Here is a 243,793-nt window from a genome sequence, read left to right on the forward strand (position 1 = left end):
TTGGCAGGTTCTCACAAAATGAAACATACACTTACCCTATGATCCAATCACACACTTGGCATTTACCCAAAGGAGTTGACCGTGTATTGCTACACAGAAACCTACACAAGGATGTTCCTAGTACCTTCAATTCATTATTGCTAATACTTGGAGGCAGCCAAGATGTCCTTCAGGAGGCGAGCGGATAAATAAATCATGTGCCTCTGGACAATGGGATGTGGTATAGCGCTAGAAAGAAATGCACGTAAAGCCACGACAAGACACGAGGACCCTTAAATGCATATCGCTAGGTGAAAGAAGCCAGTCTGAAAAACCTACGTACCACGTGATTCCAACCACGTGACATTCTGGAGATAGTCAAAGACCCGTGGCTGCCAGGCGTGTGGGGGTGACGGATAGAGGAGCATAGAGGGTCTGTAGGGCCCCTGGATACTCTGTGTGAGATTATAATGCCGGATGCATGCCATTGTGCATCCAAACCCGTAAGATATCTAACACCAAGAGCGAGCCCTGATGTAAATTACAGACTTTGGGCAATAGTGGTGTGTCCATGGAGGTCCATTAATCGTAACAGATTCCCCAGTCTGGTGGGAGATGCTCATCAACAGGGAGGTTGCAGGCGGGTGTGGGGCAGGGGAATGCAGGCAATCTCGGGACTTTTTAGTTTTCTATGAACCTACTAGTCCTTGAAAACCAGGATTTTAAAAACGGACAGAAATTCGGGCATGATTGAAAATCCACTGTAAGAGGGGCACCTGGGTGGCTCAATGGGTTAAACCCTCTGCCTTTGGCTTAGGTCATGATCCCAGGGTCCTGGGATCGAGCCCCGTATCGGGCTCTCGGCTCAGTAGGGAGCCTGCTTCCCCCCTCCTCTCTCTCTGCCTGCTTCTCTGCCTGCTTGTGATCTCCATCTGTCGAATAAATAAATAAAATCTCTAAAAATAAAATAAAATAAAATAAAATAAAAATCCACTGTAAGGAAGTAGGTAGCCTCCACCTCCCCGATTTGACCATGTAAAATATGGGGCCCCAGAAAAGCAAAGTTAAAGAAAAGCAGTGTTTTAAGAGGTCGGGGTGTCATCATAAAGCAAGAACAGGGTCCATGCGACTGAACGAGCACAGACAGAGAAAGTGACCCATCGGGAGGCAGGCAGCTTCCAGGGCACACCTGGCCGTCCCCCCAAGAGGGCAAGGATGCAGGTGCCTCGTGGGGGCCCGGGCCGGGCCAGGCATGCACCCCGTTGCATAGAGAATCGCCTTCCTCGCGTGTCAGCAAGGGCTGCCCACGTGTTCTCTCTGTGCCGCAGGCATCTTCTCGCTCACTCTCCGTGCGGCAGGCCCCCCTCTTCTAAGACTGCAGGGCTCTCGGAGAGGGCCGTGGCTGACTTTTGTGAGCACCTACTGAGTGCCAGCACGTGTGGCTAACTTCACCACCTGCACTGTACTTACACTTGAACTACGTCCTTGAACTCACGCTGCAGGGACCCAGTTAAAGGCCCAAGCAGGAGGATGGGTATACTGTCCAAGGCGAGGCGGTCACGGCAGTGGCAGGATAGGGATTCAAGGTATAGTGTCTGAACTCTCTGCCCTGTGTCCTTCCAGGGGGGACATTCAGACGTGAATGCCTCTCTCCAGAGATGGGGCCCCTCCCTGCCCCTGGGAAACAAGACGAGGCCCCTCCCAACCCTTCCCTCCTCTGGGTAGCCTGAGGTCTGGGCTGGTCCAGGGTGTGCAACCCCCCAGCCCGCTTAGTGTCACCCTGGAAGTATCTGTCGGAGCCGTTTCCACCCTCAGCAAAGGTGGGTGAGTGCCGAGCCGGGCTGGGCAAGTACTCACAGGCAGTTTGTCGACATAATTGATACTGCCAAGCAGAAGGCAGGCACAATGGATGCCTGCCGAGCAGATGGGGGAGGATGCGGAATCCCTATAATCTAGACAGAGGCGTGTAATTTAGGAAAGTGGATTTGTTTTTCTTGAACAACAGGGACAGATAACGCCGCTCCAAGTAGTCGGGACTGTCTTTGGAAAGCACAGACACTCCTTATTTCTCTGTCCTGTGTTTCTAGCTCTTGTTCCAGAGGCATCCAGCACAGCACAGCACGGCAACCCTGTGAGTGGGCCGTCCTCGCTGGTCTCCTGGCTCTGGCTTCCGCCCCCTCTAGGCTGCCCACACGTGGACCCAGATGGCCCGCTGGGCGGCAGCGAGCACTCCCTGGCGGTGGGGCATTGAGCGAGGCTTCGACCTCTCTGTGCTCCCGTTTTCTCCTCTTTGCGGTGGGGATAACCTTATCTTCTGTGTATTCACTTTCATTCACATGGAGTCTGTTTACGGAGCACTGATCACGTGTCCTCTGAGCAAAGCCAGAGATGACTTACGGGGCGGGGGAGGGGGGGTCCAACCATGCATGAAAGGGCAGAGCAGAGAGTAGATGCTGCTTACATCTGACCCCCTTCCTTCCCCCCTTTCCTCAAACAGCAGTTATAAATCAGCCTCACATCTGCAAATCCCCTGTGGCTTTTGTCCGGTGCAGGAGAAAATCCACATTTCCTTTCTAGACTCTGCACATTTAAGCTCTCCAAGAAAAATGTATCTATCAAATTCTTCTATCAAAATTTAAATCATCCTTCAACTCCTGGGCCACTTCTGGAACTGCCCCCAGAAATACACGCAGATGAGAACAGAGCGAGAGATGCATAGAAAAATGTTTATTGCAGCATGTTGTAACTGAAAATAGAAGTGAATGTCACCATTGATTAGCTGAGGAGTTGTGGTCTTTGTATCCAGCAGACTTAGAGACCCTGTCCCTCGCATGCTGTCTGCCTTGTGATGGGTATCTAATACTGATGGGACAGGAGTACGGGCAGATGGAATGCAAGGTGGCCATTCACAGAATGAGGGGAACTAAAGGAACTGACATTGACGGGTGCCCCAGATACAGTGTTAGGCAAAAAAAAAGATTCAAGCAACAGACTAGGATGTGTAAAGAGTATGTTCTCATTTTACAGAGTACAATGTGTCTGTACCAGACAAAACATCTTTAAACCAATAGGAAAAATTAGGAAAGCTACAAGATAATCTCTTCAATAAAGATTTTTGGAGAGAGAAATGGGAGCCCCAGGTGAGCTTTCCTCATCTGTTTTATTTTTCCCATTTAACCACACAGCGCGAGCATCCCCCCTAGTAAGGAACATAGCCCTGTCTCACCATGGGGGCCACTTCCCATCCTGTATTTAACTGATCCCCTACTGTTGGACAGTTGGACCATGGCCAATTTTTCACTTTTATAGACAGTGCTTATTTGAGCTCTTTCGGGACTGTATCTTTGCATTATAAATAATACATTCTTGGACGTATAATTGTTGTCACTTTCACTGCTGCTACTTCTGGTCGTCTTTGATCACTGCATGGCATTTACTGGATTTCAAAGTCAGGGAGAGGCTCAGCCTTTCACTAGTTCTCAGACAGAACAAACTGACCCCTGAAGCCCACTTTCCTCACCTGATAAATGAAAGTATATCCCTTCAGGTGCTGCCAACTAAGGAGAAGATGGCCAGCAGGGAGGCTCTGAGGTCGCCGGCAGCTGCTCCCCATCCGCCCTCCGCCAACACACACACACACTGCCCGGGAGTCTTGGGAGAGTTGCTGATGCTGATGTAAGTGATTCTGAAGCAGGTACGCCCAGGGCGCGGGGTTGGCACACAGGGCAGGACACCGCCCCAGGAACGGGCTAAGTGGGCTTGGCAGGGTCAAACCATCAGCTAGCGACACGGCCTCTGATTGAATAACTCCAAATGGAGCAGGGAGGCAAGATCCAGTAGGAGGAGATTCGAGTTGCCAGGAAATCAGCATTTGATGTCTTAGCAGAGGATTGCAACTGATGTTCAGAGGTCAGAGAATCTCAGTGCTAGTGGGATACGTTTCAAGTTATCTGCAGGGTGAGCTACAGAAGTCAGTGTAAGTTTTTAGAAGATGGACTGGACCTGAAGTCAGAGGAACAACTGTGGCAAGTTCCTTAAAACCTCCAAGCGTCTGCTTGTGGATTCGTACACCGAGGACGCGAGGACATCCTTGCCGCGTGCCGTCCGTCAGAAACAGGGTACTCGAGTGTCTACAGGTGTGTCTGGCACACAGGTGCTCACTCAATGGCCATTGCTGTCATCATCATCATCATTCTCTCTCCTGGAGAAGCTAGGGAGTTCCTGGAGGAGACAGCAAGTCAAAGAGTGTGTTGACCATGTACCAACTCTCCTTGCCCTGGGCCAGGCACTGTCCCAGCCCTACAGATGCAGCGACGACAGAATTTTCTGCCCTCCTGGATCTCATTTCTGGCTGGGAAGACAAAGAATAAATACATGAGTATCAAGTATGCTATCAGACAGGGGCTTTGAAGGGCCACAAACACTGAAGTGGGCAGAGAGAGCTATGGGGCTGGTTTATTATTATCATTTTTTAATGTTATCTTATTGTGGAAATAGTTATCATGAACCTGTCTTCTTAATACATGTGTAAGGGTATGCTGCAGTTTGGTCACTACAAGCACTCGGATCTGTGCTAGGCTCTCCCAAGTTCCCCAGTGCAGACTCTGCCGCAGGGGGTGACACATACTACCCCGTTTTCACAGCCCATTCTGCCCTCCAGAGGTTTATTTCCTTCATGGTGCTAACCTTAAACATAAAATTTATTATATCAGCAAAAGTCGATTTATTCAGGAATAACAGAGAACTGCAACTCAGGACATGTAGGCTAGGGCAAGCCACGGGCAAATCCAGCGCACAAAGGAGAGGAAGGTTACCTTGCAGAGAAGGAGAAGCTGGCAGGGGCTGTTCTGAAGAAGAGTCCACTGGAGAAGAGCTAGAGTTTAGGGTGGTGAGGTTTCCGGCCGGATGAGTTTCCGCCCTGGCGGACCTCTCGTAGGAGAATCGATGTACATCTTTCCCTGGGGGGGGGGAGGGGCTGTAATTGAGGAGTCTGCCCCTGCCCCGCCTCCTTTTCTGCTGGAGCCTGTAACTGACACATCTAGGATAGGAGTCCCTGCCCCTGTCCTTCAGGGCGCTCAGGATCAGTCGGCAATGCGACATGGCAGTCCGCTGCCCGTGCGCCGGCTTTCTGTCCTTCCCCTCCAGCATGCGTGCAGGCAACACGCCTGGACTCCCACTCCGAGACAGCCAAACACCGTGGGGACAAGCCCCAAGCATCACGCACCCGGGGAAGACTCCCGTGGGCGGTTGCTGTTAAACCACTTGTCTTTGCAGGATCAGGATGTGGCCAAAATGTGACGCCTCTTACAAGCCCCACTTAAAACAGAGGCCCTGGGCTCCAGCAAGCACCAGCCGGGACCAGGCCCTTCCAGCCAATCAGGAGGAGGCCCTCCCTCCCCTTGCCTCATTAGCATATTTGACCCTGGGAACCTGTGCCTGGACTTCATTAAGTGCAGGTCCTTGGTCTGTATGGGTAGGTCTCCCAGAGCACTACCCCTTGGTTCTGTGTTTCCCCGCTTCTACTCGAGTTGTGGGCCCAGGAAAATTGGCCTGCGCCTTTGACTTCTGGGTTTGGCCTGGTTTCTACCATGGTTGGGCCTCAGAACCCCACTCCAGTAACAAATCCCCCTCCCCACCTGGATGGTCCTGGCACACACAGGGCATCTAACAGCTGAGAAGTGAGTGCACCGCTCCCTACCCTACCTTGATTCTGATAAGCAGGGCCCCTGCCTCAGCCCCTCAGCATCCCACAGGAGCATCTGTTTTCACCCGCACACCTCTTTGGCTTCCTTTGGAAGACACCTGACACTGCACCAAGGGGTGCCAAGGGGCGCTCAGGAACCAGGTGTGGCGTGGATGGTCACGGGAGAGCTGGGAAAGATCGCAGGAGAAGAAGGAAGCCGCTGGGTTGCCAGGGATTCCCTGGGTGTTCACAAATTTGCCCTCTGCTGTCTACGAAAAGCTACCAAGTAGGCAGCCAGAGACGTCCCAGAGTTCAGAAGCCTGTTTGGAAGTGGGGGTGAGGGGATGGAGGAGGTCATCCGGATGAAGACATGCTCTCATCTAGTTCCAAATACCCCTGCCTGTGCTGTTTTTAGGAACGGAGGTCAGAGAGAGAACATAGAGGAGCCCCCTGGGCCAACGCTTGTTGCTTCTCTGCTGCTGGGGGTTGGGAAGCCCCAGAAAAGGAGGCAGGAGTGTTCTGTGGCTTAAGAAGAAGAGGCGGTAAAACAAAACTGTTTGTTTTCCACCCCAGAGACCCAGTCTACTGAAACTGAACGTGTGCTCCCAGGAGGAGCACGAGCTCAGAAAGGCAAATCCTGCAAAAACAGAGTCCAACTATGGGATGCGGGATTGGCTATTAAACAACAGGTGTTCTATTATCTCTCTTCTGGTCCAGCCTAGAAGGATGCCTCCGGGAAGGTGCTGGACGGGCAACTGACCCAAGCCCCGAGTTCATGGTGTTTCAGGAATTGATACAGGGGAGGTGCGTGGGTCCTGCCTCAATATCCTTCTGACTCTTAGGCAGGACTCTTAGTAATGCTGACTCTAGTTTGAAATCTTTGCTCACTTCTTCTTAGACCTACCTGGCTCCCGGCCCCCCTCTTCTGAGAGACCCCGGCAGGGGACAGCAGCTCTCCAGGCCTTCCAGGTCCTCATCTACTAATAAGGGCCTGGATCCACCCTTCCCCCAGGACGTAGGGAGAGCCGCAAAGGGGGCCACCTGTAGAAAGAGGCAGCTAGGTGCTGGGACGTGTCCGGTCCCTCCTTGCAGGACAAATGGCAAAGTCATCCCCAACCCCTGACCCCTCGGAGCTTTCCAAACTGGCCTGCAGCTGCTGCCCGCGGGGGGCGGGGAGGGGGGCTATTTCAGACCGAGCTGTAAAAGGGACCAAAATATCCGGTGCGGTCTATAACTGGACAGGGAGTGTCAGCCCCTGTCCCGGGCTTCCTAGGGCGGCCTCTCCACTGCCTGGAAGCCAAGCTGCCCCTGCCTCTTCCCGCAGGGGCGCACCCTCCAGCCCGCTCGGCTCCCGCCCCCCGGGGCACAGACCTCGGCCCTCCCCGCGCCGCTGCCCCTCCTGCCCGCCCTCCTTGCGGGCCCGCCCACCGCCGGCTCCGCCCTCCTGGCTCCGAGCTGGGGGCTCCCGCTGCCCGGGCCACTTTGCCCCTGGGGGGACCGAGCAGCTTTGTTCCTGAGCAGCAGCTGGGCTGCCTGCGCCGCTGCTGCTCTCCCGGAGGACCTGTCTCCCCTTTCCTTATGTTTGTGTTTCTCCAGCACTTTCTGTTTTATTTTCCAAGTTGGGAGACTTACCTTTCTACGGTATTTCTGTAGTTACTGGTTTTAAAACTAGCTCTTTCTCGGGCCCCCTGGCCTGGGGGAAGCTTATTCCAAGTTTTGTTTGGAGATTGAAATTGCAAAAAAAAATTGGGGGCGGGGGGGGGGAGGGAGGTGAGCGCATTTGCTGGCCGGTGAACCCCTCCCCGCAGGAGGGGGCTGCCTGGGGCTGGCTGCTTCTCCTGACACTGCTTCTGCGGGATCCCCGCCCTGGACTGCAGCTGGAGCTGCTACCCCTTCGAGCTTCTCCCTTGCCAGGTAAGGCCGGGGTCTCTTCTCTGGAGGCTGTGGAGGTGTCGGGGCTTCAGGCTTGGGCCCGTCTGCCCTGGGTGAGGGTGGGGGAGGCCTGAGTGCCTGGAGCTGCGCAGAAGGCCCTCTCCAGACTGAGCGGTGTCCTTCTGGGGCTTGAACTGCGGAGGGACCTCCGTCCTGAGCTGACAGGTCTCTGCTTTGGGAACTTCAGAGTGAAAAGAAGCAGTCAGTAAGGAGCTGCCTGTCTGATTTTAGGTGAGCCGCTGGGAAGGCAGGAGCCCAGGAATGACTGGGGTGTGTCAGAGACAGAGTCTTCTTTCCAAGTTGCTACTTCTCAAAGTTGTTGAGATCTCCCAGCCTCTTTCAACCTTCCAGTAGAAAGGAGGGGGAAAAGGAAGGAAAAAGAGAAACAGGGAGGAGAGAGAGAACAGCGTACCTTCAGTTTTGCATTGTTTTCAAGGAACTTTGACTTTTCAGCCTAAATTTAGATCTCTTTCCTTCTGAGCAGTTTATTACTCCTCTCTCAATGGTAGCAAACCCCAGGGCCAGGAGGGGGGTTGTTTTTGCCCCCTTTTTCTGCCCGTCCTCCAATGTAGCAGGCCAGAGGTTCTGGTCGCAGGTGATGAAGTTTAAGTTGGATTAGTGGTGTTATCATGCGTCCCCACTTCTCCCCACTCCCATGGAGACTCCGAGATGCCAGCGGCCAGGCTTACCGGGCATCTCCTGAAGAAGGGGCCCCCTGTGGGCTGGTCCTGGAGCGCTGGGCTGCATCCCTCTCCACGGAACTTCCTCCCGCTACTGGGTCATCGCCCAGAGCTTTCTGCACAAGTGCCTCTGTCCCCTCTGTCCTTGCACAGGCCATTCCAGCCCCCAGTCGCTCTCACTGACAGTGCCAGCAAAATCCCAGACAGCCCGTGAGGACGCCCTGGCTTTGGGAGGAACCCTGGGACCCCTTCTAGTTTCTTTGTTAATTGCTCTGTTTCAGCAAAGTTCTAAATTCCAGGGCTTCGGTGTGGCCCAAGGCCTCTAAGAGGGGCTGGGCTCCTCAGTGAAGGACAGGATCTCTTAACCCTGCCGCTCTATGGGGCTGCCCGAGCTCACAGACTGTCCAGTGATCCCCAGTGTCCTCATCGGCCAAGTGGAGGTGATGGAAAGGGAGCGGAGGCAGGCTTCTGGAAGAGCAGGGCTTCTGGAAGGCAAATACCATGTCTCAGAAGCCTGTGCTCCTTAACTCCCCAGAGAGGTGGCACCTGCACCCCATCCTAGATTTCCTTGTCCCTCTGCTGCTGAGGGGCCGACCATGACTTTGGGAAATTGTCGCTCTGTGGTTGTTGGGGCTCTCAGCAGGCAAGAGACTGGACACTAGGAAGGGTTTCTTTCCAGGGGGCTTTTAAAATAATTAGAACAGGGTTTTGTAAGTGGTTTTCCTGGTGCTTCCAAATTTCACCCAGTGTTTGAAAAAGCTTCTCTGCATCTCAGAATGGCTCAATAAGCAAATCACGGACTTATTCAGCCAGAGTTTTAATGTTTCCGGGTTGTGCTATTTTTTTATTTATTTCATCTTTTCTTAAAGATTTTATTCACTTATCTGGCTGAGAGAGAGCACAAGTAGGCAGAGCAGTAGACAGAGGGAAAGGGAGAATCAGGCTCCCCGCTGAGCAGGGATTCCGGCTGCTGGACTTAATCCCAGGACCCTGAGATCATAACCTGAGCCGAAGGCAGACGCTTAATGGAGCCACCCAGGCGCCTCACAGGTTGTTTTAAAACTGATTTCATTACTTGCCAGTAAGCTGTTCAGCAGACTTTTTGTACAAACTGTAAACTTTGGTTTCTCTTGAAAAATGAGAAGACGGGACAGCTTCTTCCTTGCATGAGATCTGCGCGGCCACCCACTTCAGTGAGGGGTGTGTCCTCTGCGCTGGTCCGCGGTTGTCTGTGTGACCATCGAGGGTCTCCTTGGACCCCGGAGTTTGCTAGCTCACACTCGAAGTGCCGGCTTATCTGTCCCCCTCTGATTCCATTCTAGAGGGGTGCAGATAAGTAGAGAGAAAGCAGGATTCCTGGGAGCAGAAGCCGCAACTGAAATGGCAAGATAATTACCACCCCAAGAAAGGTCATCGGGTGTGGAGGACAGTAGCTGTGTGGCCGCGGTGGCCTGCAGGAATGTCATGGAGCAGATGCAGCTGACCTGCTCTCTTCCTTCCCAAAGTGGATGTCTGAGGTCCTAGTGAGGGAAGTGTTGTTGGACTCTGGATTCTAGTGCAGGAGGGAGAGCTGTGCAGGGACCAAAGGGATCCACTCATGGTTGGGGGAGAAGGTCCCCCGATACTGGAGGTATTTCAACCAAGCTTGGATGGACATTCCAAATAGCTGGCAGAGGGCTGAGCTGAACTTTGAATGCTTGGGCCTGGTGGACATTTAAAGTCTTTTTCCCAGCTTGAGATACGGCTTGAGATACTAAGGGCTTCCTCTCCAGCCTCAAAATTTGGCTGGTCCCCTCCTGCCTCCTCTCTTCCTTCAGTGCTGCTTCTGCTGCTGAAGGCTAGCACAGGCTGTGTGTGCGGTCACTAGGAGTCAGGACGTGGGTGCTCTAGGTGGCATTCTTATCGAGGATCTATCAGCAAAGAAATGGAAGACCAGGCTTTGAACCACTTACCTGAGGACAGGGAGAGAGGGGATGCGGAGTCAGGATTCAAAGCCACTTCTGGGGGATCAAAGTCCATTGTTATTTCAACAAAGGCCCTTTTCTTCAGGCTGGGAGGACTTGTCCTCAGAATGGAACATTGTTTGGGATGCAGACCTGCAAGGAGAACCAGAAAATAGAAAATGAGAAGAGCCTACAGTCATTTTTAGGTGGGAAAGGTCCCCGAAGTCGTTAGCCAATCCACTACTCAAGAACAGAATACCTGTTGTGATGAGCACTGGGCATTATACGTAACTAATGAATCATTGAGCATGACATCAAAAACTAATGATGTACTATATGTTGGATAACTGAACATAATAATAAAAAAAAAAGAATTGGATGCGTGTTAGGAGGCATGACAAACATAACTGCAAAATTGAGGAAGACCAAGATAGATAGAAGAGGAAAAGTGTAATTACCCATTGTACAGATAAGGAAACAGAGTCCAGGAAGACATGAGGGACTTGCCTGCTTCCTATCCAGAGAGAGGCAGGTCTCAAACTCAGGTCTCATGAGGTGCCGGGACACAGAGGAAGTAGCCCTCTGTCTTCCTGGCCAGGACTTAGCATTGTGCATGTGTGGGCTTGCACACATATGTGTGTGTGTGCATATGTGGATGTTGGTCAGGGTTGGCACCATTTTATATTGCTTCTTAAAATCCCTTCAAGTGGGTGAGCTTAACAGTCCCACGTGGTAGGGCAGTGAGCCTCTCCGTGCATGCAATTTCCCACGTGTTGCCGTGACATTCTCTGATTATTCCCAAGGAATAGGGTTTCTGGGTCAAAGGAAGTGGGCATGTTCATGTTTTCAGGAGGTCTCAGGACTGAGCATTCATGAGAGGCTGAATGCCAGGTAGTATCATGGTACAAAATACAGGAAGTCTTGATGGATACCCAGGGAAGATGTGGAGGTTGGACCTGCCAGCGTTGTGGCTGCAAAGATGCCAGAATCCTTCTGTGACACAGTGAGCTGAGGGCTGAGCTCCCTCCCACTGCCCGAGACTGAGGCCAGGTGCTTAAGACAGTATACTCCCGGTTCCTGGAAGCTGGCTCCTTCTAGTTAACTCTGGCTATGTTCTGGTAGAGATGAGAGTATCATTTTAATTTTTATTTAAACTTTGGTTCATTATAAAATATTGTGGAGAAGAGGAATTGACACCATCTTTTGGTTGGAACTAACTCGAGGGAGAGCCTCTGCTGTAATTGCGACTGATCAGAGAACATTGGCGCTGGCCTTGAATGCCTGGCAGCCAAGCTATTGGGGACAGTATGCTCCTGAGTCCATAAAGACAAGAAAAAGCAAACTGACCTAAACAATAAAAGAATGTGTCATTTAAAAATAAAACAATGGCAAACTTGTTTGTGATTGTGGATTCAGAGTGTCTGTGTATGGCTTTGCCAGATACCTGGTAAATCCCTCCTTCTAAGGGCTCTTTCACCTGAAGAATGTTCTAGAAGCATCCCAGCCACGTCGCCCAATCTCCTTATCTGATGACTGCCTCCAGTGTCTCATCTCTAAGGTACTTGGTCACCTTCTCCTGGTCCACCTCAGGGGCAGAGGAGTCGTCACTTACCGGAGCAGCCTCCGATGCCTTGTTGAATATCTGGTGAAAAAGTCTTTCTTTTATTGAAATGGGAGCTGTCTTTACTGCTTCCACTGGCCAGTCCTTATTTCATGTTTTTTGGAGCTATTTAGCATAATTTAAATCCCATTTCTGAGGACATTTTTTGAGCCCTGTAAAAAGTAAAATAATGTGACCCTGAGCCTATCTGAGATTGAAGGCCAACGGGTGCCAGACTGGGTGTTTGGCTTTCTTACATTGTTTATTGCTGCAAATTTAGCTCTGCTCTTCCCTGCTGTGTGGACAGACAAACCAAGGCTTTGGACAGTCCCGCGATGGGTCAGCTGCAGCAGAATTGGGATCCAAACCCATATGTTAGTGGAAAGCTCATGCCCTTACCCAAACTTCCAGACTGAGTATATAAGGTAAATGTATGGAATTGATACAAAGAGGCAAATACACCATGTTGAAGTGGCTTTTACTTGTTAAAAAAAAATATTTCTCATCAAAATAGCTTAAATTATAAAAGTAATAAAAGTGTATTGTTGTAAATGAGGCAGGGTTAGAGAACCCCTGCATTCACCCCTTACCACCCTCCCCTTAACCAATAGTAACATTGTGGCAAATAGCCTTTTGCAACATTATATCCAAACCACACACATCAATCAAAATCCAGTGTTTGAACAGTTTGGGAACAATAATAATGAGCTCTAAAACAAGTTTATGTAGCACAATGTCTGGCTCCTAGGACTGGACTCCATTAATAATTGAAAGGTTGAACTGTATTCTGTTCTGCTTGGTCTGATGTTTGCTGGGAGTGCACTGGGCGGTGGTGCAGTGGTCCCCCCCTTCGCTTTCAGCAAAACTCATGGTCAGAATGAGGCCCTGGGTGGATGGTTTCCAGGCCTCAGGAGAAACGCCTAATGGCAACCTAACCTTCTTCCTTGCTCTGGAGCTGCTGTGGGCAAGTCGCTTGGGCTTTCTGAGCATCTTGGGTTCTTCGACCCCAGCATCCCATGCTGCCGGCAGCTCCACGTCCTCTGCTCCTGTAACCCATGATGGGCTTGTCAGTTTCTGCCACTAGGCAATGAATTCCTTTAGATGACGGGTTTCACATTCTTTATCTATGAACTGCCCGTGTCTACACAATGCTGGACACAGTGGGAACACAACTGATTTTATGGAACAATGTAATTTCAGAATGGTGTTAATTAAGTGCCTGGCACAAAGTAGGTAGTGAATTAAGAAATTACAATTTATTTTATTTTATTTTTAGATTTTATTTATTTATTTGACAGAGGGAGAGATCACAAGCAGGCAGAGAGGCAGTCAGAGAGAGAGGGGGAAGCAGCCTCACCACTGAGCAAAGAGCCTGATGCAGGGCTCGATCTGAGGACCCTGGGATCATGACCTGAGCCAAAGGCAGAGGCTTTAACCCACTGAGCCACCCAGGTGCCCCTGCAATTTAGTTTAAATCACAGTTAAGTCAGTGAGTGCAATATCAATATTGGAGAAGTCATAGGCATATTTACGCCACCTGGCATGGTGTCCCCCCCACTGGTGTGCTCAACACCAGCCGCTCAGGAGGGGCTCTGTTTGATGGCCAGGCAGCCCAGGGACCTGCCCATTGTTGAGGCCCACACTGAGCCCGGGGACTGGGCTTACACTAGCAACAGTAGGTCTGGCTCAGGTCTGAATTTGACCCTCCTGTTTGCGAACTACATGGTTTCCAGCACCATTTAGAACATCTCCCGGCAGGGACACCTGGGTGGCTTAGTCCATTGAGCATCTGCCTTGGGTTTGGGTCATGATCCCAGGGTCCTGGGATCAAGCTCCAAGTCAGACTCCTTGCTCAGCAGGAAACCTGTTTCTCCCTCTCTCACTATAGCTCCTCCTGTTTTCTTTCTCTCTCTCAAATAAATACTTTTTTTTTTTTTTTTTTAATAGAACTTCTCTGTGCAGGAGCCCAGGGAGGGAGCTCTGATAGCACCGAGTATTAGCCTAGGGGTCGGGGATCTCTGGGGATGAGCAGGTCTGACATCCTTAGGTGATCATGGGTCAATTTTCTACCTTTACAAGGTCATTGGGCCCCAGGACTTCCCTTTAGCCACACTAGCTTGTTCTTAGACTAGAAAAGAAAGTTTCTGAACTCACTAGATCATCCCCTTACAAAGTGATTTAGTAGCTGTGTGGATATATGTAAATATAAATATCTATAGCCCCTTGCCTTTTTGGTTAGTCATTTTTTTTTTTTAAAGATTTTATTTATTCGACAGAGAGAGATCACAAGTAGGCAGAGAGAGAGAGAGAGAGGAGGAAGCAGGCTCCCTGCTGAGCACAGAGCCCGATGCGGGACTCGATCCCAGGACCCTGAGATCATGACCTGAGCCTAAGGTAGGACCCAACCCACTGAGCCAGACAGGTGCCCCTGGTTAGTCATTTAACACCAGCTCTTCCTGGAGGGCCTGGGTGGCTCCGTCGGTTAAGCATCTGACTTTGGCTCAGGTGGTGATCTTGGGGTCCTGGGACTGAGCCCCGCATCAGGCTCCTCCTGCTTCTCCCCCTGCTCCTATTTTCTCTCTCTCTCTCAAATAAATAAAATCTTTTTTTAAAAAAAAATAGCTTTTCCCACAAGGGTCCATCCTGTTACCATTTATCATGGTCTGAATGTAGGGGTGCTTAGGGACTGAAGGATGGATGCAACACAGCCCTGATGCCAGAATGTTCGGTGCGCTAAGGGTGAGGGTTCAGGCACTCTGTGCTGGGGACGACAGAGGAACACTAAGTAGTTGACCCTGCAGTCAACCACTTAGCAGGCACCAAGGACTCCCACAGTGTAGACGTGGGCACTGAGTGTTTCTGTGCACACCCCACCCCCCCGACTTCTGCAACAGTCCTGGAGCTATGTAGTCATCACCTTATGTAGGAGGGGAGACCTGGAGAAATTTAAAGACCCGTCTACAGACAAGATAAATGCAGATGTCCCTGCTCCCCGCTGCTCCCCGCTGCTCCCCGCTGCTTCCTTCCCTTCTTCTCATCCCTTCTGTGTCAGAGTGTGACTTGTCAGGGCTGGGCTTTCACGGAGGGCTTTTGAGAGCCGGAACACCTAAGCTGATTCTAGGAGGAAGAGAATTCACCACATCATTTTAAATGGCTTGTTTCTCCTTTGGGCCATCCCCCTGCAGGGGAGGGTCCCAGAGGCGACACTCTGCCTTGTTTATCTCTATCTTGGGGACTCTGGCATGGCCTTGGGGTAGGTGGGGCTACAGTGTTTGTAGCATGAGTGAGCATTTGTGTGGGTGGGTTGGGGGGCATGATGCTGTGGGTGAATGAGGAGGCAAACACACGAGCGGGGCGAGGAATGAGTGAGTGGGCGCGTTCATCCACACGGCCACGTTTCCGTCAGCCATGTCTGGATGGGTTTTCAGGTGAAAAGGAAAGGGGGCGGCTTTGTGATGGTCTTTTGCTCAAACAAAACTTTTCTAGAGGCTTTTCTCCTGTCCCTCTTGTTGCAAACCCCCACCAGGGAATGCCCAGGCTGTGTTTACAAAGCTCGGCTTTGCCGGGTACTGCAGGGTGCGGTGGAAATGAATGGAGCTCTTCCCACAGATCCCCTTGATGGGGAGACATTCTGGGGCTTCTCCTCAGCTTGGTTCTGGGGTCTTGGCACTGTGATGCCAAAGCCATGGGCTCCTTTAGGAACAGAGCTGGAGGACCCCACACTGTGACAGCTCAGAGCCCTCTATCGGGAAGAAAGTTGATCCTGCAGAGCCCGTGAGCCTGGTGCGTCCCCATGTATGCCTGACCACCTTCACACACTTGTGGTTGCACAACGACAGGGACGTGGTGGGGTCTGAGGCCGTACCTCGGAAGAACAGAAACACTCTTAATGAATAGGGCAAGACTGTAAGTCCTGTGCGAATCTACAAGTTTACTCTTTTGCAGGGAGTAGCAAGTTCAAGGTTACTTTTTTTTTAAATTAATTTTTTAGAGAATATAAGATCTTCCTATTATTATCTAAGTGAAATACACAGTTAAATATAGTTCAGACACTCAACCCACTGATTCATTTGTTTCCGTGACATTCCGTGGGGGGGCCTGCTGTGTGCCCGTCACCATCTAGGCACAGAGGAAGAGAAACCAGAGACACAGTCCCTAGGTCTAAAGGAGCTCAGTGGAAAAGATAGGCCAATAAGTAGGTCAGTTTTATTTTATTTTTTTTAAAGATTTTTTTTACTTTTAAGTAATGTCTGTTCCCAACGTGGGGCTCAAACTCACAACCCCGAGATCAAGAATCCCATGTTCTACTGACTGAGCTAGCCAGGCACCCCTAAGTAGGTCAATTTAATACCACTTGTGGGGTGCTAAAACTTAAGGGTCTGTGGGAGCCTAAAGAAGATAGTGACACACTTCTTGCCTGGGAAATCAGGGAAGTCTTCCTGGAGGAGAAAGCATATAGGCTGGGTTTTGAAGCCTCAGTAGGAGTCTGCCTGGCAAGGAAAAGAAAGCATCACAGAGGCAATGTCAGAGATTCAGGAAAAGAAAATACTGGGGAGGGGCGCCTGGGTGGCTCAGTGGGTTAAGCCTCTGCCTTAGGCTCAGGTCATGATCCCAGGGTTCTGGGATGGAGCTCCACATCGGACTCTCTGCTCAGCAAGAAGCCTGCTTTCCACCACCCCTACCCCGCCCCCGGCCTGTTTCTCTGCCTGCTTGTGATCTCTCTCTCTCTCTCTCTGTTAAATAAATAAAAAAAAAAAAAAAAAAAAAAAAAAAGAAGAAGAAGAAGAAGATACAGGGGTGTTGGAGGAAGAAGGAGAAGTCTTTGAGTTTGGAGAATAAGATTCATGAGGTCAGATGTGGGGGCCATAAACCTGGAAAAGGAGATTGGGGTCCGACTGAGAAGGGCCACAAAGAGAAAACTTTAAGGCGGGAATTGACAGGAACAGACCTGTCTCGTCCGATAAACTCTGTGCTGATGGTGAGAAGCCCTTTGAAAACCCAGAGTATGACATAGGAATTTCTAATTTGGTCCAGGGGTAGGAATCTCCTTCTCAGAAGGGAAACCGTCCTCAGAGCTTATGTGGAGCACACAGCCTCCAGCAGAGTGGGGATCAGAGACTCCAGGGTCTCTAAAGGTGGGGACACTGTAAACCCACTTGCTGGAGCTCATGGGGAGGGAGGACCATGCTTCCCTGGGAAAGGGGAGTCAAGCACCTGATCCCCCTTGGCAACCGCCCTGTCCCTCAGCTTCCGCATCTGAAGATGGCTAACGCCTGCCTCACTCCCTCTTGTTGCAACAAGCACCCAACCCCTCTGCACGGCCCAGGACTTCATCCTTCTCCCCTAGGAAAGGGGGAGCCTTCATAATCAGTGTGGGGGCTAGAGCACTATTTATACCCATTGCTTCATCAGACCAGACGCTGCTCAAAATAAGTTAAACAGAAATATCTTTCTGTGTCCTTAGGACCCGTAATCTGAGACAGTCTCTTGTGAAATGCCCCGACACAGTGTATTTGGGGGGGGGGGGTGGAGAAAGAAGCAAAAGAAGAAAATATTGGGACGAATGCAGCACCAAAGGTGCAAAAGACCTAAGGACGGGGTGCGGCATCCCTGAGATGTTAGAATGAACTAGTGGAGTGTTCAAGAGCATTTGCATGGGCTGAAGGGAGGGGCCCTCCTGTCCTGGGCTGCCCTTTTGGCCCCGGAGGGATGCAGGTGGGGGATCTGGATGGGTCTGGGAAGTCCGCCCTGCAGAGGAGTTGAACTGGGCCCTTCTGGGAAAGCCTGTCTAAACTGGGTTGGGAACCAGAGGCAAGCTGAAGAGTGAGAACAACATTTGTAGAGTGAGGGACACTGCGTGCGGGAGCCTGGGTGAGCTCCAGAGAGCAGGGGCCCTACCTGAGGGCTTAGCTAAGCACACGCCTGCTCTGTGGTTTATAAGAGAAGAAAGCACAGTGCAAATGGGCTTGAGCTGAAGAAGGGAAGGCCGGGAGGGTTTGCTCTGGGCAGCACGGCTCTGGTGCCTCTGAACTTCGGGCAGCACTGGGTGGGTGCTCAAGTGATGGATGGTATCTCCTCCTCCCCCAGTATGCGGCCTCATTCTCCATCAGGCTCCCCTGTGTCACGATCGCCTTCAGTATCTCTAAACTTGGCACCTGGAGTAGAAGCATACCTCTCTCTGGAAACTCCCGCGGAGGGCCCAGAGACGGCCCAGCTTGCTTACCTGTTTCACCCTCTCCTATTCCAGCATCTGGGGGGATGTGGGGTCTACACTGGTCTAGTCTGGTCTCGGGCCACCCCACCGGCCAGGCGGAAGGTACACGCTCCCGTGAACCACATCAACGGAGCATGGAGAGGAGTTTTTGGCAAAAGCAAGAAGTGAAATCTGCTTCCAGAAGAAAGGAGTCTAGAAGGGTTAAAGCAGAGGTGGGGGCAGGCAGGAGACCTTCCCTGGGGGGGCAGGGGCACAGAGGGGGACAGACAGGAGTGGTCTCAGGGTGCCTAGTTCTATGGCCCTTCTCTTCCCACTGCCCTGAAGCCCTTCAGACTGAGCACCTTTCTGGAACTGGGGAAGTGATTCAAAGTCAATGAGCGTTTCCCTGCGCGTTATTTACAGCAGAAAGCTCCAAGCACTGACATTCCAGGGCCCACAGTCTGCCCTGGGTGGTCCTTCCCACTTATGTCCTGATTTCCTTTAGGAGGCAGCCGGGAGCCCCCAAGAGAGTGTGGCCCCGAATGTTGATCCAGCCTCTGCCATGGATAACCACATGGTCCTGAGCAACGTCGTGGCCTGGGGTTTCTGGACAGTGAAAGGGGACGGGGACTCTGAGCACACGAGGCTGTCTGGGGGGCCTTTCAGGCGCGGCTGTGCACCTGCTGTATGGCTGGAGCTCAGTGACTTAGCGGAGTCCACGTACAATCAGGTCTGACCCGGACTGCCACCAGCCTTGAGGGGATCGCTGGTGGGCGATGGTTCTCCTAGTCACCGGTCAGGCCTGTCGGTCAGATCCAGGAGGTGGTTAACCGTAATGCTTGGCAGCAGAAGCTCGGTGGCATATGGGAAGCAAACCCCATAGGTTCCCCATCTTTGCTCTCAGCTGTGTCTGATCAGAGCCCCCTCTCTGGTCCCGTAACGCACCATGGCCACATCCCATGCCTTTCTGTTCACTTTCAGGGACTACCAAGCCTAGTCCGTCCATTTCAGCCCTAAAGAGCAATCCGTGCCCCCGTCCCACGTGGTTACCCAAGGGACCTGGTGAGGGTGTGGGCGGTGGTTGACCTTTTCCCTCCCCCTTTCTCCCTCCTTACCTCCTTCGGTGGCAGCAGGGGCCTTTCTGCTGGCTGCCTCTGGTGCTGATTCTTCACTGCACTCCGGGGACCCAGGGGGTGACTCTAACGGAGCCCCCCCGGCTTGGAAGAGCTCTTCTGGTCGGGCTGTCCCTTGCCCCTTGCAATTCTGCTCTGCAGCGCCTTTGGGGCCGCTGACAGCTGCAGTCTCCTCGTGCCAACAGCTCCTCTGGTTGGGTGCCAGCCCGGCAACCCAGGCCTGCCTCCCTTTTGTGGTGTTTCTGTCACTCCTGGGACCTCACTCTCTCGTGCCACGTGGAATCATGGGCGTGCCCGCGGCCCCTCCCCGACCCTGCGCTGCCCGTCCGCCTGTCCTCTTCTCCTGGGTCACAGAAAGCCGAGCTGACGCGCAGTCAGGTGACAGGAGACTGGGTGGGGGGTGGTCCAAGCCGGCCCGGCAGGTCCGTGATGAGACGCTCTGAGCTCTGTCCGGAGGCTGCGAGGGCTTACTGCAGGACTCAGCCACCAGCCCACGGACCCGATTTGTGCAACAGGGGCCTCACTGGGTTCTTGTGAGCACGTGCAGACCATGAGACCCCCCAGTCGGGGGGAGTCTGAGGGCCGGGGCCACTTCCTGAGCTGCTGGTTTCAGGAATCCGGAATCGGAGCGAGACCTCTTACTCCTTGCCATGCCTCTCTTTCTGGACGGCTGCCTCCTTCCCGTTACTCAGATCTCCATCCAGTGTCCCCATGCAGGACACTGTCCTTCTACGAAGTGTGCACCCTGTCCTGCCCCGATCGATACCCGTGACTTCACCTGGCTGTGCTCACATCCGCTCTTCTCCGACACCGTATTCGTGCTCAGGCGCGTCTAGGCCGCGCTCTCTTCCTAGACAGCAGGCTCCGCGGAGCCGGGGGCGTTGCTCTACCCAGTGGTTAGAAAGCGCCTGGCACGCGGTCCGGGACGTGGCACATAGTGGCCGAGTTGATAAATCGACGAGTCCTCGGACCGCGCGGGACAGGGAAGCAGTGCGCGCCGGCTTCAGGGCGAGGGTCGCAGTCCAAGTCCTCCAGGGCCAGTTGAAGGAACACACATCGTTTGAAGACTAGACAGAGCTTGCGTTTCATTCACAAACTGTAGCAGCTGGGAGAGACACGACGGGCATCCTGCCTCTTCTGAGGGAAAAACCAAACCAAACAAAATAAAACGGGCAGAGAGGAAATCTTGTTGAATTCTGCCGCAACCCTCACTCCGTCTCCTCCTCCTTCAGTCCGATGAATCCCGAGCTTGGGCAGTTGGTGTCGGGCTTAAGGGGATTCCATTTTTTTTAAAAAAAGAAGATTTTATATATTTGTCAAAGAGAGAGAGAGGGAGAGGGAGAGGGAGAGCGAGCACAAGCAGGGGCAGCTACAAGCAGAGGGAGGAGCAGGCTGTCTGCTGAGCAGGGAGCCCGACGCGGGACTTGATCCCAGGACCCTGGGTTATGACGGAAACAGAAGGCAGACGCTCAAGCAGATTCCACTTAAGTCTTGCGAGGTGCTAATGAGGAGGACATGGGGCTGGATGGAAGTTCTTGCTTGTTAGCAGGACCACAGACTGCGGAAGGTTTGGGCTCCTGCTCTCTCCTCCCCCCTGGGATGTTCTCCAGACAGAGACCAGGGCTTCCTGCTCCAGTGAAACAGACCCTGATTCTAGGCTCACAGGGGCCTGGGCTTGAGCCCCAGACTTGTCACACCCCTGCTATGTGATCGGGGTGGGGGGGCATATTCTGTAACTCTTCTGAACCTGAAACCCTTTTGGCGGCTTGTTATGAAGAGAGAACACGTTGCAAGGGAAACTAGCACGGTTCTGTCTGCGTGAATCACGCTATGCCCTCGTGTGGTTGTTCTGTCATTCCCGCTCAGACGGTTGGATCAGCTGCCGTTCTGCAGGTTTTCACATATATTTTCCTGCCCTAAGAGTCCTCTGTGCTCTGCCTCTCTCTCTCTCCTTCTCACCCCAGCCCCCTGGCAGCTGCGGGTTCCTCTGTGGTCTCCACGATTTAGCTTCTCCAGAACGTCACAGAGTTGGGCTCCTACGGTGTGCAGCCTTTCCAGATTAGACTTCTTTCACGGACTGATAAGTATTTAGGGTCCCTTCATGGCTTTTCATGGCCCAGGAGCTCATTTCTCTTGAGTGCTGAGTAATGTTCCCTTGTCTGGGTGGACCACCGTTTCCAGGTCTGTTCACCTACGGAAGGATGTCTTGAATGCCTCCAGGTTTTGGCAATTGTGAATGGGGCTGCTGCACACATCCACGTGCAGATTTTTGTGCAGACATATGTTTCTAGCTCCTTTGGGTAAATACCAAGGAGCATGGTTGCTGGGCAACATGGGAAGAGCATGTTTAAGTTTTCGAGAAGCCACCAAACTGTCTTCCCATGTGGCCGCTCTGTCCTGTGTTCCCTCGAGCCGCGAGTGAGCAGCCCTGCTGCTCGGCGTCCTTGCCGGCATCGGGTGTTGTCTGTGCGCTGACTTTGGTCCTTCTCGTAGGTGTGTCATGGATGCAGTTTTAACTTCCAGTTTTCTGATGCCGTGCGGCGTGGAGCATCTCTCTATGGGATGACTTCCTGTCCGTGTATCTTCCTTGGTCCTGAGCCTGTTAAGAACATGGGTCCTTTCTTTAAATCAGGTTGTTTTCTTCTTGTTGAGTCTCAAGGGTTCCTTGTATATTTTGAATCACAGTTCCTCTCTGTGTCTTCTGTAAATATTTTCTCCCACTCTGTGGCTTGTCTTTCCATCCCCTGAGGTTTGTTGTCCTTGTTGCTAGTTAGAAGTGCCGCACCCGGAGCTCTCACCGTAGAAGAACACTGGATCAGAGAACAGACTAAAAATATAGGGGTGCCCGGTTGTGCCCGCTTCGTAACTAGGTGTGACGATGAGAAGGAGCCCATGTAGCATGGGAGGTGGAGAGCTTGGCTTCTGTCCTCCGCCTCTGACTTGCACTCCCTCTGCACATTTCCAGGGGTGTCCCCAGCCCCTCTTCTGAGCTCTAGGCTCAAGTGTCAAGTGTCGATCTTTGACTCCATCTGGCTGCCTTCAGGGTGCTCAGACTCACTCAGTGGGTCTGGCGGGAGCTCCCCATCCCCGCCACCGCAGTGACCGGCTCCGGCTGTTCAGATCGGGACTCTGGGCTCCCCTCTTCCACGCCCTCCTCCTCCCTCCACTGCCAGCCAGGCACGCCTACCACGGCATCCGCGGGCAGCGTAGGCGAGGTGGTTTATGTCTCTTTTCATGCTACCTCCCTCCTCACTCGCCTCTCCGTTCCGTCCATCCTCTCCGCAGGGTTGATGCCACACCCGTGCGTGAGGACACCCACTGGTGTCCGGAGGTCTCAGGGTGCTCTGTCCCCTTTCTCTGGGTCACCACACAAGTCCTAACCCGTCTTTATGAACAGCCTCAAATCTGAATGCCTTCCTCTCCCCTGCGTGCCTCCCTCCTCCTTCAGCCTTTATTTCCTTCTCCAAAACACTGTACTTCCTGCTTATCCCATGCATGTTCCTCAAAGGGAGGCTGCCCATCGCTGGTGAAGGCAACCCTTGTCCTCCTGCCTACTCTCCACTCATTTTCCCAGGCTCAACTCGGATATCCCCTCCTCCAGGAAGCCTTTGGTGACCCCCTAGGACTGAGTGAGGTGCTTGTCCCTCCCTCTATCAGAGTCGGATTGCATGGATTATAAGCATCCTCTTGCTTCTCTGTCTCCCCCATGGGGCTGCCATCTCTGGACAGAGTGCCCTACCCTCCGTGCCTGGCCCTTAGTCAGTGTTCACATGCACGGAGGGCGTGCTTGAATTAGACAGTGAAACAGCGCGATTCCCGGTGCCCACCGCCGTCACCCTCTGACTTTTGCGTAGCTCAGATGGAGAATCTCCCTCCATGTTGTTTGTGGCCATGTTGGCCAACATCTAACTTTATACAACATTATCACCTCATTCACTGCCTCTTCTCCTCTACAGGTCCATGAAGGAGGGGATATCATTCCCATTTTATAGGTGAGAAAACAGAGGATTCAAAAATCACAAAAAATGTGTGCCTTCGATACTCACTCTGGCCAGGCATCGTTCTAAGCTTTGCACTGGTATCGACCCAGCTAACCCCTCCAGTGAGATAAGTGTTTTATCCCCACTCTCACATGAAAGGGCTGAGGCCCAGAGAGGTGCAGTGACTCCCCTGGTTTGCACAGCTCGGGAGAATTTGAACCCGGGGACTCTGCTTGCAAAGCGTCCTCATGTGCTCGCTGCCCCAGGAGAAGCCAGTGCCCCCGACGGTGCCCAGCATATAGGAGACCCAGGAGACTGGGTCCAGCTCACAAAAAGCCAAGTTCGAATCTAGGAAGTAGGCTTTCCAGCACTTTCCTGGCTCCCCAGTTGGGCTTTTGAGCAACCTGGCAGAGAGGAGGCCACCCAGCTCCCTCTTCCCCATCTGACCAACAGGTGCAGCTGACATCACCAAATGCCCAGCAGGTGAGCCTTGGAGGCTCAGAGCTCAGTGGTCGGACGCCCTGCGCCATGCTTTTATGTCTCTACCAGATTCCTGCCCAGAGCATTGCCCGTCACCCTGGCAACATAACAGCAGCCCCTCCCCCCACTCCCACCACACAGTGGGCAGGGGCCAGGCCCTCTGTGCAGACCCAGTGCGCTGTCTGCCTGGGCTGCCTTCCAATGCGCCACATCTCATCTTCTCCCTTTAAACTGCGTTCTGCTGTGTCTTCCCCCTCTCCCCGGGGCCCTGGATGGGGAGCACTGGTTACTATGGCAATGGGCTGGCTTGTGGCAGGAACTCAGCTCAGCAAATTAATTGCTGGACTTTTGGAGACTAATGGCCAAGCTCTGCCTCCCAGGGACAGGGTGTGGCCTGCATCATGCCAGCTGGGCAGCTGAGCCCAGGAAAGTGCTCAGAGCCTGGAGAGAGAGAGAGAGAGAGAGAGAGAGCTGGGATCATGGCACCCATGCTTGCTGGGGTTGCCACCAAGGTGGGCTGGGGAAGGCGGGGACATGGGTTCTCCCAAATCTTGCCTTTCTTGCACACTTGGTCTATGCTAGCCTCTGGGCTTTGCACTTCGCAGAAGGCATGTGTAACCCTCATAGCCTTCTCACGCCCTTTTTATGGGGGTGCATTGCTCTTTCCTGTGGCTACGGAAGAAAGCTGGGATTCTGTACCAGTCCTGCCTCCTCAGTGGGCATTTTGTTGTGAACACTCCATGTACATTCCCGGGAAGAAGGTCGTTCTGTCCTCTGCCTCCTCTTCCAGAGGATGGAGGCACAAGGAGCATTTCCTAACTCACCCCACGAAGCTAGCATTAGTCTTCCCCAAAACAGGCAAGGACCTTCCAAGAAAAGAAAAAGACTAATGTCTCTCATGAATATAGATGCAAAAGTCCTCAACAAAATAGAGAATTGAATACAAAAACATGTACAGAAGGAGTTCGATACCATGGACAAGCAGGATTTCTCCCAGGTTCGCAAGGCCGGTTCACCATCTGAAAACTCGATGAATGGACTGATTGCACCAGCTTCTTTTCCCTCTGGTTATTATCGGGTTTCTCCCCCGTCTTTACCCCATGGTAAGGGGTAACTCTCTTCTTTCCTGGGCGATCAGAATTTGGGTATTCGCTATATACTTTGCCTGTTTCCCACATTGTTTCTGTGCTTAGGTAGGAGTGTTGGGCCAGCTGGGTTCCAACACCTGGAGAGAAGCCACATGGCCAACGACGAGGAGCTGGCCTGTGGTTGGATTGCCTGGTACTGTGGCCTGTGGAGTCCCAGGCCAGTTGCTAAGCCCTTTGCACTGAGTTTCTTACTCAGCAAACTGTACCTGCTGATACCCGCTCTTCAGATTCAATGAGTTCTTACCTGGGGAACCCTGGGTGGCTCCCGGTGCTTCGAAGGATGTGGTCCTTGGTAACAGTGACCATGGGAGAGAGTGTGGGCTCTGGTGTCCTCCGGGCCTAATGCCAGCCCAGCTCTGCCATTATCAGCCACGGGCACCGAGTGACATTGTGCTGCAGGCACAGGCCAGGCTCACGACTGGTGAGGTGGGGGAACAGGGCAGCTCGCAGGTTTGCTGAGACCTCAGGGAGGAGGTTCGGGGAAGGCACCGCGCTTACTGTGCACACTGTCAGCACACTCTCTGCCTGTACTCTAGTAGGGAAAAACAGGACTGTAGATTTTTAACTCCACAAGTCCTTCCTGGGCCCAGTTGGGGTACCTGGCCAGCTGGGGAGAGGGATAGCACAGACACCCTCCAGGAGAGCTTATAGTCAAGGGGTGACTGTCTCCGAGCACCTTGGGTGGGCTTTCACACACCAGCAGGGTGTGCCCGGGGCAGTCTCCCCCACTCTGCGCCTCGGTCATGGGGGATGTCACAGGCCACCCCTTGGGGTTGTTATAAGGATGAAAAGGTGAGATATGTAGAGCATAGAGGTTCTCTACCAATGCCAGGCTTTACCCCAGGAGAAGGACCCTGTGGATGGCCAGTGACCTCAAGAGATAGGCCTGGGAAGGAGTCTTCTCTGGCTCACATCAGCCATGTGGCCCTGAGAGTAGTTGAGACATTGGGCTAAGGACTGTTTGTTCATTTTAGTGTTCCATCCCTACAACAATCCCTGCCACAATCCAGTATGAGGTAGGGTCTGTTATTATGCTTTTTGGTACATGGCCTTTGTCATGTTGAAACTTTCTTCCTTTTTTTTTTTTTTTTTTTTTTTTTTTTTTTATGTTGAAACTTTCTTTATCGTCTAGTGTACCAAGTGTTTTTATCGTGAAAGGGAGTAAGATTTTGTCAATGCTTCTGTACCATTGGGTATCACCATGTGTCTACTTTGGCTCTCTTGGTTCAGTGTGACTCCTGGGTTGATTTTTGGATATTGAACCAGCCTTGCATTCCTGACGTGAATCTCACATGGTCACTGAGTATGACCCTTTCAGTGTGCTGCTGAATTCATGTTTCTAGTCTCCTGTTAAGTATGTTCACATCTCATTCATAGGGGATGTAGGTCTGCAGTTTTCTCTTTATTTATGTATGCATTTGGGAAGATGCAGAAACCTGGAGAGTACAGCCCAATTTTGCCCTGCTTCCACCCAGTTTCAGCAATGAGGGAAACAGCCACATTTCTTGAGCCCTGAAATATAATGGATGCAGTCCACATTCTTACTTATTAGTTGGTTAAAAGAAGTGACGGCTCAGTGGTTGTTGTTAATATTTGGATTTGCTGTGTCCACGGAGGTCCTGGAAAGGGGGTGGGCTCAAAGCCCGGGGGGGTCTGAGTTCAAGTTCTGGTCCCTCCTTGGTGACCTGGGGATGGACAAGTATCCTCTCCATCTTAGTTTCCTCCTTTGCTGAGGGGAGGCGATGATGCCTGCCTTGGAGGTCGTGTGAGTTCACTGGACAATCAGGAAGTGCCCAGCACCAGGCAGATAGTACATAGCCGCTCTTCAGTGACTTTCCCAGCTCTTTGAATATGTCTGTGTTCTTCTGATGAAGGGCCCCTTCCACCTCAGATAATAACCTGACTGTGTCACTGACTGTTAAATCTAGTCTTTCTTTGTCAAATGCCCACCGTGTGCCAGGAACTGGTCTGGGTTCTGGGCAGCAGAATATACAAGACAGACAAGACTGTGCTTTCCTATAGCTTTGAAGGATGAGGGGGTGGGCAGCCCACTGGACTTGCTGACATTCTATGTCTCTCTCCCCTTGGACCCTCCAGTCCTGACCTTGGCCTCTGCCCCTCCATGTACTGTTTTTGGAAAGTGCCTTTCTTCTCACTCCTGTGGCTGCCTCCTGAGTGTGATACTTCTGGAGTGTTGTCAGGTGGGCTGTATATACTCCGTGAGCTTGTATGGGGACCGTTAGTGATGAGGGCGGTTTGCCTAGAGGGTGCTAGGGACCCAGCAAAAATTCAGGCACCTGCCCGGGCAAGAGCCCACATACCTGTCCTGCCTGGGAGAAGTTCTCCTGGTGCCATCATGCCTGGGATCTCCTCTGGGACTTTGCCGATGCTGCTTCCTCTATCTGAAATGATCACCTGCTTTTTTCTGGTTGAGGCTTACTCAGTTTTCCAAAATTGACTCATCCAGGAGGACTGGCCTACCCCTGAAACGGTCACATGACAACACTGTCCCAGTGTTCCCAGCAACCTTGGAATGTCCTTGTGCTGGTGCCCAGGGTCCATGCCTTACCTGTCTCCCAGGTGTCACTGAGTGTCCTTGAGGGTGGGGGTTCTGTGTCCCTCATCGGCCTGCCCTCAGCACCAAGCACATGAAGGCAACTGGTAAATACCTCAGAATTCTATAACCTGTTGTCCCTCTCTCGGATCTTGGCTTTAACAGTGACAACTACTTTTTGAAATGGACATCCCCGTGAAAATAAGATCTGCAGAAGGAGAAATACACTTTAGCTAATAAACGTCCCAGGGCAAAGGAATGCATAGAAAGCCACAAGCAACGTCTCTCCTGTAGAGCTGGCAGGTGGAGGGAATGGCGGCGTCCGTGCTGCCGGGGGTGCCGTGAGGGGAGGACCCCGGACACTCCTGTGTGGCCGCGGGCAGCAAGGGCCCGTACAGCCTCTGCAGAAAGAAGGCTGAGAATCTGCATCAGGCTCTTTTTAAAAGATTTCGTACGATGCCCTGAGTGCATCATATGAAACTAGTGCATTCCTGCCCTAGGAAAATAACTAAATATGGGCCACGATTTAGGCACCAAGATGTCCTCTTACAACGTATTAAACAAAGAAACAGCCTGTAAGTGCTCAGAAGCAGCGATTAGGATCAGAACACGGTGGTGGCCAAGGAGCGGCCTACTTGGCCGGGAACGGCAGCTCTGAGGTCCTCAGTGTGCATCAGTTGAAGGCAGTTGGGAGGCTGGGGTGCGGCCTTCTCCCACACAGGCCTGGGGCTGCTCCTTTGGGTTCCTGGCCCTGAAGCCCTTCTCTAAAGGTGTGTCCTTCTCCACACAGGGTATGTTCCAGTAGATCTTAACACCGTCTCTTCCTGGACAACATATGCGTGAGAGAGCCATGGCTGGCCTGCGAGGGGATGCCACGGCCTGTCTCCTGTGGATGCTGCTGCTGTGGCCTGGGGACAGTGGCTGCCAGGCCCAGAGGGCAGGTAGGGCCACCGTAGATTGAGCCGGGGCTGGGCCCCGAGCTGCCAGTGTCTGTGTCCAAGCGTGAGCGCGTGCGTGCCTGTGTGAGCAGGGGAGTGGAAGTGAGTGCGAGTGTAAGCGTCTGAGGGGAGTGTGAGTGTGGGAGCGTGTGATGGAGCTAGAGGGAGCACATAAACGTGTGTGTATGAGCGAGAGTCTGAGGGTGTGTGTGACTGCGTGAGTTAGGAAATTGTCAGAATATGTGTGTAAAAGTGGGAGTGCATGAGTGTGAATCAGCTTGTGGGGGTGTGTGTGAGAAAGTGTGTGAATGTGGGAGCTGGAGAGTGTATAAAAGTCAGTGTGTGCGTGTGAACGTCTGAGGAGGAGTGTGTGACTACAACTGTGGGTGTGTATGACAGTGAGCGTGTGTGTATAAGTGAGTACAGGAGTGTGAGAGCGTCTGAGTGTGTGTGTGTGACTGAGTGTGGAAGAGAGCGTGTGGGACTGTGTCAGCATGTGTGTGAATGTGAGCGTATGTGGAAGTGCATGTGGGTGTAAGAGTCTGAGGGTGTGTGCACGAGCGTGAGCCTGTGTTTGCGGGAGAGTGCAGAAGATCCGTGAGCTGTTGAAACCTATGTTCCGAGTGGACCATGCAGTGTGCCCTGAGCTTGGCTCTGTCAAGCGGTTGCAGGCTTCTGGGGACAGAGTGCTGGGCTAGGACCGTGTCACGTTGTCCTGTGAAGGGCTTTGAGCACATTCCAGTGGAGATGGATGCACTGGAGGCCTCCGGGAGAGGCTGCCCGGACCCGAGGGAGAACCCACCTCTGGAGTAGATGAGGGAGGGGGAGTTCGTTGGAGAAGAGGCTCCCGGGCAGCAGGGGTGAGGCGTGATGGGACAGTGGTCAGCCCACCTGTCTGAGGGCCTCCTGGAGAAGGGGCGGTCGGTGTGGAGACACGAAGGAGGGCGCAGGTACATGAGCAGGTCACGGCACCCACACAGAGGCTGTGTGCCGGGCTCCTTGGGGCACAGGTGGACGCCTCTCTGGGACGGGCCCAAAGCGGGAGAGGGAGCACCTAGCTGCAAAACCACCCCCTTGTGCAGATGAGGAACCGAGGCTAGGATAGCCCAAAGCCCCCCCGCCCCGCAGCAGGTGAGGAGGGTGCCCCCAAGAAAGCACCCACCTGAGCCCATGCTGTGTTCCCAGAGCCTGCAGAGGAAACAAAACAAGAAACATGGCCTTGTGCTTCTGCCTTGATTTTCCCAAGTCGCCTCCTTGCTTGAGGCTCTCAAAGCACGGCTAGCTGGAGAGACAGTTCTGACCATGCACAGCCTGGTCTTCGCGGGAGGGGAGCGGCGTCAGGTTCTGTGTCCACAGAGATGAACCCAAGAGCCCACACAGCCGACACACTGGGAGGACCCAAGGACCATCTCTTCCCGGCTCTCCTTTCACAGCCTGGAGAACAGCAGGCCAGAGGAGAGCTATCACCTGCTCTGCCCGTGGGGGAGCCGAGGGCACCCCCACCAAGGTCAGAGCCCTTCCTGCGAGAGCACACCTAATTCTCAGGCACGCATTGTGCAGTCTCTGCAGCCCCCAGCAGAGAACATGCGGGATTGCAGAAGGGCCCCTGGGTGAGGCCTCGAGCCAATGAACCTTCTGCAGCCTGAACACAAATTTGCTCAAGGATTACAGCCCACAGGCGGGGCCCTGCTTGGCCCACAGCAGCAATTACCTTGCACAGGCTGGGACATCATTGTCCCAAAGACAAAAGGATGACCTTCTGTGTCAAGGAGAAACACTCCCCAGGAATTATCTCTTGAGCCCACACATCTGGGCAAACATACTCGGAAAGTTCTAATCCTGTTAGGGAGCAATCCTGGGAAGGTGAGGATTCACCTACTCCCGAGAGCAGATCGAAACTTGCATTTTAGGAACTCAGGGTAAAAGTAGGTACAGAAAATTCACGAGTGGCACTGGGGTAGGGTGCGATGGGAATGTGTGTGTGCCTGTGTGTGTGTGTGTGTGTGTGTGTATGTTTGTAAATACAGCGTTACTGTTTTCTGTGTTCTGAATTACTCCATTGCTTATAAATATAAAATCAGAAACACAAAATAATAATAGTTCTGCTTACCAGAGGTAAGCAAAGTTTCTTTTTGTAGGTCCCCTGATCCGTACAGACACAGTCCCACACACAGACATCACAATGACACACAGCCTTTCAGACCCAGCAAGACACTGGGAGAATGGGTCTGTGTCGGTAACTGAGGATTCCTTCAAGCCAGCAGTCTGCCGCTGCTGATTCCGGAGCCGTGTGAGCTCACGCGGGTGGTCGTGGGAGCGGTTCCGTAGGGGGAGCACAGAGTTGGCTCCAGGATTTTGCTTGCCAGGGCTGCATGAACTTCTCAGATAGCTTTAGAATTTTTTTCTTCGTCTTTATCTGATTGTTTTATTAGCATAAATCCCTGAATTTGGAAGTGTTGGGTCAAAAACACTGTCCTTAGTAAGGCTCCTAAATTCTGTAAATGGGTGTGACGGAGCCCAGGGCCTGCGGAAGAACAGGCGGCTGCCTTCTCTTGCACACTGGCAGTCGCGGGATTTTTTTTTTTTTTGTACTTTTTCCAACATGACAGCTTAACTAACGGGTTTTGTTTATTTTATTTATTTTTTTGTAATTGTTGTTCTTATTTTGGTTTTACCAGACAAATGTTTTTGCTCCAGAGGCCTGGTCAGCTGCTGCTGGCGGTATAATCAAGCCTCAGATTCTGTAAAAGTCAAGAGTGAGGCTTCTTGATGGCTACGTTTGTGCAGCTCTCTGGTGTTTGGAAACCCTTTTCCTCACCTCACCAACTGTGAAGTGGGGATGAGCAAGCTTGTGCACAGTGTTGTGCTGAGGATGAGAAATAAATTGTATAGGGTCCTCTTCTGTTCAACCAGAAGTTTTTAAAACTTTTAAACTTACAAAGTTTATAAAAATAGAAGTGTATTATGTGTTAAAATATGCAATCTTTATAAAGCATTGTAGAAGTTCTGCAAATTTATACTTAAAATATAGGAATGCAGTATATTTTGTATGAATTATAATACTGGAATCCAGGAACTATTTAAACATCTAGCATGAGAGCACTGGCTAAATAAATTACGGGCTCTGAGCAATGTCATCTTGCAGCCATGGAAACCGGCATCGTCACACTGGAAAAGGGTTTCCAGCAACTGCCGGGTGTGGGGGAAACAGCAATGCACCAGTGCATCTGGTATGGTCCCTAATAATTAGGTTTATACACTGTGGGCTAACAGCGTGACCTCTCTGTAGATGGAAACATAAGCAGTTAAAACATTCTTCCGATGGCCTTTTCTGAAAAGAGCATGTGTTCTTTGCAGTGGGTTTAAAATACAAGTCGCTGGGTGACCAAAACAAAAGCTATTGAAGAAATTGATAGAGCGGCGTTCTGTGAGCGGTGGCTACTTCCATGCAAGAACACATATTGGCAGCCGGACCCCACAGCAGCCGTGGGGACACTCGTCATCAGAAACCAGTTCAGAAAGCGAGGTCCTCCCCCCACTCCACTAGGGTGACCTTTCCGAATCTCTGTGCCCCAGGTCACCCTTCCTCTTCCTCTTCCTCCCCCCACCCCACCCCTGCAGGTTGCAAGACTGTCCACTACGACCTGGTCTTCCTCTTGGACACGTCCTCCAGCGTGGGCAAGGAGGACTTTGAGAAGGTCCGGCAGTGGGTGGCCAACCTGGTGGACACCTTCGAGGTGGGCCCGGACCGCACGCGCGTGGGGGTCGTGCGCTACAGCGACCGGCCGACCACCGCCTTCGAGCTGGGCCTGTTCGGCTCGCGGGAGGCGGTCAAGGCGGCGGCGCGGCACCTGGCCTACCACGGCGGGAACACCAACACCGGCGACGCGCTGCGCTTCATCACGCGCCACAGCTTCTCGCCGCAGGCCGGCGGCCGCCCCGGGGACCGCGCCTTCAAGCAGGTGGCCATCCTCCTGACCGACGGCCGCAGCCAGGACCTGGTCCTGGACGCCGCGGCCGCCGCCCACCGCGCCGGCATCCGCATCTTCGCCGTGGGCGTCGGGGCGGCGCTCAAGGAGGAGCTGGAGGAGATCGCCTCCAAGCCCAAGTCCGCCCACGTCTTCCACGTGTCCGACTTCAACGCCATTGACAAGATCCGGGGCAAGCTGAGGCGTCGCCTGTGCGAAAGTGAGTGTGCACAGGGCGTGGGGCCCGAGCAGAGGGGAGCCCCCAGCTGCCCGCTGGCAGGTGGGCAGGGCTGCGCGGAAGCGCGTGGGCCAGGGGCTCAGTCACCGAGGAAAGCGAGAACCAGTCTGGCATGTAGCCCTGCTGTGCCCAGGAGGGCGCACAGCTGGGTCGGCGCACACCTGGGTCCTCTCTGGGCCCCGCCTCCAGGGCGCCGGCGGGAAGGAAATTAAAGAGGGCTGGCTTCTCGGCTTCTCGGCCCCACCCACCCCGAGACGCCGAGAGGCTTGAATGCCGGGAGTCTGGTCTCCGGTTCTGTAGGGGAACGCATCTGCTCCCCTACAGGCTGCCCAAGTCGGAGCCCCGGCTCGCAGAGCCCTTCGGGAGCACATGGCAGGTGAACGCTAGCAGGCCCCTTTCTTCTTCCAGGGGACCGCGGGGACGGGTGGTGTAAGGTAGTGGGCACAGATAGGCTTCTGGACTGTAGCCGTGATCCCCAGGGAGCCGTTTGGAGATGGTTGGGCCCAGCTTATCCCAGAGGCCAAGTGCTGTTGACCTGGCGCCCTCTGAGATAACCCGAGGCCGTCTGGAATCTGTGGACTGTGGCTGGTTATGGGCCAGCGGGGAGGTTGGGCCCAGGCAGGGAGCTGACAGCCCCCTGGCTTCTGACCCTGAAGGCTGACCTCCAAGAACCTCGGGTCATTCTCAGGACAGCCTGCTGCACAGGACAGGGAGGGTGAAGTGGGTTTTTGTGCACCAGTCTTTGTCCAGCTTCTGTTCTGTCTGCTTCATGGGGATGACAGTTGTTCCTCCTGGGTCATGAACAATGTTCGGTATCTCCCCCCCCCCCCCTCCAGGGCCAGCAGGTGGGGGCTGGGAGCAGGGTCTCTGCCTCTGTCTTGCCGGCTGCTTCCGGGGACTGAGCCTGAAGCTCAGAGCGTCACAGCTCGCCGGGGACAGGGAAGCCGTGGGGTTGTGGCCGGTGGCGGGAGCAGTGGGGCGTGACTTGGCAGAGCAGCAGGGGGCCTGGTCGCAGGGACAGTCCTGGCTTGCAGCCCTGGGAGAAAATGCCTAAACTGTGTCTAGCACCCGATACCCTCAGGCTCCGGACCACTCCGTGGCTCACTTAATCTCTACTTCTACTTATTTATTCATAGATACTAATTGGGAATCTAGTTTTTTGTGTGGCCTTGTGCTGATTTCTGGGCCTTTTGAAAAAGACCAGACAAAACTCCTGCTCTTGGAGTATTCATAGTCCAGATGGCAAAAGAGACACATAAAAAGGGACATAATACTGTGGTTGTGACCTTAATAAAGGTCACAGAATCTCACGGTGTCCTCTTGTGGTTGTGTTTGGTGATGACCCTGAGAATGAGGGAGGGCTTCCTGGAGGAGGACACGCCTGAGCTGTAGGTTGAGGGATTGAAGGATGGCAAGACACAGTCAAGGAAGTGTAATGGAACCATGTGGCTGCAGTCACGTTGGGGACTGGGGTTGGTGGCTTTGTATGATCATCACGTTCTCAACAGAGGAGGGCTTGGGTGCTAAGATCAGGTGTGGAAGGGTTTCGTGTAGGGGTATGACACCATCAGATCTGTGAGAATGGAATGCTGACAGGACAGCAGGACCCAAGGAAACTCTTTACAGGACTGTAGGAGAAATTCAGAGGACGAATAGTGCTGGGGGTGGACGGAGCCCTGAGGGCTAGCCCCCGTTCCACAGATGATGAAATAGATGCCTGAGCGCTAAGGGAAGGAAAGCCTCTGGTAGTGTGCGAGGCATCGGCTGTGAACTTTCACTTGACCCTCATTACAACCACATAGATTATGGTGACCTCCTTCTCACAGATACGAGCATGCAGCCTGCTGAGGTCCCGGGAGGGGCAGCTGCTAGGCCCTCTGCAGAAAACCAGAGGGCTGCTGTAGCTAAGACGGGAGAGGGCAGGAAGGCAGGAGACAGAAGCTGGGAGGGCCAGGGCTCAGGACTGACCTCTGGGGTGATGAGAGCCAGACCAGACACCGGGCTGTAGGCCAGCCAGGAGGCAGAAGTCCAGCATGCCGGTGCAGGGGTCTCTGTACCTGCTGTGATCCCAGAACACTTTAATAAATTCAGGGAGGTCCTCTAGCCCCTGCCCACTGGCATTTTACTATCCTGCCAGCCTTGGGTCAGATGGTTCTAGGTGTTGGCCAGGCAGAATCTAAATTTTAGAGAACTTCCGTGCTCAGGGCGTGGTTCTGGGAATGGTGGGGACAGCTTCCGAGAGGTGAAGTCACGGGACTTGCTGCCCAGGTAATAGAAGGGCAGGGCTGGGGACGGAATCTAGGCCGTCAGCCTCCACGTGCAGGCCTCCTGGTGCTCACCGACCTCCGTTCGGAGTCAGGGACTGTGCTTTCCATCATAGGCAGTAGAGGCCCCGCCGTAACTAGCTTGGGGAATAAAGTAAATTCATATCACACACGACAATAAAGGTCAGAGGTCAGGTAGGCTTGAACAATGAGGCTGGGGCTCATTCCACTCCTACCGTGTGGTTTCTCCTTGGTGTTAACTGTTCCTGGCAGGCTTGTATGTCCGGGTCCTAGCAGGCATGGGCCACGGCAAGGCACTGATGAAGAGACAGGTGAAGTCAAGGAGGGATACTGAGCCCCCAGGAATGGACAGTGGGAAAGGGGGCTGATGGCAAGAGCCCCATGAGATGGAAGGGACTGGAGTCTCCTCGGCGAGGACAGCTGCTGCCTCAGTGGTGGCCTAGAGGGAGCAGGAAGGAAGCCCCTGCCCTCTCTCCCTCCCCTCATCTCCCCTCTCCCCCAGCCTAAGCCTGTCTGACAGCAGCCCATAAGGGGTCCAAGTGATGGCGTCCCAGGGGCCAGCCTCCTGGGGCGGGAGGGCAGAGGAGGCGAGAACAGGTGTGGGAGGGCACACTGGGAGTCCCTGTTGTGAATCTTAGGGCCAGGAGCCATGAGACCATGGCCCAGGAGGCCTGGATTTGGTCTGACAGACAAGTGTGGGCCTGCGGCTCTCCCCAGACCAACAGTGTGGCTTTGGAGTGGAAAGAAGCTGACTGTTTGGGGCCGAAATCACATGACCCCAACCTTGTCACCATGCCCACTCCACTCCCTCAAGGAAAGGGGTTTGACCCACGCGGAGTCACTGGGGGCCATGACCAAGAAAAGGGGGACCAGATGCCAGCCAGCCGGGGACACCGCATGTCCCCCGTGATAACATTAAGAAAACTCCCCGTAGCCAGGCTCTTCCAAAAACCTAAATAGATGTAAGATGTAAGTTATGCTCAGTCGTCTAGAGGGAATCCGTTTTTGTAAATACAGCTGTAAGCTGACTACAGGCCTGCTCGGTTCTGGTAACAAATGAAACCAAATCCCCTTACAATTGCTTCAATTAGAAAGAAAGCAAAACAAAACAAAATAGCTAACAGTAACATACTGAAATATATGTGGTAAGATGAAATCAAGGAGCATCACAAAACCAAAGCTTCACACGACCAGAAATCCCTGCGCACACCCGGGATCTCTCTGGGTGACTTCAGAACCCAAACCGGGGCTCTCTGGAACGGGAGCATTATTCGATGGTCTGGAAAATCACAAACAGCGTGGGGTGCTTGGTGTGGCTGTCCTTCAGTTCCGTCCAGCCTAGTGACTCCCTCATTCAACAGGGGTGCGGGGTCGTAGTCGTCGGACTTGATCAAGTCATTCATTCACGCAGTCTTCAACCCAGCAGACATTGTAGCAATGGCTCATTCATTCACTCATTCATTCAGGCAGCAACCGCACACCGAGTGACTCCCTGCTGGGGCCCTTGCTGGGTTTCAGGATGCAGTGAGGGGTCTGACATTCTCCTTCCCTCGAGAAGCTTTTGTCTACTCAGGGCAGCAGGAACGTGGCAGCAGCTAATTACACGACGGCATGTGGACGCTGATTACCACCCGCAGCTTCACGTGTCTAGTTGTTTATCTGCCTGGGGTCTGCCTTCGCACACAAGAACAAGCTTCACGGGGGCCAGGTCTCTTCCTTGCGGTTTTCGGGTGCCCGGAACAGGGCTTGGGGTGTAAAGGAGCCTCTTAAATGTTGCTCAAAGGAAATCGGGTGGGAAGCTGGGTTCGTGCCATGCTTCTGTTGCTGTGGGCATGTTAGAGGTACGTGTGCAAAGATCCAGCCCCTTCCAAACACAGAAGTTAGGAGTATTCCACAAACCTGAAATCAAACCCGACGTGACCTGAAATATTGAACTTATCTATCTATTGATGAGCGGAGATAAATGGTTCGATTCTGAAGGTGATGAGTGTCTGGAAGAGGCAGGCTGGCTGGGATGGGCAGAATCATGCCGGACATGTCCCCCTGCTCTTCGGGTGGGACAGATGCACAGGGGCAGGACCCTGACGGGGCTCCGCCGGAGTGAACGGAACCAGGAAGTCTGCTGTTCTCCGAGCACCAAACGCTGACAGCACTTCGCATTCCACTCTCTCCCTGCTCCTCACCCAGCCCCAAGGGGATGTTAACGCTGAGTCCTGCACCCAGGGAGTGATGCTCCAGCCCTGTGCCTGCCAGCATGGGTGGGCCTTGACTAGTCAGGTGCTGGTCTAAACCAAGAAGTGCCACAGGGACTGTACACACCAGCTTTTGTAGGCAGGATGACCAAGAACGCGTTTCATGAATAGTTTTGCTATTGATTACGTATTTAAATATAAATATTTGGGGAATTTAGGGATTCATACAATATATTAGTAAAATTAATCTTACCTGTTTCTTCTACTTTTTCAAACTCAGCTGCTAGAAACTTTACTATTAGGTCCGGAGTCCACACGTGTGGCTCCTCCCCCTCCTCCCCCGCCCTCCCCATCGTGCTGTGGCCCCGAGCTGAGCGGAGGTCCGGTTGCATGCAGAGGCAGTGCTTTTCCATCCAGCGCTTGGCTGGAGAAGGGTGGGAGCGGCTCTGAGGGACAGCAGGCTCCCTGGGGCGGCCCTTCCGGGCGAGTGGAACCTCCCGGGTCAGTGCACAGGAAGTGAAGGGCCTGTGTCTGGGGTGGGGTGCAGCAGCCCCCCAGCCATGAGACAGTGTAGGCTGGGGCTCTGGGCAGTGGCTGGTCTGGTCTAGAAGCCCAGCTGAGAGTGACCAGGTGAGCTGAGAAGGGGGCGCTGTGGGAGCAGGAATGGGCCCGAGATCAGACAGATTCCTTGGGGTGGCCATAGTGGAGGTTTCTCTGTCCAAATGTCCCAGGGCTACCCGTGTGGAATGCTCGACCAAGAGCTCCATTCGAATTCTAGCTGCGTAACCTACCACCTGGCACATGGCTGGCAGTAGGATACCCTACTTCTACTGTTTTTGGTTCTGGCCCCTTTGTGACTTAGCCTGTGTGTACCCCCTTTGTCAGAATCCGTGTCAGGTCGGCTAGCACTGGGATTACCGAGCATCAATGAGGACTGGGTTCGACTCACTCCCCCAGTGGCCCAGCAGGCAAAGGGCAGCCCTGGGAGCTGAACCCTGTCCTGTTTGCCCCAGGTCCTGAGTTCCTTCCAGTAAGTTGGGGTATTTAGGGAGCATTTTTCAACCCTCCATGTCGGGGATGTCTCCCCAAATTCCCAACACGGGGTTCCTGGTTCCTCCTGTTCTGTGGATGGCCCTGAGGCACAGGGGGTCTACATAGCTTGCCCGGGATCCCAGGGAGACAGGGGTTCTGTGTCCATTCGCTTCAGCGCCCACCGCTGGGAGTCAGGCTGCTCAGGCTGTCCCGCTGCCATCCTTTGGAGTTTTGATACTGAACCGAGCTGGTGCCCCACACCGGCCTGGCTCACACGGTGAGCAGCGGCTGCGTACTGAGTCCTTGAATGGAGCTCACAGTATGTGGCTCACTGGTGCCCGGCCTCGGGCTCCTGCAGGGAGGGGCCCCTGTGTCATAACATCTGCTCCTGCCTCTGTGGCCTGAGCGGGTGCCCAGGGGCCGCAGTCTCAGCCTGGCTTCCTGCAGTGCATGGGGCGGAGGCTGGGACAGGCCCAGCCCCAGAGCCCTGGCTGTAATTAAGAACCTTCTCCACCCCAGCCTGGGTCGTGGCCACAAAACAACCTTTATATAGCGTATCGGGTGGCCGTGAGTGAGCCTGTGGAGCGCCGGCCGGCCACAGCTGAGACCTCCGCCTCCTTCTATTTCGGGGATGCCCGGCGGTGGTCCTCCCTCCCTCTCCCCATGAGCAGGGGCACCATCCTGGGTTACTGTCTTCCGGCTTTCGGACAGCTGCGCTGCGATGCAGGCGTGGGTTAGCGCCGAGGGGCCTGCCCCGTGCTCTGCGGTGCTCTGTCGTGTGACACGTGGGCACCCCCCTCCGTCTGCCTCTCTTGCTGGTGTGTTGGTGCTTAGCTGTGCTGCTGTCCCAGAGGGCGTCCAGGCAGCTGGAAGCTCTGTGTACCAGTATGGCAGAAGTGGGGGAGAGGGTGTGGGCAGAGGGGGACTGGCTTACCTCCTGTGGCAGGATGATTAGTTTTACTGTTCACCTGTGGCTCTTGCTAGAAAAAGGTCGGCATCCACACCCCAGCTCTGCATTTAATTAGTGGGCGCCTGCGTTCATTCGGCCCCCCTCCCCAAGTCTCCAGTCCCTGTTGTGAGGGGGAGCACCTCCTCACGACCCTCGTCTGCTGTGACAGCACTGGGGCAGCCCAGCCCGGGGCGTTCTGGCCATTGAGGCCTTGCTGTGCTCTCAGGGGTGGTGATCAATGGGTATTTTCACCTTCTAAATGAATGAGTAATTAGGTTCACTTGAAAATGTGTCCTTTTTTTTTCTTTTAGTAGTGTATTATTGGTAAATAACACAACTTGTTGATATAATTGGGGACGGACAGCATAGACCTTTAAAGATAGCGTGTCACAAGTGTGGGTGTTTGAAGGACTGTCTATAGTACTGGGCTATTTCTTCCAACACATTTTAACCAGTGCCCTGTTCTATCCCAGACGTGGTTCTGAGGCACGGGCTCCTCCTTGAGTGAGACATCTGCGATTCTGCTTTTAGAGTGACATTCCCAGAGGCCTCTTGTGAAGAACTGAGCTGAGCTTGGGGTGACAGGCAGCAACAGTCCACATCCCAAGTTCCAGGCAGAGGCAGCGGTGCAAGCCAAGGGCCTGGGGTAGGCGTGCGCTCTGAGTGCTGGGAGGGGAGCGTGACAGAAGGACAGAGTTGGTATCCTCCACTTCGGGAGGTGGAAACTGAGGCTTGGTTTGCTGGATTCACGTTCCCAAGTTTGTGGAGAAGAAGGAATCCAGCCACGAGTCTTTTTTTTTTTTTTTTTTTTTTTTTTTTTGCCAGAAGCTGAGTCCACCTCAAACCCCTAGAATAAACGGTCCCCTTGAAGACCCAGCAATAAGGCCCAAGGGAAGGGCTTTGGGGCCATCTGTTGGCACACCGGGTGGCACCGCCAGCCTCAGAATTTCTTTGGAGCCCATCTCCTCTGAACCTGAGTCTTACAGCCATCCAAGAAGGCACAGCCGATGGCTGGTCTTGTCCCCAGTGACCAGTTCTTCCTGCGTCTGCCTCCATCCCACGTCCCTCTGCCTGCCCAGAGGCTAGTGGTGAGGTCAGGACACACACACACACACACACACACACACACACACCTGGGAATGCGTGTGTGGCCACCAGACCCAGCTTGTCCTCTGTGTGGACCCAAAGGCCCGGGAGGAGTCTGTGGCAGCCTGAGCTGTGGGTTGGGAGCTGCCACGTGGATGCCTGTGGCTGGGTCCTTGGACCGCATCAGCCTCAAGAAGCAATTCCGCCCGGGGCCCGCCCTTTGCCTAAAGGTCACCGGGAGTTCCTCCTGGGAAAACTTGTTATGATCGAGCTCACCCCCTCGAAATAGTAACTGGGCTACTTAATTCTGATTATGTGCTAGCAAATGTTATTAGACAGTGACTAAAATGATGAAAAACTGAAAGCCACCCATCAGTTGCGCATAATTGGCCGACATCGGGGAGAGGGGCTGTCTCCCAGCTGTGCCCAGCCAGGCCCGTGGCTGGAGAGGATCCCTGGGAGCTGTTTGGAGCATGTCCCTGCCCGATTCCTGTCTCCTCCTCAACCCGAGGAACTCCTGTGTCAAAACCACCATTCTGGTGGGGCATGAAATGGGGGCACCATTCTGCCCCCGCTGTCCTGCTGCAGTGGGAGGGGTGTGTGCCCGCATACCCTCCACTCTCTGAACAGAGCACCCCCCACTGCTGGGTCCTGGCTTCCCGTGATGGTGCCATACCGTCTCCCCGTGCAGAACCCTGTGTGTGCCCGTGCACGTGTGTTCCTACGGGCTCTTCCCCTCGACAGTGAGGAGCCGTCAGGGTGGTCACACCTTGCCCTAGCCGGCAACCGGCACGCCCAGCTCTGCTAGGCGTATATGAGCTAGAACATGCCAAAAATCAGAGTACCCAAACCTAACGTAGCGGGATCTGAGCTCCCTGTCCAGGAAGGGACCCTAGCCGAGACTCGAAGTTCACGGATCGGGAGCTCTGGGCAGGACACTGGCCTGTTCAGGCAGATGGGATCCTTCTGGATCGAATGCAGGGGGCAGCTGACGATGGCCCTCAGGGCCCCCCTGCCCAGGCACTGGTTGTTAGAATTGAGTGTTGTGAGACTACAGCTTGTCAGCTTGTTCACATACCTTGTGTGGCTGTGTTCACACCACGACCTCAAGCCGAGGACTCTTGACAGAGGCTTTGCGTGACCCACAAAGGCTGTTTGCAGTCTGACCCTTTGCAGAAAAAAGCTTGCTGACCCCTGGCAGTGCGTTCTGATGGGATGGCTGGAAATCTGAAGTCACTGCTGTGAACTCTGTGACCCTAGGGTAATTTATGAGACTTCGGCTTCCTCCTTGGATGCTCAGTGGGGTGGGGAGTTCCCTTTAGAGGCCCCTCTACCCTCTCTTCAATGTCTTGGTCACCATCATGCTATCCCCGCCGTGTGCTGCTGTTGTGGATGTTTTCTGTTTGTCGTTTTGAGGGTCACCCAAGATCTTTAGGAAAACTTCCCACCCTCCCTGGCCTCAGACAAGGATTCATGTCCCAACTGGAGCAGACGGGTCCCGGGGTCAGGTACGAGTCAGCATCATTCCCTGGCTGCTGCCGGGCTGGAGGACCTCGGGCCAGCCCCAGCACCCTTTCCTGGTGCCATGCCACGTAAGCATCCACATGGGCGTGGGCGTCCCGTTGACTGGGACCAGGTCATGCCAAGCATTCCAGCTCATGGAGGCCGGGCTCTGTGGTTCCCACAGTGGTTTTCATATAGGGTTGATAAAGGGATAAAGTATGGTGGCCACAACTAGATTGGCACTACTTGCAAAAGGCGCATATTCATACACATGGTCTGTATGTCTGTGTATAAGTACACACCCATGTCATTAAAGACACAGAGAAATCCTGCACTTCTGAGTGACTCACACGTCCTGCAGCTGACCCTGTTCTAGTTGAATGTCCATCCCACTTGCCAGAGGACAGGCAGGACACGGGGCTTACACAGTGTCCAGGGGCTTTCCAAGAAACGCGGCCGATGAATTGCAATGCTTCTGGCAAAACTTTACACTTACTAGAAGACTGAAGGAAATCCACTGTCAGCGCAGTGTGTTCTAGGTGACTGGAAGTGCTTGTGCTGCACAACGTGTCTGTCTCTGTCCTTTTAATTACAGACTCTGGCTTCTCTGAGTTTAATCCACCCACCCCTCCCCCGCATAAACGCAGACACTGAAACACAAGGCACACACGTACACACACGATGGCTCAGACGCACACACGCACACACATGCTGGCTTGGACACACACGTGTATATGTACACACATGCACACACATGCTGGCATGGACACACACATGTATATGTACACGCACACATGCACACACACATCACACTGGCTCAGACTCACACACATGAGCTCGCTCAGATGTACATCATGTGTGTACACACTTACATGCACACACGCACGCACAAACACACACACACACACTAGTCTGCTGTTTACCAGCTGTGTGCGTCTGGGCAGAAGACTTGCCCTCAGTTTCCTTCTCTGGAAAGTGGTACGCAGGAATCTCCCACATTCGCACATTGCAAAGATCCTGTGCCTGCCTGTAGCTTGCACAGCCTGAGTGACTGTAGACCTTGTCCCCACTGTCCCCACATTCACGGCCTCAGAGAGGCATCTGCCAGAGCCCTGAGAAGGCACACGACTGGCGAGTAAAGGTGCAGGAGGCCAAGCCCCCGTCAGCTCCTGGGGCTGTTCCCTCATGCCTGGCGTCCTTGGTGCAGAAATGTAGTCCTTGCAAATGAAAATCAGCCGTGTCGCACTACCTCTCTGCACACCTAGAGGTAAAATGGACTACAGAGGTCTGCCCCTGTCACAGCAGGCTGAGGAGGTGGTAGAAATGGGGGGGATGGGGGCCCTGGCTGGGGGTTTGGGTTGGAGGCAGGCCAGCTTCTCACCCTCCTTCTTGCTTTGTGTGAGAGTGACTGCGCAGTCCACACGCAGGGAGGGTGACTCGAAACCTCTCAGTGGGAACACGACTCGGCAGCCGACTCACACAGCTAATCAGCCCATTTCACACATTGCCTTGTCTCGAGGTGGGCAACAGGGCCTGGCTCAGGGCATCGAAGGCACCGCGGTCCACAAGACGTTTGTTCATCGGAAGCCTCAAAGGGCCTTATGCCTCTAAAAAAGTTTTTTTTTTTTTAATAAAAAAGAATAACTTGTCGTCACCAGAAGTGTTACAGACAACAGGAAAATAGGTGAGCAGGGGAGTGGGAATGAGGAGAGCCCCCATGGGCTGCTCTGGCCTCCGGGCCCAGGAGCTTGAACAGGTGCCGGGGAGAGAACCAGCAGGTGGTCGCCCGAGGGGGGTCGCGGACGGTGAAATGGGTGCAGGGGATGAAGCGTACCAGCGTCCAGTTGTAAAGTCCAGAAGTCATGGGGATGAAGGTCCCGCACAGGGACCACGGTCCGTATTGCATAATAACCGTGTGTGGTGACAGGTGGTGACTACACGTACCACGGCGATCGTCTCCTAATGCATAAAGATGTCAAATCCCATGTTGTACACCTGAAACTGACCTAATACTATATTTCAACTATACTTCCGTTTTTAAACATTGGGGAAAGAAGCGAAAAGGAAGAGGGACCCAGAAAGCCCTCAGTGAGGACCTGTTAAAACTCTGGGGTATCGAGGATTTTCTCTTTCCCCACCCCCTTCCCTCCCTGCCTCCTTTCTTAGAAGCCTGGAGCTGACATCCTGGGTTTGCCATCCGTCACCTCCCCACTGATTATGTAACCCTGCGCTTGGTTTCTCCGTCCGCACGATGGCTGTTACTAATATCAGTCCCTCCCCGCCCCGTGCAGATTATGTAGAAAACGCTCCAGGCAGCGTCTGGCCCAAAGAGGAGCCCCTGGCCCAGAGTGAGTGTTGGACACATGCCCACGGCCGCTCTTCTCGGCTGCCCGTGTGCCCCCGGGAAAGTCGCGTAAGCGCTCACCTGGGACACGGGGATGAGAAACCCATCTGATAGCTTTGCTACGGGGTTGTCTCCTCTTCCGTTCAGGAAATCCTGATGAAATGCTTCCCAGGAGCCGGAATCTCTGGCTGTAGGGTATGGGCGTGTGGGACTTAGGTGACCCTCACAGCCCTGTTCCCACGGAGCTTCTATCTCAGGAGAAAAAAAAAAAAAAAACAATATTAAAACACAAGCACATAAAAATGATGAGTGAAAACCACAATGAGCTCCCACCTCGCAGCTGTCCGGGTGGCTCTGGAAAAGGCCACAAGTAACAGCTGTGGGTGAGGATGGGGAGAGAGGGAAGTGTCGTGCGCTGCTGTTGGGAATGGGAGCCGGGGCAGACACTCGGAACACGGACGTAGGTTCTCCAGAACACTGAGGACAGACCTCCCGTGTGGTCCGGCAGCTCCACCTCTGGAAATACGCCCAGAGAAGGTGAGATCACTTACCTGAACAGCTGCCTCGTTCACTGCAGCTCTAGTTACAAAAGCCAGGAGGCTGACGCAGCGCAAGTGTCCATGTATGAGTGAGTACAAGAGGCCGTGGTGTTCACCGCAAGGGCATATCATTCAGCCATAAAAAAGAGGGGGTCCTGTGCATAGTAGAGTTCTCGTGAGGAACCGGAGGCTGGAGGGACTGGGCAGCGGGTTCACGGTCAGCGAGGAGAAGGAATAGCTGCCTCCTGAGGTCCCTGCACAGCTCCGTTCCCCAGGTGTGGGGGGACAGGTGTGGCAGAGCCCGGGGCTGCAGGCGGGGTGGGGGGGCGGTGTGTGTAGCTATGGAAGAGCCCAGAGCAATGACCCCCTCTGTTCCCCACCCCAGACTGGCGCCTCGGGCTTCAGACCCGCCGGGTGGCTTCAGTCTGAGGGGAGGCACAGCCCCAGTGGGTGCCCTGGGTGGACGGAGGGCCTGTGGGCAGGGTCCCCACCCTGTCCCCAGGCCTGGGCTCATCTCCAGTTACAGCGGTGCCTTCGCCAGCTGGGTTCATCCAGCGGGAGGTGGAAAGGCCACCCAACCGTTCCTCCTTGACATCTGGCTGTGATTTCCCACCGGCCTCACCAAATCTCCCCCCGCAGGAATGCAGCTGGTGGCCATTCCGGGAACCCACCTCCACCAGTGCCCTGGGAGAGGCTGGGAGCCCATGAGGAGCCGGGCTGGCCAGGTCCCCTTCTGCCCCACAGCCCGGGACCCGGTGAATGGGTCACCAGCCTGGCCGTCTGCTCCCACAGGGTTTCGGGACCTGGGGACTGCCTTGATCGCTGGTGCTCAGATTCCGGGGACATGACCCCGAGTCTGGACGCAGGGAGATCGGATCCCAGACCACATGCTGATGGAGAGAATGTGGCTGTGACTAGAGAAGAGTAGATAGCACCTAATCTTGTTTGCCCATCTCTGCTGAGAACCACAGAATGTCCCTGTGGGGAGGCATTTTGGGCTCATTCTGTTTTCCTAGGGCTGCATGGGAGGGGGTGTGCCCTGGCCACGGGGTGACTTAGGGTCAACGTTGCCTGAAGAACCCCGGCCTTCTTCACGCCCCTCTCTCACCACCTCCCCCTTTCCTCCAGGACGTCTTGTCTCCTCTCCGTGGGGCGGAGTCACAGATCTTCTCAAAACTCCCCTGGATGCACGCGATCAATTTGCATTTTGCCACCCTTTTGTTTTTGTATTTCTTTCTGCTCGCAGTGCACGAAGGGAAGGAGGAGGTTTTGTTTCCTTACTGTGGGTCAGCTCCGCACCCCTGTCACCGAGGACCCTCCCCTTGTCATGCAGCCCTGGGGGTGCCCCTCGTCCTCGGATCCTGCGGAAGCTCAGGGTTGTGGGTGACTGGGCCCAGACTGGGTGCAGGTGATGCTCCCCTCAGTGCCGGTCCTGTGGTGGGAATGGGCGGTGGCGGGGGGGCGGGGGGGGGATGGCCATTGCGCAAGACCGAGGTGGCCTGAGTACTGAACTTGGCACTTTCTGCGTTTTCTCTCATTTTCTCTCCTCTAACCCTTGTTAGGACCCTGAAAGTGTCAAGCCTGTGGACTCGATTCTAGAATTGAGCAAACTAGCCTTGGAGTCTGAAAAGACAGGGTGCCATACACATAAGGTCACTGTTCACTCCCTCCAGGGGTGGGGGTTGGGCGGAGAAGACAGATCAGAGACAGCAAAGAGGGAACCGGAGCTGGAGGAGATGTTTGTTCCCGTGGAACCCATGAAATCGTTCCCAGCAGCGAATCTGGACCAGAGGTTTTGCATCCAAGTCAGAGGGCAAAGCTTTGGGGAGGAAAGCTCGGCACTAGAAGCCGTACCCCATCCTCCCCAGGACCAGCCGTCCTGCAGATCACCTGCGTCCGAGAAGCTCCTGCTGTCCCCTGGGCGGCTGTTGTTTCCTGCATTTGGCTTCAGAGGGCCTTTGAGGACTTTTGAGGCTGTGGCCTCGCAGCACGGTGGCGGCTTTGGTGGGGGCTGCACAGTGGGCATTTCCCTTGGGTGGCACCAGATGCCCTCCCTGTAAAACGAGAGGTCTGGACCTTAGGGTCATCCTTCAGGCTCCTTCTGACCCTCAGCTCTGGCCGTGTGCTGTACGATTACTGATTCTGGAAGTGCCTCTCTGTGTTGCGCCAGTCACCCCGCTCAGCCGCTTACCTTTCCTGCCTCGTGCATCTTCCCCTGTTGGACTTTAGGGTGCGCTGGGCAGGTTGTGTGAGTTGTGCATTTCACCAGCCCTGGGTGTGGATCGTACCTCTGCCACTCCCTGCAGGGTGACATGGACAGGTCGGGCCGCCACTCTGAGCAGCAGTGTAGCTACACACTGGGCATGGCCAGCCCTCCAGGAAAGCCTTTGAGAGACTCAGGTGAACTCACCTGGACCCTGGGCTTCAGGAGGGCAGGGCATTTTGCCCTTTCTGTTCCCTGTGGCCTCCCTAGCATCCAGGCAGTGATCACGTCCCCGCCATGCCAGACAGTCTGGAAACACTGGCTCATGTCCTGCTCTGCTCCCTAATGATTAACTTTGCTGCAGAACACAGGAGTCTTAAGGTCCTGACAGCACCCCCCGCAGCCCCTGCCTACTGCTGGCCCCATGTGTCATGTGTCATGTGACTGTCTCACCAATTCCGCTCATTTGAGGGATTCTTGAGGTCTCCAGGGCCCTTGTTCTATAGATGGGCGTGTGGAGGGCTGTAGCCCAAAGATGGGAGATGGTGGGGTCGGACGAACCTGGGTTTGGGTTTTGCATCCCGAGTGATGAGCTGTTACTTGGGGACAAGTCTCTGAGGCTTGTGAGCTTGCTGTGGGTCACCCTCCTGCCGCTTCTACCGACTTCCCTTCAGCTGACCCTTCAGGTCTCAGTGGAGACATCCCCGACCCTCCAGCCAGCTTGGATCCCACTGTGTTTCTCCCATCCTCGCCTCAGAGCTTCCCACTGGTTATAATCACCTGCTGGAGAGGTCAGTGCCTTATTTGGCCAATTTCCATCTTGTCCACTGGGCAGCAGCTCCCGGAGGACGGAGCTAGTCGCCTCTTCTACCCCAGAGCGGTTCAGTGCCGGGAACATAGTCGGCATTCATTAAATGTGGGATGAAGGAAAGAAAGTTTGCGGTTAGGTTCGGTGCCTCTCCCATTCCAATGGCTGAAGGTCACTGCTTGCTGAGCCCAGTGGGTCAACGTGGCCAGGACCCATGTGGCGCCTCGTGCTGGCCGAGGGCCCCACTCCCGTGGAGTTCCCACCGCACCTCTTCTCTGGTCGCCCTCCTGGAGGAGGTGCTCTTGGCCTCTGCTGACTCCCGCTGGCCTCACCCATGGGACATCCCTGGGAGAAAAAGGCTGTCCGAGGACCCCAGCGACCTTGGACATCCCCCCTTTCTTGGAAGGCTGCGCTCACAGCCTGACTCCCGATGCCTCCGCTGTCACTCCTGACTCCCCGCCTGGGCCATCTCCTCCTTGCCCCAAATTCCAGACCCTGCCCTGGGTTACCAGGCGCCCCCGAGCTGACGTCCCCTCACTCCACTTAGCTCAGGCCTTGGGCCCCTCCCCAGCCCACGGCGAGCCACGCCCCTTCCTCCCTGGGGCTCTGTGCTGCTCCTCCCGTCCGCTCTCCCTGTCTCTGCTCTCAGCCCGGGTGTCACTCAGCCACGAGGTCTTCCCAGACCCGCATATCTGATGTGCATAGTGGCCAGCGCCCGGACACGGACACACCCCCTGCGTCCTTCCTGCACGACCACCGGCTCGCTTCTCTGTGTCCGTGTGTTTGCTGTTTGCTTTCTGACCCCCGGGAGGCCGGGGCGCTTGCTGGCACTGGCTCTTCATTCTGGGAGTGGGTGCCGGGCACTTGGCAAAAATGCTCTGGCTGGACGCGTGAATGAATGAGTGAGCGGCAGGCTTCACGTCACCATCTTCCCACTCATTGTCCCATCTAAGCTGCAGGATGACCTTGGTTGGGGAAAACCCCACAGACTCACACCCCTATCTCCAGATCCGGAAGCTTGGCCAGGGCCAGCTGACGTGAGAGAGGTTAGGTCTGCAGAATCCAGACCGCCTTCCCCATCGGCCTCGGGGAACACGGTCTCCTTCTGGCCCTGTTTCAGCCTCACTTTACCCCGGCGAGCAGACCCGGGCTCGGGCTGGGAGAGAGAGATGGCTCCGGTGTGAGGCCCTCCACCACGGTCCAGGCTGCCCCGGGCACGTCCGCGGGCGCCCAACAGGCCCCCCGGACTCCTGAGCTCACCTCGGCAAACAGTGCTTGCTGAAGCCCGCCAGCCCCCACCAGCCTTCCTTGCTTCCTCTCCCTGAGCCTGTGCCTGTGCCTTCAGCAGCAAGCACCCCAGGGCAGGGCTCGGACCTGCTTTTAAAAATTCGTCACAGTAGGGGCGCCTGGGTGGCTCAGTGGGTGAAATAAAGCCTCTGCCTTCAGCTCAGGTCATGGTCCCAGGGTCCTGGGATCGAGCCCCGCATCGGGCTCTCTGCTCAGCGGGGAGCCTGCTTCCTCTTCTTTCTCTCTCTGCCTGCCTCTCTGCCTACCTGTGATCTCTCTGTCAAACAAAAAATTTGTCACAGTAAATAACTCATAAATCATGTTCAAATCTTTAAAACAGATTTGAAAATACACAAAAGCAAAAGGAGTTAAGGAATCTCTCCAAGTTCTGGGTCCTAGAGGTAACCGCGGTGTCAGTATTCCATGTCCTTCTGGACTCCCTTGTGCGTGCAAGTGAGTGTGCGCCAGGGTCACACGGAGTTGAATCCTGTCTCCGCCACTAACTGGCCGCGTGATGTAAGTGGGTCTCTCAGCTCTCCACGCCTCAGTTCCCTCGTCTGCACGATGGGCGCGGCGAGTTTCAGTGACAGGGGCCAGACTGGATGTCAAACGGTGCCTCGGCCTGCGGCAGACTCGTAGCCATGCCCCCGGGAGCTGTGATCCCGCCCGTGTGCTCACAGCTCAGAGGAGACCTGTCCCTCCACTCCCCTGGCCTGTCTGGGTGAGGGAGCCGCGGGGGACCCCACTGGAGAAGACCAGGTAGTGGGAGAAGCACCCAGGCGGCCTTGGAACATCTAAGAGCTTCTGTGACAGAAGCTTGTCTGTGGCGGCCCCGTCGACGTCACGTCCCCACGGTCTGAGGAGGAGGAAGGGAGCGTGACCTTGGCAGCCCCAACTGCCTCCCTGTCCCCTTCCATCAGCAAAAGCAAAGCCTCTTTGAGGAACCACCACTCAGCCAACCACAGCAAACTCTGTCACTCATTTTCTTGTCCAGAACTGGGCCACACGGGTGTCCCTGGCAGCGAGGGAGGCTAGAAAGGTGGGGGACAGAATGACCTGCACTCACCGAGACCAGACCTGCACAGCTCTACTGCTTGGGCGGGAAACTCTGCCATTTTGAGGACAGAGGCATTCTTCTAGCAGGGACAAAGTAGGACTGACAGCCGATGGGGTCTGTCCCCGTCCACAGCAGGACCCCCGCTCTGTGGCATCCCACTGCTTCCCCGCATTACTATGGAGCCCATGCCTGGAAGGCCATCCAGCGCTGACTTCTCAGCTCAGGGGTCACTGGTCATTTCTGGTCCCCATGAACTCGAGGCCTGTCTGTGCCTGGGGCTGGGAGACCGTGATGCTGTGGAGCAGAATGAGGAGACGGCCAGGGCTGCAGTCTCCCACTCCCTGGGGAGACAGACACCATCAGTGACCTCCAGGCAGTGACATCTGTCCTGGGACATGGGGCGGGGTGCTGGGGCTCCGGCCTGAGAACAAGCCCTGGGGGAGGCAGTCTGTCTCAAAGGCTGAGGGGAACCTACAAAGCAAGGGGGCATGGTGAGGTCACGGCAGCCCCAACACTGTCCTGTGTTTCCAGATCAGAGTCAGCCTGCCAGTGCCCTGATGGCGGGGACGGTGACTTGTCTTTCTGTTTTTATTTTTTAAATTTTACTTATTTGTTTGTCAGAGAGAGACAGAGAAGGAGCGAGTGCACAAGCAGGGGAAGAGACAGGCAGATGGAGAAGCAGCGTTCCCACTGAGCAAGGATCCCGTTGTGGGACTCGATCCCAGGACTGTGAGATCATGACCCAAAGAGAAGGCAGGCACTACACCGACTGAGCCACCAGGGGCCCGGTGACTGGTCTTTTATCCCCTTCCAGTGTCCCTAGAACTAGCTTTGTGCCTGGTACATATCTGGAGCTCCGCTATTTTAGTTTAAATGAATGAGTTAATGTGGAAAGAAATAGATCATTATCCAAGATGTGGAAATATGTTGGCCAAACAGATATAGTTTTAGGCCAGGAGGGCCTTTGGAGGCTCACCCTACCTCCTTGCTGAGCAGGTGAGCCCAGAGGGAGGGCCCCGACACCCCCCCCTCCCCCCCGCGCCGTGGACCTGGCCGGAGGGCTAGAGGGACCTGGCCGGAGGGGCTATTTTGGGAACCATTTCTCCTGACTGGACGCCACGTTGGCTATAAATTGCCCCTTGAGCCTCTTGGATGTTTAAGGTTTAGTGATGGCCCCACCAGGCAGTTGGGTGCAGTTCGGGGAACGACTCCTTAAGGCAGTTTGGGCACCTTCTCACGTCTTTGAAAGGAAGCTCCTTCTTGCCTGCGTTCATGGTCTTTGGACTGGCCTTGCCCTTCTGGGTTTGGGAATCAAGTCACAACCTCAGGGTATTTCTGGAGACAAGGCTTGGTGGCCCTGCCTGCACCCTGAGCTCCGGCTGTTAGTCTCCAGAGATTTGATCATCCTCAAGGATAGAACCTTCTGGGTCTATGCACTTGCTGTGACCATGGTCCCCAGCCTGTGTCTCTGGCAGCCTTCTGAGGCTCGAGTAATGGATGGTCACCCCACAGCTGCCACTTTCCTGGGTGGGGCTGTCAAGATGTTGTGGGGTGCCTGCGTCCTCTTGCATATTTTGTCCTAGACAGATGGCTTGGTGCTGTTTCCAAAATAACCCCTTCCATGGGGCTCGCAGACCTCACGGGGCCTTTTAGGATAAACAGGAAAAATACTTCCACTTCTCCTCACTGCTGGTTGGTAAAGGGGTCCCCGAACCAACCCCTCACAGAGACCCGTGTGCCCCGCATATGAAAACAGGTCACTGCACGTGGGACAGAGGGCGGAACTATTTAATGCTGGGGAGGTTGAGATAGTGACGCGCTCAGGGGACGTCTACACAAAGGTAAGCAAGTTGCTTCAGGCGCTGAATCGGAGGGTCACGCGGCCGCGTTCCAGTCCCGTCGTGAGCTTGAACTTGCTCAGCCCCCCGGCAGCCCCAGGGCCCGTGTGTGCTCTGGACGGTCTCCCTGCCAGAGACGCTCACCCCAAGACAGAGGTTAACAGATGTGGCCCAGACAGCGGGCTGGTCGGTCAGGGAGCCAGCACTTGGACGGAGAACTTTAAAATTCCAAGGTGGTGCTCTTTCTGGGATTTTAGGACAACTGGAGGAGTGTGTTTCCCTTCCAACTTTTTCTTAAGCGAGGAACCATGACGACGTTGAGGCATTCTAACGTCCTGTAATGCATGTTGTTCTTGCTGTGCGACTGACGTACTCTGTTGCTTTTGTATAGTTGAGCGGTTTTGCTTCTGGGATTGTGCTTGAAGCTCCTTGGGGTGGGCATAAAAGACACCTCACTGGTGGGCCCCCGGCACGTGTTTCCTGTTTCCCTGACACCTGCTAGCGTGGAGTCTTGAGTACGTTCATGACTCTCCAAACGAGGTGCCTCTGCCTTTGCCGCCTCGTGTTCTCTTCTCCGTCTGGCCGCGTCTTCACTGTTCTGGTAAGAAGGACGCAAGCATCCCCTCTCCAGGAGAGCTTCCCTGACCTTCCCCAAGCTCCGCGAGGTGTCAGACCCATGTCCCGAGTCCCCTGACCTGTCCGTTTAAGTGTCTGGCTCCCTCTAAAGGGTGACACTGCGATCGTCGTGGGGAGGGACGCCGCTTTGTTTGTGCCCCACCAGGACAGAGCACGGTATTTGCAGAGTAGATGCTCGACAAGTACCTGTGTAAATGAACCAGTCCGTAGTGTGCACTGCCTCCTGCATGCCAGGAGCTGGGGGCCCTGGGTGCTGTACAAGGTCCTGGGGGCTCTGAGTGCTGTGTGCCAGGGACTGGAGACCCTGGTTGCCATATGCTGGGGGCTAGGGGTTCTGGGTGCTGTGTGCTGGGAGCTGGGGGCTCTGGGTGTTGCGTGCCGGGAACTGGGGGCTCTGGGTGCTGCATGGGGGCTGCATGGTGGGCATTGGGGGACCTGGGTGCTGCATGTTGGGGACTGGAGGTCCTGGGTGCCATGTGCTGGGAGCTGGAGGCCCTGGAGCTGTCACATCCCACGGAGGGACTATGGGTCACATTTGCTCATCCATCTTGCTGTTTTCTCTTGCCTCAGACGTGCTGTGCCCCAGCGTCCACGTGGAAGGAGACCGCTTTAAGCACACCAACGGTGAAAGCAAGGAAATCACAGGTGAGAAAGCAAGGGCAGCCGCCAGCTTGCCCCGCTGTGCCGTTTGCCGGGCGTGCGCCCTCCCTGACTCAGGGCCGGCCTCGCTGATCTGCTCCCCGGGATCTCATGGGACGGCCAAGCCCCGCGGGCAGAGCCCCACCGGCAGCCCCCGAACCGTGAGCAGCAGCCGCATCTCCATCTGGGAGCCGATGGTGACCCTGTGGGAGCCTCTAAATAACACGTCAGAACAAACGAGTCGCAGGTTGAGTAAGGGAGATCGGCGGAGTGAGCAGACGAGAGGAGAAATCAGTGCGTTCAGGGTGAGAGTGTGAATCGGAGTCACAAACAGAGACCTGAGTGATGGCGGGGAGAGAGCAGAGACGCACGGCTGCAGACCCAGCGGTGGAAATAAACCCCAGAGCCGCTTCCCAGGCTGCCCCCGCACGACAGGGTAGACAGGGTACGTGGCAGCGGCTGAGGAGGGCTTCCCACCCTCCTGGGAGCCACAAGTGTGGGAGTCGGGTTGGCTCCTCCCCATGGCCCTGTCCTGCCCCTGCAACTCTCGAGGGAGTTTTCTCTCCCTCCACAGGAGCCCCGCTCCTGCCTGCTGCCTGAGGGGTCGGGGACCCCCTCCATGGGCAGCCTCGGGGGCAGGGGTCTGTATCCTCCACGTGGAGCCAGGGGAGGGGGTCAGGAGCAGGCACTTTGCAGACACTGTCCGGGGGATGCCGTCCCAGTCAGCCATCAGGTTAGGGCGCCCCTGCCCACAAGAACATGCCAGCATCTGCAGCTCTGTGCTTGGGGGATGTTTCTAGAACGGTAGAAGGCTGCCCTGCCTGCTCGCACAGCAGGTGAAATGTGTCCCCAGGACTGACTCTGCTCTCAGACAGTTTCTTGGGTGAAGAAACACCCCAGTTCTTCTGTCCTTCCGGGGCAACTATTCTGAGGTCCACGTTTGAGCCATTTCCTGGTGTTTCCCAGCGAGATCCAGCTGCAGTCACCTGCTGGGGCGGCCGGCTGAGCGCCACATGCTTCCCAGCTGCCCTTCCTGCCTGTCCCCCACCCTCAGTCCCCCATCAAGCGCCTCCCAGTTCAGCACTTCCGGAGGGACCCAAGGGAAGGTGGCGTTAGTCGCCTCTTCCCTCCTGGCGGGGCGCCTGGTGTGTGGCTCGTGCTCGGCCAGGCCCTCTCCCTCCCAGGGGTTCTCCGTCAGTGGGAGAGAAAAAGACGACCCTCATCCTCTTGCTTTCTTGACGCACTTACCTCGCAGGGCCCATCTTCGTAGCTCAGTTGCCCTGCCCAGGCGAAGCTTCTGGGCAGTTTGACATCAATGTTCCCACCGTCTCCCTCCGCAATCCCCGGCCAAGCACAGCTTCCACCAAAGTCTCTCCTCAGAGCCCATTCCTACCTGCCGCATGGTCCAGAGCTGACTCTGTGAGCAGCGAATCCCTCAGAGCCGCATCCCCCTCAATAACTCATTGTCAGGGGGGTTGTCCACAGACGGCGACAGAGATGACACGTTAACACCCACAGTGGTAAGAACCGGCCCTGAGCACCTGCGCTGTGCCAAGCACGGGGCCCGTGGGCTCTCATTCAACCCGTATGAGGGAGGGGACAGGCACCAGTTTGTATTTTATACTTCGGGAAACGGAGGCACAGGCACATTGTACAATAACTTGCCTGAGTTTCTGGCACGGTCGGGACTCATGGGCAAACCATCAGGGGGAGGGAAGGAAGGATTCCAACGCAGCTGGGTAATCAGAACGGCTTTCATACTCAGAAAAATGGGGTTCCTGAAAGCCTCACCCCCAGGCCTTCTTCCCAATGACTTCGGGAGATTTTAGGGCTTCTCTGGCCAGAACCGCCAGGAAGGGAAGAGAGCACGTGGTTTGGAGGCACAGGTCTTAGCCCGGTGCTGCTGCTCCTGGCCTCCCGATGCCGCTTGATGCTTGGGTTCTCCGCCTGTGTAACTGTGCATCCTGAGCCCTGTTTCTGGGCATCCCTCTCGTGCTTGTGACTCAGTGTCCCAGGACTTTCAGTGGCAGCAGGTGTTGTACAGTCTCCCAGGAGGTGAGCACCCTGGTGCTTAGGAACAGGTGAGACTCGGGGCTGCTCTGAAACGTGGCCTCAGACATTCTAGACTTCTCTCTCCTCCTACCTGGGCTCCGGCGTCCAGATACTCGCTGGGACGTGCCTGTGGCACCTCTCAAGTGGACTGTGGCCCGAGGGCCCCCTCCCCTCTCCCTGCCCCATCCTGTCTCCGCAAGGCCCAGCCTCCCTGTCCTCCGTGTCCTGCCTCCCTGCTGCCAGAATGACCTTCAAAATAGAAACAGGATTGTGTCTCTCTTGCTCCGAAGCCCTTCTGTGGTTCTACTGCCTGCAGAAGGGCACTCAGACTTCGCTGTGTGGCCGGCAGAACCCAGCCACGTGTGCCCCTGCCCATCCCGCTTCCAGCAAGTGTGCCCCGGAACGTGGCTTCTGACATCCCGGAGTAGCCACAATTCTCAGAAGGAACCTAGCTGGCCCGAGCCTCGTGACCTGTGCACATCCAGCTACCTTGGATGCCCTTTCTTCCCCCTCTGTCTGCCCACCTTTTATTTGTTCTTCAACTCCGGACCAGGGCTTGCCTCCTCCAGGAGGCCTCCCCGATAGTTCCTCAGCTGGACATGTCTGCCTTCCCCAGACATTAAACTTCTGGGGGCTGGGATTCTTTCTGTCTGTTGTTGGGCTCCGAGAAGCCAACAGGGCGTCCTGCCTTCTCTCCTTCCCTCTTCCTACACACTGTGCCACAAACAAGAGCAGCCGAAAGCCGCTGGCTTCTTTGGGGTTGGGACCATGAGTTAGATCAAACTGCCCGCCGTGCAATGAGGCAAACAGTCCCCAGCTAAGCTGTGTGTGCCTTGGCCAGAGGCCCTAAGGACCGGGGAGAAGCATCGAGTCTGGAAGGCCCAGCACAGCTCTGTCCAGGCGCCCTCAAAGGCGGGGCAGAGCGCCCCAAGGGCACGGGCACGGGGCAGGGGCACCCACTGGACTCAGGGTCATGGTCAACAGTGTCCCTGAAGCCGCCTGTTCCGGCTGACTCCGTGATTCTGGGGAGCTGCGGCCTCGCAGTTCCCGCCTCGAACAATTGCTTCTCGATCCCACGGTGCCTCGCATGGAGCCTCTTTACCTCGGGAACCTCGGGAACACGGTCCGTCGCCTTTCCCAGACTTTCACGCACTGCGAGCACTGCATCTTTTCTCTCTGTGCCCTTTGCTGCCACCTAGTTAGTTGCTTGTTGTTCGAAGTTTCGTCTGGTTTTTGAGTCTTTGTTTTTTGTCATTGTTTTCATTCCTTGAAACCCGTAAAAGTAGAACCAGGAAGTAGAGCCCGTGTTTGCTCTTTTAAAACTGAAGAAAGGGGCTCTCCCATGTACAACTGTGTCAGGAAAACCGAGCTCAGGGTAGCAGTGTCTGGTGACAGGGGACAGAGCCGGGAAGTAGAGGAGTGGCCCCTTTTGCTGTTTGCACAGCTCCCTTGTCACGGCTCCCTTGTCACGTGTCATCGGGCACGTGGCCACTGGATTGTGAACCAACTTGCTTTCTGGGTGAGAGCTGCTGCTCTGTGGGAACTTCCGTGCGAGGCCGTGGACAGGCCTGTCCCATGTGGTGGCTACCCCCCCTCCCCCGCCCAGTACAAAGGAGCCGGGAGCCATGAGGAGCGTGCTCGGTGCACCTGTGTCGTGGACCCCCAATCTAAGGACCCGGATGGGGCCAGGGGTGCTGATGGAGATGGTCCTCCCTCCCTTAACTTACCTGGGGGCAGCTTCTCTTGCACAACAACCTGCCCCTCTCCAGCCTCCCCCCTCCCTAAAAGGAACCGTCCCAGGCAGGCAGGACGGTCAGAGGGTGTCACAAATGGGAGAGCCCGCAGGGACCCCCAGTGCCCGGCTGCTGGAGATGCCGGCACAGACCCCCGCTCCCTGCAGCCCTGCGTGCTCGGATGGGCCCAGTCCTCAAGGAGGCAGCCTGCGAGTTGGGCCCTCAGCCCCGCCTTTGGTGGAGGAGACTCAAGGTCGCCAGCTGTGTGCGGGGCCAGTCCTGGATCAGCATTTGGATCTGGGCCAGTCTCCAAACCCTACTCTGCCTGGTACTGAATCTGAGCCCAAACAGGCTGGACACACTTTACCATTTGGTGTCTGTTCCATGGACTCTCCAGAGCCTTCTCAGCCCCCACTCCCCACCGCCCCCCACCCCACTGCCGGGAGCTTCCCAGCGCTACTAGGTCATGTCCAGGGACAGGGCCCCAGTGCGAGTGGCAGCCCTGTCACGTGAGGCCTGGTCGGTTCTGCCAGCTGCCCCGAGCAGGGCCTGCCGGGCTCTCTGAGCTGCAGGGGCGCCTGACGCTTTCTGTCCCCGGCAATGCTCAGACCACAGACCCAGGCCCTGCTCAAGGGAGCTGTGGCCGGACCAACGGAAGTGCAGAGGGGACGCTGAAAAGAGAGGGCTTCTCTCCTTGTTCCACAGCAGGTGTCTCCGTGTGTCTGGTGCCACCGACCTGCCACAGCGGGGGGATGGGGGCTCCCCAGGAACCCTCCCTGCACGGGGAGGTGGCTGCTTCTCGCCACATGCCTGGGCCTCTATTACCAGGTGCAGTGGTGGGGCTCTTGGGGGAGTGGCGGGGCTATGGCCAAGGTATGGGCCTCCCATGGTGGGCTTTCATAGAGGCTGCGGGTCCCCAACAAGGGGTGGCAGTGGGGACGGTGCAGCTGCCCGGGGCCTGTGTCCCCGCACGTGCTCTCTCGGCTTACCTCACTGACCTGTCCCGACAGCACTGCGGGGGAATGATTCCCTCCACCATTCCAGTTAAGGAAACAGACTCCAGAAATCAGGCAGCTGCTTCCAAGTCACTCTGGGTCTTCATCCCTTTGGCCAGTGTGGACTGAGAAGCTCATAAGCAACCAGAATCATCTCTTACAGTTCTGGGGGCTGGGAAGTCCATGTCCTCAGATGGTGGGAGGGCGAGGGAGGTCTTGAGGTCCCTTTTGTAAGAGCCATGGTACCATCCTTGGGGGCCCTAGTCTCAGACTTACGTGGGACTTGGCTGGGAGCATTTGGCCTTCTCGGTGCTGGGCGCTCTGTCTCTTACACAGTCTTTCTAGGGTAAAGTCACGGGCCAGCCTGGAGTTGGCTAGAAGTCCAGCCGTGTGAGTCTGTGCAAGGGTCCGGGCCCGGTCTGAGGACAGTGAGTGGGCTGGTGTGCTCCGCTCCCTGAGCATGTCAGCCAAGGGACGTGGCCCTGCTCTGCCTGTGCCCCGCTGAGGCCTGCTGGGCCCTCCATGGCCCATGCCGCATGGCTGAGTTCAGGTGGGGGTGTGGGGTCCCTGTCCTTGGGCAAAGGAGCAGCTGGATCGTTGGCTCCACTGCATGTGAAAAAGCACGGGTTGAAGGTGGCGGTTTTCCTCCACGTGGGAGCTTCCAGATTCATGTTTTCTACTTAAGGACTAAATATCATTCAACATTATATCATGAATTTCATTAATGAGCCAGGGTGTGAACTGCTATTTAAAATGACATAAGGATAAGTCTTAGTCATTTTCCAGAATGACATGATCTCAGCACGGTGAGTGGCGGGGAGTTTCAGAAAGTCACCAGGGCGGCAGCTTGGCACACCCTCGCCGTGCGTGCGACCCTCCTGGACCATCGCAAGCTCTCGGCGTGGCTTCTGTTCCTGTGCAGTCCTGGGCCTGCCGCACTGTGCCTCGCTGCCTACAGTTGTCACCTTATCTTGCGGCTGTATGTTTGCCTACTTTTGGTCCCCTGTGGGATCACCAGTTCCCCAGAACCAGGACTTTGTCTCTCCTCTTGCTGTAAGTGCTGTGCTCCCACATGGCTGGCTCAGAACAGTCTCTTAAAACCACGCATTGAATGAATAAAGGGCATCTGGACAGAACTTAGTGGTAGAAGAGGCTGTAATCATTCTAATGGAAAAATAACTGAAATGAAAACTATTCTGTGGGTTCCTGTATTTCAGAAGTTATAGGAAGAGCTCTGGATCCTATCACTGGAGCTTTACCACAATCCTACAGTGATATCTACTCAAACAGCCCCCTTTACACAGATGAAGAGACTGGTGCTCAGAGACGTTAGGCAACCTGCCTAAGGTCACACAGCAAGGAGCTTGTGGTCAGGACCGTAGCCTAGACCCGTCCAGTCCTACCACTGAAACTCTCGGTCCGTGCTAACCCTTTTCTGTCCCGCTGTTTCTTATACTGGGCTGGGGGCAGCAGAGAGGTGCTCAAAAATGTGTTGAATGAACAAATGATCTTTTAAAGCAAAATTTAGGGGGGACGTCTTCATCATGGCAACACGAGCCCTGCAGGCTAAGCTCCTGTCCGGATGGCAGTGACTTCAAAGGTTAGAGATCCCAAGAATCTTCCTGAAGTCTCATGGGTCAGGCATTGTGTCAACCCCAGAGATGCAGAGCGGAGTGAGCTCCCGTGCTTGTCCTTGGGTGCCGTCCCTCTGACCTGCATGAGCTCTCTCCTTGCCCGAGGGACACGGTGTAGGCCAGTGCGTCAAACTCTCAGCCCCGGGTTGAGCGCTGTGCTTGGGTTCCTCTGAGAACTGAGGGTCTTGGCCTGCGGGACTCAAGTCCAGACGGTTTTGCTGGCCTGTGGGTCAGGATGTGCTGGCTGGGGTTGGGGGCGGGAGTGACAAAGGACCAGCCGGATCACGGCCCTCCCCTTACGGTCAAGTGGTCAGTGCCCAGGCTCCCGTGGGTGACGGAGCCGGCCCAGTGTCACACACGCACGAGCCTGAGCTGACCCCTCCTTGCCCGACCAGTACCCCGAGCACAAAGGTCCTGACTTTCCTATCACAGACGTTACCAGTACCCACAAGGTCCTCTCCTGGAGCCCAAACACACCAGAGCCGAGGACCGGCCAATGAATGCGACATCATTCGGGTTTTTTCTTTCTTTGAAAAAATGAAACTTAAAAGCTGCCAAGCTGTAATCCAAGCAAAATTTACATGAATTGCAGGACTGTGGCAGAGCCAGTCAAGTGTTCCCATGGGGGCTTCAAGAACAGCCACGTGGCCAGGACAGCCTTCCCTTTCTTTGGAAACCCCAGGTCCGCATTTCCCCTGCACTTTGCCTAGAAATGGAAATGGAAATGGAGGCTGTGCCTGTGCTTACTTTGTTGTTAATGTTTCCTGCCCAGATCGCCTCCGGCAGTTCCTCCACTTACCTCCACACCCACTGTCCCGGCCTCTGCAGAGGTGTGCTCCCTGTGTCCCCCGTGCTCCTGCCACTGACCCCAGCTCTTCTGTTTGACAGGTTTCGACCTGATGGATTTGTTCAGTGTGAAGGAGATCCTGGGGAGCAGAGAGAATGGAATGCAGAGCTCCTATGTCCGGATGGGATCCTTCCCTGTGGTGCAGAGGACAGAGTGAGTGCTCCCTCCTCCTCCCAGACCTGCCATGGACGCCTTGCAAAGGGCGGGAGGGAGGCCAGGCCGCCACGGTTGCACACAGAGCCCTGAGTGGGGCTCTAACCTGCTCAGTGCCAGGTGAAGTCACCCTGAGACGCAGTTCCCAGCAGCCCTGGGAACCAACCCCTTGTCTCAGCAGACTTGCCACCTTGTCTATATTGGTTCTCTGGCCCTTGGGCACTCCCCTCTCTGTAGGGTTCTGGCACTAATCATTCACGCATGCGTGTGGCTTTCTATCCCTTCATTTAAGAGCTCACAGTTACGGTTGTAGATACACAGCGCCTACTCTGGCCGAACCCTTGTATTACACACAGACATAGCTCCCCAAAACTCCCTGAGTCGGTTTGGCCAGGGGCGCCGCTGCGTAGGTGTTGATTGGGTGCCTGGCCTTGCACAACTTACTGGATGTCTCTGTGCCTCAGTTGTACCTTATTTTCCACCAAAGACGAATGTTTCTGCCTTGTACTGTTGTTGAGAGGATTAAAATAGAGATTGGTCCAGGGTCTGACACCTGCTTGGTCTCCAGTCAAGGCTGGTGATGGTACCCAAATCAGTGTTCCATTCTGCTTACCCCGGGCACAGAAGTGCTGGTTCTTCATGACTCCGTCTCCACCTTAAATTTCCTGAATCGTTTCCAAGTGCTCTTGTACTAACGGCTTCAAGTTCGTCCCCTGGCTCCTTGTTTGGCTCTTCTGTCTCTGTTCCGGGAGCTTCTGGGCATGTGCTTCCTACCACAGGGCCTTTGTTCATGTTGTTCCCTCTACCCAAGACACTGGCTTGTCCTTCAAAGAACAGCTCAACCATTATGTTTTCAAGGATGCCTCTTCTGACCTCCAAAACTAACTTGGGCCTCCCCCTATCTTGTCTCCTTATAACCTATATTCCTGCATAAAACAAAGTGGTGAAGTTGCTCATTAGTCAGTTGTGTAGTCCTCTAGGCTGTCTTCTCTGCTTAGCAAGCAGCTTTAGGAGGGCCTCAGTCTGGTCTCTGCATCAAAATGAGCTCTGCCCAGAGGAGGGGTTATTCAGTGTCTGTGGAATGGATGGATGAGTGCATCAGTCAGCTCCTAGTCCGTGAAGATGCTCCGTCAGGTATGAACCCGGCAAAGATCGGCTGGGAGCACCGGGGCATGGGTTGTACGTTTTCTAACTCAACAAGCATTTTCTGAGAACTAAACACACCCTGGGCCTATGTCGGACCCGAACATCCTCCCCGGCTCTCAGCACCTACATCCCTTGAGAGTGACTACAAAGAAGAGGAGTTTGGAGAAGTCACCTTTGCTCAGAGCCTGGCTTTCTCTCCTGCAGAGACCAGAATCCCCGTCCGCTGACCCTTACGCGAGCCGACTTTGCAGACATCTTTCCAGTGTGGCTCTCTCTACTCTACAGACACAGGGAGGGCGCTGTTCTCCATCATCGGGCCCCATGCTCATTTCGGGGGTACACAAGGGAGAGCAGAGTCTAGCTTCCAGTTCCCACTTTGTGCCCTTTTCTTCTTTGGCTAACTGCATCCTACTCCCCATCCACATAGCACAGACACGACAACAGGGAGCTTCATCTTGAAGAGAAAAGGCAGTCCAGCAAGATCGAGAGAAGGAAGGAAGCACGGCTGGCACAGATGTGGTGGGAAGGTCCGACGGAGACCCAGGGTGGGCCCAGACGGCTGCGGAGGCTGCTCCCAGCGGGGCTTCTGGAGCCGTGGACCTGGGCTCGGGGCACGCGGAGTCCTTCTGAGAAGGGATTTTTATATGGTTCCAAATTTTTTTTTCTCAAAGATTTTATTTATTTATTTGACAGACAGAGATCACAAGTAGGCAGAGAGGCAGGCAGAGAGAGAGAGAGGAGGAAGCAGGCTCCCTGCTGAGCAGAGAGCCTGATGCGGGACTCGATCCCAGGACCCTGAGATCATGACCTGAGCCGAAGGCAGCGGCTCAACCCACTGAGCCACCCAGGCGCCCCCAAATTGGTTTTAATGGCAAAACACTGGGAGCAAAATCAATCCCAGAGGTTTCAAGAAAGAATGGTCTCCTCATAGTTTCTCATGCTTTAAAGTGCAGGTGCAGACGTGCAGACGCGTGGAGTTTTGATGCACAGGTTAGCTTGGTTCCTAACGGGAAGGGGGTCACTTTCAGCATTGACTTTTTTTTCTCACGTGTGTGTCGTCTGTCTACTGGGCATTTTACATGCCTGGCCTAATTTATTTCTCACTACAGTGAAGCGAGGTGAACAAGGTCATCATTTATCTGGTGTGACGCGTGAGACTCGGAATGGGACTATCATGTGTCCGCCCACACACGCCCTCGTAGGAGGCAGAGGTTGGCCCCAAACCCAGGTCCTCCGGCCCCACACCCTTGGTGCTTCCCACTGTGGTCTTGTTACCTGCTGCTTTATTTCTGGAAAGGATTCGATTGGGCCACTTTGGTTTCCTTTAGATGTTCTCTGATAATGATGATCCCCCTCCCCGCCGATGATAATAAGCTTTTTCTTAAGCTATGTATGCGTATGCTTGTGCTTGTAGATACACCCTCAGGAGAAGTCTTAGTCTCTGTCCCTTTATTGAAATATATAGAGAGAACTAGAGATGCAGGTGTGTAGATCGATGCTGCAGAGACCTAACTACATATGTGAATCCAGCTGGGTTTATCTGGGTGTATACATGTCGGACATGCACACGTATAGATGTTATTTCAGAGGTATATGAAAAAAGTGCTTTTGAACAAAAACAGTCTCTGGTTTGACTCTCTGATGAAAGAAGAAAAAGGAAAGGAAATGCCACATCTACCGTGGCTGCAAAGTGTGTGTCTGTGCGGACAGGCGGGGAAGGCCGCGTCCGTCCCGTGGGGGCGGTGACTGAGGGTGTCCCCTTAGTCCTGCGGGCAGGGACAGTGCTGAGGGATGGGCGCTGCTCCTGGCACCTGCACGTGAGCTGGCTGATATCCCAGCTTCGAGAAGGACTTGGAATAACGCGGTCCGCTCCCAGCTTGGACCTGTGAACCGAGAATCATAAAAGGAGGGCCAGGCTTAGCTCACAGGCTCGACAGCCAAACCAAGGGTCCCAGAGGGTGTGCGGGTCCGGAACCAGGAGCCCAGACGCCCCCTCACTTCCCTTCCCAGCTTTCTGGCCAGACAGCTTCCACCCCCTCCAATGCAGAGGTCTGTACCGTGTCTTCTTCAGGCAGGTCCCTGCCCCCAGAGCAGGACGTGGTCCCACTGTGGCCAGGTGCCTTGGGGTGAGGGTGCGGCCAGCCGGTGGTAAAGAGCTCTGGGGACAGGGCCTCCTCTCTGTGCGGGTCTCTGTCCAGACCCTTAGCAACCAGCTTGTGTCCTGTTAACCCACAGAGCCTGGCTGCCCTCGGCTACACCATGAGAATCAGAACACCTTTTCTGTGACTCCTGGGAGGAACAGCGTTCATTCTGAGCATGGAGGGGAAAGGCAGGCACAGGACGGTCTGGGCAGAGCTGCAGGGGGCTGAACTCCCCTGCATGAGGGACTGGCCCCCTACACTGGGAGGAGGGCAAGGCTCTGCTCTGTGAAGACAGGAGGGTGTCCCGGAGGGCAGGGCAGGGCAGGGCAGGGGATCAAGCAGGATGAGACGGAGCCGTTGGGCCCCCGGAGAAGGAGCCAGCAGGGAGAGGTGAGGACAGGTGCCCTCAGCTGCATTTGGCCTGGGAAGGGGGGCGAAGGGCGGCGACTCGACATCTGCCATCAATTTTGTCAGAGGGACATATGTGCCCCGGGGGAGTGGACTTGAAGCCCGAGGCAGGGGGACAATGAAGCGGCCACAGGAGGGTCTGCAGATGGTCCTGTTGAGGCCCTGATCGAAGGAGGAGGCAGTAAAGGCAGGAGAGAAGGTGGATTTGAGAGACGCTCAGGAGGTAAAACTGGCAGGACTTAGTGACCCACGGCGCACTGGGCTTTCCTTGCAGTCCCCATTCTCCTTGCTCAGTCCCGTGTCCTCCGTCTCTGTCCCCCTCCAGGGATGTGTTCCCGCAGGGTTTGCCTGATGAGTATGCCTTCGTCACCACCTTCCGCTTCCGGAAAACGTCTCGGAAAGAAGACTGGTATATCTGGCAGGTCATCGACCAGTACGGGATCCCGCAGGTAGGGGCAGCGCTGGGTCTTGGAGGCCAGAAGCTTCCTGTGCCCTTCTTGTGAGGCCGGCGGCACCTGTCCTGTTTTCTCCAGGGCCCTCTGTCTGGGGCCAGGAGATCAGCAGTCTGGGGGTGAAGCCCCAGGGACGCTGCGGGCAATGTGGCTTCTTCCCCCGAGGACAGTCTGGTGCCTGGTGTTCTGCTGGGTCAGGGACCAACTTCCTTCTACCCCAGGGATGCTTGGCCTTTTCAAGAGGGGCGGCCAGCTCCATTGTCCAGTGGCCTCTACTCTGGTGGCATCTTGAGGGGCAGAAGAAACTTGCTCAGGGTCGGCCAGACCAGGGCTCCATTGTGCGCCTGCCCCTTTCTTGGTGCATCCCCAAGAACTGCGGGCTTAGCCTCCTGGGTCCTGACGGTCCCGGCTGTCCCATGGAAACAGAAGGGCTGCCGTGGATGGCCGGGGACAGTGGAGTGAACCGTGTCTTGAGTGCATCTGGAAAATGCCTCCTACGTGACACGGTTGTGTTACACATGATGTCCTTTGTTCATAGTCTGGGAAGCTCTGACCTGTCTGCGGCCCCTCAGGTGTGTCCCTACAAGGGGAGAGCAGCCCCTCAGCGGCCCGCAGCCCAGGGGGTAAAGCGGGTCTCGGATCAGAGCCAGCAGCCACACATGTTGGTCTGAGTCGCAGGCGACCCTGCTTTCTGCGTCCTGCCAATCCCCAGCCCCTGGTTCTCAGGGTTTGGGGACCCCTCCTGTCTTTGTCATCACCCATCTCACCTTTGGAAGACGTGGCTCACCTTCAGCTGAGGGATACGGACTCCGTTCGCTGGAGGCCAAAATGAGAACGTGTTCGAGCGATCGGGCCGCAGCAACCACACACATGGGCAGTGGCCAGGGGACGGCGCCCTCTGTGCAGTGAGCCGTGCGCCCCCGTGAGAGCTGGACTTGGGTGCTGCACTGGCTCGTCCCCACAGCCCTGCTCTCCTCCGGAGGGGTGAGGAGTGGTCCTGAGGACCTCACACATCCGAGCGCATCGGTCCCCTTCCTAACCTGTTGGCTTCTTGCAAGGCGGGGGGATTGGTGGAGGCTGAGTACATGATGTGAGGCCTCTGCCCGCACGCTCACAAATGAGAAGGAAAAGAGGGATTTGAACACGGGGGTCCGACTCCGAATCTGTGCATTGACCACCGTGCTCAGCTGCCTCCCATCCCCCACCGTTAGTCCCGTTGAATGATTTTTCCATAGCGCCCCTGGTCCGACTGAGACGCGGTCTGGCTACCGAGTGCCCTGATTTCCTGAGTGTGGGTGGCTGTGTGGGACGGACGAGGCTCCTCTCAAGGGCTGTTTTCCTGGAGGGAACGCAAGCCGTCCACCTCCTTCCGCAGGCACGCGGGTCTGGCTTCTCTAGTTTCTCGGGGGCTGGGCGATGGGACTGGGCGCCTGCCACGCATTCTTGTGGGTGAGCCCTCACCCCCTCGTCTGGGTTCTCTCCCCTCATGGCATTTGCAGAGCTGTAGGATCTGCCGTCTGCCGGGTCTGCGTCTTCCCCTCCTCCTGGGAACGGGCCGTGGGCCCGGACGCGACAGAACCAGGCAGAGGCGCGCCCCCTCTCCGGGGTGGGGGTGGCCTGAGGCTCATGTTCAAAGAGGCTCCTGGCCATTGGTGGAACGCTCTTCCTTGGCCTTTGATGGTGGCCACTTCCATGCCCCGGGGGAGACACAGGCTAGACACAGGGAAAAACGGAGAAAGGCCTGCGGAAGGGACGTGGGCTCTCAGCAGCCCCATGCGGGCCGTCAGACCTACTGACCTTGATCTTCACAGTCATCATGATAGTATTTACAGCCACACTCGAAAGCTGGCCTTCTCCCCAGTAGCATGAAGGGTCAGGAAAGAGGCAGGGTTGGCTGGAACAGAGGGTGTGGGGGCTGCTCCTGGGGGAGGGGGCTCGAGAGGTGGTGGGCCTTCTGCTGGAGACCAGGCTCTGGGAGACGGGCTGGCCCAGAAACAGGTGGACGAGTTCAGAGACTATCGTCACAATCGAAGCAAGAGATGGTGCTGACCCAGACCGGCAGTAACAGCAAGCTGGGCAGAAATGATGAAATCCTGGACGTCTCTGAAACTAGAAGCAGCAGGACTTGCTGATGGAGCTGAGCCAGGAGGCGCCTTCCTGTGGTCCCCAGCCTGCTCCGGCACACACAGGATGCAGGCCTGCCGGGCGCTGTCCCCAGCTTTGCATCCTGCTGGAAGAAGTGTATGTCTGAATGGAAAGCCGTGTCCTCACGGAGCTCCCTCAGTGGTTCAGGGACACGGGGCTCAAACAGGAAAAGTGGTTTCTAGAAACAGAAGACCGTGTTTAATAACAGAAGTATGAGGGTGAGTTAGAAGCGTACTAGATAACTGGCCAGGGTTCACAGCTTTCTGTACTTGCCCACACCAGGCATACCCCAGCAGGCAGTGCACGTGAAAACAAATCCTGCTCCGGCTGTACTGAGGTCATGGGGTCAGGGGGGGGGCAGAAAGAGAAATCAGAACTCCTGGGCAGTGTCGTAAGCCCTGCGACTGAATCCCGGCGGTGTGTGGGCGCCTTCCTTGATCCGAGGGCTCTCATCCATTCACTCATTCATTCATTCAGTGCCTTATTGGGGGTCGGCACCATGAGCTGGGTGAGGTCCTCGCCCCAGAAGAGAGGGAACGAGCGGTATGAATTCCCCACTTACGAGGATGCAGCAGGGCAGGCAAAACAGGTGAAGGGAAGAAATGATCCAGGACCGGGCGCCAGGTAAAAGTAAATGAAAGGAGCGTGGGGACGTGAGAGCAAGCGAGCAGCTGGGCTCCAGGCGTGTGTGTGCCAGAGAAGCCTTGCCCCACGGGGAGGACTTTGAATTTATTTGCTTAGTTTGTTATAGCTGATGCTTGGAGCAGCACCAGAATCTAATAAAGACCGCGTCGGTGTTGTACGTACATGCTAACTGACTTAATCCCCGTAATGACTCTGTGCCACAGGTGCCGTCATTACTGCCCTTTTATAAAGAATGAAAGAGTCCAGAGAGGTTAAACAACTTGCCCAAGGACACACAGCTCAAAAGTGGCTTGCCAGTTTGGGTGTAGACACACAGCAGACAGCCCCAGTTTTTGAAGAATGTTGGCTAGGATTAAGGTTTTGAAGAACGTGGCTAGGATTAAGGTTGCTGATGCGGTTAAGAGTCAGGGGTAAAGAACCCAGCAAAGGATATCGAGGTATCTTGGGATAAGCGACGGCAAGAAGCTGCTACCACCAGAGGCCTGGGTGGCAGGGACAGGGGTGGTCAGTGGTTACTGGAGACCATAGGTCTGGAGCCATGGAGGACAGAGAGTCCCCAAAGGGCTAGGGTGTGTGGAGGGACACAACCACCGGGAGCCACAGGGAAGCAGAGAGGGGCAAAGAGAATCAGCCCTCGGACTCTGTCGTCCTGCCTATGGTCTCCATCATGGACTTGCCAGGGGCCACGCGGATGAGACACCGAAGGGCACAGGAGGCCAGGCAGAGCCCTTGAAGTTCAGACTCTGGGGGTGGGGAGCTGCGCAGGGCACAGAAGGTATTTGGTGAGTACTGAGTAAGGGCGAGAAACGAGCACATGGTTGGGAAAGTGTCCACACATTCTTTCATTCAAAGAAAAACAAAAGTAAAACTTTCTTCCAGAATGGCCCAGGCATTTGGCAAAGGGCAGGGGGTCCTCCAGGGAACAAGACCCATGAACCCTTGCCACCAAAAAGCCTCAAGGTCATCCTCGTGGTGGGAGAGAGTGTGGGCTGTGACGGGGTCGCAGTCTGGTCCCTGGCGTCTGGCCAGACGTGGCCCGTTTTGGCAGCCTGGGGTTTTCAATGACCCGGAGACCAGTTAGGATTTCTCACTGGGCTTGAGACTCAAGCCTTTCTGTACCGTTTGTCGTGCAGACTCGCAGACGTGCCCCTACTGCATCGTCCCCCAGGCATGGGTTGTATGTGACCCTGCATGTGTCTGAGCCCAACCATCCCATTTGGTTCAGGTGCTTGGAACAGCCTGCGGGCTCGGGGTTGTTAGCACCAAGGCTGAGGAGGGAACTAAGGCTTTATCCAAGGCCGACAAGTGGCGAGGGTCGCGGCTCGATGGGACCCGTGATTCCACGACCCCCTCCCCTCTCGCACTCTTCTGCCTTGGTCTCATGCAGCTCAGGGAGTCTGTGGCGCTCTGCTCCCCAGGTCTCCATCCGGCTGGACGGCGAGAACAAGGCCGTCGAGTATGACGCGGTGGGTGCTGTGACAGATGCCGTCAGGGTGGTCTTCCGAGGCCCCCGGGTCAGCGACCTCTTCGACCGGGACTGGCACAAGATTGCCCTGAGCATCCAGGCCCAGAACGTTTCCCTGTACGTGGACTGTGTGCTGGTGCAGACGCTGCCCATCGAGGAGAGGGAGAACATCGACATCCAGGGGAAGACGGTGATCGGCAAGCGCCTGTATGACAGTGTGCCCATCGATGTGAGTACCGGGGGGCTGGCCACAGCCAAGGTCCTGGGGTCACTGGGAGGAAGCCTCGGGAGTCAAGTGTCCGCAACTCCCCCTCACGGGTCCGTACCACTTATCAAGACCTCACCTTGAACTGCCTTAGGGAGGGGAACCCTGATTCAGAAAACATATTAATTAGAAGCCAGAGTCACCCTCCCTCATCCACGCAACTGGCCATCTATCGCATACATTGAGCACCTACTGTATGCCAGGGACTGTGCTCAACAATGGGGACATAGGTTCCTATATGTATTTGCAGGTAGAGAGGTATTTAAATTCTGTACATTTAAATAGAAGCATTTTTTTTTCTTTTTTCTCTGATTGTAGAAAATTTGGCAAATATAGAAATTATAAGCAAAATAAATTTTAAGAATTATCCTGAGTGCGCTGTCTAGACATAACAGCCCATGATAACTCAGTGCTGCCCTGGTGGCCCTTCTCTTGTCACACCGCCCAGCTCCTCCTTCCTGCTCTTCCGTTCTTCTTGCGTCCACATGACGCCCACACACTGGAGGCCGCCTTCCCTGCCGGGACCAGACGGTCCTGCTTCCCCAGAAATAACCGGAGCATGATTTGGGATAGCTCTTCCCCAAACCATTTCTTATCATTTCCTGTGCTCATGCAAGTCCGCTATCGAATACAGGGTGGCTGGATGCCTGCTCAGTTTCGCAGAGTTTCTGTAAATGATATGCGATATTCTAAATCTTGCTTTTTGATTTTTTGCTCAAGATTCTCCGTCAAAGCTTGTTATACCTTCTTCTAGCTGCCTCATTATATTATTACGCATTCTGTTTCTTGGTCCTCCGGTTAGTGGGCACGTAGACGGGTTCTGATGTTTCCCCGTCATTGTCAGCGTGCCTGGGTCTTGAACACGCTGGCATGACTCCAAGGTGGTTTTCCTCACAAGGACCGTGGACCACACCTGCCTGCTGGGCTTGAGGTGTGGGCCAGCTGAGACAGTTTCCCTGGGCCCCGCGGCCTCGTGTTCAATGATTACATTGTGGCGTAAACAATTGTTGACTTTCCCACATACTTCAGATTTCTCAGCAAACTGACGGAATGTTTCTATGCCTCTGGCAATGTACAAAAGCTCTATTTTCTTAAACCCTCCCCAATGTATTGATATATTTTCTTTTTAAATATTCCTTTCTTTTTGGTTTTGTTTTACCAATCAGACGGCAAATGGCCGATGGTATTTTATTGCCGTTTCCACCTGCAGCTCCCTGCTTCTACTGTGAACAGCAGTCCTGTGTGTTTGTTGATCGACCGTTTGACTTCCCCTTCAGTGACTGCCAGCCCACAGCATTTGCCTGTGATTAGGGTTAATTTGTGGATTTTTCCCTTAATGATTTCAATATTTTATACATATATGTATATATATGCATATAAACATATATTCTGAATACTGATTGCCAATTTAGTGTATGTTGTAAATATTGTTTCCTAATCTGTCAAGCACAAACCATAAGCTTAAAAAAAAGATGAGTAAGTATGAATACCTGAAAATTCAAGAAATGGTGATACGGAAAAAAAAAAAAAAAAAAAAAACAAAAACCCAAAAACACCATGAACTAAGTTCTGAAGTCTTCTGTAACTTGCGCTATTAGCCGAGGGATAGTTCCTAAGCATTGCCGGCACCTGCAGAAGCCTCACACGGAAGGCCAGGAAGGGGTGACCGAGGGGTTAGGCAGGGGCAGTGGGGCCCAGAGAGGAAGGCCACACCCACGAGCTGTGCCCATGTGCGCCCCCCTCCAGCCCACGCGAGTGGCCCCGTGGTGGTCACGGTCATGGTCACGGTCACACACGGATGTGTCCTCTGGTTCTGCCTGCTTGCTTGTGTAACATCTGCAATGGAAACCAGGCTGTGCTTCCGTGTGTCACTGCTAAGAAGGTGACGTCAGACATAGGACCACATCAAACAAAGGAAATTGTTAAATCAAGTAAAGCCATAAAAACCACTACTCAGATTGCTGCTAATTCTAGCGAATTGAGCATCACCCTGTGCCTGGGAATGTCTTCGGTGCCCCCAGGCCATTTCCGATCCAGTCTGTCCCGCAATCTCAGGAAGCAGACACGATGGACACCCTCAGTTCACAGACAGACAGCAGGACACTCCCTGAGACATTCAGTGGTTCTTCTAGGGTTGGAACTGAACGTGGCAGGGTTGGGATTTCTGCTCAAACAGCCCATCCTCAGCACCCATGTGCAGACCAGGCCTTGACTCAGAGAACAGTCAGGGGCTACTGAAGACGGAGCTGAGCCACGTTGGTGACACAGAGGACAGTGATGACGGTTGCCATTAGCCTGTGCGCTCCTGTCACCAGCACAGCCCCTCTGCCTCCCCTGAGAGCCAGAGAGGGGCTTTCCTCCCCTCTGAGCTGGGGAGACTCCAGCTCAGAGACGGTAACTCGTCTGCTTCAGCCCCATCTCCTTGCCCTCCTGGAGCCGGTGGGGGGTGGGGGGCAGAGGCCAGGGTCCAAGCCTTTCTGTGCACGGGGGTGGCCTGTGGGAACAGTTGGGACAGGGCAGGGGGGCTCAGGGCTGCACCTGAGATGCTCTCTGGGGCTGCAGGGAGCAGACGGATGGGAAGGTGACGAGGGGTAGGCCGTTATGGAGCCACGAGAGGTCCAGGGGCTGGGGGCCTCCTCAGGGACAATGAGGTTCCTGGTGCCTCCTCTTGGTGGGGGGGTGTCTGTAAGAGAAACGGCCGGGCAAGCCAATGGGCACATGGTGTGTGCATACACCCAGGGACAGAGTCAGGGTGCTACTGAGTTGGGGGAGAACTAAGGATTGGAGTGGGATGGGAAGGGGTGATTCTGTCGCCAGAGAAGGGTCACTGAGCTGCATCTGGTGGACCCTGGAGGGAAGCCGGGCCGGGGAAAACCACCCAGGGTCAGGGAAGACCACCCAGGTCTCGGGGGTGTAGACCTGAGCAGAGGTCTCCAGGTGGAGTGGGAGCCAGGGGGACGTCCGCAGGTGTGCTCCCTGGCTCGGTGGAGGGAGAAGAGAGGCAGGAGCTGCTGGCAGGAACAGGAGGGTTTCAGGCGGTTGGAAAGGGGCCCCTCTGGCTCCCAGACCCGCTCACCCAACCTGGGAGCACCTGTGCTGGGCTCTGGGTGTCTGTGCTCTCTCCCTGGCCCTGCTCCTCTGCCTCTTTTTTTCCCATCCCTGTCCCTGCAGCCTTGCCAGACGGGCCAGCTGGAGTGTGTGTGCTCGCTAATGCAGAAAGCAGGACCCTCTCTTTCAAATGGGCCTTGTTCGAGGCATGATGGGGCATTTTGTCATTCTCTCCTCCGTCTGTGGGCTGGCGTCTTACAGGAAATAGAACAGACAGATGAATGGAACGGTGAAGTGTTTGTAGCAAGCCAAGTCAGGGAGGTGGGGAGTCATGCCTCCCAGTCAAAACAGCCAGGAGTATGAGGTCAAGCAGCTGACCACCTGCCCGGCCAGCTTGCTTGGCCACTCCAAGTGCAGCACAGGTCAGCCCAAGAAGGGCAGGGGAGGTAGAAGACCATGGGCACTTAGCATCAGTGTTTAGTAAAACAAGCATCCCTCCTTCCACTGGTGCAGCTCAAGTTCCCTTAAAAAAATGTTTGTGCCCTCACACATGCCTCCATCCAACACTTATTTCTGTGCTCTGGGCTTTCGCTGTGTGCCAGAAATGGTGTTGGGGCTCCGGTGATGTTGGGGCTCTTGTGGCAGACAAGAGGCAAGGGATCCCTGCCTGCAGAGTTCACGTGCTGGTAGGGAAGCAGATTTTAAAAGTAAACTAAGAAACAGGAATGCTTCGTGGTCTGCACGTCACCGACATGCAGGGTCGCGAGTAGTGACCAGCGGTGGGGCCGGCACTCATGTGGTGGTTACAGGGCTGGGATGTGAGAGCAGCCAGGACCGTTTTGGGGAGTGACTCAGAGCTTGCTGGTTTTTCGGGGACTTTCCTGGAGGAGAAACCACACATGTATAGGCAGGGCTGTGGGACTCTCCTCTTTGAGGAGGCTTGGGCTTTATCTGCAAACTGTGTGTGTGTGTGCATGTGCATATGCGTGTGTGCGTGTGTATGTTGTGTGGGCGTGTGTGCATGTGTGTGTTGTGTGGGCGCGTGTCCGTGCAGATGCGTGGACGTGTGTGAATGTGTGTAGTGTATGGATTGTGTGTGTGGATGTGCATACACGTGCGTGTGTGAGTGTATCGTGAGGGTTTGTGCACAGATGTGGTGTACATGCATGTGTGTATCGTGTGGGTCTGTGTATAGGTGTGTGTGTGCCTGTGCATGAGTGTGCATTGTTTGAGGAAATGTGTGTACATGTGCGTGTGTGCATACACAAGTGAGTGTCGGACACCAAAGCCCTTTTAAGTTACACTAAGGGCCTGTGGCGTTCAAGCAGGTAATAGAGACACATTTTTACATTACAGAGTTGGCATAAGCAGCCACGTGGAGAAGTCTAGAGGGTTGAAAGTGGGGTCCTTTTTGGAGGCTTTTGGGGCCTGACATGAGAGCATTCAGGAAGGGGCTCCAAGTAAATACAGTGGCAGTGCCCGGTGGGGGGCGGTGCTCGGTGGATCCCAGGGGACTCCAGCACCAGCTCTGTCCTTGCCAGCTCATCTGTAGGCTCCAGCCTCCTTGCTCTTGGGCTGTCTCTTCTAGAAGGGGATGTGTAAGCAGGTGACATGTAGGCTCCCCTGAAGCTCAGTCTCGTGAGGGACCCCGAGGAGAAAGTGGGGCCCGATTCCTGCACAGGCCTGCTGGAGGCATGGGGGCTTCGGGCTGCCGAATCCCCCAGACTCACTCTGTCCTTGTGTCCCTTGCAGTTTGACCTGCAGCGGATCGTGATTTACTGTGACTCCCGACACGCCGAACTGGAGACTTGCTGCGATATCCCCTTGGGCCCGGTGAGCAAACTCCTGCGTGCAGAGGTGGGCAGGGAACGGGTCCTTGGCCTCCGGAGCAATGGAGCTCTCCAGGGCCTGTGAATGGGCATTCAGGGGTCGGGGGTGCCCACCCTCAGGATGTGGTCTTAGAGGAGCCCAGTGACCATCTAGGGCTAGGGCTTCATTTCCTGGGCCCCCAGGTGTAGGTTGGAGGTCATGCATGTCTCCCTAGGGGGTTGCCGTGTTCCTGACCTTAGTCGACACCGCCAGGCTGCAGGCCGAGCAGGGGTACCAGGGAGGGGAGGGGAGGCCGAGCTGGAGGCATGGCCCTGGGAGGGACAGACCATGCAGGCCATGTTTGGTGGAGGGGAGGCGCCGGTGCCCCGGGCTGGTTGAGAGGGGAGGGAGAGGCTTGCAGCCAGGACTGGAAAGTATGAGAAAAATGAGAGCTTTTCCCCTGACCCCGTGTGGGTCAGCCTCTCCCTGGGACCTCTCTGAACTCGCCCCCTTGCAAGGCTCTCCCTCCCCAACTTCTTTAACAAACCCCAGTCCTAGGGCTGCTTGGAAGACGGCCTTAGTGACAGAGCTGTCTTCCCACGCTGGAGGGCTGACGTCCACATACGGTGCTCAGGGGCCCTGTGCCCAAGACACGGTGGTGGGAGCCCCTCGGGCTGGGGGCTTGGAGTCAGATGGGCCTGACTGTGGACTCGGGGAGGAGAGGAGGTCAGGTGAGGGCCTGGAGAACAGAGGGACTGGAGGCAGGGAAGTGGGGATAGGAAAATGCATCGTTACCAAACACCTGTTGGGTGTGAGCTGTCCATCGAATCCTCCTCACTACATCTCATGGACACACTCTTGTCCCCATTCTGTGGATCCTAACAGTGAGGCTCAGAGGGATTCATAGTTTCTGCACCTGCTGAGAGGCCGGCAATGTGGCTGAGAGCAGGTGTTGGCCCAGGCCCTTGTGACTCCACGTGCTAGGAGCCCAGGACCTGCCCTTGGGCATGACCCGACCTCCCCTCCGCTCAAGCTCTGGCTTCTTGGGTTCCTGGTCCCCTTGCCAGCCGGGGAGCGGCGCTGGGTAGAAAACCAGGCTCTGCCCTTCTGACTCACTGTGATTTCCTTCCAGTGCCGGGTGACCGTGCTGACGGAGCCTTCACTCCCGCCCCCGCAGCCTCCCACGTCTGGCAGTGAACAAATTGGGTTTTTGAAGACCATCAACTGCTCCTGCCCGGCTGGAGAAAAGGTACCCTCTGTAGCCGACCCTCAGCCCCCAGCCCAGAGCGCCCGAGCAGAGCAGGGCAGAGTGGTCAGCAGGTGCGTCCGTGGAGGAGGGAATTTCCCATCATGCACCAGGATGGCCAGGGCAGGATGGCCCCAGGCCCTGGGGGACTCACAGGTCAGGGAGCCTGTCTCATTCCCTGGACCTCTTGTTTCTTGATGTTCCAGCTCTGAGGAGGGGAGCCCTCAGGCCCATTAATGTCTTCCTGGAGTGAATGTATCCCCGCGGTTTTTCTGACCTCTCTGCTCAGGTGCGAGTCCTCAGAGCAGATCTGGTTTATGAGCAGGACTCCGAATAGGTGACCTGAAGTGCAGTTGTGTGTACCTAGTGTCTAATGTACAGACCAGTGTTTCTACGAACACCTCCGGCACCGCCCACCAGCTGCATTTAATGTCCTGTGCAGTGCCCGAGGCCTTCATTGATTCTGCTTTCCTGTAGACCGGTGGCTGTTTTGATAAGGAAAAAAGAAGAAGAAGAAGAAGTCTTCTACTGTTTGAGCAGAACAATTTAACAAACATACAAGGATGCTAAAAGACAGAGCTGTGCTGGGGAAGGACCCTGGGGGTGTTCGGAGGTTCTGCTGGCCCCCAGAGCCCGTGGCCTTGCCCTGCAGCCTGCTGTATGTGCCCTCCCTGCTGAGGGCCAGCATGTAGGAGGTGCTCAGTGACTCTGCAGGGGGCTGGGCCGACAGGAGGAAATGTGAAATCCCAGTGGAGTTCACGGGACGGACACACTTCCACAGCCCATGTCCTGCAGGCTCCCCCTCCCCCCCTCCCCGCCTTGGTCACCTTCAACCTCCCTCCTTCCTCTCTGCCAGAAGAGCCAGATCTGGGCACAGGGAGCACCTGGAAATTCTCACGCAGATGAAGCTGTCAGATGCTGGCCCAACCTGCTGAAAGGACCCAGCTCAGCTTTGCTGTGAACAGAGTTTCTTTCTGGGCAGGGAGTAAAGGGGAGGCCCTTTGGCCTGGCACCCACAGGTTAGAATGGGAGACGTCAGGCAGGGAACCCGGGTGAGCACCAGGGTTGGACCTCTGGCCCTCTCCTGCCCCTGGGTTTCTATTAAGAACCCCAAAGGAGAAGGCTAATATGTTATGAGGTTTGGGGGACTGGCTGCTGTGCAGGCACACTGTGCTGGCGGAGGAGGTCAGAAGCAGTCTTGCCTCATCCAGGCTTTTCTATCAGCCAGGCTATGCCCTGGGTATGTCCAGCCAAGACTCCCGTGGCCTCTGGCAGGGGGCAAGGGACCCTGGGAGGGAACTCTGGGCTCAAGGAGGTCTCCACCTCCTGCTCCCACGAACCTTCCCATTCAAACACTGCCTGGCACCCCCCTCCCACCCCCACCCCCAACACCCCACCCGTTGTGTCATGGAGGGTCTCCAGTTGTCTTTCTAGCACCAGCTCTGTCCACGTTGCTCCCCCAATTTCTAGGACACCAAGAGCTGCTGGCTGTCTTTGGGCATTTGTGTCTGCGGCATCTGCCTGGACCCCTCCTTTATCCGCTTCTGCCTCCTCTTCTCTCAAGATGTCCCCAGGGAGCGCTTTCCGGAGCACCGTGTTGTCTGTGTGATTTCCCTCCTCCCTTCCTCCAGCCCTCATTCCCCGGGCAGCCGCGCACCTGCCGTTCCCAAGACCCCATGACCCGTTCCTCTCCCCGTAACAATGATCATGTGGGACTAACAATGTCTACCTATTTTTACGTCCATAAGGCGAGCTCCAGAAAACACAGAACTATTTCAGCCACTGATGTGTGTAGCCTGACATTGTTCAGCAGCGGCTGAACGGACGGGTACGGGAGTCAGGGCGTGAAAGGGGATGGGCGGGTGGTGGCGGCCAGCTGGCAGGGACGGACAAAGCCTCACGCCCTCTCTCTCGGGCAGGACAAGGGCTCGCTCTTCAAGACCATCAGTCGCCTTGCAAATCCTCAGCCTGTGGAGGGATAACCGGCCACTGAAGGCAGAGGTGGGGAGAATTAGAGTCTTACTTCTTGTTTCTTTTGTTGTTCTTTTAGGGTGAAAAGGGCTCTCATGGCCCCTTGGGACTCCCCGGCCCAAAGGTCAGTACAGGCGCGGCTCAGGGGTGCTTTGGGGTGCAGGTTCTTGCTATGCTCTCCACGTGGAGACGAAGCATCGTGTTAGATGACCGTCCTATGGTGTATGTTTTGAGCCAGTGGCATGAGGTCAGAACCTGTGTTTCTGAGTTTGAAAACTTGAGCTAGACGGGGTTGGGTGAGGACGTCCTGGCTTCCATCCCCTTCGCTCCAACGGGCTAAGCTCTCCGTGGTCAGCTAATCCTGTGTCAATCCCTTTAGGCCTCTATATTCCAGAAACGTTGGGGCTTGGGCTTATAAGAGTCTCTCTGTGTAGACTGCATGTAATGTTTCTTTAAGTTGCGTGAAATTCTTTTTCGCATAAATTTTCTGAACTCCCTCGTTGCTCAAAGCCAGGTGCCTCCTCAAGGGGCCCCCGTCCTGCATCATGCAGCCGCCTCTCTGTCTGCTTCCTCCCCCGGCTGTCAGCATTCACAGAGCTGGACAGGGCTGTCCGCTCACATGCTTACTTTGGTCTCAGAAGGCTGAGACCCAGACAGATGCGTATCACCTGGGATCACGCAGGCGCGTGGAAGAGGCATGATCCAGGAGCTGTCACCTGGTCTGGTGTTTGAAAGAGGGGCTGAGCGTGGTGGTGGAAACACCCTGAAATCCCTTCTCTCTCTCTCTCCCTCCTTTCTCCCTGCTGCACCCACTGTGTTGGGTCGGGGAGTCTGGACACACACACACACCCCTGATGGGCTCCTCTCCCCTGGTGCCAAAGGAGAGCAGCTCAGGGCCATCCAAGGTGCCAGGTGGTCCTTGCAAGGAGGGGCACGGGGCTTTATGCTTCACTGAGCACCCCTGGGCTGTAACCGCAGCTTCTCTGCTGTCAGAGGGAAGAAAGAGCAAAGGTGCCGGGGGGTTGTGGAAGTGTAAGAATGTTTGTTGGAGGCAGTGGTTGGTTAAGGAAGGACCATACCGTGTTGTGGCTGGACAGGTCCAGGGTTGGGGCAACCTTCTCAGGGAGGACAAGGCAGGGGAGGGAATGCTACGGAGGGACTCAGACTGAGCCACCTGGAGACCGGCCTGGCTTCCTCAGAGATGACTTGCAATCCTGGTCCCTTTGTCCCCACAGGTCAGATTGTCCCAGTCTGAGGTTAAGGCTCTAGGGAAACAGATGTGGCTCCCAGTGGCCCCATTTACCCAGATATAGATCAGGTCGGGTCAACAGTCATGGTCTGGTGACTTCAGGCTCCAGGACCCATTCTGGTACAGGGACATTCTAGTGAAAGAGAGAGCCCTGTTCCCAGGGCTTGCATCCCGGTGGCAAGAGAAGAGCGACAGAGAAGACTGGGATCCCTTATGGGCACAGTCAGGGTGGAGGGGTCCAGCAGGGTACATGGGAGCTGCTTGGGCTAAAGAAGGCAGGGGAAGCACATGACAGGCCAAGGCGGGGGGCACCCAAAGCCAACAAGCTGTTTGTTTGGAGGGCGTATAGGTAGGAGAAGACCCAGATGAAATTGCAGATCAGGGGACGAGAAAAACAGACAAAATCAGTGGCTCCCAGGGTCGGCACCCAAGCCTGTCTTGGATTGGCTCATGGCACAGTAGGAGGCTTCTCCAGTCCCACACTCGGCCTTTGGCGAATTTTCTTCCCTCGCAAACACTATTTTCTCCTCTGCCTTTCCCCCCGGCTTCATGGACAGTTGGGAGGGCCCAGGGCTTACAAATGACATCATCAGGGGACTCTGGCTGACCTCTGGCAGCTTTCAAAGTACTTTAGTGCTTTCAGTCTTCTGTGTGCTGGTGAAAGCAGGCCCATTTCACAGAGGAAGAGCCCAAGGCCTAGAGAGTAATGGCGCTCTCACGGTAAGCAGCAGAGCAGGGCTTTGAACCCTGGGGCGTCTCCCTCCCCATCTGGGCCGGCGCCATTCCTAGGGACAAACACACGATGCATTCCCCCACTCACTTTCTCAGGATGTACTTAGTTGTGGGAATAAGAGGTTGGGGAAATGATTCAGATCCTTCCTCCTCCAGGGCTGGGAAGCACAGCCTCCTTCCAAGGTTGGCAGGGACAAAATCAGCCATTGCTAGGGCATCGAGGGCCAAGTGGGGAGTGGGCAGCCTGAGCAGTGAAGTCATCAGGGGACCTGACCCAGTGCTGCCCTCTGGTTTGCACCCTGCAGGGAGACATGGGAGCCGCTGGGCTGGTTGGAGCTCCTGGACCCAAGGGAGAAAAAGGTGACATGGTGAGTATGGGGCCGGTGTGGGGCATGCCTGGCTTCCCCCAAGCGTGTGTGTCAGCTCAAATGCATGGAGCCCGGCACTGAGCCACACCCCAACCTCGGAATGGAGTCCAGGCTCCTCCCCATGGGCACGGGAGGCCCACCAGAGGTGGCCCCAGCTGCAGCTCTAGCCCTGTCCTGCACTCCCCAACACGCACCCCTGGATTCTGGGCATCTCGATTGGCAGCTCAGAATCTCCAAACTGGCCACTTCTCACAGGCCACTGCCATGCTCTTTGCCTCACCAGGAAGAATTACACTGTCTTTCCACAGCTTATTCCCCCCTTCCCTCCCCTTTCTGGCGGCTCCTATCTGCTCACATTGAGACTGAACCCTTGTGCTTCTCCAGAATATCCCTGTGACCCCAGGAAAAGCAGTGGGGAACAGGGTCTCCTGTGATGGGCACAGGGACTGGAGAAGAAAACAAAACGTGCAACGTAGCCGTCACAGTGAGAGTCAAAGAACGAAGGGAAATCATTCTTAAGGGGGGGGGGTGGTTTTATAACAGCATGTCAGCAAATACAGAATATCAGTAAAGAGAAGTTTCTAAATAAAAAGACCCAAATGAAAATTCTAGAGCTTAAAATTATAAGTGAAAGAAAACAGGGGATTGAGGGGAGGCTCAGCAATAGGTAGGAAGCAGCCTGCTGAGAGCAAGAGTGCTCTCACCTGCAGACCAATGCTGACTCTGTGATCCGAAGACCAGACAGGAGGAGTAAGGCAAGAAAATGAGCAGAGCCTTGGAGTGCACCAGAATGCACCAGAATGCACCAGAATGCACCTCATGGGGACCCCAGGAGGAGAGAGGAAAGGGTCAGAAAGCATATTCCAAGAAATAATGGTGAAAGCACAAATCCCAAATTTGGTAAAAAGCAGTAATCTACACCCTCAAGAAGCTCGGTGAACTCTCACACAGACCGAGCCATTCTGAGAAAGATTGCAGCCCAAGTGCCAAAAGACAAAGAAACGTGAAAGCAACAGGAGGGAAAAACGAGCCAACATGGACCGAGAAAGGCCAGGAAGATCCTTCGGCGACTGACGGTAGTGGGGGGAAGGAAGCGTCAGTGAAGTAGGATGACAGGCTCAAAAGCATCATCATGACCGTGTTCGAGGAGGCACGTAACAAGCAGGCGTAGTACCGGCACGAGCGTGGAGAAGAGGGACCGGAACCAGGCCGGGAGGGGCGTGTCTGTAAATCCCGGAGGTAGTATAACTCTGAGGACCTGAGGTGTGTGTGGGAAACCCGAGACTGACCTCGACCAAAGTAGTTCAAAAGTATACCGTAGAAGTGCCATTAAGAGATTAAAATGTAGCACTTAGTGCAAATAAATAAATAAATAAATGCCGTGAAGGAGGGATGAGGAACAGCAAGACAGGAGGCAGAAATGGAAAGCTAGAGGGCCTCCAGGAAACCAGCTCTATCGGGGATCATGCTGTATATTCAGGCCAGACTCTGTCCTGCCTCCAGGAGACACACTTCAGATTCAAAGATGCAAACAGGTCGAAAGTAAAAGGATGGGAAATACCTATCCTGAAAATAGAAAGCCAAATAATTGGGAGTGACTCCGCTGTTATCAGACAAAGTAGACTCTAAAACCCAACGTCAGCGGAAACGAAGAGTTTGTCTTACGATCAGTGTCAGTCTTTCAGAAATCGGGAAGAGTTATAAACACCGGTGCACCTTGCAAGTGTCCAAAATACGTGAAGCAGAAGGGACAGAATTGAAGAGAGGGATGGTAAGTCAGTCATGACGAGAGGCCCGAGCGCTCGCTCTCGTGATGGGACGAGCCTCCAGGACGGTGCAGAAACTGGGGCGTCACTGCTACAGAAGGATGCTGCTGCTTTGGGTAACTGTCTGGCTGTCCTAAAAAGGCTAAATGGAATTATCAGGTGACTCGGCAGTCCACTTCTTAGATACATATCTAAAAGAAACGAAGACAATATCTCTTGCAAACCCTGGACTCAAGTGTTCAGAGCAGCATTATTCATAATAACCAGAAAGTGGAAAAACCTAAGTGCTCATGGCATGGTGGACGGATAAACGGGCTGTGTGTTATATTCACACGGTGGCGTGTGGTATTACATTGTACAAAGTATTACATTGTATCCTTAAGTAGCGAATGATACCGTAGGTGGATGATATTTTAGTAAAGCTCATAAGGGGAAAAATACAAGTTCCATAATATTGAATTGTTGGAAAAATTAAATGGGGTAATAGGCATGAGAATGAACACTCAGTAAGGAAGGGTTATCCTCTCTTTTGGAAGCTCCTTCCAGGAGCTGATGAGAAAGCATCCGACCCTTTCAGACCCCAGGGTACTACTGCCGTGTGACGTCATGCATGATGTTCTGTCGTAAACCCGTGCCCTCTCCTTTCATTTTCTAGGGAAGAGGGCCTTTATTCCGAGGAGAGAAGGGTGAAAAGGTAAGTATTTCCCTTTTATCACTTCTCTGGGGGCTGTGCCGCCGGCCAGGGAGCAGGGTGGGGGAGGGGCCGAGCTGGGGAGTGGTGCTTCCTGGGAGAATCCAAGTGGAGAAAAGAGGTTTCCCGGGTGGAGCGAGGCGCCTCAGGGCAGGTGCTCTCTTGACTGGGGCAGTTGAAGCAGGTGCAGTGGGCACCGCGGCCTGGCAGGGGTGAGCAGGAATGAGCACAACTGGAGGGCAATGCTTGTTTGGGCTGTGGGTGCTTGGCAGTGCTTGGAGCAGAGAGTACTCGCTGGGGCTCATGGGGCCCGGATGCGGGGTTGCAGAAGGATCTAAGGACCGGCACGCAGGATGTTAGAGACCAGAACGCGCTCAGCCTCGTGTGCAGTTTGGGAAGATGCTGAAGGTTCTGTGTGTGGTCAGACATGGTGGGAACATTTGAGTGTGCCGAGCCAGACAGTGTGAGGGGGAGAGACCAGAAGCATTTGAGGACTTGCCAGGAGATTTGCAGAAGTTCCGAGGGGAGATGATCAGGAGCAGGAGGCGGACAGAGCCGTGGAGGAAACAGGAGGCAGGCCCGCTTATACGTGTTCTCCCCAAATACAAATATTGTACCTTCTTTTACCTTCATCAGAAGGAGGACAAGCCAACAGATCCTAGGACATGGGGCTTCCTTCCAAGGAGGAAAGCTTTCTTAAGTGCTTAGTCTGTGAGGAGAAATAAAAACGAAGGTGTCACTAAAATGCTGTTTTTCATTCCCACTAACAATTAAAAATGTACTTTGCGTGTCCGGGGAGAGACAGCCCCAGGACTCTTGGGCATCTGCACTAGGATCTCGTCAGAATGCAGTGCTAGTGGACCCTGGTGGCTTCTCCACCCCTCGCATGGGGCTGGCTGTATGAGCTGGTGCCACTCTGTTCCATTACCATGGAAACGGCTTTCCAGTGGCCAGCCCCTTCTCTCCATGCAGGACCCCTCTCACAGTGTACTTTCACTCCAGAGATTTGCTCCACGGAGCTAAAGCAAAGCTGTACAGACATGACTACCCTGGGTTTCACTCCATGTCATCCAGAAGTCAGACTGGAAGCAGCCATGTGCTGTGGGGTGGGCAGGGGGCCCAAGTGCGTTCTCGTGCAACTAAATGATACAGCGGCTCTCAGGGAGGCAAAAACCACATTTAAAAGACGAATAATGAATGATGTAGGGAATGAAAATAATGGTTAATTTTTAAAGCACATGGAAAATATCTGTACAGTATGACCCCAGTTGTGTGTGTGTGTGTGTGTGTGTGTGTGTGTGTGTGTACACACAAGCGAGAGACAGAAAGGGATTGATTCTGGAGGTGGAGCCCCTTTGTTAGGCCAGATGGCCGTGTTGAGGGTATGTATTTTCTTCCCTACTTCTCTATGTCTTCACTGATTCTATGGTGAACTTCTCTTTTATCCCTACTGGAAGCCCAGATGTGCACACACATGCACACACACACAGATTAACTCCTACACGAGGATACACGGCAGTCTGAGAGTCTGTGGGAGGCTCACACAGCACAGTGTGACATTGTCATCAGTTTTCCAAGCTGCGTCTGCTGACTCCTCAGATGGGGCTGCTGGTGGCCACCATCCACGGTTCCCATGTGGCTTAAAAGCATGACACCTAGAGGCTAGATGCTCAAGTTTAGCAACTACCTTTATCTAGTGTTGCTGGCTTGCTGGGTCCCCATGGGCCTGGAGCACAGGTTTTAGCAGGACCCCCAGATGTTTCTGTCAGGATTGGGGCTGTCCTTGAAGTCAGAGTGCTGGGTCTGGGTGATGCTTGCTGGCTGGACTGCTGTGTGTCTCCTGGACCAGCATGTCCTCTGATGGCTGAGCTGTCCTCCTGCGTGGGTGTCCGGCAGGAAGAGGCAGGAACAGCAGGTGCATCTCAGCCTTGTCGGTTCTGGTGTAGCTCAGAATGGGCAGCCGTATTTCCCTGGTGGCTGCCAGCCTCTCCCTAGGGCCCACATCCCTGCCGGCAGGCCCACAGTCGGGACCTGCTGGGTCACAGTGGCAGCCGGGGAGGCCCCATCACATCCTCGGGGCCAGCAGGACAGAGGGACAGCGGGGCAGACTCTCGCACTTCTGGCTCTGTCCTTGGTTGACATTCTCTTGCATCTGAACATTTTTAGCAAAGTCGGAGTCTAGATTCTGCCGCCTATTAGCTGTGTGATGCGGGGTGAGTCACCTCCCTCTCTGGGCCTCTGCTTCCTCATCTGTAAAAACGAGGGGGTGGGACGAGATGATGCATAAAGGCCCTTGCAGGCGGCGGCTCTGCGACTTGGTGATCAGCCCAGCCCAGCCGGAGCCCTTGGAGCTCTCTTCATTACTTGGAGTCTCTTGTTCCCTCCAACCCTTGGGGAGGAGGTGAGGCTGGAGGGGGACTGATAAAGTCCACAGGGCAGAGAAGGCCACGGGTGACTAATGTACTTGTATAGGGCCCAAAAAACTGGCTTCTCCACTTGAATATTCTCTCCAGAGCAATTACATTGTGAGGGGATCAGATGGACTAGAGCCTGGTGGGCCTAGGAATTGTATTTCTCTGATTGTCGTTGTGTGTCTTGTGTTTCTGGTGTGTAATGAACCACTGTGATGATGTGTGCTGCCCTCCATGAGGGCTGACATGCCCTGTACTTTATGTCTCATGATGAAGCCAGCACTTTACGGGGCAATGACTTATGCCCATTTCACAGATAGGGAGGACAAAGCTTGAAGGTCAAGTGACTAGCCCAAGGTCACAAGCTAGTTGGATGATGGGAAGCACAAACTCTGGTTATTACTCAAGGAAGGGAGGCTGCAGGGCTGATTGAAGCCTCCCTTCCCCAGCAGCTGAGGAAACTGGCCCTCAGAGAAGGTCAGTGACTGGCCTAAGGTCACACAGCTGAAGATTGACTAGAACTCTTGGCCTCCTGACTCTCCTCGGCTCCCCCAGCAGATGCCCAAGACCATTGTGTGCTGCTGCCAGGTTTCTGGGCTGCTTCTGCCCCTTGTCTTGGAAGCTAACCTCCTCTCTCTCTTCACTGTGGGGTCCTTGGGCCCATCTCCCCCGGTGTTTAAATAAATATGAAATCAGACTAAGGCAAGGGAGGGCAGCTTTTTAGGGGATGCTGCTCATAGCCCAGGCACTGGGGCCATAGAAGCAGAGGAAGGGAGGTTGGACCTCCCAAGCCTCCGGGAGGCAGCTGGCATTACGTATGAGGTTGCCAGATGAGCGGATGGATGAGTGGGTGTCGGCCGTCTGCCATCCAAGGCTGAGGGCCAGCTCGACCCAGGAGAGGTCACCGATGGCCGTGGGGCAGACCCAGCTTCGGAATCTGGCTCCACCTCGTGTTAACCTCTTGTCTGTCCTTGGGCGACTCTGAGCCTCAGTTTCCTTTTCTGTAAAAGGGGGAAGGGGACAGTTGATGGTTCTACCCCGTAAGGTCGGAGGGGGGTTAAAGGAGAGAAGGTGCGTGAGGGGTTTCACGCAGGGCCCGGCACAGGGAGCACGCTCGCTGGTGACGCTCTGTTTCTGTTACACCCATACTTCTCATTTCCTTTGCAGCTGGCTTGGTGGTGGCGATGAGGGTGTGTACCCATGGTCCAGGGCGGGTAGGGACCATTTCTGGTGGAGTCAGAGGGAGCAGGGAGGGGTCCCGACCTCTGTGCCTCTGCCCTTGGTTCTCCCCTGCAGAGAAGACTGACCAGCATACTGAGATGCAGGCATAGGGGTTCCTTTGGGTGCGCACTGCTCCGGTGCGGATGCTATGGAGATGAAGGCCGTAGCATTAGGTGGATCATGAACCCCACAGGCAGAAAAAGATTTAGAAACAACAGAAAGAAGTCCAAAATGTGAGTTTCCGGTGAGCTTCCTCTTGGTGCATCCCGAAGGTCCTTCTGCTCTGGGGACCAATGCCTCCAGGAAGGAAGCCTGGAGCCTGGGGGTTTGGTCCCGTTCCTGGGCCCACAGCGCCCTCTGGTGTCTGCGAGCCTGCACCTCTGCGCAGCTTTCCCTCGGCCGGGGTTGTCCTCTCCTCCCAGATTTAGCATCTGGGACGCCTCGGTTTTGTGCTCCAATACGGAAGCTGATGTGAGGAGCTGGGCAGACACGGTTCGGGTCGCAGCTCTGCGGTGGCTGGTGTCTCTCTGAGGGTCTCAGCTTGTCATATGGGAACATGGATGCCGAGGGCTGAACGTAGATTACAAGAGGTTGATCGCAAAGCACCTGGCTTCGTCCCTGGCACTTGATTAGCGTGTGTAAAAATCTGTCCCTTGCATTTCTTATCCTTTTGCTGCTAGAGGATATTGCTAAAATCCATGCAAGAGGGACATATGTTTCTGTAATAGATAGCATTCAAGTACTCAGTACGTGAGAGCGGGTGGTGGGTTCGCAGAGCTTTAAAACCCAGCCTGGGCCCCCATCCAGAGGCTCATTCACAAGTTCTGGGGAGGAGGTGTGCTCGAATGCAGTCATGCCGTCCAGAGTGTGGTCCTTCTTACTGGTCCCTAAACCAGCCAGGGTGTGGTCTCCATCCCCATGCTGCTAGGCACACTAGGACCCCGCCTGGGCCTCAGAAGATGGAGGAGTGGAGGAGGGTCCCATCCGCAGAGCCCGCTGAGGGTGCCCTAGGAGCTCACTGTTCTACTGCAGGAGGTGTTGAGAAATGAAACAACAAAAAGTGTCTAGGAAAGTATCCTGAGCATAATTTATATGAAGGGAGAAATAGAAGCAGAAACAAAATTACCACGAGCTGATTCTGTTTTTTATAAGAACACTTGACAACTGCAACAGCAAGGAAAAATGGGAACAACCTAATGGAACATCGCATTACAGCAACCAGATGGGCACGAGTGGAAATTTGGAACACCTTGCGACAGGGAGCTAGGCGTGCAATGGAATGCAAATGAGATACAGCATATAGGAAGCCCTGTGTGCTCATGCATCAAAGGGCGCGTGCACAGGGCAAACCACATTCTAGGGTAGCGGGATTTGGGGTGTTTCATAGGTCTTGTTAATTACTCTTCCCAGTTTTACAACATCTGTGAACATTTGACCGAAGACTAAGTCTTAATCTTAATATAATGAAAATCATTTTAAGCATAAGATCTCCACAGATGTTTATGCGGGAAGTCCCAAAGCGGTGTGATTTTGGAGGAAAGTGCTCGGTCTCCCAGCACAGGAGCCTGCCGAGCACAGGGTGACAGGATGGCCGGTGGGTCCAGAAGGCAGAACATGGCAGTAGCTGAGGGTCGGGCTTTGGACTCCTGGCGCGGCCCCACTCCTGTGGCATAACCTGGTAGGTAAGGAGGGTTCTCCACAGTTATTGGTGCCTCAGTTTCCTCGACTGTGCATGGAAGATGCTAGAACAAACCATGAGCTCCCCTCAGGCAGTTGTGAGGTTCAGTGAGGGTGTCTAGGAGAGAACTTTGTGGCCACCTGCTAAATAATGAGTTGGGCAAACATTAGCAAGAATCAAGTGCCAGGCATCCGGGCACGGTTCTGTGAGCACGGTGACCAGTTCAAGCATGTTATCCAAGTTAACTCAAACCAAACAAATTCAGTACTTTTGCTTCAAAGCCCAGAGACAGATGTTCTTTCCTCTGGGCCCACAGCTGTGAAAAGGGAACCTTGACACCCCTGCCGCCATCTTGCTGCGGTGCAGTGAGCCAGTTGGAGCCAGGTGAGGTGATGTTCAGAGGGCAGGCCTATTTAAATGGATCCTTGTAAGTGATATTGCTGAATGATCACGCCCGCAGCCTCTCCAGCTGCTCAGATACACGATACGGCGCATTGCCTGCCACCGTTGTCCTCTTTATGAGCAGCAGCTGGTGTTAATATTACAACGAGTGTGGGACTGGGCCTCAGGCAGGTCTGGTCTAGACCAGGATGGTGAGGTGGGGCAGGGCGCCATTTCCCCGGAATGGAGCACAGTACGGGACAGCTCAGGGAGAGAACTCCCCAGCCCCTCATCAGCCCAGATTATGCCCTATAGCTAGCAAGGGCAGCTGAGACCCACAGGAGAAGAAATTGGGGCAGAGTATCCTGTAAAGCCATGCTTGGGTCAGCAACTCAGCTCTCAGCATTTGGTCGAAGCAAAGAAACTCAAAAACAACTACCACCAGAAAGTCCCTCCTTAAGCATTTCCACCAAAATCCATATGGCAATAAATAAAAGTTCATATGGATTTTGTGCTCAGATTTCACGGTGTGGTGCACCAGAAAAAATACGCGAGTGAGTGTCAGGAACTGAGCTGAATTTTATTGGGCTGGCTGGTGTGGTAGCAGACGGAGCTTTAGTTCCACACAGCATCAGTTCCTTGTCTTTTAAGGCTTTCTTCAATCCCTGCCTGGATCATAAACCTGACAGAACCAAAGTGGCAAAGGAGGAATCTGAGTCCAACAAGTAGTCCAGATGCTGCCTTCTAGAAACTTCAGCTGAATGCCCTGAAGAGGGTACCAGAGCCTTGAGCAGCAAGCCGGAGTGTCCTCAAGTCCTCTTGTAGGAGAGTTTTCATGGGGTGGGTCATCACAAAATTGAAGATGCCACGTGGAAAGCTGAGGGGAGAGTCCAAGATCATCAGCTGTTGGGAAGCCAGGTTCCCAATGGTTAGCAGAGGCAGCCTAGTCCCCAGGTCTGAGAAGAGCAGCAGGTTCTGCACACATACCCTCAAGGACAAAGCAGGCTCCTCCACATCGCCGTGGACCCTGAAGCATCCAGCCTCTCAGGAAAGGCAGCTGGCATGAGGGACATTGGGAGCCCACCTGCCACAAAGTCCCTAACAGCTGTGGGGCAGGGGCCTGGAATCCCTCAGTTCCAAGGAAATGTCCTCTTCCGGCTTACACTCACCATCCTGTTGGAAACGTGCAGGCGTGCATGGGTTTGTGATTGTCAAGTGCTGCTCTTGTGACAAATCCCCTGTTGACCACTGCTCAGCACCACGTGTTACGTGGCACATGGAATCCACATGTTTGGAGTACACATCACACCTGCTGCTGTGAGGAGGCCCCCAAGAGACCCTTCCTCTGCCTGTCTCCTTCCAGTTCTGGATTCGTGTTTCCCGGGCCTTCTCTCGGTATTTCTCCCCCGAGACTGGTCTCCTCCTTATCCATCTACGGTTGCCCTCTGCCTCTTGGAATACCAGGGATGCTTCTGACCCAGGAACCTTTGAGCTCTTGTGCACAGAGCCAGACAGTCCCAGGAGCACCTTCTCATTCATTCCTTCCAGTGAGGGTAGGTGGAAGGTGGCATTCCCTGCATTTCTTGGATAAGCCACCGAGACCTGGAAAACACACACGTTGAAGTTTTTCCCTGTAAGAAGTTGTATGGGAAGAGGAGAACATAGTTTATAATAGCTCTGGCTGGTTAGAAATCCTAACAGCTACCCATTTAGGGGAAGGCAAGGTTCCTGGGGGCTGGGGAGGGACAGCAAAATGAGGGACATGAGCCCTGATGTTTGATTAATGCAACCTGTTTGCACCTGTAGGCAAAAGTGGGATACCCAGAAGATGAAGAAGAGCCCCCAGGAAAAAGTCGCTCTGACCGCTGCACAGCTGGCAGGGCAGGGCTGATAAGAGCTTAAAGTGACATTCCCATTCAAGCCTAGTCTGAGTTCACCAAGGACCCTCTCTGTGAGGCGGTCACAATAGTGCCTGGGACCCCACTGCAGGGGACAGTCAGACCAGCTCTCACAATGGCCACTCTGATGTCAACATGGCAGACACATTGTGGCTGTCTCCAAGGCAAAAGGCTGTCTCCTTCCCCCCTGAGCTAGTTCTTTCTTGGGTGTCTTTCCAGAGCAGGCTTTATTTGAAACTGTGAGATGAGATTTCATGGCATGTCTATAGAATGGATTGCAGAATTGGTGGGGAAAGGAGAGAGGGCCCTGCCAAATAGGGATTTTCTTCTTGGTGCCTCTTTCCCAGACCGGGGCCCAAGAAAGGTCTCCAGAAGCCACAAGATGCTTCTACATATCAGGGGTTTCTCGTATAAGAGAAAAGTACAGCACAGCACGGCAAGGGGCAGTGGGTACACATTTATGTCTCTGATCCTTTCTGAGAGAATGAGATGGAGACATTAGCAGTCAGGGCCATGCAGAATTCAGTGGCCAACCTGTGACAATTTTATATGGAACGATGTGGGAACGTGGTCTCAAGGAAAGTCACAGAGTAGAAGGAATCATAGCAGATCTTACTGATCTTACTTACTGAGCTGTTGCCATGTACCAGGCTGTGTACTTTGGCATCAGCCTCCTGGAGACCATTAGGGAGTCTGGGGCAGGCCCGCAGCAAGAGTGACCCACTCCAATCCACTGCATGGCCAATGCCGGCTCTCTGCCCTTTCCTGAAATCAGTGCTGGGAAGCCTTGATCCTCCAAAACCATGTCCCTGGTGGGAATCAACTTATTTTATGTCATGACTGCATTGTAGAGCTTCTGAGCCATAAAATATAAATTATATGTGTTTGTACGTGTGAAACTTCTCTAAGATATATTTACACCATTGCCTCTAGCTCTGGTCCCTTTCCCTTTGCTCACGCCGGGCGTAATCAGCAGCCCCATCTCCTATTCTTAGCCTGTGCGTTAATGTGCATTATTCATGGTTATCGAGTTGGATAACTGTGGTTGAAGGCCTTCTATTTTTATAATAATTAAAGGGTTTCGTGGAAAATAAGTTTAGCTGCTTTTGTGCCCTCAAGTAGCCTTGTGGGGTTGGGGGCTAAGGGCTGAGAGAATCATGGCGCTGTAGACCCTGTCCGTGGTGCTGAAGGGCACTTGGGGAAGTTCTGGGTTCACAGGATCTCACAACCCCAGGAAGAGCTGGGATAGGAAAGTCTGTACCTTTCCCCACCTCTGTCTGACACTCGGGCACTTGCCAAGCCTAGTGGATCAGTCACAGGACCAAGGGCTTTGTCCAGGAGGAGGAGAGTAGTTGTGGGAAGGGCAGACGCTGGCCGCTGGACAGTGGGACGGGCGGGGAGGGGAGGCTGAGGGTGTGGACCCTGGACACAGATTGGTGGCTTCAGACTGCGCTTGGCCACATGCCAGCTGTGTATCATTGCAGTTCCTCGACCCTTTAGCCCTTATTTTATTCACCTATAAATTGGCGATTGTACTGCTATTCGTCTAAGAGGGTTGCTGTAAGGATAAAATGAGCTAATGAAAATAAATGACTTCTATTTGTAAAAAGTGCTCGTAAATGTTAAGTATAATTATTATTATGCCAACAGAGTGTTGCATTTTTTTAAACACCAGATGACGTCTTCTGCGTCCTGGGCATCGGTGAAGTCTTATTCCCAGGGTCTGCCGACAGCTGCAAGATGTCAGGGCTCCCACCTCCCACAGAGGGGGTGCCTCTGTAGCTCTGCAAGCCTCATGAAGCCTGGAGAGTTATTGGAAAATGTGCTCCAGGTGGACTGATTACAGTATGGGCTGTCCTTTCCTTTCCTTGGTTCACGTAGAATAATTTGTAGAGCATCTGAGAACATTAACAGTACCTGGTGTTTATAAAGACCATGGTCTGCCAGGATTTGTGCACCTGCTATGTAGTTTGGAGGTAAATACTGCTGCCCTCATTTTACAAGCATATTAACTATGTGACCAAGAGCCAAGTGAGATGCTCTCTCCATGTGGCCCAGCCAGAAGCTGTGCTCATGTTTTCTGACCCCACGGCCAGCATTTATCAGTGCTGAGCCATGGTTCCCAGACATGACAGCATCTGAATCATGGGGAGGGCTTATTAGGCCAGCTTGCTGGGCCCCACCCCCAGAGCATCTGGTTCTGTGGGGCTGGGAGAGGGGCAGAGAGTCTGCCTTCCTAACAAGACCCAGGAGATGCTGATGCTGATGCTGCTGGTCCAGAAGCCACATTTTGGGGACCGCTGCCCAGAGGAGCCCTCTGACCCCACATGCAGGACCTCCTCTGTCTCTTCCAGGTGAACTGAGAGGGATACTAACATTTGCCTCTAGGGAAGAAGCCATCTCTTTGTCAACATTTAGAAAAAATCCTGATAGCTGATTAACCAAAAGAACAGGAGAAATATTTGCTTTCCCTTAAATCTGTATTTTGCCCAGTGAGGTCACCCCATAATTCCCAGAGCTCGGGTTCTTAAAGTGGGCATGGGCGTAGAGCTGCTGCCTCATGTTACCCTCCTGGGGGCTCCCAGGGAGACCGCAGAGTCAGTGTGTATGAGGAGCGGGATGGGGAGGAGCAGGCAGAGAGGTTTGCCTTGACGTGGCATCAACACCCTGAGTTGGAGCTGGGGGAGGCCCCTCTTCCCCGAGCCCTGGTCATCTTCTATAACGGGTTTCATACACATTATCTATTGTCATCCTCTTGATCTGAGTGACTGCCTTTTTACAAGCGAAGAGTGGAGTTTTGGAGAGTTTACCCAAAATAACTGTTCCCGATGCTTGTTTGAGTTTCCGTGTATACGCAGCATTTCCCCAGGCATGGTCTCCAGGCATCTTACTGACCCCCCGGAGCCAGAGGTACCATTCTTCTCATGTTGCCTTTTCCACAGGTGAAGGAGCTGAGACCCGGGAGGAAGGTCGCTTGTTCTGCATGGCTAACACTGGCAGAGGCTCCCTGACAGTCCCGACCCCCCACCCCGTCTACCTCCCTGGCCTTCCCTTGTCTTTCTTCTTCCTTCTTCCCTCCACTTCCCTCCTTTTGTTGTACTTTACGAGGATCCTTCTCTATTTCTCTTTGCTCGCTGTGCCCGACTTCACCAGCCCCAGGAGCAACACCACACCCCTCCTTTCTCTGACCCGCCCCACAGGCTGCACAATGTGCTCCTCCTTCCCTGCACTAGACCAACAACTGGCTTCTTAATTGTGTCCACACCCTTCTTCCCATCTGAAATCAGGATGGGTCTCTATCAACTGAGGCTCAGAGAGGGCGGGTGGGTTTCCTGAGGGGACAGAGTGTGCAGTTCTGGGCTGTAACTCCCCCTTTGCAAAGCTGCAGCAGACAGTGGATGGGGAGCCCCTCCCCCACCACCGAGGGGATTTTGGAAGGTGCATCATAGGATGTGGTGGTATTCCGGGAGGCCACGCTGAGGGGACACAAAAACATGAAACATTTGGGTCAGGTTGACAATTTTCATAAGAACAGGAACCCGTCTAAACAACGCCTGGATCTCATGAGGATTTGCAAGTGGAAATTTTCAGGATCTATTTTGTAGTGCTGGCTTGGTTAGCTTAACCGTGTAAAGTAAGATTGAACTTGATGCTCTCCTCTTAGAGGAAATACGTGCCTCGGAAGAGGCCTCTGGTCAGTTTCTTAGGCTACAGAGCAAGGGTAGGTAGCACACCCATCACCAAGCAGAAGCAACTGCTGGTCCCATGACTCCAGTCCTCAGACCGGTTTGCCAAGCTGCCTGTGTCCTCGGGAAGCCCAGACCCTGCTGGATTTGTGGTCCCTATTTACAGAGGGAGATGGGGTATTAGAGCATTTCACTAACGAGGCCACAGCCATTAGTATTAAGTGATGGGGGGTTTGAAGCCACAGTTGGCTAGCCTTTGAAGGCACTGTTCTACTACAACACCTGTCCCTGAGGGGTTCATACCTGCAAGGCTAACTTTAAAGGATGAGTACCTCCCTGCTGTCTCCCTTCGGGGCCCACATGGCTCAGGAAGGGTTTGAAGCCCTTGTGGGTCCTGTGCCGAGCAGGCAGTGGTGACAGGGAGGTGGGTGCTGGAGCCCTGAGGCCCCACCTCTTGGAACTCCTATCCTGTGAATGAGACAGATCCATCTAGACATGTGTCGGGCATCTATTAGGAAGTGCCCACAAGGCTGGAACCTGACAATTGGGCAAAGGGAAGGTTCCGGAACTCTCTGGAGTTCCCTTTGGCATTGTCTTGGTCTCCTCCCTGGCCCCATTTATTAGATGGTCCTGGGAGCGCCAATGTCCTGCTGCCCTCCCCCATTTATTCCTGAGGCAGGAGCCCATCAAGATACCCCTTCCCCTGCCTTCAGCAGCAGCAGCCAGAAGACAGACTGGCCTTTCAAGGACCCACCATCTTAACTGGGTAACTACCACATAGTGGGAGCTCTGCTCCAGGTCCCTCAATAGGTCTGGTTGTGGAGGGAAGCTCCATCAAGGGCATGTCCTCAGACTCTTCTTGCGTATCCCTCTTTTTGAGAAGTCTTGAATTTAGCCCTAGAGTTGCACAGAAGCAAGAGCTAAGAAGGCTGGGGTCCCTGCCACCTGCAGATGCTCACACCATTGGCTCAGATCGGCGCAGGATGGGGCAGGGGATTAAACATGGGTCTTGGAGACAGACAGGGCACCTGGGGAGCTGAGCCCTGCCCTATTCCTGACCAGCAGAACCCTGGCCTGATGCAGGGCGCTGCCTCTGGGAAGGCCGTTGAAAGAGCTCTGCTGCTTTCCCAGGACGAGAGGCTATGAGGGGAGGAGAAGGGGAGGGGTGGCTGGGCTGGGCTGGGCTGGGTTGGGCTGGGTGTGCAAGCTCTTTGTTGCTTCAACCTTCCCACTCCCGGCCGTGGCAGCAGCTGCACGGGCTCGGGCGTCCAGCCCTCTGTGCCCGAGTGCTGCAGGCAGAGTGAGGATAAGGACCCAGCCCGCAGGACTGGGTCACCCAGGGAACCGGGCGTTCAAACACTGCTAAGAGGCAGATTCTGGGGCCCCGCGTGGGTCTTCCAAGCAGAGACCCTGAAAGGTTGGATGCAGGATGGAATCTGTGCACTTACACCTGATAAACCATGAAGTTAATCTTGTCTCTTGTTGAAGCGTCCTGGGAGTCAGAGGCGCTGCCGGAAGGAACGTGCTGCTCGGAGCGGCCTTGTCAGGGTCACTTGATCTGATCTGTGCGGTTATTAACATCAGTGCAATATTGCTGCTCGTTCTGCCACTCTTAGTGCTAAAGAGACAAGGCCGATGGGTGTTTGGGCAGTTCTCAGGAACTCAGAAGTCACTTCTGCCTGTCCTGCGTGCTCGCTTCATCTCTGGGTCCTTGAATTACAGAACAGCACTGAGGGGGGGGGGGCAGGGCAGGGATTCACCCCTGCTGTGTGTTTGTGTAGATGGTGGCTGGGACATCGCCTGTTGGGGCAGCCCTTCCCTCGAGGATGCTGCTGGTGGTTCGACCCCCAGCAGGCACCTGACTCCCACTGGTGCAGAGGAAACCCCGGGCCCTTGGCGTTGAACAACCCTTCCTCTTGTGGATCATCATCACCCTGCTGGCTGCCCCATGTCTCCAACCGAGGACAGCCACAGGTCCCTGAAGCCCGACGAGGAGGTCTCATCCCTCCCCACACTGCCTCTGAGTACCGGGCTTGCCCGCTGGGGAAGGTCTCCTCTTTCCTCCTCTTAGTCTGTAAATAACCCTCCTTTCCAGCACTTCAAAGCCCCTCCAGGGGCAGCCTGGTCTCCTCGGCACAGGTGTAACCAGGACTCGGTTTTGCCTGTGACGAGGTGCAGAAAAGCCTGCGTGTGCAGGAGCCACGGCAGCCGCTCACATGGTCTGTGCATATGGACACGCACAAGTCCTTGTTTATAGGTGACACCTGGAAATGTCCAAGGCACGACATGCCTTCGAGAAAATGACGAGACCCATCTTAGGGGTTATGTGAGGACTGCCTAAGGTGGTAGAAGCCAAAGACCTGATTCAGCTCGCAGTGTTTGCTTAATATCACTTACCGATTCATCAGTCCGCACAAGTGTTTGAATGTCCAATAACCTCATTTCCCAGACGAGAGAGCCCGGAAAGAGACATTGACTTGCTCAGTGTCCCACAGAAAATTGTCGGCGTGGGGAGGCTGGGCTGAAGGTCTTGGTGGAATCCTTTGATTTGAATCGTATGGTGTTGGAGCCGGACAGGAGCTTGGAGAGACCCCAGAGTCCCTGTGTTTAGATGGCCCTCGTGCACTCGCCAGGGTGATGGTGGGAGCAGCCTGGCCCAGTCCCCTTCCTCCCCAGAATTGCCCCATGAGTGTGCCCATCACAGGCTTCTGAGTGTGAGCCACTGGAATGGAGGGTGCACCAGCTTAAGAAATCCTTCTAGACCCCTGCTCTAGCCCAGTGGTGCTCAGCCAGGGGCGAGTTTGCCTCGGCAGACATGTGGCTGTATCTGAAGATGTGTTTGATTGTCACCACTAGGGAGTGTTACTGGCCTGTAGGGGTGGATGTGCCTGGAGTGCCCAGGACACCCCCTCCAACAAAGGGGCATCCGGCCCAGGGTCCATCAGGCCCAGGTTGAGAAGTTGGTGCTTTGGGGGTGTGACACTGATCCCCAAGCAAGGAAGGACCACAGTGTGAGTCGGGGGAGGGGGCATGGGGCTGACAGGTGCATATGGACCCCTGCAGGTCTTGTTAAAACGTAGACCCTGACCAATGTCGTAGGTCTCTAGTGAAGCCTGAAAATCTGCATTTCTTGTGCTCTTCTCACTGTGCTGACTGGTGGTCTCTCTCTGTCCTAGGGTTCCCTGGGCCTGCCTGGTCCCCCTGGGAGAGACGGCAGCAAAGGCATGCGGGTACGTCTGCTCCCTCCGCCCTCTCCACAGGCAGCCTCTGGTCAGAGCCCATGTCCTTGAGGGGGCGGCCTCTGCTGGGGCGTGAGCTGGGCTTCGTGTATGCTGGGACACTTTGAGGTCCCCAGAAGTCAGTGTAATCATTTTACCGACACCAGCTGCAGTGGTGGCCACAGGCTCTGCCTGGTGTGCTTGGACGCGAGTTTCTCCCTCAGGTGACAAGGAGTTCTGCTTGGGAGGTCTTGCTGTCCCAGCGCTCAGGCCTGGAATGAAGTCCCAGCCCAAAGCGGGGGACTCGCCCAGGTCCCTAGTTCATAGCTGTGGCGACCCAAGCAGCACCTCATCTCCTGCATGGGGCCCCCAGCCTCCCTCTTATCTGTTCCCTGACTCCCCCTCCCCACTCCCTGACTCTGAGTTGGAACGCGCTCCAGAAACCCAGACCAAAAGTGGTCAACTTGGGCAGGCCAGTCTACTCCAGGGCAAAGGGGTCCTCCTCACCAGAACCCAAAGGAAAGTCGGTTCTAGGTGTTCCCTTGGTGATGTCCAGCATGTGTGAGCAGGTTTCAGAGCGGGAGCCTTGAACATGAGCCCCTCCTATGTCTGTGGCCTTTAACGCTCCTGGACAGGAGGCCTGGGGTGGAGAGCAGGAGAGAAAGGGGGGCTCCATACTCCGCAGACCGCTCTCGACCCCTCCGGATGGCCAGGCTCCTCCATGAGAATTCCTGCCTTGTCTCTCCAGTCACTCTGCTTTCTCCACTGCTATGTCTGAGTCTGGTTCTGTTGGCCTCGAGCAGCAGGTGCGAGGGGCTGAGCTGTGCTCCTTGCATTGAAGACCAGCCCCTAGGCTCATGGGACATCTCTCAAGGGCAGCCTGGGTCTCCTTTCCCTGGTGGTTACCTTGTGTCTGGGATGGGTTTTGAGCTCCCGACACAGATGCCCCCGAGGCTTTGGGCTGCCCCGCTGTACCTGGGCCTGTGTTGCCCTGGGCTCTGACCAGCCCTGTGTTGTGTTTGCAGGGGGAGCCAGGAGAGCCGGGAGAGCCGGGGCTGCCTGGCGAGGTGGGCATGCGGGTAAGTGGCACTTTCCCCCGATATCCCCAGGGGATAAGTCTTGGTGCAAAACCAACTGCTTTAGGTGTAGAGGCGACATGCATGACTTCACTCCTCACCCGTCCCATATAACCACATGCATGCTTCCGTGTATATGTCATGACATAGGTGACTTTTCCTGAATTCTTACGGAAAGGGAATCACACCAAACTCTGCTGTTTATCTTTTTCCTTTAATGACAGATGAGCTCCATCTTTCCAAACTATTCTCCTAATCGATGTCTTTCTTTCCATGACATGGGTGCATCGTAACCTATGTAACCTTTTCCCTATTATGGCCCTAAATGTTGTCTCTAATTTCACTTTTCTCTAAAATCAGTACAGCAGTAAATGCATGCAGGGTGTGTGCATGCGCGCGCGCGCATGTGTGTGTGTGTGTGCGTGCACAAGCACTAACTCTTGCATACTGCTGTTTGTTTCAATAGAACAGAGCACCAAGATTGGGATACTTTTGACTAAGGAAATGCACCTTCTAATGTTAATAGATTTTAAGAAACATCTCCCAGTCAGCTGCTTCAAATCTGTAGCAGTTGAAGGCGCGGGCAGCAGGGGAGTGTCAGGGCTCTGCAGACCTCTTGGGGTCTTGTCAGGACTTGCCCAGGCCCTGCTGGCCGTCGGGCAGAGTGTGAATGAGGAGAGGCAGGAATCACGCAGCTTGCCCAGAAACTCGGCCCCCGTCCTGGCAGGATCGTGGGAAGACCACGGGGCACAGGGCAGCTGGAAATGGAAACTGTTGCACTGGCCTCCTCACAGCTCAGAGGCAACACACTCTGACTGCTCCTTGAAGTTGAGCAGACTGGGGTGGGGGTGAGAATCATGGTGACTCCTACTCTCCGAGGCAGGGGGTGGCATGACCTCTAAGTGGAGGAGGGACAGCGTGGGGCAGGCAGAAGCAGGGATCTCTGGGTATTGCCTCCGCCCCTGCCTCTCCTTCTCTTGCCCACACCTCTCTTGTGAACACTGTTCCGCAGGGATTCCAAGGACCACCTGGACTCCCTGGGCCTCCTGGACACGTTGGAGCTCCTGTAAGTAAAGGCCTTGGGAAGGGGTCCTGTTCCCTTCTGCAGGGATTGGGACCCAGACCCCTGACATATCTCCCCTCCTGTGTCTGTACACGGAGAACCCACTGCCTGGCAATGGCAGTGAAGGGTTGGTGTCTCTTCCTCGACCAGGAATGCTGAAATGTTATGGCACTTGGGAACCTCCTGGAGATCAAGTTTAAATGCACATTCCCAGGACCCCGTTCCCAGACAGTGATGCAGCAGCTTTGGCTGAAGTCCGGGAATCTGCATTTTTATCCGGCAGCCCAGGTGTTTCTGAGACTTGCCCTAAGGAAGCCACTTTCACCAGCCTGTCCAGGCCACCAGTCCAGAAGGCCGTGGTGTCTGTTAATTCCCAGCCCCTAGAACAGTGCCAGACCCAGGAGGAAGGTTCAGTCACCACATGCCCCTTGAAGTAAGTGACGAACAGACATGTGCAAGGAGCGAAGTGGCTTCTTGGAAGTCCAACCCTATTTTTGGTTCTCATTAAGAGCTTTGAGATTATCTCCAAACGAAAGGAGGAGTATAAAAGGTCATTTTCAAGCAAGGCAGGCTGCATAACCTTGGGGGGCATTTAACACCTGCCATCTGTGTGTGTCTGGCCAAAATACTTGGATGGAATTAAAACAGCAAGGATGTCCAGCTCCCGCCAGGGGCGGGGTGGTCCCCAGAGCCTCTTCCCTCTGGGATAGTGGCCTGTGGTTCTGGCCCTGTGCCTGTTCTGTGGGGACAAGGATGTAGGTGTTATTTCTGGAATCAGTAAGTGGGCTTGGGCAGGCTCCGTCCTCTTCAGCATACTCTGCCCAGAATGTCCAAGAGTCCTTTCTCCAGGACAGGAGAGGAGAGAGGGGGAGCTCCTGTAGCAACGCAGGACACATTCAGGCCCCTCCAGCAGCCTGGTGCCTCGAGCTGTTGACCTGGCCCTCGAGCCTGCCCGGGAGCCTTTGAGGGGTCGCGCACGGGTGCTGGTGGCCCCGGAATTTCGCTCCGTACCCCGCACGTGGCAAAGGGCAGGTGCGTTCGTGTGCGGCTCCGCTCCTGCACACCAGGCTGGGGCAGGACCCAGCAGGCACCACGTCTGCAAGATCCTTGTGCCATAACCAATGACGGGTGCCGTCATTCACTGACCATTTGCTCACCCAGCCAACAGCCATAAACTTCAAGCGGCACATTCCAGATTGTGGGGACGCGATACTGCAGGGACTAAGGCACCGCCCTCGGGGCTCCCGTTCTCCTGGGGGGAGGCAGAGAACGTGTCACACGGGGCTGAGTGCTGGGGGGACAGTAAAGCGTGGTCAAGGGGAGAGTGGCTGTGGGCAGGGTCGGGGGTGGTGGCTGCATTTAGATCCTGTGGTCAGAGAAGCCCACACCTCGGCGGGAACTTGAACAGCTCGGCTCACAGCGCGGAGGGAGCTCTGAGGAAGGTGGAGTGGAGGCAGGACAGGTCAGGAGCCCCCTCCCCAGAGGAGGGGGAGGAATGGGGCTAGAGGCACCCAGATATCACGATCTGGACTTCACCATCACGAAGGGATGGCAGGTTCTGGGTGGCCAGGGGCACGGATTCCAAAGCCACATTCCCACCGTTGGCCAGGCAAGCTGAGGGGCCAGGGTGTGGTCAAGCCTCGCCCTGGGGAATCCCGGGGAATCCCGGCCGGGAGGCCAGCCCCGGGAGCTCACCTCGCACCCCAGGCCTGAGAGGGGAGCACGGGCTGCTGTGCGAGTCCCAGTGCCAGGTCGCCGCCGCATTCCCGGGCAGGCTGTCCGCGGACCCTCGGACTTCCGGAACAGAGAAGCTGACCGAGCCGCGTCCCTGCTCTTCCCTCTCCTTTCAGGGTCTCCAAGGAGAGCGGGGAGAAAAGGGAGCCCGAGGAGAAAAGGTATTTACATCGGCCTCAGCCCGTCACCGCAGCTTTCCGTGGCGGGGGGTGGGGGGGCACCGGGACTGTGCTGTGCTCGCCTGGGGTGCCCGAGAGTGCACGTAGGATGCCCGTGCGGTTGCGATGGTGCGTGTGCGTATGGCGCGTGATGCATATGGCGCGTGTGCACGAGGACCGGTGCAGATGGGGCGCGTGCTTCCCACCTAAATGTAAGCGCGCGGTGGGAAGGTGTGGGCTCAGCTCCTGTGGGCATCTTAGCCCCTCACAGAGTTTGGGGTTTCCAGGCCAGGGGATGGGAAGGTGGGTATTGACAGAGCCCCGCTGAGACTCCGAAAGTCCCGATTGCTGCCATGGGCTCCCCTTTTCCCTGGCGTGTTCTATGACTTCTCTGCTCCTCAGTTACCCTCTTAAACCAAACAGAGGGTGCGTGGTGACAGCTGGGGTGGGGACCCAGGTTTGGCCTCGCTCACCAGGCGCTGGGAACAGACCCACACTGAGACTCTCAGGCACAGAGTGCCCCAGGGACTGGCGTGCTTGAGGAGGACTAGGGGTCACCGTCCCTTCGTAATGTACGCCAGCCGACCACAAGGGGACCCTCCGACCAGACCCCTCCATGTGAGCTCCTGTGGTCGACGGCTCAGGGTGCAGCTGGGGAGGAGGTGGTGTTTGGAGTCTCCTCCCGTCCTGTCCTCAGCGGTGTATGTTTTTTTCATCTCACAAGAAGCCTTCAAATTATTACTTTAATTTTATATCAATATATTTGGAAAATAGTAAACACTAGCCTGTACTTCCGCCATCCCGATGGAACTATGAGAACACGTTGGCCTGTTTTATGAAGGACTTGTTCTAGATCTGATTTCATTTTACACAGATACCCATGATCGTTTCGGCTTTGCAGCCCGTCCTGCCTGATGTCCCCATGTGTGGTATGTCTGCCTGGTGCTGCGGTAGAGTCTTTATGGCTCACGACTCATTTTAAGCGTCTGCACACCGTTCCGGTGCATGAACAGACCGTGATTTATGGGTTCTGCCCCCTGTTATCGATCTCTTCGGGTTGTTCCCAGTTTTTCAGGATTAAGAATAATGCTTGGGTGAATATTTTTAAACTGACCGCTATATTTATTTATTTAGTTTTCAAATTTAGGCTTATTTCCTTAGGTGGCTTTCCTGGCAGTGAGGGTACCAGGGCAAGAATGGGAACCCGTGCATGGCTCTGGGAGCGCTCTGCCACGTTGCTTTCCAAGAGATTCTTCAGAATCAAGGGAGGCAGGGGCTAGCGTGGTTTCCCACCTCAGGCTCCAAAGCATGAATTCTTTTGGCAGATTGAATTTTGATTGTTGTAATTCAAAACGTAAAATCGCTTACCCCGTGGTCCTTGGGGTTTGCATCTCTTGGTTCTTTTGAGGAAGAACATGTTCCCGCACGTTGGTTTACCAGATCTTCTTTCTGCGGCTTTCTGTCTCTTTCTTTACATTGTGGGGACCTGAAGGTGGTATTTGGAATAACTCGGGATTCGGGCCCCGGGTGACACGGCTTAATGGGAAGTAGGGGTACTAGCTCCAGAAGAACAACAAGAGGAGAGGGAGCTCAGGCATCCAATGCATGGTGAGCTCAGCATAGATTCTGGACAAGAGCCCGGGCGGGTGGAGTTCTGTCTTGGCTGTCACCTGTGGGCACAGAGACACAGACCTGTGCTCTGACTTGGGGTTCCAAACAGGCCTCCCCCTAGCGTCTCCCTCGTGCTCCTCCTGGGGCAGGTCCTGCACTCACGCCATGTTTATCTCTGGGTCCCCACTCCCTGGGGGGGGGGGGCACCTGCCACCAAGCACCCGGCCAGTCTTGCTCTGCGGGCACGTTGGTGTGGCACTGGTCATCGGTGCGGAGTGATGCAGGAACCAGAATTGATCTCAGGGTACACAAGGCTTCACAAGCAGATGGATGAACTTGGTCATCTTTGGAGAACGTGCGGGGCGGATTTGGAAGGTGCATTTTAGCACTCAGGCTCAGGTGATGCCGCAGGAAGGGATGGGGAACAGGATGCTTCATGTACGTCATGTCAGCCAGGAGATGCCACAGACGAAGGCGCTGGGGCCCACAGCAGGAGCATAACCCCGTCCGAAAGATGCTTTTCCGAGCTTCCTGGCTGCAGCAGCTCCAGCTGCGCTCCCGGGGACCCAGGGTTTCAGTGAAGGCTGCGGCACAGAACTGAGGGCTCTTTGCATGTCTCACGAGAACCGGCTCTGCCACTTACGGGCTGGGAGAGCCGCGGACTGATGGAGAGCCTTTGCTCCTCCGCAGAGTGGAAATACGCATGTCTTCCCCAAAGCTCGTGGGAAGTTTGGGCAAGATAACAGAAGCAGCGTGTCCAGCACGTAACCAAGATTTGCACACATGCTTCCTTTCCCCACCTGCATTTCGGGGGAACGTCAGTCTGTACATACCCAGGACTTTGTTCTTGCCAAACCTCGGCTTGGACGCAACTGCTTTCTCCCCAGGCAGCACCGGCTCGCTTTTCCAGCCAGCTGTTGGGAGTCCTGTATTAAGACTTTTGTCCAGCCAAGAAATGGTGCATTTCTACCAAAATCCTAAATGATCCAATCTGGAAATGACTACAGAGAAGCCTGGGGAGCTCTCCTTATTTTCAGATGGGAAAACCAAGCCCAGGGGCTTTTTCCTGATGCCACGTGGCCAGTTGTACAGACAGCAGGTGCTGAAAACACGTCATTCGCAGCGTGGGCTGTCCCCTCCGTGGCATACCAGGCCTGAAGGGTTACGGGAAATCTGGGGCAGGGGAAGTTCCCTTGAACTCTCTGCAGAATGGCCACAGCCCCACCCCTGCAGCCTCCAGGTGAGGCCCAGGAGAGGGCTTTCAGCCCGTTTCCTCGCTGGCCTGTCTCTCCAGGCTGCCCCAGGTGGCTCATCACGGTGGAAGAAGCCCTCCATGGTGGCTCTGGAGTCAGCCTGCCTGTGCCTGACTCCAGCCCTCGGCTCTGCAAACGGTGTTACCTTCGGAGAGTTATTTAACGTCAAGGCTGAGAGTAACTGTATTATTACATAAGGCTGCCAGGAGCCTGCACTGCGTTAGTATTTATAAAATGCGTAGAAAGTGCCGGGCGACATTTGCTGCATGCGGAGGGCGAGGAGCAAGAGAGAGTCAGAGACAGAGAGAGAGGGAGAGTGCGGGACCGTGAGCCTGGGCGGGGACAGTGGGGGAGTGCGAGCCTGGGCACTGCTAGCTCCCCCCGGGTGTGATTCCGACTTCCAGGCTCACTTTCCGGGCAGCCCTGCGCAGAGCTCGTCTCTTCCCTGCACCCTCCCTTCCCGTCTGTCAAGACGCCCAGACTACACGCATCCTCCCTTAGGCTCCTTTCCAGTTCTTACATCCGATGGGTACTTAAAACAGTTTATTTTCTCGCAGGCCTCTCGGATTTCTTCCCTCAGCAAGAAGGAAGTTTCCATCTCCCTTTGAGACAGGCCCATTGGTCACCTGGCCTTGCCCAGCTTGGAGCCAGGCCACAGAGAGCCAGTGCGCTTGCATCACGGAGCCTGCCTCCTGACGGCGGCATGGTGGGGTGCTGTGTGCCTACTGGGGACAGCCCTCACGGGAAGCTCTTGCAGAAGGCATCTGTGTGGGGACGCCTGGGTGGCTCAGTTGGTTAAGCAGCTGCCTTCAGCTCAGGTCATGATCCCAGCGCCCTGGGATCGAGTCCCACATCAGGCTCCTTGCTCAGCAGGGAGCCTGCTTCTCCCTCTGCCTCTGCTTGCCATTCTGTCTGCCTGTGCTTGCTCTCTCCCCCTCTCTCTCTCTGATAAATAAATAGAATCTTTAAAAAAAAAAAAAAAAACCTTTAAAAAAAAAAAAAAAAATAAAAAAAAAAATAAAAAAAAAATAAAAAATAAAAAAATAAAAAAAAAAAAAAAAAAAAAAAAAAAAAAAAGAAGGCATCTGTGCAGGCACAGAAGGTGTGGGGCCCTGCAGGCCTGCAGGCATCCTGGCGATTGAGGGGCAGGAGAGCTGAGTAGTTTGTGCAGGACCATGAGCTCGGGACAGTGGGCAGAGGGACAGTCAGAAAGACAGGTGCCCATGCACATACCGTGGAGCCACAAGGGGGTTGCAGTGGGTCCCCTGCTCTCTGGAAAGCTGGGCTCCCAGGACATATTTAGGGAGATGTGATGCTCATACTCCCAGGCCCTGGGGTTCCTGTCCCGGCTAAAGGACAGGGGAGCCCAGATGCAGCGACCCCAGGAAGCTGCTAAGGACACCGATTTGGATTCAGAGGAAACAGGTTTGCACCCTGGCTCTGTGTCTCCTAGCTCTGGGTGCTCACAGGAGCTCACATCCTGTCTGGTAGCCCCTGACTCAGACAGGGGGTCTCCACACGTCCCAGTCCATTGTGAAGGCAAGACAGAGCCTGGACCCTGAGAGGACCTCCTGAAATACTAACAAGGCAGAGTGGGACTTTCCGAGTGTCTGAAGCCATGACCCGCCCTGGGGGACACTGGCCCCCGTCTCCACGGTAGGAAAGCCATCAGGGAGACATTCCCCCCAACCCGCTGCCTCCTGGGACAGGAAGATTTACCCACCAGGTCTCACTGTGACAGGTGTTTGGTGAACCCCTCACGGGGTGCCAGGGGCACTGAGACAAGTTTCCTCTTTCACATGGTGAAGGCTTACGTGGCAAGGGCTCACCAGACCCACGCCACACAGCCCTCCCACACTAACCTGCACACCACCACCACCCACACCCAGAGAGGTCCAGGCACCCCGGCAGCCTCTGTGCCACCGCCTTGAGGGCTCTCTGCTTTCATGGGGCGCGCGCTCCCCCTGGTGTCGGACGCCCAGAACTGCAGCAGGAAGAGGCAGGGCTGGGGTGCCCAGAGCTTCCCAGGAGGGAGTGATTCCATGAATGTGAACCGTCCTCTCTTGAGTCTGGGGTCCAGGATGACCCACTTAATCTCACAGAATGGGCAGGACCGCCAAACGAGACAGAGCTGGCCTCTACCCCCGGACCTGCAGGGCCTCAGGACAAGGGCGGGTTCGCCTTCCCTTCCCGCGCACGCACACCTGCCTGTCAATTAAGGACGGCGAGGTTTTAGGGCTCTTGGAATTCCAGCATCTTTCTTCTGTTTCCGCTTTTCCCTATTTCAACCCAGGGAGGAAACTGAGCCTCGGAGCGGGGTAGACTCTGTAGGCAGCAGCCCGCGTTGGCGGAAAATGGAATCAGGACTCTGGTCCCTGAACTCTGGCTCGTCCCTCCCCTCCCTGCCGCCCCCTGCTCACATCACACCCCTTCCTGGCCCGCGTAGACCCTCTGTTTTGCTTCACCAGCTTAGAACCTGATCCCTTCCCTGGGCCACACCTGGCTGTAAGCATTTGGCACATATTAGCTCATCCAATGCCCACAGCAGCTGTAAGAGGGAGCTGCCATCTTTGTGGACTGGAAACTGAGGGACAGAGATGTTGAGTGACGGGTGCAAGGTCACACAGCGTAGGAGTGGGAGAGCCAGTCTTTGAGTCCGAGTTGGGGGGTTGGCTGTTGGCTGTGGCGGCCCGTACCTCTGCACCGCCTCCCACCCCGCCGCCCCACAGGGCCCCAGCTGCCGCTGTCTGCCGGGAGCCACGCAGGTGGTCAGATGTCCGCACCCTGTCCTCTGTCGTGCTCATGTGGTCAGTGCGGGGGAGCGAGATCAACAGACAACAGCACAACAAGGCTCAGTGCCAGGCTTTTTGGGGGGACCTACTCCTTCCTGCTCTGCCTTGGACCCCCTTCTTCCCTTATGCTTCGACCCACCTCATGCCCCACGTGGACATCCGTAGACACTTCAGCGAGAGACCTTGCTCTGTAGACGTCTGTCTCCTGTGTGTCTGCCTGTCTCTGCTCTCCTCAGCTTCTTTCTCCTTCACCCACCCTGTGCTGGGGATTCTCTGCCTCCCACACCACCCCTGTGTGCCGGGGAGCGCACACATCTGTCGGCACTCCAGCTGTGTCCCAGCTGGCCCCGCGCTCCGCCTGCTGGCCAGGGACCCAGGTGGCTAATGATGGCGCTGCACCTGCAGCTGTCCCTTGGGAGTCCTCTTCCAGGCCTCACAGGTCTTGATCAGCAGTTGCAAGGGTGTAAGAAATGGGTCTTGGGCAACAGGTAGAGCCTCTCCTCTGAGGTAGACCTTGTGAAATTGTACATAGTCAACATGATATTCTCTCTCTCCCTCTCTCTCTCTGTTTTGCTGAATCCTGGGGAAATGCCCCTTTCAGGAGTGATGTGTAGTGGGCTGACCTCTCTAAGGAAAGTTCAGGGATGTCAAGTGTTCTTGTCTTCACTCAAAATGCTGCCCTATGGCAAAGGTTCTCTGTGACCCTGGTCTAGATAGATCCCTAAGGTCGGTTTCCTGATGCCTATAAAGGGAAGGCATCAGATTCCATGGGTTCCTAGATCTTGCCAGCTCGATGAAAGAGACCCACAGGCCCTGTGGGTAATAGAAGTAGAAGAAGCAGGGTCCAGACAACCGGGTTCTAGTGCCTGTGCAAGCACGTCCCACTGGGGTTGAGTGGCTTTCCCTCTGGGCCTCCGTCTCCCCGTCTGCTGTTAGCCTCCATCCTGCCAGGCTCATGGTGTGTGCGGAGGAAGAGAATGTTGCTAACAGATGTGGAATTGGTTGGCAGAGAGAAAAAATGCAGAGAAATATCCTCTCTATTCACCCAAAACTCATGTAATGAAAAGACGGTTTGGGAGAATTATTAAGAAACAGAAATGTGGCCATCATTGTTCTAGAGTTTTTGAAATGACTTCTGAAAGGCAGAAGGTATGTATTCACGAGTGTGCGTAGATGCAGGAAGGGCAGGACACACTGCGGAGCCGGGAGAGGCTAGAAGCAGGCCCAGGTTCCGATCCCCAGCTGTGGGCGGCAGGGGCCTGGGTCGGAGGTCTGTGGTTAACGGGGCTTGCTTGGAGCAGATGAACTGGGGGCTGACCTCTGCTTGAACTGGCCAGTGGGAAGCATTGGTGTTCGCCCCCAGAGTGAGAGAGAGAACAAGGAGCCAGCACCTCCCGGAAGGAAGGAAAGCCTCCAGACCAAGAGAAAAACGATGCTCCCACCCATCAGGAGTCTACCTGGCCCCGTGGTCCCTGGCCGTGGTCTCTCGTGAAGTGGGCCAACAGCCACAAGCAGGCACTCGAGACCAGCACAGGACAATGAGCAGAAGACCAAGAGTCTTCAATCATTCAAGGAAAAACAACATCCTAAAAGACACACCGACCTTTAAAAAAAAAAAAAAAAAAAAGGCAAAGTAAGACCAACCTAAAAGATAAAGTTAGGGAGAAACAGAGTCAAACTGACTTTTATGGGCAGTTATCTGGTCACTTAGTGAAGGTCAGCTCAGGCCACACTGGGTCTCTGGGATGGGCACCGGGGCACCCCCAGGGGAACAGTGAACAAACCTCACGTCCTCATGTGAGCCAGAAGGTTGGCGACACAGATCAGAGGCAAATTGAGTGAACAAGCGTAGGGAAACCAGCTGAGTCTTCCTGGAGAAGGATGGGCCTCTGATGTGGATTAAAAAGCCAAAGAGAGGACGTTGGCGTGAGCCCGAACCCAGGAGAGGGAACAGTGGGACCCGACGTGGAAACGAGAGAAGAGGCTGTGCTGGGGGCCTCAGAGAAGGAAGCCAGGGCTGATGGAGTGGCACACAATACGCCGTTCATAGTAGCATGGGCCCACCTGCGGGAGTCACCTTTCTCCACTAGCCAAGTTCTTAGGGCCCAGTGGGAAGAAGACAGCTGGGGACACCAGACAAGGCCACTGGCCAGGAGAGGACCACACTGACCTCTAGGGACTTTGGCACTGGGCTGGGCGAAAGATGGCCCCTGCTCCCCGCCCATCGTAAGCAGGTGTTGCAGAGAGGGTATTGCATTCCTTAGCGCCAGGTGTTTTCCAGAAACAGATTATCCTCATCCGCATGATGATGGTCACACAAATAGGCTCAGAGGTGAAGTGACTTGTCCAGGATCACAGAGCTAAGAGAGACAAGCCCAGCTCTGAGCACAGGCAGATGGGTGGGCGGGCATTGGTGCGATGTGTGGTCGATCGCTTACCGTCCGCCGGCAATGACCATCTAACTTCAAGCCCTGGGAATGCAGCGGATATTCACGCATATCCAATGGATGAACGGACGATGAGGAAATGTGCTCATGGTTTTATGAACAGCATTACAACCCCCTGAGTCCATTACCATGTTTGACCCCATGAGGTGAAGAGACAGCGTGGTTCAGAGAGGCTACATGGCCTGGCCTCGGTCACTGATTTGGGAGAGGCAAAGTAGATTTAGGAATCTAGTTTCTCTGACCTTTGAGGTATGTGTGTTGATCCACGGTACATAAATTCTGGGTGGTGTGTGTGTGTATATGTGTGTGTGTTTGGCTCTCTGGTATCCAGTATGCCCGATAGTAAAGGTTAGCACAGTCAGACACTATGGGCCTTTGCATATCCTGGCACTGACTGCAAAGATGCCCCTTTGTCCTCATGTCTTCACTGCCTTTCTCTTTCCAGGGGGAGCGAGGCCTGGATGGGTTCCCTGGGAAGCGTGGGGAGACAGGAGAGCAGGTGAGGGGGCATTGGGTCTGGTGGGCTCGGCTTTCCTGGAGGACAGGAGCCTGACACAGGGGCCTGATTGCCTTGATCTCTGGCTCAGCTGGAGGCTCCGGGAGGCCTGGGGACTAGACCCCCACCTACACCAGGGTATGGGAATCACAGAGAACACACCCCTTCCATCCATTCCTTGGATGACGTGCACGTGTTCCAAGGATGTGTTCACACTGCAGGCTCTTCTGTAAGAGTAGAAGATTCCAAGCAACCTAGAAGCTCATCAGTAAGGAGCTGGTCGGCACGTCAGGGTGTGAGCTACAGGGAAATAATGTGAAACCTTGGAAATCGATGAGACTCCAAGGCACGGCAGGGATGTTCTGTGAGCTCTGGGGTTGAGCAGAAAGCACAGGCAAGCATAGAGTGGTGTGGGAACTAGGCTCCGGGACTTACAGGGACGTGTGCTCTCTGTGGGAGGACCCCCAGGGAGCTGATAACCTGCTTTCTTCATTCGTTTCCTCTGGCTGATGGAGCTGGAGGGGGATTTTTATCCCCATGTTGAACCATGGGAATGTGTGGTCCATAAAACCAACTACATCTAAATATTTAAATGGCTAAAATGAAATAAAACCTAAAACTCTACATCTGCATGAAGACAGCTGGGAAAATACTTGTGTCATTATGACTTAATAAATTAATATAGTAGCCAATTCACACATTCATATTACGAGCTTTTAGGTGAAGTATATTAATTAATTATATTTGATATATAAATTCATTTCAGTGTATTAATCTCAATGTATTATATTAATACTAATTACATGCATGGATAATCCCATCTCTCCAGAACGTTGGCGCTTAACACACTGGACTGATACGTCCTTATGTCTTCGCGCCTTCCCTTAACCTGACGGCCCAGACATATAGCTGTCTTCTTACGTATTCACCAGAGATGGGACTCAGATGACCTCTTCGTGTTCTGTGGCCTGAAAGCGAGCATGTATCCATATTTATTGTGTGCTGCCTTGCACTGGGTCTGAGTCCTGACCCTGCACGTCCCCATGCGGTGACGGCCCAGAACACAGGGGACCAGCAGCACGGCACAGAGCCGGCCCGCAGGAACACGCTGAGGCTGTGGATGTAGCAGGGCAGGGCGTGCAGAAGCAGAGGAGCATTGAGCCCCATGGAGGGTTCCCCTCCCCTGCAGGGACATTGGGTCTGTTCTGATCATGGTTGTTTACAGGAAGAGAGGAAGGGAGAGAGCTCTGTGCCTACGTCCCTGAGCACACCTTTGCCTTTAGGGTGAATTCCTGAGAAAATCTTTTGCAAGGGGGTGAACGCTATCTTCCTCCTCTTAGGCAGAGACTCACAGGAGGGCCCTCAGCGTGGGGTGGCTCAGGGTGCCTCCTGACTTCCCCTCCGATGGATGGGAGCTTTCCCCGCCTGGCTTTCCACGGGGAGCCCTGGGGAAGATTTCCCAGTGGGAACCTTGAGGAGGAGGCGGGCTCCTCTTCCAGCATCTCCTACACCAGCCCTCCGGTTCCTTGGTTTTTCCTGAAGCACGAACTGATCCTGGCCCAGAGTCCAGGCAGCCCTGTCCCTTCTCCCTTGGCCCTGAGAACCTCCCTGGTCCTCAGCATCCTCTGAAGGGTCCACGTGACACCCGGTGGGTTGTGGGTGCCTGCTTCCTGCCTCTGGCCAGGACTCTCTCCCGACGCATCCCCTGTACCCTTCGGGAAGCAGTCCTTGTCCCTCAGAATGGGTGCCCCGTACCACAGTACGGGCTGAGTCCAGAGCAGACCGTGGGCTGTGGCATTTGGGAGTCACTGAGAGAGAGTTCTAGCAAGAAACACTGTCTGGAGTGTGGTTTGGCCTTCTGGGGCAAATTCAGGTTACAGTTTTGGGGCTGCATGACCCCAACCTTCTCCTTCTCTACTCACGGCCACTGACAGTCCTCCCTTTCCTTCCTCCAGGGGACACCTGGCCCTCCTGGCGTGGCAGGACCCCAGGGACAGAAGGTAAGCCAGGTCTGGGACAAGAAGGGCTCTGGGCTCCGGGCAGGCGGGTGCCTGGGGCCCCCGGGGAAGCGAGGGGTTCAGGCTGGAGATCGGGGAACGAAGTACAGAGTGAGGTGATGAGCAGAAACTCGGCTCCCAAGAAATTTCTAGTTATTTTATTTAAATTTTGTTTTTCTACTCTGAGGAATAAAAATCCATTTAAAAACAAAACAAAACAAAACAAAAAAATCCCTGTTACATAATCCCCAGACATATTAAAATATTTTGCTACTTAAATTGCCTCTTGGACTAGGGGAGGCTGTGAGTACCAGACAGACTCAGTCTCCTCCTCCTGTTCCTCCATTTCTCCTTCTCTGTTCTCTGCAGCATTTTTAAAAATGTGCTTTTTTTTTTAAACCAGAATCATAATTCTGAAAATGTACTAGATCTTTCATAAGCAGAATAAAGATTGCATCTCATCATACTGGCCATCTCCTTTAGAACATCCTCTCAAGAAGGCTTAACTCAATAAATTTGCTGCTTAGAATTTCTGTATCTCAGTGGAAAAAAACCCATGTGAAGAGTCTTGGCAAATTCTGAAGTGCTCTGAAAATGTGTGTGGAGATAATAGCCTTCCAGAGCGTTCCGGGTGGCAGGGAGAACTGAGAGGGTGCGGTGGGTCCTGGGTTCTAGGAGGAGGGCCAGAGCACCAGTTCCAGATTCTTCGACAGGCCCCTAGGAAGGACATGGGGCATTAGGTTTGGGAACAGCCGGGAGGGGGGAGGAGGAATCCCGGGAGACTAAGGCAAGTGCAGCCCGGGGAGCATCACCTGGGTTCGGGGTCACTCTGCGGAGCTCAGGCGGAGGTCACTGCTGATGCCCGCCAGCCCCAGCGAGGCCGGAGAACAGGAGAGGAGAGGAGGTCGGCCCTGTTCTCTGTGGACGCGGGCGGAGTACGAGGTGTAAAGGAACTCACGGGCCCACAGGCCGGAGAAAGTCGCCGTGGGGTGCCGTGGGGTGCCGTGGGGGAGCGGTGGCGGGCATAGATGTCTTCCAGACTTGCTCACTCGGGCTTGGGTTCCGAGCGGGACTATTCTGTCTCCCAAGTATTTTTAGAGTTGAGATTTATATTGTTGTATTATCTTGGCATCAGGATTTTAATATATTCTCACAGTTCCTTGACAGGGGATGCTGAATTCTAAAATAAGTCGTTTATTTCAAGTCACTAAGAGGGAACGATCCTTGAAGTTTGGATGTCGGTGACTTCTGCTGTGGTGTGATGTGTGTGTGTTTGAGAGAGAGAGAGGGAGAGAGGGAGAGAGTTCGTTCCAACCTTCCACCTCACTTATACATGTTTTTGGCCCCCGCAGTTTGGGCAACAGCCGAATTAGTGCTGATTATGATGAACGCAGCAGAAGTGCTAGACCAGGTCATGGGGTCATGGTGGTATTTGGGTCATTCATGTGAAGGATCTGGAAACCATGGATGCACAGGCGATGGGACACCTGTCAAGGCATTCTAAATGAACATCAGGGAGACAATTCTCGGCTCCTTTACAATCTGAGAGGGTCATCGGGACCACAGAGCTGGTCTCACTTCACAGATAAGAGAATAGGGACCCAGAGAATAGGGCCTTGACTTGCAGCAAGGCCTGCAGATCTGCCTGCCTGCCCAGCGGCTCACCGCAGATTCCCATGCCGGGGGGAGACACTGTTCGTGCCCGGCTAAAACCCCTAGCTGGTGTCGTTTTGTGTTGACTCGTGGCAGTCTTCCCGAACCTTAGAAGTGTAAAGCAATAATCACGAGGTCTCACGCTGTGTCCAAAGCCAGGATCCAGGAACACAGTGTACACGTGGGTGGGCCATCCTGGTCAAGGGTCTTGAGTGACCTGAGGTTTGCAGGGGGGGGGGGGGGTCCCCATGGAAGCCACCATATGTTCGTAATCTCATCTCAGAGGCCACGCAGCGTCCCTCCTGCTGTGTGCTGTTGGTCCCATAGCCTAGGACTGATACCTGGTGGGAGGTCCCCACAAGGAGGCGGGGGCTACAGGGGGCCGTCTGGGAAGCTGCCTACCACAACGGCTAAAAGGACCACTGCAAAAATGCATCACTTATGTCATGCAAAGAAATGACTCGAGGACAGACAGTTGGTTCTACTACTTACTAGCTTTTTGACCTTGAACAAGTCATTACAGACCCCTGGGCTTTAGTCCCCTTGTCTCTAAGATAGGAAAGAGGCTCGGAGGGGAGGAGCTTGAATCGAAGTCCTTCGCACAAGGCCGGGTGGGTGGAAAGCCTCCGACGTCTGTTCGCCGTCCGCACATGGTTCCCGCGGATGGACGACGGGATGGTAGCCTTCTTTAAGAGTGATTTCTCGTGTCAGGACGTTGGCTCTCCTGTTCCGTAAAAGGACCCGAGTCAATGAGAAAGCCTGTGTTGATGAATTTCGTAACTGTCATTGAACATTCGTGTCGGTGCTGTAACGATGATGTTGATGAGTTCAGTAAGTGCAGCAAACGTAACTGGTCGTGAGGCATAGCGGAAATAAAAGAAAGGGGACGCGGTCATGAGCCCCAGCGGAGTCCTGACGCACCCAGCGACGACTAAGTATCTCCCTGACCTACCTGTTTATCTGATGTAAACTAAGATGGCCACACAGAAACTACAGCAGAGCTCAGAACAGCTTCTAACCATCGTATTAGCAAAATATTAAGGTTCGCGGATGCATAGGAAAAACGTACTCGTGCTTGGGGGATTGATTGAGAGATGTCCATGGAGAAATGGAGAGGAGATGAGCCAGCTGGGGTCTGAGGGCCGGACAGTGTCATGGGTGTATGTCACAGAAGCACCTGGAGAGGATGCACAACGGTAAAACTTGCCCTGTGTGAGCGTGTGTGTTCGTGTGCGTGTGGGGGGATGGGGAATGGTGCCTTGGAGAGAAAAAAAACTAGACTGGACAGATGGTCTGAGGCAGGACGTGTTACTGCATGTGCGAGACAATGAGGAAGGTTGACACTCGGTGACTCTGTCCCTTCCCCTCCATTTTGACACGCAGCCAAAACGGCTCTAAGATAAAGTCTATTAAAAGAACATTTAGGTGTGATCTTAGGAAGATTCCTGATGCTAAGTCAACAGAGATGTTTTTCTGACTCTTGGGCAGAGGAAGGGGGCGGGAAGCACGCCGATGACATGTTTGTCATTTCTGCGCAGGGTGACGTGGGGCCGGCGGGACCTCCCGGCCTACCTGGCTCCGTGGTGAGTGTGCGGGCATTCCTGGGGGAGGGGCTTCAGGCTCCTGGGCTGATGGGATTGCGTTTTTGCAAGAGTCTTTGCCTCTGAAAATGAGGGGGTACTCTTCTGACCCCATGAGCTGGATACAGGCTTTCAACGCTAAAGGTGGGGTGAAATCCGAGGAAAGTCAGGAATTGCTGCATTACAGCGTTCTGTGTGAACACCCCCGGTGGAGGAGACGGGAATGATGTCCACCACCACCTTTGCTGACCCACGGTTTGTCTCGCAGGTGCAGAGAGAGGGCCTGAAGGGCGAGCAGGTAAAGGGAATGCGCGTCCTCCCCACATGGGGCTTGGGGTGGGAGCAGGGATAGAAAGCCGCAGCCGTGGGGTCACAGCTGCTTGTAGAGCTCAGACAGAGCCTTCCAGACATGGGTCGATTTGATTTTACGTCAGGAATGCAGATCCCCCTCCTATATCTCTGGGTCCCTTTTGGGAACTCAGAAGGTAGACTCTGAGTCAGCAAATGGTCGTGAGTCATGGGAAGGGGAGCCGTGGTTAATGCATGTTTGGCTTCTGTTTCCAGGGAGCTCCGGGACCACGGGGTCACCAGGGCCCACCTGGGCCACCAGGAGCTCCGGTAAGTCACGCTACCAATCCAGGATCTACTTGGAGCACCTCTGCGTCTGGAAAACAGTGGTTTTTCCCACTGAGCTCTGTGGGATTGCAGAAGCTGGTCCTGTCCCCCTGGATTGTAGGTGCCGGTGTCAGCAGTGTGCATGAGAGCAAGCTGAATGAAGCCTGACCAGTGATATTTCCATTAGGCAGTCCCCAAGTGTGGAGCTGGACCCGAAACCCAGCAAGCCCACCTTTGCAGCTCCCGGTCCTAAACAGGCCATGAGTGGGGTTTCTGGTGGGCAGTCTGGTGTTTTAGGTTTCTTTTTGTTTTCTTTTCTTTTGTTTTAAGTAGACCCCAGTCCCAATGTGGGGCTTGAACGCATAATCCCTAGATCAAGAGTTGCACACTCTACCAACTAAGCCAGCCTGGTACCCCTTAGTTTCCTTTGAGGTATAACTGAATAAGAGGATTGGACGTCACAGCGCTGGGTGAATCTTTTCCAACGCAGATTTGCTTCTCTCACGTCTCTGATTCAAACTGACTTCTCTGTGGCTGGGAAAGCATCAGCCTTTGCATTCTCCACTGCTAACGAATTTAGTGACATAGAAATAACCATTGGGGAAGAGGGCGTTCAAAGGGACTCTGACCATTCTGCGATGGAGTTCCGATGAATGAGCATACAGCCAATCCCATAGGACAGTGATTTCATCAGGCTCTTCCCGGCAACATGCTCCCCCTTTCAAGTGACGGCATTTTATCGAAGGAAATAAGACCACTCTTATTTTGAAATGTCCATAAATCAAATTTATAGGAAGCCAGTGGGGCCTATGCCTCATTAAGAGAAGAATATATGGTTTTTGGGGGGGGGTAAAACCAGAAGAAATCTCACAAATGTTTAAGCCCAGTATAATTAGAGCAATTCATACCAAAAAAGTTCATGTCTGAAGAGCTGCCTTCTGTTTCTGTAACCTTGGATGTCTTGCTTAATCTCCCAAGCTTTGGTTTCCAGAGCTCCTCACCATTATGGTAACTGCTGGGAGGTTTACAGTAGGAAAGGCAGGTCATGCCACGTGCACCCGTGCTTGGATCTCAGTGCCTACGTGCGTTTCAGATCTGTAAGTGCAAGTGCTGCCAGTCTGTACTACGGTGTGTATACACAAGATCTGTTTATTTACTTTGGAGTGATAGAGCGTGCATGTGTGCCGAGGGGAAGGGGCAGAAGGAGGGAGAGAATCTCGGGCAAGCTCTTCACTGAGCACAGAACCCAATGTGGGGCTTGAGCTCATGAACCAGAGATCATGACCAGAGCCAAAACCCAGAGTCAGATGCTCAGCCAACTGAGCCATCCAGGTGCCCCATACTCTAGTATGTTAGTATGTGCAAACATACACACGTTAGATCTGCGAGGGTGAAGGCATTCTTTCTGTTTTGCTGATGAAGACCTTGGTGCAGAAATACTGAGTGAACTGTGCAGTCCCACAGCTTTTAAGAAGCGAACTTGACCTTTGAACCAGATGGGTCTGACCGGCTTGACAGTGACATTGTGAGTGCACAATGCAGTGGTACCCCCCCCAAAAAATATGTACAGGAGGATTGTCTCCTCCATGGCCCCCATGAAGGAATAAGAAGCTGGCAGAGCCCAGCCCTGCTTGACCCTGAGGCAACCTTCTGAACCTCTCAATCTGGATCCTCCCCGTTATGCGGCTTTTCTTATGATGAATGTGGCGGAGGGGAGTGGGGACAGAGGGAAGAAACCTTAAACATTTGTGAGCAAATATTAATGCTGGAGGTGGAGAGATGAAAGTACACGGCTGATCCCCTGGTTGAATGAAGGAGACAGGAAGGAAGAACCCTGAGTGAGCATCGCAGGCTCTAGATGATTAATGGCATTCCTTGCGTGTCTCGTTCCTGTGGTCCATCATCATCCATTCCATTCCTACGGTCCGGAACCTTGGGCAGGTGCAAGCACATGCAAACCAGCCCCGCAGCCCAGGATGGAGCTGTCCGATGTCCTGACACCGTCCTCTATGCTAGATGCTCTCCCTAGAACACGCTAGCTGCTCTCAAAACAGGGCACAGGGCTCGGAGCAGTACCTGGGAGGGTGGTGGAATTCGCTAGCAGGGAGCTCAGAAACACAAGAGCCCACCCTAAGACTGGTGAGAAGGGCGACCTGTGAGGAGAGACAGGACTGGACGATTCTGAAGGCCAGGACCAATGTCTCCGCCCTGTCAAAATGGGCAGTTTATCTCAGGGTGTGGACAGTGCAAGCGTATGGAGCGGTGCCCCACCACAGCAAGAGGGGCCTGGGAGGGGGCGGACCGCAGCGTGAGCTCACGAGGAGCAGCATGGACGCGGAAGGACGGCACCTTCGATTCAGCCGCCACATCCGGGTCTCATGACCCTGTTCCCCCACCGAGTGGCTCTGCGTCTCTGCTGACACGACTCTTCCTCTCCGACCCTCCTGTGCTTCGTTCCTACCCAGAGATTGTCATCACCGTTGTCATCACCATCACGCGTGTGACTGCACTGTGCGGGCCACACAAGCTAGTGTGTGAAGCGGGGCTCGGGGAGGCCCTATTAAGCCCCGTACCTGGATCGGTTGCTGCGTCTGTCTGTTTTGAATCCCCCGCAGCTCCTGGCCTGGGGCCTTCCGCAGAGCCGTTGCTCCCTAAATATTCATTGGATTGAATCAAACGGAGAAGTTGGCTTCAGTGACTTCTGGGGAGAGTGGAAAATTTTGGAGTTTGTGCTCAGCAGTCCCAGAGAGAGGAAAATGTTCCCCCTTGTCTAAATGGAAAACTGCATGCAGCGTTCTGCATCCAAATGCTGGAGCAGTCCAGGAGGCTCGTGGCTTTCATCCGTCCCCCGAGATGAGACAGCTCTGGCCGTTGCATCAGCGTCTGGTGGAGTGTAATAAAGCAGGCAGGCTGCACAGATCAAATTGAGGTGTCTGCTGATGCTCAAGGAACTTTCCCTCACTCGTGCAAGGTTTTCCCTCCCCACGTGCCCTGAGCTCAACGGGGTAATCCTTGTGAGGAAAAGGAGATTTAGGTCTGTAGTTCCTGTAGGTTTTCCATTCCTGTGTGTGTTTCCACGGTGTTCTTAAGAGAAAAGAATTTGGATCTAAATACAGTCCGGTTACTTCGTAGTCATGCAGTGCTAGACAGAAGCAGCTCCTTGCATGATAATATTTACCAAAGAAATGGAAGTGCCTCGGGGAAAGCTTCTGGCCAGAATTCACCCAGGAAGTTGATGACTGCATCACAGCTGAGGGCCACATTCACCCATTCCCATTGCCTGCCTGCCTTTTTGAGTTGCCATCACGTGGTGCAAATCAGGGTCTGGTCAGGCAGTCCAGGGGGGTTGTCTATCCGGGCTCTCGTTTCCTTCCCCCCTGGGGTCCCCATGGCCACTTGGTAGGTAGGCTTATCATCCTCATCTCAAAGATGAGACACCTGGGGTTCACAGACACCAAGGAACTTGGGGGAGGTCGTGCAGCAGATATGTGGGGGGGGGCGGAGGGAGGGGTCTTGGGGGGTATGACTTGAATTACCAGGTCAGTAGGACCCCTTACTGTGCCAGTGTTCCTTGCTTAATTGAAATTGATCTTAGACAATTCCATTATTTGTCCGGACGACCCTGTATTGCATAGCACTGTTGACCAAGTCAAGTAACACAAGCTAGTTCTTGCTGAGCCAGCAACATACAGGGACAATGGCGCTGAGCTTACAGCTGAAGATACTTGGGTTCCAGAAACTTCTCCCATGCGTGCTTTATGCGACGCACTAATGCAAGGCTTTTGCCCCCCAACATGTTCATCTTTAAAGTGTGAAAGATGTTGCCTACTTCTTGGTTGCTAAATATATTTAGGCCATATAGATGCATGTGTTTTAAAAAAAAAAAAAGTTAGATTTGCCAGGATAGGATCTTTTCTCCCTTGATTTCCCACCGTCCCCACCGAAACAGGATGGTGTTTTCCTATCCAATGAGCATGAGAAGGCAGAGTACAACTTGTGGTGTTGAACTCTGTGTTGACCATTGGTTCCTTTTTGTTTTCTTTTCCTTTCTGCTCCTTCTAAAGGGTCTGATGGGTCCTGAAGGCAAGGACGGACCTCCTGGTTTGCAAGGTCTCCGGGTGAGTAACGTGTCTTTCCCTTCAAATCACCAGCTCTCCCCCGCTGGGGCCCCCAATTCAGTAGCTCAGACAGAGGACGTGGTGCCAGCCTCATGGGCTTGAGATGAATATTGGAAGCCGACTGAAGGGTTAGATTTAGTTCAGCAAACATGGTGGGGCGTCCACTCTGAGTTCAGCCTGGAACTGGGTTCTGGGAACACGGAGATGAGGCCGTTGGATGCCATGAGTCATGTATCTGGAACCCCGTAGCCTTATGGGCTCAGAGCTCTGGCAGAAGGAAGCCCAGTGTTGCAAGGGCAGAGAGAAGGGGCAGCTCACCCAGCCTGCAAGGCAGCCAGGACTTCTTGACAGAGGTGGTATTTGAGCTCAGTCTCCCGGGAGGAATTAAAAATAAGGAGAAGGGAAAGGATAGAGAGCTGCCGTAAGGCTCTCAGCTACTCTGAAACACCCGTATCATTATTGAATATCGTGATATCTCATGGTATTCCATTTAATTTAACTTAATCTAATTTAATTTAATTAAGCACCTTTTTTTTTTTTTAACCAAGATTGCACATACCTCATGGGTTTTATTCACTATAAGCACAGCTCCTGACACAGTGTCCTGTGGTTTAAGATAGGGGGATGGAGGTGTACACTAGGGTTAGGTGCCCTCTTCGGGGGCCCCGTGGTTACTGAGCCTGACCCCCAACTCCGTGACTCCCCAGTTCCTAGCAGGGTGCCCGGCACAAAGTAGAGGCTCAGGTCAATGTTTGTTGACCTCTAGTGCTTGAGCTTGTGGTGTCTCTTACTGATTCACATAGAGACTGTCTGAGGGGCACAGCGGCCCGAGATGGGGTGGGGAGCCCCTGCACGCAGTGTGGTCATTGCCTCCCGAGGTGTTCGGTCGGAGGCCAGGTGACCGCCGACAGATGGGTGGAAATGGGGGGTCTTGCATCTGGCAAAGGCTCTCAAGCCCCATTTGTGGCCTCTCTAGCCCGGAGAGTCTCCAGCTCAGTGAAGTGGACAGAATTATAGAAGTGTCCTGGCTTGGCTGAGTGTCAGGGGGCTGCACCCACACTCTGATCACATTTTACATTCTCAATTCTGAAACTAAGCGACCTGCTTATGACCCAACAGACTCCCACGTGGCCTAAGCCCCCCAGTGAACTTCCTCCCTTGGTTTTCAAACACTTTGGCACTCCACAACGGGCTTAAACCCTGAAGAGTCTAAGAGGAACTTACGTGGAAGGCTAGTTGAGGTGTGGAAAGGGGTCATGGTGGAGAGGTTAGGTGGGAAGGTGGGAAGTCACTTACCCCACTGGAAAGGGCATGCGTGTGCCGCGTTCCGTCCAGCATCGCCAGCCCTGGCCTCCGTCGCCTGGTTGAAGCTAGGTTGCCTTCTCTGTATAATGCAAGGACCTTGGGCTTTGCAGCAGCGCTCTGGGGTTGGAAACTTGGCCCTACTTCTGAGCAACTGTGTGACCCTTCACGCCACCTAGCTTCTCTAAGCACGTTTACTCTGTTGCAATGGGAAGGCTTCACCACTGGCCTGGTTTGGGGGAGAAAATGTGCTCAGGGTGGGTCTGTATCCGTGGTGGGCGGCAAGATGTGGCAGCTGCCGTGACTGCCAGCCTCCCAAGGTGCTCACGCACGGTCTTCTGAGAGAAAACAGCAATCCATGTACGTTATGTAATTGATGCTTAGGTGAGCCTGAATTCGTCTTGTGGTGAGCTGCTGCAAACATTACTTTCCCTAACATAGAATTAGATGCTGAGCGGAACTCTTGATACAGAGATGACTGCAATTTTTTTTTTTAAACTACATTTCTCCCTGACTGAGTCTTATTAAACAGGGGAGAGGACACCTCTTGTTTGGAGCCTGCTTGTCGAGGCCCACGCATCCTTGGCCGTCCCTTCTGGGCACCCCAGAGTGTGTTCCTGTGTTCCACAGGATGGCTGTTGTCATCTCCAGAAACACCTTCAGAGTAATACCAGCCACCCATGTTCCGACCTCCACGCTGGCCAGGGGTCCTAGGAGTTGGATGCGTGCACTAGGAATGGAGATTTGAGGGTCATACCAAGGGGATTCACAGAAGGAACCGGGGGGAGAGGCGGCGTACGTGCTGTGGTGCTGAGCTCCACGTGGCAGACCTCAGCAGTCCAAGGGAAATGTTTGTCCTGGCCCTTTGCAGAAAGGAAGGGCCGCCGCTGATAACACGGCCACCGGCCACCTCTCAGTGAGGGATACCCAGGTCTGTGTCTCTCTACAGCCTGACTTCCTCAATCCTCCCTTGTGTCCGTCCACAGAGCTCCTGTCGCGCTCTTACGAGGCACGGACACTCAGCTAAATGCTTTGGGAATGTCTGAAGAGATGAGGGGCTCAACCGCCAGGAGCTCACCACCGGAGGGACTAGAGAAACAGGGAGGGCTAACCCTGATGCCTTGGGGGGGACACTGCGGTGCTGAGCAGGGAGGGGAGGGTGCTGGGACGGAGTGGGCACCGGGGTGTCCGAGCGGGTGTCCGAGCCGGCCTTGCAGGGGCCAGTGAACTGAGCAGGGATCGACGGGCACACAGGAAGGGGTCAGGCCGACTCAGGAAGTGCCCCCTGGAGAGGACACCTTCCCTCTGGACACTTGCTCCTGGTTTCAGCTTTTATCTTCACTCCCCATTCTCCCGCTCGGGGAATGTACCCATACAAGGGACGGGGCCATGGATGCGGCTTCTCTGCTTCCAGCTCTGCCTGCACCCGTCCTGTTGGGGATGCCACACCACCAGCCCCGTCCCCCCCCGGCCTCCCCCCTGCTCCCTGGTCCTCCCCTCCACGCGCTCATCTGCTCAGCAGGTGTTTCCAGGGCGCCTGCTGGGTGCTGGCTGTGGGTGAGGGGGACCCCTCAGGGAGGGGATCCCTGTTCGTTGCCGGAGAAGAGACACGTCACCTCCGCACCTGCCTACTGCAGGAAGGGCTCCGGAGCAGGTCAGTTAGGGCAGGCTCTCGGGAGGTGGGGACCTGGCCAGGCCAGTAGCCGAGGGGGCGTGTGCCGGCTGGAGGACGAAGCTCAGACCCAGGCTGAGGCCACACAGGCAGGGCTTTGAGCAGAACCCTGCAGCTGGAGGCAGCCAGGGCCCGGCAGGGGGAGGTCAGTCAGAGGAACTGGGTGCCGGGTCTTGCTGCTTGCTGGGGGGCCATTGTGAGGATTTGGGCTTCTATTGTGGGGAGAATGTGGGGCTACTGAATGGTTTCAGAACTGCTACAATGAAAAAAATAGACAAAAGTCGAAAGAATAGTACAACCGATGATGCTCTTATGGCCCACAGCCCTCCCTACGCTTACCACGTCATTGGCCAACTTGCTTAATTTATGTCTGAGCCCACCTCCAGCCAGCCCAGGTCCCTTTGAAGAGACCCCAAATGTCATCACACCGTTCTCTCTTGAAGATAAGGAGATGCAAAAGCAATAAAACCATAATACCATCACCCCAACCAAAACTGATGAAGTTTCCTCATGTAGGCATTTTGGGGTCCGAATTTCCCTGGGTTTCTGGCTGCAGTCTGGTCACTGCAGGACTTGGGGTAAAAGACACGGAGCGGGAGGCTCACAGGAACATACCCCCATCCGCCCGCTGTTCTGAGGACGGACCGTAGGAGAGGAGGACCAGTGAGGAGATGGCCGCAGAGAGCAGAAAGGGAGGGTGGTGGCCCAGACCCAGGGCAGGGGCTGCATGAGCCCCCCGTCCCGCTGGAGTGCCCGGCGAGGGGGACACGCAGGGCCTGGTACAGGAGACTGAGCCGACGGCCATGGGCAGGGCGACCTACGGCCATGGGCAGTGTGACCTATTAAGAGAGAGTGATGGAGAGCACAGAGGAGGGCTCCTCCCTTGTCCTGCTCCTCTAGTGAATGGAGGCTGGCGACTGCGTGGGGGGGGTGGTTCTGGGGACCCCTGGCCCTCCAGTCTTCCTCTGTGAGGTTCTGACTCGGGCTGTGTTGCCTCCCGTGGTGGTTTCCAGGCTAGTGGCTGCCCCTGTGGGCACACACGCTGCAGAGACCAGTCCTGATGCTGGTGTGGGCTCGGCATCCTCTCCCTGTTCTGTCAGCCTCTGGCTGAGTCAGGATAAGCCGAGACAGAATGACTTACTCAGAAAATTAGCTCTCTCTCCTGCCCACGCGGCGACCTGTCATTTCCTCCCCATCGGCCTCAGCTGAAACATCACTCCCTCGTGTCACGGCACACACTCAGGCTAGAAGAGGGAAGACACGAGACAGTGACAAGCCACAGGACCCAGGAACTGTGACACTGAGACGAATAGATGGGCTGGGGAAGGCGAGCCGACCCTTTATTTTCGAGATTAGCGACAGGCAGACAGTGTAATCCCTGGCAAGGTAAACACATTCATTTTGGACAAAGCTGGTATTTTTCCACAATGCCATGGGGAAGTGGGAAGATCAGTGCTGGGCGCCACCCCCCCCCGCCCCCCCGCCATCCCATCCCTGAGGGTTGTGGCACACGAGGCACCCCAGCGTGGGGTGCTCGGCTGTCTTCTGCTGGCTGGGTTTCTTGCTTTCCATGGGGGGTGCGGGTGCTACCCTGTTTCTCTTTCCGAGGCTCTCCTTTCCTCCTGCATGTCTGAGCGAGGCGTTCGGGGGAGGTTGTTGGGGAGGACGGCTACTTAGTGGAAGCGGGCAGTGCTACGGCTGCTTCGGAACCCAGAATGTACTAGAAGTAGACCCCACCTGGCTCCAGGCCACTGACGCATTTGGACACTGAAATGCATTCACAGGGTTGGTTTAAAAAACTAAAATCTCCTATGCCCTAATTGTTCGCCCCAAAACAGAGAGCTTGCCATGCTCACCCAAGGCCCATTGTAATTTTTGCAGAGAACTTATATATTTTTTTTTCTTATTTTGACATTTGTTTATTTTTGTTTTCATTAGCATGTAAGTCTGTGGGAACCTTCTTTATTTTTGTGTCTGTAGCACCTAGAAGAGCGTGTCACACTTATAGAATGTATATATTTTTGTGCACACATGGAAAGCGCATGAACCACACCTCCAGGCATAGTGGCCAAGCATATGTATGTAATGCCGCAGAGAGCGTCTGGTACGGTCAGGGAGCACGGGTGAGTGGATCGTGCTTGCTTGCTGCTCTCTGGGCAGCTAACTCAGTGGGTGCCAGGGGGCCAGTGGGACCCAGAACGGGGCATTTGGTTACCCGGGCCTGACCTTCTGCAGAGCGTGCTCTGGTATAAAGAAGAGAAACTGGTCCCATCTGTACTCTTCCTTCTGCTTCACGTGCCGTGTGTTTTGTGCTGCTGACTTCCATCTGAAATAGCATACATGGTTTCTTTCCTCTTTTCTGGACAAACCCAGGGGAGATTTTTTGCTTAAGAGAATTCTGTGTCATCAGGCATTTAAATTGAATGCAGATTTGGAATGTCTAAATCATAAGATCATCATATTGGTAAGGCATCCCTGAGATGGACAGTGAGACATTTCTTGTTCCAGAAAGATCAGACGACCTGCTCCACGTCCCTTGGGCCTTTGTCACTGCCTCTCCCACTAGCTGGTGACAACCCCTTTGGTTCCTTTGATCGTGTTTTCAACACCTTCTGGATTCTCTTCTCTCGTCAAGAGGCAAGAACTGAAGACGTGACCTACCAAATACAGCACCTCCCCTCTTTCTAATGACGGAGGGATCCCAGGTGTCTCGTGATGTGCCTGATTGAGTCTTTTTTTTTTTTTTTTTAAGAACATATTTTTAAGACAAGTCTAACCGTGTAGAACTGATACAAGGTAGCAGGGAAAAGCAGTGGCTGGATGACAGACTGGTCTATCGCTGGCACATAGAGAGGTGACTGTTTGCCCTCCTGTTTCTCGCTCATTCTTACAAGGATGTGAGGTTGGGCAGTTCTACTCTTATTCTGCAAACGAGGAAGCCAAGACTTAGGGGTGTAAATCCAATTGCTCCATGTCTCACAGAGTATAAAGAGCGGCACAGGGATTAGAACTCAGGTCCTTCAGGTCCGTCTCGCTCGAGACCTTCGAGGCAATGAGTGGGCGTGAGCGTCCAGGAGCACACCAGAATTCTCATCTGTTCATTAGCAGTCCTTGTGGTGGGCATTCGTGGAGAGATCTAGGACTCTGTATTCCCTGCTCCCACTTACTTGGGCGGATGCATTGTTGCACACTGCTTTAATCTCTGGCCAGTGCCCTTGGAGCCAAGGGTCTCATAGCGCGGATTGCGATCAGATCCATCCACCCCTGTTTCTCATAATTCGAGGAGAGGAACCTGGGTGGTCTTCTGTCAGTGGCAACTTGGGTCAACTTTGTTTCACTTTTCAATTTTCAAAGCCTTTTTTTCTTACTTTTCCCTACGCTACCAGATGGTAACAGCATCATTTGGATCACAGGCTACTGTTTGACTCATCTCGTGGCACAGAGCCAGGGTTTATGCCAGGACACCTTAGGCTTTCCCTGAGCACCTGGTTTCAGCTCTAACCAGTAGAAAATAATCATCTTTGACATTTGAAGGCATGGAGAACAGGAACTGAGCAAAAGACCATACGGCACATATTAGAATCTGTTGCGCTCGCATTGCGTTCAGCTGGTGACGGGCCCGCACACGGCTGTGCTAATTCGTCCCGGCTGGGAAGGAGCCGGTGCTCTGCTGGATTTATGGGCTTCCTCTTCTCCACGGGCAGATCGACAGCCGTGGAAATATCAGTCCTGCTCAGCATCCTGGCATTCAGAAGGGCTTGAAAAATCTGTCCCTATGATAAATTACAAGCACTTATTACAAACACTTAGCACAGATATTATGCTGGTAGCAATTTAAGAGAGAAGAAAAAGGACAAGGCATCGGCTTATTGCTAGTCACACGGTTCTTTATTGCCGCAGAATTTGCTCTGGCCAGCGCTTCTCAGATCCCCGCAGCTGCTTACAGGTCCAAAAGGCAGAGGTTACATAGCTGCTGCTACTGCATCCACACCTGCTAGAGTTCCTGCCTTCACCCCTGCCCATCACCCCCACCCGTACCCATCACCCCCATCACCGCCTTCATCCCTGCCCATCACCATCACCCCGACCCCCATCACCACTTTCACCCCTGCCCACCACCCCCACCCCCACCCCATCAGAACCTTCGCCCCTGCACATCACCACCACCCCCACCTCCATCACCACCTTCACCCCTGCCTACCACCGCCACTGTCACCATCAGCATAACCATCACTGTCACTGCCACCAGAACCATCACTACGACACGTTTCCTGATGTTAGATCCTATGCCAAACACCTTGTGGGCATTTCCTCACTTAATTTCTATGGCACTGCTGGGAGGTAGCAGTTTGGAAACCAGGACTGTTGGACATGTGTTCTCATACCTGCTCCAGGGACTCAGAGGAGCCAGAATCCTGCTGTTACCGTGTCTCCTCCATCAACCACCATCCTGTTCCTCCTCATTCCTGCGGCGATCTGTCCTGTTTGCCTAATGCTTTATTATTCCTTATAAAGCACTTCCTCAAATACTGAATTATTCCTTCCACTGCTATCTTTTCAAATAATTACAATAATTATAATTTTCCACATGAGGAACCTGAGACTCAGCAGGCTAGTGACTTGTCCTCTCCTGTCTGCCTTAGATTCTGAACTCATTTTCTCACGTTTTCTCCCATGTAGGAACACGGGAGAGCAAGTTTCCTTGCGGCGAGCAGCCATCTTCGTAACCACTGACTTACAGCTTTGTCCCCCATCCCTGGCAATTCCAACTCAGGAGCTGTCGGGCAGCCCCGGGGCTCTCTGTGCTCAGTATTTTCTTGTCACATTTCTTGGTATTGCTCGGACGGTGTGGAAGAGGTGGCAATGGGCTGGGGTAGGATTTTGACAGGCTGAGATGGACTGGGAGTATCACAGACAGAGGTGCCATTGTGAGCAGAGTCTCTGAGGCCGGAAGTCCTAAGGGGGTTGTTCGGGGCAAGGCTGAGCAGCTGACTTGAACTGTTGCTTAGGGCTGGGAGCATGGACACCGCACGCGAGATCCAAAGTCATGTTGGAGTCACAGGGTCATTAGTATCCAAATAAAACAGCTCAAATGTTACATCTTTTATTTTTATAAGATTTTATCTATTTATTTGACAGGGAGAGAGAGCAGGAGAGCATGAGCAGGGGTGGGGAGGGAGCGGCAAGAGAGGGAGAAGCTGGCTTCCTGCCGAGCGGGGAGCCTGATGCGGGGCTCGATCTCAGGACCCTGGGATCATGACCTGAGCCGAAGGCAGGCGCTTAGCTGACTGAGCCACCCAGGCGCCCCAAATGTTTCATGTATTAGATAAGGAGAAACTTCGGCTATTTTGGAGGAGGGAGGTAACTTGGACAGAACTTTCCCCCTTTAGGAAAATTGCCTGCCAACTTAGGGTAAATGTATAGATGAGTAATGAAATTTGTAGAAGGCACAGACTGGTCCAGAACAGCGGAGGGAACGAATGGGGCTTGTGAGCAGGATTGGCTCTGGAGATTATAAGCAACATGGGTGGATGGATGGACAGATGGCAGGAAGGCTGGCTTACTTTGAAGGACACTGGGGGCAGCTCTGGAGGCTGTGGGCAGAGAAAGTGTGAACGTCGGTGCTGGAGCTGACCAGGGGCGTCACCCTAATGTCTCCATGGTGATGCCCCTTCCTGGGTGACCCGTGAAAGGTGGTGCCACCTGGCAACCACAGCTTGGATCACAAATGTCTTCTCCTCTGGCCTCTTCCCCCCACCTCTCGCTTTGTTCTTCTTGCTGAAGCCCTGACGCTTGGATGCCGGCTTCTCCAGATGCCCTCGCTTCTCTCTCTCTCCCCCACCGGACCCTCCTACCTGCCCGTAATTCCCCTTTCCCAGATCCCATCTTTTTCCTTCCCTGGTGTAGGAGCAACTCCTGCGTCCACGCCTCCTGCAGATCTCCTCAGATCTCAGGGGCTCACCCCCCGAATGTCAGCAGCTTCATTACACAAGCCCCCCGAACGTGAGGGAACAGGGCTGCTGAGACCTCGTACCCCTTCTGAAGGTGGTGGGTCACCTGAGGAGGGACACCGGTGTGCGCCCCAATCACATCATCCCTTGGGTTAGTCATTCGGCGCCACCACAACCCAGACCCTCACATCGTTCCTGCTTCCCTCTGGTCCTTTCGCACCCACCAGCCAACGATCCATTTCTCCACTTCTCCCACCGCACAGAGTGACCTGGCCGGCCCAGGTTCTGAATTCCGATGACTCCTCACCGGCCATTCCCCCGACCTTGAGGGAGGATGGTTTATTCATCTTGTAAATCACGCGTGGCTCTCGGGGGAATAACCTGGCAGCAAGTGGAGGGGTGCCTGTCTCGATACAAAATTGAAGCTGTCTGGTTTCCATTCCCTGAGGAAGGGGAGCCGGTAGCTCTTAGCGCTCCTGTGATCGCCGCCCCGATGTTTGCATTCATCAGAGAGGAGCGGACGGAGGCAGAGACAAATGCCTCCAGGCCCGGCTCATTTCTGAAGGTGTCTGCGACCACATTTTGAATTCCATCTGACAAGTGTCGAGAAACACATTCTGACCTCGGCCTGTGGTCTGCGGCTCGGGTGCTCCTCCTCGGGGGTCCTGAATTGGGTTAGGCCGCTGCCTCTACAAGTCCCCAGATCGCCAGGTTGTGCCTTCCTGTTCTGGTGCGGCCTCGCCCTACCCCAGGGCTGTTTCCCCCGCTGTCTGCTAGACTCAAGACCACATCCCTCAGTCTGGAAGCAACAACTTAATTACCCAGCCCACAAAGGTGTCTCAAGATGCCACCATGTGACAGACACTGTTCTGGGCCCCCGGGGAGAGCATGGAACAAACACAGAGCCAGACTCGGTTTCCAGAAGGCTCGCAGCCAGAACGGGCAGGCGGGCAGTGACCAGATGCGTAGGGATACCGATAGTGTATCTGGTAGTGACACAAACAAAGGGAAGGACCACAGGGCTGGGGCAGAGCTTGGCCGCGGGAGAGCCGTCTTGGCTGGGTCGGTCAGAGAAGACGCGAGAAGACTCGGGGACAGAGGGCCTTCGGACAGAGACTGTGGAGGCCTGGGGAGCCCGCTTGCCGGGCAACGCGAGAGCCTGTGGAAAGACCCGGCCCCGAGGTGGGATTGTGTTGGGTGCATTCATCCTGGAGGAGGGACGCCCCCGTGGCCGGAGTAAGGAAATGGGAAGGGCCGGTAGCGGGACACAGTCGTGGAGGGCAGGGGACACCATTTCACTCCGCCCCGAGTTGGTCAGTGGTGTGGTGATTTGAGCAGAGGAGACAGGCTGACGTCTGTGTTCAGACTGGGTCTCTGGCGACTCAGCAGGGAAAGGGGAGGCGTCCGGGCCAATCAGGAAGGAGGGGGGCAGATCGGAGGTCTCTGCAGGGGTGCAGGGGCGGTGGGGGGGCAGGCCCCGCGGTGGCGAGGGCGCGTGAGCTCTGACTGGCTGCCCACACCGTCCTTCTTGCCGCTTCTAGGACCAGCACAAACTGGACCATTTTATGTGGTTCGTCAACATCTGTGGTGGCCTAGGGGCCTCCCCTTGGCTCAGAGTCCTGCCGCCCGGCCTGGGCCCCTGCCACACCCCAGCCCTGTAGCCCTCCAGCCTGATCGGGGAGAGCCTCTGCCCCAGCCCTGCGCCCTTTGTTCCTGCTGCCAGTGGCCAGCTCTGCCCCCTGCTCCAAGCGTGTGTCCCACTGGAACGCTCTTTCTCCTTCTTCCAGCGCGACCTCAGCACCGCCTCCGGGAAGTCCTCCCAACACCTTTAGCAGACCTCAGAGCTCCAGGTGCCATGTGCACACTCTTCCCTGCCTGCTGGTAGGGGCTGTTTTAGCGCCAGGGGCTCAGGCCCTCCTTCCTGGCAAACTGTGAACCACTGGGGCAGAGGCCATGGCCGAGCCCTCCGGGGGCTCCCAGGGCTGGCACAGAGCCGGGGTCAGTGTGTCTATGAGGAAGCAGGAGAAAGCCGTGGAGCCGTATCTGGGGCCTTGACCCTGGCATGCTACATGGAACTTGGGAGGAGTTTTAGGACCTGAAGATCCTTAGAGAACATTCCCTGCAGGCTCACCCCGACTTCTGTGCCACTGTAAACCCTTGAGCCTGGAAGGGGGCTGTTCCGAGGAGACCCTGCTCTGGCGTCCCGTGAGGGGCCCCTTGTTTTGCGGGCGCTGCGGGACCCAGAGGCCGACGGAGTGCTCGGGGCTCTGCGTCTGCGTCGCCCCCTGCTGTGGGGATGGGGCCGCTCTGGGGGGGGGGGTGGAGAGTCCCAGACGCTGGGTCCCAGGCTCTGCACGCGGTAAGCGCCCATGGAACGGGAACAGGAGGATGGGGTGGGGGGGTCCGCGGCACATGCCCCAGGCTGGGCTGGACACAGACCGAGACAAGGGTGAGGACTTAGGCGGGTGTCTCGCTTCATGAGGGAAACTGTGAGCAACAAAAGGTCATCGTTCCGTCGTTCCGATTCCGTCACACGCGACGGACGCCGTGTGCTGTACGCATCCAACCAACCATCACACCCTTCGCCCCTGTCCGGAGAGACAGGCTCTGAGGTTTAGTGGGGCCGGTGAGTCCACACGATGACCCACCGGGGTCGTGGCGGCAGCTCTGAGTCTAACGGGAGCAGACCGGAAGTGGCCTCGAGGACCCGCATGACCGTGCACCCTGTGTCATCTCACGGGCAACACTGCGTAGCCGGGAGAACAGGCGGCGGGCCGGGCGCTCGTGCCGGATGCCCCGGAGCTCAGCTGTTGAGCGGAAACCAGCGAAGCTCTCTGCAGAGTGAGGGACGTGCTGTGCTTTGTAAAGAAAAAGAAAGAGAGGACCGAGGGAGCGTGTGTGCGCGTGTGTGCACGTGTGTGCGCGTGCGTGCGCGTGCATGCGCGTGTGTGCGCGTGTGTCCGTTGCCGGCCTCCGTACGTCTTGCCTCTGGAAAAAGGAGCCAATGCCGGGTGGGGTCCGTTCTTTCGGGGAAAGGCAGCTCAGTGGCTGGTGGTGAGATGAGGTTCGTCCCGATTTCCCTTTCTGTACCTTTCAAAGTTTGGGCCCCGTGTCAGCAAATGCCCCTGTCGCAGCCGAGACCCAAAGCTTAACCTCCCTGACCCCAAACCGAGTCTCCAGCCCCGATCCCATGCCGCTTCCTTGGAGGGCATCCCAGCCGGTGAGGGGGCGGTGAGTCCCTGTGCACCAGCGAGCTTGAGGACTCAAGATGGACGCTCCCACCCACACGGTATCACACGGGGCCTGGTGCTACCTGCCTGCTCTAATTTTGGCTGCTTCTTTTGTACGCAGGGGAAGAAAGGGGAAGCGGGCCCGCCGGGGACCCCTGGACTGCTGGGACCACAGGTAACTACCATCTCCGCCCGCCCTTCCCTAGCGGCTCTGCCTCCTCTATGGAAGGAGCGATCGGGTCGCCGTTCTCTGGTTGGTAACCGGTCTTGCGTGGTCAGCTCATCAGAAAGAATGTTCAGAGGGTCCTGCGTCCTCCTGTCTGTCCTGGCTCCCGCGGCCTCCCACTCCTATGCTAGAAGAAAGGCCACCATGTGGACTTCGGTCTGCTGGAGGTCAGGCGGTGGTCACATCATGGGGACCAGTGTGCTGAGAAAGGGAAGCGGTGAGGCCTGGGGAGTGCTGCTCAGGACGAGGAGTCCAGCGGTGAACAGCGTGCGGCTGGCAGAGGCAGGAAGAAGGACCTTCCAGGCAGGGGCTCAGCTCTGCAGGGACAGCCGGTCTGGGACACAGCCTGCACAGGAGGGGACAGGTCCCTGTGTGGCTAGAGCTTCCTGTACTAAGCACTGTGGCTTCAGGGTTGGAAGGGGCTTGGCCAAGGGACCCAATCAAGCCAAAGGTCTCCCTATTCTAGGAGACAGCACACCCCCGTTCTGGTGTCTGACTTGCACACTGTGTCACTGACCAACCCCCTCCTACTCGGGGCCTCCGCTTACCCATCGGCCAGTGCGGGGACCAGGGCCCCGTTCACTCTCTGCTCTGTGCCGTCCCGCTCCCTGGATGTCCTCCTCCTCCTGCTCCCCTCACCACCTCCCGCCTTCCCATTGGTGGCTAGGACATTTGGGGGCAAGTTATTTGACCTTCTGAACGTGAGTCATGCCACCTGCGAGAAATACCAGGTGATGAGGTCCCCAAGGCCTGGGGAGCAGCAGGTGGGGCCTGTCCTGTTCTCCTGGCAGCAGTGGTGGCCAGCAGGGACATTAACAGGCCACTCTCTTTGGCTCCTCCTTGAGCCGCTGCAAACCCACCTGTTCCTGGACACCTGCCTCTCCCTGTATCAAGTGGGAGGAACCCACCGCGGAGACGGGGCTCCCTGTGCTTCTGAAACCAGCTTTTATTGCTTGCTGATGCATGAAGGGTCCTGGTGACTGATGGGCGCCTTGCCTGTGATCTCCAGCTTCATTTTGGCACCACCTGTTTGGTCCGGATATGACATGCAATAAGGCAATATAAAATCAATCATAATTCATGGTCTTCTAGAGATCCCACGTTCACTGGGGCATTTTGATGTTAATAGTGAAACATACAGTGCTTTTGCCTTTGTTTTATTGCCTTGGTTCCCAGCGAGCAAAGCTTGTGCATTTCAGAAATTCGCCATACATGCAGCGCCATCAAATTACTTTCAGCTACAATTTGTCCCCTGCCTACAACTTTTTTTTTTTTTTCTTGCTACCTTGGAAAATACATTTTTCTTTCACTTTCATGTTGAAATCACTTTCCTTTGTTGAATGTTGACTGAATGCTGGGTGTTGGGCTGGATGTCACCCGTAGAAATACGATCAGAATCTCCAGAAATAGGGCACTCTGATATATTTGGGAATCTCAGCAGTTCAGAGCTGGACGATGTAGAGCTTACAGTAGGGACGGCCCAGCGTCTTGGTGGGATCGCTCCCCGAGGGACCCCACACCACGTTCCCCCGACCAAGCCCAACCTAAGAGGCTGCAGCCCCGGACGTCTTGCTGATGCTGTCTCGGCCGACCCCCTCCTCTCGACAAGCTGCACGCTCACCGTTTCCGGTCTTTGCCGCAGTTCCCCTCGTGCAGTAATGCATCGGGTCATCTGTTCCACGGGGATTTATCGAGGTCCCGCTGTGTCCCCGACACGGCTCTGTGCATTGGCGTGGGGTGTGACATCTGGGTGACACCGTGCATGCCTGGAGGAGCCGTGCGTGAGTGGGGCAGGGAGATGAGCAGGTTGGGAAAACACTCCAGGGAGCTGGATTCTGGGCAGGGAGAGGGGCGTCTAGTCAGCCTCTCTCGGGGTCCAGATGTGACTGCTACTGACGCCGATCTAGAAAACCCCGGTTGCTTCTGCTCTGTAGGGTTTTCTGCTCTGATGAGAAGAAGGACGGGGATAAAGTGTGCCCCGCTTCTGCCGTTGCCAGACACTCCCCTTAGTGCTCAGACATCGTTGCGACCGTTCTTTGTAACACCTGGGGGAAAAGAGGGCGGATCCCGTTTAAATCCTAAGGAATTCAGGTTTTAATTTAGTGCAGAGCGCCCTACGGCCCAGGACGGCGGACATCCTAGAAGATGCTCTGGGTGCCTCTTTCCCAAGATGAAAAACCTTCACCAGCTGGCATGTTTAGGATAAATAGACGCATCTGTGATGATGTAGGCCGTGGCTCTCCTATCCTGGGAGACTTTCAGGGAACATGGAAACCCGTGTCTCATCGGGTCAGCGTTTGCAAAGGCCGTGCTGCTTGGTGTGGTTGTCAGGATGGACAGACGTCCCCCGGATTGGGAGCTAGGGGAAGGGCTGGCCCCAGAGATAGATGGCCGGGTGGGCCTGTGGGCCTGTGGGCCCAGGGCTCTGCACAGAAATCTGCCGAAGGAGGTACTCATTACGGCTTGGCCCCCGGGAGCCCCATCCTGAAGGGGAGGGGACACTAAGTATGAACAACCCACCCCTCCCAAGGAAACCCAGCGATTCCAAACCACATAAGCTGTGTGAGGGCCGTGCTCATCGGTGCAAGTAATTTCCACGCATCTTCAAATCCCTTCCACCATCACGAATCTCTGCCGGTGGGATCTAGGTGGTTCGTGGGAATAACTATTTGCCGTTCCTTTATTAGTGATAATCCGGGTAATCGGTGGTTTATGGGCCATCGTCGTCATTAGGAAGCACGTTAAAGAGCGGCTTTGCCACCATCGTATTAGCAGGATCAAACGCGGTATCGTTAATACGAATTAGACTGAGTGGTTCGTTTTTGTCAGTAGTTACGACGTCGTTTTCGTCGGTAACAGTTAAAACGTTGTTGTTGTGCTGTCGGCATTCGGGCCTGTCGGCTCACGTCACTCTCGGTAATGATGAGATGAGCGGGTGCGTATTTTTATTCATGGGAGCAGGAGAGGGGAGGGGAGGACCACGTGCGCCACCTCTCGGGTGCTGGGCTTGCACACGTGCCCTCGCGAATCCACGCTGCGCTGGGACAGGGCCTCCAGCCTTTCTCTTCCAGCTGTGAGACTGCGGCACGGGGGAGAAGAACGTTGCCCACATCCGTAGAGGGAGTGTGAGGTGACCTAGCATGGGGCCCAGGGCCCCCGAAACTCAAGCCCTAATTTTTAATCTCTTTATACCATCATTTCTGCTACCAACAAAGGTATTTTTTTTAATAAAATGTTTTACTTATTTATTTGACAGAGAGAGAGGGGACACAAGCAGGGGGAGTGGGAGAGGGAGAAGCAGGCTTCCTGCCGAGCAGGGAGCCCGATGTGGGGTTCGGTCCCAGGACCCCGGGATCATGACCCAAGCCGAAGGCAGAGGCTTAACAACTGAGCCACCCAGGTGCCCCCCACCAAAGGCATTAATAGTCAAATAGTTTAGTTTCAAGTAACCTGACTGACGATCTTTAGTTCAAACACCAGAAGAGCGACAGGAAACGCTGTCCTTGGCCGGAAACGCTGTGAGGATCAAGGACACATGAACGCCGGCCGGGGTTTCCTGAAGGCCCAGGAGGGAGTGGCCTCAAGGTGGCCCTCTGTGACTGCCTTCCAGGTCAGCGTCCCTCAAGTTCACCCACGCTAGCTTGCTTCTCCTCATGCTCCTTTCTGTGCCCACGTGCCTGAGGACCGACCGAGGACAGGGTCTGTTCACCAGGGGCGCCAGCGGGCGGACGTTGGGTCCTGACTGTTGGCTCCTTCCCCACCACGCATTCCCCCCCGGACGTACCGGATGCTCCTTGTCCGGGAGGGAAGGCCGGGGGCGAAAGGCCTGCGCCCTTCCTGTGGCCCCGACCTGGAAACCGTTGCCCAGACCCTCTGTCCGCTGTCTGCACTGTTTCTAGCTTCAGCTTCTCTCTGTCAACGGCCACCGCAGTTCCTGAGTTTAATGACCGTGTGGGCTTTTGCTTTTTCCCCGAGTTCATGGCGTCAGACAAGTAGGCCATTATTAAGCCCCTACTGTGTGCGTAGCCATGAGCCAGGTGCTGTGCGTCCTTACAAAGGAGGGGGATCAGACACGGCCGAGCCCGTGTCGACAGTTCTGGTGCCGCTCAATGCACACACAGTCTTATAGGAGAGCGGACTGTCCGTGGGGCGCTGGAGCGCGAGGGCTCGGACGCACTCCCAGGCTATGCGGACGCTCTGCAGGGGTGAGTCCAGGGGATGCAGGACGAAGGGGCCAGGGCCCTTGCATCGGAACGCCTGCTTTGTCGCACTTCCGTTTCCCCCCAGGTTCCAGTCCTTCCACGTAAAATGGGTCGGAATCCGCCTGCCTCGCAGACAGAGAGGAAACACAGCGTGTGAAGGGCAGGGCAGAGGCAGCCCCAAGTGGGGGCGGCTGCCCCCCCACCCCCACCCTTCTCCCACTTCCTCCTTGCACAGGTGGCCCCTTCTCTCGTTGTGCTTCTACAACTCTCACGGCTAGGGTGCACCTGGAGTTCGTTTAGGTGAGTGATTCGCAGACCAGGCAGTGCTTCAGAATCCCTGGGGGAGTGTTTCCAAAGTCCCTGGCCCCTTGGGCTTGTCCCAGACCTGCCTCAGAGTCCAGGCAAGAGACCCGGGGATGGTCCTTAGGACAGGTTTTGCGGGTGACTCTGCAGCAGCCAGCCTGCCACGGATTCTCGAGATGATGCCTGCGTGGCCTCAGGTGCGGCACTTACCCTCTCTGGGTCTCAGAGTCCATCATCGTCAGATAAGGGAGTTTAATTTTCAGTAGATGATCACTAGGGATCCGCTTACTCTAGCAGGCTGGGGGGTCCCAGCATCCTGCAGGAGGGTTTGCAAGGAGCAAAGGAGGAAGGGGAAGCAGAGTCAGAGCAGCGAGCTTGCCGGAGTGTTTCGCTTGAAAGTGTCGGAAACACTCCAGAGGCCATCACTGGTCCTGGCAGCGTAAGAAGGGAGGAAGGCTGATGTGCCCGGATTGCTAGCAGACAAGGGGCTCAGAGATGCCGTGTGGTGTGGAGGGGGCATGAGACCACAGGGGTCCTCTTGAAGTATGAGCAGGTCACCCGCATGTGCCTTCTGGAGGGGGTCCTGGGAGTGTCACCGGCAGGGCCCTTGCTTGGCCAAGAGGTGAGCAGAGCTGCGCTGTGCAGCCAGGTGGTGGGTCTGCATGGCAGTAGGGGTGAGGGCACGCGGCTTCTCTGTGCTCTTCCCAGACCCACGTGCTGCAGGGAGGACCCCGGCCAGGCCACCGTCCGGTTCTGTTGGGCCCCCTTCAAGCACACATCTCTCAACAAGAGTAGGTGCAACCAGAGATGCACCGGGACTGAGCAGCTACAGGGAACCCCGAGGTGCAGATGCCACCAGAAATTCCATGTCTGTGCCCATCGCAGACTCACGAGTGCCCCCAGCGGGAGACAAGGCAATGGCCCCGGGAGCAGCCGCCTTTGCCACTTGTTAGTATTTATCGCCCTCTATTGGCGACACGCCGTCGTTCTCCCTGGACGCACGGCCCTCTCAGTGGCCCTTAAATACCGTTCAAGTCTTCAAACATTATTGAGCACCTGCTGTATACCTTGCCCCGGGTTCGTGTCTGTGACAGGTGCAGAGGGAACAAGAGGGGCCTCGGGCTCAGAGGGCATGTGAGTCGGATGAACACGATGACAGCAGCCTTGAGCATGGCAGAGGGAGCGATTACTGGAGACCAGTGGACCCGGAGCCCATGTCGGAGGTGGAGGCACGGAGAAGAGGCAAGGAGGGAGCGCACACCCAGAGAGACCCTGAGCGGACAAAGCCAGAGCTTGTGGCTCTTGTGGATAAAGCCCTGGCTCTGCCTGTGGGGCCAGACCTGCGTCCGTCACGGACCACAGAAGGTGCCCCGAGCGTCCAGGGAGGGGATGAATGATTGAAGCTGTAGGGTGGCTGTCAAGACTGGTCCACATAGAACCATCTGGAAGACTGACGAGGCCCAGCTCATGGCCCCACCTCAGACCCACGGAATCGGGTCTGGGGCAGGAGACCAATGTCATTCACCCCCCGGGATTCCATGCTGACTAAAGCTCAGAAACCCCTGTCCTGCAAGAGCTCTGTTACTGGCTGAATCCACTGTGTGCATGTGTGTGTGTGTGTGTGTGTGTGTGTGTGTGTGTAAACATGCAGGCACACGTGTGTTTATTTTAAATGCTCTAGTGTTTTAAACAGAAAGAGTCAACATAACAGTTCTGTACCTATCACCCAAGTATGGCAGGTGTCAACATTTTGCTAATTTTATTTCATATTTTTTTCTTTATGCATTTGTTCTTTTTTTGGTTTGAAAATAAAGCATTATGGGGTGCCTGGGTGGCTCCGTGGGTTAAGCCTCTGCCTTCAGCTCAGGTCGTGATCCCAGGGTCCTGGGATCGACCCCGCATTAGACTCTCTGCTCAGCGGGGAGCCTGCTTCCCCCTCTCTCTCTGCCTGCCTCTCTGTCAAATAAGTAAATAAAATCTAAAAAGAAAAGAAAAGAAAAGAAAGCATTACGAAGATGACGAAGATGAGGCCCCACCGGGTCCCCGGGTCCCCTCCTCTCCTCTCTCAGGATATTGGCCCCAGGAGGCTGCCCCATGCGCGGTTGTAACCCACGCCTGTTCTTTCTTTACAGGGCCCTCCAGGACCGCCTGGCGTCCCAGGACCCCCCGGACCCGGAGGTCCCCCGGTAGGCATGGCTCTGGTTTTCTTCTGCAGGGCACCTGGGGGCGGGCTTCATGGCCCGTGGGAACAGGAACACCTGGTGTGTGGCCGTCTGTCCTTCACCTGAGAGAACAGAGGCGTGAACAAGGAAGGCCCCTCCTGCGGCCACGCCCCAGCCTCTGGCCTGTCTAGGCCCTGAGAGGGGCGTGAAATAGCCCTTGAGCCCATGCAGCATGTTAGTGGGCTGCTGCGAGAGACAGACACGCTGAAGGGGCTGTGTTAGTCTAGCGATGCCCATTCCTAGTTTGTGGTTTGGAGCTGACGGTAGACATCGGTCACCTCCTCCCCACACACACTTGTGTGCAGCTGGAAAGGTTCCCTGTGGGCAGAGGGCATGGGGCAGACCCAGCACCCAGCCGAGGGAGGCCAGGCCATGCGTCCTTCCTACCAGGTGGGAGCCAATGTGGTGGCCCCAACCGCAGACCAGACATGGAGGGACAGCTCTGTGCTTCGCTGTGGCCCGCAGTAAGGACAGTCAGAAGCCCCGAGGTTTATCCGCCCCTGGTGTCCTCATCAGAGCCAGACGCCTGGGACGGTGCCAGGCAAGGCGTTGGGGGAAATGTTCCGATGCTCCAAAGAGGCCAGGCTGACCGCTTCCATGTGGTTCCCTTCTCAGGGTTTGCCTGGAGAGATCGGCTTCCCGGGAAAACCTGGGCACCCCGGGCTGATGGTGAGTGTCCCAGAGCATCCCCACCCCTACTCTTCCCTGTCCTGCATGGGTCCACCTTGGAGGTGACCAGGCCCTTCTAGCTGGCCACTAGGCAGCCCTGCTGGCCACTCACTGTGCCCTTTGCTCCCCCTGGCAGTGGGGACCGAGGCCCTGGTGCTCAGCCTGACTCCTTCCTCCTGAGGCGCCTTCCATGAACTCATGCTCCAGGGATGACTCCCCTACAAGGCCCCAGCCAGGGTGCAAATTGGGGCCCCTTCTCCCCAGGCCACCACCTCAGTCTCCTTACCCAGAGGCAAATTCAGAAGCCCTTGCCGTTTAAAGTGTGGCTTCTTGTCCCTATGGGACACGTGCAGAAGACAGCAGAAGTAACAGGTGGCCGGACTCCCCCTGTTCCTATCCTCATCGTACTTCCTCATGCCCCCACTCAGAAGATCCTGGGGAGCTGGGGGTCTGCTCCTGACTTTTAAGTCCTGAGTCTGGGACTCAGGAGTCCTCCTGTCTCCACATGAGTACTGGGCGTGCTGTTGAAGCCCGGTGTGTCTCCTAGCTTGGGCCCTGTGCTCTGCAGGGCCCAGTGGTGGGGGTGATCCGTGCTACCACAGGACCACCGTCATCCTCATAGAGCTGTGGATGACACACAGGGAGGCCTCACTCCACTGGAAGGGATTTCCTTATGGCCAGCTTTCCCTCCCGGGGAGCAGTGGGTGGGGAAGCCAGCGGAGCCTGCAGCCCTGGAGGGGGTCTGGACAGTGGAGAGAAGTTGAACGAGGTAACTCCGACTGTGTAGGCCCAGCAGTGGTGCCCCCTTATCCCTGGACCTTCGGCAGACCCACAGGTGACCAGAACCAAGCCCCGGGGGGAGGGGCTGATGGCTAGAGTGGTGGCATTCTCAGCTCTGCTGAACACCGACGGATATGGACGTCCCTGCCAGGGCGCGATGCGCGCTCTCGGGGAGATGATCCAAACCTGGAGCATCTGCTCAATTAGAGTCCCTAGCTAGCACTCGTGGGCACACGAGGCAGTGGGACTGAGAGAGGGCACCCCCACAAGGCAGGGGTGTCCCAGCTCCTGGCTCGAAGCAACTCAGTGCAGTGTGCCCTAAACGTGCCTCTCGTTATGCTCTCTTCTTCTCCCCATGCCAGGGCCCACCTGGAAAGGATGGACAGCACGGGGCGCCAGGCCTGCCGGGACCCAAGGTTGGTGCTCACGGGGGTGATGGGAGTCTGGGACCCAAACAGCAGAGCAAAGAGATGTTGGGTGGTTGGAGCACGCTAAAATCCACTGACTGCCTGGGACTCAGGAATGTTGGGATTCACCAGGTCGGACGTGGGCCCCTCCTTTAGTTCTGTTTAGGTAACGGGGGAAGGATTTGGAATTCTCAGGCTTTAAAATGAACCCGTTAGAAATATGTACGTATTTGCAGGGAGGAACAACTTTTGGATGCGCATAACGTAAGACACTTTAATTTTAAAAATACTCTGGTGGGGCTCCTTATAGGAGGCTCATTAAGCACATAGTCTGGGTTTAAGTATCCTAAAATCGGGAAGCAAATTCCCAGTTCACACATGGCAGACGAACAGCCACAAGACCACGTAATAAATATTTCCACCAGTGAGCTTGATTCTTTCCTATGAAACACGCGTGCGCTCGATGTGCGAGCCGACGGTCCGTGACAGACAGCTTTTCAATCTTATGAGAACATCCATCACCCCTTTAATAAGTAACTTGGAAAGTCAACTTTTTTACGACCGATGACCGAATACGTATGGATTTAACTTCATTTTATGGGTGTTTAGGAGAATAGTCGTCTTTCTTCCTTGTCTTTCACGACAAAGGAAGGTGTGAACCCAGTATTTTGTGGTACCAAATCGCTCACGTGACATCTCCCGTACCCCAAGCCTCTCAGTGAGAGAGAGAAGAGCCCCGTCTCTCCTCAGTGATGTTTCTGTGAAATAAAACAACAGAGGCGTGGAGCAGGGAATCTAAGAGGTGGTACGAGCCGCCGTTTTGGTCACCGTGGTGGGGCGGAGGGCAGGGGCCAGCGCCGCGGAGGAACCAGAGGTTGTCCACGTTGACCAGCCTGTGACGCGTGCTGAGTGGGACTCCCCAGCCTGGCGCTCTCCTGCCAACCTCTCTGTGCGTTCCTTCCAGGGCCAGCCAGGAGAGAGAGGAGAAGACGGTCTGCCTGGAAAACCCGGCCCCAGGGTATGGACGCGGCCTCCTCCCCGCCCGTGGGGTCTGCTGTGTGTTGTGTTCCAGGTTGTGTGAACCACACCTGGTGGGGTGGGCACCGGCGGTCAGCGGGGGCCTGGCAGCGCCATGAACTCGGGGCGCTGGAAGGATGGAGGGTGGGGGTCCAGCAGGGGCAGCCACACCTGGTGGGAAGGATCACACGACGCCTAGGACAGAGGGAGCAGGGGTGGGCCGGTTTCTAGGAGACCTGTAGGTGTGGCCTTGGGAAGAACTTGTGGCTGTCCAGTTTGTCCTGGCAGCAATGAGCGAGAGGGACTCCTTTCCATCCGTGTGTCTGTCTGTGTCCCTCCTCCCCTCCCCACCGGTGCTCCCTAACGCCCGACCCGACTTCTGGCTGATGTGGTCTGTGGCGTTGAGCCCCCTGTGCCTCCGGCAGGTGCCAGGAGCTGTGGGATGGGCAGAGACCATTCCCCATTGCGTTGGGATAGGGCACTCATGTGGGGGTCTGGGTGGCTGTCCCTCAAAACCCCACGTCACGGGTGGCAGGGTCTTCTTTTATCTTGAGGACCTGGGGCTCAGATCTCAAGTTTGGCCCTAGGCTCGGAATGCAGTGAGCCCCAGGGAGAGCGGGCTGGACCATGTGTGTGTGTGCAGTGCCCTGTGTGTGCTGGGGCTCTAGGGGAGTCTATGGGGACCAGAGATTTCCAGGCCGCTGTCCCCGTACCCCATGGTGCCCTGCACTTCAACGGGTCATGAACTCGTCAAGGGCAGCAGTGCCTGGGTCTTTGTCACGTCTGCTCCCCATTCCCAGACGTGGCCAGGCACTGGGCAGGTGCTCAGTAAAGGTTTACTGCCCAGAGGATGGGTATCAGATTCAGCCCGGCAAGAGCTCAGCACAGACCTGGCCTCAACACAGGCTCTTCGGGAAGGCAGGACCAGGCCACTGGCCAGGGAGGGTGCCCCGGGGCAGAGGCGGGGCCCTGGCGGTGCCTCCTGCTTTTAGGAAGTGATTGTTGGTTAGGAGACCAGCAGAGAACAGAGCAGGGAAAGCACAGATTAAAACGCACCTGGCTAAGCTGAGCACACCCAGGTTGGCTGAGATGTGGAGAGAACCTCCCGAGGTCCACTAGGAAACTTCCCAGTCAGGATTCCAGATGCCGGAAGCTCAGCCTCATGCCCCCTTAGTGGCCACTAGTGCCCAGTGAGGGGCCCCATTGCCCCTTACAAAACTGTTCTTCCTATTTTAAGAAGCAACATATGTGTTTTATTTTTATTTTTTAATTTTTAAAAAAGATTTTATTTATTTACTTGACAGAGATCCCAAGTAGGCAGAGAGTCAGGCAGAGGAGGGGTAAGCAGGCTCCCTGCTGAGCAGAGAGCCCGATGCGGGGCTCGATCCCAGGACCCTGAGATCATGACCTGAGCTGAAGGCAGATGCTTAACCCACTGAGCCACCCAGGCACCCCAACATAAGTCTTTTAAAAAGAACCTATGTTGCTTCCCAAGTCATTGAAATATAGTAATCTGTAACTTCCCGAGCTGTCTCTGTGCATATCAGGTATTTGTGTGGTGAACCTTAGTAGGAGCACCCAGGCCACATTTTAGTGCCTCGTTGAAATTCTGCCCTTTTCCGGAAAAGGCTTAACACGTTTGCGTGGGTTGGCTGACTTGACCTGGTAGATTTTAGGGAGTCAGCCATACTTGAAGAGCTGTGTTATCTCAGATTTATAAACTGGCAAGTCCTAGGCTCGAGCATGTGAACTCCAGCATTGTCTGGTGGTGTTTGGAAGAAGGCTCGCCCCGTGCACGGGTCTGCGGGAGTGGCCGCTGGGCACGGGCACAGTTTGCAAGGAGTGTTGGGCAGAGCCCGGGGGTGACCTTGGGGATTTCTGCCGTCATTCTGTCTGCGCGCTTTATACTTCTGGTGATTTCTAACAGCTGGAAGATTCGAACAGAAAAGCCTACTACTCGAGCTCACATGTGGTTTTGCCCGATTTCTAGGCAATATGTTTAAAACATTGCTCTAGAAAGTACGAATTTTTGCCACTATGATAGCTTTACAACATCCTTTGTAGCCTCAAAAAGGATCTGGCTTGGGGTCTTGTTATTTTTTCTGACAAAATGCCACCTGAAGATAAAAGTCTCCCGAGATTACAGGTAAGTCGTGGACACTGGGTTTCGGAGCCCATCAGGGAACGGGGCTGGATTGCAGGCTCACGGATCAGGAACTCAAGACGCCGCCCAGTCTTCCCCATGCACCGTGCCTCTGACTTAGGGTTCATGGCACGAATCCAGGGGGCACTTCTAAAGCTCTTCAGAATGCCTTCGAAGCCAACCAGACGCACGCTGCCTTTCTTAGCCTGGAAGCGGCAGTGCCCACAGATGAGGTATTACCGTCTTTGCAGATTTAAAGTGACCGTTTGAAGGGCAGGTACTTACACAATTCTGGTTAGAGCGGTTCCTCCTAATTGTGCCTGTAAACACTGGGAATCCATGGGGATCGGAGCACGTGGAGAATTTCTATCTGTGCTCACTCCAGTGCCGGGTCCCCTGGTGGCCCCACAGCTGTAGGATCAAATGTATGATTAATGGCTTCATGCTCACCGAGGCTGTGGGTTACCTTTTCTTTCTTTCTTACCTTCCTCTCTGACCAGAGGGGGTCATGCCGGCCTTCAGCACCAACCGAGTCTGGCACGGTTCAGGGAAATACATTATGTGTACGCGTACCTGCTCATTCATTCATCTGTGTGTCCGTTTGCTTACCAGAAAACTGGATTTCCTTATGGAAATCTACACTAACATTCTGCTCAATAGCATCGTGGGTGTTAGAAATGGTCATTCAAGGGACGCCTGGGTGGCTCAGTGGGTTGAGGCCTCTGCCTTCGGCTCAGGTCGTGATCCCAGGGTCCTGGGATCGAGTCCCGCATCGGGCTCTCTGCTTGGCAGGGAGCCTGCTTCCTCCTCTCTCTGCCTGCCTCTCTGCCTCCTTGTGATTTCTGTCTATCAAATAAATAAATAAATCTTTAAAAAAAAAAAAAAAAAAAAAAAAAAAAAGAAATGGTCATTCAAGAAATTAGTGGTTCTCAAGACACATCCTTAGTAGAAATTATAGTCCCTCCCCGCTACCACACACACACACACACACGTGTATGTGATTTGTAGGGATCTGGTTAACACAGCAGCCTGATGTCCTGGGAGGTCTCTGGGCCTGTGCCTCCCTCTTCAACGTGACCGCAAAACGCAAGTCAGGAGCAGTAAAGGTTGAGGAAAACACCGCATCCGATCCGCTAGAACCAGTAGATATTTGAGGGTTGGCTTTCTGACGTAAGCATGGATGTTTACCAGAATTTCACCCAAGACCTGCCTTTATGGAGACACACCACGGGGGAGGAAGAACAAAGCTCTCCTCCACCTCTAACCACGGGTTTGCCGGTGCTTTCCAAAAAGTCTGATCAGCAACCACGGGACGGCGGTCAGCATGGATGCGCTCACCAGTGGCTTCTCCTCCATCGCGGGCCTCAGCGTGAGGCCTGGGGTCCCTACAGCATGTGTTAACGGCTCTGAGTGGGCTGGACCTGCAAGGCACAGTTTGCCGCACCCCTCCCCCCACCCATTGTTCCGAATCATGATGCTTTTAGATTCAGGATGAACGGATTGACCTGTGTAAACTCCCATCGGGATGATTCTAGCAGATGTTTCTTGGGGGGAGTGAGAGGGGATAGGAGAGGGTGTGCAGGAGCCTCTGGAAATGCCAGACGCTGGGGTTTCCACAGCCCCGCTGCTGGGTGGGGTCTGCTGCCTCGAGCAGGGGTTGTGACCCTGCTACGCACACGCTCGAGAAGCCAGAGTTGTGGCCGGTGCTGGGGATGTGGGGGGGCCGGCTGGGGCACGGCAGCCACCTCTGCAAGCGTGCGCGGAAAATAATGGGGTGTCTGTTATTCTGTCTCCAGGGAGAAGTTGGGGAGCAGGGCCTGGCGGGCCGACCTGGAGAGAAGGTGTGTGTGTTCATAGCGTCATTCATTCGTTCTTCATTCAATGCACTCAGTCGCTGTTATGCTCTAGGCCTGTATCTGTTCTCCTCTGGGGGCTCACTGCGTTCCTCCCACACACTCGTTGACTAGCCCCATGATGGTCGGCCCACGCCTCCATCTCCGTGCTGGGGTCACCACCATCAACCACGAGCCCGGGGTGGGTGCCGTGAGCAGTGGCGCGCAGGCGTGGGTGGGCGGGCAGCAGAGCGGCTCCTCTTCAGACTTGGGAGATGCCAGGAAAGGTGGCGAGGAGGTGATCATTGTCCTAGAGGAGACGGTGGAGAAGGAAACAGGGAAAGCAATGTGGCCGGGACAGGCATCATGGTTTCCTGGTGAAGGAATTGACTGAAGTGAGAAGGAGCTTGGAGACGCCCCAGAGCAGGATCTCTAGAACCTCTTTGCTTTCCGCACCAGCCCCGCAGAGCCAGAGATCTCTGGGGGAGAGCACGCAGCTGGGGCATGGCGTGGCCTCCTCGCCGAGATCCAAGTGGACAGAGGCGCCCTGTTGTTTCCACAGGGAGAGGCCGGTCTCCCGGGAGCTCCAGGGTTCCCGGGCCTGCGGGGCGAGAAAGGACAGCCGGTAAGTGGCGGCCCCTCACCTGTGTCCTCGCAGAGCAGCCCCTTCTGGGGTCCGTCCCTGCGGCATGGGTGGTCTGGGCTAGGGTTGGGGAGTATTTCCCCAGGTTTATGGAAGAGGAAAGGAAGGGGCTCCGGCTGCTCTGGCCCATCCGCTGCAGCAAAGGGTCAGGGACTGGGAGATCAGTCTGCAAAGGGGGGCGTCATCCGATGAAGGGGCGGGGAGCGGGGGAGGGCACCGTGTCGGGTGCCTGATGGGGGCAGAGCCTTCCCCCTCCCTGACGGCGAGCCCTGAGCTGCACTTCAGCTAGACACCTACCTATACGGCTGGAGCAGGTCAACGGGAAACAGGGTTTTTTGCCCGAGGTCCACTTGCTCTCAGTGGAAGAGGCAGGGGTTGAGTTCTGCTGTATTCTAAGTTCATCTTTCACCGCAGGGAGAGAGAGGTGGGCTGGGCCTCCCGGGACTGAAAGGTGACCCAGGTGAAAAGGTAAGAAGCACTGCTGGCCGCCTGCTCATGGGCCCCCTGGACTGGCCACGGCTCTGTGCTGTGCTGTGTGTGTGTGCGGTGCCTGCAGGGCCGAGGAGAGGGTCTCGGTCTCCGAGTCAACGCTGTGACCCGGGTTACAGTCGGCTTCCACCCGCCAGGCGGTTCTGAGCCCCTTGTCCCACCTCCCTGTGCCGTGGCTTGCCGCCTCGGCGACGGTTCCACGAGTCCTCCCTCCGAGGGCTGCTGGGACGCGTGACTCCGGTCCCGTGTGTGGAGCGAGTGCCACAGACTTCTGTGTGTCGGGATGGCCCGGAGCACCGCCCGTGTAGTGACTTCGGTGATCTCAGGACGACCCTGGGGGGGCCCGTTACCAGCAGCATCCCCGCTTCACAGATGAGGAAACAGTGAGGCACACACAGGCCACATTGCTTTCCCAGGGGTGCACGAATGGAGCTCATTGCGGTCTAGACCTGAACCCCGCCAGCGGGTCAGCTCTGCGTCCTGGCTCTCAGCAGAGCTGTGCCTCGGGCTGGCCTGGCCCCTGAGCACGCGAGCGACGGCAGCACACGCCCCAGGGGACTTGCCTCTCCTCTTCTCCCGCTCGGTGCTCCCCCTGCCTCCATGCCGCATGTTTGCACTGTCTTCCCCTCCAATTCCTCGTCCTCGGCAACCCTGCCCCTCCTGGAGTTTCTGGGTTCCAGGAGGGGCCTCCCCGCTGCTTCTCTCTTGGGCTGGAGGCGGAGGACTTTACTCTGGACAGACCTGTCATCTAGAAATGGTGACCCAGAAACAGAAGGGGCTTTACGTGGCAAGCTGCCCAGGCCCGCAGCCCTCGCGGGTGTTTGGAATCGCCGTTTTCATTTGAGAAAGTCATTTCCAAGATGCAAAGGGCTTCACGAGACCATAAAACTCTGTTTATTGCTTTGACGGAGCTGCCGAGCCCGTGGCAGAATCACATTCAAGCTTCCAGAAAATCCGCCCTGCCTCTCTTTTCTCCATAGAGATACATAATAATAGACAATTCTGGTCAAAAATCCAAAATAGGACATTAAAGCAACATTGTCCCCTTCTGACTATGTCTTGCACTTCCCTGTCTCTGTTTTAGTCTATCCCTCCCTGCCGCTGGCTATGAGCATTTCAGCCCCGTGGCATCTTGGAAAGTGGGCACAGTGCTCTCCTTTCTCTGCACGGGCTGCTGAGGGCTCACGTTTTCGTGGAAAAGCTGGGATCTGAACCCACCGTCTAGTGAACTCTGGAGCTCATAGACCCGCTGCAGCCGCACAGAGGAGTCTGGGGTCTTCCCCTTCCCACCTGCTGGTCCTGCCTGACCCCACAGTGCTGGGGAGGGGCTGGCTCTACCCAAAAGGCAGTCTTTAGGCTCTCTGGATTGGAGACCTGTCTCTACGCCAGGCCTCTCCTCCTTAATACACATTCACAGGTTCCCTAGTGTCGACACCAAACCTTTCTTTAAAATTTTTTAAAGAGAAAGGAAAAGAGTTTTATTTGAGCCCACGTTAGGACAGCTGCCGAGATACACAATCTTCACAAAGAAGAGACTCCTTCAGGGAAGAGACAGTTGGGGCAGGATTATATTTGACCATCGCGATGGACAGACTGTATCTGACGTTTTCAGTATGGGCAAGGCTGTGTGACTCTCAACTGAAGGGGACCAGGGAGGTCTTGTATTGTTTTTCTTACCTTTACATTTGGAATGTTCCCTTTTTGGTTATTCTATTTTATTTTATTTATTTTTTTCTTTTTAACAAAGCAGATGTACAGTGTGTGCTGGGGCAGAAATAGAGCCCATGCTTTGAAGTTTTGCTGAGTCATTCTGACGCTGGCAGATGTTGGAAGTCTAGCTTCCCTGGGAGCCCAGGAGCAAGGCCCAGACACCTGAAACGTTGAGAATTTCCTTTATCATCAGAAAACACCCAGCTTTGATGATTTGGAGTTTTTAATGTGGTGTAAACTGGTTTAAACGAGCTTGTTTCTAGAACAGGAGGAAGTCAGTGTCAGGAGAATAATTAAGTAAAGTTGGGTAATGCTAATAACACCGAGAAAGTGTTTTTCTTTCTGAAAAAAAAAAAAAAAATCTAGAACTTTGGTGAAGGCAGTGCTGCTTGGATTCTGAGCTCAAAACCAGGCTCTGTTGTGTGACTTTGAGCAGGGGAGTGAACGTTAGGCGTCAGTGTCCTCATCTGTGAAATAGAAACACCAAAGTAATCTGCATTATAGCCGTTTCTACGGAGACTAAATGAGTTAATACCTATAGAAAATATAACTCAGTAACTAGAATTAAATACTGTATAACAACGAAGTAATACAATGATACAATAACTTTGTATCATTGTTGCTTACTGGCCTTGTCCTTTTCTAAGCCGGTTTTATCCATTCATTTTCTCACTAACCGTGCGTGGAAGGCCTGCATCAGACCTAACCCGGGGCCACTAGGAACACACACGGGCACAGATCTGCGTGCCCTGGCATCCTGTGGCGCTCGTGGAGTGACAGGCTTCGGGGACTGCGTCTGCTCCCTGCACTTCCTCCCACAGTGAGCAGCCCAGGGGCCTCCTTGCCTCAGGTCAAAGTAGAACAATTTCCCCCTTATTGGGCCCTGCTGAAGATAAGCTCTGTCAGTGCCCCCGTGATGCTGTGAGGTGTGAACCTTTATCATTATTTTACAAAGAGGTGAAGAAGTCCAGTGAGGTCAAATAATGTATAAAATGGCAGATTGAGGTTGAAAACTCAGGAGGTTTAACTCCCAGACTTGTGGTGTTTACAGAATTGTCGAATTGTCCCCTCTGTCTCCTGAGAAGAGCCTGTCCCCTCCACTCGAGCTGGGACAGGGCCCATGGGCCCTTCTGTCTTTGTACCCAAGGGCCCAGAGCGAGGATGTTGGCAGCATTGTTAGTAAGCAGGAACTCAGTGTCCTCAACAAGATGGATCATGGATCACTCTTTTCCGTATTCACAGCGGACCAGGGTGGAGTGAGAGAGATGATGTACGGCTACTCCTCTTAGCACAGATAATTCTCAGAACATAAGGTTTATGTCTGAAATATTGATGATTCAGAATCTAACAAGATAGATACTGCCTGGGTGATTCTCTTGTCTGGGGAAAGGTGCCCCAGGTTAAGCAGAGTTGGCAGAAGGATTCATAGTCATTTATTTTCTGTTTTTTCACCTAGGGTGCAGTTGGTCCCGCAGGCCCCCCTGGGTTGCCCGGAACTGTAAGTTACTCTTTTCTCATCTTCACTCTTTCTGAGAACCCCTCAGCCATGGGGCAGCCCTCTTCCTCCCACACCCTCAGTTATAAATATCTTTTTAATGGAGATTGCCAGTAGCTAGGCCTATTCCTAGGTCTTACAATCCAGAAATACATGAGCTTCTTTAAGAACCACCTGGTGCTTATTGACATATTTTATGCAGCAAGCATAGTGACTGGCTAGACACAGTATGTCCCCACCCTCCCTGCTGTTACATATGGGGAAACTGAGGTCCAGAGACAAGAAACAGGTGGGGTGGGGGAGTAACTTTGACCAGAGTAAGACTGCAGAATTGGGTATATAACCATGACACATGTTTCCACGTAGTTGTTGTGCTTGGTATTGAGTGGTGAGCAAGACTGGGCTTCAGAGCCAGAAAAAAGCAGGTTTGAGTTCCCGAGTCCCTGCTCTGCCATCCCCTGGCACTGCAGTCTTAGATACATTGTTTAATTCAAAGACCACCAAATTCTCCTGTTAAGAAAAACTATCATACCCAGCTGTCTTGTACATTTCTAGTGAAAATGAACTGAGATCACAACAGGTACATAGTCCAGTTTCTGGTCACATGATAGCAAATTAAAAACAACTGCTCTATAAATAGGGGGGCATATTTTGGGTGGGTTTTTTTTTTTTCACTTTAATGCTTCTCCCTAGCCTTAATATTCTATGCTCTGATCTGCTGATTTCAGGGAAATTGAACATGTCTTCAGTGCTGGCCATGGTTAGGCAAGTCTGGAGGCCAGGAGTTGAGAGCCTGAACACCCAGAAATCCCATTTGCAGTAGGACAGAGAATATTAGTCTGTGGTTTTATGTACATTAAATTATGATTCCAGAGCTCAATCTCTTCCCCATACACATGCCTATCAAAACGAGACTCAACAATTCCATAAGGATGTCAGAAGAACCTTAGAATCAAATTCAGAGTCGGAACCATTCATATAAAACTTTGCGATATATCAGAAACAGCTAATGCTGCAAAGCATGCAGGGAAATGAGCACGATTATTTAGTGTGAGGGCAAATCGGTAACACTGAATTGAGAAGTTTCTCAACATCCACATATAAAGTATGTACCTGTTAGCTTAGAAATTTCATTCCCAGGCACCAATCCCAGAGAAATATTTACACTGTGTGTGTTTGAAAAAGTATGTACAAAGATGTACGTCGCAGTTTTGCTGATAATGAAATATTATAGGCAACCTACATGACATAATCAGAGAATTAAGTAAACCACAGAATATTCATTCTGTGGATTCCTAGTTGATAAAAATAGACCCATGTGCATATGCCCCGGAAAGATACTGATGCTCATGGGAGATGCATAGAGGAACGAGCATGGCCTCCCGGGTCCACCCGGGTGGGGCGGTTCCCGCTGCATGTTCACTAGTGGTGGAAGTTTCGTTAAGCAGTTTACATGCCTCCAATTTTCTTACGCATGATGCAGGGAATACAAATGATCTACGTCTTCATTATTGTGAAAAACATGTGGGTTTCTCCTTATAAACGAGGACGGATAACCATGTGCTTGCTGATGATATTTGTATAATTCTTGTGCAAATTCCTGTGTTTCTATACATTCAGAATTGCATGGAAATATATAGAAAATTTTACTAAACTGAGAAACCGTGGTTTCTTCCGGAGAAGAGACTAGTCTTGGAGGATAATATGGAAGGCAAGGTGTATTTGAAAAAGCTTGTTTTTGTCCTTCTATTTTAACTTCATCGTGGTTTTGGACGAGAACCCATGATGTCCTTTTGTCCAGTCACTATTTTTTTGAGTACCTGCCATGGGCCTGGCACTGATGGGGTTTGGGAGCCCCGGAGCATCAGCCTCGTCAGGGAGACAGACCTAGTCCCCTGCTGGCGCTGGTACACATATGTGACAAAGTCTAGTGAATGCCAGCAGAGGGAAGAGTGGGGCACAGTCGGGGAGAATAACAAGGGGACCTAATTTATATTTGAGTGGTGGAGGGGTAGGGGGGTCTTTGCAGACATGACATTGAAAAACGGCCTGAAGGATGGGCTCCAGTCAGCTAGATAAAGGGAGGACGACAGTACATTCCTGACTGGAGGAGCAGCAGATGCAAATGTCCTGTGGCCCAAGAAGCCCTGAAGACTGATGCGCTAAACATGGTGTGGACAAGGGATGGGGTTGGAGGGCCACACAGGGGCTGCCCACAGTGCTCTACATGCCGGGATAAAGAGTTTTGCATATGGTGGTTCCCCCTGCCTGGATCACGCCTCCCCTGGCTTCCTCCTCACATGCATCATTGCCAGCAGACGCTGGTGGTGGCAGCAGCTTGGGGGGCCCAGGGTCCCAGGCTCTGACCACATGCACAGCCTCTCCATATCAGCTCCCGGGACCCTGGGTGGTGGAGGTTTCTGCCCCCACTGTACCAATGAGGGAATAGAAGCTGACAGGTGGTCCCACAGGTATTTGGGGGGGGTGGTTCACCATCTACCCAAAGCACTTTTCTGCACTGCCTTGACTGCCACTCAGGGACTGGAGAGCGCTCGGTGAGGGTGTCTGTCCACGCTAACAGTCACTCCGGGAAGCCCTGGGGCCCTGTCTCCCACTTGGTCCGTCCCTTAGAGGCAGGTTGAGACAGTAGAGTCACGCTTCTCTCATTTATGTGGTTTCCTTTGCAGACGTCCTTTTTCACTCCGCACCCGAGGATGCCAGTAAGTAGCTACGGCCCCCCGGGGTTGCAGGTGGCCCCCAGCCAGGCCTGCGATGCCCGCGTGCTCCGGGTCCTGACGTGGCCCCACCACACGGGGCTGCCCAACAGCTGCACTTCCAGATTTGTCCTGGCAGCTGGGGTGGGGACGAGCCCTGCAAGGACCTGGCTCCAGTGCCAGGCGGGGGTGCAGCGGCCTGGAGGACCCCTCCTCTGGCTGAGGGCCCTCTCTTTGGGGGAAGCTGGTTCTCCACTGCTCAAAGAACTGGAGGTCTAGAGAACAGGGCTGAGCGTGGGGGCAGTGGACTGAAGGATGCCTCAGGCATTACTGAGGATGTGGGCAGTGAAGGGGACCTGGGGACTGACATGGGACTGGGTCTAGGAGTGGCCATTCTGAGAGAGGACAGTGGAGACCCGGCCAGTGGAGGGAGCGCTTGAGGCTTCTCATTAAGACTGGCCCTTGGCAGACAAGGACCCTCACTGCAACCACTAGGACGTTTTTCTCCTCTGTTTGTGAAAGGTGCTCAGGAAAATAAGTGTCTCCAGGCTCTTCTCTTGCTCTCAGTGGCACTGAGGCCAGGGGCACGTGCTGGCTTGTCCCCATTGCCCTCAGGATGGAAGGGGTTTCCTGCTCCTGGGACGTGGCCTGCTGGTCCAGGCCACATGGCCGCTGAGAGCCCGCAGACCTCTCTTTCTATAGCTGCTTTCTACTTGTGCTCCGTGTCAACTAGATACACATGAGAAGCTGCAGCAAATCCTGTATCTGACAGGAAAGGTGGGCGCAGGGGGACTGAGCCAGCGGCTGAGATCCTGGCAGAAGGAGGAGCTCTTTGAACTTCTCAGGAGGAGAGATGGGGAGGAGGAATTCTGGTCAGGGTGTCACCAGGCGGCAGGGACTTCAGAAGTCGTTGGGAGTCTCCTGTGGGAGAGAACAGATTTGCAGGCCTCTTGGCTGTGTCCTCTGTTCTCCGAGGATAAAGGAGTCAAAGGCACAGAGTCAGGAAAGTGTCCCACATGTCAGGTGCCAGTCGGGCAGCACTGAATGTCCCTGAGGCATACAGATGTGCCCCATTTCACGGATGATGCCTTGTGGGTTAGCGGGGCTAAGCAGGTTGCAGAGAACCTGCTTTGGAGCTAGGAACCGAGGTGGGGTTGCCCCTGTAAGGCCGTGTCTGGCCAGAGTGGCTGTCCCCTCCGGCTGCTCAGACTCAGCTTGCCCAGATGGCGGCGGCTCACATCACACTACCCCACGTTGGTCCCTCCCCTCGGTCCTCTGGGTCTCCCTCCCTCGGGCCTGCTCAGAACCCCTCCAACTGGAGACAGGCCTTCAGGGTCAGCCTCTCCTTAAAGGAAATGCTCTGTTAAAGGTAATTTCCAAGGTGTTCTGGCCAGAAGACTCATGAAGGGGAGTCGGGGGTCTGCCAGACCCCCTCTTTGTCCTCCAGTGGGGTCACTCCCTGCGGGGCCTGAGACTTCTGGAAACCAGGAAGCCACGTCAGGTTGCAAAGTGAGGAAATTGTGTCTTAGGAAAAAAAAAAAAAACTCATTGTGGGTTATTGCATGCATCTCTCTGGACTGGCCTCGTCGCCATGGTAACTGAATTTTTACTGATGGTTTCGAAAAGTGTTGTTTGTTGTTTGACACCCCCCTGCTCTCCTGCAGCCTGCTACTTTGAGTCCCTGCACAGGGAGCAGGTGGCTAAGTTTGGGGCATGAGGAAGCAAGGAAATATATCGGGGGAGGAGGGCCGGAAGGAAAAGCTCACCTCCCTCTACCTGGAGGCGGAGAAGTCTGTGGGGCTGGCTGAGGACCACGCCTGGGGAGGCCTCGAGGCAGTGTGGAGGTCTGGAGGGGGGAATCAAGTCCTTCCCTGGATGAAGGAGGGACAGGCAGCCTGGGGCTGGGAGAAATTGCTGCTAAGAACTCAAGAGGGTCTTTGTAACTGGTGTGTGGGGGGGGTTGCTAGCAGGTGGTGCAGGAGCAGCTATCGGGGGAAGGGTCTGGGGTAGCCTTTCGCTGCCCCCTTAGCCTGCTAAGAATCTTCAGGACGCCGACCAGGACTGAGTTTGCTGGGACGACCCTGAGCGAAGACAGGGGGTCGATGTGGCTGACCTCCCCAGCTGAGGGAGTCAGAAGAGAAGACAGTCACAGCCAGACACTCTGTGATTACGGATGGGCACCTACTGTGTGCTCCTGGAGTGAGACCAGCCTCCCCGCTGACTCCCAGGGCTGGAAGTGGCTGGAGCACCTTGCCTCTGGGCCCCCAGGGGCCCTTCCCCTGGCCTGGCCTGACTTCTCCTGGGTCCTGAGCCTGTCTTCCTGCCACCTGCAGTCCCTCCGTGCCCCTCCACCCCCCCCCCCCAACCGTACATCATCAAGATAATCCCGTTAGCCCTTTTGTCTTTATGGGTTGTATGGCCAGTGACTCAAAGACCAAAGAGTTTGGAAAACCCCCACCACGGGGCCTTTCCTGGGAGGAAAACCTGCTGGGAGAAAGGTGCTGCTGTCCTTGGAGTCCGAGTGTGACCTGAGCTGGTTGGCGATGGCGTCTCCCGAGGAGGGGGAGAGGTCACACCCGCGTCAGTGCTGCAGAGCACGTCGCAGAGGGCTCTCAGGGAGGCTTGGCCACAGCTCCCCGAGGGTAGACCATGCAGGTTGCATGCCACACACGATGCAGAGAGAGAGAACCAGCCAGGCCCCCACCCCAGGCTAACTGGGGGATCCACCCGTCACTCGGCAGAGGAGGGCACGTGGGAACCTCTAGGGCAAGGTCTCCAAGCGTGTCTGCCTGTGCACAGGGAGAGAAGCAGCCTGTCTGCCAGCGTCCCCTGCCACAGGCCTCCCCCACGCTCCCTAACGCATGTGTTAGAGTTGGCCTCCTAGAGCTCCCAGGGTGCTGTTCAGTCCTCCCGCTCGGAAGCCTTTGCTTTCAGACTCTGCCCGCGCAGGCCTCCCTTCTCCACTCCAGGCAGTGTTCATCCCATCTGTCCTGGGGCCTTCCTGCAGGCGCGGAGCCCAGGGTCTCCCTAAGCAGCCTGTGGTGCTCTTGGGCAGTTCTAGGTCCTGCCCCTGTAGAAGGATGCATGCACAGCCCTTCTGACGCACAGGCTTTATGGTTACTCTGCTCTCCCCAGAGAGCTCCACCCCTCATCCCAATCTCCCCTTGGGGTTCATCTCTGCCACCCCTTCTCTTTGTCCCTGAATCCTCATGCTGTGTGCAAGAGGGAGCACCTGTCCAGCTTGCCAGTATGGTCACAGAGGACACGAAGTCTACATACATCATCCAACATTATAGAGCCGGCACCTGGAGAACCAGAATTCTAAGCCAGGTCCTGTGGATCTAGACCTGAGGCTGTTTTCACCATGGTCCACTGTCTCCACTCCTCTCCCATGATGGCCCTTTGGCTCTGGAAAGAAAGAGGCTTGAGCCATCCAGGTCTGCCCCTGATGGAGCCTCCTACCTGCCCACCTTCTCCCTGTCGCTTGTGGAGCAGGGTGAGGCTCTCTTGTTCCTCTACCTTCCCAGAAGCTGTGTTGGGAGCCGTGGACATGACACCGCCAGATCTAGAGAATGACCTGTCTGTCTCCTCCCCTGTTAGATTATTCAGGGCAGCCCCCAAGTGGTGCCCCTTTTCCTGCCTGTGGCCCATCTCTTCTTTAGCAAAAGCTGGACATCCCACTCTGGCCATTAAGAGTGCCGCGTTCAGTCCCATCTGTCATGTCCCTCCAGCAAAGCCTCCTCCTCAGCTTCTCCATCAAGACCGGGAAGGGGAAGGGCTCAGCGTCTGAGAAAAGTCTCTCCCCTCAACATTCCTTCGGTCATTATTCACTGATGATCTGCGCTTGCAGGGCTCGGGGCTGGAGGGGGGTGGAAGTCCGGCTTGAACCCTACTAAGAAGGGTGTGGGCCAGGTCTGCAGAGGACAAGGGCGCTGCCACGTGAGTCCCCGAGCCTGGGGTCCACTTTCCTGCGGAAGCGATTCTTGGTCTTAGATTTGGAGGTTGAGTGAGAATCATCAGAATCCAAGGGCGGTCCTAGGGGAGAGGACCCCCCGCAGAGGGAGTGGCCTTTGCTAAGGGGTAGGTGCAGACAGAGGGTGGGGGTGGGGCAGTGGGGCTGACCTGTGGGCGGGGCAGGGCTGGGCCTGTCTGCTCCACGCTGTGCTTCTCCAACAGGGAGAACAGGGGCCCAAAGGAGAGAAGGGTGATCCTGGCGTGCCCGGGCAACCGGTGAGTGTCCTGCGGCCCGCACCCCGTGCCCCTCAGCCTGTGCACTGTCACAGGGCGTCCAAGGGCCGCGTGGGGGCAGGTCTGAACTGTATGGTCTACCTGCAGGCTCCCCGCTAGCTGAATGTAGTCCGTCCCTCCTTCCTCAGGGCTCCGAGGATGTCCTCACTGTGGATCCCAAATCAAACCTGCTGCACGTGTCCTTGCCCTACCCCCTCTACTAAGAGCAGGGAGGTGACCTAGTTCCTTGATGGTTGTTGCATTGCAGGGACCCCAGGGCCGTCCTGGAGAACTGGGGCCTCGGGGACCCACTGGAGCGCCGGTAAGAAACCCTTTCTCCCCCTGTGGGCTCTGAGGTGCGGGATCCCCACCAGCCACCGCCCCCGCCCCCATGGCCTGCTCCCCACTCCACTGGTCCGCGTGCCTGGCGTTTGGGGGCTGCCCACCGGGAGGCGCTGCCGCAGGGGCCGTGCGCCCAGTGCCCCAGGGCTGAAGGCACTCACAAGGCCCAAAACGCAGCCCTGGGGATGGGTGCTGCCTCTGGACCCCTGGATGGGGAAGCAATGTTAGGGCATGGGGTGGTTCAGATGCAGGAAACCCCTCCCTCCTAGCTCTGATCTGCAGCTCTGGTGTAAGGGACCACGTGGTTTAGCATTTTGAATTTGTTGTCATTTTTCACTGCTTGGGCTTCTTAGAAACAGCCTCCCTCAGGCACGTTCTCTGGAGAGGTCCCTTTGGAGTGACCTGTGGAGGCTCCGACCCCAGGGAGCCCCCGGCTGTCTCTGTGCGCCTGGGCCATCCTGTCCTGTGAGCCCTGGTTATATCATGAAGTGTCAGCGCTGACATCTACCCCTGGAGACGGGACAAGCCGAGCCCCAAGGCAGGGGGCTGTGGTTTCCCTGCGCTTCGGACTCTGCTCCTGTCCTACAGTTCGCATCTCCCGACTCTGACGAGCAGGCCGTCCCGAGATGGCCTGCTGGGGTACGAGGACAATTTCCCCAGGATGTCTCACCTCCCCTTTTGTGTCCCGGACAGGGCACCAAGGGACAAGAAGGCCCACGTGGGGCACCGGGAGCAGCTGGAAACCCTGTGAGTCCTCACGCCCCCCCGCCCCCCATGCCGGCAGAGGGAGGCTGTGCCGGGCACGTGCCCCCGGGCTCGCAGCTCTGGGCTGATGGGAGGGAGGGGTGGAGCCGTTGGCCAGGGCTGGGCGCCCCTGGAGCAGTGAGGACCAGCAGAGACGCCCCGGGGCTCTGCAGCATTCACAGCATTTCACGGCTTTGTCCGTGTGCCCAGCCCATAAACGAGTCTCCTTCCACACGTGCAGGGGCCATGCCCACGGGGACACACGAACACACACTCATACCTACTCATATTCTAAAACCAGCATGCACACGTGCTGTGATGCCCATGTCCTGTCGAAACTCCCAGCACACAGGTGCCGCTGGGGACACGGGCAGACACGTGCCTTCATGTGCACGCCTTTGAGCTCTCCGCTGCTGTGCCTTGCCTCCTGCGGGGCCAGAGTCTCTGTGGGGTGTACCCTGGACTCCTGGGGCTGATGAAATGGTGTGTCACGCGGGGCCACAGAGCTCAGATTCCCGTGGGGAATGAGGCCACCTCTACCCCGACTCTCTGAAGCCTGGTGGTGGTTAGAGGGACAAGCAGACACAGGTGACAGCCACGCTTCTGGGACCATGGGTTAGAGGTCCCCTGCTGTAGGGGGCTTGTACGCCCAGGCCATCCCTGCCTATGGGCTAATGGGAATGGGGCCAGCCAGGGGCGGTGGCCAACCTGGATGTCACAGGGTGGGGACAGAAGGCTCCTCCGGCTAGTAGAGCCTGGCTGGAGGGCAGCCTGCAGGGCAGTGAAGCCGAGGGCAGGCTCGGAAGCCTGCAGAAGCAAGAGCAGCCTCCAGTCCTTGCAGAGCTGCCCGCTTCCCGCCTGCATGGTGTTGACCCGCACGCCTCCTCCTGGGGAATCTTTGTTAACCCTCAGTGTTAGTTCAAGTCCACTTCCTCCGGGAAGCATTCCCGCATTCCCTCATTCACCTGTCAAAGTCAGCACACGCAGGCGTGCACACACTCGCACGTAAGTGCACACACACACACCACCTCTGCCCCCTCCATGCCTTGATCTTAAGGAACCTCTGAGAGCCCTTCTGCCCTCTGGTCTCCCACGGCTGTGCCAGAGTCCCACTCACGGGAGGTTTGGTGTCTCGGCACCGCCGCACGCACACGGGAGGGGCTCCCCTTGCGGCGGAGGGAACATCGGGTCCGAAGCAGCAAGTTACGGTGAACTGGGGAGAAGGCAGGTTGGGAGGGACGCCCGGGGACTGTTCGTCATCGATACCTCGGGACTTTCTAAACTTCCGCTTCTGAATAGGGCAGTCCTGGACCTGTGGGCCCACCTGGTGCCAGCGGCCCCCCCGGAAGTGCGGTGAGTCATGGGGGCTGGGGCACCAGCACAGCTTGGGAATCCGCAGCCCCTCCCCCGCCCCATGAAAATGTTTATTCTCCCTGCAGCAGGCGGGCCGGGGTGTGGGGGGGCAGGCACAGGCATCCCTGCCTCCACTTACAGATGGAGAAATGGGCGTCCCAGACAAGGTCACCAGAAAGTTCACCAGCCCCAGGCTCGAGGTCGCTCCTCAGACCTCCGAGGGAGAACAAAACCTGTGAGAACTGCAGGAAACCGCAGGAAGCCTGTCGACCTCATAGAGGTTGCGGTCAGCCTCCGCGCCTGCCTTTGGAAGAGACAGACAAAGCTCGAGGATTCGCAGGGGTCCTGACCCTTAGGGTCCCTCAGTGCTGATCAGGGCCCGGCCACAGGTTCATGCGGGACCCATGCAGGACACTCCCTGGGGTCTCAGCCTTTCACCCTCAAATGGGAGAGAGCGGCCACACCTGAGGGCTGCTGATGGCCACGGACATCGCTGTGCCCCATCCCCACCCCAAGGAGTCCTTACTCACGGGGCCCCAGGCATCCAATGGCGGGCTAGCCCTGAGACCCACCGTCGGCACGGATCTCAGCTTTGACATTCTGCCGTAAAACGCCCGGTGCCACTCAGTCCCGGGGCAGCAGACAGTGCGTCCTCCTGAAGTGGACCGAGGTCAGCCCTGCGGGTTCATCAGCCCACAAGGATCATACAGCCGACTGGAGGACACACATGGGCCATTTCCACATGGCTACACCTGTTTGTGTGTTTGTTTGTTTTAGATTTTATTTATTTATTTGAGAGAGAGACAGAGAGAGAGCATGAGAGGGGAGAGGGTCAGAGGGAGAAGTGGACTCCCCGTGGAGTCCTGATGCGGGAGCCTGATGCGGGATTCGGTCCCGTGACTACAGGAAAACGACCCGAGCCGAAGGCACTTGCCTAACCAACTGAGCCACCCAGGTGCCCCCGCATCTGTAGTAGGAACTCTGCGAGGATTAAATTCACGGATGTCCCTGGACCCTGGGAGATGGTTCTTCTCACCGCTTCTGTTCTACCCAAGAGGACACGCAGACCCTGGGAGACTGAGTCATGTCCTTGGTGGTCGCCAGAGGTGGTGCTGGAAAATGGCCTTTGTCACGTTCCTCTCCCTGCTTCGGTGCCTGCCAACCTGCTTTCCCTGGCCAGAGGGTCTTCTCTGGCTTTCAGAGACCGTATTGTCCGGCCATAGGACACAGAATGATGGGCCTGAGCCTGAGCTGCTGGCTGTGTGAACCCCTGGGTCCTTCCCTGGGGGCCTGGAGGGCGCGTCCTGCACTAGCTCAGAGACGGGCTCCAGCTGCACCCAAGTGTACGGCTGCACCCATGTGTACAGTGTGCCGCCCTCCCCTATCTCCCTGCTTTGTTTCCCTCCTGGGATGTCCCTGGACCACTTGCACTTAAGCCTGGGCTCCAAGTCAAGCCGCAGGCAACGTCAAGGTCACCCTCATCCTCCCTCATGTCCAGCGGAGGCCAGTGCCTACCTCTGAGAGCCAGAGCCCCGGGGAGGTCAGACCTCTAGGCAGCACAGGCTTGGTGCAGGGGCGAGTGAGCAGATGGGGAGGGGCTCCATGGGGAGGCGGGGAGGAGAGGGCTAAATCCTGGGGAATTAAATCAGCGATGGGGAGCCCATAGGGACCGACGTGTAGCCTCGGCTATGAGGGTGTATGCTCACCCTTGTCTGGGGGCCATGGGCTGTCTTGAACTTTACCATGAGCATAACCTGTTTTTCAGGGCTCCCCCGGCATCAGAGGGCCCCCTGGGAAAGACGGGGAGCGCGGAGAGAAGGTAAGACGTGGCTATTGTCAGGATGTGACACCTGTTCTCAGCTTCTTGAAAAACCCTGGAGGCAGAAGCCAAGCCACTTAGGTCTGGTTCGAGCACTGGGGCCTGAGGGAGCTTTCTATGTAGAGGAGAGAGAAGGCCGTGCAGCTACCTCTCGCAGGCTCCCAGCAGGCCCGAGTCAGACAGATCCCTAGGGAACAGATGGGGGCTCCAGAAGGCTCTGGGGGAGGCCGTGACTTGCCCCACCTTTCATAGCAGGGCCTGACCCCAAACCCCACTTACTCTCGATGCGGTACACAAGCATATCTGTCCCACACCTCTGTGTGCACCCTGAAGCCTTCCCAAGTTTGAGAAAGAGTTTCATTTATTAGAAGGAAGAGAGTCATGGTGTCCCCAGAGACACCAACACCCCAGAGTCAAAAGAGGAAGGTCCCCAGCCTTTCGAAAGCATGTTTCAGCTGCATTTTACAAAGTACCTCTGGGGTTTATTGCTGAGGGCCTGCTATGGGCCTCCAGTGGGTAGAACCCGGGATTCTGCCAACAATCCCACCCTCGCAGGACAGCGGCCCCCCCACCACAATCCCCGCAAACATCAGTGTGCCGGGGTAGAGATGTCTGCCGTCTGTGCTCTGGGACTTTCTCATCTGTAACACGAGGACATGATGACACGTCGGTGACAAGTTGTGCAGAACTGACCCATCAGAGGGCTCAGCACAGGGCCGGGGAGGAGATCCGCTGCCCCGTGCCCCCGTCACTCCCCGTGAGCAGGGTCCCGTCCCTGGACGTCCTCTGCTTGGCCGATGGTCCACAGCCGCCCCTTTAAGTGCCAGTGCCTCAGCGTCCTGAAAGGAATCCTTTCAAGTCCACTTTAGCCAGAACCTTTCCGAGGAGAGATCATTTTGTCCTTTCTATTTTGGCAGAATTTAACAAGAATAGATGGTGCATTTGCATTTCGGCAGGGAGGCTGGGTTTTAAAATACACGTCTCAGACGAAAACGGTGAGGCACGGAGGGAAACGACCAGCCAGCCTCTAGGACATATCTTGAGGGGTTTTTGGAGTGCTGGTCGACGATAAGCCCAATAATAACCCTTATGTGGTGCAGGTGCTAATTTTTGTTTTGAAAGAAGATAATGCCATCGTAGATTACAGTAATAAGAGCAGAGCAGCCAGATGAAGCCAGGGGCAAAAATAACCCCGGCCCATCTGCTCTGCCTGGATTAAACCGCGTCTGACGATTGCGCTCTATTCTGGACACACAGTAAGTAGGGCACTGACGACCTTAGAAGGGGGTGACTGAGATGCTGGAGGTCCCACGGAGAGCCAAGAGGCAATCAGGGAGCTGTTGGCTCATCCACCGCTAGAGGGAGCCAGACACCTCTCCTTCGCTCGCAGGCGCCAGGGCAGAGCTCAGACGCAGGGCTGCGTTGGGAGGGGAACCCAGGGTGCTCTGCAAACTGGTCAGAAGCCCAGCTGCCAGGACACATTCGTTCTGTCCCTCCCAGTGTCGGGTGGCTGGTCTGAGGCTCTGGGAAGCCTATCCTGCCCTAGGCCTCCAGAGAGGGGCCCTTGCTGGGCAACCCTTCTCCTTACCGCACCTTCTTTCCAGCAAGGAATGTCTGTGGTCATTCATGTCTCAGCTCAGCCCCAGGGAGACTTGCCCGGAAGGAGGAACCCCTGTGGCTCATGTTGTTCCTCCCAAGCCCCAAAGCCAGAGCTACCACAGAGAGCTCTAGACTTTGTGGTCCAAATGGTGAGCATTTGCTGAGACCAGGCTCCAAGCCCAGCTCCTTCCCTCCCCAGGTCCAAGAAGCTCTTTCCCTACTTCTTTCCCTACTTCAGAGCCCTGAGCTGTGCTCCTGATGCTGGAGGCCCACACTAGGAAGAGGGGTTAGATTCTGTCCACGGAACTCCATGGCAGAGTATCACACGTCTGGACGGTTTCAGAAAGGGCACTCTTGGCCGAATGTAAAGAAACAGGGTGTAACAGGGCTGCCCGAAAAAGGAATGAGGCCTAGCAATGTGGTGAACTCCTTGCTCTTGGAGGAATTCAAGCAGAAATGGGAGGACCTCCCACAAGGCATGCACCCGATGCTTTCCTGCCCTGGGTAGACGACTGGACTATAAAGCACTGATGTCCTGTCCATTCCCAAGTTCTGCCTTGTATCAGCTTGCCAAGTCTGCTGTGACAAATATCACTGGTGATGTGGCTTAAACCAGAAATGCATTGCCTGGCCATTTTCACCACATCGGGAAGCCCTCAACCCAAGTGTCAGTTGGGCTGCTTCCTCTGGAGGCCATGAGGGAAGCAGCCCTTCCAGAACCCTCTCTCGGTTTATTGATGGCTGCCCCGCCCCGTGTCTTCACACTGTCTTCCCTCGGTGCTTGCCTGTGTCCAAAATCTCCCCTTCTTACAAGGACGCTGGTCCTACTGGATCAACGGCCACCCTCCTCCACATGACCTCAGCCTAACAGCGAGTTTCACCCGCAAAGATCCTGTTTCTCAACGGAGGTGTGGGGGATTAGGACTTCAGCACCCACATTCGGGGGACCCGGTCCAACTTATCATATATGTCACATAGCGTAGACTATTGCCAGAAGCCTACCATCACCCTAGAGGCCGGGTAGCCATTAAGAAGCTTGCCTTCTGCGTGTCACCTGGTCCTGGAAACTGTCCTTTTTTCTTTCCAGGGCGCAGCAGGTGAAGAAGGGCGTTCAGGACCAGCTGGTCCCAGGGGGGATCCGGGCGCTCCTGGCCTTCCTGGGACACCTGGACAGGGAAAGGATGGAGAGCCGGTAAGTGTCTGGTCCAGAAGCTTCTGTGTCCATTTGACCAGGCTAGAAGTAGAAAAGGAAAGGAAAGGGGTGGGGGGAGAGGGAGAGAGAGAAACTGACTGGTCTCGTAAGTATTAAGTGAGAGAAATAGCATAAATCCATAGAATGTGGCACTCAGTGAGGGTTTAATGCATTAACTATGGTTATCGGGCACTCAGCACCATTCCTTTACTCTCACAACTGCCCTGAGAAGTGAGTACTTCTTTTTTCAGTCTCTTCAGGTGACTATAGCAAAATACCATAAATTAGTGTCTCTAAACAACAAGAACTTAGTTCTCACAGTCATGGAGTCTGGAAGTCCAAGTTCAGGATGTCTACGTGGTCAGGTTCAGGGGAAGGCCTCGTTTTCGGTTCCAGAGTGCCCACTTCCCAGTGTCCTCACATGATGGACGGGTGAGGGGTCTCCCTTACAAGGACAGGAATCCCATTCACAAAAGCCTCACCTCCTAATACCTTCACTTGGGCCTTAGGATTTAACATACAAATTTGGGCGTGAAACAAGAATTCAGACCAAGGTGGTATTATCAACCCCGTATTATTGGTGAGGAATATGAGGTTCACTTGCCAAGATCATAGTACTTGGCTGTGAACTCACGAGGGACTGGACCCTCCCTTTCTTCACTCTGGGTTTCAGCCAATATATCCAAATGCAGAATTGTGATTTTTAAAAAATCTGGCCACATGTTTGCATCAAGCAAAACCCTTCAGCCTAAAGTTGGAGACTCTCCTCATTGGTTCCGTCAGGTCTTGATATCATGGGAAATGGGAAACTCGAGACCAGACTTTGGAATCCATGAGCTCACCTTTGAACACTGACCCTCCCGTACTTGCGGGAACCTGTAGAAGAAGACCTTAAGTGGGAAAGCAAGCTGAGAGGGGCCGGGATTTGCTCAGGATCACATAGAGGCTGTAGGCAGCTGAGGCAGAATTCACACACAGGTGACTTGTAGCTCAAAAACTGGGCTTTCCTTCATAAACAACAGCCCCTGAGGAGACCCTCGTCTCCCTCGGGCACACAGCGTAGGGCGCACACAGCTTGGCTGGTGGTGGATGGGTAAATGCTCGTTCGTGGTCTCATGGTTGTGTTTGCATCCATCATCTCCCCAGGGGCTGCGTGGACCACCTGGATTACCTGGGCCACTAGGAATCAAGGTGAGTGTGTATCCAGGCAAGTCGTGATGTCTTGTCATGGGTTGCCCGGCAAAGGGACCGGCCCAGTTTCATCATGAAGTACGTCTCCCACCTCAGTCCACTTCCCCGATCTATAGTTTATCACATCTCACTTCGCTAAAGACGGTAGGGCTCCTGATACTGGTGATACTGAAGTCCTTGCCATACAGTTGGTGCCTAATAAATGCTTGCTGGCAAATGAAGTTGCAGAAGACACTGGTCTTCAACTGGCAGAGCAATAGATCTAAGCAGTTTTGTGTTTTTAATCTAATCGTAGTAACAGATGATCCCCAAATTTTAGACGCTTCACACACTAAACCTTTCCATGTCATTCCCAGTAAGCCTACTGGGAGGCGTGATGGGTGGGGAGCTTAGGCCCACACAGCCATTCAGAGACCCACGAGCCTTGGCCCGGTGACTCTCCCGCCATGTAGGACGTGAGTCTGCTACGAGTCCTTGGTGTACAATGGAAAATGAGGGAAAGACAGTGGACAGACTCTGTGGGCCAGACCTGGAAGTGGTAATTCATTTCCCCCAACCTCATGACACTGAACGCAGGGGAAGCTGGGTTTGTGGGCTAGCTGTGTGCCCAGGGTGAAAGCGGGAAGCTTTGGTAAATATCCTCCAGCTCGTCCTCAATTCACTTAAAACCATTACTCAGAAAAGCTGACTTGGCCCAGGAGGGACTGTGCTTTTTTTTAATTTTTATTTTTTAGATTAAAAATAAATTACTCATTTGAGAGAGAGAATGCATGAAAAGTGGGGAGGGTCAGAGGGAGAGGGAGAAGCAGACTCCCTGCTAAGCGGGGAGCTTGACATGGGGCTGGATCCCAGGACCCCGGGATCATGACCTGAGCCAAAGGCAGACACTTAACTGACTGAGCCACCCAGGAGCCCCCAGGAGGGACTGTTTTTAGAAGAGCTTTCCTGAGTGACTAGGGACACTTCCGTGAAGTTTTCTTTATACTGAGTGGTTCTCTCATTGACTCATTTATGCTCTGGTCACCTGCGAGAGCATTTATGATTGTGTCTGCGGCCCGTCCACTAGGCTGCCATGTGTCAGCTCTTGCAGTGGGCCTTGGGCCAACAGTGATGTATGGGACATGTTCCCAGCCCTCCCACAGCTCAGGGATCGGAGGGAAAGGCAGATAAACGAGTAGGCAGAAGCAGGCAGGTGCTAGGGTAGAGGGAAGCTTGAGGCACAAGAAAGCTTGGAGAACCCTCCCCAGCCCAGCCTGGTTTGACGGTGGAAGGCTTCTTGGAGGAGGTGATGTTTGTCCTGATTTTACAGTGTACGCAGCAATTAGAAGGGGAAGGAGTGAGGAAGGAGCTTCCCAGAGGGGTCCTACCCGGGGAGGAGACATTGAGGCAGGAAGTGGACTGTGCTCTGAGATGAGCATGTACTGTGGACGCACCCACGTCCCACGAACTGTGATTTGATCAACTCCGATGCTTGAACGTAAGCATGTGTCAGTCCATCAATGATCTACATTGGAATGCTTCTGTATTTTTTTGCTTTAATTTAATATGCATATTCAAAATCGCATTCAAATGTTGTATCATTATATTACTTTTGCCTACTTGCGTGTATTTATGAAAACACATTTTAAAAATTCGTCTTGTCTGTCTTCAGTGCCCTTGCCTGCCACCCCCCAGCCACTTGCCGAGTCAGCACTTTCCAGCGGCGCATTCCCACCCCTCCCAGCTGTGCTAGTCAGGATACAGCACATCTGGAAACCATAGATGCTGCTATTACAGGACGCTTTATCCCAAACCCTGTCCCCATCCACTTAATAGTAGGAGTGTTTACCGTTTTTATGCTAGAGCTGTATCTTTGGGATCCCAACAAGCCACAGAGGGTGTTGGTTTTTAAGATTGTATGTAAACGGCTTGTTGACAATAAGAGCCGGAATGAGAAGTTTGAGGCTTCAGGAGAGCTGGCTGTTTCTGCAGTAAACTTCTTGCTTCCAGTTTCCCCACCTATTCAGGCAGCTGGCCTCTGTAAGCCTCCTAAGCTTGTGCTGATTGAGGTCATGGTCACTCATGTGACTCCCTGGTAGTGATTTTGTTGTTCATGGTCATAATCAAAAGAAACAGGAATGTTTCAGAGAGATCTGAGTAAATATATGGCAACTTTCTATTTTCTGGGGGAGAAAAAACAAACCCTCAGAAACAACTTGTCTTGAATTTAGTGGCATATAAAATTGTCCCATATGCCTGGGACGGTGGAGAGGAGCAGTGGGCACGGTGGAGAGGAATGGGAGGCAGAATCAACACTCTAGAGGACCTTGTGGCTCTGTTGCCAGCCCGAGGCTGGCCTCTGAGGCCCCCTGTGATGCTGTGAGCCCCACGTGTCATCAGCAGTGCTCCTGTGCTCTCTCTTTCCTCCCCCACAGGGAGCCTCCAGCCTCTCAGAGAAAGGAAGACAGGGGCACTGGAAATGCCTTAAGATGCCCTTTCCCTGTGATAACTATTTATGAGTTCAGTAAATTCAACTCCCAGGCTGAGTTTGGGGTGAAAATCAGTGATATAATACAAGTAAAAATAGTTGCCTAACTCATGGTGTCCCAGGTTCATGCTTAATAAATATTAGTGGTCCTTATGATGAAATCACCCTGTGGAGTCAGCTTTAGGGTTGCAGCATGGAGATGGGGATCTAGAGAGCCCTTATCCACCCCGGCAAGCATGTTAGAGGCAGGAGTGCAGTGAGCCTCGACCTGGGGCCCAACTGACCAACTAGTGTCAAACTTCAGGTGACCCAGGGGAGGTTAGTCATGGTGTCCTTTGGCCAAATATTTCCTCTTCTTTAATATGGGAGGCCTGGAAACAGATAACCCATTCCAGCGTTGACACTGTATACTTTTGTAATTTAGAATGTGGTTTAGAAGTAAAGATGTCCATAGTTAATTGGGATTGGGAAGGTAAGTTTGAATTCAAGAGGTCTTTAGTTGAGGAGTGGGGGAAGGAGGGAGGGACGGAGAGAAACCAGAGAGCCTAGGAGTAGCCTCCTCCCCGCGGGTGCTGTCCACGGTGCTGAAGGGAAGCCGCTTGGATAGGAACCACATAAAGGTTTTCATTGGCAACCCCCACTTCCTAATTACTCACAACTGCAGGAAGATTCTTACAGACACCTTTCCTTTTCTTGAATGGCACCTGTTTCCAGCAAAATGAACAGGCTCTGCCTTCATACAGAATGGGGTTAGGATACTCAGTGACCTACAGAATAGATGACTTGAAGCAAGGGGTTTCACCTGTCCGAGACCCTCTGTCCTTTTCTGTTTAAATGAACAAAGCATATTTAACTCCTGAAGGGCTCATGTAGAAAGAAATGATAGTCTCCTTCCATGACCCACGCTTATTCACCTTTTGTCCCTGGACGCTGTTGGACTGGCCCAGAATGTCTTACAGCCAAAATATTTTCTAGACTTCGTATCACAGATCCTAGCTCACGGACCCATTTCTTTCTTTATCTTGAGTCTAATCAGAGCATTGAGGTCTTCTTCTCTTTTATTGAGGCTCTTTTCTGAAAGTCTCAACCCATTAAGCTGTGAAGTGTTGTTTCTCTGGGAAAATGTTAGCATCGCAATGGGCCATAAGCACAGGAAGGGAACCAGGCCTGTCCACCTTGCAGGAAAGAACTAGCAGAGACTCAGATTCCAGGCTGGGCTGAGTGTTCCCTCCTGGCTCTATCCCACCTCCTCTTCTGTAAAAAATTGATTTGCCCTCAAACACAGAATTTATTTAAACAAATAAAGCTTATTAAAAGTGTCTTGATAATGTACCCAATATAGGGTCTGACTTATTCTAGGTACTTGAAAAATACTTGTTGAATTAATGGGTAAATGAATGAATGGATGGTTCCCAGTTTTAAGATTCTCCCATTGAAGTCAGATGGTCAGACAGACACAATGGGAGAACAAGGTGTTAAGATTAATGAAGATCTACACAAATATCTAGAGGAGAACAGGGAGCAATACAGGCAGAGGTGGGGTATTGGAAGTTGAATGATTGAGGTGGTCTTCTTTGATGGGTTGGTGTTTGGGATATTAGAACATGGACGGTTGACATGGTCTAGTTCGTGGTAGTTAGCATTTGCTGGTGTTCATGAGGCAGCCTTGGAAGGAAGAAGGGAGCCCAGCTAAAACAGAAAGTGGTAAGAAATCTGTATTAAATATTTTTAAAATGCCAAAGGGTATGGATTCATCTGGCTTTTATGTGTGTTTGGTTTGTTTTCTCTCTTGTAATTCCACTAATAAAGTGATAATAATATACTTGTAATACTCCATGTTAAATAGCGTCTTCCCTTTGAAATGAGTCTTCATAAGATCCCTGATGGTTTGGTAGAACGTTCTCTTTCATTCTCATTGATGAGAGTCTTCAGGAGCAGAGAGGTTGTGGGACTTGCCCAGGGTTACAGGTTCAGGTGGACATTGTCCTGAAAGGGACCCTGACTGCCTTTCTGGAATCTTCCCACGTGTCCCTCTCACTAGTGTAGTGTGCATGTGACTGGCACCGTGAGGACCATGTTCGTCCTCTGTTCATTACACTTTTCTCTGTATTTGTCTTATTTCTAGACTTCCTGCCTTCCCCCCCCCGCATACAAATTAGATTTCCTAGCAGCCCCAAGCATCTTATATTTCGCAGAATGAGCCACAGCCCATTTTCCTAAAGAAACACAATGTACCAGCTGGGGTTTCAAAGAGAGTTTCAGGAGGGGCCTATGTACAGGGGCAGGGGTGAGGCAGAGGGCTGCCCCAGCTCCCAGGAAGCATGGCCACAGTGGTTCTGGAAGGATAACGGCCAGGAATGCTGTGGCTAGAGACAGATTTGGGGTCTAGTTGATCTCTTTTGTGAGTCCCAAGCCCCATCCTTCCCACTTCCCATGGACGTGATTTCTCTTCAGAACTCAGCATGGAGTGTTGGAAATGGGCATCTTTGGGGCCAGCAGCCCTTATCGCTGCTAGAAAGAAATAAACAACAAGCATTGGTGGAGCAAGTACGTGACTTAGGTACTCATCCAGGCCAGAGTCCTACAGCAGGAACACGAATCATCTTAGAAACATTACTTTTCTTAAAGGCCCAGATGTAAAGTTTTCTGATTGAAATGATGGTGAGCGGCTAAGCTGATGATTAATGAGATGTTTTTCATGCTTAGAAACCTAATTAATAAGCAAACTGTTGCCTAGCAATGTCAATTTCCACCTGAGATCAGATTGCTGTGCGTGTCTCACTGGTTCTTCACAGCAACCTTCTGAAGCTCTTTTCATTTGTCACGGGCATTAACTCTTTGAAGGGATATTAAATAGCTCGAACAAGATCAGCCACCAATGCACATGAGGCTTGGCTGAGTTCAGCTGCCCTCATACAGGTGCGCTGTCTCTCACACAGAGCTGATGTGGGTTCTGGTCCCTGTGTGTTGTGAGCCGGGTTTACTTTGGAATTAGAAAGGTAGCAGTTTGCAAACTGCAGGTCTAACATTGACTATAGTGTGTGGGCCAGTGTCCTCATCAAACTCTTTCACACTGATGCATCAGAAACGTGTAAGCATCCACACACAGCCGAGTCAATGACGGTTATCCATAGTCCACCTCAGATCCTAGTGAGTTAGGACAAGCCCTTGTTTTTGGCGGCTGAGGATTTTGAAATTGCGGATGAAAGGGTATGATCCAGTCTCAACTTCCTTTTACAGGAAATGGCAAACATTCCTCCCTTATGCTCTTCCTATCAAAGTCCAGAATGACAGGTGCAAGAGAAGGGGCCACAGCCACAATGGCTAACTGACAGAGAGAGCCGGGCCAGGCTGTGTCAGGACGGCACTCAGAGCACGTATCCTTGTTTTATGAACACACCGTCTCTGACCTGGCTGCCATTGTGGCTACCTACCTTTGTAAAACTAAAGCTCGGGGAACTTGTCCCTTTCTTGAGTCCACTGTGAGCGGGTGTTGAAGACAGGACTGAGACCCATGCTCTCTCAACCCCTGTGCTCGAAGGGAATGGTTATGGCTGAGTCATTCTTGCCTCTCCCAACCCTGGAGAAGAGGCTGGGGAAAAAGAGGTACTTGGCAAATTATTGTTAAATTATTGGTGATTTGGGACCTGATCTGAAATACAGGTACGTAGTCAAATCTGGGACAAGGTCAGGATGGAGGCATGATGAGGTCTGGAGAAAGGTCAGCAAAATTTGGAACTATGGTCACATGGGAGGGGCCATCTTGTTATAACCACTTTGGGAGGCATTATCAAGGTTGGGGCCTGGTAAGCTTTGAAAGGTTCATGATGAGAATTGCTGGATATGCACATGCCGGTGGGCTGGGTGGGTGATGGGCTGCCTGGGGGTCGTGGGGGGACATGCGGAGTCCACATGGCAGGAGAGACGCTGATGGGTAGTGCAGGCAAGACGGTGGGAGGAGGCATAATTCCTTCTGTGTGCTGGCTCTGTCCTGCCCAGAACTGACCTCATCATCTTATTTTTCTTCTCTTTAGGGGGACCGAGGGGCACCCGGGATCCCTGGCTCTCCTGGCAACCGTGGCGACCCAGGCATCGGGGTGGCTGGCCCTCCTGTGAGTCTTTATTCTTCCAGAACTTCCTCCCCTCCCTAGAGCCACACTGCCACTCCCTGCTGGCTCCCTGGGCCTGCCTGCAAGGACTCTAACCGAGGAGCGTGCCACTGGTCCTCAAGTCAGTCAGGGGGTGTAGATCTGTCCACTGGCTTTGTTCTAGAACTTGGTGTACTTCGAATGGGAATAAGGCTTTTGAGGGGACCAAGACTTGTCTGATTGAAAGAAGAAAGCACAAAACTCATTAAAATTAAAAAGGGAAAACATGATTCACTGGGAAAACTTTTGCAAATCTGTGGTATAGTAGGGAAGCCGAACTGTCTGGGGAAGGGGTGTGATGTGGAGAGATAATGTGCTTTCGTGTCTTTAGGCCAAATGCAGTCCACGACCCCCTGCCTCCAGTTAGGATCAGGTGAGGACATAAATAGAATCAAGGAAGGTTTTAATATAGTCCCTAAAATGAAATTCGTGGTGTGGTCCTCCCGTTGGTAGTGTGATGAACGAGTCACGCCAGTCTGACCGAAGTGAGTCTGCCGACTTCTTAGAGGTGGTGATTCCGGGGATTATAAGAGATTGCAAGGACCAGGGGTGCCCGGGACCCCACCCAAGTTGAAGACAGATATTATTTTCAACCAGCCTCCACCTGAATATCTCTAGAAAAAGAAGACATACTCCTTTCAAAGCCAGTACATCTGGCTTTGAAATTTAGACACTTATTTCCATAGAGAAGAGACATTTATTGGAAATTTTTTCTCATTGAGAATCGGAATATGGTCTTCTGTGTCTTCTATCCCTTGCTTCTGATCCTTCCCTTTGTACCAAAAAAAGCACACCTCCTGCTCTCTTTTACTGAGTTATAGCCTTCAGAATTTAAGGCTTGTTCTCCATCCTGGTCACTTATCTTCTGATTTGGTCTGTCCTTTGCTGAAGACACACAGTATGTTAATAATGCACCTTAAAATTGTATTGACTTTTTTCTTTTCTTTCTTTCTTTTTAAGAGAGAGAGGGCAAAGGGAGAGAGAATCCTAAGCAGGCTCCACACCCAGCATGGAGCCCAACACAGGGCTTAAAATTAATCCCAAGACCCTGAGACCATGACCTGAGCCTAAATCAAGAGTTCGCCAATTAACCAACTGAAACACGCAGGTACCCCTCTGGGGTCTCTTGTAAAGAGAGGGTCTTTGTAAAAAGAGGGTCTTGTAAAGAGAGGACCTCTGGGGTCCCTGTAAAGACACTAATTGTAGTCATGAGGGTTCTACTCCCATTACCTAGTCACCTCTGGAAGCCCCCATTTCCAAATACCATCACAAGGGGGTTTGGGGTTCAATATAAGAGTCTGGAGGAGATGCAGACATTCAGTCTGTAGCACTGTCTTACTATTATTTAAAAGAAGCTCAAATACCCAGTCCTTTTCTAATGCTAAGCCTCATAATATCCATGCTACCCGGATTAGCATTGCTTAACCCAGAAGTGCGGTCTAACTCTGTGGTCTAACTCTGGGCCATGAACCCGGCATGGACCAGAGTAGCACATGGCCCCAGTCTCGGCTTGGTTTTGCATTCAAGAAGTGCAGACCATAGTCGAAAACAATGAAAGGAACCCCGCTCTTCATTTGTCTCTCAGATACTTTGAAGGGGAAATGTGGATTCTTCCCCATAATATCACTTGTCAAGCAGAAACTTCCTTTCCTTCCCTCTGTGGTCCTCTGACATCCCAGCACTGGTCTTGGGCACCTCACTCTGTACCCCAAATCTCCAGGGCATCCCCACCCACTCCCCCTGCCCCTATCTTGCCTCACTGGCTCCCCACCAGAAGTGACTTCTTCCCTTCTATCACAACCCTAGCAGTGGGACACCTGTCTTCCCAAATGTCCCCAGAAACCATGGATGGAACAGGTGTATGGAATCCCCCCGGGAATGTCTAGAGCTACTTTGTTTTTCTTAAAAGAAATTCTCAGGGAGCACAGTCCCCCCCTACATGTTTCTATCAACTTTGTCAGCTATTTTTTTCAGTTTGTTGGTAGCTGGAAGGAACACTCTGGCCAAAATTGCCGTGAAGAAACATAGTAGTTCAGACTCCTTCTCATGGGGAGAGTTTTGCTGAAATTCTCCTCCTCTCCTGAATCTGCTGGAGTGAGGATTCTGCTTCCTGAAGGAATGACCCGTAGACTAGAAGACTTTTTGCAAGGGAAGCTTTGAGCTGTTTGTAGGCCCCACTGTCCCTCAGTTGGGCTCTGGAGGTCCCTGTCTGCTCCCTAAGGACTCATGGTGTCAAGCCCTGAGTCAGAAAGCCAGTGGGCAGAGTTGGATGCTCTCCATCCCCGCTCCAGGTTCAGAGCTGCCTGAAATCAGCATGAAATATGTTCGTGCCTAAGTGATTCCACCTGAAAAGTAATTGGCTGGCTGCACCCCAGGAGCTGTAAATCAGCCTGGTATTGTCTGTCCTCCACTTCAACTTATTATGAGCTTCTGTGGTGGACACAACCTTACAGAGTTTTCATAAATCTTGTCTTTGGCCTTTTGCCTAGGCTCCTGTTGGCCTGGGATTCTGCACAGAGAATGCAGGGATGCCCTGAGAGTCAGAGGAGGGGAGGAAGGGGTGATGCCAGGGATGTGGGTCTGCCGGGGACACCACTGTCCCTTCATGGGAACGTGGCCATGAGTGGCGTGTGTCTGGCCGGGAGCCAGGGGTAGAAGCACGGACGCCCCACTCACCGCCTCCCGGAGTCCCCCAGAAGTTGCCGAACCATCAGCTGAAGGCTGGATTCTGCAGAAACCTCTGTTGAGAACAGGGGGCAAGGACCAGGAGTTTATTTGGGAAATGCTCCAGAAATCACCACTTAGGGCATTGTGTTGTGGGGAGAGGAGGGGAAGCAAGAGAAGGCGTGTTCATGAGCAGGCTTCCGCAGTAGACAACCAGGCCTCCCCTCCACAGATAGCCCAGGAGGCGTGGGCACACGCGGAGCTGTGGTCTGACGGGGGGGGGGGGGTGTGAGGCAGGGGTGTTTGTGTGCCCATTCCTATTGGCCAGTGGGTGAAGGCGACTCCCAGAAGCTCCCTGCCTGCCCTGTCCTTGGGCCAAGGGTGGTCCTGTGGCAACAGAAAGCCCAGGATGCTGCCAGGTTCCTGTGTGTTCAGGGCATTTAGAGACGGGCACTGACCATGTCTCCTGTGTCACTGTTTTCCCAGGAAACAGTCTGAGCTTCACAAGGCAGAGTGACTTGGCCGATGTCACACAGCTGGTCCAGGGCAGGATGCACATCGCTTCCCACATCCCATCCCCCCAAGCCAGTTCTCTTCGCCTGTGGCTTCGGCAGGCTGAGCAGGATTATTCATTTCCATTAAGGATGGATCAGCCTAAAAGTTACTCCTCACGTCCTTCCTCCTGGAGCGTGATACTCTGGGGCCTTTGGCATCCAGGAGCAGTGCCGACTGCCTGGAAGGGAGCCCTGGCTTTCCCCGCCAACCTGTGTGCCTTCACTGGACAGGGGCGCAGATGGGGAAGCAGTGGCGGGGAGTGTTGGCCTCTTACTTCAAGGCATTAACAAAAAACCCCTTTAATCTCCAGGTTGTTTGTGATCTGCTTTAGCCAGGTGTTAAATGCTTAGAAATGATCCAGCCTAGGCCTGAGGGCAGATCAAAATGCTGTGAATCTCCCTGAACCCAGGAGCTCAAGGCCAGCCAGAGTGGGATTCCCACCGACAGCTGGGCTCCCTGAAACTCGGACCTTCCGGTTCTATGAGCTTCTTCATGGGTCGAGTACCAACAATTTCTGCTGCTGCAACAGGGGTGTTGGGAGGTGACAACACGGTAATATCGGTAATAACATCTGGCGCCCTGCCTTGCATCTTGGGATCCCGCCTTTCCTCCCCCTGCCTGGACTCTCTCGTCCTGATGCCTCCCTTGGAGAAGTAGGCAGAGACACACATCGGACAGGACTGCCTTGCTGTTAGATTGACAGCCTGATGGAAGAAGGAAGCATGAGCTGATTATGTGCAGTAAAATGTGTCAGGGTCCTTACAGAGGTGTTTTTTGAACTCCCCATCCTGGAGGGAGTAATTAGACTAGAGATGAAAGCTGCGGAAAGTTAAAGCATCCCACAGTATGCCGGTCGGCCTGCGGGGGGCAGCAGCGAGCAGGGCGTCCACACCAGGGGGTTCCTTTCTCCTTTTCAGGTTCCAAATGAGATAGAGAGGGGGACGCCACTTGCCTGAAGGGACACTTGGGATGTGACAGAGCTAGCCCCCCCTCCCCCACGCACACACACACATTCTGACAGGCTCTCGGCGGGGCAGAGATACTGATGAGTTCATGCTCAGGAGTCTTTTCCAGAAACAAAGCCTGGAGTTTGTTAATTTAATTGTTTAACACATCGCGCTGTCCCGCGTTTCCTGCACATCCGTAATTGTGCCTAGAGCCTTGATCAGATTCAGGCTTGATGTTGCTGGCAAGACTTCACAGGGAGTGTGCGCTTCCTTTAGGAGGCACTGGGGTCTGGTGGTCTCTCTCCTTGTGATGTTCACACTCTTTGATGTCCAGTGCTTAGATCAATTAGCACATCAAGGTTTGCAAATTGACGCCTTCCTTGTCCTACCAGTTCTTTTTTATCTATCTGCTAGAATACTTCTAGAGGCAGGAGAGGTCCCTCAGTTGCAATAGACATGCCCAGTGGTACAGTTGATGTGGGAGGCAGGATAGGAACGGATGTTCCAGTCTTTCCTTTCAATTATTGTCGCATAACAACTCGATTCTTTTGCATCTCACGAAGATGGTTAACTCGTTCTTTTGTTTTCCATCAGTAATTTTGAACTCCTGGATTCAAGCACATTTGATGTGTTTCCTTATAGTCTGGTTGTGTTTCCCTTTGACGTCCCTTTGTCTCGGCTGGGGCCAGTAGGGGCTTATCCCGTTGACCCTGAGTGCCTTTGACACAAGCCTAGAAATCTTTGATAGCATCCTTGCTCTCTGGAAAGACGTACGGAGCTGGATTTGTGTCCCTGTCTTGTCCCGATCTGCAAGCCGTCATTTCTCCGCGGAGCTCTGTTTCCTTCTGGTGGAAAATGGTATCAAAGGCCAAGATCTGTGCTTTGGGGTGAAGTCGCTCTTGAGCAAACATATGAGAGAGCGTAATCTTAGAGAAGAGGGTGTGGTGGGTGCTGACTTGTTTAGACTTCAGATTTAGAAATGTCATTGTACAATCTTCCTCCTCAACACTTTGATATTTCTTTTTTTCTTTTTGAAGATGATGTGTTTATTTGCTTGAGAGAGAGCAGAGAGCACGAGTGGGGAAGTAGGGGGAGGGGGAGCGACAAACTTCTCGCTGAGCAGGGAGCCCGATACAGGGTTCCATCCCAGGGCCCTGAGATCATGACCTCAGCCCAAGACAGACGCTTCACTGACTGAACCTCCCAGGCACCCCAACACTTTGGTATTTGTGAAACGTGTATTGCCAGAATAGTAGTGGGGATGGGCTGGGCACTGCTCTGCCTGGCTCTCTCCTTAGAACAACTTTCTGACTTCCGATCACTCAGCGCAAGGTGGCCGGCTAGCTTTGTACTCCATTGGAGGAGACGGAAGCTTGGAGAGACCAAGCGACTCCCTCAGGGTCCAGCAGCTAACACTTGATAAGGCTGAGATGTGAAACGGATGCCTTTTTGACAACAGAATCCATGTTTCATGTGGATTTTATAGTAGATGATGTAAGGCAGGACTCTGGACCTCGATCGAATGACCGAGTTAAGTGCTTGAGGTCATGATCATGGTGTGATCATGGCATTTCATCTGGAACCAAGGGTGCCTTTGAAGTGACCTTGCAGCATTCCCCTCCCCAGTCATCAGTTGTCCTTAGGTCCTTTGCTTGAGGCATGAGTGTGGTCTCATTGGGGAGCAGCTTTGAAAGCAGCAAACATCAGGTGTGTGTGTATGCTGTTGACTTCCACCTGGATGGAGCCCCTGAGAAGTAATGCTGGGTCAAATAGACCCCAGTTGGAAGTGAGTCTCTAGTCTTCCCTGACTGGTTGCCTGACTTACCTGCTTGCCTTCAGGGCTCTGGAGACTTCCCCTCCTTTGTTCAAGTGCTCAGCTGTGCTCTTAAAATGTGGCTTCCTTGGTTTTATCAGTCCGTCCTGAGATGTATCTAGGAGGTGGGCTTTGCGATGACCTGGCTTGTTATACTGCCAGAAACTGGTACATTTGTGTGAGCTCTTTCTTCCTCTTGGGAACGTCTGGAGCAGTTCTCCTGGGCTCTGCTGCAGGGAGACACAGGGTATGCTCCACTGAGCAGGAGGTGGGCTAACTCCACTGTTGAGTGACTCCTGGGGGAGCTGGGGCAGGTCCCAGTCTCCTCTGACCTCACTCTGGTCATCAGTGAAAATGAAGGGTGCTGATACCTGATTCCCAAGTTCTCATGCTCTAAAATGTTAATTCTGATGGAGTGCCATTTCCGGTGCTCTATGGTGTCCTGGCTGCCACGGGGTGCTGGGCTAGGTGCTGAAGACAGTGCTGAGCAAAGGGCTTAGTGCCCACCTGACCACACATGGGTCGTCGTTCAGTGGGACAGAACAGATGGCTGTGAAGGGATGACAGTCTTGGGCACTGCGTCCTGGGTGGGGTGCATGGCGGGGTTAGGGGACCGTTTCTAACGGGTATCCTGGGAGGAACCAGGGAAGGCTTTCAAAGCTGGGGCCATCTCAGCTGAGAACCAAAGTGTGACCAGAATGTGTTGAGGTAGAAGGGGAGAATCAACCATGCCGAAGTGGAGCATAGGGCAGACTCGGGGCAAGGGGGCATTCCGCTCACAGCAGGACCGAAACCATACACTCATGATTTAGTCCGTGGCCACATCTTCGATGCAATATCTAGAAGCCAGATTCTAAGCTGAGAACTTAGAGGGCAGACCCTTGTGTGTGTGTGTGTGTGTGTGTGTGTGTGTAACAGAGAGAGACAGGGAGACCCCCTTTTAGGAGTTGGGAGTCATAATTGTGGTATCAGCCAAAGCAGGCCATGCTGGGGGAAGCCTGGCCTTGAGTGTGTCCCCAGCCTGTCCCAAGCAGGAGGGAGGCACCACCTGAAGATTCTGGGCTGTGGGGTCCCACCCTGCACCAGAGCTAGGAACTAGAGAGGAGCTCCGGCATCAGGAACCAAGTGGGTGCCAGGATAGGGCAGCACCTGTTTGGGGACAGATGGAGAAAGCTCCAGGGAGACCTGCCTGGGCAGATCTCCTGGGTGGGTTGAGCAGGGGTGACTGGCTGGAAGTTTGGGGGAGTCAGCTGCCCCTCCAAGGACAGTTAAAGTCCTGCCTTACAAATGAACACGACAGCATGTTTAAAGAAACGTTTCATTCTGACTCGACTTATTTAACGCTTTGTTTGTTTGTTTGTTTCTCAGGGCCCTTCTGGACCACCAGGAGACAAAGGGCCGCCGGTACAGTATGAGTAAAATGAAGGGTTGGGCTTAATGGGGAAGTTCTGTTCTAATGAAAGCAGTTTTAAAGCGGGGGTTGGGGGATGGGGGGGCAAACTCACGAGGTTTCTGCAAATCCCTAGCATGAAACAGTGCAGACTCTCTAGGATATATATCATCCGTCTCCAGAATGACAGTAGGAAGGGCCTGGGTGGTCGTCTAATCCAGCGTGCCCATGCTGTAGCTGGCCAGACCGAGATGGGCTTTCCTATTGGGCATCTCCATGTTCCAGGACAGTGTGGTTTGATGACTCTAATTACCAGCAGAACGAATTTTGAATCCTGGCTTCACTAGCCCCAGCCTTTGTCCGGATCAAGGGAGGGATCTCTCTAAATCTGGAAAGCGAGCCTGCTTAGACCCCTGGGCCATCGTGGTGGTCCTGAAGGCTCAGTGCTGGGAAGCAACGGGAGGGCTCAGGAGCCATGGTTCTTAGGAGAAGCCACCGATGCTGACAAGCACAGTGTATGCGTTCAGCAGTGAACGTGGATTTCTATGCGCAGATCAGCTGCAGACTAGCACCTGTGATGACATACCTTATATGTAAAATTCTGAGCACTCTAATAATTTCCGAACTAAGAAAATGGGTTTGTATACCCGTTTTTATAGAGTAGGAGGCCCAGAAGAGTTCATGGAGAGGCATCCGACTTCAGAGCGAGTTACTGTAGCATAGCAGTAGGGTGCGGGACACGGGGGATGGGGCTTCTCTGGAGGGTCGTGGTGGAGGGGACATCTGGGAGGTCTCAGAGTGGCCGGGTTAGCACCGCCCCAGCTCCTGCCATCACAAAGTGCTGATTCCCACCTGCACGTCCACTTCAGGAAGATTCCCATAAGAAGCAGGATCCACAGTGAAAAAGACATGCGTGAGAATTCCCAATACTGTTCAGAACGTTTCAACAGAACGGGCGTGATACTGTAATGAAAAATCATAGCTGTCCTCTGAGCACCGGGCACCGGGCTGAGCCAGCCACCAGACGTGCAGGGGTGAACCATGGCGTGCTCACTGCCAGAGCCGACCCTTCTGCTCCAGGAAGGAGCCCCCACATGGGGCCTGGGCAGGAGGGCTCAGAGTCAAGGTGTTCCAGAATGATCTTTGTGTGTGTGTGTGTGTGTGTGTGTGTGTGTGTGTGTAACGCCCACCTCGACAAGCGTGGGCGAAATGAGTAAGCGCTGAGCGGAGAATCTGGGCACACACATTATTATATCAGATTCCTCATAGTAACAGGCCATTTGTACAACGAGAACCAACTAGTGCCAAGGAAGGAGGGAGGGATCTAATTTTGCTTAAACTGATGGCAAGTGTCTGTCGTTCTCTTTCCCTCAGGGATCCCAAGGCTTACCTGGATTTCCCGGCCCCCAGGGACCCGCCGGCCAGGATGTGAGTACAGAACAGCAGTCTCTGCTCAGCTGAGGTTCTTCTAGAATCTTCTAGAAGCCCACCTCCCCCACCTCCTAGCTGCCCTAGACCAGGAAACCCCTCCATTCATCCCTGCCCCCTTCCATTTTTAGATTTTACTCTTGTCTTGCCCGGGAGCTACGGTTTTGCACAGTCTAGTTTCCCTCCTCATGCTTTTGTGCTTCGCTTCCAGACCTTGTTAGCTCCCAGGCATCCCCGACTACGCCTCCCACTTGCTTGGAGGGTTTCCTTACAGCCTTAGCGGGTCGTTCCTGCTCAGAGCCGGTGACGTGGACTTGCTGTCCACAGACTTGTTCCTGACCCTTCCCTGCATGGGCTTTCCCCCTCCATGGGAATCTCAGACTGACCTGATGCTCCCTGAGGATTGCGTCCGTTCCCACATGGGGACAGTGGCAGTCATCTCTTACCTCCTGCCAGGCTTCTGCGTCTGCTTAGCTAGAGCTGAGCTCCATGAAGATAGCACCATGTGGCTGAGGCATCTCGAGGTCCCTGATGCCTGGCTGCGCGCCAGGTTCATGGGTGTCGCGCACTGTATATTCTGCCCCAGTGGAGGGATGGCCACGATGACCTTCTATGAGGCACAGCTTTCTGATGACAAGTAGCAGTGGTTCTTCTTGGACACGCATATCTCCCTCTGTAGCTTCAGCTCACTAGAGGCAGAGATGATGCATCACCCTCCCCTTCCCTTCCTTGGTTCTCCTGCGGAGGAGAAAGTTACCCTCTGGAGCCCATCCGCCTTTTCTCATTCCCCAACCCCACTCTCAGTGCCACAGTCTTTTTTTTTTTTTTTTTTTTTTTTTTTTAAATTTATTTGACGGACAGATCAGAAGCAGGCAGAGCAGCAGGCAGAGAGAGAGGGAAGCAGGCTCCCCGCTGAGCAGAGAGCCCGATGCGGGACTCGATCCCAGGACCCTGAGATCATGACCTGAGCCGAAGGCAGAGGCTTAACCCACGGAGCCCCCCAGGCGCCCCTCAGTGCGACATTCTCAGAAGCCCCCCTCCTTCCAGAGCTCGTCCTTCCTCCTGTGTTTGGAGAAGGATGGAGAAATTAAAGATAGGGGTGTGTGTGTGTACGCGCACAGGTGCGCACTCTGTGAGCTGCCTCATTTTCAGTTTTGCAGGTGGGGTCAGAATTTCAGGAGGGATGGCTTATTCTAAATATTTGCCACAGTAGAATATTTTCCGGGAAGACTTGAGTGTCCAGCTGAGACCGGAAAGCAGGCTTTTTTATTGGTACCAGTCTTCACGTTTGGGTGAATTTTTTCCCCACCCAGTTACGCGTGGCAGACACAGAAGTTGGGGTCGGCGTGGGCAGAGTGGCCGGTGATGATGTGCTTATTAGCACAGTTAACCTCTCCTGTTTCTCTTCTCTTAGGGCGTACCAGGAAATCCAGGAGAAAGAGGGCCTCCTGGCAAGCCAGTATGTCAACTCACGGTTCCGGATGAATAGTAACTCTCAGTCAGGGCTCCCGTGAGAATAAAGCACAATCAGATGGTCTAAGAGGCTGGAAGAGGGACTTGTTACAGAGCCGCGGGCAGGGGCTGACCTGGGATGCTGGGGGGCCCCAAGATAAGCCACAGTGGGAGGCCAGCAGGACCATAACCTGTTTCCAGTGCCAAGTGAGAGGGTTGGGTAGGGCTCCAGGAGGAGCTGGGGTCGTGGGTGTGGTGTGTGGCTGGGTTGTGGCCATTGCCCGAGAGCTGGGCCAGAGGCACGGAGCAGGGCCTCCCCAACTCCAGTTTCCTGATGGGGCCTCTCCTCGCCCACCTCAGCCAGGGCATGCAGGCAGTGAGCCCCATGGCACGCTCCTAGGATGAGGCCTCCCCGACATGGAACAGGACAGGGAAGAGTAGGGAGCAGGGCTGCGGGTGAGCAAATGGACCCCAGCGTGCACCCCAGACTCCTAACTAGCCCGTTTCCTGCCCCAGTCCGGGGATGTCCAGGGATGTCTGCCCTGCCCAGTCACCCCCTTCCCACAGTGGCAGAAACTTTCTCCTCTCCTGGGGGAACTGTGGAAACCGGGGGTGCCAGGGAGGGGCTGGTGCTGAGCACTCACTCCTTGGTGGTCTAGCCTGAGGCTCCTCCGGGCTCCCGCAGGAACATGTTGAGCCCCCCTGATTGACTTCCTGTTGCCAGAGATGGCCCAAGTCTTGACGAAGTGACCAGGCCACAGTGGGAGGGACGGGGCTCTAGGAAAAGAACGGTGAGGATGCGCCGTCTGGCCGGGCTGCAGCGCAGACCTGGGAGAAGCCGATCCGCACTGAAGGACGTTTGTCTGGGAGGGAAGAGCTGGTGGCGTCAGGGCTGGGCACTCTGAGGCCTCAGCAGGACCGACCGTAAGTCAGGCTCTGAGGCCAAGATGCTCACCTGGCAGAAGCTTCACCTCCGCACCTGATGGTCAGAGTCTCCCCTGCAGGCCTGGCCCGCTGCCCGACCCACATGTGTCCGAGGCAGAGACCCCCGGGCGTCGACAGGGGTCGCACCCTCCTCTGGTTGCTGGGCCCAGCAGAGACCTGGGTGGGGACCCTGGTCTGTTTGGACGGGTCCTGGAGGACCTACCCGTGGGACGAGTGGAGGGTCAGGTGACAGGTTAGGGACCGCTCACTGACCTCCTCCTCCCCGGGAAGCCAGCTCTGCAGCAGACAGACAGACAGGCCCGCGGAAGCCGGATCCTTAGCCCCGTGCAGGACCCTGGTGCAGTAGGGGAGAGCGAGGTTCAGACCAGAGGCTAAGCGGGGCTTCAAATGACCTCGGCCAGGTCTAGATCTTGACAGCTCTCTGCAAAGAGAAATCAGCACAGTCCACTGACAATGTGGCCAATGGTGAGTGTCCCACAGCGGGTCACCTGCAGAATCTGGAAGGAGAGAGGGGGGAGGAGGGAGGAGGAGGAAGGGCAGGAGGAGACGAGACAGGTGTGTTTCCGATCACCATTAAATTCACGGAACGCTGCCCACAAACGGTCCCAAGTACAGCCCAGTGGGTCTCAGGGTGTCTCTGCTTGTGCGGGTCAGAGGAGGCATTTTTCAGGGGCCCCAAAACACCTGCAGGCTGAGTGATTCACTGAGAGGACTCCCCGGGAGGGAGGACCATCAGAGCTCAGAACTCAGGAACTCTGTTCCACGCATGGAAACAGCTGGTTCCAGAGGGAGGACACAGGTGGCAGCTGGCCCAGGAAGATGCACAGGCAGAGCCCCTGGGAGACCAGGCCCAGAAGCTTCCACTCCTACCCCAGGGGACTTGTGGGGACAGTTCACTCCCCAGCCATTTCTGGGACGGCATGCCTGAGAGAGCAGGGTAGGTGCTGGCGGGGTGGTAGGGGGAACGTGACGTGTTGCAGATGATGGACACTCATTCAAGCCTCGTCAGGCAGGGTGTCCGAGGGCTGAGGGGTGACCCGTCAGGAGCCGGCAGGGCCAGACCTCCTCTGCAGTGAGCGGGTTTGGACACCCCCAGCCAGCTGACTTCAGCCTGTCTCCCACAGTCCCTGATGCTTGGGGTAGAGAGCAGGACCTGGAGGGTTTCCCCAGTGCTGCTCCCGCAGAATTCCCGTGCTGGGCATCCCTGTTGAGAATTGAGCCCCTAGAGTCTGGGGGCTGAGGAAAGGCAGACTCAGCTGACCCCAGAGGGGCCGCCGGGTCTGTGAACAGCACGGCACTGTCCCACCTTGAGTCAAGAGTCTATTGCCTCCCCCTGAGTCAGCCCCCGCCTTTCCAGCGAGGGTCCTGGGCAGCTGTCGGAGCGGTACCCGGGAGGGCGGGCGGGGCCCCGGGAGGGCACGGACTGGCTCATGCAGCTTCCGCGCTTGCCACCCTTTGTTCTTCCAGCCGCCATCCATCAAGCCTGAACTGATCGGCCCCTGTGAGCTGCTCCCCAGGGCCCAGCATGGCAGGCGGCTAAACAGCCGGTGTTCCCCCCATCCCCTGCAGGCACTGCTGGCCACAGACCCCTTCTGGGTATCCTGTGCCTTCTCATGCCACCTACCCTGTGACGTTTAGGGAAGTGGGTCACAATGACACATTCACAAAACTCTTCCCTGAGGCCACATTGGACCTAAGCTAGACGTCCCCTCCGGGTTCTCTCTGCCTCTGTGAGTGCTCCCGGCCCTGTGGTCTAGTGGGGCTGCCCTGGGCTCCACAGGAGGCTCCCAGAACAGCACAGAGACATCCCAGCTAATACAGCGCCAGCAGCTCGAACGTGGCCCGGTTTGAGGAATACAGATCCTCCACGGTTATTAACTTCCCAGGGAAGAACATAAGGCTTCAGGATAAAACCTCCTTCTGCTTTTAAATTACAGTTTCAATAAACAATATTGCAGAGGTTGGCCTTCCTCCAGGGGGTCTCGCTCAGAGCCGGTGGGGGGTCTGGGCTTCGGCTGGAGCAGGTGTACGCAGAGTGAGCTCCGCCTATGGGGCTGACACCCGTAGGCAGCACCAGATCGAGTCTGCCAGTGCCAATCTTGGGGGTCCACTTGTGTCCTAGCTCAGAGGGTCAATGAGAGGCCCCGTGCACAGAAGCTGCAGGAAAATGCACACACGTGTAATCACTGTGGAGGTTTTCCTAACATGATGCCAAGGTTGCATGGCTTTGCTTAGCCGTAAGGTGTGGCAGAAGCCCTGGGGGGGTTTGGGAGCCAGGAAAATTGTGTTGGTTTCAGCATCCCCAAGATGCTAGATTCAATCCATAATTCATAAGCCGGAATGCAAACTTAATCAGAAGAAATCAGCCCCTGCACGTTCACTTGTGGCCACAGGCTTCCTATATTCTAGAAGAAAATCTAACACTTCCTCTGGAGAATGGATTCTCTGGCACTCTTTCCTTGCTGTGAAATTTAGAAGTTTGCAAAATACCCTGTCAATCTACTCCAGTTCTACCCGAGAATTCCCTCTTCCCTACAGCGTCTGCCTGGTTAATTATGCCTTTCCTTCTGGCTATATGTTCTTAAAGCCCTGTGCGAACCCAGCCTGCATTCCACCTTGGGCTCCAGGCTGGCTGGAGCACCCTCCAACACAGCACCCTCCAACTCATCGGGTTTGAATGTGAATTTGGTGACCTGTGGACTTCTACATACCTTTAGAGGCTTTGTGATTACTCGTGATTTCTGAAGTTTCTTTCCCAGAGTTAGACACCTACAACCTGTATGATGGATGAGGTTTAGAATGCAATTCAACCTGGAAGAGCTGAAATAGTGGCTTCAAATTCATACTAGGTTGTGAATGACTGATGGCAACAGCTGTTACCCGTCTGGGGAATCCAGGATAGTTTTTCCCTTGGCCTTTCACAGTACCCGCAAGACCTATCAGGTTTTGATGGGGGGTGGGGAGTAAGGACCACCCGGTACAAGAGCCAACAGGAGGAGACAGGGGACCGGGAAGGCTAATATCAGTCACGAGTAGAACTGGCAGCCTGTATGGTTGCCGCCTTCGGAGTGACTTCTCGTGCATCCCTGGCTTGGGACATAGACAGATCTGTTTGCATCCACCCTACACTTTGAAGGCCTTATGCTGTCTGAGCAAGGATGGGGGAGGTACTGTGTGCATGCCTGTGGGTACGTCTGTATTTACTTGTTTTTACTTTGGCAGGGTCCCTCCTCACTACTGTCGCCTGGGGACATAAATCTCTTGGTTAAGGTAAAAGCATGAAGTCCATGTGCATGCATCTGGAAATGGGGGGGGGGTGGGCTGGCATTTCAATAAGTTATGGCGCGTTTGGTTTGAACAACCATGTGTGAATATCCATGACGATATTAACAGCAGTATTTGTCCAGAGCTCTCCGTGCCCAGCGATGTGCTAAATCCTCTGTCTCATCTGGCAGCCACTGGCCACGTGTGTCAGTTTAGCTTTAAGTTAATTAAAATTAAATACAAGTCATTACAAAATTCACATCCTTGGTCCCACTAGCCAGAGTCCAAGGACATGATGGCTAGATGTAGCTAGAGCTTATTTTGGTGGACAAGGCAGATACAGAGCATTTCTATCCTCCTAGAAAGTTCTCTGTGTAGGGCTGTGCTACATGATTGGTGTGCATCTCTTTCCTGCCTTCCATCCGAGGTTGATACTCTTTGCGCTGTGGCTTCGCAGGTACGGACCGTGAGGCACTGGGGATCATTGGCTTTCTGGGAATGCAGTCCAGTGTTCACTGACTTCAGAGACTGACCCTTAACCCCACACAAGGCTGTCATATGTTCTAAAAAACAGTCATAGGCAGAGTCAAACAGCTTGGGTATGCATCCTCCTGGTGAAAGGATCAGGGCACAGGACAGGTTAGTGAAGGTCTCAGCCAGGCCCTTTGGCCAGGAAGGAGAGCAGATCTGGGTGCAGACTTCGCTGGTCTGCAGGACCTGTTCACCTTGTCCATGGACACTGAAGGCCCTGAGAAGCTGGACATCCCTCTGCCAAGATTGGGCGAGGACTGTGAGGTGCCTTGGTCCCCCGCCTATGGGCGTCAGGCCTGAAATGAGGGAAGGCTGAAAGGCTGTGAGCAAGACAGGCGGGTAAGGTCTGTGTCTCAGGAAGAACCATCTTGCCGTAGTGAGCAGGGAGGGACGCTTTTGCTGGCTCTGCATCAAGCCTTTGTCTTAATTTAGGGTGAAGCTTGGCATTTGTGTGATCAGCTCCTTCCTCATTTCCTGTGTTCCGAACAAGCACTTGGGTTATGTCAAAGTCACAGAGCTCATGCCTGGGAGGGAGCGAGTGAAACAAAAGAGAAAAGAAAACCTTTTCAGAGGAGCCCAAGACTTTTCATCTCTGTACACAATGAAATGCCTTGGTGAAAAGCTATATATTTTAGTTTTTTTTTTTTTTTAAGTAGTAATAGAAAGTCTTTCCTGATTTTAATTGACAAGACTTTTTTTCATAGTCAAGGACATGACAAAAAATTATTACCTATTGATTAAATTCCTTGTTCATTGGAGGCTTTTATTAGTCTCAGTCATTTCTCATAATTCCACTGCCCTAGAAAGAGCTGGGAAGCTCTCCTTCCCTGGCAAAGAATTCAACCTCGAGATGTCCTAGTCGTTCTGCCAATGGTAACGGGAGTGTGAAGACTCATGCTTCACGGCTACCACATTGAGGTAGACCTTTAATCCCATCCGTGCTCCTTTCCTGCTGCAGGATGCAACTGTGTTCATCAGAGTAACTAGGAACCCCAGCGGGGACGGGGCACCTGCATTCAGGGTGGTGCCCAAGCCTTGCTGGTCCCATGGATCAGTGCTTTGCTTGGGTCAAGTGGGTTTTCCAGGTCAGCAGAGTCTACTGATAGGGGCTTCAAGATTTCTAGGCAGCCTCTGCCATTCTGATGTAGGGTAAAGCCTGCTGGTCTGGCCCAGGTGGCTGGTGGCATGTCCCTCCCTTGCTGAGAAGGCATCTTTTTTTTTTTTTTAACAATATTTATCTCTGCTCCAAGGAATTTTACAGCATCACATACTTCATTCAGACAGTTGGAAAACTGCCTGGGTAGAAAGTTCATCTCCTGAGTCCCTGGTAAATGAACTTCCACTGTTGGCTCTGTGCCCAGCGAGGTCATCCTCAGGATGGCTCCATCACTTGGCTCCCTTGGATAAATATTATTTCATCTGATCTTCCCAGACAGCCCAGTAGGTGGGCACTGCGAGATCTGCATTTCACAGGGAGGATGCTGAGCACAGCTGAGCAAGGCACGTGGTCAAGGTAACAGAGCTGGATCGTGGCAGAGCCAGGACCCAGACCCAGTGTGTCCAACCGCAGACCTTTGTGCTCCACCCCTCTGTCACCTGACTTCATCTAGCATGGGCCAGACCTGGCTGCCAGCTCCCTGATGAAGTGTGGGTGGGTGGTGATTTCCTTGCCTGTCGCTGAGAGGTGTGAGAGGTAGGCTGCGCGGCCCCTTGGAGGAAGACTGTAGTGAGGATTCAGGTACCCGGCAGGAGGTTTAATAAGATGACCCCACGGGTTATCTCTGCTCCTGGAAAGCACCAGCTGCTCTCTGCGTAGCAAAGACTGTGGCATCCCTCCCTTCGGTAAGCGCTGGGCGGTGTGCTCACTTGGTATGCTGCACCATGCTGAGTGCCAGCCGAGTGAGCTAGTTTTGATGAAAACATCTCAGGCAAAAGAAGGGGGACAGAGATCAGGGAGAATCAACATTCACAGATTCCGAGGAGTCCTGCAACATACCAGGGGCTCTGCCTGCGTGTTTCATTCAGATTTTGCAGCACTCCCCTAAGGAAGGAAAAGGACCCTATGATAAGGGGATAGACTCAAAGGGATTGCGGGACTTGCCTGAGCAGCTCCCTTAAGTCAGGGAGTCAGCAGTCAATATCGATGATTAAGGGCATCCAATCGGCAGGTAGAGCAAGGCAGCAGATTCAGGGAGGGAAACCTTACAGGAATTACACTGGCAGGTTAGCAGCTAAATTCACCCTGCGGTCCCCTGTGCCAGGCATGGCGGTCGGCATTTTTCATTCATTATCTCATTTCTTTCTCACCAGACCTTGAGGGTCTCCATTCACAGATTAGGTGAGGTCTGGGTCCAAACAAAACCCTGTCTAATCTCAAGGCATGTGGCGGTAGTCCTGGGTCAGGAGAAACAGGGGCCCCAGGAGCGTGGGGGCCAGAGTGAGCATGGGTAGGACTGTAGGTTCGGGGCTGGTCTCCTGTGCTCCCTGGACTCTGGGACTCGTCAGAGCCATAATCCAGCATCCTCACTGAAGGTCTGGGCATTGCTACGGCTCGTCTTCAAGGAACGGTCTTTTTGATTTGATTTATGTCTTTGAGATAGAGTGAGAGAGTGCACGAGCAGGGGTGGGTTAGGGGTACAGGGAGAGGAAGGAACAGGCTCCAGGGAGCCCGAGGTGGGGCTCGATCCAGGATCATGACCTGTGCCAAAGGCAGACGCTTAGCTGACTGAGCCACCCAGGGGCTGCATTCAAGGAACAGTCCTTCACAGAAGCTGTGACTAAGACAGACCCAGGCTGAGCATTAGCCCTCCAGGAATTGGGAAGAAATAGGCAGTGAGATTCTTTATTATGCTGATATAACCCCTTTACAGTGTGGATCCCGCCATAGAGGATAGTTTCAGGATCACCACTGTGTCCTCCGATACTAGGAAAAGGTCGTCGGGTGGGGTTCCTGCCGCCAGACTAGCCCCATTCCGCGCATCGTACACGCACTGTGGCAGGGTTCCATGGACGCACCTTGTTTAAGAACAAGAGAAGGTCTGGGAATAGGGGATTTCCTCCCAGCTCTGCTGCTCCTCCAAACAAATCCAGTGCTCCAACCACTGTCCTTTGGTCGACCTCTTTCACCCTCGCTTTGTACACCCCAACATTTGGCACTCCCCAGCCTCCAAAAAATATTCACCCAGCTTCTCAAGCCATCCATTAAAAGAAGATGGTGCAGGACACTGAAAAGTCAGGGGCTCAGTGGGGCATTTGGTTGGTCCGTTGGGTCAGGGAATTCATTCATGTATTGAACCCCTGCTCGGCGGGAAGCCCTTTGCTCTGACTGGATGAAGCAGCTCTAGCCCCATCTTCTGAGCGCTCACAACTTTGTGCTTGGTGGGGAAGGGAGGGAGCCATACACGGACGACTTCAGCAGTGAGGCAAGTGCAGACGCTCCAGGGGTTGTGGCAGAAGGAATCTGTAGCAGCCCCCACTCTCATGAAGCAATCAGGAAGGCTTCTTGGTGTCAGAGACTTTGGGTGGTTGAGTAGGAGTGAAGCAGGTCAAAGGAAGGTGAGCCGTCCAGATCCACTTTGGGATGGAAAAACCCTCTGTCCTCAGTTAGGGACCAAGGTGATGGCTAAGTCGCCCGCAGTATCACCTCCTGTAGGAAGGACAGCAGCTGCCGCCAGCCTGGGCGGATGCCTCCAGCAGAGCATTCCAGAAGCTGTGGGGAATGCATTTGTTCTGTGCAATTAACACCATCGAAGCGCACACTCTTCAAGCTATGTACTCCTCGTGGTCTCAGAGCAGAAAGGCACGGAGCCTAACTGCACACTTCGCAACTGGTTTCTCACTGAGAGACAGTCACTGAGTGCAGGCGCCGAGTGAGAATCCTAGCTAAGGGCACTGGGGCTGGTCTGAGATCTAAGTGCATCCAACCTGTATCCCAGGGAGAGGGGAGGGAGGGCTGCAGAGAAGCAGCACCCCAGGGCGCTGGGATGAGACACGTCCGGTGGTGTGGCCAAGCCAGTGAGTTTTGCTGGGTCCACACTGAGCTCCAGACTGTAAGGTCTTAGCATGACACAGACAAATGAGGAAACATGTTTCCTGAGCTGAGAGAACCGTAAAATCACACCAGGGACAGCCCTCCCCTGCCTCAAAGGAGTAGAGCAAGTCTCACTTCCTGGCAATATTCCTGAAACACCTACTTCGGACAAAGAATAATGCCAGGCTTGTGTGGTCAGATCAGGTGTGTGTGTTACAGCCAGAACATCCCGAGGCGGTGTGCCTGTTCCTGCCTTTGTTCTGCTTTGTTCACCAACCACTTAGGCAAACCCAGGAGACAGAGAAGTCAGCTTCTAGTGTTCCATCTCCAGCTGTAGGAATAGGACATGTTGTTTGTAACAGTCCTAAACGTTTGCCTTGAGTCTGTACTGTGAATGCTTTTATTTTATTTATTTTTAAGATTTTATTTGCTTATTTATTTTTATTGTACAGAGAAAGAGAGAGAAAGAGAAAGAGAGAGAGAGATCCCAAGCAGGCAGACAGCCAAGCAGAGAGAGAGAAGGGGAAGCAGGCTCCCCACCGAGCAGAGAGCCTGAGTCAGGGCTCGATTCCAGGACCCTGAGATCGTGACCTGAGCTGAAGGCAGAGGCTCAAACCAATGAGACACCCAGGTGCCCCCGTTAATGCTTTTAAATGCTCACAGATAGTGGTGCACTTTTGACCTCACTGTTGCGGGCAATGCTTCAAGCAGTCTGGGCTGGCTAGAAGTAGGGAGCCATGAGGTAACGATCCAGATGTGTCAGCACTAAAATCTGAGTTCAGAGGAAGAGAGAGAAAAATGCCAAGCCTGATTTGAACACTCCAGATAACGGCCCGGTGCACCTTTCTGATTCTACATCACCTTCCCTTTCTCTTTGCAAGGGACGGTTACTGATTCTGTCTCTTTCTCAGGACTTGTGCAGTGGCTGCCCTCCTGGCCCCCCGGGCCTCCCTGGTCTGCCTGGCTTTAAAGGGGACAAAGGTCTCCCAGGAAAGCCAGGGAGAGAAGGCACAGAAGGGAAAAAGGTAAGGAGAAAAGGGGACAGCTTGTCTTATCACCGCAATAAGATACATCGTCTTCGAGATCCCCGTGCTGCCTTTTGGTAGAAATGGGAGGAGGCAGAGGCTTGGGGGACCTCTGGGGGACTGGGCACCACATTAATCGTGAGCTGGGCCTGTGAACACACAATCACACTCGGCAGCACTGTAAGGACCTATTTTACTGTCCCTGCTCCCCTCCCCCGGGGACTTAAAAACAAGTCCCAGAAACCAGCTCCAGGTGTGAAGGCCAAGAAAAACAAGGCTGTACCCACCTCGAGTCTAGCCCGGACATAAGTACAGCCATTTTGGCAAAGCAAAAGCCGGCACCTAGCACTGTAAGAGTGGGTTAGCGTAAGAATGGCCATGGAGGACATGGGGAGTTAGAGAGGAGAAGGGAGTTGGGGGAAATTGGAAGGGGAGGTGAACCATGAGAGACTATGGACTCTGAAAAACAATCTGAGGGGTTTGAAGGGGCGGGGGGTGGGAGGTTGGGGAAACCAGGTGGTGGGTATTAGAGAGGGCACGGATTGCATGGAGCACTGGGTGTGGTGCAAAAATAATGAATACTGTTATGCTGAAAATAAAAAATAAATTAAAAAATAAAAATAAAAAAGAATGGCCATCCTGAAGGCCCGGAAGCCATTTTACTGAGCGTCCCTAACCAGCCCACATGCGCGGGTAACTTGAGATAAGAGAAAGTAGCTAAGACCTAAGGAACAACTTAATCATATACCACCAGGGCGGGTTAGGCGATGGCGCCACAGGGACCAGATGTTAAAGAAAAACAGTTAACTTGCAGAGATCACAATCCTGCAAGACAGGAGTCTCCCTTGGTTTGCAAATGTCCTGGTGATTTACAACAAAAAGGCTATCTCTTCAATGGCCCAATTTCCAGAGACAAAGGGCTCAGTTCCTCAAGACCTGAGGTCGCCCTCCCCACCATAAAAGTGAGGGAGGCTGAGGCAGAAGGAAATGTAAATAAAGTTAAATTTCTTCTAAACCTACATCTCACTTAACCGCCAGGATGGCGCCAGGGTGATGCTGGGGTGGCAAAGGTTAAACAAAGTTAAACTGTCAAAGTGGGGTGCAAGCTATGTATGTAGCCATGGAGAAGTGCCCTGAAAATGCTACATAAACCCTTGGCTTTGAGCGCTCGAGGTCCTTGTTGAAACCCGCTGCGCCAGGCGGATACTTGGACCCCCGCGAGCTGGAAATAAACCTCACTGTGTGACTTGCATTATCGAGAGTGTTCTCTGTCTAACTGAGGGGTGGTCGACTCTGTACCCTAACAGCACCACATGCCCGCATTCATTGCTCAGATGTGCTGGAAGGAGGAGGAGGGGACAGGGACATTTCAATGAGAAATGAGCAAATAGGTGTGCGAGGGCTGTGGCTTGCTGAGGACTCTGGCTACGAGCTCAAGACACTCATTCTTGTTTTTCTTCTGCTCCTGCTCCAGGGAGACACTGGGCCCAGGGGCCTCCCAGGGCCTCCAGGAGTAGCCGGACCACAGGTCAGTGAGCCCTCATTCACCCCGTGTACCTCCATTCTGCTCATCTCACTGGTTGATCTACATCAGAGGAAGAGGGGTGTCCTGTGTGGAGGAAGGATGCTTTGAAAATCATGATACCCACATTCAGGGACTAACCATGACCTTGAATGTCTCAATGACCTTGTGAACGGTCACTTGCTGAGCCTCAGTTGTTCATCTACAAATGCCTTGGTGGCTGAACGATGAAGTGGGCTAGGAGTTGGGACTAGGTGGCAATCACTGGTTAAGGCGGGAGCTTTGGGGTCAGGCGGCTCTGGACTGGAATCCCAGCCCTGAGTGGCTTCCGAGCTGTGTGGCTTGAGGCAGAATCTTTGACCTCTCTGGGCTTCAATCTTACCACCCATGAAGGATAAGAATAAAAGTGAGAGTCACCGATTTGTTGGAAATGAACAATATAATATATGAAAGGAGCTAGTTGTCCAATAAACAACGTTCCTAGGAACGGGCTCTGCCAGGGTGGGCGAGCATTACTGCTGCTCACAGGAGAAACAAGGCTCCCATCTACCGTGGGCGGGGGCAGCTCTGTGCTTTCACCAGGCCAGGAAGACCCGCCTGGGAAGAAGGAGCTGTGATCACAGCCTCAGAACAGGAGGGGTGGCTCTGGCTGCCGAGACAGGTGTCTGGGCTGTGGTGGTTGGGCTCCTGGTGGTGATGGTAGGTACTGCTAAGCAGAACGGACTGTGTGAATGCGGACGGGGAGGCAGGAGGGGAGGAGAGCTGACCCCCCACCCTCCCTTCCCTTCCCTCCACATTAGCACCCCAGGTGCTGTCCCTGATGGCCTTGGGGCCTCTGTGCTGCCTCTAGCTAGGAAGGCTGCCCTGCCCCAACATTCAGGGGCAGGTGTGTCACTGTGTCCCTCCCTGTGGCCTTAACAACTGCATGGGAGATGCCCCTACCAGGCCTGGCACATGGCAGGCCCTCGGACAACCTTAGCCTCCACTGCTCTGTCAGCCCGTGAGGTCCCAGCCAGCGGCAGGGCCAGGACTGGGGTGAGGATCTGGACATAACATGTAAGGGGAATCCAACACCTCAGTAACCAAGATAAATAAGACTTTAATGCTGTATTTTAAGAAATTTAAATTAGTGCAGTTGAGCCCCCAGGAACAAAACGTCACAATTTTAAATAAAGATGGGACCTAGCCCTGTACTTGAACCGCTCACCTTCCTTAATCCCCCCAATCCCAGCACCATCAGAGCCCCATTTACTTATACTTTTATACTTTTGTATTTTGTTCCTCTTGGATCATTTGGCATTAATTTTTGTTTTTTAAATACGGCATTGAACTATTATATATTTTGGATACTGATGTTTCCAGAATCCTTTACGTGTTTACGTGCAGGTAAGTACTCACTTGACTTACCCTAGGGTCAGCCCTGGAAAATGGGGTTGGAGCTCTTACTAGTGTATTAGGAAGCAAACAGGAATTCTGTGGTGTAACAGCAGAGCACTCACTGGAGCCACTGGGTATCAGGATGGGAAACATCCGGACTTTCCAGCCTGCCTGGCGGGCTGAGACATCTAGTGTTTATGGCCCATAGACTCTGTGAAGTCTTATAGGGTGTTGACATACCCAGGGCTCCTATTTCAGAAACTGTAGATGTCAGGTCTCAATGCAGATGGAACAAGAGATTTTCCCCATCGGTGCTGGGTTAAGAGACACCCGTAAAGCTTAGCATTGCCTCTGCTATTTACCGTGCTTTACCCTCCCTTTCTGGGGTCATCAGCTGGGGTAAGCGGATTCTGTAGGCAGCCAGTTTCAGTGGATCCTTAAGCAACCTTTGCTGTCAATTTGTGGGGGCTGGGCTTTGCCTCTGCTGAGGAATGGCTTTTATTCAGAGAAACAAAAGCAAATCAATTAAACAGATAAGGAGTTCCCTCCACTAAGTAGGGATTGTTTTCTTTATCAACCCAATCCCACTTGAAGTGCTGGTGTCTTGAGACAATGGCTCTGCCTTTGTTCCTTTATAATTTGCTTCCAGGGAGGGTTTCTTCTTTTGCATATTCAGAGAGAGCCAAAGAAAGCTTCCATCCAGAAAAGAGCAGCGAAATTAGTGCAGTAGCTGATAGACAGGGTTCTAGCTGTCTCCATTTGGGAGTCCACAGGTGACCTTGAGAAGTTGGCAGGACTTGGGGTCCACCTTACATCATGAGCCCCTAGGCAGTTACAGTGGGCTGTTTACCCAGTGTTCTAAGGGCCAAGGGCCAGGTTACGGGCTTTCCGGTATCATCTGTTGTAGTGGTCAGCATGATTCTAGGAGCTACGGGTATTATTCCACTTTACAGATAAGGAGGCTAAGGCTTGGCAAAGTTAAAAGCCAATACTGCCAAACTCTGGGGTGGTACACCAGAGGGGACCCCTGCTGGCCCAACTGTAGTATGTTGTAGTATGCTGTAGTATGCCACCCCAGTGAGTATGCTGTCAAAACTCCTAGTAACGGGAGAACCCGCATCAGCACCACGGACAGCTCCCAGGAGGGTGGTGTCTTCCCAGGACCACCACCTCCTCTTGGGGAGTCCCTGAGGAGTTAGAAGTCTGAGCCCTCACAGGCGGGCCTCCCAATCCAAGCCCCTTACTATGTTCTTTATTCATCCTACACCACTTGCCAGAAAACAGACGGGAGGACTGTTTCATTTTCTGTTGAACCTCGCTTATCAAACAAGATCTCAGCTAGACCTGTGGACTTGAAGATGAATTTGTGCACTGAAAATGCTACCAGTGGCCGAGCACTTAGGATTATTGTTCTCTCGCTTTCCTAGCTAGAGGTCCCGGGTGCTCACTGGTGCCCTGCCTCTCCAAGGGCCTTTGTTGTCTTGGTTGGTCGCGACTGTGATCCTGCATCGGGGAGGTCAGCTTTCCCAAAATGGATCCTGCAGATTTGCAGCTGCTCTGACTGGTGGCTAGGTCTGGGGAGGTTAATGCCACGATCGATTACAGCTTCGCTGTGGAGCTCTCAAACTGCCTGAAACACTGACTTTCAGGGAGAGGGTGTGGAGGTAGTGGCTGCTGTGATGATTATGATCCATGCGGAGGAGGAAGGAGGAACGAGATGATAATCAGAGTGAAGACCCTGGGAGCATGCTTTTCTGCAGAGTCCATTGTAAAACCCTCTCCCAGTAGAAAATGGTGATTATTCTCTCCTCCACGAAGAGCATTTGGGTTTCTTCTCCTTCATGTGCCCACCAGTCAGGTAATGGGAACTGTAAGGACTGTAGTCACTAGATGACCAGAAGCCCCCACTTGGAGTTTCTGGACAATTCTGGGGGTGATGGATAAGACCTCCTTTGCTACTCTTAGAACTCCAGAAGAGGCTCTAGAATCCGTTCCTGCCCAGAAGGTACCCCAGTGCCATATGGTTTATGATCTCTTCAAGAGTATAGGTCTCTTTCACCCAGAGCTGCCTCAATCCTGAAAGATTTTCACCAAGCACTCCTTTCAAAGTTCCCTTATTAGTCAGAAGGTGTAGAGGTAGGTCAGGTATGGGCCATGCCTTCCAGGGCCTGATGTTGTGTTGGAGAAGAAAGACCTGCAAGCTGGTGATTTGTACAAAAGTTAGACTGGGGCTAGGGGTGATTGCAATGGGAGGGCACAGGCTGGGTTCTGGAGGTCAGTGAGTGTTTCCCCATCTGGCTCTGCCACTTAGTAGCCGAATGCATTTCACTTACTAATTATAGCACTTGGGCTATTTATTTGACTTCTCTGAACCTTGGGTCCCTCACCTGTAAAAGAAGAGCCATATGGTCTACCTCACAAAGGATGTGAGGATTGAACAAGGAAACATTTTCAGAGCACCAGGCATGGAACCAGCTGGGTACATCTACCTGCAAATGTTCCTCGTAATTGTTTCTCTGAATGAAGAGCATTTGTATCAAATGGTCGGGAGAAGAGTAAATGGCTTTAAGGAAAATCATGCCATGGGGCAAGGGGTCCCCTGTGAAAGTCACGGGGAAGTGGTAGGATTTTAGTTGCATTGGAAGGTGAGGCAAGGATTTGTCAGCCATCCTTGGGGAATGGCTTTCCAGGCAGTGAAACAGCACACAAAAATTCGGGGATAGGACTTAACTCTGCCAGCAGCAGAGACTTGTTAACTGGGGTTTAGGCCCTGCCCTCCACGGTTTGTACATTTCTGGTGGATTCACAGAAACCAGCATCCTTCGAGCAGTCCCCCGTATGAACACAGCCTCTAAGTAATTGTTACATTGTACGCTTTGTACATGATGGTCTTGAGAAAACACAATTAAACACTGAAGAAAATCTTCTCCTGACCCAGGAGAACCTCTCCAGGAAGGTGAAGGAGAAGGAAGACAGCCCCTGTTACTGAGTCAGAGTGTGACATGCATCATAGGCCGTCCGCTGGGAGACTGCAGGCTGAGATCTTACTGTCTTCTGTAGCCAGGCAGCTACACCTGCTGCAAACAAGTCCTTGAGATAAACAGGAACTGGTCCTCCAGTCAGAGGACTTGACAGCACCATTGTCAGGCGTGCTCATCCCAAGTGGACCTGGGCGTTAGGTGATCACCTGTGTTAGTTCATTAGCTTTATAAAAAGGAAAATGAACTCACATCTTTATGACAGGAAATAGTTCTGCAATTTGGAGCAAAGAGCCTGCTTTTCCCTTAGGCTCCCTTTCTCCCCAGAGACAGGAGATGGGGGTCCCTCTCTTCCTCGGATGATTGATTACATTTCAAAGGGATGGATGCCAGGTCCTTGAGAGAGACTTTTCTGAGTCCTGGATCTGGCAGGACTTAGTTAGCTTTTAGAAAGATTTACATACATTTTGAAGAAGCACAGAACCAACAGTGACAAGTTTTCTAAAGTAAATGCTGTAAAAAAAAAAAGTTTGGGGGAGAGAATCTCTTCCCTTCTTTTCATGGGAAAGAGATTTAAGCCCTGACAAGCATTCTGAATGAGTATCATCTAGGAGACCAGAGCTAGTAAAGTGATGAACTAGTACTCTCCCCCAAATATAAACTCCGGGCCGGCGCCGGCAAGGATGTTGTTGTTTCGTTGCTTAGAAAGCTTCCCGGAGCAGCTCATTAGACTTCTAGGCTATAAAGGCTATGCTCTTGACATTATGAAACCAGTGGGACAAGGCATCATGACTAGGAAAACAGCTAGAAATGTAACTTGGGCAGGAAGAGGCAGTTTGAATACGTATATATCTGGATTAGAGTCCAAATCTTGCTTTTTTATTAGCTGTGTGACCTGGGGTAAGTGACTTCACCTCTCTGGTCTTCAGATTTTTTTAACTCTACTCTCTGGTCAGAACCTCCACCTCATAGAGGAGTCTTACGGGCTAAATTAAATAACACAGTCATGTTAAATATTTTTTGTGTCAGGTCAGTATATAAACAAAAGAATACACGGATTGGGATCTCATGTGGAAAGTCCCGGCAATGTGCCCAGAGGAGCAGAGGCTTGGTAAATGTCAGCCCTCACTTTGGGAAGGAAGTGAGTCAGGGTTGGGGGTGGCTGTGTTTGCTTTGATCCTTCGCTGACACAGAGAAGGAGACAGGACAACTGTGGAGATCCTTGAGCTCCTGACATTTTCACTGCTGGGAGTTGAAGGTGGAAGCCACCCTAAGCCCAGACTGAGGACTGGGATTTGAAAAGAAGCCATTTACTTTTAAGGCAATTGTCCTAAATGTCAGAGAAGCAGTATGCTGCTACACTATGTCACTTCTTTTCATTGAGATTATAATACAGCCTGCAGACAGTGTGCTGGCTTTATAGATTGAAACGCAGTAGAACTAATTACATGTAAAAATGTTGGAACAAATGCTCTTCCCCTCTGAACCTTTTTCTCTCCTCTGCACACTGGCCTTTGGCATTTCACAGGCATTAGTTCGCCTGAGGCCCCCAGCACAGCTCATGGAGTGGTCAGGGAAGGTTACAGGTGGTCACAGTGCCCAGTTAACTGCTGACGTGGCACAGCAGTGTGGATGGGGAGAGGGCTGGACCCTATGTTTCAGGGGCTGAATTGTGGGGCTCTGTCCCTGGATTAACTCTCCTAGATTGAACTGCCCCTGGCGTCCTTCATTTACGGGATGAAAAAACCCAGAGCAAAGAGGGGACATGATCTGCTCAAGGATGCAGAAACAAGAGGTGACAGGCCTGGAGCAAGAGCCAAGATTGACTTACTGCGAAAGACTTATTTGACTGCATAAGGCATTCTTTTAAAGGAACTGACATGTTTTGTGTTTAATAATGTTTTGCTGAAATACATTTGTTGCCTCAGTAAATGCAGAGCCAAAATAGGTGACAGTTTAGAGAGATTGGAACCTTTGAATGTTACTTTCAAGGTTAGTCTGTGAAAAATATTTTTGATAGGTTTCCTATCATGAGTGTCTTAACCACAAGAACGACAGCAGTGATGATGGTGATGTGACGGTGATCATGGTGATCATGTTGACAGAGGTGATGGTGGTGATGGTGATGGTGATTATGATGGCGATCATGGTGATAGAGGTGATGGTGATGATGGTGATGATGATCGAGATGATGGCAATGATGGTGATGATGATGGTGATCACGGTGAGAGAGTTGATGGTGATGATGGTGATGATAGAGATGATGGAGATGATGGTGATGATGGTGATGATGGCGATCACAGTGATAGAGTTGATGGTGATGATGATGGTGATGATGCTGGAGACCATGGTGATGATGACGGTGATGGTGCTGACCATGGCGATCATGGTGAGAGAGATGATGGTGAGGATGATGATGAAGGTGATAATGGTGATGATAGTGATAGTGACAGATGATGGTAATGACTAAAATGATGAGAAGAGTGATAGCTAACAATGAACTCAGTACTGGCTTATGCACTTTGTAGATTTTCGGTTATTTTAATGCTCGCAACAATCCCATGACAAAGGTTCTGTTTTTATTATTCTCATTTTAAAAGAAGGAGTTAGAAGTGAAGCAGGTTGCCCAATGACAGGGTTAGCGATGACAAAGCCAGAGTTCAAATACAAAATAATTTACAAAAAGTAATTATAACTAATGTTTATTGAGTTCTTGCTATGTTCTGTGCTTCGTGTTGTGTCTGATTTTATTTCTTCCAACACTTCACAGAGTAGGCAATCATTATTTTCTCTACTTTATAGATAAACAAGAAATCTTACAACTCACGGTTTAAGTGACCCACTCAAGGTCACACAGCTAGAAAGGGAGGGAATAAGCACACATACATACAGATGGAGTGAGTCTTCTTCCTCAGCCTTCTGGGCAGTGCTGTCCCGTCCACTGTCTTAGCTTCTCCTTCTTCCCACCTCACACCAGACACTGTGATGATTTGGCTCCTTTCCCTCCCACACCCAAATATCCCCGTTTCCTCCTGACTGCCCCTCCTCTCTTCGTCCTGGGCCTTTCCGCCCACCCTTGACTGCAGTGAGGAATCCCTTCTGAAACGGAGAGCAGTCAAACTTCCTAGTGCCTGCAGCTCAATCCAGGTTCAAGGAGAAAACATGCAGGGCTCTCAGTGAGGGAGGCATTGTCTGCCTCTCCAGTTCCATATTCCACTGACCCCCATCAGCACCCCATGACCCAGTTAAGCCATTCCATCAGCAGTTCTTCAACCAGACTCCCTTGTTTCTCTCTGTGGATGCCATGCCTGGCCTGTGGCTCAGACTGGATGAGAGCTTGATGAAAGAAGAGTAAATGGATGAAGAAATGAGTCCAGAGCTAGATGAATGCATACAGACTTTTTTTCTTTTGCAATGTAGTTCTACCAACATTTCTAATAAGTTTCTTTCTTTTTTCTCCCAAGGGAAGTAAAGGGGAGCGTGGTGCCGATGGTGAAACTGGACAGAAAGGTGACCAGGTAAGAACTTACTTTGTAAAGAACCTGAAGAGACATCACTGTTTCTCCCAGATGAATTTCATTCTGCCATTTCTGACCTCACCTCTTGGATCTCCTTTGTTTGAAGTAGGAATTTTTTTAAACCACATTTTCATGGTTTCCATCTTGATTCCTGTGGTTCATTGTCACCTTCCCCTTCCCCAGTTATCTGAGCAGCCTGCCTTTTCTGATTTCCTTTTGTTTTGTTTTGTTGGAATCTTACCCTTAGAGGTCTAGTTCTCTGAAATGGTTATCATCCATTACACAATGTCCCCTTCTTTCCTCCCACCCTCCCATCACTCTTCAAGTACCTGTCACATAACTCGTGGTACTAGCGGAAATGTTACACAGATGTCCCTTCTGCGCTCAGTGCCCAGCCAGCCTTGTTGGACCACTTCTCCAAATGCATTGCAAGGTAGCTTCCATGACAACATACTCCTCTTTTCTGTGGATTTGAAACCAGCATCCCTGTCATCTTTTATACAGCATTACCAGCTGATTCTGCAGTCCAGCTCCCTAGCCTCCAGCAGCCTTTCTGCCAGTTCAAGTGGCTCCTGCTTGGCTGCTGTCACTCTTCCCCTTCCTCCCTCCCACCTGCCCTCCACCCATCACTGCTCTCTGCATCTTCCCATCGGTGCTCCTTGCAACCAGCTAAAAGGCAGGCATGGCACCAGGCTCTGAGCTGTAGAGGGAGTAACGGGCAAATCCTGACATCATGGAGGTTTCTGTTCCATGACGGTGAAGCAAGCACTCCTGAGGGGATGTGTTCAGAGCGATGCTCAAGGTCTGAACAACATGCTCATCTAAAGTTCCATCTGTGTTTGGAAAAATAAAATATACTTGGATTATTCTTACAACAGCAAATTTTCAAGACCAGTACACTCGATCCTGAGTGTTACAGCTTGCGTTTCCCAGTAGCAGGAGATAGAGGTGAAGGGCAGGGAGATCTTCCATGGTTGTGTGTCTGCTTTTGTAAAACACTGTCGTTCGAAAACAAAATGGTGTATGCAGTACTCTAGCTTGTTTAGCTCCTGCCATAACACACATAGACTCTGCTCTGCATGGAGGCGAGAATCTCTTTCTTAACGTAATGCAACTCCACTACAGCAGAGGTATCATGATTCGGTAACCCCAGAGTTTCTGTTGTGACTGTATGTTGTGTGTGCATATGCTTTTATTTGCTCTCACAGGATGTTTCCAGTCTACACAAAAATTAGAAAGCATAATAAAAAGACCCCCCACCTCCATACCTATCACCCAGCCACAGGATCCTGTAGCCACTATGGCCACATCTGTTTTCATCTGTGCCCTCAGTGACTTCCCCACACCATCTTCCTTCACTTTATGTAGAAGCAAATCCACTCTCAGGAGAGATTCATTTTTGTAAATATTGTTGGATACTTGGAAATACACCAGTAGTACACACACACACACACACATACATATACATATATATGTACACATACATATATAGAAAGTCTTTTTGTTGCCAGTGCCTTTATCTAAAATCATTACTGGAGTTAGAAGTCAGATTCTGGGTTGTTGTCTGAAATTTACTAGCCACCAAAGTGAAAAGCTTCTTATAGGTCACTTTGAAGAATTGCCTCTTGTGTTTTCCTAGGGTCATCCTGGAGTTCCCGGTTTCATGGGGCCCCCTGGGAGCCCTGGGCCACGGGTAAGTCATGCTTTTGAATCCCCTCCTCTCTTGGTTTTGATGCTGGAACAGGTTCCCATGCTCATTGGACCTGCCTTGTTAAGGACTGGGCTGATACCTTAAAGGTGTCCAGGGGCTGAACAGAAGGTGCAGGTCCCAGAGGGACAGTGGGTCAAGGATGGGGACTTGACCCCATGGGACCCAATGGAGTCAAGGATGGAGTGACTTGAATAGGTGGTGCTCCTGGGCAGTTCAGTTAAAATGCTGTTGGGACCAGGGGAGCTTGGCAGAGGTGGGCAGGCTTCATATATTATTAATTTCTATCTATCGCATGTGATGAGAAACCTGAGAAAAGTGTAAGATTAGGATCATAAGTGAGAAATGGAGAAATAGGTTCCTGTCTTGCATAGGATCCTGTCCCATGGCAAGAGGCTCTGGGCATCATAGAGTGTCTTTAAAAACACAGACTTTCCTGGATTTACTTAATTAATAACAATAACAATAATAACAACAAAGTTATTATTATTCATTGTTACCATCTTCAGCTGCTCATTCATCATCACCCGAAGGCATTGTCATCAGTATAACCACAGATTTGGTGAATTATCTTCCCATCTATCCCCACGGGCCCCTGAGCAAATGGTTTTCCTTTCCTTGGTAGTGACTGACGCTGACCGATGCTCTTCTAACAATTTCATCTCCCTTTGGTCTGAACTGCCCGCAGATTAGTCTTGAAGTTGTTGCTTACGTAGCCACCTAAGGTAGCCATGGTAACGAGCAGCGCAAATGAGCATCCTCGCCTAGCCTAGCCAGGACCAGCCGCCTGCAACTTCCCATGGGTTCTCCAGGAGCCCTGGCCCCCCAGACTTTGCAGAATGAGGGATCATTTGTAATGGCTAATGGACAACTAAAGGGGAACCCACTTCAAATAGGGACATAATCAGTAGAGAAGCAGAGGCTGAGTTAAGATCATGAAGTTCAAATGCATGCTGTTAATCTTTCTTTGTCTTCTTTTTAACAACTCTAAATGACTTCTAAGTGTAAGTATGTTTGTTCTTAGAATAAATTAGGTCGTTTTAAATGTATATTTCCAATAAGATCATACAGAAGTATGAAACTGCATCTTTTATTTCGAATCTGACTTTTACAGCAAATTCATAAAAAGTACATTAACTGTAAAAGTACTAAAGCTTTCCCAGTGTGCTGGAGAGCTCACCTCAAGCCTCAGACCCTCAGCTCACTCCCACCTCCCTGCGTGGAGGCCTGTGCTGTGAGCACCCTTTCCCATTTCTCAGTCTTCACGCCTCATTGTGTGTCTCTGCTGTGACCAGGATTTCAAACCGCCTTTCCAGGGGATGGTTCAGCTCTTGCCATTTAGGTTCAAGAAAATCTATTAAAGCCCCCTCCCCTCCCCATCCCGGTCTTTCAAAACCCTATTACGCATCCCCAGTGCAAAAGAAGCCGTGCTCTCCTCTCCTTGGAAATTGCCCTTTGGACCCTAGGGCAGCTGTAGGAAGTGGCTCCTAGCCACTGGTTCTCATGCTAGATGATGAATCTGGGATTCAGAAACGGGCATGATCAGAGGGCAGCTTCTCCGTCTCCCACTGATCAATGTGGTCAGTTCATGCAGTTGATTCTTACTGAGTTCCTGCTCTGTGCCATGCATGCCCTGGTCTGTTCATTGTTTTTGGGAATGGATGCCAGTCACCCGTCCATCTGGGTTCAGTGGCCAGTCATACAGAAGCAACTCGAGAGCAGGAAACCTGCTTGGTCATTTATGCATTGTTTCTTTGTGTGCTTCTATGTCAGATGCCATAACCAGGGACATAGATACCAAACAGATAAAGTTCCTTTATTATTGTTACTCCAAAGCTTATTTCCTGGTGCTCAGTTGGCATCCTTCTTTCAGAGAAAACCCTTCCCCTATTCCCAATGCGCTGTATGGAATTTAATTACAACATAGCTAGGTTCCAGGGTACAGGGTGCTGGGGGGGGTTGGCAAAATTATATAGAAGAATCTAATAGAAACCCCATTGTTGGGCTGGGGTTTGGACTAGAGGTGGAGGCTCCCAGCAGCAGCCCAGCTAGGGAAGCATGAACCTTGAGATATGTATGCACGTATTATCGACATCCTTTATTTCTAAAACATTTACTGACTCATTACCTGGGGAAGAGGTGGAGGCAAATCTGATTGCATCTTATCCCTGGGGCATTTATCCGACATGGCAAATAAGACCTATCTTCCATAGCTGTATCAGATTTCCTTGAGGTCCATGGTACAGCCATTTCTGTAGCCCTAAAACTTGGCCAGCACTTGCTATGACATAGGCACTCGATAAGTGTATGTAAAAAACCTAAAGCTGCTGGGAAGGTATCATCAGTAAAGTATGCAAGATCTTGCTTATTTGTTCCCCCATGTCTGCAGTGCTTGTGGTCTTGGGCAGGCTAGTAGACACACCACTGTTATGAGTGTCTGTGATAACAGAGAACACTTTGGGGAAAGCCCTTAGTGAGCGCCAGTGCTGGCTAGCTCTTTCTATGTAGGACCGTACTGAGTCCTCTCAACAATTCAAGTGAAATAGGTCCTCTCTTTTTCTCCAGTGCACAAAGGATCTGAGAGATGCAGAGGAGTAAGCAGGATATGGACCCAGGATCTGGCGTGGGGAGGGTGCACCCCAGCCAACACCCTCTGTTCTGTGCTAAGCATTCTGCAGGCAACGCCTCCTGACCCTCCTTACAGCCTGGGCGATCATGTCACTTCTCCCCTTTACCAACAAGGAAACTGAAGTTAAATGCCCAAAGCTAGAAAGAAGCAGTGTATTTGTTCGTCTAAAGACTCTCTGCCCCATCTGCCAGCCAGCCCAGCTTTTCCTTTACTCATTTATTTAAGAACAAGTGAGCTCCTGCTAGCTCCAAGGAACAGTTTTAGTTCCCAGTAAAGCAAATAATCGATCAACACTGGGATGTCAGAGGGAGGCAAAAGCTAGGAGCGGCATAAAGGCGTTATTAAGAGGGGCAGGGACTTGGATTTTCGATTTGGGAGGCAGGTGATTTCTCACTGAACTGAGACGGGGAACAGGGCATGCTATGAGCTCTGAGCCCAGGGGACTGGATTGCAGGCAGGGGGAGCAGCCCTGGAGAGAGCCCGCAGGGAGGGGGGGGGCAAGTCTGGGCTCACTCTGCTGTACTGACCTGTGTAGAGCTCCTTCTTCCTGGATCTATGTGTTTCCCATCCTTGAACTGACAAAACCAATAGCTTTCCCTATTGACCTGGACCATAAATCCAGTCGTTCCTTTTTGCCTCTGTCCCTAAATGTTCTCTGATATTAGCTGAAAATGTCCACTCTGAAGTGAGACCCTGTCCCATTGTCCTAGGGATGACTGTGGATGCTCTGGTCCTTCGTGCAATGTGGCTGCCATGCTCCCAGCATCTTTGTGTTCCCAGAGGCCAGCCCTTCCTCCTGGGGAGGGCAGAAGCCCCCCGGGAGTACCTAGGGTTCCAGCTGCTGGGGAGGGGCTTGGCTCGCACCTTTGTGCTCCCCGGGCTTCGTGCACAGAGAGACACTCATGATTCCGCCACTGACGCCCTGCTCTGTCATCCTCAGGGAGCAGACGGAGTTGCTGGCGTCGCTGGCCCTCCAGGAGTCCAAGGGCTGCCGGTAAGTTCCTCGCTTGGCTGTCCTGCCTTGAGTCTGTGTTTGGGTGTCCCAGAACCCAGGTGTATGCCAGCCCTGCCCCGGGGCCTCCCTACCTCTGTGGCTCACTCACACCCAGTATTCAGCAAGGGTCTTGCAAGGAAACCACAGAAGGGGCCGCTTTCTATTGGTGTCCAGTGTCTTGCCTCAAAAATACAGGTTTGGATGAATGATGTGGCAATCTGTGATTCCAGGATTCCATTAACAACCAGCTCACCCAGGCTCCAGCCAGTGTGATTCTTTCCCAACAGGGAGAGGGGAGTGGAGAGGCTGGAGCTGACCCACGCCGAGGCTACGGCGTGCATCAGGAGGCACATCAGGCAGGAGGACCGACCCCCTGTTAGTCAACCGTTCCAAAGAAGGGAGAGAAGTAAGAAAGGGGTCACGCTCCAAGCTGGCTGGTGAGCAGGTCACCCCAAGGGTGTCCGGACTCCAATGTCAAGAGCGTTTGAGGAAGCAGTTAGGACAGCTTCCCCCTCCTGGGATGGGGAGGACAAAGCCCAGTGGGACTGGATCTCTGGTCCAAAGCCACACAGGAAATCAGTTCCAGGTCCAGAGTGAAGTCAGTTGGGAAACTCCCAACTCCGTGTTCTTCCCTCGGTTCCACACTGACCCTCTGTGTGGGGCGGTCAGGGTGGGCCCCAGGGGTGTTGAGGTTGAAAGTTCCCAGCCAGGTGGATGGTTTTTCCTTCCTCATCTGGCCGGTCCTGTCCAAGCAGCCCACCTGCTGTTTACCGATTCCCGGACAGCAAAGGATTTGCTTGTAAAACAAATTTTTACAAAACAAAACAAAACAATTTTTACAAAACAAAAAAATTTGTTTTGTAAAAACAAATGGACTAAAAACCAACCAAACAAATAATCAAACAAAACAAACGAACTGTTAGCCCAAGGAGAATCAGATGCAGGACCCGGACAGGAATCCTCAGGTACTTGGGAGTTAAACTGTATTGAATGAGACATTGATTCTATCATGGGGGACCCTGAGGCGGGCGACAGCTGGGCTTGGAGCTGTCTGGGGGTCCTGTTACTTCACTGTATACAACAAACCAGAATATTCTCCAGATCTTCTTAGCATAAGTAACGAGTGTTGGTAATTAAAAAAAGAAATAAAGAACGCTAACTGGGATGAGCTTAAAAAAAAAAGATACAAGCGGAAAACATTTCCATTGTATTTTGAATTGAAACATACAAACCAGGAGCCAATCTTTTCGACCCAGAATGACGACCATCCTTGACTTTGGGTCCTCAGCACGGACTCTCTTGTCATTATCCTTATGACAGGAATAGCTCCCCAGTCACTATTTGCTGCCCTTCTTAAGGGTGGTTTGAGAGTACAGCAGCACCCGTGGGACGATTTCAATATAGAATCCTGGATCCTGGATCATTAGGGTATTTTTTCTAACCTTTCATAGCTATCCTGCTACAGAGATCTGGATCGTGAGTTATCCTTATAATGTATTTTGAAGTCCTCACTTAAAGATCGCTCTTTTTCTTTGTCCACCTAAGTTTAATGAGGTTACCTAATGAATAATTAAACTGTGTAATTTCCATAGCGAACTACAACTTCCACAATGCAAACAGGTTTAAGAACAAGCATCTGGACCCCTTGTGCATCCTCCAGTAGAAGCAAAAAATCCCTAAGCTGTAAATATGTCTGTGTCATGGACCATGTGGTCTCTGTTGGAAAAACTCAGCCCTGCTTTGGTAAGGTGAAGTCAGCCACAGACAACAGGTCAACAAAGGGCTTCTGATAAAACTTTATTTGCAAAAACAGCAGAGGGCTGCCGTTTGCTGACCAATGGTGGCTCCATCCCTGAGGTCTTTGGAACAGTAGACATTCAGGAGGAATCCAGGGAGCTCTATTATCAATATCCAAAGATCCCTAATGATGACTGAGTATTTGTCCTATGTGGACCCAAAAATATCTCCTTGGTTGCACGTTTGTAGGTTCTCTGGGATGGGAGGTGGTGGATGGTTTTGCTTTCCCCTGTTGTTATTTCGTGTTGGTCTAAGTGGCGCTGTGTCAAGGCAACCTCAGATATCATGGGTTGTCACGTTACAGAGACACAGGGCATACCAAATTGTTGTCGGGGCAAACACAGGACCTGAGCATTCCAGTTTCTAAAGTTAAAGGAAACCTTTCAACATGACTGTATCAAGTGCTACTGCTTTTGAGAAAACATTTTAACGAAGGAGTAGTCAACCTCCAATGTGGTCTAATCCTCATCTGTTCCCAGGGTGATGACAAAAGTTCTCATCTCTTCATGACGTGTGACTGTTATCTTCCATTTTCTTCAGGGTGGAAATAAGACTCAGTTGTGGAGTTTTTACTGAGTTTAAGTAACACTTCATAAAGGAAGTGTCCTTTGGGTCTCCCAATTGGACACTTTTGATGGGATGATATATAAGATCTGCATAAAGGTGAATTAAATGTCAAAGTAATTTTGCTTTTTGCTTTTTTTGCAAGAAGCTAACATCACAACCCTTATGAATATGTCACTTGGTGTGGCCTGTAGATGAGAATGTAAAACCTGATGCCAGCATTTTATCGCGGAAGGAACAGTGATGGGAGAGACTGTGAAGTTGTCAGGGCCTCTGATGGTGGTAGAGACACAGATGACGTCAGAATGTTCACGCAGATAGAAGTGATGGCTCTGATGACATCATCTGATTTAGTAGCCTTGGTTGGCAGTGATGTGCATCTTTGATGAATATAATGGAGAAAGAAGTATGAGTTAGTGCAATTGGGCAAACAGTCTTTGAAAACACAAGCTCTGTGTCCCGGGGGAAAGATATACTAAAAGCGACCTACCAGTGGTAGAAAGTTTGGGATCCTCCAGACAAGAGGACGGTAATAATAGACCGTCTGTTCAGGTACTGGTCACCTTTTCACTTGCTTTGGGTCCTGTGTGCACAACAGCCCCAGATGCTCTGGTTGAGCCACATGATGAGGACCCGAATTTCAGGCAGTGTAGGGACAGAGTGTAGAGCTGGATCCAAGTCTTGTGGACCCCCAAACCCAAATATCTTCTCCCCCCAGACTTTTCCTACTTTAATTCCCCCCGAGTCTATGTCATACAGCCAAAATGAGCCCCTCTCTGCCCACCCACCCATGTGATTGTGCTCTGCCTGGGGCACCTCCCTGTAGGGGGTAGGAAGGGAGACATGCCTGGAAAGCCAAGAGGCAGAAGCACCCATTGCTTCCAACCAAAGACAGCCCATGAAGGCAATTCTGCATGGAATCACATACTTCCAGAAAAGCCGATCTGAGATTTAATGGTGTTTTTCTGTCTTGGATCTTTTAGGGGAAGGAAGGTCCTCCTGGCCCCCAAGGCCCGTCTGGATTACCCGGAATCCCAGTAAGTGGTATTACAAAACAAACAAACAAATAAACAAAAAATGCCTGGTTTCTCCACTACAAAAATGGGCAAACAAAAAATAGATTTGCCCACTGTTAGAACAATGCATGGTTCTTAGGGGAATTTCCAGTGCTCCAGAAAATGAGGATAATCCCTAACCAAAGCCAGGTATGGTTATGGTTAATGTTGCATGCATTGTCTCATGCAACAGGCATTGCTGACCTGTGTAGATAGCGTTTCCCTCTGTCCACACACGCACATATGTGTAGGTGCAGAGTTGAGCCAGCCCACGCACACGTGTGCCCAACTCTGACGATCCTCTCGGATGGTAGAAACAGCTTCTGCTCCCCACACTGGTGTTAAATGTTGATGAGCTCATCAGATTTTATGTACACTCTACCCCACAAATACACCATAATATATGTGATCACTCCTCTGTTGCCACAGAAATCACACGGTTATTGGAAAAAGACTGTAATAAGCTAGTTTGCCTGCCTAGTGCTTTCCCGTTTTCTGTATGATGGTCCACAAAGGTGGGGTCTACCTCTCGGGTACAATATTGTATGAGGTTCTTGATACATAACCACCAAATTTCTTTCTATAAATACTGTTCTGGACTTTTATATCCAATATATCTCTCAGTGGGGTGGAGCTCTTCAGGGTGTTACTAATAAGACGGGTGCAGAGAGGCTATGTGCTACCGTCTCCATGGAGTATGAATCCCTGTGGGGCTTGTGGTCTGGCCTGGGCCGACTGCAGGGGCCTCTACTGGCCACAGCTCCCCACCCCTGCCCTGCATAACGATGTGTTTTATTGCAGACACGCTGGCTTCCTTTGGTTCCTAAAATGCTCTGCAGCCTCTCCTCTCCCTACCACAGGACCTTTGCACATGCGTTTCTGTCTATCCAGAATGCCCCTTCTTCGTCACGTCTTCCACCAGTGGATGCCTTTGATTCTTCCCACTCATCCCAGGCATCAGCCCTAGGAAGTTTTCACTGCTCCCTAGCCCCAGGCTAGGGCGGGCTCTCCTAGTTTCTTTTTCTTTTTCCTGAGTACCTATCTCAGCTGTTGTCACATCTTTATTTGTGTAATGGTTTGATCAGTGACCACCTCCTCCATTATTCATTGATTGGTTTGCTCATTCAGCAAACTCTGTTTAGGAGCCTACTGTTGGCTAGACCTGGGGACATTACGGTGGAGTGCCTGCTCACCAGGGCGGTGCTCTAGGTCTTGGGTTCTGGAAGACCAGGTTTTTGCTTCCCACACATAATGAACAGAAAATACTAATTACAGAAACAGATGGTTGAACAAACTGCTGTGGGAGAGCCCTTCCTCCTAGAGTATCTGACAAGGTCCCCCACCCAGCGAGGAGGCATTCCAGGGCACCATCGGTAGTGCTCCCTACAGCCGTGCGATCCTGAGGTTGAGTAACCTGCGCAGGGTGCTCAGACCTGAAAACACAGGCTGGGATGTGAAGCCCCTTTAGTCTAAACTGCAGCCCAGTAGCCTAGCCTATTCTGGCAGCTGGGAAGAATTGACTGATTTCATTCTAGTGGTGGTAACGCTGGGGAGAAAAAATCCGGGTTTGGCTTTTGTGCTGACCCCTTATAACTGAAGTCCTCGTGCGCAGGAGAAGAGAGACCTGACCTTTGCTGTGACTGTGTGTACCATGCTGACCCCATCCTGGGGCTCAGACCTGAGCCAAGCCTGGGGGTATGCCTCCCTGGTGCCCATGAACGGACCCTGCTTTCCTGTCTCTCACCCCATCCCCACTCCAGCTGCCCTGAACTGCTTTGCTCCTTCCGCAGCATTTGTCTCAGAAACACTCCCTCCCCCTCTGCCTGGACAATAAGACTCATCAGAGCTTTCCTGTGCGTGGTGTTCACTGCCCCACAAGTCTCATGCAGAGAGCTCTCTGCACATTAATGCATCCATTCCATGCCTCGGGCCCCCTTAGTCACTCATCCCAAGGTCCGGCTGGACGTTATGTTCTCCAGGAGGCACCCCGAGCCTCCCCAGCGGCTTAGGTAGAACTCTGTGCTGTGTATCAGGATCCCTCAGCCCCTGTGCCGTCACAGCCCTGAGGGCGTTCAGCCCCACTCACCTGGTCATTTCTGTCCACCTGTGCCACCCCCCACCAGCACAGCACCAAGTACCGACCCAGGCCAGCGTTCAAGGTACCAGACGGACCCAGCCCTCATCCGCGCCAGTGTGCAGCCTGGGGGTCTCATGGAGAAGCCAAAGAGAAAAGGAAGGAACTACTGACACAAAATGTGGTGTGCTTGTGACACAGGGGGACCCAGGGGGCCATAGAGCCCAGAGGAGGGATAGTTGGGGAGCTGACACTCAAGGGGAGTGTTCAAGGTCAAGTAGTCCAGGCGAAGAAGGGTGAGAAGGGGCAGGAAGAAGGCATTTCAGTAAAAGGAGCAACTTATAAACGACACAGACGTATTTCCGTACAGGAACTGGTTAGAGGAAATGCTGAATAAGAAGAAGTGGCTTCCAGGGCGGGTAAGGGCTGGGAGAGGCACCGTGTAACCTGTCGCTGGCCCTCACTGGGCGCCCACATGCGTCTCCCCAAGTAGAGCAACACACCCTATCTTCTCTTAAGCATCAGCTATGCACCATGCTCTGCACCAGAAGACCCTCCGTATTCCTCTGCTGCAGGATGTGGGGGCGTCCCTCCAGTTCACTGAGGGTGCAGACACAGGCCCGGAGATGTTGAAGGAATCAGCAGCCTGTCGGTGCGGGGCAGCCCTACCCTCCCGCAGAGCCGCGTCTCCTTCTCAAGGGATTCAACTGGCCACCCTCTACCCACTGCGTTTCCCCCAGTGGCCCTTGTGCCGCTCCCGGGGACCGCGTGTCTGTGCCAGGAGGCCTGGGGTCTCCTGCTGGCCTCCAGCCAGAGTCTGCGAGACAAGGAGGCCCTTGTCTCCTCTCGTGGCATCAACTTCGGCTTCCATGCACGGGCCGCTGGTGCATGCACGGGCCGCTGTTCCATGCACGGGCCGCTGGTGCATGCACGGGCCGCTGGTGCATGCACAGGAAGTGGTTTCGGGAACTGGACTCTTAACTTAGAAGAGGATCAGTGCAGGGGCACCTGGGGGAGCTCCGGCAGTTGAGCGTCTGACTCAAGGTTTTGGCTCAGGTTATGATCTCAGGGTCCTGGGGTTGAGCCCTGTGATAGGCTCTGCGCTGGGTGTGGATCCTGCTTGGAATTCTGTTTCTCCCTCTGCCCCTCCCCCAATCTCTCTGCTTCTCTGGGAACAAAGGATGCGGAAGAGGATCAGCGTAGCCTGACCCCCCAGCAGCCCTGCAGGTGTAGCTGGTCAGGGCGGCTACGGCAGAAGCAGCGCTCCTGAGGAGTTCCGGGAGCCACCGAGCATCGGCCAGCAGTAAACTTCGATGGCTGTCCCCAGCGGCTTTCCAGCAGTGCCAAAACCCTGACGCTGAAGGCACTGATGAGGAACCACGCTCGGTTTTACCAGTGCCTGCAGCAGCGGGAGCACCCCCGTGGCTGGCACCGTTTACCGCTGCCTGGTTTGCTCTGCAAGCAGAAGCTTCCGTTCTCGGCTGCCCGGGTGACTCAGCAGAGCAGGACCAGCATTGCTTTTTAGGAAGAAGGCACTGGGGAGCCAAGAATACTAGTAACTTGCCCAACATCTTATGCCTAGTAGTGCAGGCGGGGCTCGGACCTTGCCTGGTTTGACTCAGTTTCCCCTCTCTCCTGCTGCCTGTGGCTTTCTTTTCCCAGACCCCACCCAGGGCAGGTGGCCCAGGATCGGAATCCGAGTCTGTGTGCTGTCATAGCCCTTGCACAGCATTATGCTTCCATTTGCAAAGACTCCTGAAGAATACTGGTCTCTTAGATTAACGTGAGGCTTATGAGACCTCCCTTGGAGCAGGAGGTTGGTTACAGGGAGGGGAAAACTCAGCTAGATTTCAGGGAAAGAAAGGCCAAGCGTCCACGGCCATTCTGTAACCCACGCAGAATCCTCGCTGTCATTCTCTGAGCCCCGTGTGTTCCCGGGTCTGTGCCCCGCGCGCTCCTGCGTCCAGCCCCCTCACCATCGGAAGCTGCGTCCTTACCCCTCATCACTGCGCTCGGTCCAGGAGGCCCAGCCGTGAGGCGCTGTTGCCCGAACTTTGACTTCAGGAAGTGTCCAGTCCAGGGCTGCTTTAGATCAACGGCTCTAATAATGATGCCGTTGCAATTCAGTGCTTTTCCGCTCTGTGCCAGGCACTGTGGATCTGAGATCAGAGCTGACCTGCGGTGTTGGGAAGGAACCACGCAGTCAAGCCAGTCCGTCTGTGGACACACCCCGGAGCCCTGAAGTGTGGCTGTGACTGTGCACGAGGCACGCGCTTCCAGCAGAACCCCCTCGTTCCTCCCAGCACGTTCGGCTGGAGATGACCTTTAATTTGATTCTCTTGCAGGGGGAAGAAGGCAAAGAGGGCAGAGATGGAAAACCAGGTCCCCCTGGAGAGCCGGTAAGCGACGCTAAACTTCCTCCTGTTGTATGGGCGCACCTAGTCACCTCTCAGCAGCAGCTGTCCTGTGTCAACGAGCTGCTGGGACGCTGGGACGCGGGCCTAGTAAGAGTTACTTCACTCATTTGTCCTGGCAGCCCTGCAGTGTGAACACCGCTGTCCCCATTATACAGCCGAGAAAACCGAGGCTCAGGGAAGTGAAGTGACAGGCCCAAAGTCACAGGACGGGCTGGTGACAGAATCAGAACCTGATCCCAGGGCTTCTACCTGTCCTCTGCGTTTTCTCTTCCTGCCCCGTGCAACTTCTACCCCGTTCAGACGAGAGGGGAGCTGGGGCAGGGGAGCCCACGCTGCTGTGGGAACCTGGTACCCGGAAGCCCGTTATTCCCACGGAAAGCCTGGGCATCTCCCCCACCTCCAGGTATGGGAGTTTGCCCTTTCTTCGGTTCTGGCCCAGAGCCCGAGGGATTGTTTTGTTTTGTCTTTTACCTTTTTCCTTATTCTTGAATGTCCCCTGTGTGGGGCACCCAGGGAGGCAGACCGCGTGCACGCGAGCGCATCTCTGCCTCGGCGGCTGTCGGCTGGAAGAGTGAGCGCTTTCTGCACACGCGGCTCTGTGGCCTCTTCGTGGTCCTGCCGCAGCTGGTCTCTGCTCTCTCTCCTGTGGGTCTTCATGGCCGGTGGTGACACATGTCTGTCTCCCCAGGTCCCTTCCACAGCCTCAGGCTCGAGGGGAAGCTGGAAGGTTGGTGTGTAGGGTTCGAGGCCTGGCTCCCCACAGGCCCCCCAGTAGGAGACCGGTTAGCGATGGGCCCCAGCCGTTTGCATTCTAAGCAGCCCCGGGGAAGGAGGGGGATGTCCTCCAGGCACTGCCGTGAACCTCCTTGGAGATGCATCCATACGTAAAAGAGCAAAGGTGCAGAGCAGTCTGCCCAGCTGGCCCCATTTCATGCAAAAGCCTTCGTGTATTCTTCGAGTGTTTGCATGACGACGGCCGGGGGCTCTAACTGTCGCCACCACACACGGGAGGGTGATTCTGGGCAGAAGGGCCACAGGGACACAAAGGCAACTTTGGCTCCGTAGTGAGTCGTTGTACCGTGGAGCCGTTGGTAGGCGTTGCTTGCTGATATCGTGGAGTTAAAAATGAACTGGACTACTTTATGCCAAAACGAAAGCCACAGCCAGAGGACCCTGGCTCCAGATGCTGGCTCCGCTCCAGACCAGCATGGGGGCCCCGGGTGAGTCAGGCAGAGTTTCCCAGATGCTTTCTCGATAGAACGAGAGTCACAGTAGCCACCTGGCAGAGTTGCCGGAGAATCCAATGAGGTGAGAAACGGTAGAAGGCATCGGGCTCGTCTCGCCGTTAAGTTTTTCAGCGAATCCCTTTCTGACAGCACCCCTGGCCGTGACTCCCTGAGAGGTCAGAGCTGCAGCGCCCTTAGGGCCACGAGGTGGGACAACATAACAGGTTCTGCCGCGAGGTTTATGTCCCATGTAATTTGTCTGGTCATCACCTGTTGCGACTCGTTCTGAGTCTTATGCAACTTGCCAGAAGTACCTTCTTAAACATTTTTCACCGCGTGCCAGATGCCGGAACGGGGAGACGCTGCTGAGAGTGAAGGAACGTGCTTGTGGCAGCGAGCAAAGTCTGAAGCACCTGCCAAGCCGCTAGAGGCTGAGTCCCAGCGGGACGGCCCGTGGCGGGCACATGGCAGTTAGAGGGACGTGGATGTGGAGGGGAGAGAGGACGGATGTTTCCGCCGGGTCCCCGCCTCCGGCTGGGGTACTGATGCTTGCTTCCATTTTCCACTGTTATCCCCGGAAAATCCCCATGAGGCCTGGTGTCATTATTGCCCCAGATGAGGAAATGCACAGAGAGGTTAAGTGGCTGGCCAAGGTCACACAGCGGGTAAATGAAGCTGCCAGGACTCATGCCCCGGAGGCTGACCCCAGAGGTCAGTACCGCAGAACTAGAAGTCAGCTTCTCTGCGGGCGTGTTATTCTGAGAGCTGACGTTTATGGTACGGGAGGACTGGGGCCCGTGGTCTTCATTCGGTCTGTTTATGGACCACCTCCTCCAGGCAGACCTCGGGCATAGAGCAGAAAGAGACCAGGTCTGTTCTTGGCACGCAAGGGGACATCAGTCCCTGAAGAGGCAGAGCTGGTCCTGCTGGAAGAGGCGGCTCAGCAGTTCCCACCTAGGGACGTTCCAGAGCCCTCCAGGCACCCATTCTGTAATCGCCGCCTGTGGCCAGTGTGAAGTCTTCTCTGTCCGAACTGCTTGGGAAGTTGGCATAGGGATGAGTGGCATCGGATCCCAAGGTAGCAGGATTTGTTGCAAGTGAGGGCTTTGGTAAGCAGCCCCAGGAAGCACCGGGGGCAGGAGGAAATGAGACAAAGAGAGAAAGAAAGCCATGGACCTCAGGCAAGTGAGTGAGCCACTCGGGCAGGCAGATGGGCCACAGTCATTGGAAACCCTCTTGGAAATTGTGAGGAGCGTACTTGCCATCCTGCTCCTACCCCGGCCAGGCTCTTCACCCGTCCAGAGACTTGAAGCCCTTTGGACATTGGGGATTGCTCCGGGAGGCAGTAACTCGCACGTTAACTTGCATGCCTCAGTGTCACGTACCCCGAAGGCTGATCTACGCCCAGCCATCAGCCTGGGCGGGAACTGTTTAGCGCTGACAGGTGTCCTCCTCAGTGAGCCAAGGGGACCTGCCTGGGAAGAAGCATTTGCACCAGGAGTAGGTCCCTTGTCTTCATGTTGGTGTAGCCCTTCAGTTCCCACGTCTCAGGGACGTGGATGGCCAGACAGAGTCGTAGACAGGTCGGTAGGCGGATGATGGGTGGAGGACCGGATGTGGATAGGTAGATCTGTAGACACACGGGCAATTTTTTGAGTTGCCTGTTGTGTAATCTTTTTTAGGAGGTGTTTGAACCATGATTATGGTGTAGGATGATGTATGGAGACTTTGAAGCCAAAATACCTGCATTAGAATCCCAGCAGTGGGACCTTGAGCAGATCACTTAACCTCTCTATGCCTCAGTGTTTTGCCCGGCGGATAACAGCGATGCCTCCCTCAATGGGTTGTAGTAAGGACTCACCGACTTACTGTGCGAGACGCTCGTTTTGTGTCTAGAATGGGGAAATCCCTCAAGAGTTACTCACATTACCGTTTTCCTGCTGGTGACTTGGGCCAACGAGGGCCATGTCAGTTGACTGTGGAAGGTGGGGGAGGCCAGCTAGGTGGTGCACGCCCAGTCACCAGGGAGTGACCGGCGAGGGCGACTGCTGATTGCCACGAGAACAGACCCAGGGAAGGGAAGGGACACCCAAGATCACACGGGGTCAAGTGCCACCCCATCTTCCATCAGTCAGACAGGCCTGGTCACCCCTCCCTTTCCGTCCACACCCCCACACTGACCAGCCTGGACCAGTACCCAGTTTCACACTGGCTTGTGGCTGAATCTGTCCAGGGCAGCACCAGGACACTGGTGGTGAGGACTTTGAATATCCCCAGTGTCCCCATAACTTCACAGAGTTAGGAGAAGCTGGGCTGGGGACAGGAGGGAGACAGCAGGCTTCCCTGTCCACGGCAGCTCCTGGGTGAGAAAGGCATCCTTTGGGCTGGTGAACGAAGCTGGGATTCAGGCCGGCTGTGCCGTTCATTAACTCCGCGAGGCCCTACCTTCTTCGAGCCTCAGTGGCCCCTGGCGTCCCATGCAGTCGTCGATGGCTGCCCTGAGGCTCTTCTGTGAATGGGTACAGAGTCATTCCTAACTGGGATGTCTGCATAATTGTGCATCCAGACCAGAACGCTTCTGAGAACGATCAGGGGCCACCAGGAGCCCTGGGTGCAGAGTCCACACCTGGGTGACCAGCAGAGTCCGAGGAGCACCATAGCTGGGTCCACGGCGGTGACTGGCATGCCCCACGGTGGAGCAGAGTGCCCGCGGAGGGGTCGGCCGGGGTCAGAGACTGGCTGGCAGAAGTGCTAACGCCGTGTGTGACGCCCGGGTGGGGAGCGGAAGGAGCCTTATAACGGTCTCACCGAAGTCCTCTCTACTCTCAGGGCAAAACGGGAGAGCCGGGTCTGCCAGGACTGGAGGGAGCCCGAGGCCCACCTGTAAGTGCCAGCGTGTGTGTGTGTCTCTGTGTCTGTCTGTGCATGTGTGTATGTCTGTGCATGTGCATGTGTGTATGTCTGTGCATGTGTGTGTGTGTGTGTCTCTGTGTGTGCATGCACAGGCACGTTGTCCGTGTAGAACGCTGCCGCAAGCCCTGTGGCTCATGCACTGCACCCACCCAACCCCGGATTTCCAGAAGTCCCTCTCTTCCAAGGCATCAGTGCTCCTGCAGAGTAGTAAGTTCAGTTCTTCCAAGAGCATGGCCGTAAAACGTATTTTCAAACTTACAGCCATTGTTGCCATGTTGTTATTCTAAGTTTTCTTTGTTCTTAACCTATTCGGTGTGATTTTGATGGGCTTTTTCTGGATGATAGGACCTAAAAATGAATCATAGTTCTGAACACTTTCCATGGCTAAATGCCCCCCGCCGATTGTAAAAGTAACCCATTCCCATTGTATACCAGTGACAAGTGGTAATAATACAAAAAGAATAAGAAAAATAATGTTACGGAGAATGAAAGAGTTACTTGTAACTCTGAACATGGAGGTCAAGCTCTGTGAACATTTCCATGTGTTCTTTCTAGATCCTAGGAATGTGTGTATGAAGTCTGTATGAATTCTCCTTCTATGTATGAATTCTGACATTTCTGTTTATATGTCAATCTATTTCCAGCTGCCAGGCTCGTCGTGTACATGTAAACATACGTGGATGATTGTTCTGTATCTTCTGTATTTGGGGGTTGGCTTTTGTTTTGTTTTGTTTTTACTAAATGCTTACTTTTTCATAACTGAAAAATTGTTTACATAATTTCATAAATTTTTTTTAGAAAACTTATATTCTTTGTTATGACGATCTTAAAACCCACGTATCTGGCAAGAAGTGGGAGATCAAAGTGCCCCTTCTATTTCCTTAATGTATTTTTCTGTGAAAATCAGTAACTCATCAGGCTAACCTTCGGTAAGGAGGAACTGAAACCCAGAAATCAATTTCCTGTTTCCTCAATCTCCTTGCCTGTCACCGGGTTGTACTAAGAGAGCGAATCTAAGAATGGAGGATACTACTTCCTGTGGTGGAATGAAAATACAGAATTAGTGATTATTTTTGTTGGTTGTTGTTGTTGTTATTTATTTATTTATTTATTTATTTATTTATTAACGGTGGTTCCTGGCTTTTTGGAGGAGAGGGTCTTCCTTCTACCCAGGGGGATCCATTTTCTGGGTGCCATGCTGAGGCAAGACCCAGTTCTCAGTTGAGACTTGCAGTGAATCCTACCTCACGGCAGGGGCAGAGGTTAGACACCCACGGAGGTGAAGGAAGACCCACGTTTTCTGGCCGGCAGGGTGTAAGTCAGAGAGCCAAGCTTTGAAGAGCCACACACACTTTGAGATAGATAAATATGGGTTCAGCTTTCGCTTGGTCATTTACTAACTTTCCATCAGGGGACCATTCTGAACCTCTGTTTCTTCTTCTATGAAGTGGGGATTGGAATATGTCTTCCAGAATTCTGTTGGGCAGTCGTATGTGTTAAAGGAGACGATGGAACGTGCAGTTCTCAGCCAAGTGCTTGGCTTGCTTGGCTTCTGGCAGAAGCCCAGACGGAGCAAGCAGAACAGTGGAGAATGGGAGGGCCTCGGGTCTGGGCAGACCTGCTGGATCTGAGTCGGATTACTTTGCGGCTCTGGGCCTCTGAGCAGGTGTTTTTCTCTCTCGAACCTCAGCTTTCTGCTGTGTGAAATGGAGATTATTACACCGTCAGCTTGGTCCGGCTGTTAGAAATGATCGCATCAGCTCTGCTAACAGCTTCCACTCAGCTCCCAGGGCTGGGGGCTTAGGTAGTCTGTCTCCAGGCTGCTGTTCTGTGCAGGGAGGCCCAGCACCGTGGCCCAGGACAAGGGTGTTGGGTGGCATGGGCCACAGCCCTAGGAAGGAGGAAGGTACCCCGAGACCCGCCCTGGGAGTGAAGGCAGTGTTGTTATCTGCAAGGGAAGCATCTGCCCCAGGGGCCGGGCTGAGGGGGTGCAGGCCGATGGTGTGAGGTCAGGAAGATGAAGATCAGGAGACACGTAGGGTGACCCCTCGACTCTCTGGAGCATTTGTGGGACCAGCCCTTCTGCTCTGCTCCTGGCGCCCCGATCATCCTGTCAACCAGCATCCAGGGCCTGGCCTAGCCTGGGCTCTAGAACGGGAGGTGTCCGGTGAGCCGCGGTGAGAAGGGGCAGTGTTCAGCTGGACCGTCACACCATGTGCTACCCCTTCCCACCTCATCAGCCTGCTTTTTGGTGGAATGACTTCTCTTTCCTCTAGGGCTTCAAGGGACACACCGGCGACTCTGGCGTACCTGGTCCCCGGGTAAGTGGGCGTCCGGCCGTGGAGGTCCGCCCAGGCGGACTGAGCTGGTCCTTCCAGATGGAGGGCTCCTGGCCCCGCAGGCTGCCGCAGCACCTGGTCCCCTGATAGAAGACAGCAGAGCAGGCATCATGGGAAGCATCATCCCCAGTCATGGTCTGGTTTTTCTAAATGCTCTTTCTGGAGGCCAGACATTGAGGTGTGACCTATCGGACCCAATCAGCGGGAGTGGGGGTGCCCCTTTGTGACTGTGTTGTGCATATGCTGTGCAACAGGCCCAGGGCTATTGTGGAGGGAGCTTTGGTGCATCCCGGGGGGGAGACCCAGGAGCCCACACTCTTACCCTTTGGCCTCTTCACTGACCTTTCGATGCCCCAAATGGAAGGAACCTTGGGGGGCCACCGGTTTGACCCCTTGCTGTGCTCTGTGTCATGATGGGAAAGCTAAGATGTCTGATGGGTCAGTGGGCGAGGAGGCAGAACTCCAAGCCCATTTGCCTGCCCCTGCGGCTGGTGTTCACTGGGCAGCTCGGAGAGGCACGTTAGGGTCCCGCAGATGGCTGCTCCGGCCCCGATTCCGTGGGGCTCTTCCTGGTGGGCCGTGCTCCTGGCTCCTTCCCTGCCAGGTGTGCAGAGGCCCGGCAGGTGGCATTCTGTGTTCTCGTCCCTCACAGCGGGTGTTCTGTTTCTGCTTCGCCCTTTCAGGGAGAGCCTGGTGCCATGGGGCCCCCTGGCCGGGAAGGGTCACCAGGAAAAGATGTAAGTGCGGGGCTCCTGTGGGGTTGGCTGGGCCTGCGGAGGGGCGAGGAGAAAGAGGAAATTGTGCATCACTTAGAGGCCAGGAGAAACCCCCAGGGCGGCCAGGGGCGTGGCCTGAAGCGGAGTCTGAGCACTGGTCTGTGTTGTCCCACCTACCGGCCCCTGGGGGCCTCCCTGGAATCTGGAGGGGGCCTGGGATCTGGGTATCCAGCCTGCGGTCTGTGCCCGTGGCACAAATGGCAGCGAAGAAGGCCTTGCTGACTTCATCGCGAGTAGCTTTTGGTGTCGGAGGCGGCCTGTCGGGTCTGGCCTCACGGAGGCGGCCTGTCGGGTCTGGCCTCACGGAGGTGGCCTGTCAGGTCTGGCCTCACATGAGCCGGAACCGCGGCGTCTCTCCTGGGTTGTTTCCCGAACTCCACCTGCTGCAGCCCCACGAGCCCATCACAGCCACCATAACCGCGAGCCCCTGGCCCTTGGTACTGCTCACCTGCTCCCCCTGACTTTTGATGCAGGGATCAGGCACGATGTCTCTTACTAGAGTTGGACAGACAGAAACACCGAGACCCAGAGGGCTCCAGGACTTAGGGGCTGTTGGAGGTGTGAGGAGGTGGCCTGGGGCTGCAGCTGTCTGCTCCGCAGGGCCGGGGGGAGCAGATGTCATACGTGACATCCTCCAGGGCCTGTCTGACACGTGTGTACAACACCTGCCATCTTGGGGTGGATGTTCAATCAGGACCATGAGCACGGGGTCCCGGGATCCCAGTACCTCCTTCACGACCTGCCTTTGAACCTTGGTGGAGGTCATGGTGCCCGTGGCTATTGATGCCCACGGACTTCTCAGCTGGCCTGGTACCCGAGACGGTAGAGCTAGAAGGGTCTAGAGGAAACACCTCCCAGATCCAGGTCTTTCCTCAGTAGTAGGGTCCGCTTGAGAAAAAAAGTCACACCCCGTGCGCAGCTAAAAACAGAGCTGTTGCGTTGACCCAGGCGGAGCCTGTCCCCAGCCCCAACCCCAAAGACACCCCGATCTCTCCAGGCCCAAGAGCAGCTTGAAAACCCATCCCCTCTCAATTCAGCTACAGCAGAGTGTATGGAAGGAGCTCCCCAGGCGGGAGTGTGGCTGAGCCCAGCTCCCCCCGCGGGTCAGGGAGCAGCTGGGACAGGAGCCTGGGATGCCAGATCAGGGGACAAAGGCTTTCTCCCCACCTTCCTTGCTCTAGGTAGGGCTCTCTTCATTTGCAAAGCTCCATTCTTAGAGTGGTTGAGTGTTTGGGGTTTTCATTCATAACATGGGAGAGACTTAACATGCCGTGAGACCAATCGGAAAATAAGGTGGGTCTGAGTCACCTCCACTCGACACCCCGGCAGAGGCTGGGGGCATGGGTCGCCTTCTTCTCACTGCGGCAAACGGGGGTCGGGTCACTGTCCAGTGAGTTGGAAACAGAACTGCAAGGCGGCTTCTCTTCTCTGGCTGGCTTCCCTTAGTTCAAGATGGTGCTCCGGGAAATCACTGTGGGATCAGGTGCAAAGTGTCGAAGCGAGTAAATAAATAAAGTGTGTTCCCGCCTTTACTCCTCTGCGGGAGATGAGTCTGCGGAAGATGGTCTGCGGAACCCCTGGAGATTATCGAGGGAGCGTTTGGACAGCTAGTTGGTTCTCTCGGGGAAGTAGACGAAGTTTGGCCCACATTTGAAACTGTCTCTGTCCGTCCCCCCCAGGCAGCCACTCTGTGATAACCTGATGTCTCTCTGTTCCAGGGAGACGCTGGACCCCCAGGGCCACAGGGTCCCCAAGGACTGAGGGGCCACCCGGTGAGTGTTTCAGGCTGTTACCACGGTGACATTGGGTTGGTTCACCAACTCCATGTGTTGTTTACAAAGGGCAGAACGTCAGAGCAGCTGGAAAAGAACTGTGGCCCAAGCCCCACTCGTGCCTCCCACCCACAGCCCAGGCTGTTTTCTGGGACCACCTGCCTTCCTCGCAGACATGTGAAAGCAGCCACCTGGCATGGTGGGCGCCCTGGAGGACTTCCCTGTAGGTCATTCTCATGTCCAGTGTGTGATCTGTGTATTAGCTTCCTGGGGCTGCCGTAAGAGCCACACATTTAGTTGCTTCCACAACAAATGTATTGTCCCACACTTCTGGAGGCTGGATGTCCAAGAATTTTCCTGGAAGCCAGAAGTCCAGGATCAAGATGTGGGCAGGGCTGGCGGCTTCTGAGGGCTGTGAGAAAGGCGCTCACTTCCACACTTCTCACTTTGCTTCTGGTGGTTTCCTGACGATCTCTGATGTTCCTTGGCTTGTGCAAACATGGCCCTGACCTCTGCCTCCCTCTTGATCTGGCATTATCCCTGTGGACCTGTCTTTATGTCCAAATATCCCCCTTGTATAAGAACACGGGTGGTATTGGATTGGGGCTCACCCTGCTCCAGAATGACCTCGTTAAACTAACTATATCCACAGTGACTTCATTTCCAAATGAGGTCCTATGTGGAGACAGCATGGTTCTGATCCATACTGAGGATAAAAGGAACCATGCAGAATTCAAATGAGAAGAAGACTCCCTTTCCAGCCCAGCCTCTGCACTGCAGAGGGAGCCGGTGCTGATAGCATCTTGTGTGTATTTTAAACTACTTCCGGCGCACTTATAAGCATACTGATAGAATATGTGTTCGTTACACAGGACTCTATCTAGGTGGCTGTCTTGTTTCGTGTGTGTGTGTGTGTGTGTGTGTGTGTGTGTGAGAGAGAGAGAGAGAGAGAGAGAGAGAGAGAGAGAGGAGTAAACCGGTGAGTAACTTAGATGTATACGGGCTTCCTGGGTCCAGGGTGCTCAGCTGGTAAGAACTGTAGGCGGGATTTAAACCCAAGACTTTCTGACACCAAGTTCAGTGCTCTGCACCCGCCATGGTTATGTTCTTTGTCTCCAGGACCCTACAGGAGGTGCCCAGGGCAGGTCTTAGGCATTGGAATACTGCATCTTTTTGGATCTCACTCGAAGGAGCCACGTTCTCCCCTGATGGGGCCACAGTGACTCACATCCCACTCCCTACCCTAACTCAGCAACTTGTGGGGGGACAGGGTGTCCAGACGCCTTCTACACCCTCAGCCCTGGGTCCCAGTGGGCTGAGGAAGGGCACGGAGGACAGCCTTCAGACTGGGATGCAGGCAGCCTTTCAGCTGGGGGGCAGGTGTCCTGTGTGGGTACTGATGTGCGCTGGGGTTTGGTTCCAGGGCAATATCCATGCTCGAGGCAGGGTACTCCTGCTTTTTAGGTTCCAGCGCTGCCCTGGCTTCCTATGTCCCGCTCCGCAGCAGCAGCTCACTGACCGCACCCACCTTCTCTCTCTAGAATGTGGCATTTGTTCATCCGACAGCATGCTCAGGGTTGCACAGCTGAGTGGTGTGCCCTGTGTCCACTCTCCCACTGCGGGGTCCATCTGCCGATCATGATGTCAGGGACCCGGAGGCTATGCCCAGCTGAGGGTCTTCACCAATGACAGTCCCTGGGGGCTGGCCCCAAAGCTCTCTGGGTTATGCGTTCCCAGGGAGGCGGTGTCACCCCCAGGGGGCAAACACTGGTTCCTGGGATGCCAAAACCCCTTTCTTTTTATGTATCTCACACAGATATGCATGTCGACCAGAAGCAGATATCCAGTAAAGCTGAGGTCTTAAGCTTCCATGTGAGATGAGGAGGTAGGCAGGAGCGTGAGGACAGGAAGGTAGAGAAACCCAGGTCTCGAGCCTGCAGACATAGAGTGGCGGCCACTGGGGTCCCTCCTGGCCCCTCATAGAGCTTCCTCCTCCAAGCTCTGTAGTTAAGCTCCTGTCCTCCTGTCCTGCGGTGTCCTACTTGTTCGGGGGATGCAGGCCTCTTGCTGTCGCTATCCCCTGGGCCTGTTGCTATTCTGGAAAGTAAGGGGAAGTCACACACCCCAGCAGTTAAACTGGTGAAATGATGGAACAGCGCCCAGCCCTCAGAAAGGGCCCCCCCGGTACATGGCCGGTGGTCACCCTGGGGCTCCATGCTGAGCTCTGCTCTTGGAGGAAGGAGGGACTTGACTCTGAACCCCCTGCAGGGCCTCCCAGCACACAGTAGTGCTCTGTAAGTCCTTGATGAATGCTAGCGTGTTCAGGGGCACAGAAAAGGGAAGGAAAACCATGTGTGGGGGCGAGTGAGGGGTCCAGGATGGGTGAGGGGAGGAAGCCCAGGGCCTCACATGCCGCACGCAGGAGGTGGGGAAAGCCCGAGGTCTCCAGAGGTGCTTTCATGTTTTTCTAATTTGCTCCCATCAGTTCTGAGTGACCACATAAGGACTTTGTAGCCAACAGTAATGGCGTGAGTTTGCCAAACCCATCCTTGAACACATCAGAGGAGGGTCTGGATTATCACTGATGACCTCTCTCTTGATCAGTTGGAGCCTCCCCAGTGCAGAGAAGGCTCCTAGCAAACTTCCACACCACCTTGAACCAGACGCTGAGTATAGGTCCCCAGCGCTAGGGACCACACGAACATTTACCTAATTCTCTCATGGAGTTCTCCAACCCTACGAGGCAGGCACTACTACGGTCCCTGTCCCCAGATGAGAAATGGAGGCACAGAGAGGTCAAGTAACTTGCCCTAGATCACACAGAAAGTAAGTGGCAGGGCCAGGGTTTGGCCTCACATCTAGGCAGTCTGATTCGAGTCTGCAGCTGAAGACCCACCTGGGCTGTGTGTGCCACGTTGCCTTCTCGGAAAGAAGGGATCTGGTAGAAGCAGGCCCAGGACAGGAGTTCGGAGCATAGAGCAATTGACGGGCGGGCTGTGGCTTCCATTCAGGACAAGTGGGGGTGAGGAGTCGCCCACAGCCCAGGAGGGAGCCAGGTCTCAGCCCCAGCTGGCCTCCCGCACCCTGACAGGTGACAGGTGGCCGCCCCGAGCTGCCCCACCGTGTCCTCCCCCTGTGTTGGCCAGCATGCTAACGTGTCTTGGCCCTTATCTTCCCTGCGATCCGGAGGGAGCAGGAGGAGAGAGATAATTACCATCAGGATGAGCCACAGCACATATTTTTAGAAGGACACAGATGGGTTGGTGGGTGGGCGGAGCGCGGTGCCGGGAGGAGCCACCGTACAACGCTCCCTGGAGGGGTGAGTGGGGGAAGTTACAGAGCCACGGGCTGCTCCAGCGGCGGCCCTCTGGGGCAGATGCCATGCTCTCTCTGTGCCTCGGCATCCTCATCTGTGATCCAGGGACAATGACAGCCACACTTCACGCTTCCCGGCAGGAGGACGGGGGGTGGGTTGCATGAATCACCCGCAGTCACACACACACACTTGTTGGAAGACCTGAGCCCTGTTTAATCATGACCACCAGGAGCCATGTGCTTACCGAGGCGCAGGGGAGCACCGGCTGGGCTCCATGCTTCCTGGCTTCCAGTCTCAGCCCCTTCGCTTCTGTCTCCGGCAGGGGGTGAAGACATTCCTTGACTCCGTTTCCCTACTTATAAAACGGCAGTGTTTGTATCGGTCGTTTGTGGGGAGTTTGTGCATGGGAAGCCCGAGATGGAGGGAGTCCTCAGGCAGCGTGAGCTTCTTGTTAGTGTAATGTGTCTCTGTTGGTGACTGTGTGCTTTATAGATCGTAGGATGTTAGCACCGTGTGGTTACAGGGCCAATGGAGCGTGGTTTCCTGGGATGTTCTCAGTTCCTTTATCCAGCAGATTGCCTCCTGTGTGTCTGGTGCTGTGCTAGATGCTGCCCCTAGAGAGAGAGGAGGGACACATAGGTTCTTTGGGCTCCTCCTAGCCAGGTAGAGCCAGGTGAAGCCGCAGCCATCTCGGGGGGGAGGGCGGTGTCCCAAGAAGGAGAGTGGTGGGCAGGGTAGTGACCAAGCCAGTCTGCTAACGCCAAACTTTGAACTTCAGGCTTACTAGGAATTTGTCTGAACCTCAAAGGTATAGCTAGAGGAGTTCTTAAACTTTCTGAGTTTTATACTACCAAGGACCTTATTGGTGAAACGTGTTTATCAAAATCACGGGCATGCACAAAATACCGGAGTCAGAGAATGCTAACATCGTCGGGCCAGTGCTGGAGTCTGGAGGGAAGGGACCTTCAGGTTAGTAGCTGCAGGATTCTGCACAGCTGCTTTTCTTATCTGTGTCATCATCCCCAAGTCTTCAGGATAAAGGTGCCCCTAGTGGAGGAGTAAAATGAAATCAGCACAGGGATAAGCATCCTAAGCTGAGAACAGCATTGTCTGATGTGAACCCTTTTGTGTATCTCCTTAAGACACAATGTTAAGGAGTTGAAGGATGTCCATCTGAGTTGAAGGATAAAGGATGGATGGATGGCTGGCTGGCTGGATGGGTGGATGAGGTCATAATTATTTCCTATGCCTGTGCCCTGGGCAGCACTCACCAGGCTTAGCACTTATCATGCACACAAACTCATTTATTTCCACAATGTTATGAGTTAAGTGTTACAAGTTCCTTTTATAAGTTGAGAAACATCTTCTGAGTAATGCCATGGCTTACTAAGAGACGTGCTGGCCTGAATGATGGCTGCAGGTATGACATTGGTCCTCTACACCTGACAGTCACTCTCTTCCACTGTCCTGCTCCTCGATGTCCCGGTGGAAAGTCCTGGCAGATGACTACTTGTGTTTCTTCCACCAGGGTAAGAATGGATCGCCGGGATCTCCAGGAGACCCTGGCCCCGCAGGAAGTCCTGTGAGTACCATCCCTGCTGTATGGTGGAATCAAGGCAGGCTTTGGAATGGGCATGCTGTCTTTTCATATCACAGATTGTGTGCTCCCTATGCTAGAAGCATCAAGGGGAGAATAAGGGGTTTGAAAGCTGGAAATAGCCTGGAGGCAAGAGGATAAGTATAAGGATGTCTTTGAAAGTCTGAAATGCATGCAATGGCACACCGGATCTCTGTTGTCTACTGCCATAGCCACCCAAAGGTACAAAACCCACCACGGACTAAAAAAAATGTATAACAGGATTGCACAGTAGACATTGCATGTTTTTAGAGGATGGGCAGACAGGGTGACATCTCCAGCCATTCCCATCTCAGACGACAGGGTAAGTGTATGACATGGGGATGATATAGGACGGACTTGGCTGAAGAGGGTGTTCCTAGTGGTCAGGAGGTGGGGGGTGGGGAGAGCAGGAAGGAATGATAGGTAGGATCTGTGGGTAGTGGAGAGAGGGTGGCATGAGTAATCAGAATCCGGGTCCCTGGATTTGGGATTAGGTCTGGTAGAGGGGGGACATCCTGGGGAAGGTGGTTCTCTGATGGCTTCTGGGGTTGGGTGAGTCAGATCCTGTCCACAAGTTTCCTACCCTCCCAGGCTTCTTGTATGTTTATTTGCCAAAACTGGCAACTCTGTTCAGAAGACCACCTTTCCTCGGGGTGTGGTGAGTCGAGCAATGATTGCACGAGGCATTGGGCAGACCACTTGGCAAGTCAACTGGCATCATTGTAGAAATGAGGGTGATGGCCCCATCCTGGTTGGCCAAGGACCTTCCTGGCTTTAGCACAGAAAATCCTGCATCCTGGGAAACCCATCCTTCCCAGGAAAACCGGGCATCTGATCTACCCTAGTGGAGATGCCTCTTTCTGTTAGGCCAAGGATGACTACACCAGCAGAGCTGAGCTCCTTAGCCCATGTAATGATATTTCTCAGAAGCTGTGGCGTGGGCCTGGTCACTGCTGATAAGACTACACAGACGGGATGTGACAGGGCCATGAGCCTAGCTTCACACCCCGTGCAGAACTGACCCCAGAAGAGCTGAGTCACACATGCCCGGAAATGCTGGAATAGAAAGGGTCCCCAGAGCTGTTGCCAAAATTTCATCCTACCAAACCATGAGCCTTGCTGTGCTCTTGGGAATCAGTGTGCTACCTTGCTGGTGGGCTCCTTGGAGAGACCACACACAGTCGTGTTTCTGCTCAGGGTTTGTCCCATGTTGCTTCTGTTGCTTTGGCTGGAAAGAGATGCTTCTAGTCTTGCTGCCGGCCCCACGGTGCTGTCAGCACTCCCAGGAGCCACGCCTCTCCCCGACCCGCTGCCCTCCCAAACAGGAAAGGGGTGTTCTCGCCGTCCATGTCTCAGGTCTTCAGAGTACAGCAGGGTTACGAGGTTTCGGAGTCTCCTGGGGCTGGCCCTTGACCTTGCGGAATCAATGCCTGTTCTCCCTCTGCAGGGCCAGAAGGGCAACAAAGGAGACCATGGCAGCCCCGGGCTCCCTGGCTTCCTGGGTCCCCGGGGGCCTCAGGTAAGCCGAGAACTCCCTGGGGGCCAAGATCCCTTGCTCTGTGGGGAGGTTCAAGGGCAGTACGTTTCCCACCACCGGCCGTCCTTGGATCCCCCAGCTCAGGTGGCATCACAGGCTGTGTGGTCACACTGACAGGGTGGTTGGCAGGCAGAGCTGTGCACTGGCCAACACGGGAACTCAGGAGTCGGCTGCATGGGATTCTCCGCTCCACACTCTCTAAGTGTGGGACCTTGGGCGAGTCTCATAGCCTTTGTGCCTGAGCTTTGCCATTATTCAAATGGGGATGTTAGAGCACACTCCTCTGATCCTAGAACTTCAAGGACCCTTCAAAACCCCTGTAATTGTGACTGAATTCGGCTGCGGGGTGAGAACATGTGGGTGGGCTGCTGCTTGAGCCCGAGGCTCCTGCCTAGAACGTGGGACCAGAGATGCTGCTGGGGAATCTTTGCTTGGGTTCTGGGCAGAGGGACACTGAGGGACTCAGACACGTCCCCCTGAGTTCCAGGTGCATTCTTCATGCCACAGTCCACACCGTGGGCTCCTGATCCCGGGCTCAGGGTGGTACATCCCATGCAAGAGTAGGAAGCATACCCATGTTCCGTCTACCTCTTCCAGTTTAATTCGGACCCCTGAGGGGGCCCCCACCACCCAGCCAGCCCAGCCACTCTAGCTGGCCACCTCTCTGTGGCCCATTTCTACCATGTAGTCCAAGCGGGACAAGGCTCTGGCCACCGGCTTTTACGTGAGCCCATTCTCCGTGGCCCATCTAGAGGCCCGAGCACCCTCTTCCAACCCCTGCCTCCCTCGGCCACACAGCAGCCAGCCGCCCACACTTCCAGACTCCCAGCTCCTGGCCTTTGGTCACAGCAACAGCAGACAAGGTTGTGGAAGGGACAGCTTCTGCTGTATTTTGCGGATGAAGAAACTTGAGGCACAGCGAGCTTGAGGCAGTTATAAGGAGGGTGTCCAAGGTCACAGAGCCAGTGGCTGCAGCGGGGTTTGACCCCGGACAGGCGAGCTCCGGGGCCCAGTGTCCCTGGCGTCTTATTTCACACTCAGCCTGCTTCTCGGGAGGACCCCCTCACCACAACGAGACGATCTTGAAAGCCAGGGTCCCGGAGACCCTCATGAAGAGGAGCCCAGAACCAGCGGCTCCCCCGCCCACTCTGGGGCTGTTTTTGGCCGCCTGCTGCCCAGGCTGACTAGGACATTTGCGATGTCCTGGGTTGGCCGGACCATCGATTGTCATCTTTGCTGGAACATGACTTGAGTGGAAATGTCTTGGCGACAACGAGCTGGTACCTGATACTTGGTTCTGTCTCGTAGGGAGAGCCGGGAGAGAAGGGCATGCCAGGGAAGGAGGCAAGTATGGCTCCGTCTCTTCCCCTCGACCACCCTTCCTGTGGGGGATGCGGGAGTGGGGGTGACAGGCTTGGGCCCGGCCGGGTCCTGCCCTCGCTTCGGTGTGCTGCTGTCGCCATGAAGATCCTGCCTAGTTTCACACAGGGACCCGCAGATGAGACAGCCGGTCCCGGGCACCATCATGCTAGCCTGTCACTTGCCTGGCTGTGGGTCCAGTCCGTCAACAAGTCCTGTCAGTGGCCTGTCCAAAGTGTCTCCACTCTGGCTCTCTTCTGTGAGGACCCAGATCCAGGCTGCCATTGTCTGACTCCTGCACAATGGCTCTGACCACCCACAGGCCCCGGTGTCCAGCCTCTTCCTGTCCCCACCACGGTCCTTGCCTGCCTGCAGCTGCTTGCAGAGCACACACGGTCATGCTGCTTCCCAGGCCGGCCTCCCCTCCGCCCTCCCGTGCACCAGCAGGAGTCCAGATGCCCTGGCTGCCCACGCCAGCCTCCTACAGCCTCTGAGCTCCAGGCGCTCTGGCCCTTCTGTTCCCCGAACATGCCGAGGGTTCCAGGCGCTCTGGCCCTTCCGTCCGCTGAGCGTGCTGAGAGCTCTCCTACTCACCCGGGCGCTTTTCCAAAACCCCTCCCACCTCTCCCCACCCCTTCCTGTGCCTGACCCGACTCATCCTGAGGTCTGTGCCAATGCTGCCTCTGTCGACATTCCTTCACGACCTGAAACAAAGAGGTGCACCCCGCTCTGCTGGTCAGAGCCCCAGATCCCAGCACAGAGTAGGTGGCAGAAACAGTTGATGCGAAACAAAACACTGAATGGACACGGAGAAAACAATGCTCTAGTTAACCACCTTGTCTGCTCCCAAGCCCGCATGCCCCCTGCGTGAGGAAGACCCCTTCTCACTCTGCGCCTTCGGGTTACTTTCTCAACTCGGGGAGGGCGGCTGGTGACTCCATGAGAGCCGGATCCAACGGCCCTGCGTTTGCAAAGGGTTTGTCCCCAGCCCAGCCAGGGAGGTCGTGGGCTCACTCACCGGTACCTCCCTCCTCCCGCTCTCCGGATTGACGAGAGGGGAAATACCACCAGCTCCCCGCTGTCTAGGAGCAGACCTTGAGTTCTGCCCCGAGCTGACCCACAGTGTCCCCTGTGTGAGCTCCTGCCTCCTTCTGCCCCTTGCACACCACGGCCCCTGGTCCTGTCTCTGTGCCTCCCAACACGCAGTATGCACTTTCTCCGGCGCCTTCCAAAACACCTTGTTGTGTTTCTATGAGAGACATAAAAGGGTCTGGCCTGTCTATGAGAATCAGCTGGGCCCACCTCTTGCCTGTGGGCTGTGGGCTGTGAACCCCGTGAAAATGGGCTATGAACGGCCCCTGCATGAGGGGGTGCAGTGAATGGGGTCAGGGCTCCCCGTGTCAAGCCCCACAGTTGTCTTCTTGAACTGAGTGCATAGTGGGGTTTGGGTGGACACAGTGGAGCCCAGGGGTGGATAAGCACAGGACCTGCCTTCCAGAGGCTTATTGTCCAAGGGGAAACACCCTGCCACCTCGTCCAGGGACAATGGGAGTTACAGGTCAGCTGGTGGCCCAGGGACCCGTGCAGAGGGCAGACGCTGGCCAGAGGGATTAACCAAAGCTCTGCAAAGAGCGCTGGCAGAGGCACTGGGGGGTAGAGGGAGGTTCAGCTGGGGAGGGTCACAGGAGGAAAGAGCGAGTACCTAGCAGTGGGAGCTACAGGGCCGTGTCCTCCAGCCCCAAAGTGACTGCCCTCCGGGAGGGGTGTGTAGTACCTAGTTCCTAGGTGCTGGTAGTCAGGGAGGGCTTCCTGGAGGGGAGGCTTGAAGGGCAGGTGGGACTGATCGCAGACAGAGTGATAGTGATTAGTTGGCTGCCACGCAATTACCCTGGACTGGGTGATGAGAAACAGACATTTCCCGTGGTTCCGGGGGCTGGGAAGTCCAAGGTCGAGGCGTCCACAGACGGTCTGCCATCCTTCCCTAATTAGGCTAACCGGTCCCTGGTCTTGATGCCTGTCTCCCTGTGTCCATCACGGGGCCCCCCTCAGGACCTTATCGACTCCTGAGTACCTCCTGAAGACCCCACCTGCTAATTTATAGTCACCCTGGGGGTTCTGGCTTCAACCTATACGTTTGGGAGGCAAAGACATTCCGTGCAGTTGGGAGGCAAAGACATTCCGTGCAGGACAGCGGGGAGTGCACTGCAGGCGGCGGGAAGGCGGGCAGCCGAGGCCAGGAGGGGCAGCAGTCACGGACGTCCTTCTGGTCAGTGGGAGATGAGGTAGCCCAGGCCACAGGGGCTGTCATGAGCCCCCGTCGAAGTCCACGCCCTGTGGGGGCTCCTGAGTGTGTTTGGCGAGAGGGTCTATCCTGGAAAAGGCAGAGGAGGAAACCTGAAGGGCTGGTGCTGTAAGTCCAGGCGCACAGTGAGGAAGGAAGTGAGGTCTGCCGTGTCTGGACAGACAGACAGACAGAGGGGAGCTCCGGGGGCAGGGGCGGCTGATTTCCTGGCACACAGGGCTGCAGAGAGAGGGCGCTGGTTCCGTGGCCATCCTCCTTTGGACTCTTTGCAGGGCGCGCCTGGGAAGCCCGGAGAGCCAGGACCCAAAGGAGACAGGGTAAGTGGGGAGGTCGTTACGGGACGTGACCTTTGCAGGGGGCTCTGTCGCTGGCGGTCAGCGAGCCACAGCCAAGCCCAGAGAACTTACGAGTCTGCCGCTCCCTGGAAAATCATTAGCCCACAAAGGGATGGTTGTAGTGAATGTTGTTATTTTCCTTTTTTTTTTGGATGTTATTTTAAGGAGTAACATCATTGCAATTACAAATTCAAAGGCGAGTGTTCTGAGACTTGTGACAGATTTCCCTCTCTCCCTGTACAAGCGCCTGGGCATGACGTGCTCAGATCCCAAAATGCCAGCTTGCCAGGAGCCAGATTCGTCGCTGGAGGTGACAAGGGAACAGATTTTTCCCATAATGAATCGCCTTGGCGCCACACTCAGGAAGCCTTTCTTTACATTTCATTCCTCCAAAAAACAACAGGGGGAGTTTTTTTTTTTTTTTTTTTTTGGTTTGGGTTTTTTTTTTTTTCTCCCCCAGAAATGCCAGTGGGGGGAGGGAGTGTCCTCCAACACTTGTGACAGCTGCTGCTCCCTGTAGAGGAATTGAATATCTCCTTGGCCCACGCCCTTCCATTCGGTCAGCCGTCCCCCGTCTCACACTGTTGCACCCTGCGAATGTCACCGCCACCACCCCCTCCACCCCTGGCTTGTTTTCCATGGTCCTGCGGAGAATTTATCTCTGCTTTCTTTGCAAGTTGGATGAGGGAGGAGCTGGGTTTCTCTTGCAGACCAGAGGAGACTGAGCATTGGAAGCAGAGTGTCAGAGATTGTCACCCCCTCTGGATCCTCCTTCCTTCTGAGTGACTTGATCCCTCTGCACTCTGGCCCTTGGTTCCTGAGGGTAGATGTGGGGAAGGGGGGTGTGGCTGAGAAGGCGTTGAGGGTCCCCCAGAGCAGTGACATACAAGTGACCCTGGGAGCTCCGGCTGGCAGCCAGGGAGTTCAGACCACAAATAAGAATCTCTGCTCTAATACCTAATCAATAAGCAGAGAATCACCCTCTCCTTGTTAAGTGGTTTCATGAAACACTGCCAGGGAGCTGACGGCTCTTCATTCCTTTACGCTCCTGGGAACATTGAAGTCGGGGACGAGTCCTCCCCCTGCAAAGTGTTATTGAGACATTTAATGAATAGGGAATTCTGTCCCACAGCTATGATAGGGCCTTGGACTTAGGGAGCACAGAGCACCAGGACCATCACCGACCCCTGATCACTGAGATGACAAAGGTCCCGTGAAACGCATCACATCTGAGAAACTTAAGTCAGGACTGTCTCTCAGATCTGGCTAAATTCATTTTTAAAATTCACCGTCCTTTATTTATTGTTGAAAAAGCAGTACAGACCTGCAGTTAACCATCGCACTTTGCAAAAAGGCAGATGCACTGGAAAAGCAGGGGCTCCTCTACCTTGGTGCCCATCATGGCCGCCGTCCCCTTCCCAGAGTCCATCGCAGGACGCTTTCCTTCGTCCTCCAGGGTCTGTGCACGCAGAACTGTGCGGGTGCCCGTGTTAGAAATCTGCATTTGCCTTTGGTTAAAGCCCCGGGGCAATCAGACTTTGCCTGTCAGTTGTTTCTCCTTGATGAGTTGGTCATAGTTTCACGCCTGCCGTCTTCCCTGTCCTTGGCTCTGGGTCACATCCCTGGCCATGCCCCATTTCCCACTACCATCTTGCTTCCTCCTCTCGTTTCCCCCTACTGCTACCTGCTTACACCCTGAGCTCACCAGTGTGGCCACCTGTCTTGGACCCAGCCACAGCCAAGTCTTGCTGGTCACATCCACAGTAGCGCATCAGGCAGAGGACTGGATGGTCCGTTGGTCATCGTGGTGAACGAATCATTGATCCAGGTCTTCAGAGTCTGGGTCAGAGATGGGGACAAGAGAGTCCTGGTCAGTGTTATCCCATGTGAGCCCACAAAAGCTGAGAGTAGAGAGCAGGAGGTCACCTCTAAGTGGGGGAGCCTCTGTCGCAAGAGTAGCTGTGTCCGTCCAGCTGACAGAGCAAACTGGAGGAGGGGCCGCTTGACGGTCAGGCTCAGCGGCCAGCCTTCTCGAGGCGCACACATGAAGCCACACAAACTGGGATTGGAAATGAGACTTCTCATCTTGTCCTCTGCAGACTACCTTTGTGACGGTGGCAGGTGGTTTGTGTCCGGAGCCCGTGTCCTCACCTGTCTTGGCTCAGAGACACAGGCTTGCCAGGACCGAGGTCTCCCGTTCAGGGCTCCAGGGGAGGAGACCTGGGGGCCGGGGGATGTGCACAGCTGCAGCGGGCCTGTCTACACTGGGTGCTCCTGCCAGTGCCCTGCTCACTGACATGCTGCTTCTTCCCCTTCTTTAGGGAGATCCCGGGAACAGAGGTGACAAAGGACCTCCTGGTGGGAAAGGCCAGCCTGGGGACCCTGGAATCCCTGGTCACAAAGGCCACACGGGCCTGATGGGCCCCCAAGGACCACCTGGGGAGAATGGACTGGCCGGGCCCCCGGGGCCTCCGGGTCAGCCAGGATTTCCAGGACTGCGGGTAAGGATGCTGGTATTCCTCAGACTTGTGGGGAGAGGCATGAAAGGACAGGCTCGTTTAGTGTTTGTTTTTTTCTCAAAGCATAGTTTATTCTAGTGACAGAACCCTTGTTTTCCACAAACCTGTAACATGAGCACACATTGGAGAAAAAAGCAGAGCCGCCTGGGGTAGAAGTGGTTGGGAGAATGGGTTCTGGGTCCACGTGAGCTCCCCTTCCCCCCTCAGCAGCCCTGTGGTCCCCTGGGGGCTCTCCTGTCCTCAGAGCACAGGTCTGGGTGATCTCTAGTGTCCCTGGCAGCTCTGAGGCCCTGCGGTTCTGTCACTTTTGGGAATCTGGCTCCCAGCCAAGTCCAGGAGGGGTAACTGTGGGATGCAGGATGCCTCCATGGCGCCTGGGTCCTCACTGAGTTCTCCTAGTCCTACTGCTGTGGGTAGCGATGGAAGTTCTGGGATGAGCGTGGAAAATGGGCCAGAAAAGGGAAACAAAACAAAACAAAACAAACAAAGAAACAAAAAACAGAAGGACAGGGAATGCCTGTCCTTCTCTTGCTGGGCGCTGTCCTCGGTGCTGGGGCTGCAGACAGGAGCACCGGGAGACCCTCACCCTTGAGGGTGGGGACACTGCCCTGAAGGAGTCAGGCAAGAGGGAGGGGTCTGGCCAAGGTGGCGTGAGGGCCGCTCTCACAGATTCCTCTAAGAATCCCATGTCACCCTGTGAGCCCGGAGACCGCACACAGACTCACCAGCGTCTGTCATGTGACTCAGGCACCAGGAGGGTCAGGTACTTGGGTAAGGCCAAGGTGAAGAGAGCAAGGAAAACCAGACCCGCAGGACTGGGGTGGCCGAGCGGCTGGTCGGGGAAATCAAAGACGATTCCGTGGAGGAGGCTGTCCATGCGTGTGGCCCCGGAGGTGGATGGGGCTTTGGCAGGAAGAGCTGCAGGGCTAGACCTCTCTGGTCATCGCTGGGGAAATGGCTTCTGCAGGAGGCAGCTGCAGCTAAGCAGCAGGAAGGGCGTGGAGAGGGCGGCAGCGCAGGGCTCCGGTCACCGAGTCCAGTAGGAGGATGCCGCCTGCGTGACCACGGCAAAGGGAGGCGGTTCGGGTGTGATGGATGGGAACAGGACAATGTGCTACGTGTTCCCTGTGTCCCTCCTGGTTTCCGGAGCCATCAGGGAGGTAAGTAATTCCACCTTCCCTCCCTTGCAGGGGGAGTCCCCCTCCGTGGACACCCTGCGGCGGCTCATCCAAGAAGAACTCGAGAAACAGCTGGAAAGTGAGTAGCTGGTCTTGACCCCAGCCGGACGCATACAGGTGTCTTGAGAGCCTGGGAAGCAGTCCCTTCCGCACCCTTTAGTACCTCCCCAGCCCAGTATGGAAAAGGATCACGGAGGGCAGCTCACATGTAGAAACCATGCAGAACCATGATGAACACCGCATAGGCTCGAGACACACAGACCCCCCCCCCCCCCCGAGCGTGTCTTGACCTCCGCCTGAATGCCTCCCATCCCCAGAACCAGCTCTGCAACCATTGGTCATTTATCCTGTGCCCTCAGGCCCGAGGGGAGCAGGGATAAATAGTGCTTTCATGGAGCTAGCTTCTTTTGAATCGAACTGTACTGGTTTATTGTTAAATCCCACAGTCTTGCATGAGCCTGGTACATAGCAGGTGCTTGGGGAGGGAGCGAGGTCGGAGGTGGTAGTAACGGCAGCATGAGGGCAGGCCGTAGGTCAGGTGGTTTCCTAAGTTCTCACAAGGGGGCTCGTGGAAGGCTCCCAAAGAGCAGGGGTCATGTCTGAGTGTTAGGAGAAGAGATGCCGTGTGATTTACCGGAAGGGGAAGATCAGATTGGTACCCGAGCAGGATCTATGTGTAGGCAGCAACCCCTCCCCTCATCCACCGCCTACTCCTGAGGGGGAGCTGTCCCCACTTTCCTCTGTGCTAGAAGCTGTTAGGGGAGGACAGTCATGGACAGTCCATGACAGGGAAGGTCAGGCATCCAGAACTCTTCCAGGACCCAGATGGACCAAACAGGAGGAAGCCGTCACTCATCTGCTCCTGTCTCATGGAGTTCTTCGCACCCACTGTGGGTCAGACTGTGAGTTGGGTCTGGGGACACAGCATTGGACAAGAGGCCCCCAGCCCAGCCCTCTCAGACTGTCCAGGTCAGAATGGCCCCTCTCCACACATAGGAGGGCCCAAGATCATTACCTTCGTGATCAAGATCAACCCTTCGGAGCGTGAGTTGAAGAAAGGAAAGCAACCATGCGCTGGATTGGCAGTTGTCACTGGGCAGGTGGTGTCCCAAGGTCTCCCCCATGGGCATCTCTGAGCTCTGCTTTCTGAGTCTCAAGTTTACCAGAGACAGAAGTAGCTTCTGCCCGTGGAGGATTTCCAACCCAAGAGCAGAGATAAGATGCATTTTGAAAAAAGTTCAGATGGAGCATCTGCTGGGCGGAGTCCTTTCTTCCAAACAGCGTTGCAAAGAGGAAGCATCCGTTCTACTTTAAGGATGCGGAAATCAGGGCTCAGCGAAGTGAACCCATTCACTCAGCTGTCAGTACCCACCTGCCGTCTCGTGCAGGAAGACAGGAGGATGGTGCCCATGGGAAGCCCATCCCCAGGGCGCTCAGAAGACCCTGACTCCTCTGTCTTGGTTTTACCACCAAAACCCCAGGGCCGTGGGCGAGCCCCCAGCCTCTCTGGGCTGAGTCAGCCACCTGCAGGAAGAAGAGCTGGGCCTGACTTCGTGTGACAGTCTCTCGGGGGCCATCAGATGCGCACAGTGTCTCCAGTGCGGTGGGAAGTCATTGGACCTCTGGGTTTTTAGGCAGTTCTGTAGTCTTCCCCTTTTAGACATGTAAGGCTCCTCGATGACGTCATATCCAGCCCTGCGGTGTATAGATGAGAAAGGTGACTCTCCACGGCTCTGTAAGCCCCTGGGTCTCGGCCCCAGCCTTCCGTTCCCCAGCAGACAATTAGTGTAACTTCTCCTTCTGTTCCCGCCACCAGTCACGCTGTGGTTGGTGCCAGCAGCGTCCACTGAGCACAGTCTTAGTGCCTCATCTCGCCTGCGTGTCCTCACGCCTGCCAGGTGATTCCACGGCCTCCACTCTGCAGACAAGGCCGTGAAGGCTCAGGGAGGTCGGCAGCTCGCCGGAGGCTGCCCTGGGACAGGCGAGCTGGCTGTGCTGTGGGGGGTGATCTTGCTGGTGTTCTTCACTGCTTACCGTCTCCTGAGTTCTGAGCTGCACAGTGAGTTCCGGCCCGTCTCCTGTCCATCACCCTCCTTCATGAGCATCTCTGTTTTCCCTCTTCTGCAGCCAGACTCGCCTACCTCCTGGCCCAGAGGCCGCCAGCACACGTGAAATCATCTCAAGGCAGACCCGGGCCCCCAGGGCCTCCTGGAAAAGATGGGCTTCCAGGCCGGGCGGGCCCCATGGGGGAGCCAGGACGGCCTGGGCAGGGGGGTCTGGAAGGACCTTCTGGACCGATGGGTCCCAAAGGTGAGTGGGGACCCAGAGGAGATGTGCTTGGCACGGAGGAGGGCTGGAAGGAACCACGCTCTGGCTGCACGTGCATAATTGGTCCTGCTTTCCTCCCCTCCAGCTTGGTAACACTCTGCATTTGGCATCATGTAATGTTTTCAAATGTACAGGAGGATTTCATACTTGACATTTTTGTAGAAATATGCTTCTGCCAGGAGAGCGAACCAGCTCCCTCCCACTTCCCAGTTCTCTCCTAGAGCAGGGGCGACACAAAATGCCCTCTTTCCCCATCGGAGATTAGAGCTGGCTGAGGAGTGGAGTGTGCCGTCTCCGGGCACATGGGCCTTTGGACACCAGCTCGAGAATTGAAGTGGTTTGGGGCTGTGGCTAAAAGGGCTGCTACTGCTCCAGCTCTCACATAGCTGTCTCACCTGGACATGGGCATTCTGGGCCACAGCAGGGCCATCACTGGGGAGTCGTGACATGGATGTACCTTACATCCTCCTCTTTCTACCTGCCGCTTCCTTACTAGTTCTTCATTCATTCCTTCATTCCTTCATTCCTTCATTCATTCCCTGTAATGTTTCTCCTACTAAAAATTCTTTTTCTTGTATTTGTGCTCAAGTCCCATCTCTTTTGGTTCATAAAACAAAATACGTGACCTAGATGTCAACAAGAAAGCATAAAGCGGAGGAAAGCTCAGACTCAGACAGAACTGACCGCATGTGGCAGTTACAGCAATAAGTGAGGATGGTCTGAAGTCCCCACGAACTAGCAAAAATCCCATTTAGTCACAGAAAAATATATGTTGCATAAAGGAGATTTCTGGAAACAACATGACCAAAAAAAATGAATGATGAAAAAAATGAGACAGTTTAATCCAATCTGTATGGTCCTAACTCAAATAGAGTCTTGAGTTTCCTCATAACTCACCCTTGTTGTGCTTTGAATAAGAATGCTCTTGGTGCCCTGGTCCATCTCTTCCCGGATATGAGGCTTCCTGCGGGTGTACATGCCCATAGGATCTGGAGTGTTGAGTCTGTTCACTGTTATCACCCAGTTCCTACAAGTTCCCATGAAATGCTGCGAGAACATGGGAAGTGTAAGCAAGCAGGAGTGGGTGTAGGTGCACGTGTGTGTCGGGGGGAGAGTGTGTGGCCACAGGGGCGCGCGTGAGTGTGCGCGGGAAAGAGTGTGTGGCTGTGCACATCTGTGTGCCTGTGTTTGAGCGTGTCTGTGTGTATGAGTGTGCATATGTATTTGCTAACATAGGTGTGAGTGTGCATTTCTGTGCATGTAATTGGGCCCATATGGGCTTGCACCAATGTTGTGTCGCCAAGCATGCATTTAGAAGGTGCTCACAGGCGTGTATCCGGATTGAGTGCGTGCCTGAGTGTGAGTGAATGTCAACGAGCAGGCGGGACTTCAGGTCCCAGCGTGCAGGATGTGTGAGCCAAGCTGGGCAAGTGGAAAGCTACAGAGCCCCTCGCTGCCCCTGCCCCTGCTCCTGCTCCCTGGGCCCCCCCTGCCTCTGCCCTCAGCCTGCGTCCCTCCCATCAGAGGTCACCTCTCTCTCACAGGTGAGCGAGGAGCCAAAGGGGACCCAGGTGCACCTGGAGTTGGCCTCCGAGGCGAGATGGGCCCGCCGGGCATCCCAGGTAGGGAGACTGTCCGGAGTCTGGGGGTGGGTGGCCCTCTGCCCTGGAGTGACACATCGCAGCACCCCGGGGACAGCTGGGAAGAAAGGCTGGGTTTATCTGAGAGGAGAGACGCTCACGGATTTGTTTTTGTCGAATCTTTCTGAAGCGCCGGCTTCTGGACGTACTCAGCGAACTGTCGTGTAGTCTGTGAGTTGTTGAGGGTTATTCTGTGCAGTGGTCCTGAGGAAAATGGACTTGGGGTTAAGTAAGACTGGGGAACCGTGTGTCCCTGGACTCCTTTCCAGTGCTTGTGGATTCGCCTATGCTCTGCCTCATGGAACAAATGAGGCTTATTTTGTTTATGGCGACATTTTCTCAACTCACCTGAACGTGCAGTCTTCTTCCCACCACGCACGTGTTGATGCCCCGTTACCATTTCTCAGAATGTACGTTGGGGCTTGCCGGCCAGGTGGCAGGGGGTGGTGAGGGCTCCCTGGGACGTGGGGCTCGGCGGTTGACAACCCAGACAAGGTGGGTGTGTGGAAAGATCTCTGGGGCATGGCAATGTGATGGCTCAGGAAGGGGTGCGAGCAGAAAGTGGAGCAAATTATTACCAAATTCCACCACACTGAAGTTCCTCTTTTGATTTAATTCTAGTTTATATGATCACCTGAGGTTATTTCCAAATATGAAACCTAGAGGTCATTCTAATTTTAGTATGTATAACTTCTTGATTTTCCAAATTTCCTGCACAAGATGAGTGTTGCTACTCTCATTAGAGAAGTCAACCAGAAATACACATTCAGTGTTTATTTTTAACAACTTGCCTACTTTCCAAAAGCTTCTAATATTAAGACTACTTTCCTTTCTTCTATTTTTTTTTTATTTTTTAAAGATTTTATTTTTAAGTAATCTTTGCATCCAAAGTGGGGCTCAAAACTACAACCCCAAGATCAAGACTCCTGTGCTCCCCTGACTGGGCCAGCCAGGTGCCCCAAGAATATTTTTTAAATAAGGCAATTCCAAAAAAAAAAGATTAAGAGGCAGGAGAGAAACCGTTTCAGAAGAGGAAATTGTCTGAGAATGAGGTTGGGAGAACGACTGCTCTTCAGTGACGCTCCCGGAAGGAGTTTGTGAACTGCCGGTCTTGGGCTTGATCGAGGCAAGACCGTAGAGTGAATAATGATTACCCAAGCATTCGTGAATTTTAGAGTTCATGAAATGTCTAAAGATCTTTTTAAGGGGGAATATATACCTTTTGTTTGTTTCTTTTATAGGGAGACTCAGATTTTCTAACATGGAGACTTAAGAGGTAATAGGGTTAGCCATACACTTAGCAATGAGCTTCCCAGTGGCCAAAGCAAAAAGGGACATAGATTGATGATATGGGGTATCTTCTCTGAGGACGTTTGTAGTCCTGAGCTCACACCGGGTGGAAGCAATGAGACCAGGGCTTGCCTGCCCCAGAAAGATCTTAAACACCTTCTGTTCTTTTTGTTTTTTGTTTCTTCTTGGACCAGGTCAACCCGGGGAACCTGGCTATGCGAAAGATGGTCTCCCCGGGACTCCCGGCCCTCAAGGGGAGACAGGACCAGTGGGACACCCCGGTCTCCCGGGCCCACCAGGGCCCCCTGGCCAGTGTGACCCCTCCCAGTGTGCCTACTTCGCCAGCCTTGCTGCCCGGCCTGCTAACGTGAAGGGCCCCTAGAAGATTCCAGAATGCCAGGAGGCAGTGGTGGATTTCTGAAACTTGAACTCAGAGCCTGATAAGAAGCCAGAGGTCTTGAAACATTACAGCCATGTGTCTTTTTTCTTGATTTTATCATTTGTTTTTGTCTTATTTTCTTGAGAGACCTCAACATTATTAAAACCAACAGATGCTGCCGGTCGGTCAAATTATTATTAATATTATTATTATTGTTTATTATTATTATTGTTGTTATTGTTATTATTATTATTATTTCATATAATAATGCTCCGCGAGTTTTCCCCTCTCCTCTGAAGCTGGGAGAACTTGATCATGGGGCACTGGGTTGTTTCTTGGTTCTTCTGCCAGTCCCCATGTGACACAGAGCTGCCCATTCTAAGGAAATTTATGGTGCTATGAAACCCTGACCAGACACTCGCCAGAATTACCTCTTTCCTCCAAAGGAAACAGAGAAACTGAGGCAGAGGGTTTTTATTCTTGGTCATGCCCAGAGGTCGCCACTTCCCAGGAGAGAGCCATGAAGCAGGAAGAGAAGCAACGTGCGGACGAAGAGAACGTCCTCGCTGCCCCGCGGGAAGGGCGCAGGGGAGCCCAGAAACGATCCTCGGGGAGCCGACTCAGCCACCGCCTCACTGCTTCAGGCTCTCGAAGGCAAAATCATGGCGCTCGAGTTGGCCAGGCTCCCTGGCATCCTGTGTCTCGCCAAAGACAGAGAAGTGGGTGTGGAGGAGGCATGTTCCTCTGGCTTTCTGAGCCACGGATGGGACTCCTTCAAGCTTCTCACTGTCGGTCTCCCTTCCGTTGTGAAATAAGGGGATCCAGTGACCACTGCCGTGCTTTCCTGAGGCTGGGTCTTTGGCCAAGATAGTGGCCAGAGCCGGGAGGTCTGTGCCTCCAGAGCCCACCCTGGAAATAAGGTGCGTTGAGTGTTTGTGTGTACCTGAGATGCCCCCAGGAACAGGTGCTCAATAAATCCAAGTTTCCTCCTCAGTTCGCAAGGTGATTCCTTTCTTTTTATCTCTTTCTGTTTTTCTTTAAAGACTTTATTTATTTATTTGAGAGAGAAAGCACGGGCTGGGGTAAGGGACAGAGGTGAGGGAGAAGCAGGCTGCCCACCGAGCAGGGATCCAGATGCGGGGCTCCATCCCAGGACTCGGGGATCATGACCTGAGCCGAAGGCAGACGCATAACCAACTGAGCCCCCCAGGCACCCCTGATGATTCCATTCTTACCTCCGGCATGAGCCCCTTAAGGTCTGGGATGAGTCAGTTTCCTCATGGGAGCCAAGAGCCTCAAGTTCAGG

The 243,793-nt window shown here is 54.0% G+C and overlaps 1 protein-coding gene across 2 annotated transcripts; it reads left to right on the forward strand.

Moving 5' to 3' along the window:
* The first annotated feature begins 7,125 nt into the window (after nt 1–7,125).
* COL22A1 (collagen type XXII alpha 1 chain) lies at nt 7,126–243,480 on the forward strand. Of its 2 annotated transcripts, XM_059165552.1 has the most exons (64): nt 7,128–7,576; nt 28,096–28,246; nt 31,865–32,431; nt 52,779–52,853; nt 60,150–60,261; nt 64,282–64,405; nt 68,617–68,892; nt 73,729–73,809; nt 74,918–75,034; nt 77,082–77,126; nt 79,289–79,351; nt 81,773–81,811; nt 96,260–96,313; nt 97,327–97,380; nt 98,390–98,443; nt 100,291–100,335; nt 108,881–108,934; nt 110,887–110,931; nt 114,120–114,164; nt 114,430–114,459; nt 114,726–114,779; nt 118,841–118,894; nt 131,171–131,224; nt 137,913–137,966; nt 138,618–138,671; nt 139,814–139,867; nt 140,823–140,876; nt 144,815–144,859; nt 145,413–145,475; nt 145,908–145,961; nt 149,149–149,190; nt 151,875–151,907; nt 156,078–156,131; nt 156,397–156,450; nt 157,164–157,217; nt 158,514–158,567; nt 160,333–160,386; nt 163,073–163,177; nt 164,324–164,368; nt 170,870–170,947; nt 178,331–178,366; nt 179,727–179,780; nt 181,195–181,239; nt 185,400–185,447; nt 190,914–191,027; nt 192,502–192,555; nt 200,369–200,422; nt 202,062–202,115; nt 205,700–205,753; nt 209,098–209,151; nt 213,589–213,642; nt 217,716–217,769; nt 220,076–220,120; nt 220,822–220,875; nt 222,633–222,686; nt 227,531–227,584; nt 229,068–229,139; nt 230,466–230,501; nt 233,091–233,135; nt 235,475–235,654; nt 236,863–236,929; nt 238,978–239,160; nt 240,723–240,800; nt 242,303–243,480. In XM_059165552.1, the coding sequence occupies exons 2-64, from the start codon at nt 28,141–28,143 to the stop codon at nt 242,488–242,490; spliced, it is 4,830 nt and encodes a 1,609-aa protein (XP_059021535.1). In that variant the 5' UTR covers nt 7,128–7,576; nt 28,096–28,140; the 3' UTR covers nt 242,491–243,480. The 2 variants fall into 2 exon arrangements, with proteins under 2 accessions (XP_059021536.1, XP_059021535.1); XM_059165553.1 differs by lacking the exons at nt 240,723–240,800; nt 242,303–243,480 and having other exon boundaries at nt 7,126–7,576; nt 238,982–239,154.
* Nucleotides 243,481–243,793: the final 313 nt, after the last annotated feature.

This window comes from Mustela lutreola, chromosome 3 (assembly GCF_030435805.1).
Source record: "Mustela lutreola isolate mMusLut2 chromosome 3, mMusLut2.pri, whole genome shotgun sequence".
Lineage (NCBI taxonomy): Eukaryota > Metazoa > Chordata > Mammalia > Carnivora > Mustelidae > Mustela > Mustela lutreola.

Bases quoted from the DNA above. Each gene is read 5' to 3' on its own strand.
- COL22A1 (XM_059165552.1), top strand. From the start codon at position 28,141: ATGCGTGAGAGAGCCATGGCTGGCCTGCGAGGGGATGCCACGGCCTGT. The intron at 114,780-118,840 runs GTAAGTCACGCT...CTCCTTCTAAAG, and splicing joins CTGGGCCACCAGGAGCTCCG to GGTCTGATGGGTCCTGAAGG. The intron at 145,962-149,148 runs GTAAGAAGCACT...TTTTTCACCTAG, and splicing joins AAGGTGACCCAGGTGAAAAG to GGTGCAGTTGGTCCCGCAGG.